The sequence below is a fragment of the Mesoplodon bidens genome (assembly GCF_964165515.1).
Source record: "Mesoplodon bidens genome assembly, chromosome: 15".
NCBI lineage: Eukaryota > Metazoa > Chordata > Mammalia > Artiodactyla > Ziphiidae > Mesoplodon > Mesoplodon bidens.
This window is the reverse complement of record NC_138171.1, coordinates 26732672-26995982: the sequence shown is the minus strand read 5'-3', so window position 1 is coordinate 26995982 and position 263311 is coordinate 26732672. Positions and strand designations below refer to the sequence as shown.

Below are 263311 nucleotides of genomic sequence, written 5' to 3'. Positions count from 1 at the left end.
ATCAAATCATTCTTCCCCTCCCTGCCTGAGGAACACCAAGGAGGCCCATGTAGCAGTGTGACTTATATTAACCTCTGACACCTTCAGGATCCAGTTTATAAAATGAGAGTGAATAAAACTCCCCCTCATTGTCTTTCCTCAGGGTTGGAAGGAGGCAGGAATCTTTTAAAATTCAGTTTGACCCCCCCGTTCATTGAGCCCCTGTGTTAGGCCCAATTAGGCCCAATTCCAGAATTCTAGCTGACCTAGACCCAAGGAAGGGGCTGGAAAACCATGGGCAGTGAGTGATGAAGTGCCAGCTCAGAAGAAAGTTGTGTAAGTGCTGGAAAGTGAATTGGTGTGGGCTGTAGGATCTGGGAAGACCTCCAAGACGAGGCAGGCAGGTGGAAAGTGGCGGCCCTTCAGAACCAGAGGGTTCCCTAGAGATCTTCAAGCCCAATACCTCATTGTACAGCTGCAAAAACCAAGGTTGAGAGAGGGGCGAGGACTTTAAAAAGTCAAGAGCAGACCCAGTAGAGCTCTGACCTCTTGTTTCCCTGAGTCCAGCTTTTTATTTCTCTCCTTTTGGCCACTGCAACCTTTCACACCCCTTGCCTTACTTGAATTTCACAGCAACCTTTGTGTGGATGGGTTATTACACACTTCACAGTTGCAGACTGAGGCAGGGAAAAGGGCAATGCCCTGTCACACAGCAAGCCAGACTGCAGCTGTCTCTGGACCCTGAAAAAAGGCCCTCCCCTAAATCGTGGCCCCAGAAGTCGCCGTAGCACCCCGTCTTTGCCTGGCCGTTGGCTTCCTTCAACTGCCAGAGGCAGAGCTAGTTTTCCCTGCAGCCACCTGGCATGGGGAGAGAAGGAGATTCATTAAGGATTCCTCATCGAGGGTGAATTTGTCGCCAAACCCAGGATGTTTTGTGTAAACACCTTCTGGTTCAGAAACGCAGACGCAGGCCCTGTGAAGGAAGGGGGAACATTTGCCAAAGGAGAAACAGGCCTCACCAGGCATCTGTGGGGCCTGGACCCCAGGACTGGGTCTCCTCCATCTTGGGGCTCAAAGGGGGCTGGACCAGGCTGACCCCTGACCCCTGACAGATGGGCCCGGGTGGGGAAGGGTTGAGGAAGTCTCCCAAATTGGCAGCTTCTTGGCTGTGACTGGCCCTCAGAGGGCACCCCTGGCCACTGGCAATGTTGGGGAGGGAGGTCCTATCTAAGACTTTGGGACAGTCAGACCTGGAAGGGCTCCTGTTTCAGAATCACTTATGTTTCAGAACCATCTATTTCACAAATATTTATTGACTGCCCTGGCCCTGTTATAGGGATTCCACCGTGAGCAAAACCAGACATGGTCCTTGCCCTCAGAAAGCTTTCAGTCTGCTCGGAGAGACAGACAATAAACACGTGAACAAGCAACTATATCATATGTCAGGTGGTGGGTGATAAGTGCTATGGAGCACACTGCAGGGCAAGGTGGAGAGGGAATGAACCAGGGGCGACTTGAGATAAGGTGGTCAGGGAGGGCTTCTCTGAAGAGGTGGCATTCGTGCAGAGATGTGGAGGAGGTGAGCGGGTGAGCCACGTGGGCATCTGGGGGATGAGCATTCCAGGCAGAGGGAACAGCAAATACAAAGGCCCTGAGATGAGCCTTCATTTGGCAAGTTGGAAGGACAGCAAAGCCAGTGTAGGTGGAACAGAATGTGGGGGGAAGTGGGGGGCAGAGTAGGAAGTGATGTCAGAAAGGGGAAGGAGGCATGGAGCCTGTGGGCCTATAGATGGGGCTATAAGTGCCCCGCCCACATGGCCAGGCCCTCCTTGGGGGTGGCCTGCAAGTACTGCAGCACAGGCCTGTGGCTTCCTGTTTCTCCCTGCTCACAGATGCAGGTTGAGTGGAGAATGCAGGTGAGTTAACATCCACAGGAGCGGCCCTCAACAAAGAAGAGGAAGGAGCTAGTGGCTGCCTACCCCAGCTTCTTTGCCTCTCTGTGGGAGACCCACGAGGAGGCTGTTACAATCATCCAGGCAGGAGAGGATAGTTGCTGGACAGAGGGTAGCAATGGAGATAGTGAACACTGATGGGATTCTCCGGGCCTTTGCACACACTCTTCCATCAGCCTGGATTTGTTTTCTCCCAAACTTTGTACCTGTATAACTACTACATGTCCCCCACTTATCAGCTTGGTGTCACCTCCTCCCAAAGGTCAAGAGTCCTCTCGGGGCCCCCACAGCTTCCTGGGCTACTCACACCTCTGCACTTACCACACCATCTTTTTCTCTAATCATCTCCCTCTCCAGTTGAGAGTTCCTCAGGGCAGGGACCTTGTCTGTCATGTTTGCTGCTGTGTCTCCAGGACCTAGGATGGTGCCTGGCATACAGTCGGTGCTCAGCCATGGGCTCAACATGAAGCAGAACTTTCTAAAGCCCAAAGTATCCAAAAGTGAACAGATCTAACCCAAGGGTAGCTAGCTCCCCATCCCATGAGGTGTATAAGGCTGGACTGCCACGTTATCGGGACATTGCAGAGCATGGAACCCTCTGCAACTCAGGTGGAAGTGGACCCCCGGTCTCTCCTAACCAGAAAATTCTACCTAGTCACACTAGGGTATGCCCCATCTTTAGCCACCCACCGCCCCAGGCCAAAAGGGCTGTAACTACTGGGGCTTTGGTGTTTGGGGACTGGAGGTGATAAGACTGATGCTGCACTCCTTCCCCTTGGACCTCCTTTGACTGTTTCTGTGCGCCCCACCCTTGGGTAAGTGTTCAGTGACCAGCACCCACTTCTCTCCTTTGGGAGGACTGCTCTCAGGCTGCTGGAGCCTTCTGGGGGGACCCACCCTTCCTCCAAGCTGTAGCTCATCATTTCAGGGTTAGGAAAGCCCACCTTCTTTGCGTAGGATGCTGGCAGGGGTGTGGGTGGATAACTCTGAGGTGTAACTTATGCTCCAGAGTTCCCCCATGGAGTCAGGCTGAAGCAGCCACCCACACGACATCCGCAAGTGCTACTTGGCTTCCTCTCCTTCCCTGTCCTGCCTCCCCCACTCCCTTATGGTCAGAATCCTCCAACGCTCCCATCTCACTCAGTAAAAGCCAAACTCCTCACCGAGGCCTGCAAGGCCCTACATGACCTGCGCTACCTCTCTGAGCATCTCCCACCTCTCTCCCCAGCACCTTGCTGCTCCTCAAACCAGCCAGGCGCAGTTCCACCTCAGGGCCTTTGCACTGGCTACTCCCTCCGCCTGTACTTTCCCTTAGTGTCCTCTTGTCTCCCTCCCTCAGCTCCTAAAAGTCTTTGCTTAAATTTCACCTTCTCAGTGAGGCCTACCCTGACCATTCTATTTAAAAATAAAACACCCACCGCCCCCAGTACTCCTGATCAACTTCCTCTGCTCTACATTTTTTTTTACAGCTTTTGTTACTTTCCAGCATGCTATTTAATCTACTTATATTTATTGTTAATCTCCCTCTGTTAGAAAGGAAGTCATGAGGGCAGGAATCTTTGTCTCATTTGTTTCTGATGTATCATCAATACCTAGAACACTACCTGGCCCACAGTAGGTGCTCAATAAACATTTTTGAATGAATGAATGAGGAAAGGAGCCAGAATTCTAACCAAGGCAGACCTCTCTGAGGCCAGGCTCTTAACTCCTATGCTGGAGGTAGAGGTGGGAGTGGCAGGTCATGCCAGGCCTTGTTGTTAAGGTAAGGAGATTGGATTTTGTTCCCAGATCAATACGAAGCTACTGGAGGGTCTTGAGCAAGTATGGGACGTGAGTGGATTTTACCTTGTGAAACATCTCTGGCTGTTGGGATAGGATGGGCTAAAAAGGGCAAGTACAGTGCTGTCCTCTGTGTGTGTGTGTGTGTGTGTGTGTGTTGGGGGTGGAAGGGTGATGATGGGGGCTTGGAGAGGTGACAGGCCTGTGACTGCACTGGAGTTGGGAGTAGCAGGAAGCTGGCTCCATATCCCAATTTTCCAGGCAGCCTGGGTGGCTGCCCCACGGGCTCTGGCCTGCGAGTGGTCCAGGCCAGGCCTCCCAGCTGCTGACAACGTGCCCTTGTCCCACAGATGGGCTGTTTGCTCTCCTGGGTGGTCCCCAGCTCCTCCCTCTGCTTCCTTTGTGCCTTGTGGGCTTGGCAGGTGGAGGGGAGGCTTCCACTCCCTCTCCTCCCCTGACCCAGAGAATAATCCTTTATATTCATGTGATTCTCCTCATGCCCGCACTTCATCCTCCCACATCCCCAGGGAACGAAGAAATCTGATTCCCATTGGGCAGATGAGGACACTGAGGCCCAAAAAGGGCATGGGATCCTCCCAAGGTCATGAAGCCAGATGGGGATGCCAGGTGGGGACCTGTGTCCTAACACCCTGCACCTCGATTTCATCAGGCAACAGATGGTCCCAAGGCTTGACTTGAAAAATCTTAAAAGTGACCTCAAAGATAATACAAGCCCAGAACATTCCCGGCCTCCCTGAGCTGGTCTTTACTACTACCTTTAATACTAAATCCATTCATGTAAAATTCCATGAATAGATTCTTCTTATTGAAAATGAAAACATTACAGAGAAGACTAAGGCTCCGTTTTGACACCCCTCCCCCACCTCAGTTCTCTCCACAGTCCCAGTTTGGGTGTGTGATGATGTTCATTTAAAGATGTAGTTAGGAACCCAGAGAACATATGTAAGACTATTATGTGCGTGGCAGGGTAGGAAGGTGGGATGGAAGGCATTGCACACAAATGATCACTCTGCAGCCTGTTTGCTCTTAGACATCTTTGATGGGTATATTTAGATCTCTCTTCTATTCCCTGACTGCTGCAGAATATTCTATAGTCTATAAGCACCAGAGTTCATTTGTTTATCTAGTTTCCTAAATTAAGTTTTACATTTATTTTTCATGCAGTAAAGTACAGGTGGTTGAATTAATCACCTTTCAGCTCTTAGCACATGATCATGAGTTAGTCTTCAAAGACCCTCTCTTGTTTATATTATTTTCTCCTTTTCCCCCCACCCCCACACAATTCTGAGCTCACCAAAACCCTCTCTACTGTGTTTGATATATGTCCTTAAATATTTGTGATTTCTTGAAAAATGCACAGTAGTTGTGTTATGTGTTTATGTATTTTAAAAATTCTTATTGGGCTTCCCTGGTGGCACAGTGGTTGAGAGTCTGCTGCTGATGCAGGGGACACGGGTTTGTGCCCCGGGCCAGGAAGATCCCACATGCTGCGGAGTGGCTGGGCCCGTGAACCACGGCCGCTGAGCCTGCATGTCCGGAGCCTGTGCTCCGCATCGGGAGAGGCCACAACAGTGAGAGGCCCGCGTACCGCAAAAAAAAAAAAAAAAAAAATTAAGGTATAACACACACAGGAGTGTACAAGTCTTAAGTATACTATAGTTTATGAACGTTCAAAAACTGAACACACCCAAGTACCCAGCACACAGATCAAGCACAGAACATCAGCAGCCCCCTCCCCAGAAGACCCCTCCAAGCCCTCCCGTCCACCACCTCAATGTAACCACCGCTCTGACTTCCAACACCATACATCGGTTTTGCTTGGTTTTGAACTTTATACAAATGGAATCACACAGAGTGTGCTCTTTTATGTCTGACTTCTTTCGCTCCACATTTTGTTCATGGATCTATCTCTATCGTTGGGTGTGGCTGTAGATCACTTACTCCCCATGCTGAAGCATACTCCATCAGAGGACTACACAGCAGTTAAGCCATTCTGCTGCTGGTGGAGCTGTGGTGGTTTCCAGCCTGGGGCTGTTACAAAGAGCGCGGATATGAACACTCGTGTGTATGTCTTTGGGTACACACACATATGTATCATTTCTGTGGCGTGAATACCGAGGAGTGGGATTGCTGGGTATGATTAGTTTTAGTAGATAGTAGATACGGATAATCCACATAATATTATTGTGCTGTAAGTTGTGTTAATGTCCCACTTTTTTTGTTTTTTCTCATCTCGATGTTCCTCGGATCTATCCACATCCTCTGTGTACCTCTAGTTCCTTGCTCCTGGAAGCTCCAGAGAACCCGTAACTGCTTCCACCACATTTCATACATCCTCCTCCTTGCTTGTGGGTGCTTGAGTTCCCTTTTTCTCTGCATTGACACACACAGTGCCACAACGAACACCCTAGTGTGCTGTTGCCTTGATGAAGGGCATGCACACACTTTTTTTCCCTGAACAATGCCATATTGCCCTCCAGAATGGCTGTACTCATTTATGCCCTACCAGCAATGCACATCCTCCCAAACATTAGGTATTATCCACCTTTCTGCAGCTTGCCAGTGTGGTGGTTGTGAGTATCATGTTTACTGACCCATTCTTTTGTGGATGGACACTTAAGTTGTTTTCCATCTTTGGGGATTATAAGAAATGCTGCAGTGATCCTTCAGGGACACATCTCCTGATACTTGTCTGTGAGTTCTTCTCCACCTCATCTTCCTCTACTCGCCTTGAACCCTAGTTCCCAAACACTCCCTGACTTGCCCACCTCTCTGCCTTTGCTTGGGCTGTGCCCTCTGCCTGGAGTACCCTTTGCTTTCCTTCTCCACTTGTTGAGGCTTACTCTTCTCTTAAGGCCCCTCCTCCTAGAAGACCCCATCCCGTCCCCGACCTGATCCCCCAGGAGGGTGGCTCTCCCTCAGGTCTTCCAGAAGGACTGTCGTCCTCCTTTTCTTCTGGCATCGATCACTTTCTTGTTTTGGACTAAACCCATGTTTGCCATGGTTTTGGCTTTCTCACTGACATGGGAGCCCACTGAGGCTAGGGGCTCTGTGGGCTTCCTCTTGAGTACCCAGGACCCTCAGATGATGTCCCCGGAGAGGTCTGCTGAATGAATGAGTGAGGCCGTGACATAATCATGCCTTGGAGGGAATTAAGAGTCCGATCTCTCTCTCTCTTCTTCTTTACCAACCAAAACATTACAGAAGTTGCTCTTTCCAGTGGAAAGAGAGTAGAACCTGGAGTCCAGACTTCCACAGTCTTAGGTGGGGATGCATGGCTCAACCTCTCTGTAAAATGGGTGTTGGCACTCACTTATTCGCTCAAGGCCGTGGTTATTGAGTGCCTACACTGTGCCAGGCTCTGCAGATTCAATGGTAAACAGGACAGGCCTAGTCCTGAGCCTCACGGGCTTTTGGTCACAGGGATAAGATTGACATTCATGCAGGCACAATTCCTATTGTGATAAGGCTCAAATGAAAAGCCCAGAGTCCAATGAGATTGTATAGAGGGGTGTCCCAACATAAATCAGGGACTAGAGGTAGAGGAAGCTTTCTTAAGAAAGTGACATTTGATCTGAGACCTACGGATGAGTAGAAATAAACTAAGCAAATGGAGAGGTTATGGGTGGGTATGGGGTAAAGAAATTGTTTCAGGCAGGGGAAACAGCAAGTGCAAAGGCACTGTGGCAGGAGGGAACCTGGAGGAGGCAGTGTAGCTGGATCCCAAAGAGAAGGGGAGAAAGAGGTAGGGGATGAGCTGAATGGACAGGCAGGAGCTAGGTCATAATGCAGGGCCTAGTGGGCAAAGTGAAGTTGGAAAGTGGACTCATTCACTTACTGAATAATTATTGGACACCTTCCATTAGCCAGGGCTGTGATATAGCACTGAACAAGACAGACAAGGTCCTTGTTGCCACAGAGCTCGCAGTCTGGGGGCAGATGATAACATCAAGCAGAGGAGGAATGCGAACCTTCGCAGAGGCCCTACTATGCGCCAAGAACTAGGCTGAGGACTTCCCATGCACTATCTCATTTGATCCTTACCACCACTCTATGAAGTAGGATACTCATTATATTGACGAGGAAGCAGGCTTAGCAAGGTTGAACAATTTATTCATCTATTATACAAGGAGTCTTGAGGACTTATTGCGGTCCATTTAAAAAGGCCTATTATGGGCTTCCCTGGTGGCGCAGTGGTTGGGGGTCCGCCTGCCGATGCGGGGTGGCGCGGGTTTGTGCCCCGGGCTGGGAGGGTCCCACGTGCCGCGGAGCGGCTGGGCCCGTGAGCCATGGCCACTGGGCTTGCGCGGCTGGAGCCTGTGCTCCACGACGGGAGAGGTTTCTGCAGTGAGAGGTCCGCGTACCGCAAAAAAAAAATAAATAAAATAAATAAAAATAAAAAGGCCTATTATGAACACTTTTACTCAATGCTGATATGTGTGGGATAAATTGGTATAGTCCCTATAGGGGGTATCTATCAAAATTATAAACACACCTACCATTGAATCACCAAGTCCATTTATTATACAGGTATCCAAAATGGTGTGTCCACAAAGTCATTCACTGAAGTATTGCTACAGGCTGGTGACAACCTAATTGCCCACCACCTAGGGGATTGGTGAAGTAGATTATGGTACATCGATGCAATGGAACACTGGGATGCCACAAAAAAGAACAGGAGTGCTCTCTATGCACTGATATAAATCAACCTCCAAAAATGCTGTTATGCGAAAAAAAGCAAAACACAGAACTGTGTATAATTAAGCTATGATTTGTTTCAGAATGGTGGAGGACAGTATAAAGATAAGCAGTGGGGGGCAGGGGAGAAATAAAGAAGGAAAGGAAGGAAGGGAGGAAGGGAGGGAGGGAGGAAGGGAGGAAGAAAGGGGAAACTTGTGTACCTAAGGGAAGGAGAACCTTGGAGAACAAGATAGGAAAGACATATGTGTTGCCTTTGTACCTTTGAATTTTGAATACTGTGAATGTATTAACTCTTCAATAAATAAACACAATTACGTTTGCTTAAAGGACTTTCAGATTCCATGGAGGAGAAAGTGACGTTGGAATAGAGAAGACATCCCAGGATTGTTGAATTGAAGGTGTCTCTGTGATTCACTTGTTTTACAAATGAGGAAACTGAGGCCCAGAGAGGCGACGTGACTTGCTTAAGGTCACCTAAGCAGGTAATGGCAGAATCAGGACTGGCTGTCACCTGAATTGTAGACTGTGCCCTTTCACGTCACAGCTGGTTCAGGGTCACTAAGCATCTGTGTGCCAAAATCTGCTAAGTGCTGAGGACACAGTGGTGAACAATGTAGGCCAGCCTGCTGCCTCCACAGATCTTGTACTCTAGACAAGAAACAAATACATACGTATTATAATAACATCATGTAGTGATAAATGCTGTGGATGAAAAATAAGGCAGGTGAGGTGACAAAGTGTAGGGGGGAAATGATGAGAAAAACCCCTCTGAAGAGGCAACATGTTAGAGAAGAGAGAGATGGAGCCTTGTGAACACCTGGGGGAGCAGAAGGAACAAAAGCTGGGTGAGAGGGAGAAGGCTGGCGTGTTAAAGGAATAGCAGAGTGTGGCTGGAACAGAATGCGCGAGGGAAAGACGGGAGGATGAGAGGTTGGAGAGGAGAGCAGGAGAGAGATTGTAGGCAGGGCTGAGGAGTCAGGCTCAAAGTGAGTAGGAAGTAATCAGAAGGTTCTGAGAAGAATGGGATCTGATCAGATTTCTCTTTTTTTTTTTTTTTGAGGTGCGCGGGCCTCTCACTGTTGTGGCCTCTCCCGCTGCGGAGCTGTGGCCTCTCCCGCTGCGGAGCACAGGCTCCGGACGCACAGGCTCAGCGGCCATGGCTCATGGGCCCAGCCGCTCCGCGGCATGTGGGATCTTCCCAGACCGGGGCACGAACCCGTGTCCCCTGCATCAGCAGGCGGACTCTCAACCACTGCGCCACCAGGGAAGCCCAAGATTTCTCTTTTTAAAAAGTCCCTCTGGCTAATGGTGGAGACTGAACAATAGGAGGGGAAGAAAGGCTGCAGGGCGCCCAGTGAAGAGGCTGGTGCAGTCCAGTTGTCCAGAAGAGTAGTGACAAAGCTATGGTCTGGGGCGGGGTGTTGGGGAGCAGAGGTCAGTCTTCCCAGGTGCACAACGAGGGGTTTGATGAGATGGTCCCTTAGGGCCTTTCCAGCTCTGGCATTTTGTAATTTGCTTGAATTACCTCAGCACACACCAACTAGGTGCAGCCAAGCCCCTGTTTTTCTTTTCTCACAATCTCTTGGATGCTGAGTCTGGACAGAGCCCAGTGATCTGAGGTTCAGAGTGGAGACTCCTGCCCACCCCCACTTCTGTCCCCACTTCCCAGGGACAGATGGGTGGGCAGCAGGAGACAGCTGTGCCTTGACGCCTGCAGGGCCCCGGGGGAAGGGTTTATCTGAGCGTTCATAACCTCTCTCTGCCTTGCAGGTCTTGAGTTAAAAGCCCCAAATATCACAGCCCCAAGGGGCAAGGGTTGGAGGGTGCCAGGAAAGGGGCAGGACAAGACACTTTTCTGCTTCTGTCTGCGGCTGCCCACAGTGGGGCAGAGACCTGGGGTGCTGAGAACTCCAGCCTGGAAGCAGAAGGCCGTTAGAGCCGAGGCTGAAAACTGGTGGCCCTCAGGCCACATCTGACCCACTGACCTATTTATTTGGCCTGAAAAGTATTTGAGAGAAAATGGAGCCAAGGTTTAAAAATCAAGAGATTTTACAATAAAATCTGGATTTCTGGCTTCTCTTGAGTAACTGGAAAATCTGACCATACTGACTGCCTATTCCCTATATGACAACACTCAGCAGTAGCTGAGTAGCAGCTGTCCCCATTATTATTTCAATTTATTAACAGGTAAATACATTCACATGATTCAAAAAATTATAAATAGGCATATAATAGTCTCCCTCCCAACCTGTTTCCCTTCTGCCCAGTGCTCCCCAGTAATCCCATTTCCTTATGTAGACTTCCAAAGTTTCTTTATGCATATGCAAACAAATACAAATATAGATTAGTAGTCCCACTTTTCACCTGTTCTGTCCCTTGCTTTTCCATACGGCTGCCTCTGTATTAGGAGACAGGGTGCTCCATCACCTCCTTTACTGCCACATGCCATTCCGTTGTCAGGAAGTCCATGATTTATTTAGCCCGTCCCCTACTGATGGGCATGTGGGTCGTTCCCAATTTTTCTTGTTATAAACAATGCTGTGTCAATAATTATCTTGTGCACAGTTTGCACAGGACTAAAGAAATAGTATTAGAGACTGGTCCAAGCAGAGGGTGTGGTAGGCACGGATTAAGCTCTTGGCTAATTGAGGAAATGTGATGAAGGCTGTTCCCAAGAGTGATTGCCAACAAAGCCCAGAGGCCATGTCCTTGGGCACTAAGGAAAAGCTCCCAGATTTGCTCCTGCCACTTGCTAGATATACTTCTCTCTGGACCTCAGTGTCCCTGTTTGTAAAATGAAAGAAGAGCTCAGGGAACTAGATGAGATCTCAAAGGACCTACCCACTTCTGACCAGCTGTGGTCCACCTTCTGCCTCCACATCAGCCAGACCCAGCCTCATCCTAGCCCTTGAATGAGCCTGGCTCAGTCCCACTGCAGGGCCTTTGCCCAGGTTATTCTGACCCCGGCCCCAGGGGAACACCACCCCTGTACTTCCTCATTGGTCTTAGTCTGAATCCCTGATCTCGGATCTCAGGCCACTCAGAACACACTTGTCCAAAGTTGCTCAGAGCAGAGTCCCCTCTACAGCACCAGTGACAAGTGGGTCCCTCCCACCTGACCCACTCAGGCACCCCGTCAGTTCCTTCCTCAGTGTCTCTCCTCCAGTTGACTGAACTAGAGTTCTCGAATGCCAACTCTGCTACTTCCTAACTAATGGTCTCAGGTAAATGACAGCACCTCCCTGAGTCCCAGTTTCCTCACCCCCCCAAAAAAGGCTAGTTTGAGGATAACATGTGGTAATATCAGTAAATTTCTTAGCACAGCTCCTGACACACAGAAGGGCTTCATAGTTACACAAGTCACTGCCCTTTTCCAAATAAGTTACTTTGTTTATAAAATGAGGAGAATAGCAGAACCTATTTCATAGGGCTGATCACTTATTCATTCATTCATTCAGTGATTTTTATAGAATATCTATTGAGTGCCAGGCACAGCACTGGGCACTCGGCGATTTGTCAGTGAAGAAAATGGATGAATTGTCCCAACTCTCATGGAGTTCCCAGACAATTCCAAACAGGCAAACATAAAAAGATAAACTGCCAGTGTATTGATGTTAAGAAGGAAAAGACTACAGTGTCATGGAAGCTCATAATAGGGGAGGGTCAGGGAGATTTCTCTGAGGGATAGGGACCAGGGCACAGCTGGGTAGGAGATCCAAGAGGTCTTCCTGAGGGAGGCATCACCCCAGCTAATGATTAGCATTAATTTTCAGCACAGCCCTAGGAGGAAGACACTGGTTATCCCCCAAGCCCGCCATTTTACTTTCTTTCCTGAAGTTAAGAGAAATTGAGTGACTTGCCCAAGGTCATAGAGCCAGGAAGGAGTGAATAGATTTTGAACCCAGGTTTCCTGGCTCTAGAGTCTCATACATAAAAGTGTGGCTTCTATTGCCTGTTTGAACAGGCTGATCCTGGGATGTGGAGAGGCATGGGAGGTAGAGGGGCTGCCTCCATTGGGCGGGGCCCGGAGGTGAGAACATAACCCTGTCAGACCCTATCCATACACATGCAGAACTGGCCCAGGGCCATAAGGGGATCTGGGGTCAGATCTTCCCTCTGCTCAGGGCTCCATGCACTACATGAGTCTCCCTGCCTAGGGTTGTAGAGGAGAAAGAAAGGAAGAGATACTTTCTCCTGCTTAATCACATTGGGATTCGGACTCCCCGACTCCCCGACTCCCCTCCAGCTCAACCCACAAAAACTCCCACCAGTCTACACATGTCTGCGGATAAAGACTGTCAGTTTGTATCCAGCTTGGAAAACTCCCTTAATCCCTAACTCTTCTTCCTCCATTTTCAGCCTTGGACAACAGCTGGCACTCCAACTCCTGAGCATTGCTGGGACCAAAACAGTCCCTGGACACGAAAGGGATGTTGGGCTGAAGGACTGCAAATGGCTGCTCCTTCCTGACCCAGGGCAGCTGTCTCCCTTCATCTTCCCTTCCTTGCCACTCTGAAGCAGGGTGGTCCTCAAACCTCCCTTCCTCCCCTCTTCTCTCCTCCGTTTCTCACCTAATTCCCATCCTCCCTTTGGAAGGTAGAAAAGCTTATTCTGGAACCAGATGATGGGTTTGAATTTGACTCTAGCACTTACTGTGTGATTCCAAACAAATAAATAAACTTCTCTGTGACTCAGTTTCTTCATCTGTAAAATGGGGGGGAAACAAACTACCTCACAAATTGTAAGGATAAAGAGTTAGTAAATGTACAGTGCTTAGAATGATTCTGAGCAAAGAGAAACTGCTACATGAGTGCTTGTATCATACATGCCCTGGTACATCCAATCTGAGCAAAGCAGGGTGAAGTGGGGTGGTGAACTAGGGATATCCAGGACAGATGAGGGACCCTACCCCTCTCATGGATTACTGTTATCACTCTCTCTCTCTCTCTGGTCTCTCCATCCCCACACTGCTTCCCTGTAAGCACTTCTCTCCTCTGGCTGCAGGGTCTTTTATCCAAATCCTGATTTGATCACATTACTTCCCTACTCAAATTCTGCAGTGTTTCCCCATTGCTTCTGGCCCTTTAGGATTGCATCCCTTGGAACTCTCCAGCCCCAACTTTCCTAGCTTTCCACCTCCTTGGATCTGTGATCCAGACTTCCTTGAAAACATGCCCTCAGTCTCAGGCCTCCGGGCCTTTGCACTTGCTCTTTCCTCCGCTTGGTGTTTCCTCTCATCCCTTTCCCTCTGATGTTGCCCCCTTCCCAGCCTCCCTTCGACTAGGGCTGTGGCCAGATGAAGGCAGTCCCTGAGGGAGGGGAAGGGGAGAGTGGGAAGAGACAGCAACTCTCAGAGCTGCAGTTTACTCAGCTTAAATAGGAAAAAGACAATAAGAAAAGAGACCTCTCAAGATCAAAGAAAGGGATGGAGCAATATGTGAACACTCTGGAAACTAGGAAGTGGGGTGTTAGCTTGGAGTGATGGTCTACTGCGGTGCCTGCCTAAGAAGCCCCTTACTTTCAAGTCCCTGGTCCCCTACTCTCCTCAGACCCAGACCACTGAAGGTAAACAGAGGAGATAAATGTAAGAGGAGAGGATGGAGAGAGGGATGGTGAAGAAAAGAGGAAAGAAGGAAGTGGAGTGAGGTGGGGGGCTTGGAGGCAGAAAGCATGTGGCTGGAGCCCCACGCCTCTGAGGAAGGAAGGGGAGGGTGACCTGGGATGCTCTCCCCTCCCCTCCCCTCCCCCTCTCCATTCCCTGGAGGGCTGCCCGCATCCGGCCACAGCCCAGGCGGGGTGGGGGAAGGGCGGGGGCGGGGGCGGCGCCGAGGGGAATGAATAATTGAAGTGTAGGGGAGGAGATAGAAGAAGAGGAGGAAGAGGAGGAGGCGGGAGCCGCCCGCACAGGGTCCTTCCCACTCCGCACCCCACCCCCCTCCGCCGCCCGGAAGTCGCTCCCCGCCTCCTGCTCCGCCAACATGGCCGCGAAGTCGGATGGAGCGGTGGCCGCGGCCGGCCCGGGGCCGGAGGGGGCGGCCGGAGGAGCTCGGGGCAGTGCGGGTGGGCGCGGGGAGGCGGCGGCGGCAGCCGGGGACCCCGGAGTAACCGGGGCGGGAGGCCCGGGGCCGCGCTACGAGCTGCGGGACTGCTGCTGGGTGCTGTGCGCGCTGCTCGTGTTCTTCTCCGACGGCGCCACGGACCTGTGGCTGGCGGCCTCCTACTACCTGCAGGGTCAGCGCACCTACTTCGGCCTCACGTTGCTGTTTGTGATCCTGCCCTCGCTTGTCGTACAACTGCTCAGCTTCCGCTGGTTCGTCTACGACTACACGGAGACCGCTGGGGCCCCGGGACCCGCAGTCAGCACCAAGGACAGCGGCACCGGCGGGCCGGTCATCAGCACCAAGGACAGCGCCGTCACCTTCCGTACCAAAGAAGGCAGCCCCGATCTGGGCCCCCGACCTGAGCCCTCCTCGGCCAGCGCCTACCGCCGCCGCTGCCGCCGCCTCTGCGTCTGGCTACTGCAGACCCTCGTCCACCTCCTGCAGCTCGGCCAGGTCTGGAGGTAGGAGAAGCTCAGGTGGAGAGAACTGAGTTGGAGGAGTGGGAGGTGGTAAGGGGCTGCCTGCCGCCTCAGCTTTTCTCTGACCCTCCACGCCCGCTCCTGTCCTGACCTCCGCCCCGCCCCACCCTATTGCAGCTCTTACTCCTCCTCTGCCAGCTCCTCCCTGACCTCTGCCCTCTAACTCTGATCAACCTCAGTACCATCCTCTATGATCTGGCTATTGAGGGAAGAGGGAATGGGGCAAGAAGAAAGAGAAAGAGATCCTCAGGGGTGTGTGAATGAGGAGGGCCCAGGGCCGATGGAGATGAATGTGAAGGTTGGAACAGGGCCCCAGGGCTCCATCCAGCCCTGTCCCACTCCTCTCTGCCTGAGTGAGTGCTGAGCCTGAGCCTGGGCTTAGGAAAGATCTCAGAAGTCCCTCTCTGCTCTCAAAGATTCTCAGTTCGGAATTGCAGCCCATTCCCAACCTCCCAGGAGAAACAGAATTCGAGGCAGCTAAATGAATATCCCGCCCAACTTTTTGGACTTTTAGGAAAGGTTGTGGTGGACCCAGCTGAGAAGGTGTCTAGCTCCTTCTGCCTCCTAGGACTTCCCCAGTGTCTCTGCAGCGCCCCCACCCCCCCACCCCTGAAACAGAGCCATGGGGATATGGGATCTTGAATCTGAGATTAGATAGCCACTATCTGTCCTTTCATCTCAGGACAGTAAGACAAAACCGAAGCTTTGTACAAGCCGCCCAATTCCAGGCTTCTTCCTCTGCCAGGACTGAGGGTGGCTGCTGAGCTGAGTTAACTGGAGACGGGGAATTCTGAACTTAGGGTTCCCCTTGAGTCTGTATTGCTCTAGTAGCTTAGGCTCTACTGTGCACTGACAGAATGAACTTTGCTATTTGATCTTACACAAACCCCTCCTCCCTCCAAGCCTCAGTTTCCTCACCTGTGAAGAAGGGGCGATTCCCTACTCTTCTCATCTCATTGATCTACGTTGCATTTTCTTACCTCTTGGGATGGTCAGGTGAGAGAAGGTCTTTGTAAAGGCCCTGCAGACTGTAACATATTTTAGGAATGAAATAGATTATCATGATGATCACACCTGTGGGGAAAACATGGAAAAAGTCAAAGTCACTGTGGAGTAAAGGGTGATTACTGCTGTTGTTATATTTATTCTGCTACGTGTTAACACATTCTGCTTAACTCAGAAGATGCAGTTCTGAGCTGAGGGTTGGAAAGAGGACTCCCAGGGTTTGTCCCAGCTGCTCACTTGCTGTGTCACCCTTGTTGTGTTGCCAAATCTCTCTCTGACTTGGTTTCCCCATCTGTGCCTTGCCTAATGATGTATATATTCCATTTAGCTTGCCCTGGGGGAAAAGGTGGGAGGAGCTCTATCCACACAAGGTGGTGTTATTATTATTAGCTTGACACAAAAAATATTCATGTCTACATCCAGGAACTAATCTGCATTTATCATTCTGTGCCCGAGTGGACAGATGGTGAAAGATATTTTTAGATTCTGAAATGGTAACTTCCTATTCTTGGTAACCAAAGCTTCATTCCCCTTTCCCTTCAGCCTAAAATGGGCCAGCTGCCCCTTGACTCACTGGCTACCTCAAAACCCCCTTCTCCCATTTTCAGAATCTACTTAGAAGAAATGCATACTTCTTTCTTGAACATAAACTGAATTTCCCTCAAACAGAGCAAAAAATGACCATGGGGTGGAGGTGGGGGTCTCAGGGGAGTGGCTGCAGATGGCTGAGGGTCCATTGAACTCCATGGTTTCTTAGATAAAAGGACTAGCGATTTCTACTCTACCCTATTCGTAAAATGAGGGGCTTGGGATGAGATGATTTTGCAGGGATGACAAATTAATGGCTCTTAGGTTGAACCTGGCCTACAGAATTGTTTTGTCTGGCTTGCATAGTATTTCAAAAATCCAAAATCCTAGCTTCTCTTGAAAAAAAAATGCATCTAGCAATATCAGGCCTGGAACAATTTAGACAGGGTATATATGCTTCAGTTTTTCCATTCTCTTTGATCACATCTGGACTCTTTCACTTAGGCATTAGGGGCATGAGAGCCCTAATTTACAGTTCTGTAACAATTGTTTCATTAAGCATTCACTTTGTGCCAGACTACTGATTGCCTTTTTACCTGCTTCATCTCCTGTATCGCTCCTAATAATCCTGCAATGTGGATGTATTATCATTCCTGCTTAACAGATGAGGGAATGGAGGCTCAGAAAAGGGACATCTTTGCCCAAGGTCAAATGGCTAGGGAGTAAAAGCACTGGGACTCAAGACTCTCTGCCTTCAAAGCCCAAGTTCAATTTATCTCCCCTGCAATTCTGCCACTAAAGTGTCCTCCAAGCTCAAAGAATTATGAGTCTGAGATACCAAGATTCCAGGATGATAGAAAGTCAGGGCTTCTGCTGGACTGAGATAAGAATGGGAAAGGAGGGGGAGGGAGTTGAACTATGTGGATAAGGATGGGGAGACTGTGTATATTGTCAGGAAAGTGCTGGGTTGGGGGTAGGGTGGGATCAGGAGACTTCATCCAGGTTTGTAACTAGCTGGCTAGGTGGCTTTGGGCAAGGCTCTTCCCACCTCTGGGCCTCAGTTTCCCTGTATGTAAAATGAGAATAATAGATTTGATGACCTTAAGAGCCTTCCCTTTTCTGGAAGTCTGACTCTGGGTCTACATCAGAGCTAAATCTCTGGGCCCCTGTCCCAAAAGCTTTGGATTCAAAAATGGCTGAGAGTCTGGCTAAATGGAGAGAAATCCAGACAAGAAGCCACCAGAGTTGGTATTCCTAGAAACTAAGCAATGTGGTAAGCAAACATGAGGTTCCCACAAAGAACAGGTTCGCTGTCCAGCGGGACTTGGTGCAGATGTTCTGAGGGGTGGAACCCAGGGTAATGAGGAAGGAGATGTTTGTGTGAGACCTGCATGATCAACGCTGAGGGACTGGCCATTCATTCACCTGCTGATCCCGTGCCCCCAAATCTGAATAAATTAATTTGAATCATAAAGATATCTTTCAACTCCTTATGCTTGCACAATGCTGAGTCAAAAGCTTGAATACTTTGAGGAGCTAGTAACACAGACTGTCGGTACATGGGTGTCAGACAAGGGGACAGTATGGGGCAAGCAGTGTCCTAGAGAAGCTGAAGCTACCACCCAGCTCCAGCTGATGGTGCCACAAGAAATCATGGACCAGGTGTTGTCAAGTCTTGATTTCTCAAGAGAAATGGGAAATTGGGATTTTTTTTTGTGAATTCTGCCAGTATTCAATTACTAATTAAGGTTTGTTTTTTTTTTTTTTTTTTTTTTTTTTTCGGTACGCGGGCCTCTCACTGTTGTGGCCTCTCCCGTTGCGGAGCACAGGCTCCGGACGCGCAGGCTCAGCGGCCATGGCTCACGGGCCCAGCCGCTCCGCGGCATGTGGGATCTTCGCGGACCGGGGCACGAACCCGTGTCCCCTGCATCGGCAGGCGGACTCTCAACCACTGCGCCACCAGGGAAGCCCCACTAATTAAGGTTTTTAAAAATAGTGTCAACCACAGGAAACATATGTGGGCCCATCCTCTTTGTAACCTCTGACCAGCTCCTTACAATTGATTCAGGTCCTTTCTTCTTCTGTTCCCAAACAACCCTGCAAGATGCATGTTATTATTTTAATCACAGAATGGGGCTCTGAGGAGGGAGAGCAAGAGAAGGAATTCACAGACACTATGCACCCTCCATGTCCCAGCAGACCCCATGTGAGGTGCTCTAGGCATGTGATCTTGTTTTGCCCCAAAACCTTCCCTCTGGTGACAGTTGATATACCCATTTATCAGACAAGAAAGTGAGGCTTGGAAAAGTCAAGTAACTTGCCGAAGGTCACCCACTGAGCAAGTGGGGGAGAGGTGAGGTGTCAACCCACCTTTGTCTAATTCCCAAGCCCAGGCTCTATCCCTGACACCACCACACTGACTGCATTAGAGGATCCCAGAGCAATGGCCCGGTACAGAGACAGACTGATCCCTGAGAGAACACACAGATCCTCTGGTCAGACATGAAGCTGGCTGGGGGCTGGACACCAACCTGTGTTTTCATGCCCTTCTGCCCAGCTCCCACCCCCAACCCTCTGAGCTGTTAAGCCACTCAGCACTGTTAAGCCAATTAAAGTCCTAACCCTGTCCCCTCTGACCCTGTGGGCAGGAGAGCAGTAAGCCATGCATCCTGCTTTCCCTAATCTTAAACTCACCGGGCCCCAGCTTTGCCCAGATAAGCGTGGTTTGTTAAGCCAATTAGTGGAATTAATCTGGCATGGGATTCCTCCCAGGCTGTCAGGATCTGGGGACCCCAAAATGGGAGGGAGGGGAAGGAAAGAGGCAAACTGGACTTTGAAGGCCCTCCCTCTACCACACTGTCTCTGTCTAGGCCCCAGCACTGCTCCCTCTTTCTCCTCACAAGCCCTGCACTCCAGAGAAGTTCAGAAATGAATTAGTGACCTACCTGGTATGAAAGTCAGTCTCTGGGGCTCCTCTCTGGGAAGCTCTTTTCTTTGCGTGATGGTTAAGAACATGAACTCTGGATTCAAATGTCCTCAGTTCAAATCCTGACCATACCACGTTATATGTGTGATCCTGACAGGTCACATAATCTCTCTGTGCCTGAGTCTCATCCTTTATAAACTAGAGACCATATGGTATCACCTCTTGGGTTGTTTCGAGGTTTCAAGAGATAATATACCAAGGGTTTAGCAAAGGGCTGGCCATCGTTAAGTACTCAGAACCCCCTGGCAATGGTTAGGACCATCAGCCTGGGCTTTGTTCCCTGTAGAAAGAGGTTTGTTCACTGAGCGGGTGGCCTGTGAGTGGGCAGGAGGGCAAGAGGGCCTTGAAGGACCCTGAAGCCGTAGGGACCCGGCAGCTGTGCATTTAATCTGTAGTCATTCAGTCCACAAATATATGGAGCACCTGCTGTCTACCAGGCACTGCACTAAGTGCTGGAAATACAGTGGTGAACAAGACAAAGTCCCGGCCCTCTTGGAGCTCAAGTGTCTAGTGGGGGGCTTCCCTGGTGGCGCAGTGGTTGAGAGTCCGCCTGCCGATGCAGGGGACACGGGTTCGTGCCCCGGTCCAGGAAGATCCCACATGCCGCGGAGCGGCTGGGCCCGTGAGCCGTGGCCGCTGAGCCTGTGCGTCCGGAGCCTGTGCTCCGCAACGGGAGAGGCCACAACAGTGAGAGGCCCATGTACCGCAAAAAAAAAAAAAAACAAAAAACCAAAAGAGACTAGTGGGGGAACCAATAAACAAACAAAATAAAATATATATTACCTAATATAAAATATAAATGTAATATATAATATAAATATAATACATAATATAAAATATAATGGGTCAGATAGTGGTAAGAACTATGGAAAAAGTGAAAAGGAGGAGGGTGTGGCCCTTCAAGATAAGGTGGTCAGGGCAGCCTCTGTGAGGGGTGGGCACGTGGGCAGAGGGCTGAACAGGGTGAGGGCAAGCTGTGTGGATGTCTTGGGAAGGGCGTTCCAGGCACAGGGAGGGAGCACAGCAGGGAGAAGGCCCTGTGGCAGAGCAGAGAGCTGGTGGGGGGATTGTAGGAGACGACGGTGGACAGGGTGGCTGGGGGTGGATGACGCAGGGCCCCACAGGCCAGGGGGAGGATTGGGGCTTTCACTCTGCATGAACTGGGGAGCCCAAGAGGATTTGAGCAGAGTAGGAACAGGGTCTAGACTTATGCTTTACAATGCGCACTCTGGCTGCTGGATGGAAAATGGACTGGAGGGAAGCCAGGGTAAGCCTGGTGACCCACGAAGAGATCCACCCTCGATGATCCAGGTGAGAGAAGATGGGGGCTGGACCAGGGCAGTAGCAGAGGGGGCGGGGGTCTGTTTTAGGCATAGCAGACAGGATATCTTTCCTTCTTTGGTCAATTTCCCCATTGGGGCCAGACAGTTAATGGTTAAGAACTCATACTCTGGAATCAGCCTTATCCTGTGTCTGCCACTTTCTGTGATTTGGGGCAAATGGCATAACTTGTCTGTGCCTTAATTTTCTCATCTGCAAATTGGACATTCTTACTGATAGTATGTATCACATGTGGCTTGGAGGAGGAGTAAATTAAAGAATGTATGTGTAGTGTTTAGCACAGTGCCTGGAACACAGGAAGTGCTCAATTCTCAGTAGCCATTACTAGTTGTACAGTAATAATACAAGTGTATAAGTAATACATAAAACAGGTCAGGAGTTGGATTCCATAGTGGTTTTCAAACTGTGTTTCACCTCTTACCATCATTTCAACCTGAGTATCTCAAGTTTCTCTTTCTTGATATGATGGTCACGTGTCTAAGATTTTGTTTTGACAGTCCTACAGCTGAAACATGTTTACAACCCCCTGAACTCAGTGACTATCCACAAGGTCCCTCCCTGCTCTGACCTTGCAGGGTTGTTCCAGTCTAGCCTCACCACCCACCTCCTGGGAGACCCTTCTCTAGGACGCTCTCCACCCGGCCACCCTCCTCTCCCTGCCCAGCTGGCAGCAACAGGCCATTAGAGCAGCTCCTAACAGACACAGCGGCGGCAGTTGGGCCCAGCGTCCCCTGTTTGATCTATAAAGACCACACAGGAGAAGTCCTGGGGGAGGAGGGATGGCTGCCAGGAAATGGCTTTGAACCCCTGGCAGCTGGGGCAAAGGTCCCCAGGGAGAGGAAGGAAGATGGGTTGGGATCTTCTCTGGCCTCTCCATTCACCACTCTGCCTTTGTTAGGGCCTCGGAATTCCTCCTCTGGGAAATCCTATCAGCCTCCGGTCTCCCCCCAGCCCACTCCTCCCCATCCTGTCTCCACCTGCGGCCAGAATGGTAGTTCTGAAGCTCAGAGCTGACCCTGCCACTCTGTAGCCAGAGGGCCAGCCCTGGCTCCCCTCTGCCCCTTGGGCGAGTCTTAATGCTACAGCCTGGTGTCAAGCCCCGCACCTCCCACCCTTTCATCCCCTCACTGCTCTACCCTCCCCCCCAGATAAGTCACATGCTCTTTCTTCATGCCTCTAAGCAGCTGCCTGCAGTCCTTCCTTCAGCAACACCCCGCCCCATCCTCCTCCCCGCGAAACTCTGTACATCCCTCAAGACCAAGCTCAAATGCCACCCCTTCTGAGACGCTTGCCCTGAACAAACTCAACATGTGCCACCCGCTGCGCCTCAGACCCCACCTCCCATTTCCTCAATCAGGCTAATTGTTGTCATTTTTCATCTAAAATGAAAACTGCTTGGTTGTTTTGTCTGTTTAAAAAGGAGCTGTATGCTCTTGTTGAAACCTCAGGCAGCGCAGGAAAGGTGCAAAGAAGACTCCCCTCCACTTATTATCTCTGGGGGCGCAGAGGTGGGGTTAGGGGAGATTTTCCCTTACTAATTAGGTATTTCTTGTATCACTTGATGATTTTACTCCGATTTTTAATTAACCAAGAAATACATTTTACCTGCATACATTTTAAAAACATGTACACCTGCTTTCAAAGAGTCAGATACTACTAAAAATTATAGTCACTGTTTATAGAGACATAGATTAGGTCATTCCTCTTCAATCCTGTCAGGTAGGGAGTGTAATAATGAATAATAAGGACTGTGGAGCCCAAACTCTGACTCTGCCGCTTAGGAGCTATGTGACCTTGGGCAAGTCACTTAACCTCTCTGGGCCTCAGTTTTCTCATCTGTGAAATGGGATAACACCCCTATACAAATGGCCATTATGAAGGCTTATTGAATTAATATATGGAACATGCTTTGCACAGTATTCAACACATCATAAGTCCTCAAGTAGTGTTAGATAGCATTATTGGCCCATGTTTCAGACATGGAAATTGACACACAGAGAGGTAACAGCCTCCTAAGACATAAGTAGCAAAGCCAGTGTCTGAAGCCATGCAATCAGGCTCCCCAGCCCACATGTGTAACTACCAAGAGATACTACCTTTTGCCAGTTAAGTGTATTCTTACAAAACAAACAATCATGTATTGCTTTGGGAAGAGGGAAAAAGTCAGAAAAGTATTTTTTAAATTTTATTTTTATATAAAGTACCCACTGTTGACATTCTGGGTTCTTCCTCTCCGACTTGCCCCCCATGCACAATTACTCATTCCTCCTCAGCCCCACAGTCCTGATCAGATTCTGTTGTGATCCTTGCCCACCTGGCTGGTTTTCCTACCAGATTAAAAGCGCCTGGGGAGTTGAGGCCTTGTTCGTTCTTCTTTCTGTCCCCCACCATGACTGGCTCCGAGCTGGCACTCTGTTGCTATTGGTGGCCTTGTACCCAGCGAGCTTTGGTGAGGTCCATAGTAGGGTCTTAGGAACACAAATTCTGTTGAAGCAGGGTTTGCATCTGTGGCTGATGTGGGGGGCGCTAAGGCAGTGTGGGAGCCCCTTGCTGTGTGGACACAGCGCTGAGGTCTGCTTAGGCCTTCATCCACAACCTTCCAAACTGTCAATGAACAAATGCAGGCTAAGGGCAATACATATGTATTTGTACAAGATGTAGTAGAAGCAACCCCGGGGCTGAGTTCCCAGGAGGATGCACGTGTGTCTGACAGGGGATGAAGTTCTCTTGTGCAGTAAGTGCTCAATAAAGGTTCACATGAACTGAATAGAATCTTTAAAATCAGAATCTTTTTTCCCCCACTGTTAGTAACGTAACTTTATGTAAATTTTTTATTTTATATTGGAGTATAGTTGATTAACAATGTTGCGTTAGTTTCAGGTGTACAACAAAGTGATTCAGTTATACATATACATGTACCTATTCTTTTTCAAATTCTTTTCCCATTTAGGTTATTACAGAATATTGAGCAGAGTTCCTGGTGCTATACAGTAGGTCCTTGTTGGTTATCTATTTTAAATATAGCAGTGTGTACCTGTCAAACCCAAACTCCCAATCTATCCCTGCTCCCACCCTTCCCCCCTGGTAACCGTAAGTCTGTTCTCTAAGTCTGTGAGTCTGTTTCTGAAATCAGAATCTTGAGCAAGACATTTCTCTGCCTGGAATTCAGTTATCCCATCTGTAAAGTCCAGTTGGGGGCTTGGGAATCCTGGATGAGTTTTCCCAGGACTTGGACAAGACAGCAGAGTAGCTGAGAGCTTGGGGCACTGGTACAGCCCATGGTGCCATGGCTTCCTCACTGTGTGACCTTGGGCAAGTTGCTCCACCAGCTGGAGCTCTAGTCGCATTGTGAAATGGGGTGATAGTATTCACCCCTTAAGGTTCTTGTAAAGATGTCTTGAGATAATGTAAATGAATAGAGTCTTCTCATATTATATGCTCAGAAAATATTTACTACCAATTATTATTGGCCCATCCTACTTGCTTCATAATAAGATAGGGGGTGGGAGAAGGGCATCAAGGGTCCTAACGCTCACTACCCCTCACCCACAGATCCCCCCTTCAAGGAAGGAGACTTATTCTGTGACTCCAGAGACAGTGTGAGGATAGGTGACAACCCAAGGTGAAAGGGAGGCAGAAGCTGTTTGATAAGAAGAAAGATCTCCCTGGGTTGCCCCGAGGGTGTGAACTCCACATCACCAGACATGCATGCAGACAAAAGTGACTGCCTTTGGCAGGGAAGCTGTAGCAGGGCCTCCTGCCTTCAGTTTGGAGGATAAACCATTCATCTCTAAAGCCCCTCACAGTTTTAAGAGTCTGTGGATCTAACTTGGGTGCTTTGTGATGCTTATCTGCTGGACCACAGGTTGCAAATCAGTGGCCCAAGGGCAAATCCAGCCTGAGGATGTGTTCCTTTGTCCCACACAGTATTTTTTTCCCCTACTATTGAATGAAACTTTTTATTATGGAAAAAATTTAAATATATAAAAGCAGAGGGAACAGGATAATGATTCCTCCGTGTACCACCATCCTGCTCCAAGAATGATCATCTCCTGGCCAACCTTGTCTTATTTAGAGCAGCACCATCCGAAAGAACTTTCTGCAGTGATGGAAATGCTATATATGTATATAGGAAGTGCACTGTCCAATACAGTAGTTACTAGCCACACATGACTGTTGAGCATTTGAAATGTATAACTGAGGAACTGAATTTTAAATTTTACTTAATTTTAACTAATTTAAATTTAAAGAACCATATGTGGCTAGTGTAGGACACGTAGGTGTTGGAGAGTATAGGTCTGGACCCCACCCCATTTCTTCCCCTTCCATGTTATTTTGAAGCAAGTCTGCGATGTCATATCATTGCATCCATAAATATTTCAGTACATCTCTAAAAAGATAGACTTTAAAAAAATATAACTGAAGTATGTGATACTGTTATCAAACCTAAAAAAGGAATAATAATTTCTTTTAAATTCGCCTCTCACTGTTGGGGCCTCTCCCGTTGCGGAGCACAGGCTCCGGCCGCGCAGGCTCAGCGGCCATGGCTCATGGGCCCAGCCGCTCCGCGGCATGTGGGATCTTCCCGGACCGGGGCACGAACCCGCGTCCCCTGCATCGGCAGGCAGACTCTCAACCACTGCGCCACCAGGGAAGCCCACATATGGTATTTTTAAAATTAGTTGCCAACATTTCCAAATTGAAGTTTGTGGGTTTTATTGTTTTTTGCATAAATATCCTAAGTTCCAGCTCTTCTTGAAAAATTGAAATTCCAGCCATACTGGGCTCACATTCTCCCATGGCATCAATCAGCTGGAGCTGAGGGACAGCTACCTTTCTAGACACCCCTCTTTCATTCCCCAGAGTCCCTCATAATATCAGCTTGGCTCCTCTACCATCTAGGATCTCATAGATCAGAGACAAATAGAAGTGGTGCTTTCTCCCTGCCTTGATCTTCAAGTACCTTCAGATGCCACCAGGAGACCAGGATCTAACTCCTTCTCCCTCACAGGCTCATGCCATCCCAGTGTCACACAGGGATATCAGGAAAAGAGGAAAGGGGGGATCAAAGAGCTTTGGGCTAGAGTATGGAGTCCTGGCTTTGAGTCTCTGCTCTGCACCCATTTCACAGATGCAGAAAGTGAAGCCCAGAGAGGGAAGGAGATCTGGCTGCACTCATACAGTGAAGAACATAAGAGGCAGGAACCTGGTCCCAAATGCTTTGCTGGAGAGGAGCAGCCTGCTTCCCTGTTGGGCAAAGAGAGGAGCACGGTCTGGGAGCTGACTGCAGTGGGCGGGTTGGGAGAGGGTCTCAGCTTTACAGCCAGAGCCTAAAATTAGTGGCAGGGAGATGTTTGGCCTTAGCCCAGCAAAAAAAAAAAGTGCTGTGACTCTGTAGGGGGCTGCTGAGGAGGAAGGAGACAGCCCAGCTCCCAGCACCATATGAAATGGGAGCCAAACGTGTAAAATCGCATCCTTTACTGACATTTATGACTCATTAGGCTGCCAGTTCCAGGAAGGTCCCATTTTGCATCCTTGCAGGAGTGCTCAGCACTGAGGAGTGGACAGATGGGGAGGGGGCCTCAAGGCCATTCCCCCCAGGAGCTTCCTTGGCCACATTTCAGGTGAGGAAGCTGTATAATTGGAGGCCCAATGTTTTGCAGGGAGCTCACAGACTGCATCTAGGTCCTCAGCTTGATCCATGCCTGTGGTGAAATGAAGGAGTCCACCATTCCTAATCTGAGATGCAATTCCAATGCTTCTGGCTACCGACCTTGGGCAAGTCACTTCTCCAAATGCCTGCTAAATGTCTCTGGGGTCCATCCCTTCTGTCTGGGCCATCCTCATCTCTCACCTGGTAACTGGTCTCCCAACCTCTACCCTTGCCTCCGTCCAATCTGTTCCTTACAGCCAGGGTACTCCCTCTAAAATGCAGAAGTGCTTGCTATCCAACACAATCTTCACTCTTCAGATAAAGACCAAGTGCTTCACCATGGTCCCCCTCATCCCTTGCTTTTCTCACCTCCTTTTCTGGAGCTATAGCCATTCTGACCACTTACTGTTCCCGCCTAACTCAGGACCTGTGCCATGTTGTTCCTCTGCCAGAAACTCCCTTCACCTGGTTAACTCCTGTGCCTGCTTCAGATCATGCCTCAGTAGCCACCTCCTTCAGAAAGCCTTCCCTGACTGCCACGCCCTTCCCAAGCTGGGCGCTTCTCCCATAGCATTGCCTTCCTCAGTGATAGAGCACAGAAGCCAGTTGGAACATGTCCGCAACCCACAGAATGTCGGTCGTTTCAAGTCTACAGGACGATTTCATTAATGTCCAGGTTCCCCGCTAGACAGTGCCAGATGGACTGGGTCTGTCTTGCTTACCATCGTGTCCACCAGCATTTTAGCACAGCTCCTGGCACACAGTGGGTACTCAAAAGTGCTGGGTGAATAAACGTCAAGTGAACCTCCTCTTTTCTGAGACTCAGTTTCCTCATCTGGAAAATGGGGGTCATGCCCACGAAACCTCACAGGGCTGCAGTGAGGATTTTAGCAAAGTACCCACAGAAGGTCTTTGATGAGTGGCAGTTATTTTCTGGAGGAGGACGAAGACCCCAAATAAGGCCCTGCCCTGTGAACTTGTCCTGAAGGGACTTCTCTGACCCTCTGTCTCCTGAGGATGGATTCAGTGAGCACCAGGGAAAGTCAGGCGAGGAGTAGGTCTCAGCCCCGCCAGAAACTAAACTGGAAACTACAAGACCTCCTCTCCCTGCTGGAGCCTCTGAGTCTGTCAGCTTCTTAAAACCTCGTATTGGTTGAATACCCTGCACTGGGCTGGGCATTTTATACAAATCACCACTTTCTGATTTTATAGCTACCCCATAAGGTGGGCTTTGAGCTGAAGGGCTCAGAGAGGGAAGCAACTTGCCTAAAACTATACAGACAGTAAATGATGGTGTCAGGATCAGAACCCGGGTCTCCCTGACCCTCAAGGCTGATTCTTTCCCTCTGCACTTGACAGCCTTCTCTTGGGGGCTTATAGAATACATTCACACTCCATTCATTCACTCATTCAAGAAACAAATATATATTGAACATTAACTATGTGCCAGGCACTAGGGGCATAGCAGAGAAGAGGACAAACATGGTCCCCACACTCATGGAGAGACAGACAAGAAACATGTAAGCAAGTAAATTAGATCATCTCTGGTTGTGATATGTGTTATTCAGAAAATAGGGTAACTTGACAGAAAGTGGCAAGAGGGGTGGGTAGAATTGCTTTGGAAGGCAGGGGCCGGATCTGAGAGGGCCTCTCTGAGGAGGTGACACTGAGCTGAGATGGAGAGAATAAGCATTTGCCACGTGCTGGTAAAGCCCTTTCCAGGCAGAGGCCCTGAGGCTGGAAAGAGCTTGGGGTGTTCAGGAAGAAACAAGACCGGTATAGCCGGAGATGTGGGAGAGGGGGAAGGCGGAGGGAGATGAAGTCCTAGAGGTAGACAGAGGCTGGATTGCACTGGGCCCCACGGGTCATGGTGAGGATTTTATTCTAAGGACAGTAGAGAGTGACATGACCTGACCTAGGATTTTACAGGACCCTTCAGGCTGCTGTGTGAAGAATACGGTCTATGAGGGCAAGGATGGAGGGAAGGAGATCAAGGTAGATGGAGGCTGCCGCTGCTTGGGGTTGGGTGGCTTGGACCAGAGTGATGACACCGGGGTGGGGAGAAGTACTTGGGTTTAGGAGACAGCTGTTGGGCCTTAATGTTATCAGAATTGGATGCGTGGGAGATGCGCCTGATGAAAACTCCTTGGGGTAGTCAAGCATCAAGTTCCTTGGACCTATTTTGTAGGAGAACTAAAGCCCACAGAGGGATTGGACTTTCCCAGAAAGTCCAGTGAAGGCCTTGAGCTTGGGTTTCCTGACACTGCAACTACTATTGTCACCCCTTCCCCAGTTTTCTCTAAACCCACATAATTCCAAGCAAAGCTTTTAGGTCCAGCCCTCTCCGACATGGGTCCTCCCGGGCAGCCCTCTGAATACCTTCCAGGCAACTGAAGCTCCTTCTCTGATGCAGGGGCCCATGGAGAGCCAAGTCTGAGTCCTAGGTCTGGCACTAACTTGCTGTGTGACTCTATACAAGTCCCAGTCCCCTTCTGGGTCTCCGTTTCTTCATCTGTAAAATAAGGATAATAATAGTACCCACCTCAAAGATTTGCTGTGAGGAATGGACAATATGTATTAAAAGGCTTAGCATGGCCTATCATACAGTTGGTGCTCAATAAGCGTGAGCTATTCTCATTATTTTTACCTGCACACTATCCCCCTACAGACTTATGGAGCAGTTGTGGCCCAGTTGGTACAGTGTTCCTGCTGCTTTCCATCAGCCCAGCCTGGTCACCCTCCAGAGCCTGCAAGCCTGGCCCACAATGGAGACAAGAGAGCTGGCCATGGTGCCGTTTCTGGATAGGGTGGGAGCGGGGGAGCCGCTGGAAGCTGCTGTGTTTTTGGCCCAGAGCTGTGAGGGGGAGTGGAGAGGGACGAGAACACACACTCGGAAACGCTGAGATCGACAGATGGAGGAGCCGAGGATGTGAGAGACGCAGACAGACAGAGAGAGCCCCAGAGTCGGGAGCCGGGGAGCAGGCAGGGGAGGGCGGCCGGAAAACTGGCAGTCACGCGAGCCACGAGCTGAGCATCAGACCAGCAGATGGACCAAGCCGCCAAGAGACTGAAGGATGGACAGACCAACAGGCAGTATCCAAGAGACAGCCAGAAAGACAGACAGAAAAGCAGGCCTGGTATCTGAGGGGACAGACAGGCTATCCTGACATCCAAGGGACAGACAGACTGACGTTCCTGGCCTCTAAGAGCAGATAGACAGGCTGACTTGGGACCCCAGGGTCAAGCTAACAGATGGACATAGTATCTTAGAGACGATGTGACCTATAGTCCAAGGACAGAGAGGAGGACTGACCCAGGGCCCCAGAGTGACCCTGACTGACAAATAGATTGACTGACTAACGGAGGAACAGATAAATAAATGGGCTGACCCTGCATTCAAGGGACAGACGCAACAACAAGCTGATCTGAGCCAGAGCCAGAGACAGACAATGACCGAGGATCTGAGGACACACAGAAGACGGGTCTGGGCTGACCTTCTGCACGGAGACTGAGGCCAAGGTCAGCAACCCTGACTGGTACCAGAGACTCAGGGCAACCCAGGAACAGAGAACAGGAGAGAGACAGGGTGACCAGAAACTTTCTGGCTTCTTAGGGATGTGGGATCCCCTCATCCTTCTCTCTTCTGCCTGTTAGAAAGGAGCCCTCAACGCTGGGAAGTCCCTGGGCCTGGGGAGAAGGGAATGAGCTCTGTTCATCTCCTGCCCAGCTGCCTGCTCGCAGGGAACAGCCTTTCGGATCCTTGAGTGGAGGGATTTCACACCCTTACTGCTGGCTTCTCTCTTCTCTAGGCTTCGTCATTTTGCTCCCCACCCCATCCTCAACGATACACACTTACCACTTCAATTTCCAATTTCCTCCCAGACAGGCTTCTTCTCCGAGCCAAAGATTGGGAGTCAGCAGGTTAGATCCAAAACAGACTTCTGAGCACCTCTGTTTCCTCACCGGTAAAATGGGGGTGGTAGAGCTGTCTGTTAGGTTCTGGCTCACGCTGGCCTCAGACAATTTAAGGCTGGGGGGTGTCAGAGCTGGGGAGGCCCAACCAGGCTGTGGAGCATCACGGAAGGCTTCCTGGAGGAGGAAGGACAGATGTTCTGGCTCTATGCAAACTCAGGCAGAGAAGCCCCAGGGCCTCCAAGGTCAGGAGGGAGACACCTGCAAACACTCATGCACTTGGATTCATTCAACAAATATTTATTGAGTGCCTACTACACGTACTGATGCTGGGGACACAGTGGTGACCAAGATAGATGAGGTCCCGGCCCTCAGCAAACCACAGTGATAAAACAGAAAATAGATGTGTAAATTAATAAATAAGATTGTTTCATAGTGTATGTTAAGAAGAAAATAAGACAGTGATATGAGAGATGAGAGTGATTTAGCGAGAGTGGAGAGGGGCTGACGTGGGATGAGTGGCCTGGGGGGCCTCTCTGAGAAGGTGACATGGGAGCTGAGGAATCAGCCACGGGAGGATCTGGGGAAGGGGGTGTTTCAGGCAGAGCAAGTAGCAAGTGCAAAGGTCCAGAGTCAGGAACAAGTTTGGCTGTCTTCCAGGAACCTCCAGGGCACGAATGAAGCAGTGGTTTGAGACGAGTTGAGAGAAACAGAAAGGGCCAGATGGTTTAGGGCCTGCAAGCCAAGGGGAGACGCTTGGATTTTATTCCAAGTGGGATGGGAGGCCCTTGGAAGATTTTGAGACGGGGAATAACATGATCTGACATGATTAGTTTTTAAAATATCCCACTGGTTGCCATGTGGAGAGTGGACTATGGTGGTGGGGCACAGGAGTGGATGCAGGACTGAGAAAGCAGAAGATGATGATGGCCTGGACCAGGGTGGTGTCAGTGAATGGACAGACTGGGGATGTGTTTTGGAGGAGAGTAGAGACACTGCCCCTGAAGTTGGATTCCATTCCCTGAGATGAGGTGTTCTCTGTAGGTGGCATCGGTCCCATTTGTGGTGAAAATCAACTTCTTCCAACTTCCTTTCAAGTAGAGTGGAATCAGGTGGGCTTCCTGGAGGAGGTTTTAAGGGCACCTGCTAGTACGTCAACTTTCAGTTAAAAGAGAGAGGCTGCTTGATGATCAGAAGGAGCCAGAGGCCTCCACCTAGCATATGCTCACCCTCACTATGTGCACATCCCTCTACAGTTTACAAATGCCCACAACAAGGGGGAAAATGAGGCTCAGAGAGGCAGAGAGATTACCCAAGGCCACACAGCATCCAGGGCACGGGCAGACCCACAAGCCCAGCATGTTGCCATCTTGTCTCCTGATCCTCATCCCCGTGGCTGTGATGTAGGCAGGAGGGCAAGTGCTGGGCCCCTTTCTAGAGAAGGTAAAACTGAGGCCCAGGGAAATTAGGTTGTATGTCCCGGGCAGAGCTGTTTTAAGACTTTTGTGGGCCCCACATCTATCAAGTATATTAAAATGCAGCCATATCAAACATCGAATGTAAATTATATATACCCAGGTAAAAGCCAAATTGCAGTCGCCTGGCTGATATCATGCTCTGTTTTGCAGACGTTTAATTAAACATTTATTAATTTTGATTCTGCAGTTTTTCCCTGTGTTTTAGAGCCAATTTTTTTTCCAGACTTCAAACGTTTTGCTAGGCCCAAGAAAACCTCGCAGGCCCTTGGCAACGAGCATTTACCACCTGCTGGAAAGGACAGCCACGATTTTTGGTCCTGTTGCCAAAAGGGGCAAGGGGCAAAATGAGGCTGAACTGAGGCCCTTTCACCCTCAGACTGCAGCATGGTCTTTCCACGCTCCCTGCTGACCCCATGTTCTTGGGTCTCAGAAGCCTTCTTTGTCCCCTCCCCTTCCTTGCTCTGGCCCAACAGCGCCCTCGGCTGGGTAAGCCCTTTGTCTGCTGTTAGCTGGGGTGTGGGGTGTTGGGAGCTGGCACAGGAGGAGACAGAAGTAGGTGGGGAGTTGGGCAAGCGGCCTGTCAGGTGGTGATGGATGCTGGCCGGGCTGGGGCCTTTCTCATGCTGACCCAGGCCGGGAAACAGATGGTCTTCCAGCCTGAGGGAAACTTCCAGGGTGTTGCCCTCCCCCAGCTCCCCAGGCCCCTTCACACTGGACCAGCTGGTCTCTCCTTCCTGTTCAAAGCCAGAGCCACAGGACTGGGAAAGGGAATGGGAAGGGGGAGATGGAGGCTGGGACAGGTGGTCTGCGTTTTGGGCCCTGAGAAGCTCTGAGGGCCGTTCTGGTCTCTCCCCGAGTCGCCCCCACTTCTGGCATCTCCAGCTCTGCGCTCGGCTCCTCCTCTGTGCCCTGCCTTAACTCAGCCCTGTCATTTCAGGCCTGAACTAAACTGGGGACTCACCTGGCCTTCCTCCAAGCAAGCCAACAGAGTGAGCTTTCTAAGCCACCGAGCTGATCATATCACCCCTGATTCTGGGATAGAATTCAGATTTAGAATAAAATATGAACTGTTCAGTCCAAAATTTGATGCCCCTCACAATTCTAGTCTTCTAATTCTCCTCCCTAGGACAACCCTCCCCACCAGGCCTGGCAAAACACTGGCCGTTCCCCGAAAAAGCCATGTTCTCTCATGCCTCTACACCTTTGCCTTAGCTGGGCTTCCACCTAAAATGCTTTCTGCTTCCTGTGTGCCTTCAAATGCCTACCCATGCTTTAAAATGGAGATCAAATGTTTCTTCCTCCAGGAAGTCTTCCCCAGCTAAAGTTACCCATCTCTTCTCTGGGTTCCACAGCATCTTAGAGCATCTATTTCAGCCCTTAGCTTGTCTGTTCTCCCATGGGACTGTGAGGTACTTAAGGTCACAGGGCCAGGAACATAGCAAGTGGTCAAGATATGCTTGCTACGTGAATGAATGATTCTAGCTGCAGACATCCTTATTTGGGGGGTAGGCAGCGGCCTAAGAATAGAAGTCACAGGGAGACAAATTTCTGCTCATCAAGAGAAACACAGTTCGGCCCTGGAGCTGCTCGGAAGCCAAAGGCTCTGCCTGAAGAGGTAGCGTCTCCCTGTTCTGAGAAGTGTGTGAACAGAGGGGTAAATGCACGGGGCTGGGAACTGCTGAAGGGATTCCAGCACTGGACAGGAGAGCTAGACTGAAGGGCCTTTGCATCTTGAGTCAGCTTCTGAGGGAACAGCCCTCTTCGCTGTCCCGGGTGCCAATCCCATACTGTTTCACACTGAGGGTGTGTCTACACCACCGATTGGTCCTCAGAAGACCCAGAGATGGGAAGGAGAGGCCTAAATGGGATGTTTCTGGCCATGTTTTGGGGGAAAAGTTTGGGTCCCAGAACATGAGCTCTGAAAGAATCTCCAAAGTCTCCAAGCCCATCCCTCTTGTTGGCAGATAGAGAAGCTGAGGCCCGGAGACGGCCACACCATTGCTAAGACGAGGATACTCATTTGGGAAAACTCTGGGAATTAGCGCAAATTCCAGGGAGCACTGTGGTTCCTCCCGTGGGCTGGTCACACACAGCTGAATACAGAACATCCTGGAAACGCCAGCACTTCACATCTGGGAATAGACCCCCAGATCTCTGGTTCCCTGATTTTGGATTCAGGCAATAGGGTCATTGAATCTGGTGGGATTTTCTCCCCCAGTTTTGGGGGATATGACTCCTAGAGGAGCCCTCTCTGGTTTTATGAAAAGGGCTTGCCTGTCCTGTGTATCAGAGAATTTGGGGGTTGGGGAGCAGGGTCTGTACCTGCAACAGCCAGGAGTGGAGCTGCTGGGCAAGGAACCAGGGCAGAGATCTGTGTGGACAGGTCCTTTGTCACCCTAATGGGCACTGCACTTTATAGTTGCAAAGTACCTCATCCATTTAATCCTTACAGCCACTTTAGATGGGATCCACTAGGGCTCAGAGAGGGTCTTGTTCAAAATCACACAGCAAATTAGAAGCAAAGTCAGGAATTGAACTCAGGACTTCCAGATCCCTTCCATACCTCCTATGGGGCTACCAGAGTTCCATTCAGTTAAACAAACTTGGAATCATGCACTCAGTCATGCAGCCAATAGGATTGGCACCTACCGTGTGCTAAGAACTAAGGGTATAGCAGTCAGTTATGACCTAGTCATACTCATGGAGTTCACAGCCTGGGGGAGATGGATGCATAACCAGACAGTTACAACCCACTTTGACGAGTGCTGGGTTGGAGGGAAGCCGGGGAGAGGCCCCTACCTCAGGTGGAGGGTGATCAGTAGAGGCTACCTGGAAGAAGTCATATCTGAAAGCTGAGCCTTGGATGAAAAGCAAGAGTTATCCAGGTTTGGGGTTGGGGTGGGGTTGGCGGACAGGGCAAGGTGTTCCAGGCAGAGGGAACAGAAAGTGCAAAAGCTTAGCAGTGAGGGCGAGCACATCTGTGACGTGTGCAAAGCAGCTGGAGCTGTGAGGTTTGTTGGGAGAAGTGGCACCAGGGGAAGCAGCCAAGTCTCAAATGCCAGGGGATCTCTGAGCAGCTTCCCTAAGGGGAGAACTGGGCACTCAGACGTGGGGCTGGGGAAAAGGCCAGGAAGCTGGCAACAGAACTGGGGGCTGGCACCAGGACTGTCCCTGAAGGAACCTGTGTATGGGCAAGTCTTTATGGCTTACAGTGAGAGGCAGTGCTGCCTATTGGTTAGAGTGTGGGTCTGAGACCAGCCCACCTGGGTTTGAATCCTGGTTCCACTGCTTCCTAGCTGTGTGACCTTGGACAAATGACATACCTCTCTGAGCCTCAGTTTTCTCATCTATAAAATGGGGATAATAACAGGGTTATTGCAAGCTCCAGGTAAGGTGTCCAGAATCCTGCAAAGAAACCAGGCCCTAACTTGCCGTAGCAATAATGATCCTTATAATGCTGTATTAAAGGCTTACTTTGTGCCAGTGCTTTAAGCTAGTGAGCCCAGTGGGAGCAGCCCAACAACAGCCCCGTGAGGTGATCCTTTCAATGAGGCCGTTTCACAGCTGTGGAAACAAGCGCAGTAAGTGACTTGCCCAGGGCAACACCGCGCCCTGGCTCTCTGCACTTGCTGGGTGGCGAGGGTCTGGTTGGGAGGGGGCGAGGGGGATGAGAGCGCGCAACAGCCTGAGCACCACGTCCTCCCGCAGGTACCTGCGCGCCATGTACCTAGGGCTGCAGAGCCGCTGGCGCGGGGAGCGGCTGCGGCGCCACTTCTACTGGAGGATGCTGTTCGAGAGCGCCGACGTGAGCATGCTGCGCCTGCTGGAGACCTTCCTGCGCAGTGCGCCGCAGCTTGTGCTGCAGCTCAGCCTCCTGGTGCACCGCGGCGGCGCGCCCGACCTGCTGCCCGGTGAGCCCCGCCCCTCCGCCTGCCCGCCCCGGGCGCCCCCGCCCCCAGGGCTCACTCGTCTGCAGTATTCTGACGGCCCCACCTGTCCCCCACCCCCACCCCCCAGCCCCATGCTTAAGGCCCCCTGGGGAGGCCCTGTCCACTCCCCCCACCTCGGCGCACTCACTGTCAGGGTTTTGGAGGCCCCGCCCCTTCTACTCTCACCATTCTCCAGGCCTCTGCAGACCCCCAGGTCCCCTCCAATGGCCCCCTTACCCTCAGTGTTAGGAGACACCCCACCCCCTTGCTCTTTTCAGGCTCCCTGCGCACTACCCTCTCCCGCCCTCCTCCCTTCGCCATTGCCAGGGCAGACCAGACCTCACTTCTGCCAGGTCCAAAGAGGCCCTTGACCCCATCACCACACCTCAGACCCTCAGGGAAGTCCCCTGCCCCTGCTTTCCCCAGACTGTCCCAATCCCAGCCTGCATCTCCTGGGGACCCCTCTGCCTCACAGACTCTCTGAGTCACCACCAGTTTCCAGAGAGCCCTTCCATCCACCCCTCACTGCTCTTCAGCCCCTTGGGGACTCCTCCCAGGCTTTGTCCTGGTCCCCATGAGCTCACCCTGCCCACCCACCTTGCCGCTTCTCTAACCCTAACAGACCAGGCCAACCCCTTCAGTGTCAGAGAAAAGCCACATGCCCAGTCTCGCTGGGGCTCCCCGTGCCCCTCCCGCCGGACACTGCCCGACACACCCTCAGTGTTTCAGACGACTCTATCACCATCTCTCAGGTTCCCTGGGCATCCCTCGCCCAGGGTCCTGGGCCCCAGTCGAAACTTCCCACCGGGATTTTCCTCCCATGCCCTCAGCTGTGCTCAGCTTGGATATTCCTTTCCATGCCCCAGCCTCATCCTGGTGGCCTGTAGCTTCTAACAGTCCCTTCTGGCTCCTCCATTCCCTAATCATGACCCCCCTCTTCACCTCCTTTTTCAGTCCCAGAGTCCTGGACCCTATTTTCCCATCCTCCCACCAAGACCCCTGAACCCTAACAGCCCCATACTAGAGACCTCAACCTGACCCTTATGGAGACCAAAATCACCCACTTCCCCTCTCCCTTTATGCTCCCATCCCTGTAGAAGTACCCAGCCCTGTCCACTCTCACCCCTGCCTCAGTGTTCTTCAAGCCCACCCACCCAGACCCTCTCCACACCCCTCTTGATTTATAGACCCTTCCCTCACACCTCCTCAGAACCCAGCTCCTGACCCAGACCCCTCCCCCTTTCCTCAGACCCCAACCCAGACCCACCCCTAACCCAGCCCACCCTGCCCCCACCCTGTCTCTGCAGCCCTCTCCACCTCCGCCTCACTCGTGTCCCTGGCCTGGACCCTGGCCTCCTACCAGAAGGTGCTGCGGGACTCACGGGACGACAAGCGGCCGCTGTCCTACAAGGGCGCCGTGGCCCAGGTGCTGTGGCACCTGTTTGCCATCGCAGCCCGCAGTCTGGCCTTCGCGCTCTTCGCCAGCGTTTACAAGCTCTACTTTGGCATTTTCATCGTGGCCCACTGGTGCGTCATGACCTTCTGGGTCATCCAGGGCGAGACGGACTTCTGCATGTCCAAGTGGGAAGAAATCATCTACAACATGGTGGTGGGCATCATCTACATCTTCTGCTGGTTCAACGTCAAGGAGGGCCGCAGCCGCCGCCGCATGACCCTCTACTACTGCATCGTCCTGCTCGAGAACGCCGTGCTCACCGGCTTCTGGTACTCCAGCCGCAACTTCTCCACTGACTTCCACTCACTTATTCTGGTCTGCGTCGTGGCCTCCAGCTCCGCGCTGGGCGTATTCTTCATGTGTGTCTACTACTGCCTCCTGCACCCTAACGGGCCCCTGCTGGGTCCCCACATGCCTGGCTGCATCTGCCCTGAGGCCCCAGGGCCCTGTGGCCCACCAGCCGATGCTGTCACAAGTCCCCCGAGGTCCCTGCCCAGGACTACAGGCGCTGAGCGGGATGGGGCCTCCGTGGGAGGCGAGCGTGCAGGGACCCCCACACCACCTGTCTTCCAGGTGCGACCTGGCTTGCCTCCCACGCCCGTGGCCCGCACCTTGCGGACAGAGGGGCCTGTCATTCGGATTGACCTGCCTCGTAAGAAGTACCCTGCCTGGGACGCTCATTTTATCGACCGCCGGCTCCGGAAGACCATTCTGGCGCTGGAATACTCCTCGCCTACGACACCCCGCTTGCAGTACCGGAGCATCGGGATCTCCCAGGAGCTGCTGGAGTATGAGACCTCGCTGTAGGTGACAGTCTCCCTGCAAAAAGGGATGAACTTTGGCTGATCCCACATCGAGCACAGTGTTGAGCCCAGAATTTCAGGGCCACCAGGCTGAGGGGGAGTGGATCTGTTGGTCCAAGGGTAGAGTGGCGCCCACCATTGGGTTATTTCACAGGAGGGGACAGCCTTGTGGAGGCCCCAGGCCTTGGCCCTGTTTTCAGCCCTGGGGCCCATTTCCTAAACTCCCCTGAACCGGGGCCCAGGGAACCAACTGGTGCTACGCTCCTTGTGAGCTGCCCCGCTTTCATGGAGGCCTCCATGTCACGGCTGGTGCTGAGGACCCCACACCCTCTCCCCTGCCTGGAGTTGCCCACCTGTCAACTCCGGTGGGCCCGCCAGAGAAGGGGGTCCATGACCTAGGCCCTGTGCTCCTCAGGGGGTGTGGGGGTGGGCTGCCTCTGGGAAGGATGGAGGAGGCCACGGAAGATGTGGGGTGAGGTGGGAGCATCTGGTGAACGAGGTTGGTACAGCTCCTGTGGGTCGAGGTCTGGAGCCTGGGCAAGAGGGGACTTAAAGGAGGGAGTTGGGGTGGGGTGGGAAGTTGGGTTGGGGGGCTGACAGTGCTGGAGGTGGACAGGAGGGAGGACCCTGAGACATCGGAGGGGTACAGGCTGGCAGAAGCATGAAGGGGTGGCAGATTTGGGGGAGGGCAACCTCGATCCGGAGCATAGAGAATGTTTCTCAGGAGACACCCTTTTTTGTGGGCTCTTTTATGGATGAGGCTCCAGACACCTCAGGTGAAATGTTTCAAGGAGCTATTCTTTGTTCTAGGTGAGCATCTAGAACATTTCTTCTAGATGAAGGTCTTGACCACAATAGATGAACTGCCTAGGAAGATACTCTGTCTGGGTTTGATTGTGGATGAGGTTCTGGCACCTTTAGCAGGGAGACTGTTCTAGAGAGACATTCTTTGTTCTGGATTGAGTTCCAGGACACATAGCTGATAAAACGTCCTCGGGAGTCACTCTGACCTGGATTCTGTTAAAACGAGGTGCAGACACTGGCACCCTGCTGCTCTGCTGTGGGGGATTCTAGCTCCTGCCATGGAGGTGGGGAAGAGGGCACCAGAACCCTGTGTGAGTGGAATATTCTAGGAAAGAGTACTCCAGTTCTAGACTTCTAGGGTTTATAAGAGTTCTGTGCCCCTGTCCACCTTAGTCCACAGCCACCTTCCCGAGGAGAAACTGTCCTCAGAACCCCTGAGACATTTCAACTGCCAACTGGTTTCCAGCTGGAGAAAATTAGCTGTGGGGACATGAGATGAATCTTGGCTCTTAGCCACCTTGCAGATGCAGCTCCCTGGGGCTGCAGCTGTAAAACTGACTTGCTTTGCCTCAGATCTGACAACCTCCAGGACCCGTGGTTCATTCCCATGGTCCAAACATCCCAGGGCATCCTTGGGACCACTCACCCAGTGCCCTTTCTCTCCACCTGGGACAATGAGTCCTGGATAGCATGGGGGGATATGGAAGCTGAGAAGTAGGCAGTTCTTTGGGGTGAGGGAACAACAGAGCCTCTAGGCGAAGCTTGGAACCCCTCCCCACAAATTCCTCCCTCCCACATGCCTACTAAGGTGCGTTCACTGCAAGGGCTCAGCAGGTGATATTAAGGACAGTTGCAGACCTGGGCTGGGGTGAAGTGGACATGAGAATTAGAGGGGCAAACTATGCAAATTAGAGGGGCACTTAGCCCTTTCTGGTTCAGCCTCCCTTGGGTTACAGATAGGAACTGAGGCCCAGAGTGGCAGCAAGTCTCACAAGGTCCTAGATACCTGGCTGTTCCATCAGAATGTGAAAGGTGATAGTGGCTTTGCTAAGGATGCTGGGAGAGTGCCATACTCAGGGTGCAGGGTGGCTCCAAAGGCAGAGAAGGCAGGACTGCACATACACACACAAAAGCACACATCACCCCCATGACACAAGTCACCTCACCCCCCCAGCACCACAGGTGACTGCACAGACACCCACCCAGTCCGAGATGGTGTGTGCATCCCTCCTGTCAACACATAGAGAGTGTTTTTCCTTCTTTCTTTCTTCTACATCCCTGATCCCTAAGATGCCTCAGGAACCAGGCCTCAAGGTGGTGGGGGGTAGGAGAAGCCCAAGGCTGAACCAGACTCCCTCTGGTGCGTTCCCCCATCCTCTTTATTCTCTGTCCATCTGTTTTCAGAGACCAAATTCCATGGCCCTTTGTGAGATGGGAGCATTGAGGATGTGGACCCAGATCCAACCGACCGTTTCTCCTGGGTTGACTGCCAGCAGTTTTCACTCTGGACTGTTTCACTTAAACTCTCCCCTGCCTACAACAGAGGTGTTATCAATCCGTCTTACAGAGGAGGAAACAGGCTCAGAGAGGGGACATGAGGGTCAGCCTTGGCAAGTTATTTTACTCCCCAGTGCCCTAGAATGGTCCATCTGGCTGCCCCACTCCCCAGCATCCTTGAAAGAAAAGTTAAAAATATCCTCCCTGGGAGTTGGGAGTCCTGACAGCTCCAGGAGCTTCCCAGAGGACCAGAGAGTAGGGACGAGCAGGCAGTGCTGAGGCGTGGCTTGAGGCTCATTTTTGGACTTTACTCCACCTCCACCCCACATCTTCTCAATCCCGCAAAACCTTCCCTAAAGGCCTCTGCCTGCAAGGACACCTGAACACCAGAAACGGTCATAGTCAAAGGGCCCGAGGAGAGGGCTACAGGCACCTTCTGTGTCTCACCCTCTGGAAGGAGCTCAGCCCGTTAAGGACTATCCCCCTCCCTCCACACCTAGGAGCTCAGGACCCCATCCCTCCCAGGCCTGAGGTCCCGCTCTCTGCTGGCCTGTCCCTTACTTCATCTTGTCCCTGCTGGTCCCCTTGTTTCACTGGAATGGAGGAGTCAGAGTAGGGAAGGGGCACCATCCCATTCAAGCGGTTTTGTTTTCCTTTCTGTGACACAATCTACCTCAGCCAGTCTCTCTTCCTTGCCAGAACTGGACACCCTGGGCCCCTGCCTCTTGCTGCCCATTCCCTGTCTTCTCCCCTAGCCTGGCTGCTCAGCCCTTCCCAGAATCCCTACAGCATCCTTGCAGTGAGAGAAGGTTCACAGCCCAGAGGGGCCCTTATTGTCTCTTAAGCCACCTACCCTCCACATCCACTATAAAGAAGAAATGGAGGCACAGAGAGGGCCAGGGACTTGCCCAAGATCACACAGGAAGTCGTGGCAGAGTTAGGCTTTTCCTGGGGATGAGAGGTAGTTGGGTCCATCTTCATTTTGCCAGGGAGAGAAGAGAACAGGATGCTTTAGGTACCAAATATGTCAGGCCCTGCCATGCTGTCAGTATCTCAACCCCTAGGAGACCATGTCCCCATTCCCAGGGCAGACTTCTGTCTCCCAGTTTTTTGGAACTGATGCCCCAGGCTGCTGACTGTGCTCCCCAAACCTCTCCAGGCAGCACACACCCCTCATCACACCCCCACACACTGATGTTCCACGTGCCTTGTAACTATCACCTGGTTGGACAGCACAGACCTCCACCCCTCCCCAGCAGGGGGCTCCCCAACAAGGAAGCCTTTCTTGGTCCTCTCCTTCCATCTGCCTTATCCTCGTATCTCCAAATCTGCCTTACCCCAAGCCAGTTCCCTGCTACACCTGTGTCCTGCAGAGGTGTGTCACCCATGAGAGTTGAAGAAAGCAGAGGGCAGGGAGGGCAAGGCCTGGTCCAGGTCTCAGGGTCAGGGCCAACAGGGCTAGGAGTATCCAGGGAGGGAAGGTCTTGCCTGGCAGCCCCAGTGCCCTCCTAAGGGCTAAAGTCCCACACGTCCCTTGGAGATCACCTGGGCTGGGAATTCATTGAAACCTCAGGCAGTGGGGAGAAGGTTTCTGAGTGCATGGGTTGCAAATTCAAATGCCTCCAGTTAATGAAAATAAGAGCGGTAGAGGTGCTAGACAATAAAGAGTGGTGGGGACTCTGACAAACCGGAGAGTACGTGCCCTGCCTATAGCCACTAAAGTTCAAATTTTTGAAAAATCCAGTGCGGGCCAAACTAAACACTCATACTTGACCGTGGGCCACCAGGTTGGAACCTCTGGTTCAAAATGTTAATAAGGTTCTGGGAAGCCTTGAAGAGTCTGGAAACTCCTTTGAGACTTTTCTAGTCCAACCCTAAACCCCCATGGCCTGGCCACCTGAGAACTGGCCCCACGCCCTCTCGACTGAAAAGGCCAGGGAGGTCTGGGCATCCACGAGGTCCCTGGCTTGGGAACCATCATCCGATAAGGGCTGCAGGCCCCTCCAGTGACTGACAGGGGACAGCGTAAGGACTGGGGTCTTCTCCAGTTTGGGGGCCCCCAGGTAGGAGGAACCTGCACTGGGTGGGAGGAGAGTTCAGGTACAGGCAGAGGACTGAAAGCCAGGACCCAACTGCCCCATCCTGTGCTGGGCCATGCCACCCTTTGGCACCCTGAGGATGGCTCCCTCCCAGATATGGCCCACAGGGGGAGAAGCTATCAATTTCTGTACTTCAGTTCTTTGTAATGTCTCAGTGAAAGAGATGGAGTGAGTGCCAAGCCACGTGGGCAGCAGTGGGGATGGGGTCTGCGGTCCCCCTTCCCAACCAGAGGGGCTTCTGAGACCCTGGGGCTGGGGAAAAAGACTCTAAAGTGCCCTTCTGGTTGGGGAGGGGCTAGGACATTCCCGGGTTCCTGGTTGCTGCAGGTAGAGGCGAGGGGAGGAACAGCAGGAAATTGTGGAAGTGGGAGAGGAAGGCCTGATGTAGGGATGGCCTGGTTCCTGGAAGCAGAAAACTCCCCGGTATGTGTCTGTGTGGGGTGTGGACCTGCTGTGCCAGGCCTCCTCTACCATTCCCTTCTCCCAGCAAGGAGGAGGCTGCCTTCTCCCTAGCAATCCTGGCCTTTATTCTATGCACAATCATCGTTAAGGGCACCCCCAGGCCAGGCTGAAGTGGGGGTGGGCCCTGGGGCACCTGCAGTAATCCCAGAGTGGAGGGTAGCTTGAGGCAAAGGGGGTGAGAAAGGCACTAGGTAGGAAAAGGATGTTCTTCCATCTCCCTCTCACCCAAATCCCAGACTCCAAACCAGGCCTGTCTCCATTTGGTTGGCTAAACAGCCACACTTGGAGGGGCCCCATCTGAACAGCCCCCCAAACCCACTGTCTTTGTGAACCAGTCATAAACTAGCTGGAAGGGACCTGAAAAATTCCCAGATTCCCCCTTATTATTTTCACCCCTGAGGATCCTATAGTTTGGGAGATTTTTCTCCCAAACTAGCCTCACTTCTTGAAGGATAATTAATTTTCCCACATTAAATTAACTCAAACTGAGCTTCTGATTGCAGATAAATGCTTCCAAGGCCTTGAGTTAGCTTCTAGGGCTTAAAGGTTGGGGGGGGGGGTGTGGAATATCTGTATTCTGTTGGCATTTAATACATAATTCTCAAGAGCACTTGTGGGCCCCATTCTTGCCTCTGGGACCCCAAGTTAGGAATCAGTGGTTTAATCATCCAGCGTCTGTTGAATCATCCTTCCGCTTCTGAAGGGGAAGGCCCAGAAGGGGTGGCCAGCAGAAGGTCACACAGTGAGTTGGGAGGGTGGGATCAGAGCCCAGGTTCTTCGGGGTCCCACCAGAACACCCCCAGCCCTGATGCCCCCTCTTCCACTTTTTCTCCAACTCCAGGAACCACTAGCCATGCCCGAGGGGCTAATTTCCCTCCCTCAGCACAATTCCCGGTGATTCTCCCATCCAGATCCTTCCTTCCCTCCCTAGTCGGCCCCCACCCCTGCCCAATTGTGTTTCCAATCCCGATCCCACCTCCTGGTATTTACTGCATCTGTGCCATCCTCAGTCCCGAGACCCCACTCACCCCTCTGCCCTTCCCCCAGGAGGGGGAGGGGACCCCAAGCTGGGACTTCTGTACTGAGACTCTTTTGTACACCACAAACTTTTTGTATATTTTTAATTTTGCTGCAACATGAGATATTAAAAGTCATTTCAGTACGTGCTGTTTGCGTCTTATTGTTTTGGCTATTCTGCGCCAGAGAAAGAAGATGAGGAAGGAGGGTGCGGGGAGAAAGGATACCCTCTGCCACAACCCCTGCGGCTCCTGTGGCTCCCTTAAGAGACAAAGGCATTTGGCTGGAAGAGGACAGCGGCACACAAAGCTCCCTGTTGATTGGACAGAACCTCAATCACTCAACCAGAATGGTGGGTGGGGCCAAAAATTTAGGGATTTTCTCCAAACTCCTCGTTTTACAGGTAAGGGAAAAAAGGGACTGGGGACAGACTTGCTAGAGGTCACAGAATGAGTCCGTGGCAAAGTCAGGACCTAGACCGAAGTTTCAGGACCTAGACTGAAGTTCCTAATGCCGCTAAAACAAATGTTTATTGAATACATACTATGTGCCAGGCACTCTTCTAAGACACAGTGAATAAGAAAGATATAAAACAGTCATGATCGCTGCCCTCCTGGAGCTTACATTCTAGAGGGCATTGCCCCTAAGAGAGCTCCCTACCTCCAGGGTTTCCACCTTCTAAGCCAGTGGTTCTCAAACTTCAAAATGCATCAGAATTACCTGGGGTAGAGGGGGGTTATTTAAAATGCAGATTTCCGTCTCCATAACTGGAGTGGGGGGGAAATAGAGCATGCCTGGGAATATGAATTTTAAAGGCTCTCCATAGGATCTAGTACAAGGGGGTCTAAGAACCTCACTTTAAGGACCATTGCTTTAATGCCTCCTCCCCCAAATGTGACCATGACATTTCCTGGCTTTACAATCTCCCATGGCTCCCCAGGGCCTTCAGAATAAAGACTGTCAACTTTGAAAAAACGCACAAGGTAAAAGCTGTGAGTCAAGAGTCTTACTGAGGGGCTTCCCTGGTGGCCCAGTGGTTGGGAATCCACCTGCCCTTGCAGGGGACACGGGTTCAAGCCCTGGTCCGGGAGGAACCCACATGCCGCGGAGCAATTAGGCCCGTGCACCACAACTGCTGAGCCTGCACTCTGGAGCCCGTGAGCTGCGACTGCTGGGGCCCGCGTGCCTGGAGCCTGTGCTCCGCAACAAGAGAGGCCACCGCAGTGAGAGGCCTGCGCACGGCAGAGAAGAGTAGCCCCTGCTCGCCGCAGCTGGAGGGAGCCCGCGCACAGCAACGAAGACCCAACGCAGCCTAAAATAAATAAATAAACTTAAAAAAAAAAAGAAAGAAAAAGAGTCTTATTGAGGACTATAGCCTGGGAGACTGCCTCTTAGCTAGCTCTGAGAAACTGTCCCGAAGAGGTAAGTGGGGGGAAGATCAGTATATATGTGATTTGGGTGAAGGGAGGTACGTGCAACCAAGCACACATCTCGGTAGAAGGTTGCTGCTAGTCTCAAGGAACAGACATCTTAGTTAATGGTTTTAGTGCTTTTCGAAGTATGGGAAGATGCAAGAATCCAGGTGCATAAAAAATTTCTCCTGAAAATATATAACTATCTGAAGGTCTGTTCTGCCAGTTTTCCCAGAGCACAGAGTGCCTCATTTCTGATCTCCTTTCAGGGTGTGTTAAAGGTCAGTGACTGCAGTGGCTAATGACTCAATTCTTGTAGAGCCAGATGGCTGGTGACATTCTTTAGTAGGCAAGATGCTGACTTTTCACAACCTGGACCCAAAATACCTCTTAATCCTCACCTCCAACATCACCCCACCTAGACCTCATAGCTTCTCCAAACCACCATCTTCCTGTTTCTGTGAGGTTCTCCTGGTTGCCACCCAATACCCTTTCTCTCCATTCCCTCATGCAGGTAGAGCCCCATTTCCTAGGAGCCCCCAGCCCAAGTGCTCAGGGAATGTAGCCCCTACCTGGCCTTAGGAGGCAAGACAGTAGTTCTCAAAATGTGGTCCCCAGAGCAGCATCACCAGGAAATTTGTTAGAAATGCTGATTCTCAGAGCCCACCCCAGACCTACTGAATCAGCCATTGTGTGGGTGGGGAGCACCATGTTGTTATAAGCCTTCCCGCGGATTCTGAGGCACACCCAAGTTTGACAACCATTGGTCCAAGATAATTCCCCTGACTGAGGATTGGTGGGGGCAGGGCCATGTGACCCAATTCTGTGAGGCAGAGACTGCTATATGTCCCCCAGTATCCATGCCCCCCCCCCTTTTTCTATAAAGGAATTATTAGCTGGGCACATGGCCACTCAGAATAGAAGACTATTTCCCAGCCTCCTTTGCAATTAGGCGTTCCCATGGAAACAAGTTCCAGCCAATGGGATATGAGCAGTAGAACTTTGTGCTGCTTCCAGGTCATCCCTTTAGAGGGAGGAGCTGTGCTCTCCTCTGGCTCAGTTTACCCTTCCTACTGGCTTGACTGCAGCTGTGTCGAGAGCCAACTTGAAGTTGAAAGCAAAACCCTAGCCTGGTGGAGCAGCGAGACAGGAAGCCCCTAGGTCCTGGACACATGGAGCTGCTATACCTGCCCTGGACTGCTTATGTGATGGAAGAGATCAACTTCTATCACGTTTAAGTCACTGTTATTTGGATCTTTGTTAGAGCTGAAATATATCCTGGCTAATACATCTGACCCCTAGATCCCTAGATTAAGTCACTGTTATTTGGATCTTTGTTAGAGCTGAAATATATCCTGGCTAATACATCTGACCCCTAGATCCCTAAGGGAAGTCTTTTGAAGAATCTCTGGGAAAGGTTTTCCTTCTCGATAAAAAGACACACAAAAAGGGGAAACCCTTGGCCTCATCAAGTGTTGATAGCATCAAAACCAGAATAATGATGAGTAGTATCATGTCTGTATTGGTCCTACAACTGGTACAGCCCTCTTGCCAGCTGTGTTAGTTTGCTAGGGCTCCCATAACAAAATACCACAGACTGGGTGACTTAACAGAAATTTATTTTTTCACAGTTCCAGAGGCTAGAAGTCCAAGATCAAGGTGTCAGCAGGGCTGGTTTCTTCTGAGGCTCTCTCCTTGGCTTGCCGATGGCAGCATTCTCACTGTGTCCTTATATGGTCTTTCCTCTGTGTGTGTGTGCCCCTGGTGTCTGTGTGTTCAAATTCCTCTTCTTATAAGGACACCGACCAAGTTAGATTAGAACCCACACTATGGCCTCATTTTAACTTAATCACCTCTTTAAAGGTCTTCTCTCCCCAACAGCCACATTCTGAGGTACCGAGTGTGTGGGTTTCAACATATAAATTTTGGGGGTCGGGGGTGACACAATTCAGCCTATAACACCAGCAAAGCAGAAGATGTGAGGAACTTGATGCCACTTTTGAGCTGCTCAATTAACCAGCCTTAAAATCACTTACCATTGGCTTTCTCTTGAGAGAGAATAAATTTCCCTTATGTCTAAGCCACTTTTGATCGGATAGTCTATTCTTGGTAGCCAGAAGTGTCGCATCTCATGCACTGAGTGTTCACACTGTTCCCTCTGCCTGGAGTGACCTTCCTGTCCATACGCCCTTCAAAGCCTGGCTTGAATGCCACAGGCTTGGTGAATGGCTCCTGATTCTACCTTCCCCAAACAAGTCGCTTGCCTTGTATCAGAGTTCTTTGCCTGTGTGTCTTTCTCTCTCACCAGTTTAGGGGTCAGCATATGCACCGTACACCAGCTGCCACATTCCCCACCCAACCACCATCCCATGGCAATCCCTTTTTCATTGGGAGTAGATCTGGTTTTTCTAATCAGCACTCCAGGGCAGCCCCTGCCAATCAATTAGAGGTGGCTCAAAAGAGGTGAATCCTATTTGCCACAACTGTTAAGTCTTGAGGGCATGGACTTTGTTTTACTCACCTCTTTTTTGATTCACAAGCAACTTTATTAATAAGTGTTACCACTGTACGCTTCTGATCCCATTTAATCCCTGCAGCAGCCTTCTGAGGCAAGCACCATCATTATCCTGCTTTTGACACACGAGATTCTGGGACTCCAAGAGAAACTACTGGTTCAAGGTCATACACATTTGAACCTAGGTCCACCTGTCTCCGCCCACTTCCACTGACATGTACTAACCACTTGATCTGTTCATGGCTCTGGGGTGTGCACTGCAGGGAACACAGAGATAGTTTGCTCTTTCTAGTGGCATTCAGAACACTTTTTGTCCTGTTTGAGATTCCCAGCAGTTCAGTGATGTTTGGAGTTATTCCAGGAATAATAGACATCCCCATCTTACAGATAGGGAAACTGAGGCTCAGAGAGAAGAAAAGGCTTACAAAAGTCAGTCATGGGGGACTTCCCTTGGAGGTCCAGCAGTTAAGACTTCACCTTCCAATGCAGTGGGTGCAGGTTCAATCCTTGGTCACGGAGCTTAAATCCCACATGCCTCGTGGCCAAAAAATCAAAAAAACATAAAACAGAAGTGATATTGTAACAAATTCAAAAAGACTTTAAAAATGGTCCACATCAGGAAAATCTTTTTTTTAAAAAAGTCAGTCTTGCAGGTGCCAAAGCGAGAGACCACCTTTCATTCCCTGCTGCCACTCTGAGGGTGGGAATTCAGGACCTGCTCAGGGGTTAACTGGGAGTTTGATGTCTGGGGCAGTCAGGGATTGGGTAGCACATCCTGGCCTCTTCCTGTTGGCCCGTGGGGCTGAGGGAGATCTCACTTCCTGCTGTTGGGAGGTGACTGGCAGGATGTAGGGGAGCGGGTGGGGGTGGCTGTATGAGCCAGCACTAAGCAGCCTGGGCCATTTCCCCACCCCAGAAAGAGGGAGGGAGGGGAAGAGGGAAGGCTGGTGTCTGGGAGTCTCTGTCCGCTCTCACACCCAGAGCAGAGGGGAGCTCTGACCCTCGCTCCCACCAGCACTAACCTGGCACACCCAGGCTTTTAGAAAAAAATCAAAACAATCCTATGCATTGGCCCCTGCACTTCATCATTTCCAACTGCCTTCTTATCCACGGCCTGATGTCTTTCCTGCCATGTCTCTGACTGCAGGACAGGGTTTGGGGGATTATTGTTCCCGTTGGAAAGATGAGGAAACTGAGGCCCAGGGAGCTTACAATAAGCAACCTCCCTGGATCATACAGCAAATCAGTTCCAGGACTTAGGTCTCCAGAACCCAGGGGTCGTGGCAAAGTAAGGAGAGGTCAGTCAGAACCTTTTCAACTGTCCTGGGTGGGCCACACAGAGGGCATAGGCCCTAGAGGAAAGGAACCAGGCTTCAGATCAGAGCCAGACCCAGCAGATATCCCAGGTCCTCCTCTCATTCACTGTGTCCCCTCCTTGCGTCAGCCTCTCCAATTGAGCGTGTTTTAAAAATCTGTATAACAGGGCCTCCCTGGTGGCGCAGTGGTTGAGAGTCCGCCTGCCGATGCAGGGGATACGGGTTCGTGCCTCGGTCTGGGAGGATCCCATATGCCGCGGAGCGGCTGGGCCCGTGAGCCATGGCCGCTGGGCCTGCGCATCCGGAGCCTGTGCTCCGCAACGGGAGAGGCCACAAGAGTGAGAGGCCCGCATACCGCAAAAAGAAAAAAAAAAAAAAAAAAAAAAAAAATCTGTATAACAGTGGTACCCCAATATTGTGAAGAATAAGTGAGATGAAATATGTAAAGTGCTCAGTCCAGAACCACAAAGGGAACCTTGCCTCTCTAATATTATTCTCTCAAGAGACAGTAAAACAGCCCAGGACACACAGGTAAATAGTTATTATTTATTGAGTACCTCACATGTGCCAAGAGCCTTTCTAAGTGCATTTAATTCTTACAAGGTCACAAGGTATTATGCCCATTCTACAGATGGGGAAATGGAGGCACAAGAGGTTACAGACCCAAGGTCATAACCCTAGTAAGTGACAAAGCCAGGATTCAAACTCAAACAGCCTGTCTCTGAAGCCCATGCATACCACCTCCCTTAATAGTAATGATTAATTTTTAAAATCATTACTTGCTCAGACACAATATTCCATAGTTTATGAAGCATTTTCCCACCCACTTCCATTTATTTCTCACCGCACCAGCCCAGAGAGGAAGACAATGTTTACTCCTAATTTATAAAGGGGAGGGGGAAACTGAGGCTGTGAAAGGGGGAACTAACCTGTCTTGCCAAGGTCACACAGCAAGGTCGGTGGCAGAAGAGGGGGTGGAACCTGGGACTTCCCGACTCCAAATTCAGGGGACCATTCCCAGCCTTACTCAACTCCCAAGCCCCCTAAATAGCAAGGCTGCTGGCTGGAGGCCTTGGGGGCTTTCTCCCCAGGCCAGTTGCTCTGGCTGGGCTTCCACTGTTCAGCTGGAGGGTCCCAAGGCTGCGTCCTCCACCCACCCCACACCCCACCGCTCACTATCAGATGGGAGGGGCAGGAACTCCGGGACTGGTGGAGTTTCCGACGAGGCAGGAAAAAGAACAAAGGAACTGCATGAGGGGAGAAGGTGGAGGGGGGTGGCCAGGAGGGTGGCAGGAGTGGAGGGGACACTTCACCATGGAATATGAAGTCAAGAAAGGGAAAAAGGTAGGTGGGAGGTTGGAAGGGGTGCGGGGTAGAGAAATGTACCCGGAGTTGGAGAAGTGGGAAGCCTGGGGGGAGGAGGGGAGTGATGGGCAGTGAGTGGCATCAGGAGGGCCTTTCTTCTTATTAGGAAAGACTTTCCTCTCCACCCTTGGGCAGCCAGACATTTGGGCTGAAAATTCCCTAACCCGTCCCCCTGGGTGGCCTGTGCCATCCCAGGAATGGACAGATGGAGAGGCACCTTCCAGGAAAATCCAGCCAGTCAAATTAGTTTGGGAGATATTCTCAACCTGCTTCCCTGGTGTTCCTGGGGGTTCCCTCCTGCAGCTTCTCAGACCGAGGAACAGATAGACAGCCACCCAACAAACCCAGTCCCCTGCTCCCTGCCTCCCCAGACAGAAGGACATCAGCCAGGGCAATTCTGTGCTATGAGGCTGCCTATCCAGGCTCGAGACACCTGCCTGCTCCCCGCCGCTGGTTCCAACTGAGCCTGCCCCCTCCCTATCTTTATACAGGGCCCAGTTCTGCTCCAAAGACCTCAGCCTGGGGGTCATTCCCCCCACCGCTAGACCTTTACCCCTTCCTGACTCTCAGATATTTTCTAGTCTGGTTCTCTGGGCATCACACCTGTTTGTCTTTGTGGTCCAGGGAGCCTCTGGGATTCTGACTCCTACCCCCACCCCCACTGAGCCCTCTTCCCCCAGGAAACCTAGATCCAGCTGTTTGAAAAGACTCCCACATGAACTGTGAGGGCTCCGAAGGGAGACAAGACATAGGTGCTTACTCTCTCTTGGTTCATTCCTTCTATAGATATTTATTTATTCAGCACCTATTATGTGCCAGGCACTGTGCCTGGTGCTGGTGATAATGCACTTGGTGAGCAAAGTCAGACAAGGTCCCTGCTCCCTCCCTGAAGCTCACATTCTAGTGAGGGAGACAACTATTAATTTTTTTTAAAAACCAATTAATGTAAAACTGCACAAAAGTCTCCGTACACAGTGCTGGGGGACAGAATGTTAAGGGACCCAGCCCTAGGCTGGTCAGTTTGAGCTGAGATCTGATGGGTGGAAGGAAAGAGGACAGGGCAAAGTGTTTCCGGCAGAGGAACAGCATGTGCAAAGCCCCATGGTAGGAAGGAATGTAGCAAGTAGGAAGAACTGAAAGATGGCCCTATAGCTGGAGGGCAGGGGTTAGGGGCAGTGTGGGGTGAGATGAGGCTGGAGAAGTGGGCAGGGGTGGACCACTGCGGGCCACAGACAAAGCATTCACCTCCCCACTCCACTCACACATACACACATACTCCCACATACAGGATAAAGGCCTGGCTCCATAGCTGGCATTCGAGCCCTCTATGACTTGTTCATCTCGTCATTCAGCCACAGCTACAACACACCTTCTCCAGGCTCGTGCTCGCCCTTGCAGCCCCCAGAGTTTTGCACATGCTGTGCCCTCTGCTTGGGATGCCCGTTCCCACATCGCTTGTTCTCATTTCTCAGAGCTTCCACGTACTTCATCCAGGCTCCATGATACTGATTTTAAAACTTGAGCTGGGCCTGCAGCAGAATCACCTGGAGTGCTTGTTAATACACGGATCATTGGGTCTCATCCCAGGTTCTGACCCAATAGGTTTGGGATGGAGCACAAGAATGTAGATTTCTCTTAAGTTCACAGGCGATGCTGCTGCTGCTGCTGCTGGAGACCCAGGAACCACACACTGAGAACTGCTGCTCTAGAGCAGGGCTCACACTTTCCTGGGAGTTTAAATTCTGTTGGGATGGGCTGGGGCCCTGAAATTTGCTCCTTTAACCTTGATCCAGGCCATTTTTATGCAGGTGCCCACTGGATTAACCTTCAAGGTACCTGTTAACCATTTCTAATATTTAGGAAAGCACAGAAAATAGCTTAAATACCTGTGCACCCACCACTCAGCCACACTGAATGTTAATATTTTTCTGTACTTGTCCCAGCCTGGGTGGGGCTTCCTTAAACCTCAGCCTGGGCCTGCACAGGGCTTCTACCCTCACCTGCGTGTTTAGAATGGAAGGTTTGGAGCCAGACTGCCCAAGGTGAACTATTGGTTCTACCGCTACTAGCTGGTGACCCTCTCTGAGGCTGTTTCTCCACCTATAAAATGGGAATCATAGAGCTACCCCCTCTGCAGAGTTTTTGTAAGAATTAAATTAGGTAATGTCAGTAAAAGGCTGCACACGTAAGTGCTGAATAAGATCAAGTCAGTTGCTGTTATTACTGTTCTTCCCCCCACGCCCCCGCCTCCCCCAGGGCTTCGTGTCCCCCATCCGGAGGCTGGTGTTCCCGAAGGCTGGGCGCCGGGCAGCCTTTCGAAGCAGTGTGAGCCGCCGGCCCCTGCATTCGATGCCCCTTTATCCCCCCGACTACCTCATCGACCCCCAGATTCTGCTGTGTGACTATCTGGAGAAAGAGGTCAAGGTACTTTTGGGATGAGCGGGAGGGGTGGGAAGAATCTTGAGATAAGGGGTTGGGGGGAAAGTTTTCCTCAGCCCTCTTAGGTTACCTGGCTGGATCTGAAAATTAAACTGAACAAAGATTAACAGGAGAAAAGCACACACATTTTATTAAATTTTTACATGTACATGAGAGCCTTCAGAAGAGAATGGAAGACCCTGAGAAGTGACCAGAGCAGGAAGCTTTTATACTTTTTGATAAAGAAACAATAAATCTGTGAAGAATGGACAAGGCAGAGGGGTTTGGAGGGGGCTGGTAAATGATGAAAGAGGAACAAGGTTTGTTTATACAGACTTCTCGGCCCTCAATTCCCTGTCCCTGGTGATAAGGATGTCTCCCTTCCTACTGGTACCCTGAAAGGAGGGTACCCTTCACCAGGGAGATTTATCGCCTGCTTTGAGGGAAGATGCTTGAAGTGGGGGAAGTTAGAGTGACCTTCCTGCTTCTGCTGTTTTCTCATACTCCTTCAGTTTAAGATATTCAGTGTGCCAAGGTGCCATATTTTAGGGAGGCATGTTCTGGATTCCATCAGGAAAGACCTTACCTCTCCCCCACACCAACCCCTGACCAGCCTGTCTCACACAGGGGAGGCTCAGGGGAAAGAGGCCTGGGTTCAAGGCAGCCTTGCCCCTGAATTATGCTGGGAACCCTCAATAAGTGACCTCCACCTGTTCAGCCTCAGTGTTGCCATCTCAACATGGGGCTCAAAGCCTACCCCGAGGGGAGAGCAGCTGGGAAGGTGCCCTGTGCACCAAAAAGCCAGACCGTGCCACGCGGGGGGAACGTCGCACACGCGGGCCCCCCGGCGGCGGGGCCGGGTCGTGGGAGGCCCCGGGGTGGCTGGGGCCGGCCGGCGTCTCAGGCGTCGTGGGACCGCCCTCGTGTGTGTGGCGGTGGGACCCCGCGCTTGTTTTCCTGGTGGCCCGGTCGTGTCCTCGGCCCTTCCTCTCCCTGGGCAGCGCCCCCCGCGCCCCTGCCCCGCGGCCCTCGCTGTGTGCGTGCGTGCGTGCGTGCCGCCGCCCCCCTCCCCGTCGCCGCCGGACCTAACCCGCCCCCACCCCTCCGTGCCCCCCTTCCCCCCCCCCCCCCCGTCCTCTGGGACCGAGCTGGCCTCGCCCACGTGAGGGTGTCGCCCCCCCCGGGGGGCACGGACCGTCCTGTGAGATTTTACTGCAGTGACGTTGCTGCTACTTGGACAGTGTCCAGCTTAAAGGAAGCCAGTTCTGCAGGCCACATGGACTTAGGCCAACTCAAGGGCTTTACTTCTATTTCATGAACACCATGAAGGAGCAGTGGAGAATCCTCACTGCCCAATAAAGACTGATATGGGGGTAGGAGTGTCAGATTTAGCAAAAACAGGCACCCAGTTAAGTTTGAATTTTGGTGGGGGAGGGATAAATTAGAGTTTGTGATTAACAGATACACACTACTATATATAAAATAGATAAACAACAAGGACCTATTGTATAACACAGGGAACTATATTCAATATCTTATAATAACCTATAATGGAAAAGAATATGTATTTGAATCACTTTGCTAAATACCTGAAACTAACACTGTAAATCAATTATATTTCAACAAAAAAAATTTTTTTAATTTGAATTTCAGATCGGCGACGAGTACTTTTTTAGTATTGATATTAGTTGTTTATGTGAAAACCAAGTTTAACTGGCATCTTGTATTTTATCTGGCAGCCCTACATGAAGAGAAAAGCTAACTTAAAAAATTGGGAACTGAAATTTCATAGAGAATAAAAAGAAAAGAAATGGTATGATTGGTAGAATCACCTAGAAGAATAAAACTAAAAATATCTTAAAAAGTTAATTCTTATATTAAATAACATTTAAGTGTGATAACATTAAGCTATAACTAAGAATGAATGAAGAATTAATTAACTATTACTATTAATTTAATTTGGGGCATCACTTTTCTGACAAAATTATATACTAATTGGATACAACATTCTTCCCTTCCCATTTGACTTCTGCAACAACATCATAAAGAGGGCCAGTGACCTGCACAGTCAGTTGACACTGGTGCTTGGGGTGCACAGAGCCACTCAGGTCAAGCAGGAAATTCAAGCTATTCTAATGACTTTTGTTTCTGCCATAGCTAAATAACTATGTGCTCATAAAATAAGCTTATTTTAGCAAAAATAAGCTAGCAGTGAGAGGACTCTGGTGTGTGGAGTCCAGTTTTGCCCTTTTTAGCTCTATAATATTGGGCAGGTTATTTGGCTTTGCTGTGCCTTAGTTTTCTCATCCTTAAAGCGATGATGAATGAGTGCATAAAACTCTCAGGACTCCTACGATGGCTTTAATAACAGTTATTATCAGGCTATTATTATTAATTCAGATATTTTTATCTCAGTCTACCCGCACTGTGTCAGTGAGGAGGTCAGGGTCCTCCAAGGCTTCAGCGAGACCTCTCTCTGCCCTTTTCCCACCACCCCCGCCCCCGCCCCATTTCCATCCAGTTCCTGGGCCACCTCACCTGGGTCACCTCCTCACTGAACCCCTCCAGCCGGGACGAGCTCCTGCAGCTGCTGGACACGGCCAGGGTGAGGCTCCGGGAGAGGGGAGGGCAGGGTCTGGTCCCCTACCTCTCCCACCCGAGGCCCCCGGGACTCAGGAGATCCGACCCACCCCGCAGCAGCTGAAGGAGCTGCCGCTGAAGACCACGGCGGAGCAGGACAGCATCCTGAGCCTGTCGGCCCGCTGCCTGCTGCTCACCTGGCGCGACAACGAGGAGCTCATCTTGCGTATCCCCACGCACGAGATCGCCGCTGCCTCCTACCTGCAGGACGACGCGCTGCACCTGCTGGTGCTTAAGACCGGTACGGCAGGCGGGGCCTGGCAGGGACGGGGCGGGGGAGGTGAAGGAGTAGAGAAAGGGCCCAACACCTAGTCTTGGGCATGGGCGTGACCTGGGGCAGGGGCGGGGCCTGAGGCTGGATAATTGGGTGATGGAAAGACCTGACCAAACTACCCTGAGACTAGGGATAGGACATGGCTGTTTGCAAGAAGAGGAAGCCCAAGGTTGAGGCTTGAAGGGGGGGCGGGCTGACCCACCACCTTCGAAACGGTGGAGAAGCCAGAATCCTGAGGCCGGAAGTTAAAGGGCGTGATGAAGGGTGGTAGCAAGGCTCTGAGGCTAGGAGGGAACCTGCGGCAGAGGCGGAGTCTCATCTAGGGGTGGGGCCATACACTGGGGAGGCGGAGCTCGCGGCAGGGGTATCTTGGTGGGAGATGTCAGACCCTGCCATACTAGGGGCGGGGCCTGAGGCCAGGGGAGGGGTTGAAGGGAAAGCCGGAAGCCAAGGAGGTGTTCCTGAAACCCGGGACAGGGTCTGAGTTAAGGGTAAAGAAGGAGGGGACAGCCTGACCACTACTCTCAGACCAGACGGCAGCGTCTGGGAGGCAAGGGGCGTCGGAATGGGGTGGGGCGGGTGGGAACTGCCAAACCCAGGGGTGGAGCCTGAGGGTGGGGGCGGGACCCAAAAGTAAGGACCCGTAGTGGGGCGGGGTCCGGCCTCCTGACTTTGAAGCCAGGGGTGGAGCCTGAGGGTGGGGGCGGGGCCACACAAGGCTGGACCCCTTCTCCGCCCAACCACCCCCGCAGCGGTGGGGTCAGGACGCTCAGCTGGCCTCGGGAGAGGGCTCTCAGCCCGGATCTCCTGCTTCTGACGGCCACCCGGCCTTTCCTAGGTCTGGGCGTGGACCCGGTGCCAGCCGGAGTAGACGCCAGCCCCGGCGGCGCGGGGCGCGACCCGGGCCCGCCCGGGGCGGCGCCCGAGAAGCGGCGGGTGGGCGCCACGGAGCGGCGCCACACCATCTGCAGCCTTGACTGGCGGATGGCGTGGGGCGGGAGCGCGGGCGCCGAGGCCCGGGCGGGGGGCGGCGGCGGCGGCAGCCTGGAGCGCCAGCGCGCCGGGGCGCGGGCGTCGGGCAGCTGGGAGCGGCGGCAGACGTTCAGCGGCAGCTGGGAGCGGCGGAACGGCGGCGGCGGCGGCGGCGGCGCCGCGGGCAAGCCGGGCGGCAGCTGGGAGCGGAGGCAGGCGGGAGGCGGCGGCAGCTGGGAGCGGCGCCACCCGGGCCCCAACCCGCTCGACCCGCAGGACCCCAGCCCCGACGCCTACTGCAACCTGGTCATCCTGGCTGTGGCCAACAGGGTGAGCCCGAGGGCATCCCGCGCCCCTGCGCCCTGCCTCCCCGGCGCGTCTTCACCGCCCCGCCACCCCCGCCCCACCAAGTTTCTGGAGTCTACCCCAGCCCCTTTTCTTTTCCCTCCTTCGGCCCTACTGCCCAGAACTTCAGATAATACCTGTGTGCCCATGACGCCAGAAGGCTTTTACTCCAGCCCCAGGACACCTCCCCCTTGCTGTCCCAATGGGATGAAAGCTCAAAATGGCCCAGACATGATCTAACCCCTCATCCAGCCCTGCTCCTTTTCCAAAGTCGTCAATGTCCACACTACCACAGTAACAATCATGAGGACAGTAATCACCAGCACGAATTCAGTGCCGACCTGTGCCAGACAGGAATCCAGCATTAAGTCATTTCATTCTCACAGTAACCCCTAGAGGCAAATATTACCATCATTCCCATTCTATAGAGAAGGAAACAGACCCAGAGGCTAAGCAACTTGTGCAAGGTCACACAGGAAGCAGGTGGTGATTTCAGCATTGGGATCCAGAAGTTCAGAGCCTGTATTCTTGATAACAATGGCCATCACCCAAGGCAGAAGACTTCCGGCCATTCTTGCCCCACCCCCCATCCTCCACATTCACCCTTGCTTTTATTCATTTGACCATGTTCATTGAGCGCCAGCTTGTGCTAGGCATTGGGCTAGGTGCCATGGATACAGAGATGAACAAAGACATATTTAGTGCCCTCCCTTAGGGAGCTCACCATCTAGCAGACACCTCCAAACCCTGAGCCTTGTAAGCTGTTTCTCTGGCCCAGGGCCCTGAACTCCCTCTATATATAAACCCCACATGGTGAACAAAACAGACACCGTGCCTGTCTAGAGAGAGAGGTGGATAGTAACCAGTAAACTCAGGCTCTGGTGCTGACTTGAAACATTTTCTCACTTGGTGTCCAGATCTGCACATTCTCCTGGTTTTCCTACCTCCCTGGCTGCTCCTTCTCAAGAGCTGGTGCCTCCTCTTCTCACCAGTCTCTTGAGGTTGGACTGTCCCAGGCTTAGTCCTTGATCCTCTTTCTCCTTTATCTACACTCATTTCTAGGTGGCCTTCTCTAGTGAGAACTCCCCCAAATGTTACCTCCCACCAAATCTCCACATCTGTGTCTCCACTCAGCCTCTCCGTTCAAAGGTCTAACGACCAGAGCTGAGCGCCCAGTCTTCTCCCCAGACCTGCTCCTCCCTTGTTCTCCCTGTCTTGATGAATGGCAGCTCTGTCCTTCCATTGCTCAGACCAAAACCCTGCAGCACTCCTTGGCTCCTGTCTCTCACACAACCCATATCCACTCTGTCAGCAAATCCTGTTGGCCCTATTTCTAAAATATAACCAAAGTGCATCTACTTCTCCCCACGCTCCATTGTCCCCCCACTCCCAGGTCCATGCTCCATCTTCCCCCATCTGGGTCATTCACTCACCCCTCACTGGTTTGGCCATTGCTCAGAATCTGTTCCCCCACACGGTCAGAGAAGTCCTGTTAACACAAAAGTCACATCGTGTCACTGCTCAAAACCTTTCAGTGGCTCCCCAGTTCACTCAGAGTAAAATCTAATGTCCTTACAACTGTTTATAAGGCCACCTACCTTATAATGGTGGCCTAGCCACCATCCTCATTTCCTCTCTAGCCTCATCTCAAGACACCTGTGCATTCTGGATGGTTCACTGTGGTATCCCCGGCCCCCAGGACAGTGCCTGGCACATGATAGGTGCTCAATAAATATACTGAATAGATGGATTAGTGGGTACTGTGTTACTATACCTTGTGATGGGGACCAAGTAGAAAAGCAGGTTGCAATGATAATGAGGGACGAGATCCATTTTCCAGAGGGAAAGTGAGTTTGTGCCTTTTAAACTGAAATGTGTAAGAGAGAAGGAAGCAGCAGGGCAAAGAGTCAAGAAAGCAAATTCCAGGCAGAGGGAACAGTGTACCCTGTTTACCCACTGGGCTGTGAGGGCTTTAGGCCTCATCTAATTCACCTCTGAGACTCCACAGCCTGGCCCAGTGCTTGCCACACAGTGGGACTAAATAATAATTTGTGGAATGAGTAAATAAATAAGGGTTGTTTTCTAGGAGTAACTGAGCCTCTGGCCTCCAATCTGAGGCATCATGGTCCCAAGGAGGGTACAGGAGTTAGAGTCAAAAAACCTGGGTGCCAATATTAACCAAAGCCATGAGCCTGCTGGGTGAGCCTGGGCAAATCACTTAACCACTCTAAGCCTCCATGTCTTTCATTATAAAATAAGGATGCCCTCTTCCCTGTCCATTTGGTAGAGCTATTATAAGGGTCAATCCTGGTTTAATGATAATTTCACTCCCTCATCCTAAAATGCCTGTCCTGGGTTACATTTTTTTTTTTTTTTTTTTTTTTTTTTTTATAAATTTATTTATTTATTTTTGGCTGTGTTGGGTCTTCGTTTCTGCGCGAGGGCCTTCTCCAGTTGTGGCAAGTGGGGGCCACTCTTCATTGCGGTGCGCGGGCCTCTCACTGTCTCGGCCTCTCTTGTTGCGGAGCACAGGCTCCAGACGCGCAGGCTCAGTTGTTGTGGCTCACGGGCCCAGCTGCTCCGCGGCATGTGGGATCTTCCCAGACCAGGGCTCGAACCCGTGTCCCCTGCATTGGCAGGCAGACTCCCAGCCACTGCACCACCAGGGAAGCCCTGGGTTACATTTTAATTTACTCCCTGGACTGGCTTTTTTAGAAGCACAATATAAGAAGTGGCTTCATGAAGTTGGTCTCTTCATTAGTTGTTGTCTTTCCATGTCTCTTGCTTAAAGACTTAAAGAGGTAAATCAAAGAGGCAAATTCCTCTTCAAATTTGCGATCTCAAAAAAGTTGCACCCAAGAACTTAAATGCCTGCCTTCTATCAGGGACTGAACTTTATGTGTTCATCCTGCTTCCATTTTTGCCTTGGGTGCCAGGAAGCTTATATCTAAATATGGCATAGTAACTCTGTTGAGCCTAACATTTTCATACAGTTAATTCTTCCTTCCCTCTTAACTAGGCATTAGGAGACCTGGGTTCTAGTTCTGGCTAAGCACTTTACCTCTCTGGGCTTCAGCTTCCTACGTGTAAATTAAACTAAATTAGGGCTTATTTTAGATAAGCTTCAGGAGGCCCCATAATTCTCCCAGAAATTTGGGGTGCATGTGTGCATTTTTCAGGGCAGAAGAGTTACCTTTGTCACTGGATTCTGTAAAGGCTAGTGAGTGGCTATTTCTATAAAGGCCACCCAGAGCGTGGCCATATAATTTTGATGAAAAGTGTCCTCAAAGTCAGTTTAAAGGCTCCCATAATTGTGTGCATGCCCTTGTGTGCCTCCTCACACTGCGTCTTTAGGAAGCAGGGGCATTGTGGTCCCTGGAGAAGGCCTGAGCTCTGTCCTCCTCTCTGGGCCAGGATGCTGCAGAGGAGTCCTGCGCCCTCATCTGTCAGGTCTTCCAGATCATCTACGGGGACCAAAGCATCGAATGCGTGGACCGGGCCGGCTACCACTACACGTCCACACCCGAACGGCCGTGGCTCTGCAGCCGCAGTGAGTACTCCAACTCCTGGCGGCCCCTCCTGTGAAACATCCTGAAAGGCCAGAGGAGGGGCGGGGTGTCCCAGGACTGGGGCCAATGAAAGCCCTTAGGGGTCCTGACCTCTACAGCAATTACAGCATACCCCCCATATGTCGCTAAAATAAAATGTCAAATTTCATAATGACCCCAAACGTAGTTTCAGAATGAGACCCTCAGAGCTGAACTCTCTCTCCCTTTTGTTTTTTGGTGTCCCCGCTTTGCCAAAACCTAAGCACATGCATTGTCAGTTTACTGAGCCATCTAGTCCCACTAGGACTCTAGGTCAAAACCAAGATTTCCAGACTGGTCCTTGAATGCCTTCAAGGGCTGGAATGAGAATGAGACCAATAGAGGTATTCGTTGATCACCAACTATGTGCCAAGCACAGGGCCGATGCACCAAATCTTATTTAATCCACGTAACAACCTTGTCTGTCCTGTTTGCCACTGTATCCCCTGTGCCTAACACAGGACCAGGGACGGATGCTCAAGGCATATTTTCTGAATGGATGAGAGAACGCTCTGAGGCCTTATGAATACAATTTTTACAGATGAGGACATTAAGGCTCAGAGTAGTCAATAAATATCTCAGGGTCACACAGCTGGTAAATGGCAGAGTCAGCATTCAAACGCAGGTGCATCTGATTCTAAAGCTTCCATCTGCAACAGCCTCACTCCCCATGCTGCCTTCAGGGCCATTAAGTGAACGTCCTCAGCCACAGCCCCCTGAGCGCGGTCCTGTTTGCATAGCTCAGGCAACGGGGAGCCGGCTCCTTCCTTCTGGAGGCACTCACATCTGTGGGAACTGTGGTTATTGAGAATTTGGGAAAGTTCATTGACTCTCCCAGGGATGATGGACAAATAAAGGAGATAACTCAACAGATATTTCCACAAATTCATTCATTCAACAAGTATTTCTTGAACACCTGTCTGTCGGATCCTGCTAATCCCGAGGATGTACTGGCGAGTAAAGCCAGATGTGGCCCTCCCTCTGAGGCGTGCAGTGCTGAAGTAGGCCGACAGTAATTAAATAGTTACACAAATAAAATGTAACCACACACCGTGTCATGAGAATGTATAATGAGGAACCAGCGGGGCCTGGAAAGTCAGGGGAGTGTCCTGAGGAAGTGACACTAAGTGAGCCACGATGGGCAGGGGGAGGCCAGTAGCTGGATTCACTGAGATGACAGGGACAGGGACAGAGAAAGCTCTCTGTACCCGGTGCTCCTTCCTCCTCTTGATTTTGAGCTCCTTGCCCTCAAAGTTCTTTTTTCTCTCTCTCAAACATACACAGTTTACAAAGCGCTACCTCGCCTGTTCCCTGGCTTGCTCTCCCCAAGGCCCCCCTGAGGTAGGCAGGAAGGTGGTATTGTCCCAACCTTGGGGAAGTTGAGTGCCAGGAGAGGAGAGGTGCGTTGCCCAAGGTTGGCTGTGTGTTGCCGGTGGGGGCAGGAATCATGGTCAGAAACTTCCAGTGGCTGCCCATTTCACCCAGAGTGAAAGCTAACACCCGTGTGGTCACTAACAAGGCCATTCACGCTCCAGCCGCCATCCTTACTCCAGGGTGGGGCCGAGCTTGGGGCCTCAGGGAGCCAGAGATGTTGGCCCCCGCTTTGCCGCCTCTGACCGCCCTCTGTCTGCTGCCCCCAGGTGAGAGCTGCCGCACGGATGGGACTTACGCCTATGACGCCGACTTCAGCTGCTGCAGCTCCTTGTGGGTACCGTCCTTCTCAGGGACCCCACTCTGGTCCCCTCTGTCCCTGCACAAACAGGGTTGCTCTTCTAGGCATTCTTGAGCCCCTACAGGCAAGAAAGGGTGGGAGAAAGTGACTCCATCTTGATTTGTGCTGAGATGCTAGGCCCTGAGGGTGCGGGGAACCTGAACTTCCCAGGCTCTGGTGAGCTTATAGGATCTGAACCCCTGAGAGACAGACAGGGCAGCCACAACTCACAACTAGGTTCACATGGGCCTGCGGCTCTTTCCCAGTCATCCAGACACAGTGGCCTGCAGAGGCCAAAATCACAGCTAATGCCAAAAAGTCATTTTGGCTCTATGGAATAGAGAATCCTAAAAAAGAGTAGCTTTAAAAAGGATAAAGCTTTTTTCCCCTGTCTCTTACATAAAATACACAAGGAGTTTATGGCCTTATGGTCATTAAGGGCTCGGGCTTATCTTTTCCTCCCTCTCTAACACTTGCTTCCATCCTCAAGGTCACCTCATGGGCCCAGATAGTGGCTATAGCTCCAGCCATCACAGTAGCATACCAGGAATCTCTTTAAAGAAAGAGCTTTGCTAGAATTCCTACCTGACGGCTTCTGCTTACATCTCATTGGCCAGAACTTGGTCTCATGGCCATAACTAGCTATAAGCAAGTCTGGAAAATGTAGGTTTAAAAAAAAAAATCTCATTTGGGAACATTGTCCAGGGTTCTATTTAGGGTGACCGACCACCCCAGTTTGCCCAGGATTTAGGGATTCCCCAAAACATGGAAGTTTCAGTGCTGTAACCAGGAAAGTCCCAGGAAAACTGGGACAAGTTGGTCACCTTAGTTCTGTTACTAAGGCCTTTGGCTTGACAAGGGACAGTCTCTGCCAATGATATAGGCTTACTTTCCCCCGCCCCCCTTTTCAGAGGCAATATACTTGCTTAATACTGTGCACTCTTAGGCCAGTTCTTAAACAACCTGCTATCTGCTAGAGAGATGACAGTCATGACAATGACTAACTTTAGAACTTGCTGCCTGCCAAGTGCTATTCTATAATGCACCTCATTTTTTTTTGTTTTGTTTTGTTTTGCGTTACGAGGGCCTCTCACTGTTGTGGCCTCTCCCGTCGCGGAGCACAGGCTCCAGACGCGCAGGCTCAGCGGCCATGGCTCACGGGCCTAGCCGCTCCGCGGCATGTGGGATCTTCCCGGACCGGGGCACGAACCCGTGTCCCCTGCATCGGCAGGCGGACTCTCAACCACTGCGCCACCAGGGAAGCCCAATGACACCAATTTTTATCATCCCATTTTACAGATAGAGAAACTGAAGAATAGAGAAGTAACTTGACCCAAGGTCAAGCAGCTAGTAAGTTGTAGGCCTGCGATTTGAACCCAGACAGGCTGGCTCCAGAATCCACACTAAGCGTATACTGCTTCTCTGGAGGTAATAATTGAAGATGGTTCTGGAACAATGTAGAGACCAGGAGGCAGGAGCCCAAGGTTGACTTTTATTTAAGCAATATTTATTGAGTACCTACCATGTGCCAGGCACTGTGCTCTGTGCTAGGGATACAGTGGGGAGCAAGACAAGGACGAGGCCTGTGCTTGGCACACAGTAGGTACTCAACAAACAGAGAAAACCAGGTCCCTGCTCTTGCATGGTTTACAAGGTAGCACAGGAGACAATGAAATCATTATTTAGTAATAATAAGCATCAACAGTAATAAACACTCAAGAGAAGTTCAGAGTGCTGTGAGAGAGGCTGTGGAAACCCTACCTCATCTGGGGAGTCAGGAGGGCCTCTCCGAGGAGATGACACTTGAACTGAGACCTGACAGATAAAAGGGGGAAGAGCGCTCCAGGTACAGGGAACAGCAAGTGCAAGGATGCTGAAGCGGGATCCACTTGGCATGTTTGAGGAGCAGCCAGGAGGCCACTGTGGCTGCAGCAGAGGGTGTGAAGGACAGAGTGGTTAGAGAGGAGATCTGGTGGGGGCATCGGAAAGGCCTTCATGTCATGGGTAGACTTACAGACTTTGTGACCACATTTGACAGAGGGTCTAACCCATTCTAGAGGGATCAGGGAAAACTTTCCTGAGGAGGTGACATTTAAGATCCAGTGGTGAGGAAGAGTTAGCTGAGCAAAAGACAGGGAAAGAGAGGCATTCCAGGCAGAGGGAACAGCATGTGCAAAGGCCCAGAGGTGAGGAGGTACTTGGAGTATTAGAAGAAAAGACAGAAGGCAGGGTGACCTGAGCACAAACAGCAAGGGGGAGACGAGGCTTGAGAGGTGGTGCATGGCCAGATCATATGGGGCCTCGAAGGCCAAAATGGGATATAGGATGAGGCCCCAGGCCCAGAGCACTGGTGGCTGCGCCCTCCCACCTTCAGCCTACCACGTGGAGAGGAGCTGGAGGGAGGCGAGTGAGGGCCCCTTCCCCCCCTGTCTCTGCAGCAATGGCTCCCAGGACACATTTGAAGCCTGTTACAGCGGCACGTCCACACCCTCTTTCCATGGCTCCCACTGCAGCGGCAGCGACCACAGCAGCCTGGGCCTCGAGCAGTTGCAGGATTACATGGTCACGGTGAGCTGGGGCAGGCAGTGCGAACAGCATAAGCAAGGGCCTGGAGAACACATGGGGTATTTCAGGCATCATGAATAATTCTGGACATAACTGAAGCATACGACCTCAGAGGTCAGGGCAGGGCATGAGGTTAGGAGAGCAAACAGAGTCAGCTGTGAAAGGCCTTAAGTAATGTCAACTAGCATTGAGTGTTGACTTTATACCAAGCACTGTTCTGAGCACCTTTAATGCATCATTTCTTTTCATCCTTTCAACAACCCAAGAAGGAAATGCCTTCATTATCCTCACTCCTCACGTTGCAGCTGAAGAAAGCGAGGGTTAAGGAGGTTGTCACCTACCCACGATCACAGAGCTGGTCAGTGAAGGGGCCAGGATTTGAAATCGGGCAGCTTGAGTCCACATCCCATTCTTAGATGCAGCCCAAGGGGTCTGGATGTCCCCCAGTAGGCCGGGTTTTCACAGGAGGGCTGGGCTGGATACACCCTTAGCGAGGGCTCTGGGTCTTTTAGGCAGGGGTTGGGTGGGGGTTGCTCTTGGGATTAATCTCGAATGGTGTCCCTGACAGTTGCGGAGTAAGCTGGGGCCCCCTGAGATCCAGCAGTTTGCGCTGCTGCTGCGGGACTACCGGCTGGGGCTGCCCATCCAGGACTATTGTGCAGGCCTGCTGAAGCTCTACGGAGACCGGCGCAAGTTCCTCCTGCTTGGTGAGCCCCCTGCCCAGGCTGGGAGTGTTTACTCTTTATCCCTCGGCCTCCCATAAAGCCGACATCATGAGATCCATGAGGCAGACAGGGAAATCAAAGTGCAGAGAGGGGAAGAGACTTGCCTGCAGTCAGAGCCGGGAGAGAGAGCACAGGTGTAACCATTTCACCTTCACAGCAAAGCTGGGAGAGGATATGATTCTTCCCATTCTACTCCATGAGGAATCTGAGGCTCAGAGAGGCTAAGGAACTCTTCCCACTGATTCTTCCGTGGGAGGGGAAGGCTTGACCCCGAGGAATCACCCTGACCCTCGGCCTGCAGGGATGCGGCCCTTCATTCCGGACCAGGACATCGGCTACTTCGAGGGCTTCCTGGAGGGCGTGGGCATCCGCGAGGGCGGCATCCTCACCGACAGCTTCGGCCGCATCAAACGCAGCATGAGCTCCACGTCAGCGTCAGCCGTGCGCAGCTACGACGGCGCGGCCCAGCGGCCCGAGGCGCAGGCCTTCCACCGGCTGCTGGCTGACATCACGCACGACATCGAGGCGCTGGCCCCAGACGACGACGACGAAAGCACTGACGAGGAGGCCCGGGGCTCCCCGAGCGGGGGCGACGCGGCCGAGGACAACTACCTGTAGCCTGTGCCACCGCCCATGCGGAGGGCGGGGAAGGGTGTGGCCCCAAGACCCCGCCCCTGAGTCTCACTCACCGTTGCCTGTGGGACCCCATCCCCAGACCTCCTCCTCAAACCCCAACCGGGTCTCCACCCTCCCAGGGTCTCTGTCCCTACTCCCGGGGCTCCGGTCGCTGCAGTACCGAGAATGTCCTGCAGGGGGCGAGATCCTAACCGGGACTTGGCAGCCCCTAGGCCGGCTGGGGTGAACTGCGAACTTCTTTGTCCCACTAGCCCCGAGGGTTCGGCCTCTGGACTCTCCCTCCTCCTCGAGACTCCGCAGCTTTCTGGAGACCAAGGGAGGGATGAAGAGTGGGCTCCACCTGCTGGCCGGTTGAGAAAATAATTCTCAGAGCCCAAAGACCTCTGTTCCTCTTATTTTACGGTTTGAGAAACAGGTTCAAGAGAAGGGACTTGAGGGAGTCTCCTGATTCCCCTTGGATATTACCTCAAACTGACCATACTAAATGGTGTAGAGGGTCTTTTTAAAGCTCTAAAAGGCAGGGTCTCCCCTTCGCAGGTGGAATTAGATCGTTAGTGTGGAATAGAGGTTTCTTTCTACTGAGAGTCAACCCAGAGGTGGACGATTTGGGTCTCAGTCCTGGCGCTAAGGCTCTGAACAGGTTGCTTGTCCAGATCTTGCATTTGGAGCCAGACAGGCTAGGCCTCCTGTCTGGTAGCAGTTCTAGCCTCTCTGCGTCTCCATTTCCTCTTCTGACCATGAAGTCGGCCCCACCCACCTCACAGGGGGGTCATAGGGATGACTGAAGGTCAAGACCTTAGTGCTGGGTCTAGCACATGATAAGCACTCAATAAATGCTGTTCCCTTCCACATCGAACACTTTCTGACTCAGTTTACCTGTCTTTACCTGTGTGCAATGGGACAGGAGCTGAGGTGGAGGTGAGAAGACCCTCAGGGAGTTCACAGTTTGGGAGGAGGAAATAGGAATTGCCCCTCACAGCTCTATTACAGCCTGGCTCTGTGCTCGAGGCCCAAATGAAAAGTACCCAAGATTCCGCAGACAAGCCGTCGCATCTGGGGTAGTCAAAGAAGTCTGAAGACAGGGCTGGAGGGGAAGAGAAGTCAGCATAAGGACAGGACTCAGCACAGCCTCAGTAAAGGCTCAGAGGCTGAAAGAAAGAAGCCCTGAGAAGAGGCAAGAGAATTGCATAGAAGAGCTAAAATTTATTTGTAGAACTTTACATGGCCTTCCATGGCCAGACACAGGGCACTTACCGTGAGGTAGGTACTATTATCACGATTGTTAAAATAATATCATTATTATTATTAGGGCTTCAGATACAGAGAGTTCCTTGAGTTATACTCAGTTCGTGGCAAATGACCATCCCATCATAACTGATCCATGAAAGGCCCTTCTGATGTCTTACTTTGTTTTTTATTCCCCGAACTCCATCCACAGATCCCCACAATCCTTCCCCTCCCTACAATAGGCACCCACTCCTATGTGTTGATATATATCCCTGGACATAAAATGTACAATGTCTTCTGTGTGTGTGTTTATATTACATAAATGGTATTGCATAAGGATCTCATTCTGTTGTTTCCTTTTTCACTCCATAATATGTTTTTAAGATCTACTCATGTTGGGACTTCCCTGGTGGTGCAGCCGTTAAGAATCTGCCTGCCAATGCAGGGGACATGGGTTTGAGCCTTGGTCCGGGAAGATCCCACACGCCATGGAGCAACTAAGCCCGGGCGCCACAACTACTGAGCCTGTGCTCTAGAGCCTGCGCGCCACAACTACTGAAGCCCACACACCTAAAGCCCGTGCTCTGCAACAAGAGAAGCCACCACAATGAGAGGTCCGAGCACCACAACGAAGAGTAGACCCAGCTCGCCACAACTAGAGAAAGCCCTCGCGCAGCAGCGAAGACCCAATGCAGCCAAAAATAAATAAATTTATTTTTAAAAAAAAGATCTACTCAAGTTGCTGTGTAAAAACCTAAATTATTACATCCAACCACTGCAAAATATTCCAAGCTGAGCACCCACTCTTTTATTTATCCATTCCCCCAGTGATGGACACTCAGGTTGCTTCCAGTTCCCTCTTACCATAAACCACACCGTGATGAACATCTTTGTGCATGACCCTTATGGGGCTGTGTGAAAATTTCTTTGAGCTCTATACCCAAGAATAGAATTACTAGATCATAGAGCATCTCTGTTTTAATTTTCACTAAAATCTGCTAGGATGGCTCCACTAGTAGCATGTGAGGGATGTTGTCTCCCCACATTTTCAGCAACTTTTACATTATCTGACTTTGTAACTTTTGCCTAGTTTGGGTGTAAGATGGCATCTCGTTGTTTTAACTTGCGTTTCTCTGTCAATCCTGAGATTCAGAACCTCCTATACTTGTCAGGGATTTAGGCTTCCCCTTCAGTGAATTGTCTGTCCATATCTTTTCTCCATTATCTCCTGGATTTCCTGTTTTTTCTTGTTGATTTGTAGGAGTAGCTTATAAATTTTAGATATCAATCTCTTTTTGGATATTGTTACAAGTATCTTCTCCTAGTGCATTTCCCATCTGTTATTTATGGCAGTGGTTCTCCAACTTCAGCATTTATCAGAATCTCCTGATCCCCACCCCAGAGTTTCTGACTCAACAGAACAGAGATGGGCCCTAAGAGCTTGCGTTTTTGGTTTTGTTTGTTTTTATCACTTGTGTTGTTTTTTTTTAAATAAATTTGTGTATTTATTTATTTATTTTTGGCTGCAATGGGTCCTCGTTGCTGAACACAGGCTTTCTCTAGTTGGGTTGAGGAGGGGCTACTCTTCATTGTGGTGCGCGGGCTTCTCATTGGGGTGGCTTGTCTTTGTTGCAGAGCACGGGCTCTAGGCGCGCGGGCTTCAGTAGTTGTGGCTCGCAGGCTCTAGAGCGCAGGCTCAGTAGTTGTGGTGCACACGCTTAGTTGCTCCATGGCATGTGGGATCTTCCCAGACGGCTCGAACCTGTGTCCCCTGCATTGGCAGGTGGATTCTTAACCACTGCACCACCAGGGAAGTCCCAGCACTTGTGTTTTTAACAAGTACTCTGGTGATGCTGATAGTTAAGGGACCACACTTGGAGAACCATTGGTCTGTGGTGCCTTCCTTTGAACAAATTTTCCATTGGACAAATCCTTAATTTTGATGTTTTCAAATTTATTTATCCTCATTTTATGGATGAAGGAACTGGACCTCAAGGAGGTGAAGTGAATGACCCAAGGCCACACAGTGAGCTGGGAATTGGACCCATATCTGGCTAACACCAGCACCCAGGCTCCTACCTGCTCTGCTATCCTCTCTACCAGTCTTTGGGATATAATGACTGCAGACTGAGGCATTTGGACCCGAGGCTGTGGGGTGCCCTAGTAAGTTCCTGAGTGAAGCAGCCATGAGGGAGAAGTCTGTTGATGAGGGGCAGAGGCCAAAGAGATGGGGTCCCTCTCAAAGGGCTGAGGGCTTTGCAAGAGGGTCAAGCTTGGAAATTGCCCACAGTCCTAGCCTGGGCACAGTGACAGGGCTGCTGAGAGGCACTGGGACAGCTCTTACCCCACAGCCCCAAGGATGGAGCAATTTCCCACACACCCCGAGGAAGTCCCCACACACCCCGGAACTACCTTCTTACCAAAGCCATGCAACCCCTTGGTTTCTGAGGTCCAAAGGGCCCTGGCTGGGGTGACCTGGGCTCTGAGCATGGGGACTCTGGCCACACTTCCTCCTATAGCACTCAGAAACCCTGCCAGGATCACTTCCCATCATGGTTCAGTTCCTGGCACTGCAAGATGGGAAATGCCCCTGGGGGTGGATAGTTGACTCCCAAAGACCTGTAGGGGTGGCATAATGATGGAACTCCCCCACCAGCTGGATTGCCTGGGGACAGTCTCGACCCATGGACAAGTGGTGGGTAGTGAAACTGTCTCCAGCTGCCCCTTACACTGAAGCCCCTCCCATTTGGGGGCCCTGGAGACTCCTAGCAATCCTTCACAGCCGCGTGTTGGGGAGGAGTCCTGGGGCCACTGCCATTCAGTCACTGTCATTTAGAGATCACCCACTGTGTGCCAGGGGTTGTACTAGACACTAGAAGGAGATACAGAATAATCCCTGCCCACTGGGGGGATTCCTAGCCTGATGGTCCCCAAATTATCACAGCACAAAATTCTCAACTATAAAATCAAAGAGTGTGAAACCGGCTCTTCGTGGGGAAGCTGGAAAAACTTCTCGGAGGAGGTGACGTATGAGCGAGACCTTGAAGGACAAGCAAGATTTTTGGCAGGTTGACAATAGCAGGGAGAGCCCTTTGGGGGGCCCAGCATGAGCACAGGCAGGGGAGCCGGAAGGAGCATGGCACTGTCCGAGACGCTTAAGCACTCTGGCTCCAGGGTCAGACTGAGTGATTTTCAGTCCCAACTCTGTCATCTGCTAGTTGCGTGACCTTGGGGTAAGCCCCTAAATATCTCTCTGGGTCTTCATTTCCTCATCTATCACATGAGGTAATAATAACATTGCCCTCGTAGGTCTCATAGATTGTTGTGAGGCTTAAACAAGATAATCCATGTAAAAGTACATCTAGGAAGTGCTCAGTCAATGTGACCATGATTTTTTCTGGAGGAACATGGGGTGTGTGAGGTGAGGGGCAGGACTCGTAGGAGAGGAAACCAGAGAAGTGGGCAGACTGAGAAGGCCCTGAACGGGCAGGCTGGGAAGTATAGGCAGTGGGGAGCGAGCTAATGGGCTTGCATTTTCCTGAAGTGAATTTAGCTGCTTGGAGGGGAGTCAAGAGAAGCCTGGGCACTGGGGGACTTGGGGGGGTGCGGGGACAAGGACCAGAGGAGAGATGCTAAGACCTGACTCAGATGTGGTAAGAGAAAGGAAGAGGACAGTGCAGTTTCAAAGAGGGAGAGGCGGGGAAGAGGGCTCCCTCCAGGCTCAGAAACAGCAACCTCTCGCATCCTTTGATTAGATTCATTCATTCATTCTTCATCTCACAACTATTTATTTAGCACTTGAACGTGGCCTCATGGAGCTTACATTCTAAGGAGTTTATATTACTATTAAATAATGTTACATGGGAATTCCCTGGTGGTCCATTGGTTAGGACTCTGTACTTTCACTGCCAAGAGCCTGGGTTCAATCCCTGATCAGGGAACTAAGATCCCACAAGCTGCAAGGCCCCCCAAATTTTTTTAATTTAAAAAATAAATAAACAAATAATGTTCCAGATGCAGTAACCACCCACTCAAGGCCCAAATGATCAGAAATTGACAGCCCTATTTGTGTGTCTTCCCCTTTCTGACTTGTCTATCCGCAGACATTCCAGATGAAGGGCAAAAGGTCTTAGAGCCAGGCCAGCCTGTCTTGCCCACCTCCTGCACTGGGGAGCTTGCTGTCTTCTGAGGCAGCCCTTTCCATCTAGTGTGAGAGCTAACAGCTGCCTCCTTGCCCACCCCTCCTCCCCCAACCCCAGCACCAGATCCTAGCATCACCTTCTAGAACTCTACATGGCATGGCTGCCCCCTTAGCCCTTAGGCAGCTCTGCCGTGATGCACAGAAAATGATGTGACCTGTAGAAACTTCTCATCTCTGTCTAAAAGCAACTCTTTTCAAAAAATTATTTTTGAAGCTTATCACGCAGACAGTGCCTTTGATGTGTAAAGAGAACGTTCAAATAAATAATAAGGACCCATAGCCCAACAGAAAAATAGGCAAATTATTTATTCAGTTCACAGAAAAGAAAATACAATGGGTTCTGAAACATGTGACAAGATGCTCAACCTCACTCTAATAAGAAAAATGCAAATTAAAACTACATTGAGAAACCATTTTTCAATTAATAGATTGGCAAAGTTCGGAAACTTTGATTACTTACCGTGTGTGTTATGTGAAGAAACAGGCACTCACGTGTTTTAAGCGGGAGGGCAAGTTGGCATAAGGCCTACCTAGAGGGGGACTTCCCTGGTGGCGCAGTGGTTAAGACTCCACGCTCCCAATGCAGGGGGTCCGGCTTCGACCCCTGGTCAGGGAACTAGGTCCTACATGCATGCTGCAACTAAGAGTTCACATGCCGCAACTAAGGAGCTGGTGAGCCGCAACTAAGACCTGGGGCAACCAAATTTTTTTAAAAAACCTGTTTAGTGGGGCTTCCCTGGTGGTGCAGTGGTTGAGAGTCCGCCTGCCGATGCAGGGGACACGGGTTCGTGCCCCGGTCCAGGAAGATCCCACATGCCGTGGAGCGGCTGGGCCTGTGAGCCATGGCCGCTGAGCCTGCGCGTCCAGAGCCTGTGTTCCACAACGGGAGAGGACACAACAGTGAGAGGCGCACGTACCGCAAGAAAAAATAAATAAATTAATTAATAAATTAATTTAAAAAAATAAAAACCTGTTTAGCAATATCTACCAATATTTTAGATGCACACACCCTTTGATGCAACAATTTCACTGCCAGGAATTTCTCCTGCATTCATAGGCGCAAAATGGAAACGATGGCTATGCAAGGAAAATCGTTGCAGCTTTGCTTCTAAGAACAAGAGGTTAGAAATAAACCAAATGTTGGGATTTCCCCAGTGGTTCAATGGTTAAGACTCTGTGCTCCCAATGCAGGGGACACAGTTTCCATCCCTTGTCGGGGAACTGAGATCCCTGCATCCCTGCATGCATGCTGCGTGTCATGACCAAAAAGAAAAAGAAAGAAAGAAAGAAAGGAAGAAACCAGACGTTTGGTGATAAAGAGGACTGGTTAAATAAACCAGGACTCAGGCAGACAATAGAATACCATGCAGCCATAAGTAAGAATGAAGTAGCTCTCTGTGTACTGATACGGAATTGTTTCCAAGATAGAGTAAGTGGAAAAAAGAAAAGGTGCAGAATAATGAACTATGGATGGTGCTGTCTTTTTGTTTAAAGAGGGCAGGAAATGTCTTTGTGTCTATGCATGGAACACATAGTTCTGGAAGCATATACAAAACAGGTTATAGTTGTTGCCTCTGAGCTAGAGGAATGTACAGATGTGAAATATGGAGGAAAGGAAACTCTCTTTTCATGATGTTATCTCAAATGTTGTGTCATGAACATGAATTACAGAAAAGCAATTTAAAAAACCACTATTGTGAGATTTATCATACTCTACAACACTGTCATGTGTTTCCATGTCTGTCTGACCTCCCCATCTCCACCCCCAACACACACACACACACAAAGAGATCTTGATCTTGTGAGGGGAAGGGGGAGAACTGGTTGTGACTCATCCTTACATTCCCTCCAGGAGCCCAACACAGCATCCAGCACAAAGCAAATGCTCAGAAAATCTGAATCCATATTCATAATGGCTTTCTTCCCCAAGAAGTCCTCAAGTAGTCTCACCTCCTGGCATTCTTTTTTTCTTTTTTTTTTCTTTTGCGGTATGCGGGCCTCTCACTGTTGTGGCCTCTCCCGTTGCGGAGCACAGGCTCCGGACGCGCAGGCCCAGTGGCCATGGCCCACGGGCCCAGCCACTCCGCGGCACGTGGGATCCTCCCGAACCAGGGCACAAACCCGTGTCCCCTGCATTGGCAAGCGGACTCCCAACCACTGCGCCACCAGGGAAGCCCTCACCTCCTGGCATTCTTGCTCTTGTGTGGACCACTCCCACACTGACTAGAGATGACCTGTGTACCCAGTGTGATGTGTCACCTTGCTCTCCCAGATCACTTGCTCTGGGGGAAGCCAGCCACATAAGCACACTCAGGCAGGCTTATGGAGAGGTTCATGTAATGAGGACCTGGGCCTCCTGCCAACAGTCATATGAGTGAGTCATCCTGGAAATGGATCCTCAGCTCCAGTCTATCCTTCAGAAGACTGCAGATCAGGCTGACCTTGCCCGCTTCATGAGAGACCCCAAGCCAGAACCACTAAGCTAAGCTGCTCCCAGATTCCTGACCCACAGAAACTGGGTGAGATAATAACTGCTTATAATACTTTAAACTGCTAAATTTAGGGATAATTTGTTACACAGCAATGAATAACTAGTACAATCAATAAGTCTTTATTAAGCATTTACTGTGTATCAATTCTGTGGGAAATGCAAGAGAAAAAGACATCGTCCTGCCCTCAGGGGAGCAGGGCATGTACACATTCATCCTTCAACAAACATTTATTGAGCACTTACTATATACCTGGCCCTGTGTGGAATGCTGACTCAAAGAATGTTGGCAATTAAAAGATACTGTAGGACAAAGGGAAACTTTCAGGATTGATGGTAATCTATTTTAACAGAGTTGAAGTTACATGGATGTATATCCATTTGCAAAAATTCAGCAAATCAACACTTAACCTTATTCACTTTGTTGTATGTAAATTTTACATTAAATTTTGTAAGTAAACATTGAACTAATATGTATGCCAAAGTTATTTACTTTGAAATACACTTCAAAGATGGATTGACGTACAGCTAGATGGACAGACATGTGATGAAGCAAGTGGAATGTTAATGGTAGAATGAAGGTGGTGAGTATAGGGGTTTTGTTGTAAAAGTCTTTCAGTTTTGCTGTATGTTTGGGAAGTTTCATAATAAAACGTTTGGGGAAAAAGACCCTCCATAACCATATATTCCAATCTTCTCATTTGTTATTATCATTTTAATTACACAAATAAAAACAAATACACTCTAGTTTAAAAAAAAATAGAAGAAAGTTCATCTCTTTCTCCCTGATCCCAATGTTCCTTTCTTCGTTCAGTGACAATCTCTGTTCTTGTCGGCTGTGTAGTTTCCAGACCTTTCTCTACACATTTACATACGTATATAGGTAAATACAAAACCATGGTTGGTTTGTTGGGTTTTTGTTTGTTTGTTTGTTTTTTAATGAATGTACTCTATACTATTCTGAAAGTGTGTCTTGGGGCTCTCTCCATATTCATTCATACACATCGCCTCAGTTTTAAATTGCTGTATAGGACGTGCCCTCTCATTCAAGATGTGAGTCTCAGAGAGGAGGTCCTGTACAGGAAGAGACAGTGTGTTAGGACTGCTGGGATGCGAACTCGCTCTCCCAGCTCCAGGCCTGGGCCCACCCTCCAGGACCTCGGCCACCGAGGAAAGGGGGCGGGGCTAGGCCAGGCCTTTTTATTTTGCTGAAAGCGTGTGGGCGGAGAGGTCCTCCTGTGCCCCGCCCCTCCCCCCGCCCTTCCGAAAGACCCGCCTGGGCTCGCAAGCACCCGGACCCAGGAGGAAGTCCGCTTAGCGCTTCCTCTTTTCTTGGCCTCCGGAGACACTGGGGGAAGGGAGGGGGGTTGTGAAACCGAACAGTCCCGTACCCCCCCGCCCCAGGGGGACCCATCAGCTGGAGGTGGCCACGCAGCTGGGGGCAGAAAAACAACTTCATTGACACCCCCCCACCATCCCCATCCCGGTTCAGTCCTGCCACACCCCTGAGCAAGAGGTCGGCTGCCTCTAGGATGGTACCTGGGGTAGGTAAGCTTCCAAGACACGCGTAGCCCAGTCTCCCTGGTCACCCTCATGAGAAAGCCCCGGCTCCTTATCTGCTGCTGCTGCTGTCATCCAGCCTCATGCTGCCTTCTCTTGCCTTGGGCTTCAGGCACCAACAAAACAGAAGGTTTGTGGTTCCTCAAACAGGCCAGGCTTTCCTCCCTCAAGTCTTTGTCAGGCTGTACCTTCTGTCTGGAAAATCCTTTGCCATGACCTTCCACTATCATCCTTTAAGCCTCAATGGATCACCTCCTTCAAGAAGTCCTCCTTTTTTTTTTTTTTTTTTTTTTTTTTTTTGCGGTACGCGGGCCTCTCACTGTTGTGGCCTCTCCCGTTGCGGAGCACAGGCTCCGGACGTGCAGGCTCAGCGGCCATGGCTCATGGGCCTGGCCGCTCCACGGCATGTGGGATCTTCCCAGACCGGGGCACGAACCCGTGTCCCCTGCATTGGCAGGCGGACTCTCAACCACTGCGCCACCAGGGAAGCCCAAGAAGTCCTCCTTGATGCACCCCCAGCTGGGCCAATGTCCCTCCTACTTGGTTCTACAAAACCATGTGCCTCTCTACCACAGAATTTTCCACTTCTGTATTTAAGTTATAGGTCTGAGTTTTTGTCTACCTAATTGAATTGGACGTTGCTTGAGGGCCAAGACTATCTTGTCCATTTTTGTCCTCCCAGCTCCTGGCAGCATTCTGAGAGATTAAGGTCCCTGGGCCCCAGCCTCACTCACATTCAGTGGTGAATTAACATGGAGAGAGCCCCAAGACATGCTTGTACAATAGTACAGAGAGTAGATTCATTTTTTTAAAATAACATGGTTTTGTATTTACCTATATATGTATGTAAACGTGTAGAGAAAAGTCTGGAAACTACACATAGTAAACCCTTAATAAATATTAATAGAATTAATCAAATGAAGGGTTTGGATCCCAGCACTGTAATTCACTAAAACTTCATTCATTTGGTTCCTTCCTTCCTTCAGTTTCTTTCATTCATTCAGTTTCCTTTATTCATTCAGTTTCTCCATCTGTAAAAACATGCACATGAATAGTATCTGCATGGAACCTGCAAAAAAAAAAAGTAGAAGAGATAGACAACAAACAGGTTAATATATAAATATGTATTAAAGTGCCTGGTGGTGACAAGTTCTCCTGAGAAAAATAAGCCAGGGCAGGGGTGGAGGTGGGCATGGGGGGCTAGAGATGATGGAGGATGGAGGAGTTTTTTAAGAAGAGTGGCCAGGGACCTGCTAGGGGCTGTTGTGAGGTTCTCAAAGGCTCGTCTTCTCAGGTTTTCATTTGCCTCTCTTGGAAAATGAGGGCAGCAATGACCTCCTGCCTGAGAGGGTGTACACTGGCTACTTTGCAAATAAAAGGGGAAATATCTGGGCTTTGAAATAATCATTTGTGGCTCTCTCCCCCATCCCCCATCCTGTTTTGAATGTAGAACAATCAGCAGTTCCCAAAGAATTTGAAATAAAATGCAAATGTTCCTGGAAATAGGAAAATATACTTTTGAAGGAGCTAACCTCTGACCCCCTGTAAAGTGAAGCCTGCATTGTTCCCTAGCTCCTGCCCTCCCTCCAGGACTGAGCCCTGCGTCATGTCCTCCCATCAGCATCTCTCTCTCTCTACTCCTTAATCTCCCGGGCACACTTACTAGGTTTGTGTAGTCGTTACAAGCACAGCCTTTGGAGGCACACTGGAGGCTTACAGACCTGGGTTTGAATTTGTTGCTGGCTGTGTGACCTTGGGCAAGTATCTTTACCTCTCTGAGCCATCCACTTATAATCATCCCCATTTCAAAGAGATTAAATGAGATGATATAAGTGAGGGCACAGTAATGAGCTTGATATGCAGTGATTCAATGACATGGTGAGGTAAGCACTCTTATCATTCCACTTTGCAGATGAGGAAGCAGGGGCAGAGAGGAGTTGAGTAACTTGCCCAAACTCACAGCTAGTGAGAGGTAGTCAGTCCAGTCTCAATGCCTTTGCTTCCATCATTCCTACACCCCTGGCCCCAGTGTCAAGTGCACACCCAGAACCTTTCTGGACTCTTCATCCTCTAAAAATCCTACCCAGCCCCAATTCTATCTTGTCCATGAAGTCTCTGATTTTTTAAATGAGTTTATTTTTGAATAGTTAATATATTCAGGTCATTCAAAATTCAAGAGTACAAAGGGTATACTAGGACCAATAAGTCTCCCTCCCTCCTCTGTCACCCAGCTACACAATTCCCTTCCCTGGAAGAAACCACTGGGGCTGTTTCCTCTGTGTGCCCTTCCTGACTCCGCCCAGGCATGTGCTGGTAAATTCCCATATCCTTGTTCTCCTGTTCTACACAAATAGTAAAATACGATAGAAACTGTTGTGCACCTTGCTCCCCCCTCCCCTTACCCACATGTTCCTTATTAGTACATAACGACTTTCTTCATTTAAAAAAAATTTTATTGAATTATAATTCACTTACTCATCCATTTAAATGTACACGCTAGTAATTTTTAGTATGTTCACAGAGTTGTGCAGCCATTACTACAATCAATTTTAGGACATTTTCATTACCCACCCCTCACAAAAACCCCGAACCCACTAGCAGTCACCCCTTATTTCTCCCCAACCCCCAGCCCTAGACAACCACTAATCTACTTTCTGTTTCTGTAGATTTGCTTATTCTGAACATTTCATGTAAATGGAATTATACAATATGTGAACTTTTGTGACCTGCTTCTTTCATTTAACAAATTTTCAAAGTTCACCCATGTTGTAGCATGTATCAGTACTTCATACTGTTTTATTGCCAAATAATATTCCATTGAATGGATATAGCACATTTTATTTATCCATTGATGGACATCAGGGTTGTTCCACTTGTTGGCTATTATGAATAATGTTGCTATGAAATTTTCACATACAAATGTTTGTGTAGACATATTTTCAATTCTCTTGGGTAGACACCTAGGAGTGGGATTGCTGGGTCATACGGTAACTCCATGTTTAACGTTTTGAGGAACTGCCACACCGTTTTCCAAAGGGGCTGCACCATTTTACATTCCCACCACAATATATGAGGGTTCTAATTTCTTCATAGTCTCATCAACAGTTGCTATTATCTGTCTTTTTTGTTATTAGCCATTCTAATGGATGTGAAGTGGCATCTCATTGGGCTTAATTTGTGTTTCCCTAATGACTAATGATAGTAAGCATCTTTTTATGTGCTTATTAGCTATTTGTATAGCTTCTTTGGAGAAATATCTATCCAGATCTTTTGCCCACTTTTCAATTATGTTATCTTTTTATTATTGAGTTGTAAGTGTTATTTAAATATTTAGGATACCAGTACCTTATCAGATGTATGATTTGCAAATATGTTCTTCCACTCTGTGGGTTGTCTTTTCTTTTTCTTTTTCTTTTCTTTTTTTTTTTTTTTTAGGCCACGCCATGCGGCCTGCGGATTCCCTGACCAGGGACCTAACGCAGGCCCCCTGCATTGGGAGTGCGGAGTCTTAACCACTGGACCGCCAGGAAGTCCCTCATTTTCTTGATTGTATCATTTGTAGCACAGGTTTTTAGTTTTGATGTCCAGTTTCTCTGTTTTTTCTTTTGTCACTTATGTCACATCTAAGATGGCTTTGCCTAACCCAAGGTCATATAAATTTACTTCTAAGAGTTTTATGTTTTGGGCTCATATATTTAGGTCTATGATCCATTTTGAGCTAATTTTTGTGGATGGTGTGAGGTAGGGTTCAACTTCATTATTTTGCATGGGGACATCCAGTTCCAACACCATCTGTTGAAAAGACTATTCTTTCCCCCCATTGAATTGTCTTGGCACCCTTGTTGAAAATCAATTGGCCGTGAATGTGAGGGTTTACTTCTGGACTCTCAATTCTGTTCCACTGATTACTATCTTGATTACTGGAGTAAGTTTTCAAACTGGAAAGAGTGAGTCCTCCAATGTTTACTTTTTCAAGTTTGTTTTGGCTGTTCTGAGTTCCTTGCATTACCATACGAATTTCAGGATGAACTTGTCTATTTTTTTGTTTTGTTTTGTTTTTGCGGTACGCGGGCCTCTCACTGTTGTGGCCTCTCCCGTTGTGGGGCACAGGCTCCAGACTCGCAGGCTCAGCGGCCACGGCTCACGGGCCCAGCCGCTCCACGGCATGTGGGATCTTCCCAGACCGGGGCACGAACCCGTGTCCCCTGCATCGGCAGGCGGACTCTCAACCACTGTGCCACCAGGGAAGCCCTATTTTTATTTTTTATTAAAAAAAAAAAGACATCTGGGGTTTTGATAGGGATTTGGTTGGTCACTTTGGGGAGTATCATCATATTAACAATATTAAGTCTTCCAGTCCACAGAGGGATGTCTTTTCCATGAGATGTCTTTTCCATCCCCTGAGATGACTTTACTTAGGTCTTCTTAAGCTTCTTTCAAGAATGTTTCTTAGGGGGCTTCCCTGGTGGTCCAGTGAATAAGACTCCATGCTCCCAATGCAGGGGACCTAGGTTCAATCCCTGGTCAGGGAACTAAATCCCACGTGCCACAACTGAAAAAAGATCCTGCATGCGCAATGAAGATCCCACGTGCTGTAGCTAAGACCGGGCATAGCCAAATAAATAAAAAAATATTTTTAAAAATGTTTCTTAGTTTTCCAAGTATCTTGCATTTCTTTTGTTAAATTGATTCCCATACTTTATTCTTTTCATTGACATTGTAAGTGAAATTGTTTTCTTAGCTTTATTTTCAGATTGTTCTTTGCTAGTGCATAGAATTATGATTAGTTTTTAAGCATTATTATTCTTTTGACAACTGCTTGGTACTCCATTACTGTATTATCATTTTTTCCCAGTCCCCACATGATGGGCATCTAGGTTATTTCCAGTTCTTCCCTAGTAAAAGTGGTGCTGCAATGACTCTCCTTGTGCATACCCGTAAAGTTTCAAGCATTCTGATCCTTTCTCTGAGCTCCTACAATTGTCATTTGCCACCACCCCGGCGCATGCCACCATTATCTTGCCTTTGGAGGACTGCCTCAGCCTGCTCACTGGGTTCCCTGCTTCCCCTGGCCCATCTAATCCATTCTCCACCCAGCAGCCAGAGAGATCCCATTAAAACACAAGCCAGATGTGGCTTACTCCTCTGCTCAGAACCCTCCAATGGCTCCCATCTTGTGTCAATTAAAGTTTAAAATCAGTACCAGGAGGTTCATGGCCTCACAGTCTGACCCCACAACTTCTCCAACATCATCTCCATCATTCTCTTCTGTGCCCACTCTGTTCCAGGTACACTGGACTCCTTGTGTTCCTTAAACACATCAAGTGCAGTTGCACCTCAGGACCTTAGCCATTACTATTCCTTCTGCTTGGAACACACTTCCCCCAGACCGTCCCATGACTCACTCCCCCAATTCAGCAGGTCTCTGCTCACATGCTCCCTCTTCAGAGAGGCCTTCCCTGCCTCTCTGTCTCAAGTCACACCACCACCCCTCCCCCACCACTACTACATCTCCCCTTGCTTTGCTTTATTTTCCTTTTAATCGTTATTCACCCTCAGACATAAGATGTTAGTTGACTCTCACAATGACTCACCGAGGTAAGCACTATTATTATTCCCACTTGACAGATAAGGAAACTGAGGCTCAGAGAGGTGACTTGATATGTGCAAGATCACTCAGTTGCTAAATGGCAGTGCCAGGGTTTGAACTCTAGTCTGACTCCAAAGATGCAGTATTTAGCACCACTGCTGTGGCCAGCTATACCCCCCATGACAATGAATGAATGAATGCATGAGTAGACAAAATGTTCGCCACCCCAAATACTAGTAAGCCAGTGCTTTAGGATAAAATTTGTAATTGTATCAATGTTCTTTGATGCTAATATGAGTTAGATGGAAAATATTTTTTTAATTACAAAGAATGACAGTACAAAATTGACAAGGATGTGACAAAACTGGAAACCATACATCACTGGTAGGAATGCCAAATGGTATAATTACTTTGAAAACCAATCTAGCATTGTATTATAAAGTTAAACATACACTTACTATATGACCCAGCAATTCCAGTCCAAAGTATTTAACCAATAGAAATGAAAACATGTCCACACAAAGACTTGTACATGAATGTTCATAACAGCTTTATTCTTGTAACAAAAGGAACCCAAATATCCACCAACAAGTAAATGGATAAACAAATAGTGATACATCCATCGGTACTATGGAATACTTCTCAGCAGTGAAAAGGAACAAAATACTAGAATATGAAACAACATGGAAACTCTTAAAAGCAATATGTGAGTAAAAAGACAGATGAAAAAGAAACATACTGTATGATTGCATTTATGTAAAATCCCAGAAAAGACAAAGCTAATCTATAATGACAAAAATCCAATCAGTTGTTACCTTAGGAAATGAGTGGGAGAAGTTGAGTGCAACAGGGTATAAGGGAACTTTTTGGAGGGATAGAAATGTTCTATATCTTGATTAGTGTGGTGGTTACACAGATGTATACAGTTGCCCAAACTCATCAGGCTGAGTATTTTAAATGGTGCATTTTATTTATAAGATTATGCTGCAATAAAGTTGATAAGGGCTTTGGGAACACATACAAGAATTTTTATTGCAGCATTACTTTAATAGCAAAAAAAATGGGGAAATTCTCTGTTAGCAGGAGAATGTTTCAGCTATCAGTGGTCCTTTGCCATCAGAATGGCAAACTTGTGGAAGAAGATGTAGCAGATGCTGACAATGACCCTCTAATGTCCCTGGAACCTGCATCTCTCTTCCTAGAGGCTCTCTCTGGTGACTGGAGCATGCATGGGGTAGACCAGAAATGCTGGAGGATTAATATCCCCCTGGGAGCAGCCCTCATCCAATGTCTGGCAGGCGTTTGTGTATAAATACCCCAGCTCCCTCAAGCCTCAGGTGGGATAACTCTGAAGTGGGTTCGCTTCCCAGCAGGATTGAGCCCCAGGAGCCCACAATTGGAGCTTGCTTGATAATGCTCTCTCTCTTTTTTTTTTTTTTTTTTTTGTGTGTGGTACGCGGGCCTCTCACTGTTGTGGCCTCTCCCGTTGCGGAGCACAGGCTCCGGACGCACAGGCTCAGCGGCCATGGCTCACGGGCCCAGCAGCTCTGGGGCATGTGGGATCCTCCCGGACCGGGGCACGAACCCGTGTCCCCTGCATCGGCAGGCGGACTCTCAACCACTGCGCCACCAGGGAAGCCCGATAATGCTCTCTTAATTGGCTTTCTTCCCTTGCCTGTCTCATTCACCCACTCCCTTACCAGTGTTTTCTGCATCTTCCAAATAACTGACTTTCACTTGAATCCATGTCTAGGATCTGCTTCTGGGGAACTCAAACTAAGACCAGCAGATGATACCAAAGGACAAGATACGGGGAAATGGCAGGAGAGGAATCCAGGCAGCAGCCATTCTGCAAGAATCTGTCATTCTTGGCAAAGCAAGTCTTTATAAAATTCTCACATGGGTTCATAAGGGGACACATACCAGGATGTCCACAGTGGCATTATTTATGGTAGTGTGAAGTTGTGTGCAATCTGGGTGTCCATGACTAGGGGAATGGATCAATAGACTATGGAGGATGTAGACAATGACCTTCAGCAACATGGCTAGATATTAATAGTACCTAGTGATGGAGTGAAAAACAAAGGACAAAACTGAATAAGCACCATCCAAGTAACTTAAACACACAATTAAAACATTACCTAGGGGCTTCTCTGGTGGCACAGTGGTTAAGAATCCGCCTGTCAATGCAGGGGACAATGGTTCGATCCCTGGTCTGGGAAGACCCCACATGCCATGGAGCAACTAAGCCCGGGCGCCACAACTACTGAGCCTGCGCTCTCCAGCCGGTGAGCCACAACTACTGAAGCCTGCACGCCTAGAGCCCGAGCACCGCAACAAGAGAAGCCACTGAAATGAGAAGCCCGCGCACCCAGTGAAAAGTAGCCCCCACTCGCTGCAACTAGAGAAAGCCCATATGCAGCAAAGAAGACCCAACGCAGCCAAAAATAAAATAAATAAATTTAGGGCTTCCCTGGTGGCGCAGTGGTTGAGAGTCTGCCTGCCAGTGCAGGGGACATGGGTTCGTGCCCCGGTCCAGGAAGACCCCACATGCCGCAGAGCGGCTAGGCCCGTGAGCCATGGCCGCTGAGCCTGCGTGTCCGGAGCCTGTGCTCTGCAACGGGAGAGGCCACAACAGTGATAGGCCCGCGTACCGCTAAATAAATAAATAAATAAATAAATAATATATATTTTAAAAAAACCATTATCCACTTTTTTTCTTTTTTTTGGCTGCATTGGGTCTTCGTTGCTGCGCACCGGCTTTCTCTAGTTGTGGTGAGCAGGGGCTACTCTTGTTTGCGGTGCGCAGGCTTCTCACTGTGGCGCACGGGCTTCAGTAGTTGTGGTGCCGGGGCTTATCCACGGCATGTTGGACCTTCCTGGACCAGGGATTGAACCTGTGTCCCCTGCATTGGCAGGTGGATTCTTAATCACTGCACCACCAGGGAAGTCCCCCGTTTTCTACTTTTTAAAAGTGCATACATGTATTTAAGTACATAAACAAAACACATAAGAGCAGAGTCATTATCTTTCTCATCCATGGTCTGTCCCCCTCTTCTGCCCCCCTCCCCCATGGACGTTTGGTCATGTCTGGAAACATTTTGGCTGTCACAACTGGGGAAGGGGGTTGCTACTGGCATTCCTGGATGAAATCCAGGAATGCTGTTCAACATTCTACTATGCACAAAACAGACCCCACAACAAAGAATTTCAGGACCTAAATGTCAGTAGTGCTGAGGCCAAGAAGCCAGCCCTGTGTAGTCCAGCGCCCAGCACAATCTTGCTGAATAAATGAATGGAGAGATGATGGTGGCCTGAACTGGCTGGTAGCAGTGGGACTACAGAGACACAGTAGGATTCCCGTACATTTTGGAGGTGTGTTCAGCAGAATTTAAGGTGACAGTCTCTCTCTTTCCAGGAGGAGATGTGCCCTGGGCACATCTCACTCATCTGCGGCCTCCAGCCCCACTTGCCGCCCCCTCAATTTTCGAACTCCTCTGAGCTGCCAAGAAACCTGCAAGGAGTAAGCCAGTCTGGTTCCTGCAGGCAAGGAACTTTGCTTGGCGTTTGAATCTCCAGAGGCCTGCGGAGTGGAAACCACAGACCACAGAAGGTCCGGGAAGGCTTGGGACGCGGTGTGGGGAGGGGCCCGGGCTAGGAGGTGGCGATTGGAAGGGTGGGGAATGCTTGGGGGAGGAGGAGTGGATTTAGAATCCTGTGAGAATGACGAGGGTAGGGTTAGGATCCTCCCGAAAAGGTTTAGAATCCTTTGATAGGTGTCATCAGAAACCCTGGAAGGCAGGGATGGAATATTTGGATGGGCCGGGTTAGAATCCTGGGGGGTGGATTAAAATCCTATGGGAACAGGTTGGGATCGCTCAGGAGAGAGATTAGAATCCCTAGGATTAGGGTAATAAATCCTGAGGGCTGGGTTAGAATCTTTTCAAGAAAAGGGTTAGGATCCTTCGGTTGGCGAGATTAAAATCCTGGGGGCAGAATTAGAAATCTCGGGTAGGCGAGGTTAAAACTCCTTCAGATGTGAGATTCAAAATCCCTTGGGGCAGAATTAAGATCTCAGGAGGAGGAGATGAGGTGTTGGGCTTCTCGGAAGGGTGGGGTTTAGAATCCTTTAGGGCGATGGGAGGCAGCGTTAGAATACATTGGGGGAGGTGTTAGGTTATTTGGGGGTTAGGACCTTTGAAGGACCGGTTAAAATTCTTGGGGGCGGGGTTATTATCCCTCAGGGACAAGGTTAGGATTCTTGGGGGCAGGGTTAGAAACCTTGGATGGGCGGTGTTTAAAAAACTCCTTAGGAGTCGGGATTAGGATTTTAGGAGGTGGGGACAGAGATTAGAGTCCCTGGGGTGGGGTTAGAATCTTCGGGGGCGGGTTTAAGACACTTGGGGGCGGGGTTAGCATCACTCCGGGCGCGGCTAAGGAGCCCAGATGGCCTGTGGGCGACACCACGTCCCTGGTTCCAGCCCGGGCGCACCGCCGGGGACTAGAAGCAAGTGGGAGGGGACGCGGACAGTCCAGCAAGAGAGGGGCCCCGTAAGACGCGCGGCCCCGAAGCCCCTCGGAGCGCAGCCCCAGCCTCTTCTCGAAAGTCAGTCCATTTTCCCTAGGGCACGAGCGCCCGGGACGCCGGGGCTGCCGAGCTGGGGGGGCGCTCGAGTTGCGAGGATCCGGGCTGCCCACGGGACGAGGAGCGGGCGCCCAGGTGAGCGCAGCGCACACGGGATCGGGGACAGCGGCCCGTGACCCTCGGCCTGAGGGTCTTCGGGCTGCGGAGGGAACCCGGGGTGGTGAGCTTCGTAGGTTGGGCTGCCCGGGAAAGGGACCGTCGTGGGAGCGGCGGACAGGAGGTGGGATGCGGGGGCCGACCCGCGGGGGAGGGTGCCCAGATGAACAGCGGAATTGCCTGGCGGCGAGCCTGGGAAAGCTGTAGGGTGACTTTGGGCCTGAGCCGCCACTTCTCTGGGCAGTCCAGGTTCCCCTTTTGCAAAAGGGGGAAAAAAAAAAAAGGCTTCACGGAGCCCGGGAGGGGAAGGCCCTTACGGTTCCTGGTGGGGGGGGGGTGACCGTCACGGTCACGGCGGGTTGGCAGCCATAGTGGGGAAGGGGACAGCTGGCCGTAGGCGTGACGGTGCGAGCCCAGGCAGGGCTGCAGCTGGGTCCGCTCGCTGAGCTCCCTCCTCCTCCCAGCTAGGCCCTGATCCCCAGGGGGTCTAGGTCAAACCCCAAAACCTCCTGGACAGACAACAGGATGTGTGGCCCCTCACTTTCCTCCTTGTGAGACCTTGGACAAGTCACTCTCCCTCCCTAAATTCCGATTTCCTCATCTGTCAAAGAGGGCTACTAAGTCTTTCTTCCAAGGCTGCGGTGAGCTAGAGTATGTTAGAGGTCATGTAAGTGACAGTTTAGTGTTGTGGTTAGGTAAAGGGTTTCAGGGAGCAACCTGCCTGTTGGACCTTGGGCAGCGGATTTAGCCTTTCTGTGCCTCCATTTCCACAACTGTAAGATGCGGATAATTAAAATATGGCTCCTTCATGGGGTTGTTTTGAAGATTAGACTGAGTTACTGAAGAAACGCTCTTAGAGCACTGACAGGTCTAATTGCTTAATACGGGTTAAGTATTGTCATAGCTATTACAGTCTAGCCCGGTGGTTCTCATATTTTAGCGGAACACCAGAATCACGTGGAAGGCTTGTTAAAACACAGACTTCTGGGTCTTGACCCCAGAGTTCATGACTCAGTAAGTCTGGCACAGGACCCCAAGAATTTGCATCCCCAGGTGATGCTGATGCTGCTTGTCCAGAGGACACACTTTGAGGACCACTTTGGCCGTCACAGAGAAAGCCCTCAATAGATATTGTTTCTCTTCACTGCTTTATTTTCATTATCCTTTTTTTTTTTTGCGGGGGGTGAGGTTAAAATACAGAAAAATGAAGAGAATAATATACTAAATATCCCAGGAACCCACCACCCAGAACTAACAAATGTTCACATTTTGTCATGTTTGCTTCAGTTTTTTTAAAAATAAAATTACTAAAAGTAACAGTTAAAATTGAAGCCTCCCCGCCTTGTATCCCTCTCAGTTCTGTTTCTCTTCCTCCCCAGCGGCAATCTCTGTCATGAATTACAGTGCTTCTTGTCTGTGCCTTTAAAAAATTTATTACATATATATGGGTATATAAACAATACATAAAATTGTTTTTCGTGTTTTAAGGATCTACATAAATGCTATCTAACTGTGCGATTCTTCTGCAATTTCATTTTCCCCTGCCTTCTTATCATTAAGTTGTCAGGGTCTAGCCAGGATAAGAAACAGAGCTCTAGTTTATTCCTTCTAAGTAGAAGACCCCAGCAGGGGACCATCCTGCCTTACTTCTCATTCCCCTCGTGATGAACATACAGGTTATTCCATGGGTTCACGACAACAAACAATACTGCTGGGGCCAGCCTGGATGTGTGGTCTTAGGTGCACGTACAGGTGTTTCTAGGGGAAAACACCAAGAGGCTGGATGGCTCTCCCGAGGGGCAGCTTTTGCGTATGAGGAGGACTGATGCGTGAAAGGGTCACCCAGGGAGTCTGGGGCAGAGAAGAGAGAAGAAAGAATCTGGCTCTGCTGACCTGCCAGCTCTTTCTAGACCCAGGGCCACTGTCGCCTGTTCTCTGCTGCAGGAGGGCAAAGATCTTCATTTGTCTCGTTCACTATGACTGATACTTAGTAGTTGCTGAAGCAGTGGAAGCATGAATCTTTTGTTGTTGTTTGTTTTTTGTTTTTTTGACCACACTTTGCAGCTTGTGGGATCTCAGTTCTCCGACCAGGGATTGAACCCTGGCCACAGCAGTGAAAGCGCTGAGTCAGGGAATTCGGGGAGTCAGGGGCTGTCCACTGGACAGTCAGGGAATTCCTGGAAGCATGAATCTTTTAAAAAAATTTTGGATAACAAACATTTTAGCTTATTTTTATAGTCTTCTTTTTTGTGCACTTTTTTTTTTTTTTTTTTTTTTTGCGGCACGCGGGCCTCTCACTGGTGTGGCCTCTCCCGCCACGGAGCACAGGCTCTGGACGCGCAGGCTCAGCGGCCATGGCTCACGGACCCAGCCGCTCCGCGGCACGTGGGATCCTCCCGGACCGGGGCACGAACCCGCGTCCCCTGCATTGGCAGGCGGACTCTCAAACCACTGCGCCACCAGGGAAGCCCTGTAGTTTGTAATTTTTTAAACTAGTTTTAGATGAACTTCACATCACTTTATAAAATTAACCATTTTAAAGTGAACGATGCAGTGGCATTTAGCACATTCACAGTGTTGTGCAATCAGCAGCTCTGTGTAGTTCCAAAACATTTCATCATCCCAGAAGGAAACGCCGTACACATTAAGCAGTTACTCTGTTCCTCCCTCCTCTCAGCCCTTGGCAACCACCAACCTGCTTTTCTGTATCGCTGGATTAATTTATTCTGGATATTTCATGTAAATGGAATCACACAAAGCCACACCTTTTGTGACTGGCTTCTTTCACTTAACGTGATGTTTTCAAGGTTCATCCAGTTAAATACTAACACATTTAATTCCTTTTATGGCTGAATAGTGTTTCATTGTATGTATACGTTACAATTTGTTTATCCATTCATCTGTAGATGGAAATTCAGGTTGTTTCCACATTTTGACTATTGTGAATGGTGCTGCTATGAGCATGCATGTACATATATTTGAGCACCTGTTTTCAATTCCCTTGGGTATATACTTAGGAGTTGAATATCTAGGTCATATGGTAATTCCATGTTTAACTTTTGAGGAATCGCCAGACTGTATTCCACTACTTTACATTCCCATCAGCAATGTACAAGAGTTCCAATTTCTCCACATTGTGGCCAACACTTGCTATTTTCCTTTTAAAAAAAATATTAGGGCTTCCCTGGTGGCGCAGTGGTTGAGAGTCCGCCTGCCGATGCAGGGAACACGGGTTCATGCCCCGGTCCGGGAAGATCCCACATGCCGCAGAGCGGCTGGGCCCGTGAGCCATGGCCACTGAGCCTGCGTGTCCGGAGCCTGTGCTCCGCAACGGGAGAGGCCACAACAGTGAGAGGCCCGCGTACCGCAAAAAAAAAAAAAAAATTATTATTAGAGCCATCCTAATGGGTGTGGGAAGCATGAATCTTAATCTCATCCCAACCAGGATGTTCTGTGGGGCCCCTTACCCCGGAGGGTGAGGAGAAAGTTGTCTGCATTGAGAGGACTGGTCAGGGCTTGGACTTTAAACTATTTTAGAAGTTAAGTCCCATGAGGGCACAGACATGTTTGTCTCCTAAACTACTGTGTCTCTGACACCTGGCACCTGGCACATAGTAGGGCCTCTCAAAAATACGGAATTGAGGGATGTTGAACAGTCCCTCCCTCCCTTGCCTAGGAGGTATTTCAGCAAGTAGGTGTATTTCAATTGACCCCACAAAGTGATTCTTTTTAAATTAGTTGCTAACGTTTAAAGTCAAGAGAGCTCACATAAATCTGGATTTCTGTCTTGTCTTGAAACACTGGAAGAGCTGACAGTCCTGGGACTAGAACCTTGGTCTCCTCTACTCCCCTGCTATTGACTCATGGCAGCGTTGGAGATGCTGAATGGGGCTGCCCTGTAGACAGCCCCTGAGCTGTCCGGTTTGCAGCACCCTTGCCTGGACCACCTTCCTCATGTGGATGGCCCTGTGGGCCCCTATAGCCACTTGAGTTTTCAAGCCCAGCCCTCCAATCATGACAAGGCCTCCCTTTAAATAGAAAAGAAATGTCAGGCACAGAGAGGGTAAGTAACTTTCCCAACGTTACACAGAAAGTTAGTAGTACAATCTCTCTTAGCCTCTGTCTTTCTAAGCAAACCCTCACAGCACTTTTTTTTTTTTTTTTTTTTTTTTTGCGGTACGCGGGCTTCTCACTGTTGTGGCCTCTCCCGTTGCGGAGCACAGGCTCCGGACGCGCAGGCTCAGCGGCCATGGCTCACACGCCCAGCCGCTCCGCGGCATGTGGGATCTTCCCAGACCGGGGCATGAACCCGTGTCCCCTGCATCGGCAGGTGGACTCTCAACCACTGCGCCACCAGGGAAGCCCAGCACTTTTTTTTTTAAGTCTTTATTGAATTTGTTACAATCTTTGCTTCTGTTTTATGTTTCCGATTTTTGGCCGCGAGGCATGTGGGGGCTTAGCTCCCCGCAGGGATAGAACCCGCACCCCCTGCATTGGAAGGCGAAGTCTTAACCACTGGACCGTCAGGGAAGTCCCCCCTCACAGCACTTTGATCCCCATCCCATCTCTCCAGTTTCCTCCACCCCAGGACTGGGAGTTTTAGTGTACTTTCAGAGGCATGGGTAATGATACAGAAGAAACGCTTGCTTGAATGTAAAATGTGCCCTGTTCTTGGCAGTGGCTGTGGCCACACATGCTGCACCCTCTGGATGGCACTGCACTAATCCTAATCCTGCCCTATGACACCTGCCCCAGCTCCCACCATCACCATGAAATCCTTTGGTCCAGGAGACTTAGGTGCAACCAAGAGAATAGGAGACCCTCCCTCAACTCTGTCAGAGAAATGAAGCACAGTAGACAGAGCACAGGAGACCTGAGTTTGAGTGCTGACATTGCCTCATACAAGTTGTGACGCATCAGGCAAATTCCTTCACTCTCTGAGTCTCAATTTCCTCATCTAAAAAAATGGGAATAAGAATACTGCCTCATGATGCACGCAGAACAGTATTCCTTTGATGTTAACACGCCAAAAAAAATGATACTCCATATTTTCTATGGGTATATATGTCTCAGATTGAGTTGCCCCAGAAGCAGACCATAGAAAAGATTTCAAATGCATTTACTATTTAGTTTATTTGGGAGCAGATCCTAGAAAACCCTGGTAGGAGAGTGGGGAAGCAAAACAGAGGAGAGAAGGCAGCCAATCAAGGTGTGTTATCAAGCCAGTCCCACTGTGGGCACCTGGAGCTCATTTCCACTGGGAGCTGATGACTGCGCTTGAGAGGCAAAGGAACTGGGGTATTTATCCACCTGCTCCTGTCAGCCACTGGTCGAGGGCTGCTCCTGAGGGATGGTGATTCTCTAGCACTTCCACTTGCCAAGCTCAAGGGCAGAGCAGGCACCAAGGGCCACAGAGAAATCTCTTAGGCAAAGAGATGCAGGTGCTAGCAGTTGGACGTCCAGCGAGTGTTCGGAAATGGTGAAGTGCTGAGCTATGAGGCAGAACGCCGACAGCATCTTCTTTGATATAGTACATGTATGCAAACGCACGTGCAGAGGCTACCTGGAGCGGGGAGAGGTGGCCGTGGAGAGCCTGTAAAGGGTACCTTACAAGCCTTACTCCTAGGGTGCCTTAGATTTAGCTGTATTGTTTTCAATTTTTCTTCTTAAAAAATTTTTGGCCACCCCGCGAAGGCATGCAGGATCTCAGTTCCCTACTAGGGATCAAACCTGGGTCCCCTGCAGTGGAAGTGTGAAGTCTTAACCATTGGACCACCAGGGAAGTCCTTGTTTTCATTTTTAACAAGGACGGTGTATTGTTTTACTAGGTGATGAAAGGTAATTTTAAAAACAAAAACACATACCCACCAAAACAGAAAAGAATAGGCTCTGTCAACTATAAAAAAATAAGTGTAAAAGGGTCAGAGGATGTGTTTTTTGGCTTTGAAGTTTCCATTTGCTGAGGACAGATTTGGGGGCAGCTGACCTTGGAGCATGTTGGGAGGTTGAAGTGAAAAGTTGTCCCTGGGGTGAACTAGCCACCATGTCCTTTCTGAAGGGGGCCACCTCCACTCAGCTTCAGTCGAGGAAAGACTTTGTTCCTCTCCAAGCAGAGATAAACAAACATGGAGAGTCCTTCTCAGTTTAAACACACATTTGTAACTATTGTTTAAATGGGGAAATCTAGGGCACCCTGGCAGCTAAAGGACGCTTCATTCAATTAGTCAAGAATTTATTGAGCACATACTGTGTCCTAGTTTTGCACACTAGTATATAGCCATGTACCAAACAGTCATTACCCTCATGTATCTTACTTTCTATGGGAAGACAGATGATACATCCACAGGTAACAATAGGTGTGTTAGTTCAGGTCCTTTGAGAAGCAGACTCTCAGAGAGATTAAATGTGCAAGAAATTGATTAGAGGGAATGCCTGTGGGAGAAGCTAGGAGAGGCTAGGAGAGCCATCGGATAGCAGGCACGTCTGACTCCAAATGAAGGAAGGAGGGAGGAAGGAAGAGAAGAAGCAAGGAAGGGGAGGTGGAAGTGTCTTAGACTGCAGGGCAGTTCTAAGGAAGGTTGGCAAGGCTGTCAAAGAGCCCTTAGCCAAAGTCTCCCGTCAGAGGTCCCCCCTGGCACGGGCCTGCCTCAGTCTCCCCGCCACACTCAGTCCCTGGCTGGGAGCAGCCCATGACAACAGTGATGGTCTTCAAAGCACAGCAGCTGGGGCCATTTGTCAATTCTGCTCTCAGTAGTTGGAGATCTGAGAGGCCCCTCCTCTTGGCTGCCACATTAGGTGGTGGTTAAAGCCATGAAGAATAGAGCTGGGAAGGGGCCAGAAAGTGATGGGAGTTGGGGGTGGAGTTCCTATCTTAGTCAGGGTGATGAGGGAAGACCCCTCTGAGAAAGTGAGATCTGCAAAGAGATCTGCATGAAGAGAAAGAGGCTTTCTGGGTGACGAACATTCCAGAAAGCAGCATGTGCAATGGTCCTGAGGCGGACACATGGTTGGTGAGTTGAAGAGTAGCAAGAGGCTAGTGTGGCTGAAATGGAAAATTCAAGGGAGGGCTGGAGGAGACAGGACTGTGAGGCTGAGGGGACTCCAGGTCATGGAGCGTTGCCAGCCATAGAGGGGAGTTGGGCTTTTACTCCAAGGGAGATGGCAGCCCCAGGAGGTTCTGAGCAGAGGAGTGACATGACTTGACTTATATTTTTATTTATTTTTATTTATTTATTATTATTATTATTATTATTATTGCGGTACGAAGGCCTCTCACTGCCGTGGCCTCTCCCGTTGCGGAGCACAGGTTCTGGACGCGCAGGCTCGGCGGCCATGGCTCACGGGCCCAGCCGCTCCGCGGCATGTGGGATCTTCCCAGACTGGGGCACGAACCCGTGTCCCCTGCATCAGCAGGCAGACTCCCAACCACTGCACCACCAGGGAAGCCCCTTGACTTATATTTTTAAAAGGCTCACGTCTGTAAGAGGCAGAATGGGGATTCAAACCCAGCTCTTTCTGGCTTCAAATACCATCCTATGTTCTCCAAACTTCCCTGCCTCTTGCCTACCTTAAACATAGTATTATTCTAAGGAGGCTCACAAGTGCCCTTGAGTTCTGGAGTTGACCAGGTGACCCAGAGGTAACATTGAACATGCTAAAAACTTACTACATAGTGTTATTAAACATAGTATTATTCTAAGTATTAAACATAGTATTAAACATAAACATAGTATTATTAAACATAATATTAAACATAGTATTATTCTAAGGAGGCTCGCAAGTGCCCTTGAGTTCTGGAGTTGACCAGGTGACCCAGAGGTAACATTGAACATGCTAAAAACTTACTACATGTTTGGAACAAGTGGTTGGAACACATACATCTCAGAGCCAACCCTCTGGCCAAGTGAGGCAAATGACCAAAGGCCCGAGTTCCTCTTCAGTGTGTTGCTCTGTCACTTGCTTTTGTGTAAACCAGGGCATGACACCCGCCCTCTCTGGGGCTGCTGCTCCCATCTGTAAAACAAAGGTCTCTCCAGTCCCTTATTGTTTGCAAAGTCAAAGTTTTGAGCTCTTGATCAGAAAGAAGCTGAGGGTCAGAAAAGGGAAGAGATGGGGAGACAGGGGTGACCCCTAAATGTCCATTATGGATAACAGTCACTTGGAGGTTTGGCTGGTTCATTCAGAAGACAGTCAGGGTACTCGAGAAGAGGGAGCTGTAGGGCTCTGCACTCCTGAAAACTCTTCAGGGACTTGGTCCCTCATAGTGGAAGGCTTTCTCCCCCACCCCCATGGCTGAGCTATTCCGAGAAGGGAAGTTTCCTCTAACTGGACAGTCTTGAGCCCTGGGCCTCTGGCAGTCTGCCTTCCTAAGCTTCCTGTTTGTGTTACTCATCCCCCCTCCCCTTTCCCCACTGCAGCTTCTGAGGCTGACCCAGTGGAGGATGAGAGGCAGGAGAGCTGAGTTCTTGTTCTACTTGCCACTGATCACCTGGGGATGCTCTCTGCCATGGGCCTCCATTTCCCCATCTGACAGATGGGTTCATAATTCTGGTCCTGCTGACTTCAGCCAAGTATCGTCAGGCCTAGAGAGGGTTGAACACAATATATTCATTCCACAAATATATATGGAGGGCCTAATACACGCCAGGCCCTTTCTAGGCATGGCTTCAGTGCCATCATCTTCATGGGGTCCATGCTTCACACACCCTCACCTACTCTAATGGGTCTAGTACTCTCTTTACTTTCTTCTATCAAAACTTCCTATCAAAGCAGTCTTTCCCGTAAGCCATTAACACTTGAGTATGAATTGCAATCCCTTGAGGTTTGAGGTTTAAGGGAGCAGAAATTCAACTCAAACTGGCTCAAAGAGAAGAAGGGGGTTATTGGAAAGTCCACGAGCGCATCAACTTCAGGCAGGGCTGAAGAATCTGTATTTCTTCATTTCTTGGCTCTGCTTTGCAACTGCAAGCCTCTTTTCCAGCCAGACGGATGATTCTCACGGGCCAGGATTGAGTCACATGCCCATCTCTGCTTCTATTACTGCAAGTCTGATTGGCCAGACTTGGTCACAGACCCACCCCTACAGCCAGAGGTTGAAGTCAGCTTTACCGCAATCCATGGTTTGAGAATGGGGGAGGGGTGGTTCCCAAAGAAAACTGGGGAGCTGTTGTCAAAAGAAGGAGGAGTAGATACTACACAGGAAAGAACTATAGCTGTTCCCTTCAGAGAACTTATCATCCAACATCTCAATTCATATTTGGGGAAACTGAGGCCCAGAGAGAGGCTGGGACTCGCCTGAGGTCACACAGTGAGTCTGTGGCAGAGGTGGGACCAAACTCCATGGCTCCTCACCCCCAGCCCTCACAAGCCTCTGCTTGAGCCTAAAAGCTTCTAGAAAACCATCTCCTGCCCGCTCCACAGGATGCACAGGCAGGACCTGGGCTTGGCTCTGAGAGTTCAGGAGGCGTCTCTGAGGCCTCCATAGCCAGCACGGTGACCATGGGAAGCAGCCAGGCCAAGCAAGCTGAACTTTCTCTTTTCCCTTCCATGCAGCACCTGCATGGATGATGATCCACATAATAAATTCTCTTTTGAGAATGAGAATTCTCTTTTGAAAATTCTCTTTTGAATTTAGTGCTCAAAAAATATTTGTTTCTCTCAGTAAATTGCCATGCTTCCTGGGATTTTATGTTAACAGTGTACAAATTCCCATTTTTATCTTGGCTGCTAGGAAACTCAGAGATAAATCTAGTCCTCAATGGCAGTAGCAGTAGCACCCTAGGCTTCTGGTTCCATAATCTTTCCTTTCTAAATGGTGTAGCATAACCCTTTTTGAGTCTTGAAGTGCTCTGTATATGGTTTAATATTATAAGCTCCCTCAAATCCTTTTTGAAAGTCAGTGCTTCTTTGGAACATTCTTGAGTTTCCCCAAATCTTTATTGAAATCCTTCCCATTCTTCAAAACCCAACTCATTATCCTGCTGCTCAATTATTATAAACAGGTTGTTTTTCCTATGAACAAACTAACATACACATGTTAGTGGCAGAACCCGGATATATATGGGGGAAGAGATGGGGAGTGGCTTGATATTATATATGTTTTGGCTTGATATTATATATGTTTTGCAGTTTGCTTTTCTCACTCAGTAAGGAGTTTAGCAGTCTTTGCATGGCTCTGACTGTCCTTGCCAATCCCTAACAGCTTCTTGGGAATGTAGTTCTGTAGTCCAGTCTTCCCATCCCAACTGGAGCAGGAACCAGGTCCTGATGTTTTTACTTTGGCCTGACCACATAAAGCGTGGGCTCTGGGCATGTATTTACTCACTAACGGTGCATTATGCTCCTACTGTGTGCCAGGGAGGCACTGAGCTAAGCGCTGAGGGACACAGACATGAACAAGACCAGCCTCTGCTGTGCTGCAGAGATGGAAACGTTCTGTATCTGCACTGCTGAGTACAGTAGCTTGAGCCACAGACAGCTCTTGAGCACGTGAAACACGGCAAGTCCTATCTGAGATGTACTCTACGTGTAAAACACACCCTGGGATGTGAAGACTCAGCATGAAAAAATATATATATATATATATATAAAGTATCTCAATGATAATTTTATATTGATTACATGTTAATAATTTTGACATATTGGGAAAAATAAATACATCTTAAAGTTAATTCCCTTGTTTCTTTTTACCTTCAAAAAATATGGCTGTAGAAAATTTTTAATTATATACGTGGCTCAGGTTACATTGCTAGGTCTAGTGGTCATGAAAATAAGCATTTCTGAGGCCACTCCAGACCAGGCAGTAGAATGGTTCTCTTGGCTTAGGGAGAAATCACATTTTATGCAAATTTGACTCCTGCCAGTACATCACTTTAAAAAAAAAAAAAAGACTTTATTGTGCAAAAATTGAACTAATGGGAATTCCCTATTTTAAAAAGTTAACTTCTAGAGTACTGTGGTATCTCTACACTTGTAGGCCAAAGGACTTGCAAACAGTGCTTGCTTTATGCTTCAGGGCAGTGCCACATCTGCTAGGGAACGGAAATGGTTATGGTTAACATTTCTGTCGCACTTATTGTGTGGCAGACACCTTTACACTTCTCAACTCATCTGTGATTGCAGCCACCCCAGGAGGGAGAACCCCACCATCCATGGCTCATGCATATTCATGCCTTGGGAGACCCGTCCCTCAAGACCCTGTGGCCATGCTGAATATGTAAATTGATGATGTAAGGCATACCAAATAGGTGCTCAGAGAGGTGGAGGGAGCTGCTGTACCTCACACAGCCATGCTCTTCCCAGAACATCCTTAAGTTAATCAAAATATATGAAATGTAATATAATTTTATGTCATACAAAGCCACACAATATGCTGTTTTATTTCCCACAACCGTAAACCATATTTATCACAAGTCAGAGAGGTATTGGTTTTTGTTTTCAATGCATACAAGTACATTATAAAGCACTGATTAATTGCAATAATTTTTCAAAGTAATGATCTAGCACTCCAGGAGTCTGGATTAGTTCCTTACTTTATTCGCAAAAGGCGAATGAAGCAAAAACCACTTAAGTCTTGATGTGGTAAACTGTTCCCAGTTCCCACCAGGACAGACAGAAAACATCCTTGTAAATAAAAAGAATCCTTAAAAAAAAAAAAAAAACCTCTCGTAAACCTAGGAATTTGGGGTTATTTCTTAAGCCATAAACACATGTTTATTTTAACAAGATTAAGTGTAACTGAGTTCTAACTGCTTTAGAAGAAAATTGTGATTGTGTAGAGATGAGGAAGACAATTACTTCCTTATGCGGCTGCTCACAGCCTATCTTCTCAGCAAATACATGTGCACATTTTGAGAAAAGAAAGAAAAAGTTTCTGCCACTTTAACAATTAAGTTTTGACCCTGATCAGGTAAAAGTGTTTTCTTTAAGTGTCTTTACATTTGATTAACCCACCAGCAAAGTCTGTCAGCTCTACCTCCAAAATGTCCCCCGAATCTGTCCACTTCTTACCCCCTCACTATCCACCACCCCAGGCCAGGCGACCATCATCTCAAGCCTGGACTCCTGCAGTGGACAGGGCTCCCTGCCCTGCTCACTAAAGTCCACACTCCACCGAGCAGCCAGTGGGATTATTTAAAGTACACACTGAACCCCGTCCTTCTGCTTGAAACTTTCCATGGTTTCCCATTATCCTTAGAATCAAATCCAAACTCCTCACAAGATGGGGCATCCTTGTCACATGCTATCCTCTCTCTCCTGCCTGTGATCTCCTGTCACACTGGCCTCCTTTCAGTGTCTTCAAGCACATTCCTTTGCACTTGCTGTTCCCTCTGCCTAGAACACTGTTCCCTCAGAGTGTTACATAACTGTTTCCTTTGTGTCAGTCAGGCCCCAGGTCCAATATCACCTTCTGAGAGAAGCCTTCCCCAACCGCCCTGTGTAAAGAGGCCCCGCATAGTTGTTCCTGATCACATCCTCTTTTATCATCCTCACACTTTTCACTAATTGAATTTATCTTGTTATGTATTCGTTACCTGTTTATCGTCTGTGTCCCCCATCTATCTCCAGAGTGAACTTGCTTGTCTTTTTTTTTTTTTTTTTTTTTTTTTTTTGCGGTACACGGGCCTCTCACTGCTGTGGCCTCTCCCGTTGTGGAGCACAGGCTCCGGACGCGCAGGCTCAGCGGCCATGGCTCACGGGCCCAGCCGCTCCGCGGCATGTGGGATCTTCCCGGACCGGGGCACAAACCCGTGTCCCCTGCATCGGCAGGCGGACTCTCAACCACTGCGCCACCAGGGAAGCCCGAACTTGCTTGTCTTAATCATGGTTTAGAAGAGTGCTCAGTAAATGTTTGCTGAGTAAATGAATGGTTGAATGACCAAATAAATCCATGAAAGAAAGAAGGGAAGGAAGAAAAAAAGAAAAAGGGGTGGGGGGGGAAGGAGGGAAGAAGGAAGGAAGTTGTTAGAAGTCAATTATAAAATGATATGAGGAGGGCTTCCCTTCCCTGGTGGCGCAGTGGTTGAGAGTCCGCCTGCCGATGCAGGGGACACGGGTTCGTGCCCCGGTCCGGGAGGATCCCACATGCCGCGGAGCGGCCGGGCCCGTGAGCCATGGCCGCTGAGCCTGCGCGTTCGGAGCCTGTGCTCCGCAACGGGAGAGGCCACAACAGTGAGAGGCCCGCGTACCGAAAAAAAAAAAAAGATATGAGGAATATGGTGACCTTGATTGTTTGAGCCACATTATGTGACCTGATCTTTATCATTTTATATAAAATCTTCACGTTATATAATGAGAGTATAGTTTTACTTCACCATTTGCTCTGAGCCTGACTCTCTGTTGAGTATTTCCCCACCCACGTGCTTTCTCGACCTCCCAACGCCCAGCGAGTAGGTCGTATTATTATCCCCACTTCGCTGATGAGGAACTGAGACTGGGGAGCAGGGGGCGTGGTAAGTGAGCTGCTAGTCGGGGAGGGAGGGGTCAAGCATCAGCTCAGGCTTTCTGACCCCAGAGCTGGCAGCTCCCACGCCCCCCCTCTCTGCTCCGAGCCTCCACCTGTTGAATTTCAATGATCATCACGATTTATTCTCTGAATAAACTCCCCATCGCAGGGGTCCTTGGTAGCATGACTACGACAGCTTGTCTGCTCTGTGTGGGTGCGGGCCAGACGTGGTATGGGGAAGCCCAGAGATGACAAGGGCAGAGTGAGCTCCACGTGGCCAGGGTGGGGTGAGGGGGGCAGAGAGGGGGAGGGGAGACAGGGAAGATGACGGGGTGCCAGCCTGGGAACACGGGGTCTAGAGCCCAGCATCAAAGACTCCCCGGTGTGGGGCTCAGAGCAAGCGGGGCTCATCTCCCTTCTCTCTACCACAGGATGGGGTGCGTGAAGTCCAGGTTCCTCCGGGATGGAGGCAAGGTCTCAAAAACGGAGCCCAACACCAGCCCACACAACCCTTTGTATGTGCCGGATCCCACGTCCTCGGGCAAGCGGGTGAGTGGGGGAAGAAAGGGGAGACCGGCGGCAGCCCGGGGGCTGCCCCAAAGTGCCCTTACCTCTTCCTGTTTTCCCAAGGGCGAGCAGGGTGAGTCTGGGGTGAAATGGAGCTTACCGGTCGCCAGCAGCTCCCTGACTCCCCAGGATACACCTGCACCAAGCACCCAGGGCAGGGATGTCACTGCTCCTTGTCCCACTGCCCAGGCCTTGGCCCATCAGCCTGGGTGACCAGGTCCCAGGGGGCATGGCCAGCCTCACACCTAGGAAGTACCATAAGCGGTACTGAGAGTAATGAGTGAGCAGGTTAGTGACAACAGCAGCTGAAGTAATGACAGGAATGATGACAGTATCAGCGTCACGGCAGTAACTGTAATAACAATGGTAGCAATAACAGTAACAACAATACTAGCGGGAATATAACAGCAATAGCAGTAGGAACAAAAGCAGGAAGCGTAGATGAGAGAAGTGGTAATACTAGCAGAGGTTATTTGCTTACTTCTCTTACACTTCTACAGAGCTTACGATGAACCAAGCCCTACATTAAGTGCATTACTGTTACTAACACCCTTGGGCTTCCCTGGTGGCGCAGTGGTTAAGAATCCGCCTGCCAATGCAGGGGACACGGGTTCGAACCCTCGTCCAGGAAGATCCCACATGCCGCGGAGCAACTAAGCCCGTGCGCCACAACTACTGAGCCTGCGCTCTAGAGCCCGTGAGCCACAACTACTGAGCCCACGTGCTGCAACTACTGAAGCCCGTGCGCCTAGAACCCATGCTCTGCAACAAGAGAAGCCACCACAACGAGAAGCTCGTGTGCCACAATGAAGAGTAGCCCCCGCTCACCACAACCAGAGAAAGCCCGTGCGCAGCAAAAAAGACCCAACGCAGCCAAAATAAATAAATTAATTAATTTAAAACAAAAACAAAAAACACCTTTAATCCTCACAATAGTGCTCTTGTAGGTCACAATTTGTATTATACCCATTTTACAGATGAGACACAGAGAGATTAAATAACTTGCTGAAGACCACCTGGTTGGGCAGTGCAGGTTCCAATGTCCCAGGGGTAGGAGCAAGAGTAACAGAGCCAAATGCTAGTGACAGGAACAGTAGTCATGGTGGCAATAGTGGGGGTCCTGGGAACAGTAGTTGCCATAGAAGTAGCCCCACTAGTAATGGTAGTTGTGATAGTCAGAAGAGCCATAGCAGTAGTAATAGTAGTGATTACAATAATCGTACTAGTAAAGGGACAACAGTACTAAGAGCAGCAATAACAGTTGTAATAATCATTACGTTCTTTGAAAACCTACTCTGTTCCGGGCACTGGAGTGAGCTTTTTTCTGTTCATTAATCCTCACCAAAAACTGAGGCTGGAGTTACGCTACTTTACAGCCAGGCTGACTGAGGCTCAGAGAGGTTAAATAGCTCCCTGAGCTCATACCACTGGGAAGCAGCAGAGCTGGGTCTTCCTAAACTCAAGGCTGGGTTCTCTCTCCTATAGGATCCTTTCGTCCATCCCCTTACCTGAGGCTGTCCAGGAAGGACAGCCTCTGCTCGCTGCCTGCAGAGGCAGGGGTGCACTCCTTCCTGGTTCCCCTTAGAAGGTTCTTCCTTGTATTGAAGGGAGGCATATTACCCCATAACCCTTACTCCCGGATCACATACCTGCCCCTTAGTCCTGCCCCAAACACTTGGAACTGGGAGAAGAGTGGAATATTCACCTCCCTCCTTCTGACACTTGACATCTATTAATAAAGCCTGAGGTTACACCAGATCCTGAGCTGACATCTTAAACCCTAAGTCAAGGTCTGCTTCTCACCTGGCCTGCATGGCCCGGGGCCCTTTCTGTGGCCAGGGCTCCAGGTCCTCAGGTTCTCTGAGGCCTTCTGGCTTGTCAGCAGTGGGAAGCGGAGGATTTTCTCCCACCAGTTTTTGGCTGTCCTCTCTGAGCCTCAGATTTAAAGGACACTATTATCAGCCATTCGTTGTTCCCCTCAGGCAGAGTACTGGTTCAGCAGTAAGTTAGTAACTGAGAAAAGGTTCCCAGGTCAAATCAGTTTGCAAAACACTGGGCCAAACACTCCTTCCCTGTAGGACTCAGAGCCTTTATAAATCTTTGTAATGGGCTTTGTGAATCTCCCCCAAAAGGATATACTTCTTAGTGTTTCCCAAACCTATTTCTTTAAATTAATGTTTACTTATGTGTGTAACACACAAATTCATTCTCCTTGAAAATAAAAATCACAGATTTCAGTGAAAGCTACAGTCTCTGCTGACCAATGCCCCCCTCCCTAGAAATACCACACCCTACCTCAGAGGTATCAGCTGTTGTCAGTTTGGTGTGGAACCTTGCAAACCTTTTTCCATGAATTTACACTCACATGTGTACAGTATGTGTCCACAGAAAGTGTTTAGGATGTTTGAGTATGTGTTTTATACCAATGTATCATATTTACCATTCTGAAGAACTAGCTTTGTTTACTCAACAATATATCTTTGAGGTCTCGTTGTTTCAGGAATGAAGCGGCCTCCCTCTTATAAGGGCTGCTTAGAGCACCACAGTGTAGGCACCAATTCCCCTTTGGACAGACACTTAGGTTGTTTCACATACATAGTGGAGCCTTTATTCATGGGCCACGTTGGTAGACCTAGGGTTTCTTCAAACATAGCTTGGAAAACACTGATCTGGACCAAGCCCCTCACTGTATGTCGAGGGGAAGGCACAAGTACGTCCCCCAGTACGTCCAAGGCTGAAGGCAGAGCCTACAACCCAAGAGATTTGCATCCTTGTGCTGGCTGTGCCCCTAATGTGCTGTGTTACCTTGGGCACTTGCCAGACCTCTCTGGGCCTCCTCCCATGACTCACAGGGCTGGGATATCCTTTCTGACACAGACCTTCCATGGCTACACACACCCTATTGGATTCATCCCCTTCTCCCATTTCTTCCCCACAGTGGCCTGACAGTAGCAACGGCAACCCACCAGGGTCCACAGAGGGTAAGTAGCTGGCAAGCACATGTAGTGGAGTCGTGTTATGTAGCGGATTAGGTTAGGTTCTCAGTCAGAGCTTGAGGCAAAAATCCCAAACAGTCAAAACCACTCTTGAACATCCCATAAATTGCCCCCAAAGTACTTAGTACAAGCTATTGTTTTTCTATAATGTTGTTTCATAACATGAACAAAACTCCGTTAGCTTTAAACTCAAGAATCGCAGCCGGCATGGCAAGATGCTTACTTATATCACGAGACAGACACATCAAGGGGTCCAGGGCTGGGTGCCAGGTGCTGGGGTGGGAAACACCCAGGACTGTGGGTATGCTCAGATAAAGCCTCACCATCCCACGTCTCTCTTCCCAGCAGGTTCTGAGGAGATCACTGTGGTTGCCTTGTATGATTATGAGGCCATTCACCATGAAGACCTCAGTTTCCAGAAGGGGGACCAGATGGTGGTCCTGGAAGAGTGAGTCCCCATTCCACGCCCCTCTAAGACACACCTATCTTCAATACTCAGTTATGCTCTCTTGTGCTTCAGTAAAGGACCTGATAAACTATATTACACTAGGGTGTAAATGACTGATGAGAACCTGCTCGTAATAAAGGAAGAAGAGTTTGCTGTTAACCTGGCTTACAGCCACAGTAAAGGGGCTTGCATACTTGCTAATGGCACATCCAGGCAAGGATGGACAGTAGAAAGTGCTTTCTCAGGGAAGCCTTCCTTGGGCTCCTATGATTAAGCTGCAGGCTTACCTATGGACCAGACCCTGCTGAGGTGACTTTGCATTCAGAAATCCATGGATCTCTGAGCTTGCTACCTCCAATTTCCTACCATCTTCACCATCCGTGGATGTAGTGTCTAGTATGTCCTGGGGCCCAAGGAGGGGAGTGGTTATGCTTGGTCAGATTCCTGAGCCCACTCCTTCTGTCTCTCAGCCCCGACGAGCCACTGTGAGTCTGCCATGGGCATAGGCCCCCACCTTACATATGGCTAATAAGGCCAAGGCCACAAGTCCAGGGAATAAGAGTGAGGCCAAAGACCTAGGACTCTGAATGCAGGGACAGGGCTTGATTCCAGCCCTGGGCGGACCCTCAGAGGCACAGTGGGGATTGTTGTAAAGGTATTTACCTTAACGGGGTGAAGACTGGGAGCTGAGACAGTAGTGGCCCTGCCCTTCACCCTACAAGCTTCCTGGTGTTGGGGGTATTCCAGGCCAAGGCTGGGGGGCCCAAGAGGACCAGGAGTGGTCCTCCTGCCCTCCAACCCCTTTGCTTCCTCCTGTCCCTCAGATCTGGGGAGTGGTGGAGAGCACGATCCCTGGCTACCCGGAAAGAGGGCTACATCCCAAGCAACTACGTTGCCCGAGTCAACTCTCTGGAGACAGAGGAGTGAGTATTCTATTTCCCTGCCCTCCAGAAGGAAGCATGAACAGAGCCAGCCTTGCTCCTGCCTCAGGGCCTTTGCACTCACTGTCTCCCCTGCCTGGCACACTCTTCCTAGGGCTCTTTGCCTGGCTGGCTCCTTCTCATCTTTCCAGTCTCAGAGAGGCCTTCCCGGTCTCAAGCAGGTCCCCTCTGAGACTCTCTCTCTCTCATGGAAACCCGTTTTACTCCTTTCTAGACACTTCTCACTAGCAAAAATGATCTTGTTTCCTTGGTTGTTCACGGGTTCACTATCTGCCTCCCGCACTAGAATGAGAGTACGTGAGGGCAGGGACCTTTTCTGTCTGCTGCTGCATCCTCGGCACAGGCTGGCATGCAGTAGGTGCTCAATGAATATTTGTTGGATGAAGTATACCGCTGTGCCGAGGAGCATCCTCTGAGAGGCAAGCCAGCCCACACCCGGCCGGTCACCCCTCACGTGACTCATCAGCACACATGTGCCTGTGCCTCACCAAGCCCTGTGCCAGGAGGGGGCTGCAGAGTCCATGCGACATCCCCCACTCTCAGGGAGATCCCCGACACCCATCATTCTTGACTGCAGGCTCTTTGTGTCCTACTTGACTCTGAAAACATAGACAGTTAGACTTCATCCGTCCATCCGTCCACCCAATCATCCCACAGACACTTGTTGAGCACCTACTGTACCCCCAGCCCTATTCCAGGGATACTGGGTGACTCAGGCAGGCTTCCTCCCTGGAGATGTTCACAGTGTGGGCGGTGAGATCGACAAGTAAAAAGATGGCTACACTACAGGCTGGCGATAGATCCAATTCAGAGTCAGCCAGTCAAAAAGTTGAAACCTGACAGTCCCCATGGTTTTATCTCCTTTGCCTCCTCCCTCTGGCTAGATGGTATTGAGGGTTTGGGATACTTGTCTGTTAAACATTAAAATGTTTGGGCTTTCCCCATCTTAAAGTCACCCCTTTCTTAGTGCCCATGAAACCTCTTTGCCCTTTGAAATCTCCCCTGTGGCCGTAAGGGAGCCCCCACTCCCACTGCTGACCTTCTGTCCTGGAACTCCCCCAGCACACCCACCACGTGCTGCAGGGGGTCTTGGCTGCTTCTCTCTCCTTCTCGGCTTTCTGCTGGGACGTCCGTGCGCCCTCCCCACTCGGGGCTCTGAAAACTTACAGAGCCCCTGCACCACCCCTCACCTCGCAGCAGCCTTGGAAGAGGCATGGCTGGTATTACTCCTTGAAGGCAACATAATTGCTAAGCGGAAAAGGCTGGGTGCAGAGGACATCTATGGGGTTATCGTTTAGGTGATAACCTAAATGGCTGGTTCTCGAACTTGAATGCATCAGCAGCACCTAGAGGGCTGGTGAAAACCCTGGTTTCTGGGCCCCACTCCCCAGTTATCTGATTCATAACTTGCATTTCTAACAAGTTCTCAGGTGAGACGGATACTGTTGGTCCAGGGTCCCACCTTGAGAACCACTGACCTAAATACCTATGTGAGTCTTACACTCCTGGGTTCTTGTGTCTGCATCAAGAAACTGCTCACAGAGGCTGCCTCTCGGGGAGGGGGGGGCAGCTGGGGCACTGGGATCAGCGTGGGATGAGATCTTATTTATTTCCTCATCCGCCTTGAAATAGGCAACATTTTCAAATGTTTCAAAATGCAAATGGTGCAGAAGGACCTAGGATAAAGAGTGAAAAGTGTTCCTCCCACCCTATCCCCACCCAGCTACTTCCCTTCCAGAAGCAACCAGTTTCTTGTACGTCCTCCCAAATGCTTTATACTTGATTAAGAAAATAGATATATCTCCCTCCATTTTACACAAGTGGTAGATTGAACACACACTGTTCTGCTCCTTTTGTTCAGCTCTTCTGTGCAGCACCTACAGTATACTCCTTTTCACAGCTGCAGTGTCTGTCACGTAGATGCCCCACTATCCCCTGCCAGTGGTCACTTAAGCTGCTTCCAGTCTTGTGCTGCAGAGAATCTCCTTGCGTATATGTCACTTCTTCCTGTGCAAGGTCGGTGGGATAACTTCCTAGGGATGGAATTGCCAGGGAGATAGCTCTTACTCTGTACCCTTTAACATTGCTTGAACATTTTACCATGGCATGAATTACTTTACCAAAGGAGAGCAAAGAAAGCAAGTGGGAGGTGTAGAATGGTGACTAAGATCTTGGGCTCTGGAGTTAGACTGCCTGGCTTTGAATCCTGCCCCCACCCCTTCCTAGCTATATGACGCCAGGCAAGTTACTTGCTTTCTCTGTTCCTCAGTTTCCTCATCTATAAAGTGGGGATAATAAAGGCAATGATTCCACAGAGTTGTTGGGTGGGTAACAAGAACTTGATGAATGTCAGCTGTCTGTCTCCCCAGTTGATAGCAGAGGAAACAGAAGTCCAGAGAGGGAAAGCGACGTGCTCAAAGTCACGCATCAGATTTGTGGCAGGTTCGAGGCCAGCTGACCTCTGGTCTGGGGTTTTTCCATCACAGCACATGAGCTACTCCTCAGGGAATGGATTTGGTTGCTGCTGCTTGAATTGTTCCACCCAAGATCCCAAACATCCAGGGAGTATGAAGAAAAGGTCCGAGGATACGGTCCCAAGTATAAAATCATTTGAAATCTCACATTTTAGCTTAGAAATGCAGGCCGACTTTATATTCACTCTGTATCCACAGAGGGGGATGAACTGTGGCAGTAACAAGGCTCAGCCCTCACTCACATGGGCCTCCAAGACCCTGACAAGATGGTCAAATGTTCTTGTGAAATTTGCAAAAGTAAGATTTTTGACCATAGCTGGTTAAGACTGCTGTATTTTTCCACCCAATCTTTCTGTTCATCACCTTATCCCTCACATTGGGTGGTGCTGGAATGACCACGAGCATTTTGTATTTGTAACGCTGTGTTACTTTTCTTGAAGAAAGCTCCCCGAATTGCATAAGTTTCAGCCTCAGCAAACTGGATTCACCAGTTTGGTAAAATGTCTGTTTTAATGTTAAAATATTAAAAGAATGGTTGTTTTCCCCGAGAGAATCTGAGTAAAATTGATCCCGCAGGAAGCCAGGCCCTCAGAATCCTGGTGCCGGGCAAGAGCGCTGAGAGCCGGCCAGGATTGTCCACCATGGGTTCACACACTGCACCCCCCTCCCCTCCAGGTGGTTCTTCAAGGGCATCAGCCGGAAGGATGCAGAGCGCCAACTCCTGGCCCCTGGCAATGTGCTGGGCTCCTTCATGATGCGGGACAGCGAGACCACCAAAGGTGATGCAGACCCTCCCAGCCCTGTGACCCTGCCCACCCTCCCCTACCCCACGGGGAATGCCCTGGGGGACGGGGGCCTGAACAACTCACCAGCCCACTGTGGCTTCCAAGCTTCCCCCTGCCCTTTGCCCAAGCCTAGTTTGGGCTTTCTCAGCCCCCAGAGCTGCCGGCTTAGGCCAATAGCAGTAGGAGGCAGTGACCACCCCTAAAAACAACATCCTGCTTGTATTCTTTTAAATATCCATCAAAATATATCTTGTCCCTAGACCTGACTCTTCCCTCTCTCCATACGAAAAGGGGTGGCCTCCTCCCAAAGGAGGGCCTTCGCTGGGACCCTGCTTAAAATAGCTCCTTTGAGGTATTTGGAAGTTTTGATGTTGGTGGCCTGCTTCTTGAAATTTCTGTGCTGTGAGGGTGGGTGGCTTTGTGCCGGGTTATTGCACAGGAGGCAAGAGCAGTGCCCCAAAACAGTGCGTAACTCAAACTGACATCAACTGAGGCCAGTTTTCCCAAAGGAATGAATGTAAGTAGGAATGTAAGTAGGAGTGATTTCGGATTTCACACACAGAGTGGACCTTTACTACGGTGTTTAGACTCAAGACTGCTTGGTTCCAAGAAATCAGTAAATTGCGTAAAGTGTGACCTCACAGTACCCTGGGCAAACAGTTTTGGGGCCATCAATCGAAGGCATCTGTGTGACCTTCTGCTCACTCCCTAGGTATCTGAACTGGGGAAGCCTGAATGTGGCTAGAACACCACTCAAAATCAGTGTTTTGGGTCAGTGAATATTTAGGCTTTATTTCCTCCCATCCAACAAGCCCCTTTTCAGCCCCCAGAGGGAAAGAAATGGACAAAAAGGTAAAGCCGTACACAGCCCTCAGCTTCTCTTCTCCCGCTGGGCCATCCTGCACACAGGGGCAGACCTACGGGGCAGGAAGGTGAGCTTGGGCCGTTGTCACAGCACCCAGAGGTGGGGGCATAGGCGGAGTCGCCGAGTTAATAAAACTTGCAGCACAAGTGCCCCAAATCCTATCCTGCTGCTTCTTGGATTCTGCTTCTCCCCACCCAGCATCAGCCAAACCAGCCTCACCTTGACTGGGCAGAGTGGCTAAGAGTGGGGTCCCAGAGCCTGCTGCCTGGGTTTGACTCCCAGCTCTGCTACTTACAAGCTGTGTGACTGTGGGTGAGTTACTTCACCTCCCTGGACCTCAGTCTCCTCATCTATAAAATTGTGGTGATATAAAACCTCTACCTTGTGGGGTTATTCATTCACTATAATAAATAATATAATTTATCATAATACATATAACTATAATTCATTATAATGAATATTATTCCTATTCATTCACTTTTTTCTTTCATTCACTTTTTATTCGGACAAGGTTCTTAGTGGCTAGCATGTATGATCAACTGTTATTCATGCCACACTTTAAACCTCCCCCAAATCCTATGACATGGTGCTACTGTGGTAAAGAAAACTGAGAGACAGAGAGGCTAATAACTTGCCCAAGGACACTCAGCTCACAAATGGCAGAACCGTGGCTGTGGACTGAAAGACATATGTGTTTCTGGTCTATGTGATGCCATGTGTATTAGGTTCCTATTGCTGTTGTAACAAATTACCACAAGCTTAGTGGCTTAAAGCAAGATAAATCTATGATGTTACAGTTCTGGGGGTCAAAAGTCTGAAATCAGTCTCACTGGGCTTAAGTTAAAGTGTCCGCACGACTGGTCCCCTCTGGAGGCTTCCCAAAAGAATCTGTTTCTTTGCCTTTTTCAGCTTCTAGAGGTCACCAGCATTCCTCGGGTCATAGCCCCTTGCTCACATCTTTCCAACCTCAACTTTCCATCTTCATATATCCTACTTTGACCTTCTTACTTCCTCTTATAAGGACCCTTGTGATTACACTGGGCCTACCTGGATAATCCAGGATGATTTCCCTATCTCCAGACCCTTAACTGAATCACATCTGCAAAACCCCTTTTACCATGTAAGGTAATATATGCACAGGTGTCAGGGATTAGAACACGGACATCTTGGGGGCTGTTACTCAGGCTGCCACAGCATTTAATGTTTCCACTTACATTTCAATGTTTATACTGTAATAATTGAACTGTGTACAATGGATATTTTTGTGTTTGTTTGATCTTTTTGCTTGTTTGTTTCTAAATAGCGTTTCTACCAAACTGGTGTGATATCTTGGCTTTTTTGATTGATAGACAGATAGATGATAGGAAGAAAAAGAGATAATAATGAAGATGATGACAGCCAACATTTAATGAGTGTTTACATCCTGAGTACAAGCATTACTTCTTTTAACCATCAGGCAATGTGATGGGGTGAGGAGGTATGACCAATCCCATTTTACAGATGAGGAAACTGAGGCACAGAGAAGTGACGTGGTCACTTGTCCAAGGTCTCACAGCTGGACATGGAGCAGCCTGACAAGCACCCAGGAAGCCTGACTCCACAGCCCACTCCTACCCTGTACTCCACTGAGCAGGTGCCAGGACGGTGCCAGTAGTGGCCTTACCGAGTGTCAGGTTCCTGACACAAGGTGGCAGGCCTCTGAGAGTCCACTCCTGAGGGATTTCTCTCTGGCCCGTGCAGGGAGCTACTCTTTGTCCGTGCGAGACTACGACCCCCAGCATGGGGACACAGTGAAACATTATAAGATCCGGACCCTGGACAACGGGGGCTTCTACATCTCCCCCCGGAGCACCTTCAGCAGCCTGCAGGAGCTGGTGGCCCACTACAAGAGTGAGTACTGGGAGTTCCCTGGCGATCCAGTGGTTAAGACTCTGCGCTTTTAATGCAGGGGGTGCAGGTTCGATCCCTGATCAGGAAACTAAGATCCCACATGCAGTGGGACACCGTCAAACAAACAAACAAAAAAGAGTAAGTCCTACTGGGGCTGCCTTTCAACTGGGGTCCCAAGTGGGTGGGCCTGTCTCCCAGGAATCCTAGTCAAGTGTGCACTGCAGCCTCTGAGGCCTGCTGATGTTTCCTCCCCAGACAAATAATTGCTTTGGATTCTCCTGAAGGCCTTTTGAGCAGGAGGGCAGAGGTGACATCTCATCATGCTCTGTTCTCTTGCGGATGTCCCTGATAGGGGAGACCCTTTGGAACATGGGCCAGATACAGTGGACCAGGTGGGGCAGCCCCCGAGGGGAAGCCTGTGGCTGGCCTGGAGCTGGCTGCCCTCAGCTGATCAGGGGCTCTGTTCCAGAGGGGAGCGACGGACTCTGCCAGAAGCTGACAGTGCCCTGCATGTCCTCCAAACCCCAGAAGCCTTGGGAGAAAGATGCCTGGGAGATCCCCCGGGAGTCCCTCAGGCTGGAGAAGAAACTTGGAGCTGGGCAGTTTGGGGAAGTCTGGATGGGTAAGGACCCAGGGCCAGAGTGGGGAGGGGAAGGAGGGGAGAGGGAGGTCCTTGCTTTCAGGAACAGCCTGAGGCAAAGTGGGAATGCCACCCAGGGCAGAGGGGAGATTTGGATAATAACCATAAAGGAGCAATTCTTCAGTTCCTCTCTGATAGCAAACCAAATTGTCCTGCCATGCAAACACTGATTTGCCTTTGAGGCCAGGCCTGTTGGGGTCAAACAATTTCTCCTGGGAAGCAGGAGTCCTAGATGAGGAATCTGCTCCCTCATATGTAGCTGGGACAGTCTACCAGTTGGGTGTTGAGATAACCAGAGCATCTCTTAGGATGATGAAAATTAAGAATGGGAAAGAAGGGCTTCCCTGGTGGCGCAGTGGTTGAGAGTCCGCCTGCCGATGCAGGGGACACGAGTTCGTGCCCTGGTCCGGGAAGATCCCACATGTCGCGGAGCGGCTGGGCCCGTGAGCCATGGCCGCTGAGCCTGCACGTCCGGAGCCTGTGCTCCACAATGGGAGAGGTCACAACAGTGAGGGGCCCGCGTACCGCAAAAAAAAAAAAAAAAAAAAAAAAAAGAATGGGAAAGAATATAGGACTTCCCTGGTGGTCCAGTGGTTAAGACTCTGTGCTTCCAATGCAGGGGGTATGGGTTTTGATCCCCGGTTGGGGAACTAAGATCCCACATGCCATGAAGCGTGGCAAAAAAAAAAAAAAAAAAAAAAAAGAAAGAATGGGAAGGTATAACTGGAGATTTCCAGGTGAGTTCAGTGTTGGCAGCTGATGAACAAGCTGTTCTGAGCACCTGCCGTGTGCCCAGCGCCATGCTAGGGCATTGTGGGGCACCAAAAAGTCATATTCCACCCCTGCTGTCCTGCCTCTAATAACCTAAGAATAGCAAAGCCTGCTTTGCAGAACTGTGGGTTAGACACGATGCCTGGCCCAGTGCCTGGCGCCCCCCCATTGTGTTTATACTCCACCACGTTCCAAATGGGAGTGAAGACAACTTACAGATATGCAAACAATTCAGCCAGAAAAAAATAAGTTTAAAATCCACGTATTTTAACTATATTTATTGAGAGCCTACTATGTGCCAGGCACTGAATAAGAGAATGTGGCAGAGAAAGTATGGAGAGGATGGTAAGGCAGATTGGGCTGATGAGGTTGGAAAACAAAATATATTATATGAGGCCTTAGACTCTTACTACAGGAAGACCTCAACTCTGGATTAGAGCTTCCTGGCAGCCAAGGCAAATATGGAAACACAAGCAACAACGAGATTTACAAGATCAACAAGATGAAGCAGGGAAGGAGTAGGGTGAGGTGAGGGAACGGCATGTGCAAAGTCCCTGTGGTGGGAAGGCGAGTTGGCTGCTTGGGGGGACTGAATGATACGCAGGCTGACTGGTGCACAAAAGGTAAGGAGGGTGTTGGTGGATGACGAGGCAAGGTGGGCAAGGCCAGATCATGCAGGGCCTTATGGACCATGATGAAACGGGCATTTATTTGGAGAGCAGTGTTAAGACTAAATAAACCATTTTAAGCAAAGATAGTATGTGTATGAACGTCTGACAAAACAAAGGTAGGTGTGTGAGTGAGTGACATAATCTGAGTGAGGTTTTAAGGTTATTCTTTAATCCCTGAAAGAGCCTTTGCAGGTGAGGAAACCACAGTTCAGAGAGGTTAAGTGACTTGCCCAAGGGCACACAGCTAGGAAGTGGTAAACCGGCCCTCCAACCCACATCTGTCTGAGGCCAAAGCCCAGGTCTCCCCTTCTCTCTCTAAGGGGCTGAGATGGGCAGGGAAGGCGTCCTGGAGGAGGCAGGTCTGCACCCAGGTGTTCCAGAACTGTGGGGAAAGAGCAGTGGGTCCTGACCACCTTTCCTGCTCCCTGTTCCACTCCAGCCACCTACAACAAGCACACCAAGGTGGCCGTGAAGACGATGAAGCCCGGGAGCACGTCTGTGGAGGCATTCCTGGCAGAAGCCAACCTGATGAAAACTCTGCAACACGACAAGCTGGTGAAGCTGTATGCCGTGGTCACGGAGGAGCCCATCTACATCATCACAGAGTACATGGCCAAAGGTGCCACATGCTGGGAGCTGGGGGTGCAGGCTGTGGCTCTTCCTGGTCAATTGCAGAGTCAAAGGTGACTCTGTCAAGGTTCTTGCCTTCAAGATTTCCCCAGTCTGGCCAGGAGCTCTTCTGACACGAGCTCACTGATCATCTTCATATCCACCCACCCCACCCTCCTGTTTGAGGGGGTGAAATCATGTTAGGGGGATGCCAGGAGAAGGAGAGTACATGGGCCCCTGGGAGAGCGGGTGGGGCCAGAATCCCTCTGGGTGATAGGAGAAGAGGCTTCTAGGGGTTCACTGTGAGCCCTAGAGCCTGGGGTGACTCCCTAAACCACCCCCCACCCCCCACCATCAGCCACCTTCCCTAGCTGGACCAATGCTCCAGAAAAGAGAGTCAAAGCATTAAGACCTTTGTCGACCTTAAGAGTTAACAAAGGCTCCGTTCCAGGCTGCCCCCACCCTGCCCACACACAATCCAGGACGTCTCAGGGATTTTTTTTTTAGACCACCATTTCCCAATCATTTTCAATCCCTGCCCATTTCTCTATATACAGAAACATCTCACATGACCTCCATGTAGAGTGATTCAAAATCTCAAAGCTTTTATCATTTTTCTAAACACACAATTATGCCAGCCTTATAAAACCATGCCCCCAATCATCCAGGCTCAGAAAGCTGTCTCAGTCAAGGAACCAGTCTGGCAGTCACAAAGGCGTTTTCCAAACGCCCAAATTCTGTTTCTCAAACACTAGGAGCGGTAAATACTTTTATTTAAATTCATTACTATGAACGATCTTAACCACACACTAAGGTCCTGAGAGTAGTAAATGTTGCTTCACCCTCCCCGACACAGGCAGCCTGCTGGACTTCCTGAAAAGTGAAGAAGGCAGCAAGCAGCCATTGCCAAAACTCATCGACTTCTCAGCCCAGGTGAGAGTCTAATGGGGAAGTCGGGGGAGGGGGACAGGAAGTCAATTATCTCTTCAACAAATGTTTATTGATCACATACTATAGTAATAACAATAATAATAGCTAACATTTATTGAGTGCTTGGGATTAAAGTATGCTTTTTATATGTGCCTTCTATGTACTAACTCATGTAGTCCTCACATCAACCTTCTAGGGTGAGATTTTTGTTATCTATTCCTTTGTAATCAACCACTCCAAAGCTTAGTAGCTTGAAACAACAACGTATTATTTCGCATGATTCTGTGTGGTTGACGGGGGTTGGCTGGGTGGTTTTTCTGCTCCACGTGGTGAAACTGAGGTTCCTCTTGTGGATGCATTCTGCTGAGAGCTTGCCTGGGGCTAGAATGTCCGAGATGGTGGCTCATCCTCCAAGTCTCTCTCCAGCGGCCCCACGTCACTCAATAGGCCAACCAGAGCTCCTTTACATCCTGGCAGTGAGGTTCCAAGAGGGAATCTTCTAAGGGACCAAGCCATAAGTGAGCAAGCTCTGCTTGCATCATGCTTACTAATGTCCCCTTGGCCAAAGCAAGTCACATGCCCAGCCCTCGGTCAGTGTGGGAGGGACTGCACCATGAGTCCCAGGAGGCATGGTTCACTGGAAGCCACTGATGTAATAGTCCAGCCACAGATAGGTAATTGTCACTCCATTTTACAGAACAGGAAATTGAGGCACAGAGATGAAGTGAAGTACAGATGAGGAAACTAAGGCCCAGTGAGGTGGAGTAGCTTGACTAAACTACTATGTTACTTTTAGGGGATACAGCAGTGAACAAAATGGAAAGTATTGCTGCCCTCCCAGGGTTTACACTTACTAAACAACTGAATCTCTTAGAGAGCCAGGACCCAAGTGGTCCTGGCTCAGTGCCAAAAGAACGCAGTATCCAGCAAAATTAATAATGTCCATAAATCACAGAAACACTTCTTAAAACCCCATTTTCTTTCTCATCTTCCCTTCACTTTCTACAGCTCTTCTCACCCCCAGCCTGAGCGCTTTTTACTTCTAGCCTCTCATTCTCTCCTATCTGTGGGAAAACAGGGAAGGAAAAGTCTGCTATGGGAGTACACGGCTGGAGCACTTAGCCCAGTCCAGGAGCAATCTGAGAAGGCTTCTCAGAGGAAGCAGTCTCTAGGCTGAGCCCTGAAGGATGAGTAGAAGTTAGGCAGATGAAGAGGAGAGGGAAGGGTATTCTAGGCAGAAGAAGCAGCCTGTGCCAAAGCCCAAAGGGCAAAACAAGAGCTCAGCCTGGTCAGTTGGAGCCTGGGCCTGGCAAAAATGAAGGGGGTGTGGCTTGCAGCCTGGAAGGTGTTAAGGGAAACGGGCACCTGGGCCTAGGGCTGGGCCTTCTGGAGATGCCTGAGGCAGAGTTCATTTGAGTATGCAAATCCTGGGGGCGTGGGCAGAGGTATAATAAAAGACTTTACCTTTCAGAACCTGGAATGCCAGAGGCCTATGGAAATCAAGACCTGGCATTTTCCCTTCAGTGGGCGCTGCCCTGGGGAAACAGTAGTCTGGCCTGTTGCTAAATTATAACCATCAAACTGGCAGAAACCTTGCTGGGTGGAGGTTCACGGACTGGGGCAAGAACCACTCTCCTCATGGCACAGACAGGAAAACAGAAACCACAGGAGGGAAAGAGGTTCCAGGCCCTTGTGCATCAAGGAGCAGAGGTACGCTCAGAGCCCAGGGACAGGAAGGAGTCAACCTGGTGGCCTGATCTTCACTTCCAGTCTAGAGAGGCAGGTGGGCGCAGTCAGTGGAGGCTGCCAGCCCTGTCACCAACTGGCTGTGGAGCCTCGGATCCACTCTGGGTCTTGGTCTCTCTATTTGTCAAATGAGGGAATTGGACCATCTCTGTGGTTTTCAAGTTTGAAAGCTTTTTCTTTTTTTTTTTTTTTAAGCCATAACTCGGTTGGTCTAATGAATCTTATAGAGCAGCTGAATACTTTAAAATAGATCAAAACAGAGCTGCTCTGATTGAAGCAGGTGGCCTTTATTTTGTCCCTCCAACCCCAAGATGACCTTGAGGTATCAACTGAATTCAGTTTGAAGAGCCCTGAGCTGGGATATCCCTACAGGCCCTTCCAGCTGGTTCTGTGATTTCCTGATACTCTGAGAAGCAAACCCAGTAATAATGCCTGACATCATGGCAGCCCACTTGGTGGGCATGAAATCTCACCACCTCATTAACCCCCAATTCATAGACCAACCCTGAACCCAGTCAACCTATCCACTATTTGTTCAGTTGACAAACCCTTGAGAAGAACCACTATATACACATGGGCTTAGGAATCACGTAGAGTTTTGCTATTGACCCCAGCTCTGCCTGTGTAGCTTTGAGCAAATTGCTTAACCTTTCTGAGGGCCACTTTCCTCAACAGGGACCATTATAGCCACTGTTGAAGTGAATAATTATATGCCAGACTCTGTTCTAAGCCCTGATGTAGACTTAGAGTATTAATCCTCACATGACCCCTTGGAAGAAGGTTCTATTGTCCCCATTTTACAGAGAAGAAAAGTGAGGCACAGAGGGTTAAAGTAGTTTGCTTGGAGATCACAGAGATGTGGGGCTCAAATTGAGCTGGTCCAACCCCGGAGTCACCTAAGCATTCTCATCTGCTGTCTCCTGAGTGGGGTTAGTCCCACCTGCCCCACTGAGCTCATGTGCTCATGTGCAAATCCATAACATGACAGTCTGTCCCTGGGTACTGAAAAATGGTAACAACCAGCATTAGTGCCTGCTCTGTGCCAAACATTCAGGTAGAGTAATGGACACAGACCCTGAGCAGGGCTGTCAGATTTCCAGTCCTGGTCTCCACTTGGGCCAGTTAATTATTTCTCTGGGATTCAGTTTCCTCACCTGTGAAATAGTGCTGATATCAATAGTACCTCCCCCAAAGCAGAGAGTAAATGCTATTTGAGTTTGTTAAATATTATCTTATGATTAATGAATAAGCTACAACGTCCGCCGTTAATGTTACAGCTCTTATTAACTGTTTGGTTGAGGAACTCCTTATAAATTTTCCACACCCCCAGGTCAGGACTCTGCCTTACCACAAACAAAATCAGAAAGTCTCACGTCTTTGTTGGAAAGCCTGGAGCCTCAGACCTCAGTTCCAATGGCCACAGGTGCTCCCTGCTGGCCACTTTCCACAAGTGCACCATCCACTTGCCTCAGACTTTGAACAGGCTTGTGTCTCGGTTGGGTCTGGTCAGAAGTCCCACCTCCCCAAATAATCTCACCAGATTGCACCCAGCTGCAGTTCTCCAGAGCACTGGAGTTCTGGGTAACTAGAGGCAGCTTGGGGTATGGGGAGTGGAAATCCACAGAAAGGTTTGAGTCAGAATCTCCCTGGTGGTGTGATCTAGAAAATGTGTCCCTCCCCTGTACAACAGAAATGGTGATAACGCCTGCCTCAAGGACATTGAAGGCCAGTTTATGGACTATAAATGCTATGTTCTGAGTTTCTGAGGGTTAGTCATAAGCCTGTTTCTGAGGGTTAATGCACAAACCCTTGTAAGTGGAAAACGTCTCTAAGGAAAAATCCCACATCTTTCTGTCAGGCTTCCAAGGTCCCACTGTGAATAAGAATCCTCCACACGAGGTTGGGATTGACATATATACCTTAATATGTATAAAATGGATAACTAATAAGAACCTGCTGTATAAAAAAATAAATAAAATTCAATAATTCAATAAGAGACAAAAAAAGAATCCTCCACACAGTCCATTATGCACTCAGCAGCCATGATGACATTAAAATATATATGAGACCATGTCACTCTCCTGCTCTAAGACTTCTCTCTTCCCTTTATGCTTAGAATACAACCCAACTGCCTCTCCTAACCTACAAGGTTCTTCCCAATCAGCAGCCTCCCTAAGAACCTCAACTCCCCCAACTTTCCCTCTGGCAACTTCTGCTCAGCCACCTGTTCTATGAATACCCAAGCTCACTCCTACTTCCGGACCTTTGTGCATGATGATGCTCTTATTTGACACGCTTTTATCATCACTCAGATCTTTCCTAAAAGTTCACCTCATCAAAGCAGCCTTCCCTGACCATCCAACCCAAAACAGCCCTCTACACTTCGTGTCCTATTACCTGCTTTATCATTTCTTTATGGTACTTATTACCACCTGCAGGGACTTTGCCTGGCTCCCCACCTGTTCAAGCAATATGTCTGGCACCCATGAGACACTCAGTAGATATTTGTTGAATGAATAAAGGAATTTTCCCTACCCAGGCTTAGGGGTGAAGGAGGCATAAGAGATACAGCAGAATGTTATGTGAGCCTAGGTTGTTCCCAGAAGTGGGGTTGCGGATGAAAGCCCGTCGAAGTATACTGGTTTGTGTGTGTGTATGTCCTTGGAGAAATAACACTTTTTCCTCAAAGTGTTCTTGGGAGGTCTTGGAGCCCTAGAGAAGCCCCAAACTGGCCCAGGCCCTGAGGATCCCCCCAGTCTGGCTGGGGAGACAGAGAAATGCCAACCTGAGCCCAGCACCCTCCCACAAAAAAAGAGGGAGCTGGCGCACATATTTTCCAGCGTTCTCACACTTGGACATTTCTCTTCTGCTTTTGGATGAGACCCACCTTGGGCTGGGCCAGATCTCAGGGTAAGGGTGTCTCTGTTTTGGGTGGAGATTGCAGAAGGCATGGCCTTCATCGAGCACAGGAACTACATCCACCGAGACCTCCGAGCCGCCAACATCTTGGTGTCTGCATCCCTGGCGTGCAAGATTGCTGACTTCGGCCTGGCGCGGATCATAGAGGACAACGAGTACACAGCTCGGGAAGGTAGGGGATGCTGCCGAGGGCCCCGTGGAGCCCACTTGGGTGGGTCGTGACTGCTGAGGGTTAAGTCCCGTGAAAGTGATTGGTAAAAATGCAAAGGTCTGTCCCAGTATCAGCTGTGAGTTATTAAGCTGGACAGACTCTGTCTGGACATAGTGTCTTGGTCTGCAGAGTCTCCCCCAGTGACTGTGATCAGTTGTAGATTGGGTTAGTCAAATCATGTTGAAATTAAGGCTAAGAGCAATGTTATGTGTAGTCGACAAAAACTGGGAAGAATCTAAATGTCCACAAATAGTAGAATGATATTTAAATTGGGGTATATCCACAGAATATAATATTATGTAACGATGAGAACTTATGAACCAGTGACATATGCAAAAAAATAGATGACTCTCATGGCATAATATCGAAATAAAAGAAATCAGACAAAAAAGTAGATGCTGGATAGTTCCATTTATATAAAATTCAGAAACAGGCAAACACATATGGGAAGGTTGACAGCGGCATTATTCTTAAAAGCCCAAAGTGGAAGCAACCCAACTGTCCGTCAACTGATACACAAAATGGGATACAGACATACAATGGAATATCATTTGGCCATAAAAAAAGGAATGAAGTACTAATATACCCTAAACATGGATAAACTTTGAAAACATCGTGTTAAGTGAAAGAAGCCAGACACAAAGACCATATATTATATGATTCCATTTATATGAAATGCCCAGAACAAGCAAATCTACAGACAGAAAGTAGATTAACTCCAGCCTAGGGCTGGAGTGGGGACCTGGCAAGAAATGGGTAGTGACTGCTATGGTTTTGGGGAGTATGATGAAAATATTTTAAAACACAACTTTGTGAATATACTAAGAACCATTGTACTGTATACTTTAGGTGGGTGAATTATATGGTCTGTGAATGTATCTCAAACAAAAAAAACAGGCAAAACTCATTTATGATGCTAGAGATCAGAATAATAGCTACCTGGATTGGGGGTGGTATTGACAGAGAGGGGGCCGGAGGGAACACTTCTGAGAAAGTGTTCTATATCTTGATCTGAGTGGTGATTACAAAGGGATATACATATATAAAATGCATCGAGTTGTGTATGAAAGATTTGTACATTTTATTTCATGTTTATTATGACACAATAAAAAAAATCTAAACTTAGGGCAACCACTATAAGAATAGAGTGTAGGGCTTCCCTGGTGGCGCAGTGGTTGAGAGTCCGCCTGCCTATGCAGGGGACACGGGTTCGTGCCCCAGTCTGGGAAGATCCCACATGCCGCAGAGCGGCTGGGCCCATGAGCCATGGCCGCTGAGCCTGCGCGTCTGGAGCCTGTGCTCCGCAACGGGAGAGGCCACAACAGTGACAGGTCTGCGTACCGCAAAAAAAAAAAAAAAAAAGGAATAGAGTGTATAATTTCTAAACCAAGAGAGGATAAGCAGGAATAAAAAAAAAACTCTCTCAATCCCAAGGAAGGAAGGGATGGGGGAAGAAAAGAAAAAACATAGAGCATTTTCAAACTTGACTATGTACTAAATCATAAAGCAGTTCTCAACAAACTCCGAAGAACATGTATCCTTTACACCACATTCCCCAACCACAGTGGAATTATGATAGAAATCACTCACCAAAGGTTAACTAAACCCATCCGAGACCAGAGGCAAGGAGGGGAGGACTAGAAGGGGAGACACCCAGTGACGGGGGAAACCTCCAAGGCCAAGAGCCGAAATCTTCCCTTTCCCCATTGCAGGGGGTTAGGGGGCGGAGGCATCAGATGTGACCTGGTCTCAAAGTCCCTTGAAGTTCTTCTGTCCCCAAAGATCCTGTGACCTCTAGGACTCCACTCTTCAGGAGTTGTAGTTCACCAGGACATCAACTGAATCAATGAGGTGGCCCCAGAGAGTGAGTTCCCAGACACACCCCAGGCGCCTCGGCCCACTCCTCCCCACTTTAGCCATCTGTCCTCAGGATGGATGTTCCTTGCTTCCATGGAGGCCAGATTGAGGGAAGTCACAGTTCTGCAGGGGGCAGACATTGGCAGCTGTACCGCTGTCCTGTTCCCTTGCACTAGCAGAGACCCAGCCCTGACTGCTCCCCAGACTCAGCCTGACTGCTGTGTCCAAACCACAGGGGCCAAGTTCCCCATCAAGTGGACAGCTCCTGAAGCCATCAACTTTGGCTCCTTCACCATCAAGTCAGACGTCTGGTCCTTTGGTATCCTGCTGATGGAGATCGTCACCTACGGCCGGATCCCTTACCCAGGTAGGAGAGGGAACATCAGCTTAGGGCTGCTTCCGGGGCCCAGCCTGGCTCTCTTCTCTTATCAATGCGGCCATTCGGACCGAGTTTTTGTTTGTTATTTTGTTTATTTATTGTTATCAATTTTTTTTTTTTTTTGGCTGTGTCGGGTCTTCTTTGAGGCACACGGGATCATTCGTTGCAGAGTGCAAGCCCTTCGTTGTGGTGCGCGGGCTTCTCTCTAATTGTAGCTTGTGGGTTTTCCCTCTCTAGTTGTGGCATGCGGCCTCCAGAGCACGTGGGCTCTGTAGTTTGTGGCACGGGGGCTCTCTAGTTGAGGCACACGAGCTCAGTAGTTGTGGCACACAGGCTTAGTTGCCCCACTGCATGTGAGATCTTAGTTCCCTGACCAGGTATCAAACCCACGTCCCCTGCATTGTAAGGTGGATTCTTTACCACTGGACCACCAGGGAAGTCCTGATTTTTATCAATATTTTTATTGAAGTATAGTTGATTTACAGTGTGTTAATTTCTGCTGTACAGCAAAGTGATTCAGTTACACACATTCTTTTTTTTAATATTCTTTTCCATTATGTTTTATCATAGGATACTGAATATAGTTCTCTGTGCTGTACAGTAGGACCTTGTTGTTTATCCATTCTATATATAAAAGCGTCCATCTGCTAATCCCAACCTCCCACTCCATCCCTCCCCCAACCCCTTCCCCCTTGGCAACCACCAGTCTGTTCTCTATGTCAGACTGAGTTCTTGGCCCTCACCCCCAACTTCCCCTCGCCTGCCCCATCTCAGTTAAAGCCTCCATTATCCATCCAGTTTCTTAAGCCTGATATCTGGGAGCCTGCTTGGCCCTTCCTCTTCTCTCATCCATTACCACATCCAAGAAGTCACAGGGTTCCGGCCATCTGACTCCAAAACATCCCAAGTCGGCCCACTTCTAACTCCACAGCCTCCACCAACACCAGGCCAACATCCTCCCTCACCTCGCTGGTGCAGTGGCCTCCGAATCAGTCTCCCGCCTCTCTAACAGGGCTTTCTCCACCTGAGACCAGAGGGATTTTTTTTTCTAAAACTGTGAACCAGATCTTTTCCCTTCTCCACCTCTAACTTTTTAATGGCCTCCCAGCATAATTAGGACAAAATCCCAACTCCTAATTGTGGCCTGCAGGTCCTTCGTGATCCAGCCCCTGCCTACTTCTCCTGCTTCATTTCATGCTGTACCCCACAGCCCAGTCGTCTAAAGCAGCAACCTTTCTGGCACCAGGGACTGGTTTCCCGGAAGACAGTTCTCCCACGGATGGAGGTGGGAGGGTGTTTCAGGTGGTAATGCGAGGAATGGGGAGCGATGGGGGGCCCCAGATGAAGCTTCGCTCGCTCCCCCGCCGCTCACCTCCTGCTGTGTGGCCCAGTTCCTGTACTGGTCCATGCCAGTCCCTGTGATTCTCATTCACAATACCCTATACTGTTTCATTCACAGCATTCATCACCACTGATAACTATATACTCATTTGATATCTTCTCCATCAGACTCTGAGCTCTGTGAGGCCAGAAATCGTTTCCATATTCCTCACTGGTACATCTGCACTGCCTACATTTGTGCTTGGATCATAGTGGGTGTCTAGTAACTATTCGTCAAATGGATGAATTTATCCCCATGCCTATGGGCAGCACCCTACACTGAGTAGACCATAGGGTATACAAAGATATACCCGACCTGTAGATTGCCTGAGACTCAGTAAATAAAGTTGTTCTCTGTTCCTTTTCAGTTGGGATGTATCCTAGGGTATCTGTAGCCAGAACACTGGGGAGAGGAGGCAAGGTGGATATAAAGAGTCCCTGACTTTTTAAGTAAATAGTCCTGAGTTTTAATCCTGTCCCCATCAACTATTACACTTTGGGAAATCCACTCGACTTCCACCTTCGTTCTTCATCTGTAAAACTTATAGGTAGTGATGTCAACTACCTTGCAGAAGTGGTTTTGAAGATTAGAAATAAAAGGTGTAGACACTTGGTTCACTCATCAGTATTTATCAGATTCCTACTGTGTGTTAGGCATGAAGGGTACAGTAAGAGACAAGGTCCCTGCTCAGCAGGAGCTCACGTTCTAGCCTCGAGGAACACACACTAAACAGACACGCACTCTCAGTGGAGATCACTGCAGAGAAGAAAATGAAGCAGGGGCTTGGGAGAGGGAGTGACATGGGCCTCCTGTGGACAGGGAGCACTGACAGAGCAGGTCATATTTGAGCGGAAAGCCAGCTGAGTGAAGACCTGGGGAAAGGATTCCAGGTAGAAGGTACTGCCAGCTCTTAGGGCCTGCTGTGTGCCTGAAGAATAGCAAGGAAGCCAGGTAGCTGGAGACAGGAATGAGAGCAGATGGTACATGAGTGGGTTGGCAGGGGCCCAGTCAGGCAGGATCCATTGTCATGGTGAAGCCTATAGGTGTTAGTCTAAGTGTACAGAAGCTATTGGAGGATTCTAGGCAGGGAAGTGGCATCATCTGTTTTCCACATTTAAGTGATGCTTTGGTTTAGTGTGGAGAGTGCATCGGGGCTGGGGAGATGGTGGGAGCTGCAACAATGGCCCAGGCAGTGGTGACAGTCGTAACAGATATAAGTTGATGAGTTGGTGCTGTGTTTTATAAGAAGAAAGGATGTGACTTACTGATGTGGAAGGTGAGGGAGAGAGAAGAATCAAGGATGAGTCTCCTTGTTTTGATTGAGCAACTGGGTGCATGATGGTCTGGGAATAGAAATTCAAGAATTCTATTTCAGCCCTGTTAAATTTGAGGTGACTTGTAGACATCCAAGTAAAGATGTTCAAGGAAGCACTTGGATCTATGAATATGTTTGGTGTTCAAGACTGGTAATATAAAATTGGGGATCATAGATGTTTAAAGGGTTGTTCTTGAGGATAACTAACATAAACTTTAATTGCACAAAGAAATGTTCCCGGGGCTTCCCTGGTGGCGCAGTGGTTGAGAATCTGCCTGCTAACGCAGGGGACACGGGTTTGAGCCCTGGTCTGGGAGGATCCCACGTGTCGCGGAGCAACTAGGCCCGTGAGCCACAACTACTGAGCCTGCGCGTCTGGAGCCCATGCTCCACAACAAGAGAGGCCGCGATAGTGAGAGGCCTGCGCACTGCAATGAAGAGTGGCCCCCGCTTGCCACGACTAGAGAAAGCCCTCTCACAGAAACGAAGACCCAACATGGCAAAAATAAATAAATAAAGTAATAAACTCCTACCCCCAACATCTTCTAAAAAAAAAAAAGAAAAAAAGAAACGTTCCCACACATAGGGTGACAGAGTCTAGCTACCTGACTGTTTTATCTTGAGGGTACACCAATAAAAACCAGGCAATGGGTGATGGAATGCTGTATCCATTAGGATGCATTAGGCTGCAAGTAACAAATTATCAGACTAAGAGTGGCAGAAACAATAGGTAAGTTATTATTCCCCAGAGCAAGGAGTCTGGCACTGGTGACTGGTCAGTTCAGCTGCTCAAAGGCTCTCAGGACTCTGGGTTGGTTCCTCTGTGACTGTCTTCCCCATGTGGTCAGATGGCTGCTGCAGCTCCAAAGATCATATTGTGTCAGTGTCCAAAGGAAGGAGGAAGGGTGTGTCCTCCAAAGCCTCTTTTCTCATAAGGGAGAAAAACCTTGCCTGAAAGTTTCCTGGGAGTCTCCCCATCAGCTCCATTGGCCAAAACCGGGCACCAGGCCCCTGCCCTCGCTGCAGGGGTGGCTGGGGGAGGGATACCTGGCTTTCACAGTGGGAGGAGCTCAGCTCCCATGGGGAGGTGGGGAGTGATGGTTGTTAGGGAGGCAATGGTGTCTGCCACCCCAACCCCAATCCCTCCCTTTTCAATTCCATGGCTCCTTCTCAGGGATGTCAAACCCCGAGGTGATCCGGGCACTGGAGCGGGGGTACCGGATGCCTCGACCAGAGCACTGCCCCGAGGAGCTCTACAACGTCATGACTCGTTGCTGGAAGAACCACCCCGAGGAACGGCCCACCTTCGAATACATCCAGAGTGTGCTGGATGACTTCTACACGGCCACCGAGAGCCAGTACCAACAGCAGCCATGACGAGGGGTGGCCAGGCAGGGCCAGGCACTGAGGCCATGCCTGCGCAGTGGCTCCAGTGCCATCTGCCCAGCACCCGCTCACCTTTCCCACTCCCAGACACCCACCCTCTCTCTAGTCACAATTCCTCATCTGTCAAGTGGGTGGGTTGGACCGGACAATCTCTTTTTGACTCTAGCAACCCACAATCTGCCAATCTCAGGACACCCCTGGTTGATATTTCTATTGCCTGGGACAGCTGGATTCCAGTTACAGCTGTGGTTTGGATGGAGAACTTTAAAAATAATGAAATAAATATTTAAATAAAAGATCTGAATGCTAAAGGTTTTACTAACAGGTTGACTTGTCTCGTCCTGCCAATTTCTGAATATTTGCCTTTTGCTGGATGTCAAGTCAAAGGGGGAAGGACTGGCAAAGAGAAGTGGGGTTCAGTGCTCACAGTTTTCTAACTGCCCCCAAAGACTTGCTGGCTGTATTAGTTTCCTATGGCTTCGGTAAAAAATTAGCACAAACCTGATGGCTTAAAACAAAACAAATTCATTGTCTTACAGTTCCATAGGTCAGAGTCTGAGATGGGTTGGCAGGGCTCTGGGGGACAATTGTGTACTTGCCTTTTCCAGCTTCTAGAAGCTGTCCACATTCCTGGTTCCCTTCTGTTCATCACTCCAAATTCTGCTTCCGTCATCACATCTCCTTCTCTGACTCTGAGGTTCCCGCCTCCCTCTGTTACTTGTAAGAACCCCTGTAATTACATTGGACCCACCTGGATAATCCAGACTAATTTTTCCATCTTCAGTTCCTTAATCACATTTGTCACATAAGGTAACATCTTCACAAGCTCCAGGAATTAGGACGTGGACATCTTTTTTTGTTTTTTGTTTTTTGTTTTTGAGGGGGAGCATTATTCGCCTATCACAGTGGATGGGTTTTTGTCTCCCAGAAGCTGGGTCGGCCAGGATGACAGGAATGATTTTTCACGATCTGGGACACTGACTCTCCTGTCAAGCCACTTTGCTATGCACGTTGGTTGGTCTGGATCTCCCACAGGGTTGGGGGTTGCCTGTAGCCCCTGCCTTTCCCATGGCCAAGCAGCCATCATGGTTGTTAAGATGGTATCCACCATTGCAGGAGCCCTAGCATCTGGAGCTATGGCTGCTGAGAGGTATCTGGTACCCTGCGTTGGAAGCGCTCAGTGGAGGGTGGGGGCTGGGGGCAGATGTGGGAAGGAGGCAGAGAAGATGAGGCAGTGGGGCCTTCCTGCATGTTGTCTCAGTTGAAAGTCACTGGTGGTTAGCTTTGTTGTCGAAGGAGAGATGAAAAGAGGTGGACAGTGGGGTGGGGAGCAAATAACACCTTTCTGTATTATTGTATCTCCTGAAGGATCTATATCCTTCTGTGAAGCACCCACCAGAGTCCCATGGAACGCTATACTGACTTGATTCTGTAGCCCTGAGTAGCACAGAGTCTAACCTTAGGCACTGGGTATAAGAACAGTGGAAAATAAAGCTAGCAGTGTTTCAACTTACTTAGTTTATAACTGAATTTCTCTCTTGCTTTCTTGTTTGGGAATGTGTCTTTGGATATCTGAAAGCAGAGCCCAGGGTCCTGTGATAGGAATTTGCATATATAATTTGTGGCATATTAGATTGCTGTTCAGTAATCCATAGGAGGAGTATACTTCCCTGCCCCATTGATGTTGAGCTTGGCCATGGACTTGCTTTCACCAGTGGGATGTTAGCAGATATGATGTAAGCAAAGACTAGAAATGTGCTTGTGTGGCTGGGCTTGCCCTCCAGTCTTTTGACCTGAAAAGAACAAGGTCCAAGGAAGATAAGTGACATGTGGAACGGATCTGGACCCAACACGCAGCTTGGATTTAAACCCAGCTGAGCACAGCCTTGATCAACTGAAATCCAGCCAACCCATGGACATGTGAGAGAGAAGTAAATGCTTATTATTATAAGCCCTTGAGTTCTGGGGTTGTTTTGTTATGTAGCATTATTATAGAAATAGATGACTGAGAAATGATCTCAAAAGGTGGAGCCTATATGGACAAGAGCAAAGCGTCAATTCCTGCCCTCCTGCTCTTTCAGTTTACACTGCCCTCTAAACCCCATTAGCCTACACCCTGATTTATCCCTTTGGTCACAGGAAAGACTGATGAATACTGGGGACAGGTACAACATCAAAAGCATGATCTGTGAAAGAAAAAATTGATAAATTGGAGCTTATTAAAATTAAAACTCTGCTCTAAGACATTTAAGAAAATGAAAAAACAAGCTCCAATCTGGGAGAAAATATTTGCAAAACATGTATCTGACAAAGGACTGATATCCCAAATACACAAAGAAGTCTTAAAACTCAACAATAAGAAAACAATTCACTTTAAAAAATGGGCAAAACACATGGACACCTCAAGAAGAAAATATGCAGATGGAAAATAAGTATATGGAAAGATGCTCAACATCATATGTCATTAGAAAAATGCAAATTAAAATAACAATGCAATACCACCACACTCCTATCAGAATGGTTAAAATTCAGAACACTGATACAACCAAAAGCTGACAAGGATGTGGAGCAACAGGGACTCTCACTCATTGCTGGTGGGAATGCAAAATAGTGCAGGCACTTTAGATGACATTTGGCTGTTTCTTACGAAACAAGCATACTCTTATCATACAGTCCAGCAATTGCACTCCTTGGTATTTACCTGAATGAGCTGAAAACTTATGTCCGTACAAAAATCTGCACAGATGTTTGTAGCAGCTTTATTTATAATTGTCAAAACTTGGAAGAAACCAAATTATCCTTCAATAGGTGAACGATGAACAAACTGTGATACACCCATATAATGGAATATTGTTCAGTGATAAAAAGAAATGAGCTATCAAGACATGAAAGAACCTTAAATGCACTAAATGAAAGAAGCCAATCTAAAAAGGCTACATACTGTATGATTCCAACTATATGACACTGTAGAAAAGGTAAAACTATAGAGACAGTGAAAAGCTCAGTGGTTGCCAGGGGTTTGTTGGGGAGGGAGGGAGGGATGAAGAGGTGGAGCATAGGGGATTTTTAGGGCAGTGAACCTATTCCATATGATTCTCTTAATGGTGGATACATATCACTATAAATATGTCAAAACTCATAGAATGTACAACACAAAGAGTGAACCCTAATGTAAAATATGGACTTTGGTTAATAATAGTGTATCACTATTGGCTCATCAATGGTAACATATGTACCACACTGAGGCAAGATACTAATAATAGGGGAAACTGGGGGCTGGATGAGGGAGTATACGGGAACTCTGTACTTCACACTCATTTTTCTGTAAACATGAAACTGCTTTAAAAAATAAAGTCTATAAAATAAATATGGGGATAGATTTGTGCCATCCATTTTATGGGAAAATGGCATGCACTCCTCCCTGGAAGATGGCAAAGAAGGTATGGGTAAAGTGCCCATTCTAAGATGTTAATGACTTGCTCCAATCTTTTCTCTAGTTATAGCTTTGAGTTTAAATATAGGGAAAGCACTTGTTTCATTCTCTTCCCTGTGACTTGTAAAACTGCCTCCTTTTTAACCCCCTGGGCCCTCAATTTTGTCACGTGTCTGTCCTTGTCACAATATGTTCTGACATAAGGCTATAACAGTTTGCATTCTGTTTGCATCCTTCCCTTTGGGGGGTTGGCAGTGACTGCTGGTTGTCCCCATATCTATGTTCCCCCTTCTTCTAGAAGTAGAATTCTGAGAAATGGAATTTTTATTAGGGACACATAACTCCCTGGAATGAAGACTACATTTCCCACTCTTGCAGCAAAGTGTGGCCGTGTGATTAAGTTCTGATCAATGGGTTGTAAGTGGAAGTGTGGTGTAGCATCTTCCAAATTCCTTTCGTAAAAGACAACTGATGTGGTCTCTTCGCCTCTTATTTTTCATCTCTTCCTCTATCTTTCTGCCTAGAATGTGCATGTGAAGGCTAGAGCTTTAGCTGGCAGCTTGGACCCTGAGGAAAATAAATTAATTCTAGGGATGACAAAGCTGGATGAAGCTTGATTCCCTGAAGATATTTGAGGCACAGCTGCCATATCAGCTAGGACAGTCCTCCCCAGACTTTTTACTTTACAGGGTGTGACATGCACTGTTGGTATCCCTTAAAGTGGACTGGATTTTTAGCTGTCATCTGCATCACTGTGCCTGAGAGCTCTTTTTCTAAAACTGCAAAAAGCTTCAGCTACCAGTGTTCCCAGAAGGCCAAAAGTTCTAAGGAATTAACACCCTGTGGGATCAGTCCTCAACTAATGACTTTTGGGAGGTGGTGTATAAATACCCCAGCTCCCTTGCCCCTTGGGTAGGATAACTCTGAGGTGTGTGTTTTGCATTGTTTCCCAGAGTTTCCCCACAGAATTAAGCTTCAGTTAACCACGATGGTAACTTGCTTGACAACATATGCTTCCCAAGTATAGTTCCAACATGAATGTGGGTTGATAGTTTCATGTATATTCACGAATCAGATGAAAATGAAATAAAGAAGGCGTACATCAGAACTTCACTTGTTATTCAATGATATGAGCAACTTCTTTGCTGAATAAAGTAAGAGTTTCAAATACTATCACATTTTTGTGCTAATCACAATGAAACAGCTACAGACATGATATTCTTTTTTTTTTTTTTTTTTTTTTTTTCTTTTTGCGGTATGCGGGCCTCTCACCGTTGTGGCCTCTCCCGTTGCGGAGCACAGGCTCCGGACGCGCAGGCCCAGCGGCCATGGCTCACGGGCCCAGCCGCTCCGCGGCATATGGGATCCTCCCAGACCGGGGCACGAACCCGTATCCCCTGCATCGGCAGGCGGACTCTCAACCACTGCGCCACCAGGGAGGCCCAGACATGATATTCTTAAAGTTTAGTCTGCATAACTGACACTTTCTCCATCACTTTAAGTCTAGGCTAGGGTTTGGCAAACTACATTTTATTGGAACCCAGCCATGCTCATTATTTACTGTTTGTAGCAGCTTTTGTACTACAAGGCGGAGTTGAGTAGTTGTGACACAATCATATGGTCTGCAAAGCCTAAAATATCTACCATCTGTCTCTTTACAGAAAATTTTTGCTAACAAAGCAAAAATTCAAGTCCTGATTTGTAGCATTTGCTGATTTTTGTGGTGTAAATATCCCCACCATGGCCAATTTTAAGCTACCATCCAGAAATGCACTGTGGCTTTCATGGGGCTTAGGCAGTTTTGCCTTTGTAGGACCCTTCCTTCATAAAATATACATTTTATAAATATCAATATAAATATTTTTATTTATAAATATAAATTGTATTAAACATAAATTGCAGCCAACAGCTGCATTGATATAAAAATGAATACACTGGGAATTCCCTGGCAGTCCAGTGATTAGGACTCGGCGCTCTCACTGCTGGGGCCTGGGTTCAATCCCTGGTCAGGGAACTAAGATCCCATAAACTGCGCAGAGTGGCCAATAAATAAATAAATACATACATAAATAAGTAAGTAAGCTCTTTTTTTTAAAAAAATGAATATGCTAATATTACATATGAAAACTTTTACTTCAACACCAAAGTTCATTTTTGCCTTCTGATTTTAAAAGGCATTAATTTGTTTTAAACATTTCGTGGACCCTAAAAGTATGTTGGGCCTTGGGCACTGTACCTACTGTGTTAATGGATAAACTGGCTGTGCTACCAACCCAAAGTCACTGAATACAGAGCTGGGAAGAGATGTGTAGCAGCACATGAAATAACAGTATCTCTGTCCTACACATAACATAGATGTAAATAAAATCAAGAGCTTAGCAAATAATAAAATCTAGTAAAATTATTAGGAAATGAGTTTTGAATATTTCACACTTTTGTTTTTAATACCATTTATTTAATTTTAAATTTATATAATTTAATTTTCAATAATGCCCATATTCAACGACTGGCTCACAAAATTTCTGAGAATTTAAGTATCAGCTCTTGCAAACAGTAGAAGCTGGCTTCTGCAAACCATTGCCTTCTGGCATCCCTTTACCTCCCAGATAAAGTACTTTTGCTTGAATCCTTGTCTCAGAGTCAGCTTCTAGAGAAAACCAAACTAAGACAGAGAAAAGTAAGTGTTCATCTTGTTAAGCCACTGTTATTTTGCAGGGCGGGGGGGTCTTCCTTGCAGCCGGATCTATTCCCAGCTGACAGAGTGAGGCCTAAGATTAATTCATGATGCAAGCATTCAACAAATATTTGAGCACGTACTTAATAGGGGCACAGTTGGGAACACCATAGACCCAGTGTAGGCTTTCATGGAAGAAGGACAATAAGAAATAACCAAAGTATCTCTCTCTCTCTGTGTGTGTGTGTGTGTGTCCCCAACTGTGTTGGGGGCAGGGAACATCTCTCTGAGGTGACAGTTGAGCTGAGACCTAATCACGAGGAGCTAATCACACAAAATGTTGAGAGAAGAATATTCCAGAGAGAACGAATTGCAAGTACAAAGGCCCTGAGGTAGAGATGAGCTTGGCAAGTTCCAAGTAGGTCTGTGTGGCTGGAGCCTGGTGAGTAAAGGGGACAGTGTAGGAGTCAAGGCCAGATCATGAAGGCCCTTGCAGGCCATGGTGAGGACTTGGGATTTTATGTTACCGCAGTAGGAATCATACGAGAGGTGGTTGTTTTTTTTTTTAATTTTTTTGCGGTACACGGGCCTCTCACTGTTGTGGCCTCTCCCCTTGCAGAGCACAGGCTCCGGACGCGCAGGCTCAGCGGCCATGGCTCACGGGCCCAGCCGCTCCGCGGCATGTGGGATCTTCCCAGACCAGGGCACGAACCCGTGTCCCCTGCATCGGCAGGCAGACTCTCAACCACTGCACCACCAGGGAAGCCCCATTTGAGAGTTTTAAACAGGGAAGAACCATTTGATTCTTGTTTTTTAAAAGATGACTTTGACGGTTAAATAGATATTAGAGGTGACAAGAGTGGGTGTAGAAAAACCAGGTAGAAGGCCACCCTAGATGCCCAGAGGAGAGAGGGGAGGGTGGCCTAGGCAAGGACTGCACCATGGATTGTGACAAAATGACCCCCAATGAATCATGCCTCCTTGAACTCGTGCCTGTGTGTGATCCCCTCCCACTTTGACTCTGCACTGATCTTGTAACTTGTTTTGACCAACAGATTGTGACAGAGCTGATGCTATGGGATTTCGGAAGCTTAGGCCTTAGGAAGAGGCTAGCAGCTTTTGCTCTCACCCTCAGGGACCCCTGAGACCACACTGTGAAGAAGCCTAGGCTGCCCTTGTTGAGGATGAAAGACCATGTGGAGAGAGAGGCCCTTCTGAGAGCACCAACCTCCCAAACATATGAGGCCACCTTGGACCCTCCAGCCCCAGTTGAGCTGTCACATGAGAGCATATGAAAGATCCCAGTTGAAACCATCAGAATTTCCCAGATGGCCAACTTACACAATCAAGAGAAATAATAAATCATTGTTGTTTTGAGCCACTAAGTTTTAGGGTAGTGCGTTATGTAGCAATAGATAACTGACACCAGTGTGAGAAGGACATAGATTAATACATCCTACCCTTCTCCTTGGAGATATCTAAGGATCGGATTTGCTTCCTCTAAGCCCAGCCCCACCCTCCGATTTTCCTTGGAGAAGCACTTTTGCAGGTGTCTGGAACTACATGCCTCCATGCTCCTATAAGACCCCTCTAGTTTGGGTTTGGTTTTGTCTGTCTGTCTGGATGTACAACGGAGGCATGGACTCGACTCAATGGATTTGAGTCAAGCCTTATCCCCCTTCTGATTTGTTGGGTTATGTTGTCCAAGTTTCTCAACATATCTTTATCTTAATGTTTCCACCATTCCAGAGATAAAAAGGCCAGCCCTACTGACCTCAAAGTAATAATAGCAAACACGTATATAGTACTTACCATGTGACAGGCACTATTCTAATCTTTTGACATATATTAACGTATTCAGCCCACATAACCATCCTATGAGGTAAGGTCTTTTATGATCCATGCTCTACAGATGAGGAAGTTGAGGTTTAGAGAGGTTAAAAAACTTGCCCATCTTCACACCCATTAGCATGGTTATTATTAAATATAACAATAACAACAGAAAATAACAAGTGTTGATGAGGATGTGGAGAAATTAGAACCCTTGTGCATAACTGATGGAAATGTAAAATGATACAGCCACTGTGGAAAACAGTATACCAGTTCCTCAAAAAGTTAAACATAGAATTACCATATGATTCAGCAATTCCACTTCTGTGTGTACACCTAAAAGAAGTGAAAGCAGGGATTTGAACAGATATTTCATAGCAGCATTATTTACAATAGCCAAAAGGTAGAAACCACCCAAATATCTTAAGGAATAAAATTCTGATACATGCTACAACATGAATGAAACTTGAAAACATTATGCTAAATGAAATAAGCCAGACACAAAAGGACAAATATTGCATAATTCCATTTATATGAGGTATCTAGAATAGGCAAATTCATAGACACAGAAAGTAGAATAGTGGTTACCAGGGGCTGAGGGGAAGGTATAATGCAGAGTTAGAGTTTAATGGGTGCAGAGTTTCAGTTTGGGATGATGAAAAGTTTCCAGAGATGGAGGGTAGTAATGACTGCACAAGATTGTGAATGTACTTGATACCACTGAATTGTACACTTAAAAGTGATTAAAATGGTAAATTTTATGTGATGTATTTTTTACAATAAAAAAAATTAAGGGAAAAACGAAATGTTCCCATACCACAGAGCTGGGGGGTGACAGAGATGGGATCTAAACCCAAGCAGTTTTACTCCAAGATTCTGATGTATGTATGTTACTAAAGGAGACTGGGTCATGAAAGCCCTATGGGAGAAACAGAAAGTATGAGGGGAAAAATGGAAATACTGAGGAATATGCCATTCATGGAACTTTGTTCCTTATCAGTCATCCTTCTTCAGGCATCCAGAAATGGTGGGAAACACCCAGGATTCAAGCTCCAGGAGAACTGATTGCAAGTTTGGAACCTATGGCTTACTAGTTATGAAACTCCAGGCAAACTTCCCCCCCCCAGTCTCTCAAACTGTTTCCCCCTTGGGGATTTATCCTTTGTGTTCTTCTTCAGGATAGCTGTGTGGGTCACAAGAGTTAATAAGTGTACGTTTCAATTATCTATTGCTGCATGAGAAACCACTCCAAAATCTAAAACAACTGGGCTCAGCTGGGCAGTTTGTTTGTTCCATATAGTGTCAGATAAGGTAATGCATGTGGCTGCATTCAGCTGGCAGTTCAGCTAGGGTTAGAATGTCCATGATGACTCCATTTGTGTGCCTAGTGCTCAACTAGAATTTCCAGAGTAACTTGAGGAGATGGCTGGGCCTCTCTCCCTCTCCATGTGGCTCTCCAGCTGGGTAGCCAGACATCTTTAGACCCAAGATGATGGAAGCAGAAGCTGCCAAGTCTCTTAAGGCTTAGACCCAGAACTGGCAGCGTCATCTGTACCACATTCTATTGGCTAAAGCAAATGATGTGGCCAGCCAGATTCAAAAGAAGGAGAACAAGAGTCTACCTCTCGGAGGGAGAAACAGTATGCTCATGAAAAGATGGGAAGACTTGTTGGCAGCCTTCTTTGTCTGGCAATCCACCATAGTGATGCTTGTAGGTGGGCAACAGAGTTCAACTGCCCCCTGCCAAGAGGTAGGATTAGGTAAGAGTCTTATGAATAGTTTTAGCATAACGCTAAATGCTGCAGCACACAACAAATGTTCAGTAAGTGATGATTATTATTAACCATTATTATTCTTTTGTCTTTTTAAAATTAATTAATTTACTTTTGGCTGTGTTGGGTCTTTGCTGCTGAGCATGGGCTTTCTCTGGTTGCGGCGAGTGGGGGCTGCTCTTCGTTGTGGTGCGCAGGCTTCTCACGTTGCAGAGCACAGGCTCTAGGTGCGCGGGCTTCAGTAGTTGCCACATGCGGGCTCAGTAGTTGTGACACACGGGTTAAGCTGCTCCGTGGCATGTGGGATCTTCCCGGACCAGGGCTCGAACCCGTGTTCCCTGCATTGGCAGGTGGATTCTTAACCACTGAGCCACCAGGGAAGTCCCACCATTATTATTCTTTTACAACTTTTCCTAACAGTTGCAGACAGCACTGGTACTGTATCCACCTTATAGTGATACATGGACCAAAAGAACTTTCAGGTCTCTCCCAATGTTAACACCACAACTCTTTGAGTCTCCTTTTCCAGCTACTGGAAACTGAGGCTTAGGAAGGTTGAGTGACTTGCCTCGAGTCACACACTTAGGTAACTAGCACATGGTTAAGTCCACATTCAAAGATGTTTCCCTTGGGGCTTCCCTGGTGGTGCAGTTGTTGAGAGTCTGCCTGCCGATGCAGGGGACACGGGTTCGTGCCCCGGTCCAGGAGGATCCCACATGCCGCGGAGCGGCTGGGCCCGTGAGCCATGGCCGCTGAGCCTGTGCATCTGGAGCCTGTGCTCCACAACAGGAGAGGCCAAAAAGTGAGAGGCCCACAAAAAAAAAAAAAAAAAAAAAAAAAAAAAAAAAAAGATGTTTCCCTCCACTAAAGATGCTGCTTTTCCTTCATTCATTTAATAAGTAGTGTACAGTGTTGGGCACCTAACATATGCCAGAAGGAGTATACATAAGAGTATAATGACAATCATTTATTGAATAATAGTATGTAACATTATGTCATTGGATCCCCATCATACACCTATGATGAAGGTATTATAATCATCCCCTCCTCATTTCACAGATGAGAATGAGGCAGAGCCAGGTTAAATAAAAGACAGGATCCTACCCACACAGGAATTATATTTTATTGGAGAGGATATAGGATAGTCAAGCAAGTAATTAAATATATAATTACAAATTATTCTGCTAATAGAGCCCTGGTACCCATCCCACTCACCCATATCAGGGGCCTCAGGTAACCCTGGCAACGGGTCTTCCTGCCAATAGTAAAAATGGAGTCCACAGAACAAGTGCGTTTACTCACACCTCTGTTACCCACAATGCAATGTCAAGAGTGGGAGGAGCAGGCTCTGCCAGGAGTTAACATGGCCCCCGTAGTTACACCATTCTCTCTTTTCACCTAATCAGCGACCTGACTCCCCAGACCAAGCTACCGATCAGCAGCTAAGTCTTCTTTACCCCTCCACTCACCGCCACGAAAGGAGCGACTGAAGGCAGGCAGCACCTCGCGGAGTTAAACTCCATAACCAGGGAAACACTACTTCCGCTGACGTCATTACGGCGACACGTGGATCCAAGATGGCGGCTGTGATGGTGAGTGAAGGAGGCTCCGGGAGCCGGAGATGGAGCGGGGCCCTCCGGCGGATCCCAGGACTTTCCGGCGTCCCATGCCTGGCCAGAGCCACCTCAGGGACCCCTAGTGCAGGCCTGAGGGACATCCCTGACAGGGCTCGACTCCCCCAAACTCCCCCTCTCCGGCCTTTGCCCCGCACTCAGTCTTGTCAGGGCCCGAAGTTTTGGGGGAGGCACTGGGTCGGAGGACAGGTCTCAGCCACCGCCTCCGTCGGTTCCTATTCTGGCTTTGGTCTCCGCGTCCTGTGACTCCCACTCTCCAGTTTTCACTTTCCAGCCCTGATCTCTCTGAAGAGCCCCCAGTTATTCCCACCTTCGCTCCTCCCTCTCACGTCCAGACCCTGCTCTCTCCGCCTCCCCACTGTCTTGACCAGTCCGCGGATGCGTCCTCACCTCTCACCAACCTCCCAGCCCAAATCCTGTGTCAGATCTTTTCCAGAGCCCTGTCTTCACCTGTATGTACCCTCAGCTGTTCCCACCGCGCACTTGTCTTGACTGCCGATACCCGGAAGCATGCCTTTGGCCCCCCCATCCTCCATCCCCAGATTCTTCCCTAATCATTTCTCCTGTCTTCTCTCAACTCCCTGCCTCCCTCATAGGGAGCTTTTATCCCACTGGTTTTCAAACTTAACTGTGCATAAGACTCGGGGTGTGGGCTTGGAGGCTTGTTAAAAATGCAGTTTCCAAAGATTCTAATTCCTTAGGGCTAGATGATGCCCAGGAATCTGCGCTTTTTTTTAGCACTGTAGTGATTATGATCGAGGTGGTCTGTAACTACGTTTTGAAAAACACTGTACCAGCCCCGCCTGGCCCCTTCCCCTTCCCATGCCCCTACAGGGCCACACAGCTCTTTAGGATGAAGCCTGTGTGTGAATAAGGGTATGTGGATAAGCTGTGCCTGGAAAGTGGGTCAGAACTTGCTGGCTTCTGGTACAGAAGCTGGAAGTAGATCTGTGAAGGACTGGCCCTTTCTTCTTCCAGAAGCTCGGCTCACATTCTACTTGTCAGGAGACCAGAACCAAAATTGAAGTCACTTAGTCCAGAGTGATTTGTCTAGGTGTTCCTGTATGTTGCTTCCTCAGCAGATAATTGCATCCTGGGAGTGCACACAAAGGATGTCTAACTTTAGTAAAGGAAGATTGTTGCTTAAATTCTTTGGTGTTGATTTTCTCCAAACAAGGGTAGGTTATTGGCTGATAACAAATTTCCCTCCTTCTGTTAACCAACTGATAAATTATCCTTTTTGTTTAATAAAGGGATTCCTTGTTTAGAACCTCAGAGGTCAGGTAAAAGTCTTCACAGTCCTGCCTGATTTCTGTGGTCTGAGTCCACAGAAAAAAATCCCAAAGGTGGTATGTTGAAACCCATTTTTTTCCTGGACCACATTCAGAACAAGAATGGTGTAAGAACTTAACAGGAAAAGTCACACCCTCTTTTACCATAGGGAAAAGTTCAATAAAGTGGCATTTATTGCATTGCACTGGGAAATTCCTGCCCTGTTCTGAGGTTTTTAAGAGGTAATAAGTTAACATATTTCTGGTACACATTTATTTAATCAACAAATATTTGAGGGCCTGCTCTGTGCCAAGACCTAGGGATGTTCTGGTGTATTAGAGGGTCAAGGTCCCTACCTTCGTGGAGCCTTTCTAGTCTGAGGAGACAGGCAGTGAGTAAGTAAACAAATACATGAACAAGGTAATGTCAGATAGTAGTAAGTGCTGTGAAGACGGCAAGGTGAAACGGTAGTGATTGGGAGTGACAGGGTGATGCACCTGCTTTGCATTAAGTGGTCAAGAGAAGTCTTCTCAGGGAAAGTGACATGAGTTGAGACCTGACTGACAAGAAGGAACTAGCAGTGCAAACAGTGTTCCAGGTAGAGGAGATGGCAAGTGTAAAGGGCCAAGGTGGGAAAGAGTATGTTGGAGGAACACAGAAGGCTGGAGGGACTGAAACATGGTGAGTCAGGGTGTGGTGCAGAGAATGATACAAGATGAAATGGGAGAGAGGCAGGAAGAGCTGTGTTTCTAGAAGCATGCCTATAATTGTGGTGGGCTGTAGTCTACAGTTTGTAGTCTGTGGACTGCATTTTGAAAGACTTCTGTTAGGTGCTTCGCCTTCCCATCCTCTCCAGAACGTTACATTAAGGGAGCCGGCTTGTTCTCAGCCTGCAGAGAAACAATGGAAAGGACTTTGGATTTTATTCTAAGCACAGTGGAAAGCACAGTGATTTCGTGTTTGTTGCATCACCTGGGAGTGTCGTCCTGTGCTTTCATGGTGAATACTGTAACTGATTTCAAGAAACTGAGGATGTAATGTATACAGTGACCCACAGAGGCCATTTTAAAGAGTGCACATGAGAAACTTCACGTTTGATGCAATGGTGAAAAGGCATGGAAGCAAGTTTATTACAGGGGGATATGTGTGACAGGCAGAGTGGGCAGGTGGACTTGAGCTTGGTCTGTGTTAAGCACTTTATTACACGGAAGTCAGAACAGTCCCCGCACCCTCGTACACATAGGTTGTTGCACCGCTGTCGGGAATGGAAGTGTGTGGATCTGCTTTGGGGTATCTGGGTTTTGAGGCAAGTCATACAACGAAAGAGGAAGTGAGCTAATAGATTCAGTGACCGTGGGAACATGCTGGGTTTTGGTTTATTCTTTTGTTTTGAAAGTTAGGGTTGTGGACGCAAGTTTCAAGTGGTAGTTATGTGTTTTTCCCCCTTCCCCTCCTTAGTGATTGGTTCTTTTTCCCCAGGGGTTGGCTGCCACCTCCCAGGTCTGTGTTAGCACAATGGGGTTTCCTGAACTTCCTGCAGCATAGGAGTAGATGGCTGGTGTAGACTGAAGTTCTCTCTAGTTTTCCTGCCCTGGATTTAGATGACTCTGTAAAGTTACAGGATACTGAGTTGATCTAGCTGGGTCTGAGGTGAGAAGCAGGCTCATATCTCACTCCTTATGGAACTCTTGATCATATGGAATATGCTTTGGGGAATATTATTTTCGTGGAACTTGGGAAACGTCCATTGAGTGCAATTGTAGGCATCTCAGGAGTCTAGAAACCTCCATTTGGAGAATAAAACTCTGTGTATTTCTCCCACATAATCATTGTTTATACTGTTTTGGGTTTTATCTTTTTCCCTTTTTATTGGATTATAATTCATATACCATAAAATTCACCCTTTTAAAGTTTACAGTTCAGTGGTTTTTAGTATAGTCACAAAGTTGTGCAACCTTCACTGCTATCTACTTCCAGAACATCTTCATCACCCCATAAAGAAACCCATTAGCAGCCACTTCCCACTTCCCCCTTCCCCCCAGTCCCTGGCAACCACTAATATACTTTCTGTCTGTATAGATTTTTCTTTTCTGGACATTTCATATAAATGGAATCAAACAATATGTGGTGTTTTGTATCTGAGTTGTTTTTTTTTTTTTTACATGGCATAATGTTTTCAAACGTCATCCACGTTGTAGCATGTATCAATATTTCATTCCTTTTTATGGTCAAATAATATTCCATTGTATGGATAGACCTCGTTTTGTTTATCCTTTCATCCGTTGATGGACTTTGGGATCGTTTCCACTTTTTGGCTGTTACGAATAACGCTGGTATGAACATTTTGTGTACAAGTTTTTGCGTGAACATAGGTTCTCAGCTTTCTTGGGTATATACCTAGGAGTGGAACTGCTGGGTCAGTTCTCACTGTTTTGAGGTTACTTGGGTTTGATCCAGTCCAGAGGCAGGGGAATGGCCTGAATGACCTCAGGGTTCCTTTGAGCAGATGGAAGCAGTGCTAGCCAGTTCCCCCCCACCCCCCGTCCCGTCCCGCACCCCCCACCCCCCACCCCCAGTCAGAAGCACAGGAGCCGTTTTTAGTGATGGAATCTGGATGATAGAGGCCTGGAACAGGAGGCAGGAGGCCTGGACTCTTCTACCAGTCCTGTGTGTGGCAAGTTGCTATCTCCCCTGGGCCTCACATGTGGATGGGCATCGGCCCATTGAGGAAGGAGCACTGGAGCAGGAGCCAGCAGCCGGAGCTTAGTCCCAGCACTGCCACTGATCCACCGTGTAGCCTGGGGCAGATTATTTTGGCTTTATTGGTTTGTTTCAGCACATGTCATATGTGACATTAAGATTTAGACTCGAGGATTTCTAAAGTGTTGGTTGAAAATTCTGTGGTTTACAGTACTTGTATTTAAGGTGATTTTTGCTAATATGCCTATAAAATCAGATTGATTTTTTTTTTCATGACCATAATCCCTGTGGTCTTCCCAAGCCGCTGTCTGTTGGTTGTGTTGTCTGATCTCTCGAGTTGCTCCACCTGGCCCATGTTCTGCAGGAGTCTTTGGAGCTGAGGCGCGGACACCAGGCCTTGGTACAGATGTGTTTCTCTGAGGAATCCCTTTAAAGGAGTGCCCTTAATCCCCTCAGGAAGTCCAGAGAAGGCAGAGATGGCATTAAGTTGCCTCTTGGTTTCTCTTTTACAACTTGGACAAAAGTTCCCCTTTGATCTCAGCATTAAAGAAGCAGGTCACAGAATGTTGGAGAAGGTTGAGTTTTGATCTCTGGGCACTGGCAGGAAGGTGGGAAGGACCCAGGATGAACAGGGCCATCTGGCCGTAGACGAATGGTAGGAGCCACCTACCACCCCAAACCTGCTTTGATCCCTGAACCATTTGCTGACACTGGTATTTCCCAAGTGGGGCACGGCTGGGGACCCCCGCGACTTCTTGGTTCCGTCTCATTCCTCTTCATTGCTCCCTTCTCTGCCCCCTGCCATGATTTCTCACCTGTGCCCGAGCATTAAACTGACAGACCTGCCAGGCTTTGAAGTCTGAGGGTTTTACTAGCAGTTCTTAAACAACAGACTCAAGCCACACACCGGAGCTGAACTTGTAAGCCAGTTTGGAAGGGAGTTTGGGTGCCCTGGCAAGTCACTGAACGTCTTTGGGCCTCAGTTTCTGATGAAGTAGATCAGATGCTATAAATAGACAGTTTATGGAGCACATCTTCATACGGATTTGATTGGGGTGGTGGGGATGGAGGCCGGAGATTGGCAGGCACAGGACTTTAACTGTTTTCTAATGAGTTGCCAATATTTAATAATCGGGAGATTGCACATTACCAAAGCTCTAAATTTTCATGTTTTCTTGAAAATTTGGGCCCAAGTCCCCCGTCAGGAGCATTGCCCATGCAGGACCCAGTTCGTCATTTTCTCTTCCACTCCCTCAGGTCCTGTCCCTCCGCAGCTTCACCATTTAGGTAACTTGCCTGGCCCCTCTAAGTGGTTGAACTTGCAACCCCTGAATGAGGTGGTCTCTATAACATTTTTCCCATTTTGACATTCTGATTCAAAAGCGATATGAAAAGGTGTGGTAATCCCCTATGTTACCTAACTCTGAAGGGGAAATTTCTGCTCACAAGATACATTTCAGTTGGTAAACCTTCAGTTGGTAGGCTTATCTATTATTCCGTCTAATCCTTACAGAAGCCCATTTTACAAATGAAGAAACTAAGGCTTGGTCTAAGGACCTGGGCTAGAATCTGACACTCTGATGGGTTTTATGACTTTGGGCAAAGTATTTGCTTCTTTAAACCTGTTACTTTAAAAACATGTTTTTTATTGTGGTAAAACAGACATAACATAAAATGTATCATCTTAGCTATTTTAAGTGTACAGTGGCATTAAGTACATTCACATTATTGTGCAACTGTCACCACCATCCATCTCTAAAACTTTTTCATCCGAATCGGTTTCCTTATTTTTAAAATGAGGATGATACTCTCCTCAAAGGATTGTTGTGATGATTAAATGAAATATGAGATGAACATGCCTAGTGCAAAGAGAGCGCTCTGTAACTTTCCTCCTCCAAGGTTTGAAGTCTTTAGGAGACGAACCATCTAAGCCTATTGCTTGGGCTAACTGAGAGTCCTTTTACAAATACCCAGGGGGAGAGGGGAGGTCAGTGCATTTTTTACGTTTTATTTCTGCACTTGCTAGCCTCAAGGTTTGGGTCTGGTTGTCTTTTGCTTGGTGAGGGTAGTTACTAGTTTCACCTGGACTTCCACAGCCTGCTGTGGGTTGTTCCCTACCCCCAAAGAAAAGTTTTCAGTCTTTTTGTGTGTCTCTGCTCAACAACTATTCTGTGTCTTTGGGCTCTGAAATAAAGGCTACATTTTCAGTCTCCTGTGGCTAATTTGGTTCTGGTTTGGTTTTTTTGCCTGTGTGATTGTTTTGGTTCATTTGTTTGTTTGTTTTTCTTCCTGAAGTCTTTAGCTCCATGGCGGCTGCTTGGTAAGTGGTCTTTGGCTGTCATTAGCTGTCCTTCATGTGTGGTTGAATTCTTAGGGAGCTTTAACTGATTAGGTAACTGATTTCAGTTAACTGTTGGCAAACTGTGCCCCACAGCCTTTTTCTTTTTCTTTTTCTTTGTTCTTCGCAGCCCCGGGGAACAGTTACTGAATGATCTTAAAATGGTGACTGTATCTTTGAAAAGGAAAAAGAAGAATCTAGCTGACTCTTAAGGGAAGGTGCTGCTTTTGCAGCAGGAAAGGCATGGAATAGAAACCAGGAAGGCTGTTCAGATTGGCCAGACTCTATCGCTAGGTGATGCTGTTTATGGGAAAGACGACTGTAAGGCAGAGGGCTCCAGAAAACAAAAGGTTAACTTCTGCCCACAGAGAAATACGAGTGAATGAAATAATTTTCAGTTCTCAGGGGAAACTTCCCATTTTCTTTGGAAGAAGTTAATTGTTCATACCTTTCAAACTGGGTGGTGCAAATTTGGGCGGGGGGTGAGGGGTCATTTTCGGTCTTAGTAGTCCTTCATTGGGCTGTTGTTTAGCAGAAAATTTTCTGCGTGCCCAGCCCCCAAGAATAAAGTAGATAGGGAGGGCAAGACCTTGATTCTTAGGCCTCTCGAGCTTTATAACTTTTCAGGTCACCCATATCTTTGCCAGTGATAGGGTGTTGGATTACAGCACAGGGGCTTCTAGATTGCCATCACCTTGTTCCTTGACATGCTGCCTTTGCAGTCTTGTGACTTGGAAACCAAGTAAAGCAAAATAACGTTGAATGGACTGGTTCACCTCTCCTAGGACTCTGCTCCTTTCATGGCTCTGAACGTGCAGCAGATGTTTCCTAAATACTTAATTGGCTTTTCAAACTGAACCTCATGTGAGAGTTCCTGTGGTGATCAATTAAAAATTAAAGGAAGATATAAAGGAATTTCCCAAGAAGCAGGTACTTTGCTTCTCCCTAATTTCCTTACAGAAATGAAATATGGGTCAAACATCCTCTATGAGGCTGTCAGGGCTACAGAGGTAATTGAGGCAGATAATCACAAAAGTTGGAATGGGATCCAGTACAGGGGTCTTTATCAAGGGCCCGTGAACTTCTAGATCCTTTGATCCTCTTGGAATCATACGTCAGATTCTGCATTTCGGAGTGTTTTTTTCTGGGAGCAGCGTCTATAGCTTTTTTAAGATTCTTAGTGGGATTTGCAACACTTCCCCAAGATTAAGAATTACTGATCTGGTCTGGTTACCCACACACCTGGCTTCAGAACCTCCTCTGCATCATTCTTACCTTGTAGCTCCCATTTTCTGCACATCTTCAGGGGAACTTGCCCAAGTATTTTCAGAGGCAGCCTTCCCCTTCTTAAAGTGTCAATGTATTTATTTTGAATATAGGTAGTCCATATACGTGGGAAAAAGTATGAAAGCTATAAATGAAAAGAAAGTCACTCAGCTACCCCACCGTCCATTCATCAGGTGTGGTCTTTGATTTTTAAAAAAATGTTTCTCCAGAACATCTTCATGCACATAAAACGTCTGTTTTTAAAAACCTTTTGTTATAAAAATTTTCCAACATACACAAAAGTAGAAGAAATAGTATAAAGAACCTCTATAACCCGTTACCCAACAATTACTATTATATTGCCATATACCTCCCCCAGCTGATTTTTTTTCTTCAGGTTTATGAAGGTATCATTTAACACCATAAAATTACCCATTTTAAGTGTACAGTTCAATAATTTTTCATATAGACTTATACAACCATCTTCATAATGACACAAAGTTTTAGACATTTCTGTCACCCCAACAAGTTCCCTTACAGTCAAGGGATTGACACTTGCAGCCAGTAATCACTGTTCCCACAGCCAGCCAACCACTGATCTGCTTTCTGTCTCTATAGATTTGCCTTTTCTGTCTCTATAGATTTGCCTTTTCTCTCTCTATAGATTTGCCTTTTCTGGGCATTTCATGTAAGTGAAATCATGTAGTACATAGACTTTCACATCTGGCTTCTACCTAGCATAATGTTTTTGAGGTTCATCCTAACATGAATTGGTAGTTTTTATTGCTGAATAGTATTCCATTGTACAGCTATACAACATTTTGTTTATCCATTCACCAATTGATGGGTGTTTGGGTTGTTTCCAATTTTGGACTGTTGTGATCAAAGCTGTTAGGAACGTTCATGTGCAAGTCTGTGTATGGACATATATATTTCCTTTTCTTTTGGATTGGAATTACTGGATGGTATGGTAAGTTTATGTTTAACTATTTAAAGATACTGCCAAACTTTATATATTCTGGATGCAAGTCCCCTATCAGATATGTGATTTACAAAGGTTTTTCTCCTAGTCTGTGGCCTGTTTTTCATTTTCTTTTTTTAAATTTTTTTTTTTTTTGAGGTACGCGGGCCTCTCACTGTTGTGGCCTCTCCCGTTGCGGAGCACAGGCTCCGGACACGCAGGCTCAGTGGCCATGGCTCACGGGCCCAGCGGCTCCGCGGCATGTGGGATCCTCCCAGACCGGGGCACGAACCCATGTCCCCTGCATCGGCAGGCGGACTCTCAACCACTGCGCCACCAGGGAAGCCCCCTCATTTTCTTAATGATATCTTTTGAAGTATAAGAGTTCTAAATTTTGATGAAATTCCATTTATCAATTTTTTAAAATATAGATTGTGCTTTTGGTGTTGTATCTAAGACACCTTTGCCTAACCCAGGGGCACAGAGATTTTCTCCTAGAAGTTTTATCATTTTACCTTTTCTATTTAGGTCTATGATCTATTTTTAGTTAATTTTTGTATATGATGTGAGGTTCCTTTTGCACGTGGTTACCCAATGGTCCAAGTACCATTTGTTGAAAAGACTATCCTTTCCCTGTTGAATTGCTTTGGCAGCTTTGTTGAGAGTCAATTTACTGTAAATGCAAAGATTTATCTCTAGACTTTTAATTTTGTTCCATTGGGGGTTTTTTTTGTTTTGTTTTTTAAAATTATTTATTTAATTAATTTATTTTATTTTTGGCTGTGTTGGGTATTCGTCGCTGCACACAGGCTTTCTCTAGTTGTGGGGAGCAGGGGCTACTCTTTGTTGCGGTGCATGGGCTTTTCATTGCAGTAGCTTCTCTTGTTGTGGAGCACAGGCTCTAGGCACATGGGCTTCAGTAGTTGTGGCACTCAGGCTCAGTAGTTGTGGCTCACGGGCTCTAGAGCACAGACTCAGTCGTTGTGGCGCACGGGCTTAGTTATTCCGCGCCATGTGGGATCTTCCCGGACCAGGGCTCAAACCTGTGTCCCCTGCATTGGCAGGCGGATTCTTAACCACTGCACCACCAGGGAAGTCCATGTTCCATTGGGTTTTATGCTTATCCTTACCACACTGTCTTGATTACTGTAGCTTTATAATTGCTTAGAAATTGGTAGTATAAATCCTCTAGTTTTGTTCTTCTTTGAAGTTGTTTTGGATATTCTGGGCCCTTTGTGCTTCCAGGCAAAGTTTAGGGTCAACTTGTCAGTTTCAACAAAAAAGCTTAGTGGGATTTTGATAGGGATTGCGCTGAATCTATAGATTAGTCTGGGGAGAATTGCCATCCTAACAATATTGTCTTCCAATCCAGTATGGAATGTCTCTCCAATTGTTTAGATCTTCTTTTGTTTTTCTTAGCAATGCTTTGTAATTTTCAGTGTACAAGTCCTTTTTGAAAACTTATTTCTGAATATTTTATTCTTTTTGAAGTACTGTGGATGGAGCTATTTTCTTTTCTTTCTTTTTTCTTTTTTTGGTCACACCGTGCAGCATGCAGGATCTTAGATCCCTGACCAGGGATCAAACCTGATCCAGTAGTTAAGACTGCCAGGGAAGTCCCTGGAATATTTCTTAATTTTATTTTTGGATTGTTTGTTGTTAGTGTGTAAAAATACAATTAATTTTTATATATTGATCTTGTAGTCTGTGACCTGGCTCAACTTGTTTATTAGTTCTAGTTGTTGTTTTGTGGATTTCTTAGGATTTTCTAGATACAAGATACGTGATCTGCAGATAAAAGCACTTTTACTTTTTCCTTTTAATCTGGATGACTTTAATTATTAGCTTTAGTGCACATTATTTGCATTTATAGAACAATGTTGAATAGAAATGGCAAAAGTGGACATCCTTGCCTTGTTCCTCTTCTTAGGGGGAAGCATTCAGTCTTTCATCATCAAGTGTGATGTTGGCCGTGGGTTTTTCAAAGCTACCATTTATCTGATTGAGGAAGTTCTTTTTTATTCCTAGTTTGTTGAGAGTTTTTATCATGAATGTGTGTTGGATTTTGTCAAGTGCATTTTCTGCATCAGTTGTGATGATTGTATAGTTTTTGTCCTTTATTCTATTTATATGGTGTATTACATTATTTGATTTTCAGATATTAAGCCAACCTTGCATTCCTGGGCTAAACCCCACTTGGCCATGATGTGTAAACCTTTTTATATGTTGCTGGATTCAGTTTGCTAATATTCTGTGAAGGATTTTTCTGTCTGTGTTCCTGAGGAGTATTTGTAGTTTCCTTTTCTTGTGATGTCTTTGGCTTTGGTACATTCTTTTAAAAAATTTATTTAGACAAATGAGATTATGCTATACATACACTGCTGTGCATCTTACTTTTTTTTCCTACTTAATATCTTATGTTGGCAGTCTTTCAATAATAATTCTACCTTCCATTTAAGTATATATTGTGCTAAATTGCCCTCCCCGAATTTACCTATATCTAGTGTATTCAGATTTTTTTAAACTTTGTGGCTCTGAAAGGTAAAAAAAGATGTCATTATTTTCATTTACAGTTTTTAGATTATGAATGATGTTGAGCATCTTTTTGTGTCTGACCATTTGAACATTTTTCTTTTAAACTGCCCATTCTTTTTTTTTTTAAATACTTCTTATTTATTTATTTATTTATTTATTTATTTATGGCTGTGTTGGGTCTTCATTGCTGCACGTGGGCTTTCTCTAGTTGTGGCGAGCGGGAGCTACTCTTCTCTGCGGTGTGTGGGCCTCTCACTGTGGTGGCCTCTCTTGTTTCGGAGCATGGGCTCTAGGTGCGCGGGCTTCAGTAGTTGTAGCTCACGAGCTCTAGAGCACAGGCTCAGTAGTTGTGGCGCACGGGCCTAGTTGCTCCACGGCACGTGGGATCTTCCCAGACCAGGGCTCGAACCCGTGTCCCCTGCACTGGCAGGCGGATTCCTAACCACTGCACCACCAGGGAAGCCCTTAACTGCCCATTCTTATCCTTAGGGGTTATTTGTCCTTTACTGGTTTGGAAGAGCTCTTGGTATATTGAAGAAATTAGTCCTTTGTCAGGTGTGTGGGAAATACTTTTATTCAAATTGTCTTTTTCTTTTTCTATGGTGATTTTTTTTTCATTTTCTTCCTTCTTCCTTTATATTCTTTTTCTTAATAGCTTCTGGATTTTGTTTTCTTCTTAGAAAACTTTCCATGTCAAGATTGTTTAAAGGTATAGCTATATTTTCTTCTAATACTGCTCTTATTTCAGTTTCTACGTTGAAGTCTTTTCTGTCTTCTCCAATACCAGTTTGGATAGCTCTGTATTTTATTATTTAGTAAAACTAGTATGCCTTCATTATTTTTCCTTTCAAAATAATCCTGAAGTAAAGGATAAGTGTGAAACTGACTAGAGTGATTTGTTTATTGGTAGAAAAGCACTGAATTGGGGGAGGGACAAGGAAGACAAAGTATTGGAGAGGAGAAGAATTAGGGAGGGTAAAGGGAGGCAAAAAGCAATTAATCTGTGCCATCAAGTTCTTCTTTGGATACCTCTAATCATGACCTAAAATTATCTCTGAGCATGGCTCCCACCGTGGGGACAAACTTCTGATCACTCAGCTCTGTCAGGTTTGGTATAGCTGGACTTCATTTACTCTGCAGATAATTTGCTGTGTAAACACGTCACTTCCCCTCTCTGGCCTCCTGGATTACTTGACTCTGAGGTTCTTCAAAAGGTGTCTTTTTTAAAAAATAAATAAATTTATTTATTTATTTATTTATTTATTTATTTATTTATTTATTTATAGCTGCGTTGGGTCTTCGTTGCTGCATGGGCTTTCTCTAGTTGTGGTGAGCGGGGGCTACTCTTCGTGGCGGTGCATGGACTTCTCACTGTGGTGGTTTCTCTTGTTGCGGAGCACACACTCTAGGCGCGCAGGCTTCAGTAATTGTGGCACGTGGGCTCAGTCGTTGTGGCTCACGGGCTCTAGAGCACAGGCTCAGTAGTTGTGGCGCACGGGCTTAGTTGCTCTGCAGCATGTGGGGCCCTCCCGGACTAGGGCTTGAGCCCATATCCCCTCCATTGGCAGGCAGATTCTTAACCACTGCGCCACCAGGGAAGTCCCAAAAGATGTCTTTATGGAACCCAACTCTGGGTGGAACTTTGCCTTGTTTTGTTCAACCTTTAGGTTGCTTGGGTTGATGGAATGTCCCATATTTTCAAGGGACTCATGAATTTCTTGAATTTCATGGGAGGTAATAAGGCTTCTGGTTCACTCTCCTCACTAAGGTAGGGATATCCCCTTTCACCTCCTTCCTTGGTCACCTCCTTCTCTCTGATTTGCTCATGGTTATGGCCTTTTCCTTAGCTAGATAACTCTCTTGTTGGAAGTTTCCTTGAATTGAGCATACATCTCCCTCTTTGCAGCGTACTCATTGGTCCTGCCTTCCAGTGCAACCCAGAGCAAAGCCACTCTGCCTTATCAAGCACACACTCTGTGTACTTTACTTAATCCTTACCACCATCATCACTCAACTGCCCTGCCATAAGTTTAGTATTACTATTTTCTTATTACAAATAAGAAACCCGAGACTCAAAGAGTTTAAAAAACTTGCCCAAAGTCACACAGCTAGGAATTGGTGGGTCAGGGCTTTGAATTCATATCTGTATGGCCCCCAAAGCCTGTGCTTTTTCCACTACACCACTGGTTCTCAAAGTGTGATCCCAAGACAAGACCAGCAGTACCAGCATCTCCTGCAGACTTGTTAGAAGTGCAGATTCTCAGTCCCTGCTCCAGAGCTACTGAAAGAGACATTCTGGGGGGTTAGACCCAGGAATCTGTTTTAATAATCCCTCCTGGTGATTTCCTTGCCTGTTCAAGTTTCAGAACCACTGCCTACCATTCTGCTTCCCCACCTGGCTGCTGCTTCTGTTCACATCTGACCAAGAATTTATAGGTAACTTCTCTAGGGCTGGATATTACTGTGTCTCTGGAGCAGAAATGTGCTGCACACACACACCTTTCCCCCGAACACATACCCACGCGTACTCGGTAACCAGAGTCATTTTTAAAACTGCAGATATGATGTATCCCTTTACTACTTAAAGTTCTTCAGTGTCTCCCCAATGCACTAAGGAGAAAGCCCACACTCCTCAGTGTGGCTTTTGTGTGATGTATCCCTTACCCGTTTTCCAGTCTCCTGTCTACACAGACCTATTCATGCTTGCTACTCACAGGAACTAGAAATGTTGTCATCACCTGGGAGCTTGTTAGAAATACAGAATCTCAGGCCCCACCCCAGACCTGCAGAATCAGACTCTGCATTTTAATAAGCTCTCCAGGTGATCTATATGCACATTGAAGTTTGAGAAGCACCAGCCTACACCTCACCTGCAATAAACTCCTTATGGTTGCCCCCAGGCCTTTGTGCCTGTGTTTTGCTCTTTCTGGAACACTTCTCTCTTCCCTCTCCTTTCCCTTCAGGCCCTGGAGTAGGCTTGAGTTCTTAGATCTGCACCCCATCCCTCTAAGGCTGGGCTTGTTGCTGCTCCTGTGTACTCCTTAGCCTCTTAACTGATAGGATAAGAGACTAGGCCCTCCATAGCATCTGGGACCTAGTATTGCCATTGGCTGATGACTTGTCTCTGTCCACCATCTGGCTGAAAGCTCCTCGTGGGTGTGCATTCTGTGAGGCTGGCACAGTGCCTGACATATAGTAGGTGTTCAATGTAGTGAGCTGGTTTCTGTACTGGTTAGAGCATGGGCCTTGGAGTCAGACTGCTTGGGTATAAATCCTGACCCAATTAGTGTTATACCGCCTCTCTGAGCCTCAGTTTCCTCATCTCTGAAATGAGAATAGTAAGAGTCTCTATCTCATAGGATTGTTGTCAAGATTAATTGATTAATTGGGTTATTGCATGAAAAGAACCTAGAAGTGTGCCTGGCACATAATCAGTATCCAGTAAATGTTAGCTGCCGTTGTTATTGATATCACCATTACATGTTTATCATGTTTTAATGCAACTCACCTGCCTGAAAAGAGCATACCTGTTCCTGTACATTCTGATCTTGGGCAAGTTATATAATCTCAGGGTCTCAGGTTAATTGGCAGTCATCTGGGAAATGGTGATAGAAATCCCCAGGTAGTTGTAGTTGCCAGAATCGTTCAAGTCAGTGTTTGTAAAGTGCTTAGCACAAAGCAGGGACTTGGTAAATGGAAGCAAGGGACTGTTTGTGCCACAGTGCCTTGTACTTACTTTTAGGTGCTCAGTGACTCTGTGGCTTCTTGTTACTTTTTAATGTTGTTTTCCGCTAAGGTGAGTATTTTCTTTGTTGTTATGTCTTTTTGTTTGTTTGTTTTTTGTGTCTACTTGCTCCATTGGTTTGAGACTTTGGAACAAAAGGGTATTAAAGTCTTTCAGGATTTGCTTTTCATTCCTCTGCAACCTGAGCTCTCATGGAGCCCTTGAGTTCCCCAGGGCAGTGTCTCTCTGCTAAGATTGGAGGATTCTGTTTCAAAAGAACTGGAGTAACTTCTTAGATTTAATTGGCTTGATAACCATAAGAGATTGTAATCCTCTGCCCTGGCCTCACATCACATATCAGATAAGGCAAAAAAGTCTGGACTCTGGCTTCCTAGGAAGGGAAATTTAGAACACATATATATTTTTAAAAATTTTATTGAAGTATAGTTGATTTACAATGTTGTGTTAATTTCTGCTGTACAGCAAGGTGATTCAGTTATACATATATATATTCTTTTTCATATTCTTTTCCATTATGGTTTAACACAGGATATTGAATATAGTTTCCTGTGCTATACAATAGGACCTTGTTGTTTATTCATCGTATGTATAATACTTTGCACCTACTAATCCCAACCTCCCAATCCTTCCCTCCCCCACCCTGCCTCCCCCCTTGGCAACCACAAGTCTGTTCTCTGTATCTGTGAGGAGTCTGTTTCTGTTTTGTAGATATGTTCATTTGTGTTGTATTTTAGATTCCACATATAAGTGATATCATACAGTATATGTCTTTCTCTTTTTGACTTACTTCGCTTAGTATGATAATCTCTAGATCCATCCATGTTGCTGCAAATGGCATTATTTCATTCTTTTTTATAGCTGGGTAATGTTCCATTGTGTATATATGTGTGTGTGTGTCTGTGTGTGTATACACAGACACACACACACATATGTATTTACCACATCTTCTTTATCCATTCATCAGTCGATGGACATTTAGGTTGTTTCCATGTCTTGGCTATTGTAAATAGTGCTGCTATGAACGTAGGGGTGCATGGATCTTTTCAAATTATAGTTTTGTCTGGATATATGCCCAGGAGTGGGATTGATGGATCATATGGCCACTCTATTTTTAGTTTCTTGAGGAACCTCCATACTGTTCTCCATAGTGGCTGCACCAGTTTTCATTCCCACCAGCAGTGTAGGAGGTAGAACACATATATTTTTGATTAGCAAGAAATAATGATGTTAACTGTGGGCTTTTCATTCGTGGCCTTTATTGCATTGAGATAAGTTCCTTTTATACTTTTTTTTGCGAATTTAAATCATGAATGGATTTTTTTTTTTTTTTTTTTTTTTGCCTGCGTTGGGTCTTCCTTGTGCACAGGCTTTCTCTAGTTGCGGAGAGCGGGGGATACTCTTCGTTGCAGTGTGCGGGCTTCTCATAGCAGCTGCTTCTCTTGTTGTGGAGCACGGGCTCTAGGAGTGCGGGCTTCAGTAGTTGTGGAGCGCGGGCTCAGTAGTTGTGGCTCGCAGGCTGTAGAACGCAGGCTCAGGAGTTGTGGCACATGGGCTTAGTTGCTCCGTGGCATGGGGATCTTCCTGGACCAGTGCTCAAACCCGTGTTCCCTGCATTGGCAGGTGGATTCTTAGTCACTGCTCCACCAGGGAAGTCCATGAATGGATGTTGAACTTTGTTAAATGTTTTTTCTGTATCTATTGAAAAGATTATGTGATTTTTTCTTTCGTTTTGTTAATGTAGTTTATCACATTGATTGATTTGCATTTGTTGGACCACCCTTGTATCCCAGGGATAAATCCCACTTGATCTTGGTGTATGCTTCTTTTAGCAAGATGTTAAATTCAATTTGCTGGTATTTTATTGGGGATTTTTGCATCTGTGTTCATCAAGGATGTTAGCCTATAGTTTTCTTTTCTTGTGGTATCTTTGTCTGATTTTGGTATCAGGGTGATGCTGGCCTCATAAAATGAGTTTGGAAGTGTTCCCTCTTGTATTTCTGGAAGAGTTTAAGGATTGGCATTAACTCTTCTTTGAATGTTTGTTAGAATTTACCTTTAAAGCCATCTAGTCCTGGACTTTTCTTTGTTGGGAGGTTTTTGATTACTGATTCAGTCTCCTTTTTATTCAATTTGTTGACCTATAATTGTTCACAATAGACCCTTATGATCCTTTTTGTTTCTTAGGCATCTGCTGTAATGTCTCCTCTTTTATTTCTGATTTTATTTGAGTCTTTTTCTCCTTAGTGTTGCTAAGGGCTTGTCAGTATTTTCAAAAAACCAACACAGTTCTGATTTTTTTTCCTATTTTTTAACATTCTCTTTTCAAGTTATTTCTGCTCTAATCTTATTATTTCCTTACTTCTGCTAACTTGGGCTTAGTTTGTTCTTTTTCTGGTCCCTTTAGATGTAAAGTTGGGTTGTTTGTTTGAGGCTTTTTTTTTTTTTAATGTAGGCATTTATCACTGTAAACTTCCTTCTTAGTACTGCTTTTGTTGCATTTCGTAAATTTTGGCATTTTTTTTCTTTTGTTTAAGGTACCTTTAAAATTCTTGTTGTTTAGTTTTCACCTATTTGCAGATTTTCCCATTTTCTGCTGTCATTGAGTTCTAGTTTCATTCCTTTGTGGTCAGAAAATATACATGGAATGATTTCACTCTTTTCAAATTTGTTAAGACTTGTTTTGTGACCTAACATGTGGTCTGTCCTGGGGAATGTTTCATGTGCACCTGAGTAGATGTGTATTCTTCTGCTGTTGGGTGGAAGGTTCTATATATGTCTATATATATAAGTCCATTTGGTCTGTAGTGTTGTTCAAGTCAGCTGTTTAACAGTTTTCTATCTGGATGTTCTATCTAGTGTTGTAATTGGGATATTAAAGTCCCCTACTATTATTGCATTGCTGTCAATTTCTCCCTTCAGATCTGTCAATATTTGCTTTATATATTTAGGTGCTCTGATGTTGGGTGCATATATATTTATAATTATTTTATCTTCCTATTGAATTGACCCTTTTGTCATCATATAATGACCTTCTTTGTCTCTAGTCACAGCTTTTTTTTTTTTTTTTTTTTTTTTGCGGTACGCGGGCCTCTCACTGTTGTAGCCTCTCCCGTTGCGGAGCACAGGCTCCGGACGCACAGGCTCAGCGGCCATGGCTCACAGGCCCAGCTGCTCTGCGGCATGTGGGATCTTCCCGGACCAGGGCACGAACCCATGTCCCCTGCATCGGCAGGCAGACTCTCAACCACTGCGCCACCAGGGAAGCCCTCTAGGCACAGCTCTTGACTGAAAGTCTATTTTGTCTGATATTAGTATAGCTACTCCTGCTTTCTTCTGGTTATTGTTTACATGGAACATATTTTTCTGTCCTTTCACTTTCATTGTGTGTGTCTTTAGATGTGTCTCTCGCAGGCGGCACATCACTGGATCTTGTTTTTTTAAATCAATTCAGCCACTCTATATGTCTTTTGATTGGGAATTTAATCCCTTTACTCCCCAGGTTATTCTAATGTACATCAGGGTTGAGAACCAGTATCCTAGATGTACAGATAGGGTATAGAGGTAATAGATGTCTCAGGGATTCTCACAGTAGATCCTTGGACAGCTGGAAAGGTGGGAGGTGTCAAGAACTCCTTAAATTTGAGGATTTGAAAAAAATCAGTTATCAAGTGGATATAGCAAAGATTAAGGACCATAGTATTCAACCTGTATGTGAATGGATGATTTTATATTTTTATAGATCAGAGGTTAGTTGATGCTTATTGTTAGCCTGTTTGATAAGGATTTGTTGAGTACTCACATCAACAAAGCCAGACAAGTGATTAGTGCAGGTGGAGAGATGGCAGATACTTAAACCACAATACAACATGAAAAGTGCTATAGTAGGGCCTTAAACAAGTACAGATTTAAATACTTGTCAAATAATTTAAGCAGCAGTCTTTGAACATGTATAGATGTGAAAGTTCACTGGGGTATTGGGTAGTTTCCAATTTCTTGCCTCTAGTGTCATCATAGAGATATTTGCCAAGTGCCTTGAAAAATAAAGAAGAAAGAGGATAATTCCTCCTGTTGGGGTCTGAGGGGTTCTTGAAGGAAGCAACATTTCAACTGGACCTCTCAAGTGTAGGTAGGACTTGAATTAGGTAAGGGCAAGTGTCAGAAACAGCCTGAGCAAAGGCCTTGAAGGCAGCCTCACCTGGGCAAGTCTGCTTGCCAAGGGCAGAGACAAACTTGGCGTCTTCCTGAAGGCTTAGAAAGAAAAGGTGGGAGGTGCTGATGGAAAGGCATCTTGGGGCCAGCAGGTAGAGTTCATTCCATACCAAGCTAGAATTGCTCTAACCTAGGCGTTCAGAACAGTGATGTTTTCTTTTGCCTAATTTATTTTATTATTTTTCTTAAGTGGTATAAATATGTATAATCCCCAAAGAAGAACTGGACAATACAGATATGCAAAAAAGGAAAACATCACCTCATTTTCTCAAACATAACTTTAAAAAAGAGGGGCATATCTTGCTGAGCAGGGTTCTATCCCCTGCTTTTTCTACATAAATCTAAAGCTTGAATATTCCTCCTCAAGAAGTATATCATCATGTTTAATGACTACATAAAAGGATAAATGGTTACACCATAATTTAACCCATTCCACTAATATTGGACATTTTACTATTGTAAGTTGTGAACTATCTCACTATTTTAAATAACCCTGTGGTGAACATCCTTTTATGTACATTTTGGCATATTTGTCATATTTTTCTTAACATGTCTAGAATAGAATTGCAGGGTCAAAGAGTAGGCACTTCTGGGGGACTTTTCTAGGGGGAGGATTTTGATAGCGTCAAATTGCCCCCCAGAAATGTTTCAGTTTATAATCCCTCCAGCCATATGAAAATATCAAAACAGTGACATTTTAATATCTAAAACTAACAGTATCGGGCTTCCCTGGTGGCGCAGTGGTTGAGAGTCTGCCTGCCGATGCAGGGGACACGGGTTTGAGCCCTGGTCTGGGAAGATCCCACATGCCGCGGAGCAAGTAGGCCCGTGAGCCACAACTACTGAGCCTGCGCGTCTGGAGCCTGTGCTCCGCAACAAGAGAGGCCGCGATGGTGAGAGGCCCGCGCACCGCGATGAAGAGTGGCCCCCGCTTGCCACAACTAGAGAAAGCCCTCACACAGAAACGAAGACCTAACACAGCCCTAAATAAATAAATAAATAAATAAATTTAAAACACATAGTGCCATGTCCCGCCCCAGAATTCCTAAGTCAGTGGAGCTGGGGTAGGATCTGAGAATTCGCTTTTAAAAATAAATAAATAAATAAATAAATAAATAAATAAAACTAACAGTATCATCTTGGTATAGTCATTAATTCTAAACTGAACTTCTGAATTGCTTTTGGTTGCCAACTTATATTCAAAGATTCTAGCATATTGTGGAAATAATTCTTTGCCATTTTTCATCTGTTGATCCTTCCTCTAAGATAAATTGATTTGTGATTTGTTGATAGTATCTATGTGTGAGGATTGTCTGTTTTCTGTATCATTTTTCAAAAATTTAGAGTTGGGTTTTTATTTTTAAATGACTTTTGGCTGACATTTGATGTCAGTAGTACAGGGTTTGTCTTCCTTGCATTTAGTTAACTGGAATTCAGGTTCAAAGAGGAATTTGAGGAAAACAAAGGACAGGATTTATTTCTCTCACACAAAGCACTCAATCTAAGGACTGCCCAGTGAGGCCTAGCAAAGAGGGAGGGCTAGAATCTTCTGATGACTGGTCAAGTGGAGGAAATCCTCCACTTGATGGAGAGGAAATCAGAAGCTGTAACCAGCCCACAGTGAGTAGGCTTTCTCTCACAGAAAGAAAGAATAAAAATCTGTTTGTTGTTGCTGTATCAAGGCAAACCCATGCTACTAAAGGCTTCTCTTTGTATGTGCATGGAGTATCTCCAGAGGGATTTTCAAGGAACTGGTGCTAACAGTTGTCTATGGGGAGCTGAAGAGGGAGGAAGATTTATTTTTCATGGTTATACCCGTTTGTACTGTTTGAATTACTGGATTGACCAAAAAGTTTGTTCGGGTTTTTCCATAATCTTCGCAAATATTTACTGTATATGTTTTTCTTTTTCAAAACTTTTTTAACCTAGTTATTTTTTAAAAAGCCTCTCTTACGCATGGTTATGTAATATGTTAACATTAGAGGAAAGTGGGTGAAGAGTATATGGGAACTCTCATAGTATATTCTGTAAATCTAAATTTATTTAAAAATAAAAAGTTAAAAAAAATGACAGAGGGGGGGAACATACTGACTTCCTATACAGAATCCTACCCCATGAGACATTTTTCCACCTTTTTGTCTTGTCATTTCTTTTAAAGATCTTGCTTTCACCCCTAATTCTGCTGACCTTGTGATTACCAGATTCAATACAACTGTCTTAGCCATTTTTCACTGTTTTTGTTGGGGTCAGACTATTATTTCATATTTCATAATGCACATCAGCTGACAGATACTTATAAACATCACAGCAGATCAGAGAAAAGCACTCTATGAATATATTGCTTTTAAGAGTTTGACCAGGCTTTGTATCTAAACTAGTGCACAAGCTCAGAACCTTTTTTTTTCTTTTTGCATTTTTATTGGAGTATAATTGCGTTACAATGGTGTGCTAGTTTCTGCTTTATAACAAAGTGAATCAGCTATACATATACATATATCCCCATATCTCTTCCCTCTTGGCGTCTCCCTCTCTCCCACCCTCCCTATCCCACCCCTCTAGGTGGTCACAAAGCACCGAGCTGATCTCCCTGTGCTATGCGGCTGCTTCCCACTAGCTATCTATTTTACATTTGATAGTGTATATATGTCCATGCCACTCTCTCGCTTTGTCACAGCTTACCCTTCCCCCTCCCCATATCCTCAAGTCCATTCTCTAGTAGGTCTGTCTTTATTCCTGTCTTACCCCTAGATTCTTCATGACATTTTTTTTTCTTAAATTCCATATATATGTGTTAGCATACGGTATTTGTCTTTCTCTTTCTGACTTACTTCACTCTGTATGACAGACTCTAGGTCCATCCACCTCATTACAAATAGCTCAATTTCATTTCTTTTTATGGCTGAGTAATATTCCATTGTATATATATGCCACATCTTCTTTATCCATTCATCCAATGATGGACACTTAGGTTGTTTCCATCTCCTGGCTATTGTAAATAGAGCTGCAATGAACATTTTGGTACATGACTCTTTTTGAATTATGGTTTTCTCAGGGTATATGCCCAGTAGTGGGATTGCTGTGTCATATGGTAGTTCTATTTGTAGTTTTTTAAGGAACCTCCATACTGTTCTCCATAGTGGCTGTACCAATTCACATTCCCACCAGCAGTGCAAGAGTGTTCCCTTTTCTCCACACCCTCTCCAGCATTTATTGTTTCTAGATTTTTTGATGATGGCCATTCTGACTGGTGTGAGAGGATATCTCATTGTAGTTTTGATTTGCATTTCTCTAATGATTAATGATGTTGAGCATTCTTTCATGTGTTTGTTGGCAGTCTGTATATCTTCTGTGGAGAAATGTCTATTTAGGTCTTCTGCCCATTTTTGGATTGGGTTGTTTGGTTTTTTGTTATTGACAAGCTCAGAACCTTCAACTTTGAAAGCCAGTTTTCCTCAACTTGTGCTCCTGGTAAAAATACAGATGAGTCTACATTTTTGGCAAGCCCCCTGAGTGATTCTGATTCCCTATAACACTGAGTTCCAGAAAGAATCGTCTGAGAGAGTGTGTGTGTGTGTGTGTGTGTGTTTGTGTGTGTGTGTGTGTGTGTGTGTGGTGGTGATGGTGACTTGAAGGATGCCGGGACAAGGTGATCAGGAGGCTGTGGCCAGTGTCCGATGGGAGGAAATGAGGGTCTGAAATGCCACAGTGGTAAAAGGGGTGGAGAGAGAAGGCAGATGCAGCCGCGCAATTGAGTTAGTGATCCAGGTTGTGTGGATGACAAAGTTCCTTATTCAAGCCAGGCAGAGGGAAAGAAGCTATTCTAGTACCTTGAGGGGGCAAAGCATATTAATGAAGGGAAAGAGATGCTTTGATGGGGTACTTCTTGAGGTGGGTAATTGATCTTTCTTGTCTTTGATTTCCAGGTGCCAGGCACTGGGGACACAGTCCCTGCTCCCACAGAGATTACATTCGAGTGAAGGGGGACAGATAATACACAAGTAAACAGATACATATGTCCATGCCAATTAGCTAAGTCCACGAAGAGAAGTGGAGGAAGGGGTTGGAGAATGGGTGGTAGGAGCCCTGAGGAGGCCATTTTAGACGGGCTAGTCGGTGGAGGCTTCTCTGAGGAAGTGACATTTGAGAGAGACCTGAATGAAATAAGGGATGAGACGTGAGCCAGGCAGGCACCTGTGGGAAGGGCATTCTGATGGAGGGAGCAGTGGAGGCAATGGCCCTGAGGGGGTGGAGAAGGACTTGCTGTCAGGAGACACGAAGGCCGGCGTGGACGGAGCTGAGGAGGCAGAGGATGGGAGGGGCGGGGTCAGGACAATTTTGGAGGCGGTTTGTTAGAAAACGTATTGGTACCATAGGAGCTTCCTGACAAAGCAAGCCCGTTGCTATGTGGAGAAATGGGAATTAATGGGACACTATGGAGCTTTGTTTCCTGCTGGCCCTACAGGCCAGTGATACATGTGACATGATGAAAGGAACATTGCTCGAGGAGTGGGGAGCCGTGGCTCCTGTATTAGTCTGCCCTTTTGCCCTGCTGTTAATTACTGCACTCAGTTTGTGGCTCATTTCTGGAAGTGCAGGATCAGTGCCTCACAACACCCTTGGGGGCATTTAGAGGGTAGCCCTTGGGGGGCCTCAGGCTTCTCAGAGTGGGGATGAGACTGTGTCAGTTAAGGCAGATGTGACGGTGCCCCGGAGGGTCGTTCCCCTCTTTCCCCCATTCTGACTGCCATCTCTCTTCTTCCAAGCAGGATTGGTTGCCGTGGTCCCTGCTGCTTCTCTCTCTCACGTGTGATACCGGGGCCTTCTATGTTCCTGGGGTCGCACCAATCAACTTCCACCAGAACGACCCTGTAGAAATCAAGGTAAGCGTGTTCCTGGTCTGTGGGAGCCAACTGTTGCCCAGTTGCTGGGCAACCTGGCCAGAAGACTGTGGCGACCTGGTCACGTCCCTGCTGTGGTTGCAGAGAACCCAGACCAGCGCCGCTCAGCCTGGGAGGAAGAGGATTCACTGCACACGGCTGGGGCGGAAGTGGTGTGTCCCCCGGGCCCTGCCGCCTCTCCTCTCTCTCTGCCTCTGGCTGTCTCTGCATCTCTGCCTGTATGAGTGCATTCTCTCTCTCTGTCCCTCTCTCTCTTTCTCTTTGGCTCTGTCTCTGTTTCTGGTTCTTCCTGTGTCTTTGTTTCTCTCTCACTTTCACTCGCTCCTGTGTCCACCTCTTTCCATATCTCTCAACCTACCTCCTTCTCTGTGACATCTCTGCCTCTCTCCATCCTCCTCTCTGTTACCAGCTTTCTCTGCGTAACTCATATCATCTATGTATACGCAGCCTATTATGGCCTTTTTTTTCTATTTTAGCTTCTGCCAGGATTCTCCAGTTCAGTATTTCCAAACGGTGCACTGCATATCTGAGTGGTGGTATATGAGATGATTTTAAGTGGCTGACACGTATGTTTTATCTTAATAGCTGTTTTCTTTCAATTATACTAGAAAATACAGCCGTTACTTCAACTCATGATTTCATGGCTGTCGTTGTTGGTTTTCCTTTTTTTTTTTTTTTTTTTTTTTTTTTTTTGCGGTACGCAGGCCTCTCACTGTTGTGGCCTCTCCCGTTGTGGAGCACAGGCTCCGGATGCACAGGCTCAGCGGCCATGGCTCACGGGCCCAGCCGCTCCGCGGCATGTGGGATCTTCCCAGACCGGGGCACGAACCCGCGTCCCCTGCATCGGCAGGCGGACTCTCAACCACTGCACCACCAGCGAAGCCTGGTTTTTCCATTTTTAATAGTGTTAAAATGTTTGCTTCTTAAATAAAGGTATTTACCTAAAAATGAATCATATCCAAGAAAATAGAAGAATAAATGGTAAGTAGATAGGGCAAGTTGGTACATGAGTAATTAGGATTTGAAAGCATTGCCCTAAATCAGAGTCCAGAAGAACAGCCAACTGGGCCACCTCACCTTGTCAACCTACCTGTGGGTCAGCCACCTGTGACAGGGTTATGGGAGAGTCCTTTAAAATATGGTTGATCGGGGCAGTGGGCAGGCTGGCACCTTGGTTAATGTCTTGGACCCTTGGTGGCATTCTCAGAGCCCTAAACGCGGCTGAGGGTTGGTGGTGGATCTTCTTGGATCTCATTTCCCAGGAAACAAACTCTAAGGTGGAGATTTGGTACAAGAGATTTATTGACTAGGCGCTCAGGGTCGGCACTCGGGAGGGAGTAAGGGAAGCAGGACTGGGCAGAGGGAGATATTAAGCTGTGATACAACAGAGTCCTATGGAAGGCTCTGGAACTGGAGTGGCCAGCTGCAGAGTTCTCCCAAATTGAGGCGAGAGGACTGGCCACCAGACAAGGGGTGTGACCTTGTTCCAGAGCTCCCAGCTATAGGGACTCCTCTCTACCATCACCGGAATATAACCACTCTTAATACCTTGGGTTATTTTTCTTAGTCTTTTTTTCTGTGCAGTGTTTACAGTGTAGGGTACTCGGCATTCTCACACTTCCATAAACCACCCCCAGCTTCTTGACTACCACATTGGTCCCCCATAGGCAAAATAATGTATAGTTGAAGTTTTTAAGTAGTCCTTCAAATCCTTAGTGATTCTGTACAAAGGTCTAGCAAAACTTATAAAGTAATGAAAATAAATTCTGCTCCTAATATGTACATTTCTTGCTGATGGGAACCACATCTTTACTGGTCTGTGCAAAAGCAAAGCAGTGAGATTGTGTGAAAATAAAGTTTTTATCCTGTCCTAAGCATCACAGTGTTCAAAAGGGGGAACAGAAGCCCAGAAAATCACAAAGGGCCATCCACCTGACATGCTGTCATGTACATGTGCCTTTGTTTGCCACCACATTTTGGGCATTTGCAAAATTATAAATTGCTACATGTCATGCTTATTTGGGGCATTAGATGCAAGCAACTTTTCATTATCCAGGGGGAGTTAACCAGTTTAGAGGTTAAAAATATAATACATTTGTGGAAAAACGAAAACTACCACGAATCAAGTTCTACAAGGGCTGGGATATTATCTTTCTCGGTTACTGCTGTGTCACCAGCTCCTAGTACATAGCCTGGTAGGGTGGATAAATACATATGATCAATGACTATTAGAAAGTGTCTGCATTTAGAACTATGTAGTAGTAACAAGCAAATGCACCATTCCATGTGTTGCATTACTGTGAGCATCCCTCTTCCTTGGAAGTCAGACTTGTAATTTTTGGGAGCAATAATTAAAGTCACCTTTATTGAGGATTATTTACATGCCAGGCATTATGCATGGCTTAGCTCAAGATGCCCCCCCAAGAGCCCTCTGAGGCAGATACTGTATGTTTTAGAGATTTACTGAACATTTTACAGTTATGGAAACTGAGGCCCGAGGAAGTGAACCAACTTGCCCAAGGTCACATTGTGAGGGAGACATGGGGTTAGTTCAGAGCCCGGCTCTTAACCGCCGCAGTACCCTTCCTCCCAGTGCCTCTGCCAGGAGCCCCCTCCAGAGCAAAGCTTGTGTCATGGGGAGGACAGGTGGATCTGGCTTCAGTCCTGCCAAGCTGGGCATGTGAGAGCTACACCTTGGGTGGGAAGGGAGAGGGCGGGAGGGGACATAAAGGTGAGACTCAGTTTCTTTGTAATGTGGATTCTTTTTTGATTGTCCAGAAGGAGAGAATGCTAAGAAACACAAAATAACAGGCTGTTATAACAGATAATAACTTTTTGGTCATTTTGCCTCAAGCAGTTCATGAAATGCTTAATAGAGGTCCCCCGTCCTTCAATCCAACATCTAAAAAGCTCTGAAACTTACAGTTTTTCTAAACTCATTGTAGGCGAGACCTGACCTGAATTGTTTATTAACTTTATTTTTCCCACTTAGTATGAATATTTTTGTGTTTCCTTGTCACTGAATGTGGGGTACTGCTCCAGACCCAGCTGGGGGGTGTTATAAAACCCATGGTTTTATAATATACCACCATTGCTCTTTTAAAATTAGAAAAATTCCTAATTCCAAAGCAAGAATTTTAAGTCAAGATTGTGGACCTGGACTCTAAAAACTATTTATACTTTCAGATGGTGTATGAGGAATGGTTAATAGTTTTTAAATAGCAAGGATAATTTTAGTTGCATTTAAATTAAAATTTGGGACTTCCCTGGCCATCCAGTGGTTAAGACTTCACCTTCCAATGCAGGGGGTTGTGGGTTCAATCCCTGGTCGGGGAGCTAAGATCCCATATGCCTCGCAGCCAAAAAACCAAAACAAAACAGAAGCAATATTGTAACAAATGCAATAAGGACTTTAAATATTGTCCACATCAAAAAAAACTTTAAAATAATTAATTGATTAATTAATGAAATTTTATGTTTTTGTAACATTTTGACTGGTTCTATTTTATCCATGTTTTGGGGAGTTGTCTGTGGCTGTCACTGTTTCCAGAGCTGCATTCTGTGCGCTTGCATCACTTCCTAAATGTTCTTCTTCATGGTCTTCTTAAACTTCATCTTTAATGGTTGCATAATATTTAATTGAACGAATATATTGTGGTTTATTGACCAATTTCCCATTATGGGGCTTTTAGCTGGTTTTTTTCTCTCTTTTTCTCTCTTTTTTCATTGTGCAAACATTTTTTTTCTCTTTTTCCATTTTTTCTCTCTCTTTTTTCCATTTTTTCCTTCTTTTCTCTTTTTTCATTGTGCAAACATTTATTGAGCACCTACTATGTACCTAGATCTCTACGCACGGTGGTTACATAGGTAAGCAAGACACATATGGTCCTTGCCCTCATGGAGCTTAATCTTAAATTCTAGTAGGGGAGGCTGATTTCTCTGGAAAAAAAAACCAGACACATAAAATAGGGCTTCCCTGGTGGCGCAGTGGTTGAGAGTCCGCCTGCCGATGCAGGGGACACGGGTTCGTGCCCCGGTCTGGGAAGATCCCACATGCCGCGGAGCGGCTGGGCCCGTGAGCCATGGCCGTTGAGCCTGCGCGTCCGGAGCCTGTGCTCCGTAACGGGAGAGGCCACAACAGTGAGAGGCCCACATACTGCAAAAAAAAAACAAAACATAAAATAATTACATTTTATCAGACGTGCTACAAAGATAATTAGAAGTGTTGAAATACAGAAGATGAGGGAATTCCTTTGATAAGATGATTAGGAAAGGACTCGAAGGTGAGGGGATTTAAGCTGAGACCAAATGTGAAAAGGAGTCAGAGAGTCGGGCAGAGAGGAGCAGGTTCAAAGCCTGAAACAGGAGAGAGCTGATCAGGCTCAAGGAATTAGAGGCAAAAGACCACCATGGTTAGGAATGAGGAGTGAGCTCTTTGTTCCTGAAGTTTTTTCCCTTATTTGGCGTTATTTCCTTAGGAGAGATACCCAGAAGTGAAATTATAGGGTCAAAGGATATCAGCATGTTAAGGACTCTGAGTATATATTGGATTTGGTTGGGATTTTAAACAAAATCTATAATGTAATCTAAAACTAGTGGACAGTGAAATAATTGTATAGTATACCAGAGTTGTGTCTGCTGCGGTTAGTTTGCTTATTAGGTAATAATGCCGAGTATACTAAAGATGAGTGGGTACCAGGGAGGATTACTGAAAGTCATCTTGATTTCTGGATTGAGGAATAATGGCCTCCCTTCTCCCACTAGGCTGTGAAGCTCACCAGCTCTCGCACCCAGCTGCCTTATGAATACTACTCACTGCCCTTCTGCCAGCCCAGCAGAATAACCTACAAGGCAGAGAATCTGGGTAAGTCCTTCTCCCACACTGCTGCCACGCTATCCCAAAGAGGAACCCAGACCTTTTCATAACGTTAATAGCAGTTAACCCTTGTATAGCACCTACCGTGTGCTGGACACCATTCTACATAGTTTATATACAGATTAGCTTATTTAATCCTCATAACATCCCACAGGAGGTAGTTGTGGTGTTTATTCCCATTTTACAGGGTAAGTGACTTGCCTCTGTTTATATTGTTAATTAATGGGTAAGTGACTTGCCTCTGCTTATTCTGTTAATTAATGGCTAAACTGGGCTTGGAATCCATGTAGTCAGGCCTCAGAGTTGGAGCCCTTGGCTACTGCTCCGACTGGCTCTCCTTGATTTCTAGATACTCCCTTCTGTTTCTTGTGGCTTCTGTAACCTGCTCTGCTTTTAGTTAAAAGAATGAGTGATTATCTCTGGCCCTAATGGAATCAGGGACATCACCATAGTTCTTGCTAAGCTGTGCAGGCCTTGCCTCAAATAATGTGTGAAGCACCCAGTGCAGTGTCTGGCATATGTGTTTATAAATAGCAGCCATTTTATTTTAATTCAAATAATTCTTCATTTGGTGGAATTTCAGGCTTAAAGGAAAAAACATTAGGTGGCCTCTATTGAGGACATGGTTATTAGTACTTACTCTGCCATCTCAGTGTTAAGTCCTGGAGATAAAAACTTGGAAGGATGCCCTCCCTGACTTCAAGGAACTTAAGAGACTTTCCTATTCTCTTATAGCTTAGGGAGAGGAAAGGAGAGAACTGGCTCTTGAGCAGTCCCCTGAAAGGGCTGCCTTCTCCATCAGGGCTACCCATGGCTCAGATGTTTCCAGAACCCCTAGCCAACAGGTGTACCTACTGCCAGGTATTGGATGTCCCAGACCAGCTGGGGCAGGCCTCGACCAAAAGCAGGCAGCACCGCCAGTCCCAAAGTCTCGCCTTGTACAGTTGGACAGAGGTCGGCCTCGGGGCCTGGGCTGCTCCTGCTGCCTGCCGCTTACCCTTCTTTTCTCTCCACACCATGCCGTGCTCCGGCCACCTTGCCGCTGCTGGGAAGCCTGACCTGCTGTGTCCTCCAGACTCCTCACAGCAGCTCCTCCCTCCCCCTGTGAGCTGGTGTGGATTCATCTACAGCCCAAGGCTGAGCATTTGGGCATACCTCAGTGTGATACTGCGTGACCTTAACCTCCGTGAAGCTGGGGAATGTTCCTGCCTCATAGAAATGGAAACTTCCGTGTACAAAAGTTATCCTGCCCCACTGTATCTCATTCCAGCTTTGTGTAGTGCCTCCCTCTGTGGCCTAGGGGCTCTTTGAGCAGCGGGATCATGTCTTACATGTCTCTCTCTCTGCCACTTCTGACCCAGTGTCTGACACATAGTTGTCATTCAGTGAAAGTTACTGTCCTCCCTGAGTGGAGCAGAAACAGCCTTGATTGAGTGCCTGTTGGGTCGCAAGCCTTGTACTCTACGTCCTCACCCTCATCACTGTTAATACTTCAGGGGCACTAACAGTGAGCCAGGCATTGTTCTAAGCACGTCTGTGCTTACCTTAGTTAATTCTCACAACCGCCCTCTGAGGTAGCTACTCTCACTATCCCCTTATCACAGATAACAGAAGTGAGGCACAGAAGGTGAAGTCACTTGCTACAGGTCACTCGCCGAGTTGGTGGCAGAGCCCAGGAACTCTGGCTTCAGGGTCCATAGCCTTAAGCAGTACACTCTGCACACTGTCTTACTTGGTTCCAACTGTAACTCAGCAAAGCCAGGTATGATGGCCCCCATGCCATAGTAGAGGGCACAGCAGCTTCAGAGGTTTGAAAAACTTGCTTGTGGTCACATGGCCAATGGGTAGAGAAATTGAGATCTTAACCCAGGTTTTTTAACTCTAAAAACAGAATTCTTTCTGTTGTCCAGACTGCCTTTTCCAGAAAGGTTCATCGTGGCGGGGGTGTGGGGGCATGTTTGCGGCAGAGCTACTGGAGTATAACATCAGACTCGCTTAGAGGGTCCACTCAGCTTGTTGCTTGTTTAGTGTGGCTGGCTGTCTGCTCCCAGCTTTAAAAATTAAAATGAATACTTCTGTATTAGAAATGAGCTGTTCCAGGCCAGTATGTCCTCTTTCTTGGAATAAATGTATCAATAATTTCTAAATATCAGGAAGTGATACCCACCTTACTTGGTCTTCAGCCCTGTTCCTCTCTCTGTATGTTCTTCCTTTCCTCAAGTGAGTTCCTTATTGACCTTACTGAAAAGAAGTGAGTGGTAAGGCATGGTGTAGAGGAAAGAGCCCAGGGGCTTAGCACTACCACAGTCACTGTCATAGGCTAGTCACTATCTGGCTCTGGTTCTCAGCATTGTCATCTGTAAAATGGCAGAGGATGACCCAGATCATTTCAGCAGTGGACCATGCAGATATCTTATCGGTGTTCTTGCCCTCCCACTGGCCAGTCCATCCCTGGGTTTTGCAGACTCACCTGCATAACTAGCCTTCTAGAGAAGGGGGAAAGCGGGGGAGAGGTGTAGAGACCTTCATCCAGGCCCTTTTTACCCTCCCCCCTCTCCTGAGTGGCCTCATCCACTCTTGTCAGAGTGCTACTTTGCACAGCTGAGTGGTTCTCCCCACTGTGGTAAAGCTTGTGGCCCTGCCACTTACCATCTGTATCCCAACAACTCACAGCTTCTATCTATAGCCCTGACCTTTCCTCTGACCCTCAGATTTCGATATCTGACTGCCTGCTTGACATAGCCACTTGACATATCCAAACTGAAAAAATGCCTTCAGTCTAACTTTGCTGTTTTTCCCATTTTCCCCCCACTGGACCTTGGTTGTAGAAGCCTCATAGTCTTCCTGATACGCACCGCTCCTCGCTCATCCTTTGTGTCAGCCAGCACCAGCCCCACTAGATTTCACCTCCTCAGTAGCTCCTGAATCTGTGTACTTGTTTCCGCCCTCACTATACCCTCTAATCCAGCCACCATCACCGCCCACTTGCATAGCTGACTGCCATCGCCCCCAGCCAGTCCCGTGCATCTTCGATATTTTCTTCACAAAACAGCCAGAGTGATCTGTAACCAGCATTGGATAATGTCTTCTGCCGCCCCTGTTAGAAACCCTTTATTGGTTTTTGTGGCTCTCTCGATAGAGATCAAACTTCCCGTTGGCCTGCAGGCCCCCTGAGGTCCAGCTCCAGCCCGTCTCTCCAGCGCGCCTCAAGTCACCCTTGCTGTGTGCACTGCAGCCGCACAGGCCTCTTACATTTACCGCGTCATCCCCCTGCCTTCCCCCCGCCCCAACCAGGCAGGGAGCCTTTGTGCGTACTGTTCCCTTCTGTCTAGAATAGTCTTCCCCTGTCTCTTTGCCTAGTTAAGGCTCTCTTCCTTTAGAGCTCACTTCAAGCATTACTTCCTCAGAGAAGCTGTCCTAGACCTACTCCCACACATCTAGAGCAAGTTCCTCATATTGTACTATATCTTCTCATTATCCTGATTAATCAATCTGTCTTTCCACTAGACCATAAGCTCCGTATGTCTGTTCAACGCTATTTCTTCAGAGCCCAGCACATAACCAATATCCAGTGGATGTTTGGGAAGGAATGAATGAATGAACGAATGAATGACTAGGCCAAGAGTCCCACATCAAGCGGGTCCACACTGGTAGGCAGCTGTTAGACCAGGCGTGTGTGGGCATTAGTGCTGCCTGTGGGCTTTGGTAGGTTTCCTTCAGCTTGCCCCAGTTCCGCCTCATCCCAGTAGAAGTGTTAGAATGGCTCAGAATGAAAGCACCATTGGGTTTAGGTGACAGGCCCTAACTGCTCGGTGCCTGCTCTTGGGACGTCTGGCAGCAGGTTTCTCTGAGGCAGTAGGCGTGCAAGGGGTGTGCCCGTTTGTTAAGTTAAAAAGATGTTTTGGCTGAAAATCTCAGGTGCTGGATTTTACCCTCCCTCCCTTCCTCCCTGAACCAGGATCTGAAGACAGAGAAATAAATAGGAAACATTATCTGCCCTTAAAGAGCTCATAATGAGGTATGAGGGCAGAAACTTAACCTATCAACACATTGTGCAAAGTCACATCACTGACATATGAAGAGGTGCAGAAGTGATGCTGGTGATAAAAATAGTATTTGTTGTCTTCCCACTCTGTGCCTGGTACTTTCTTTCTCAGTGTAACCCTGTGAGATGGGTGCTATTATCCCCATTTTACAGATGAGGAAATTGAGCCTCATTGAGGTTAAGGCACTTACCAAGACCGCTAAGCTAGTCGGTGGCAGAGCCAGGGTTCAGTAGCCCTCTCTTCACCACTGTACGATGCTGCCTCTGTGCAGAGGGCAATCCGAGGAGGGAGTCACGAACTCAGTCCTAAGGAGGTCAGGAAAGACTTCCCGGAGAGTGGCATAGAAGCTGAGCTTGAAGGGTGAGGAAGAGTTTCCCAGGAACGTGGGGCAGGGAATGGCACTCCAGGCAAAGGAAACGACATGAGGCCCAGAGGCACGGAATGACGTGGCACGTTTGATGTGCTCTGAAGAGTCTGGTGGTGCTAGAGCACAAAGGGAGAGGAGGGACAACAGGGGGGCATCAGGTGGGCAAGCCTGGCCTGAACAGGCAGGGTAACACATTGAGTGCCAGGCTGCAGGACTGCTGAAGGCCCTGCGGGTGGGCCCTGTGTCTCTGTGGCTCTGCTGACCTCAGCAACCTCAGGGCTGAAGCTCTGAGCTCCATCTGTCTCTCTTATGGCAGGAGAGGTGCTGAGAGGGGACCGGATTGTCAACACCCCTTTCCAGGTTCTCATGAACAGCGAAAAGAAGTGTGAGGTTCTGTGCAGCCAGTCCAACAAGCCGGTGACCCTGACCGTGGAACAGAGCCGGCTCGTGGCCGAGCGGATCTCAGAGGACTACTACGTCCACCTGTGAGTTGTCCTCTGCTTCCTGCCAGCCTCGGGTTCCCATAGGGGAGGGCACTGAGGGAGGGGCGGTCTGAGGGACTGAGCGGGGCCTTGGCTTTCCAGCATTGCAGACAACCTGCCTGTGGCCACCCGGCTGGAACTGTACTCCAGCCGCGACGGCGATGACAAGAAGAAGGAGAAAGACGTGCAGTTTGAACACGGCTACCGGCTCGGCTTCACGGATGTCAACAAGGTAGAGTGTCTTGATGTGCTCAGAGGGCTGGGGGAGCCACTCCCCAAAGTCACGAGCCCCTGGGGCCACAGAGGAAGGGGAAACATGTATCTCTAGGCTTAGCAAAGATGGAGATGGCCAAGACAAGTCCCTCCTGGTGCCCCCGGCCGTGGCCTGTCAGAAGTCTGAGTGCTGTGGGCCGGGCTCTGGCGGATGCTACACAGGAGGTGGAAGGCACAGTGCCTAAAAACTCAGATTCCACATAAATATATGATTATATGGATTATAAGATTAACCACCACCACCACCCCCCAAAAAAAGAAAAGGAAGTCTGGAATTTCATCAGTATGTAAGAGAGAGAGCTCAGGAGTGGTCAAGAGCATGCAGGTGCCCTGGGTTTTGAATCTGGCCTTCACCACTTACTAGTTGGTGAGTGACCTTAAGCCTACCTCTTTCACCTCTCTAAGCCTTGGGTTCCTTATCTATAAAATGTATGTTATAGCCATACCTGCCTTTTGGGGTTGTCATGCAGAGTAAATCAGATAATCTGTGTAAGCCCTTCATAGTGCAGCCACTGAGAAATATGCTAATGGCACTGACTGTAACAGTGATTCTCTTATATTCGTCATTTTTTAAACTGAACACATATTACTTAGGGAATAAAGAACAGAAGCATCTCCTTTGAGGCACAGTCCCTGTCCTCCAAGGGCTTCCTTCATAACTGGGGAGAAAACTGACAGTGTCAGACCCTGGATCTCACGTCCCAGTCCTGACCGTGCCAGGGCTCTGACGGCCAGTGCCAGAGGAGTTCAGAGGGAGCTAATGTGCGTTCAGGTTGTCACGGAGGAGGTGGGCCTTGAAAAATAGGTAGGCTTGTGCTGAATGAAGTTGGGACGGCATTCCAGGGAAGTGAATGCCGTGAACGGAGTTCAGGGTGGAGAGTGTTCACGGGGCAGGGAGGGACCCAGGGAGACCAGGCGAACTAACATGCCTGAGAGGGTGACGGCCGCTGGGTATGTTAGGGTGACAGAAGGCCTTGAGTACCAGCCTAAGGGGTCTGAACTTGTACCTAGTAAGCCCCACAGAGCCCTGGAGGGTTCATGAGTAGCGGGTTGCTATAAGAGCAGTGTTTCTGGAACACTGGTACAGTTGGGTCTGCTAGATGAGGGAAGGGACCTAATACCTGGCTGGTCACCCTGTGTGATTTTTCTGGTGGTTTCTTGGCTCCTAGCTATGTTGTTCTCTTTGTTGCTCTGTTTTAGATCTACCTGCACAATCACCTCTCGTTCATCCTTTACTACCACCGGGAGGACCTGGAAGAGGACCAGGAGCACACATACCGCGTCGTCCGCTTCGAGGTGATTCCCCAGAGCATCAGGCTGGAGGGTGAGTGGGGAGGTGTGACCAGAGGGGCAGGGCTGGACGGGCCTGGGCTTCACACCCAGGGTCTTTGCACCCTTGATTTCTGGAATGGCTGATAGGCCCCAGTGTGGCATATGGGCCCAGCCAAGGTAGGGTCACTCCATTCCCATTAGAGAAGGTGGGGGGCAATGGGAGAGCTGACATGTTGTCTCCTGGCCTGGCACAGCACCTTACCAGCTTACCACCTCCCAGCCACCCCGGGAGGTAATGTGCTGGTTATGACAGGAACCAGAGGCTCAGAGAGGTCAGTGACTTGGCCAAGACCAAACAGCAGTTTGGGGCTTTGCTGGGCCTATCACGAGAACCAGCCAGCTCAAGAGCAAAGGGTTGAAGAACAAGGGGCAGGGGTACTGACAGAGCTGTTGGGCAGCAGGTTTCAGTGTTTCTGCTCCTCTGTGTGAGTGACTGGCCTAGACTAAACTTGGCCCCGGGTCAACAGTTGTGCAGGAATTTGAGAGCCCAGGCCCAGCCCTGTGGGCCTGACAGGATCTGGTCTGCCTCACCTTGCCTGGCAGCCCTAGCTCACCACAGGGCGCACTTCCATTCAGCGTGCCTGGCCTTTTGTCCACAGTGGTGGTGAGTTTCTGGAGTTTTTTTAAGCTGTGGAACCTCGTAGTCAAACAAAGTCATACGCAGAAGTCTTATGTAAAACGTAGACCCTGCACTTTCGGGGCATCATACTGCCTCTCCTCCCGTCTGTGTCATGGTTACAGCTTGACATTTACTGTGTGAGTGTTTGACAGCAGCTGCTCCCCCACTGGCTCTTCGAAGTTAGAGACCCTGTCTCCTTTTCTCACCACTTTCTCTCCAGCACAGTACCTGGCACATAGTAAGTGCTCATTTATTGTATGTTTGTTGGTTGAATGAATGGACAGATAGCAGCATGAACAAATGTGTAAATGAGGGAAGGAAGCATCTGAGTGATTGAATTACTAAAGTGCCAGGACTCTGGGGACTAAATGAGTGAGCGAACGTATGAGAGAGTGAGTCAGTGTCGTTTTTGCCTGTTGAATGGGACTGATTGAATGAGCAAATGAATGTTTGAATTGAGTGAAGGAAGAATTCGTTTGACTAAACAGGGACTCAGTCCCCTCCCCACACACACCTCTCTGCAGCCCCTAAGGCCCTTTGGAAAGTCAGGGCTCTGGGAAGCACAGTTTTTTGTTTCTTTTTTGTTTTTGTTTTTTCATCTTTATTAGATTATAATTGCCTTACAATGCTGTGTTAGTTTCTGCTGTACAACGAAGTGAATCAGCTCTATGTATACCTATATCCCCTCCCTCTTGGGGCTCCCTCCCACCCTCCCCACCCCACCCAAGGGAGCACAGTTTTAAAGCTCTAGTTGCCAGCTGTTCTCCCAGCCACTGCTCCGCAGCACGCTGCCTCTGAGGGCACCCGCAGAACAGTCCCTGGGTAGTGGCACCAGCCCTTGCAGGAACAGACTGAGTCTCTGTCTCTCACAGACCTCAAAACAGACGAGAAGAGCTCATGCACCCTGCCTGAGGGTACCAACTCCTCGCCCCAAGAAATTGACCCCACCAAGGAGAATCAGCTGTACTTCACCTACTCTGTGCACTGGGAGGTGAGAAGGGGCCGGAGCCCACGGCAGGGGAGGAGGGCTCTGGTCCAAGCAGGAGTTGTCAAGGTGGAGGCCTGACTCTCAAGTGCTTCCTCCCCACCACCAGGAGAGTGACATCAAATGGGCCTCTCGCTGGGACACTTACCTGACCATGAGTGATGTACAGATCCACTGGTTTTCTATCATAAACTCCGTCGTGGTGGTCTTCTTCCTGTCAGGTGAGAGAGCTGTGGGTTGGAGGGTGGAGAGGACAAGGGGGTGAGGGATGAGGGGCTGAGGTGTCCCCTCACTCCCAGGAGACTTCTAGGGTGTTCTTGGAGCCAAGCATAGGTCAAAAACAGACATTAGGGCTCTGTGCAAGGCCTCAGTACACAGAGGTAAACAAGATTCACCCCCTACTCTGGAGAGCTCCCTAGGGGAAGACTGCGCCGCCTCTTCACACACACCTTCACTGACTCAACAGTGTGTCGTCGTTGCTCATCCTGTTCGGGCCCCATGCGCGTGCTGGATATGGTGTTGAGCAAGCCCAACCCAGTCTCTGCCCTCACGGTCTGTATTCTGGTGGCAGGAGAGAGACAGAAAAGCACAGAAGTAGTGGGGTTCCAGACAGTGCTAAGTGCTGTGAAGCATATGCATGGCTGTTGAGGAAAGGGTGAAGGCTGCTTTAGAGAAGACCTCTCTGAATGAGGAGCCACCATTCCGAGACCTAGGGAAAGACGGTTCCAGCAAGGGTCACGGCCCTGCAGTGAGACAGGCTTGGTGAGAAGCCAGATGGCAAGAGGGCAGTGAGCAGGGTGAGGGTGGTTGTCAGAGGTAGAATGAAACTGATCGTTTCAGTATCAGGAGAAGTAAAGATAATGCTGTCTTTATTAAACATTTACCCAGTGGCCAGCTGCTGTGCTAATAAACACTTTACATGCATCCCCATCCTCGCAGCCCCGTGAGCTAAGCCAAAAAGCGTTAAGTTAGCTCAAGATCCTACAACCCATTGTCTTAACCACTACACTGTGCTGCCTAGATAGGTAAACAGGGTGCTGTGCAAGTACCAACGGGGGTGCCTCTGAACTGTTTGGGGTGTTGAGAAGAGAAGATGTCTTGAAGTGTGAGTAGGAGTCAGGACAGAGTGGGGCATTCGGGTAAAGGGAACAGCCTGGGTTACAGGCACGCAGGTGAGAGAGAGATGGGGCTGTGGCCTGATAACTAAAAGCAACAAATAACCAGAGGCAAGTGAGAGGTGAGCCTGGGAGGAGGTGAGCCTGGAGGGGATGGAAGGACCAAGCCCTGGAGGAGCTGGGATGCTGTTCTCCCTGGAATACAAGCGGTGTCCTGTGACTGCCTCCGCCCATCCCAGCAGCTCATTCTTCCCCTCCTTGGAGGGTGACCCTCTGTTTCCCCTGCCCTGTAGCTGGGGTGGAGCTATGCCCAGGAGAGAACCTGAGGCGGCTGCATAGCCAGTTCCCACTAGAGGAAGCCACGCGTGCCCGGAGGGCAAGCGGCACAGAGGACTCAGATGGCCGTGCTGACGACTCCTCTTCTTCCCCGCCCCTGCTTGTTTCAGGCATCCTGAGTATGATTATCATTCGGACCCTCCGGAAGGACATCGCCAACTATAATAAGGAGGATGACATTGTACGAGGTCTTGGCTGGGGGGGGATGGACTTGCAGAGGGAGGGCAGTCTAGCAGTGGGGCTCTGGGCCCACCAGACCAGGACGCGCACATGCACGCGCGTGCCTCTGTGTGTGTGTGTGCGTGTGCGTGTGCGTGTGTGTTATCATTCGTAGCGTGAACCAAGTATTGAAAAGGAAAACAAAATGTTTAATGACCCAAAGTGATGGGGATAAGGCTTTCTAATTTCTAAGTGTAAAAACAATGGAAGAAATCACAGAAAGAAAACTGGATTAATTTTACCTTAATCCTGCATGTTAAGATATATAAACAACAGAAAAGTGAAATGGCAGAACAATATATGCAACACATTTTAAAAAGATGATAGTTAAAAGAACTGGTATAAAATCTCTAAAAACAAAAACCACTAAAATCCCTAATGTGATAATGAACAAAAAATTTACAGACAAGGAACCATACATGGCCAGTAAACATGTGAAGAACTGTTTTTACCTCAGGGATAAGCCCCCAACGTGCAGTGTCAAACAGTCATGAGAAGACAGTTTTGGACCTTGAAATTAGCACAGATTCATATATATAGTACTAATTGCCGGCAAGGTTAATGTGAGATAAGCACCTTTTCATGCCACCCATGCAAGTGTAAACTGGTAGATTTCTGAAAAGTTATTAATTGGCAGTACATATCATGAACTGCCAAATAGTTAACTTGTTTGTTTGTTTTGTTTTTAACATTTGGCTGCACTTTTAACTTTTGGTGCGGCCTGTGGGATCTTAGTTCCTCAACCAGGTATCGAACCCGCACCCCCTGCAGTGGAAGCACAGAGTCTTAACCACTGGACCACCGGGAAAGTCCTAGTTAACTTGTTTTGATACACTATCTTCTAGAATTTTCCTAAGGAAAGCATTAAAACCACAAAAATTTGGTCTAGAAATATTTATTGCAGCCTTTTTTATCATTTAAATAAACTGGAAATTGCCTGATATTCCATAATAATGGATTGGTTATATTATGGTACAGCCATATAATGAAAAATTGTACAGACATTAAGATAGTAATTGTAGAGAGTGTTTATTGACATAAAGAAATGCTCATGATCATACATCGGCTTAAAATAACAAAGTATTGTTACACAGTAAATACAGTATTTTATTGTTAAAAATTATATATACATATGCACATATACATATATAAAGGACTAAAGGAAATATGTCAAAACGGTATTATTAAGTATATAAATCATTTTCTCTATCTTTCTGGTTTATTTTTTAATCTATGAATGTTTATGGGTTTTATATTTTTTGTTCAGTCTTTCTGGATTTTTAAAAAATTGTCTACAGTACTCATTTACTACTTTTTGTTCATTTAAATATCATGCCATATATCAAAAATTTTTTTTTACTTATTACACAAGTAAGAGCACATACAGACATACCTCAGAGATATTGCGGGCTCAGTTCCAGACCATCACAATAAAGTGATTATCACAGTAAAGGGAGTCAAACAAATTTTTTGGTTTCCCAGTGCATATACAAGTTACGCTTATACTATACTGCAGTCTATTAAGTGTGCAGTTAGCAGTATGTCTAAAAAAATACCTTAATTTAAAAATACTTTAGTGCTAAAAATGCTAACCATCATCTGAGCCTTCAGCAAGTCCTAATCTTTTTGCTGGTGGAGCGTCTCACCTCACTGTTGATGCTGCTGACTGATCAGGGTGTCGGTTGCTGTAGGCTGGGGTGGCTGTGGTGATTTCTTAAAATAAGACAGCAGTGAAATTTGCCAAATCAATTAACTCTTCCTTTCATGGACAGTTTCTCTGTAAACCTGCAATGCTGTTTGATAGCATTTTACCCACAGCAGAATTTCTTTCAAAATTGGATTCAGTCCTCTCAAACCCTGCCTCTGCTTTATCAACCAAGTTTATGTAATATTCTAAATCCTGTGTTGTCATTTCAACTATCTTCACAGTATCTTCACCAGGAGTAGATTCCATCTCAAGAAACCACTTTCTTTGCTTATGCGTAAGAAATAACTCCGTATCTGTTGAAGTTTTATCATGAGATGGCGGCAATTCAGTCCCATCTTTAGGCTTCACTTCTAATTCTAGTTCTCTTGCTGTTTCCACTGCATCTGCAATTACTTCTTCTTCTGAGGCCTTGAACCCCACAATTCCATCCATGAGGGTTGGAATCAGCTTCTTCAAAACTCCTATTAATGTTGATATTTTGACCTCTTCCTATGAATCACGAATGTTCTTAATGGCATCTAGAATGGTGAATCCTTTCCAGAAGGTTTTCAGTTTACTTTGCCCAGATCCATCGGAGGAATCACACTCTATGGCAGCTATAGCTTTATGAAATGTATTTCTTAAATAATAAGACTGCAAAGTCAAAATGACTCCTTGATCCATGGGCTGCAGGATGGATGCTGTGTTAGCAAACATGAAAATAACAGTCATCTCATTGTACATCTCCAGCAGAACTCTTGGATGACCAGGTGCATTGTCAATAAGCAGTGATATTTTGAAAGGAATCTTTCTGAGCAGTAGGTCTCAACAGTGGATTTAAAGTATTCAGTAAATCATGTTGTAAACAGATGTGCTATCATCCAGGCTTGTTGTCCCATTTCTAGAGCACAGGCAGAGTAGATTTAGCATAATTCTTTAGGGCCCCAGGATTTTCGGAATGGTAAATGAGTATCAGCTTCAACTTAAAGTCACCAGCTGCCTTAGCCTCTAATGAGAGTCAGCCTGTCCTTTGAAGCTTTTAAGCCAGGCATTGACTTCTCCTTTCTAGCTATGGAAGTCCTAGATGGCATCTTCTTCCAATCGAAGGCTGTTTCGTCTACATGGAATATCTGATGTTTAGTGTAGCCACCTTCTACATCAGCACTTGCTGCTTTACCTTGCGCTTTTATGTTATGGAGATGGGATTCTCTCCTTAAACCTCATGAACCAACCTCTCCTAGCTTCAGACTTCTCTTCTGCCGCTTCCTCACCTCTCTCAACCTTCATAGAATTGAAGAGCGTTAGGCCTTGCTCTGGATGAGGCTTTGGCTTAAGGGAATGTTGTGGCTGGTTTGATCTTCTATCCAGACCACTCAGACTTTCTTCACATCAGCAATAAGGCTGTTTTGCTTTCTTATCATTCCTGTATTCACTGGAGTAGCACTTTTAATTTCTTTCAAGAACTTTTCTTTTGCATTCACAACTTGGCTAATTATTTGGTGCAAGAGTTCTAGTTTTCAGCAATCTCAGCCTTTGACACATGTTCCTTGCTAAGCTTAATCATTTCTAGCTTTTGATTTAACGTGAGAGACATGCAACTCTTCCTTTCACTTACACACTTAGAGGCCATTGTAGGGTTATTAATTGGCCTGATTTCAATATTGTTATGTCTCAGGGAATAGGGAGGCTGGAGGAGAGGGAGAGAGATGGGGCAACAACTGGTTGGTGGAGCAATCAGAACACGTTTACTGATGAAGTTTGCCATCTTATATGGGCACAGGTCACGGAACCCAAAACAATTGCAATAGTAACGTCAAAGATCACTGATAACAGATCACTATAACAGATACAATAATAATGAAAAATTTTGAAATGTGAGAATTACTAAAATGTGACTCAGAGACACAAAATGAGGAACTGCTATTGGAAAAATGGTGCCAATAGACTTGCTTGATGCAGGTTGCCACAGACCTTCAATTTGTAAAAAATACAATATCTGCGAAGTGCTGTAAAATGAAGCACAATAAAATAAGGTGTGCCTATATTACTTTTCTAATCAGTTAAAAAAATAATAAATTGCTTCTAAAGACACCACTCAAAAACTATCACAGTTAACATTTTAGTGTGCTGGTTTACATTATTTTTCCATGCATTTGGTTTGTGGAATGTGGGGAGGAGATTTTCCTTTTATATAGCTGTAAGCCCATGTTTGTGCCCTCCTTTTTCCGTGTGACAGTTCTCTGGGAAATACGTTCTCATGTCACTTATACTCCTGTGTCAGAGTGGAGCTGGTTGACACCTGAGGGACCCTCAGCCCTGGTCAGGGATGTGGGTCCTTGGGGGTGGTCCCTGCAGGAGCTGCCTTCTCTGGAGCCCAAGAAGAGCCTCGCTTTCTGGCCCTTTGCTGCAGGAAGACACGATGGAAGAGTCCGGGTGGAAGCTGGTGCACGGCGACGTCTTCAGGCCCCCCCAGTACCCCATGATCCTCAGCTCCCTGCTGGGCTCAGGCATTCAGCTCTTCTGTATGATCCTCATCGTCATCTGTGAGTAAGCCCGGCAGGGGTGGAGGTGGGGTGGGGGTTTGGGGAGGGGGAGCTGTGCTCACCAGAGCAGCACAGGCCTGAGTCTGAGAAAAGGGTGGGCTTCCCTTCCTGGGGCCGGGGGAGCATGTCAACATCTCTGGGCCAGACAGAGCCGTCCATCCCAGCAAGAGGGCTGGTCCTCTCAGCCACAGGCCCTGGTGATTTGCTCCTCCTCAGATCTTTCCAGCACCATCGATAGCCCCCGACATCCACACCACCAGTGAAGCCATACATCAGCACTCTGAGGTCGGCCTCCTTTTGCAGTCGGGCATTAAGTGACTTACCCATTTCAGCACCAGGATTAGGACTGGAATCAGGTCTTTTTTTCTCAGAAAACACCCCCCAAAATGAATATATAGTAGTTACAGGCAGTTCTGAAATCAATCTGCCTCAATTTTTTTTTTTTTTTTTGCTGACATACTACACTGTGTTAGTTTAAGGTATACAAAATAATGATTTGATATTATATGTATACATTGCAAAATGCTTACCATAGTGAGTTTAGTTAATATCCATCACCTCGCATAGTTACACATTTTTTTTTCTTGTGATGAGAACTTTCAAAATCTAATCTCTTAGCAACTAATCTGCCTAAATTTCTGTCTCAGCCTCATGCCTCCAAGCTTTGTGACCTTGGACAAGTCATTTAACTTCTGTGAGCCTCTCATTTAACCTCATGAGCCACAGTTTCCTCATCTGAGGAATGTGGGAACTAACCTCCACCTCAGAGGGCTGATGAGGTACATTCAGTGAGCTGGCATTCGTAATGCTCTCACCTCAGTGCCCGGCTGGTTGCAAGTGCTCTGTGGGCTGGCCATTACCATTAAGATGCATGGGGCTTCCCTGGTGGTACAGGGGTTAAGAATCCGCCTGCCAACGCAGGGGACACGGGTTCAAGCCCTGGTCCGGGAAATTCCCACATGCCGCGGAGCAGCTAAGTCCATACGCCACAACTACTGAGCCTGCGCTCTAGAGCCCTCGAGCCACAACTGCTGAAGCTCGCGCGCCTAGAGCCCATGCTGCGCAGCAAGAGAAGCCACCGCAATGAGAAGCCCGAGCACTGCGATGAAGATTAGCCCCTGCTCGCCGCAACTAGAGAAAGCCTGCACGCAGCAACAAAGACCCAACACGGCCAAAAATAAATAAAAATAAAATAAATTAAAAAAAAAAAAAAAGATGCAGCCAGCCGTGGCCCAGCAACTGCTGCACCCCTCTGAACCCCAAGTAAGACCCAGTCTTCTGCAGTAGAGTAGGGAGAGGGAGTAGGGAGCCTCATCGAGCCTCACCTGCCCTGGGGCCCTGGGAGCCAGCCCGCGGCTGGGCCTTGGGGCCTGGAGACCCTGACTTTCCCTCTCTTGCCCCTCCCTCCTCAGTTGTGGCCATGCTTGGGATGCTGTCGCCCTCCAGCCGGGGAGCGCTCATGACCACGGCCTGCTTCCTCTTCATGTTCATGGGGTACGTGTGCATGAGTGGGGTCCCAGGGCTGGCGCAGACCGCCTGCACTGCAGCTAACAGGTCCCCTTGGTGTGGATCCCTTCCGTTTCCCCACAGGGTGTTTGGTGGATTTTCTGCCGGCCGTCTGTACCGCACTCTAAAAGGCCATCGGTGGAAGAAAGGAGCCTTCTGTGTAAGTGTCCTAACCCTCCTCCCCATGTTCTTGGGAGGCCAAGAAGCTTCCTCCTGGGCTCCTCAAGAGCAGCATAGGCAGGCTGTGGTGGGGGTTTAGGGCCAGGTGCTGGGCAGCAGCCTGATGGGTGGGAGGAGCACACCCGAGGGCCAGGAGTGCTGGGCTCTCACCCCTGGGTGCTTACCTCTGAGGCCTTAGTAGCTGCATCCATGAAAAGAGGGAATTGAACTTAGATGATTTTTAGCCTACATTGTCCCATGGCTCAAGCACAAGAAGAAATAGGGGATTCAGAATAACAGGATTTAGACACCATCCCAGGTGTCAAAGTTTAAGGTCAAAACCTGATCAGTGGGGCATCTGTGAGAACACCCTACCCAGCAGAGTAAAGAGAGAATTACCTGCCAGGGGCGGGAGAAGCCAGGCCCCACGTCACTGTCAGCCTGTTTTCCAGACTTTGGGGCCTCTGTTCCTCTTCAATAAGGTCAGCTTCTGATGTTCACTGTCCTCCTGGTGGTGAGGAGAGTCCTTGGCAGCAGAAAAGACCACAGAAACCGGAGGACGCCTGGAAGTTGGCCCTGCCTCCTAGGGAGCCCTGAGCCCCTTCTCCCAGAGCAAGTGAGCCTTTAGAGGACCAGGGAAACCCCTGGTGCCAAATTCAGAGAAGCCTCTAGACCCAGGCCTTCTGAAACCATTCTCACAGCTATCAAAAGAGCAGGGGAACTCAGGCTATCCCAGCTCTGGCAAATACCCCTGGCAATTAATAAGCCCTCAGTATAGAAGACCTGTGACAGTGGTGGTTCTGGAAAGATCAAAAAGAGTTTCCTAAATTCTTGACGCATCAGGTGTTTTTCTCAGGCTACTGTGTGCTGAGACCCAGGGATCTTCAGAGCTGTAAAACCCAGCCCTCTCCTCACCTGGTGAGACTTCCCTGATGAGGTCTCCCACCAGATACCCTCCAAGTCTCCCTGTACTGGTCCCATGGCAAACCCCGTCTTTCTGCCCCAAACCTGCTCCCTGCATCCGGTGGCACCATCCACCCGGGCCCCCAAGACAGTCACCTGGGTGGCTCCCTTTCTTCCTCCTCATTAGCGCCCCCGCCTCCTCTCATACATCAAGTGTGTGGACTGTTCTCCTGCCAGATAGTCCACGAATTCCTTCCCATCTCCATCCCCAGGACTCCGGCCCAGGTTCAGGCATCTTTCCCTCCTGCCTGGGCCCTTGGCCGTCCTAGGCCGCCTCAGTTTCCGTGCAAGATTCTGACCCTTCCTTGGTGTGGAGCTCTGCCTTGCTCCACAGGCGGGCCTCTGCTGCAGCCGCAGCCGTGCAGGTGTACAACTGCTCTTTTCTCCTCTGGCCTCTGCATGGGCAGCTAAGTCTTAGCTCCGGGGTCACTCTTCCTCCCCGACCGATTCTAACTTCAGGGTCCTCCTTGGCACCCCAGAGGGGCCTGGGCAGAGCCTTGTGCCTATGAGTGCCACTTATGTTGTTCTCCATTTATGGGTCTGAACATTTTTCCTGTTCTTCCTGGTATCTAGCACAGTGCTCAGTCCATAAATTTCAGCCAGGAGGACAGGCGAGGAATCCTGTGCTACACAGCAGAGTAAAGCAGGAACACACAGGAAGGGGGGAGATGACATACGAGCTGGGCCTCGGAGAGGAGGGTTTCAACTGGATGGAAGCAGCCAGCAAGGAGGCCTCAGGTTCTGGAATCTCCTGGATCCCAGTCCTGGCTCCGTTATTTCCTTGGTTGGTAACCTTGACCAGCCCTCTGAGCCTTGGTTTCCCCATCTCTCCAGTGGGGGCTGGTTGCACCTAAGTCTCAGGTCGTCGTGTGGTTGTGAGGAGACTACAGAAGGCCACTGTTTCAGCACTGGCACTCAGACGGCAGATACCTGAGATGCTGGTGACTCTACCTTATGAAGGCCCGGGGGCAGGGACGTGGAGAGAGCAGTGGCCAGTTAGTGGGTGTGGGAGGCTACAGGCTAAAGGTAAATAAAACTGGCCGTGAAGCTGAGCCCCAGATTGCAGGGAGCCTCAGGCATCGCGGGCAGACCCTCTTGGATGCTCAGACAGCCGCAGTCGTAAAGGAGGCTCCACTGTAGGTCTAGGGCTTTGGCTCCCAGTACCTGATCCCCAGCCCCAGAGGTCCTGACTGGATGGAATACACCACAGGGCGCCAGGAGCAGGGCCTCTGCAGTCAGACTGCCTGGGTTTGAACCTCTGCTCCACCCTTAGCTGACTGTGTGAAGTTGGGGGGTGGGGTATTTAACGTTACTGGGCCTCAGTGTCCTCTTCTGGAAAAGGGATAGTGACAGTCCTTCCCATCTAGGCCTGTAGTGAGGATTGGGTGAGATGATTGATTCATGTGGTGGCAAGCACCCACTGCCCCTAAGACTCAGTTAAAGCTTACCCACCAGTCTGGACAGTTTGGGTTGAGGCCCAGACCTACGTGTTTAGTAAAACTTTTATTTGGTCATTCCTATTCAACAAATGCTTATTGAACACACTGTGCTCTGAGTGCTGGGAGCACATTAGTGAGCAGGACATGATGCTCCCAAGAGCTTCTGTCTGGGGGGGTAACAACAGCACGTGATTATGAACTTGGGTGAGGGTGAGGACGGTGCGTTTCAGGGATCTAAAAGGACAGAGAGCAGGAGGCTTGCCTAGTCTATGGGTCAGAGAATGCTGTCTGGAAGGGTTTATCCTTGAGCTGAGTCCTACAGAACAGGGGGGAGGGCTTGAGAACCTCTAGTCGGGGAGCCCTGATGGGCAGGTGGGAGCTCTCCCTAGATGCAGCTCCCCAGCCTGGTCTCTCTTGCTTCCAGACGGCGACATTGTACCCTGGCGTGGTTTTTGGCATCTGCTTCGTATTGAATTGCTTCATCTGGGGAAAGCACTCATCAGGGGCGGTAAGTGCCCTCCCCGGCAAGGGAGGGCCAGTTGTGCTCAGGCCCATTCCTGCAGGTCACTCCCTGCTGCTTCCTTCCCTTTTCTAAGTCCCCAGGGGGCTCTTCCCAGCCCTGGGGGCTGGGGGCTGGCCAGGGTTTCTCCAGCCCTATGCATCCATCTGTCCTGCCCTTCCTGTGGGCTCTTTCAGACAGCTGACCAAAGCTCACTTCTCTAAAGAGAGATTTCCACAGTCCAGGGGCCAACTGGGGAATTTCCCTCGTCTCAACCAAGGGAAGGCTGCTTGGTATGACTTGATGAGGTCAGTCTCCCAAAACAAGGCTCTCCTCCTAGTGTCCCCGCCCTGAGCTCAGCACCAGCCCCGCTACAAGGATTGTGGACTCAGTTGGGGGTGGGGAGATGGTCTTGATGGATTAGCTGCGGGAGAGGTGGGGCAGGTGTTTGCCATCCCAGCCTCAGCGGAGAGAGCCGCCTCCCCTCCACTGGCAGGTGCCCACAGAAGGTCCTTGGGTGAGGCTTGCAGTCTGGGCTGCCGGAGGACTGGGTCCTTCCCAGCGGTCCAGGGAGCTGCCCTCAGGAAAGACAGGGTCATGCTCTTCCTCTCACTTCCTCTTTTTTATACCTGTCTCCCTTCTCTCTCTCAACATTTTTCTCCCAGTTACCAGCTGCTCACTATAAACACTCGTTGCAGAAATTTTAGAAAGGAAAGTACAGAAAAGTTAATGTAGATCTGTAGTATGTTTTTGCAGTCTTTTTTTTTTTTTTTTTTTTTGGCTGGGCTGCACCACGCAGCTTGCAGGATCTTAGTTCCCCGACCAGGGATCAAACCCGTGCCCCCTGCAATGGAAGCGCAGAGTCCTAACCACTGGACTGCCAGGGAATTCCCTGTTTTTGCAGTCTTTTAACCTCTTTTTAGATATATTTAAAATGGAATAATGTAACCTTAAAATTATAAAATAATAGCAAACATTTTCATAGTGCTTACTTTGGAATAAGTATTGTTCTGAACACTTTACAAATATTAATTCATTTCTTCCATTTTGTGTGAGTTGTAAAAACCTCAGACTCTGCAGAGGGGAATTTTTTTTTAAAAATGAAAACAATTCCAAAGCCCCATACCCCATCTGAGGAAGTGCTGTTAACTTTTTGGTGTAGGCCTCTCCGGGCACGTATGCATATACGTATTGGGGTGTTTTTATTAAAATGGAGTTCTTGACATACAGTTTTATATCCTGCTTTTCTCACTTCATGGTATATTGTGGTGTTTTCACTGAGCGAGACTGGGAACACACTACTTGTGCACTCCTGTTTCTTCCCTTCGTTTTCACTTAACAGACCACACGTAATCTCCCTTCATTCCAGCCCTTCCCCTCCCCTTTGTGCTCTCAGTCCCTCCTTCCTTGTTCTTTCCCCACGTCCTCCCTGGTGACAAGCTCCTGTAGGATGCCGTGGTTCCTTCACTTCATGGCTCAACTGGCCCTCCATCTGCCCTCTGCTTTTCCCAGGGCTGGGGTCAGCCCCAGGACAGTCTGGCCAGGAGCCCTGTGGGGGGCCGTGTCTGCAGGAGCTTCCCCAGCATGGTGGTCCTGCTGTGCCCTACCTGCCCTGGGACCCAGAAGGTCCCCCTCCCCCTGCACGGCCCCAGCCTGGGCTTCAGGGCTTGTGGAGCCTCATGGTGCTGTGCCCACAGGTGCCCTTCCCCACCATGGTGGCCCTGCTATGCATGTGGTTCGGGATCTCCCTGCCCCTTGTCTACCTGGGTTACTACTTCGGCTTCCGCAAGCAGCCATATGACAACCCTGTGCGCACCAACCAGATTCCCCGGCAGATCCCTGAGCAGCGGTGGTACATGAACCGATTTGTGGGGTGAGTCTCCGGCAAGGGCCAGGCGGGGGCTTCTGGAGTAGGCAAGGCCAACGTTCCCCTGAGCCATCTCCTTGGAAAGACATGGACAGGGGTACCCTCCCCCTGTGGGGGCTATGACAGGTGCTCCTGCAGCCCCGGCTGGCTCTAGTAGACTTCCTGAAAGCTTAGCTTCACTCCAAGATAGAGAGGACCAAGTTGTAGCCAGACTCGGTGTTGGCCAGGGAAGGGGTGGAGTGGAAAGGTGCAGGGTGACAGGTAAAGACTACCTTGGACCTTGGGCAAGTCACACCACCTCTCTGTACTTCAGTTTTCCCATCTATAAAATGGGGAGAATGATGCCCACCTCTTGAGAGGCTATAATGGTACAAAAGCATGCCGAAAGATTTAGACCCACCAAACAGTGTAAGCATTCTCATTCTTGCTGGCTCAGGAGGGAGCCCGAAGCTTCCAGTGGTCCGGTCTCCCAGCAGTGTTAACCCTCCCATTCTCTGCAGCATTCTCATGGCTGGGATCCTGCCCTTTGGCGCCATGTTCATCGAGCTTTTCTTCATCTTCAGTGTGAGTACGGCTCCTGCTCCCCACCCTCCCCTTCGCCCACGCTAGCCTAGTCCCTGCCCCTCCACTTAGATGCTCTGCCTCTCACCGCCTGTGACGTTCCAGACAGACCTTTAGCCTCTCAGAGCCCCCATTCTTTGCCCTAAAATAGGGTAACAGTCCTGCCTCTCGGGACAGCTTGGAAGGTTATGTGAGATGTGCCATATGTATGGGGTCTGGTGTGGGAAGGGCTCAGTAAATAGAAGCTGCTTTGGCTGCTTTAGCAATATTGCGGTCAGTCACCACCATTATTAATATCATTGTTGCGTCTGCTTTGATTTCTGGGTCCCTACGTGTCTTTACCTAAGTTACTGAAAACTCCTAGGAAAGTGGGGGGATGATGCCTAATTCTCAGGATCTTCATGAGGCTGGAACGTGATAATGTCTATAAAAGGCACAGTGCCTGGCATTCAGGAAATGCTTGTTAACTTGTAGCTGCTGTCGTAATGATGATTACTCCTCTCCCAGGCATACCGAGATGAAAGTTGGCAGAACGGTTCTTCAGAGCCATCTAAGTCCAGCTGACCCAGCTCAGTGCCTAGCATGGAGAGAGGGTCTTGCACTAAGTCAGTGCTGGAGAAGCATCCACTCCTCTGGAGTGGCCTAGCCCGTCCCTGCTGAGACCCCCTCGCCCACCCAGCCCTGCCTAGGACGGGTTGGCTGCCTGGCCAGGGAGGCTGCATCTATTCTGTTTGTGTGACACTGGGCCGATCACCAGCCTCTCTGAACCTTGACTTCTTTGACTGTAAAATGCCATGCTTTCATAGGCTGACACGTGGTGTTGTACGTAAAGCACGTGGCACTATGCCTGGCACATGGTGAGCTGCCCCAGGCAGTGGTGGCAGCTGTGTAATTTTGATTGGGGTGGGATTCATTATTTTCCGCAAGCTGCTGAGTTCAGGCGGGGGCCACCCATCTCAGGATCAGCCATGCCCCAGCCCCTCCCTAAGAACCCTTTGCTCCAGAGAGGAGAGACCAGTCAGCCACGAGCCAGGCCCACAGGCCCCAGTGGTGTCATGATGGTGTCTCCATTCCTGCCAGTCCTGACTAAGGGATGGAGTTCCCGAGCACAAGCAGGGAATGCCAGGGGAGTGGGGGCAGGCTAGCTGAAGGCCGGCTCTGGTATATCCGCAGGCAATCTGGGAGAATCAGTTCTATTACCTTTTCGGCTTCCTGTTCCTCGTCTTCATCATCCTGGTGGTGTCCTGTTCACAAATCAGCATCGTCATGGTATACTTCCAGCTGTGTGCAGAGGTGAGGGGAATGGGGCCAGCAGTTTTGGGTGGGGGCAGCTGGGTCCAGTATTGAATTGGGTCAGTGAGGCTGTCTGGGTTTCTCATGTGGTCCTGCCTCTTCTGGCCGTGAGGTCTTGGGCAAGTACATCACTTCCCCTTGCCGAGCCTCCATTTGTTCATCTGTAGACTAGAGTTAATGATCCCTACCTCACTGCATAGTCTTGCGGGGAAGTCACCACGACCTAATGACAGTAGACTCGTCAGTACTGAGTCCACTCCAGTAGTGGTTTCTTCAACAGCTGATGCAGTTTGGGTGACCTGCCCTCTATCTGGGGACTAGCTCTTGGCGGGCCAAACAAGGGCTCTGGGACAGACAGCCTGAGCTGAAACCCTGGCTCCTCTGTTAGTAGCTCTGGATCTTGGGCAGTTGTTTAACCTCCGTGTGCCTTCTGGGCGTAACTCACAGGGCTGCTGCAAAGACTCAGTGAGCTGATTCACGTAGAGCACTTAGAACAGTATGTGGCACATGGTGAGCGTTTGCTCAAGAAATGCTAATGTTGTTAATAGTGTTCTTTTGTTGTTGCTGATTTTTTTAAATTGAGATATAATTTATAAACAGTAAAGTTCACCCTTTTTAATCTACAGTTCTGTAAGTTTTTAAAAATGCATACAGTTGTGTAACCACCATCACAGTCAAGGTATAAAAGCTTCGCCTCACCCCAAATATTACAGTTCTTACCCAGGGTCTTTAGATCCTCAGGCAGCTCTGAAACTTGGGGAAGAGGTTCTGCCTGGAGACAGCAATGACCCTTCTCTGTTTCCTCCTCAGGATTACCGCTGGTGGTGGAGGAATTTCCTAGTCTCCGGGGGATCTGCATTCTATGTCCTGGTCTATGCCATCTTTTATTTTGTTAACAAGGTACCACCCTGCATGAGGGAGCCCCCTAGCCCTTTCGGGGCAGGATTGTGGGGGGGAGGGTGCTGGGGAAAAACCCCAAGTGTCTTAAGTCTTACTTTTCTGCCAAGAATGAGGAGGACCAAAGTCATCCTAGAACTGTTCCTGCTCTTAGAACATAATCTTTTTAGGAAAGAGAGTGTGTTTGGGTGACAAAAGCCTTCAGGATAAATGACAATGAGAATGTTGTATGCAAAACCTGTGAGGTACAACCAAAGCAGAACTTAAAGGGAGTATATCACCTTACAGTGCTTTTAAGAGGAAGTAAGAGAGACTGATACAGTGTTCACCTCAAGAAGACAGGAAAAAAAAAAAAAAAGAACAGTAACTTGAAAGAATGAAAGTAAATGAGAAGAGTTAATAAAGGTAAAAGCAGAAACTGCTGAATTAGCCTTTAGCACTCAGATTTAGGAACTCGGCTATAGTCACAGAGCTCAGTGTCCCCAAAGAGTGGCGTAAGAGTACAAACAGATCCCCACAGCAGGTTTATTAGATTTGTGTGTAACACATAAACCAGATGGGCCATTGAGAGGAGTCTGGGGTCGCTCTGGTGGGCCCCATGTTACCTCTGGAGCTTACGCTGAAGACAGTTTTACCCGCTATACTTTGGGTATCCAGAACCCCAAACCGAGAAGTCCTCTGCTTATAACCAGGGTATATTCCCAAACTAGAGGCATAGGTCAGCTGGGTGAAGCTTGGAATTCCCTTTCCCAAAAATGTCAGGTTGGAAAGGACTGTCCAGATACTTGAGTGCGGTGCTCCACCCCTGCTTCCAGTTTGCTGACTGCCCTCTTCTCCAGCGATCTCAATAAGTGATCATCTAGCTCAGGGGTCAGCCAACTGTAGCCCATGGGCCAGTAGGCCTGCTTCTGTAAACAAAGTTTTATTTGGCACACAGCCATGCTTGTTCATTTACATATTGTCAAGGCTGTTTTTACACTACAATGGTAGAGTGGAGTAGTTTTGACAGAGGCCACGTGGCCTAAACTATTTATAATCTGGTCCTTTAAGAAAAAGCTTGTTGACCCCTGCTCTGGCACATCCAGCAACAGAAGACACTCCCTCCTGATGCTCCCATTCTCTTTGGATAGCTCCTGTCATTATCAAGGCCTTCCTTAAGTCACACTGAAATCTGCCTCCCTGTAAATTCCATCTTCAGACCATAGTCTTGTTCCTGGAATCCTGCAGAACAAATCTAATATCCCTTCTCTACAGCCCATATTAATCAGAACTATTTTGAATGGAAAGTGACCAAAACCAGTCCCAACTGGCTTAAGCAAAAAAGAGAATGTTTTGGCTGATATAAGTTGAATAAGAAGTTGGAGTTCTAGCTTCAGGCTTGGTTAGATCCAGCAGGTCAGATGGTATCAGGGCTCTGTGTTTATTCCTCAGCTCTGTGTGTGTTTTCTTGGCTTCAATCTGCAGGCAGGATCTTTCCACAAAGTAGAAGGATGACCAATAGCAGCCCTAGAGTCTCCTTTTCTCAGCTTTGCAGCTCTAGAACTAAAAGAACATCTTTCCTCTATCATTATGTTATAAATCCCAGGGAAGACACTTATTGGCCCAGGCTACATGCCATCCCTCACTGTTCCTCACGTCCAGTAGGATGGCATACTCTGATTGACTAGCTTAGGTTTTGTATTAGGACCGACAACCCCAGTAGGACCACAAAGTAGGGAGTGGGTACCCGAGACACCAGGAAGCAGGAAGACAGGAGCCAGCGTTGGGCAAACAAAACCTGCTACCGTAGCCGCCTACACGAGGGTCACGTCTCAGCCTCCTGCCCTTCCTGCCTCTGGCCCAGGCTTTCTTCTCTGCTCTAAAAACCTCCTCCAGTCCCAGAGCCCTGTATGTAAAATGGTGGCCTTAGCCTGTCTGAACTCTAAGGAACTTTCCAGCGCTGCCTTTTTGCCTCATCCCTTTCCTGGTTTTACCACTGGATTTACCACTGCCCTGTTTCCCCCCCTCACCTTCACCCCATCTTCAGCCGTAAGGAAGCTCATAAAAGGAGACATAGGCAGTTGAGCTGGAAAACATGGCCTTCACCCCTAGTTTGAGGACATTTGACTTCAGGGAGACGGTCTCAAACAGTGACCCTTATTGTTTTCTTCTGGGCTCCTGGCATTTTGTGGCCATGTGTCTGCCCATGAGCCCTAGAACAGGCCCCACTCAGGCCCTGGTGGGCTGGGCAGGTCTTGATACCAAGGTCCTAGATTAGTTCTACTTGGCCCAGCAAACCCCACCACACTCCAGATTCCCTAGCATCCCTGCCCAGGCCTCAGAACTCTGCAAAGGAGTTCAAATGCTCCAAGATAAAAAGCCCTGTGAGAGGGTAGCAAAAGTGACAGAGCGTGCTCAGGTGGAGAGGACTGTAGGCTGAGACAGGCTCGGGGTGGCTTTCTGTTCCTAAAGCCAGGAGCCCTGGACGCCTCTCTCCTGCCCCCACTTCCTGTGCTCCAGCACCCAGGAGTCTCACTGTACTGTTCTGGGGACTATGGAGAGTGAAGAAGTGACGGCTATGGCCATTGCTGCCTTTGTCATTCTGGTACTGGCCCCTGAGGTCAGCCCCATCTCCCAGTGAGCTCCCAGGCCCTTCCCCAGGAAGACTCCCTCTCCCTCCTACCCCCACAGGAAATGGCCTGAGTCAATGGATTTGGGCCTTGGGCTCTTAGCCCTCTAGCCCCAGGTTCAAATCCCAGCTCCTTCTGTTTCCCGGCTGTGTAACTGTGCACCATCTGTAAAGTGGGTTAATAACCTACCATAGTGGTTGTGAGCATCCAAGGCGGTGCACGGGCCCTGGTACTGATGAAGGTCCACCATGACTGTGAGACCCACCTGCCCCTCGCTGCCCACCTGGGGCAGGCCCCTTCCCCTTGCCAGTCTTCAGCTTCACCACAAGATCAGTGAGAAGGTAGGGGGACACCCAGTTGGCCACGGCAGGCTGGCACTAAGCGTGTCCCCTCTCTTCTCTCCCCGCTCGTGCCCCAGCTGGACATCGTCGAGTTCATTCCCTCTCTCCTCTACTTTGGCTACACGGCCCTCATGGTCCTGTCCTTCTGGCTTCTCACGGGCACCATCGGCTTCTATGCAGCCTACATGTTTGTCCGCAAGATCTACGCTGCTGTGAAGATAGACTGACGGGGGTGGACCGTGGCCTGGCCCACTCCATCCACGGACAGGAAGCCACCCCGCGTGGGGAACTGCAGGCACGTAAAATAAAATAACTCCTGCTCGTTTGGAATGTAACTCCTGGCACAGTGTTCCTGGATCCTGGGGCTGCATAGGGGGCGGGAGGGCCTATAGATAAATCTTGCATTTTTCTTCATCATCTTATTCCAGTTCTGTGGGGGATGAGTTTTTTGTGGGTTGTTTTTCTTCAGTGCTAAGAAAGATCCCTCCAGCAGGAACTCTCAGACCTGTTTGTTCAGGTTTATTTTTGGTTTGGAGTTTTTTCCTTAGTTTTTTTTAACAAATGGATCCAGGATGGATAAACCCATCAAGACACTGGGTTCTGGTCACTGTCTCCACCTCAGTTCCTCAGGGCTGTTGGCCACCCCACGACTAACTGGAAGAGGAAACGCCGGGCCTTCCAGGGCTTCAGCGAGATTTCTGAGCCTCTCGCTGCCCGTCCTCGCCATTGATGCCGCGACAAAGCACAGCTCAGCCTGGACACGCATCCTCGGTGCCAACCAGCCTCTTCCAGCCCCTTTTCCTCCCTCTTCTCTCCTCCCCAGCCTCCTCCCAGGGCTGCTCGAGGCGGGGCTTCCCGCCAGGCCTCCGGTCATCTTGTCACTGGGAGCAAGCCCAGGTCTTGGTTGCTACAAGGAAATCCCCTGGAAGTACTGGGCACCAAATGCCCCAGGACAGCAGGAGTTGCCCCTGCTCAGAGCAGTGAGAGTTTGCTGGACCGGAGGAGAGACTTGCAATGAACCGTCTTCGTGCCAAGAAACCCTGGATCCAGGGCCAAGTGTTTCCAGAGCCAAACCAAGCATCCATGTGTGTGTGTCTGGGCTGAGGGTCCTCACCCCACAGGATGCTCCTCAGCCCCTACCTTGTGGGGGTTGCTGCTCTTTGCAGAGTGTGCTAGGGTGGGCCTTCTCCTCCATTTCCAGGGCAGAACAAGGCCTGGAGACCGCAGATCCCCTCCTTTAGGTGGCTGGGAAGAGGCGCTCTCCCTGACCTCTCCCAGCCTTCGTGCCCATACACAGCTCTTTTAGCCAGACCCCTCCCCTCCGCCTCCTGTCTGAGTTCCTGCCTCCTTTGAGGAACACCCAGAACACTGGTTGCGAGAAGGAAGATGGAAATTAAGTTCTGTCATTCCTTCCCCGAGTCCCAGGAATAGGCAAGGAGCCTAAGTTAGAAAGAGGAGCTGACGTTCAGGCCTGGGTCCCCTGTCAGCGCCCACTCCTCCTAACCCATGCCCCGCCCCCGTGCGTGTCACACACGTCTGCTCTTAAGCTGCAAGAGACCAAACCCACCCTGGGGTTAGGGTTCAAGTAGCAGCCACTCACCCGTGCTACAGCCCCTTGAGGAAGCCCACCACAAGACAAAGCTCAGGATGCTGGCTGAGCTAGGAACACACCACCCTCCCCGCCGCCCCTCCCCCCACACTCTCCCAGCAGCCCTCACCAGCTCCACCAGTCAAACCGGTGATCCTCTCAACCTTGCCTCACAGCGACTCCGCGGTGCCAAGCGGCGTCCACCAAGAATCAGGTTGGAGGAAAGGGAACCCAAGCAGTAGAGTATGATAATGGAGTCTTGTTCATTCGAACGTTGGAGTTTTTCCCTAAAAGATTCTCTTTTGGGGGGAGTGGGGAAACGGACTCCTCGTAAAGGGTTCAAACAGCATCGATTTTTCTGACTTTTTAAATCATCATCACCATTATTTTTAATTAAAATATGCCTGTATGCCTTTTTTTGGTCCAGTTGTAAATAAATATGTCATTGTCCTGTTGTCATGTCTCTTGAATCTCTTCAAGGGTTACGGGTCTGAGGTGAGACAAATTCCCCAAATGTGTTGAGCTGAGTGGTTTCCCTCAAAGCTCAGTCTCATGTCAGGCTTTCTAGGGCCCAGGCCACTGCTCTTCCCCTGCCTGGTGCTTCTTCGTAGCCTCTGCCATCTGCTTAGCCCCTCGATACTGAATCGCTAAGCATGCCCCTCTGGTCGCACAAGTAGGAGATGGTAATCATGTGTGAGCTTTGGTAGCAGTGAGACCTGGTTTTTAAATGATTCCCAGCTCCAATGTTCTGCTGCTAACTCACTTCGCCTCTCTGTCATGTAAGACACCTACACCTACCATAATTTGTTTATCTACTTATCTATTGACAGACATTTGTGTCTCAAGTTTTTGGCTATTACAGATAAAATTGCTGTGGGCTTCCCTGGTGGCGCAGTGGTTGAGAGTCCGCCTGCTGATGCAGGGGACGTGGGTTCGTGCCCCGGTCCGGGAAGATCCCACATGCCGCGGAGCGGCTGGGCTCGTGAGCCATGGCCGTTGAGCCTGCGCGTCCGGAGCCTGTGCTCCGCAATGGGAGAGGCCACAACAGTGAGAGGCCCGCGTACCGCAAAAAAAAAAAAAAAAAAAAATTGCTGTGAATAAGTGAAGCATTGAAATGGCTGGATCATGTGATCGTGGTAATGTTTAAGCTAAACTGCCAAGCTCTTTTCCAAGGTGGTTGTATCTATAATTTCACATTCCCATCAGCAGTATATAAGAGTTCCAGTTGCTCCACGTTCTGACACTTCCTGTGCTTAATCTTTTTAATTTCAGCCATTCTAACAGGTGCAAAATAATGTCTCACTGTGATTTCAATTTACATATCCGTAGTGACAACTTTTATTGAGCATCTTTTCATGTGCTTATCTGTCATCCATATATCTTCTTTGATGAAGTGTCTGTTCAAATCCTTTGCCCATTTTTTAATGAGTTGCTTGTTTTGTTTTGTTTTGTTTTTGCGGTACGCGGGCCTCTCACTGTTGTGGCCTCTCCCGTTGCGGAGCACAGGCTCCGGCCGCGCAGGCTCAGCGGCCATGGCTCACGGGCCCAGCCGCTCCGCGGCATGTGGGATCTTCCCGGACCGGGGCACGAACCCGTGTCCCCTGCATCGGCAGGCGGACTCTCAACCACTGCGCCACCAGGGAAGCCCGAGTTGCTTGTTTTTTGAAATTAAGTTTTGAGAGTTCTTTATGGATTCTGCATACAAGTCCTTTATCAGATATATGCTTTGCAAAGATTTTCTCCCAGTTTGTGGCTTGTGGTTTCCTTCTCTTAATAGTGTCTTTTAAAGAGCAGAAATTTTTAATTTTGAAAGAGTCCAATTATCAATTCGTTCTTTCATGGATTGGGGTTAGGGTGTCATATCTAAGACATCTTTGCCTAACTCAGGGTTACAGTGATTTTTCTCCTATGTTTTCTTTAAGAACTTTCATAGTTTTAGGTTTTGTGTTTAGATCTGTGATCCATTTTGAGGCAATTTTAGTATAGGTGCAACATATGGATCTCAGTTCTTTCTTTCTTTTTTTTTTTTTTTTTACCATTTCTTGAAAAGCTTATCTTTTCTCTTTGTGTCTTTGACAAAAATCAGTTGCCCACCTGTGTGTGGATTTATTTCTGGAATTTCCATTCTGTTCCATTGTTCTGTCCATTTTTATGCCAGTGCCACACTTTATTTATTACTGTAGCTTTATAATAATCCTTAGAATCAGGTGTTGTTAGCCCTCCAATTTTGTTCTTTTTCAGCATTTCGAGGCCCTTTGATTTCCATATGAATTTTAAAATCATCTTGTCACTTTCCACAAAAACACCTGCTGTAATTTCTTTTTTTTTTTTAATTATTTATTTAGACTGCGCTGGGTCTTAGCTGCAGCTCACAGGATCTTTGTTTAGTTGTGGCATGTGGACTCCTAGCTGCAGCATGCATGCGGGATCTAGTTCCCTGACCAGGGATCGAACCCGGGCCCCCTGTATTGGGAGCTAGGAGTCTTACCCACTGGACCACCAGGGAAGTCCACATTTGCTGTAATTTCAATTGAGATTCTGTTAAATCTATAGATCAATTTGGGAAGAACTGACATCTTAATGTTGAGTCTTCTGACCTGTGAACAACTTATATCTCTCTGTTTAATTTCTCTCAACCATATTTTGCAGTCTTCAGTGTATAGGTCTTTCACAGCTTTTTGCCAGATTTATTCCTAAGTATTTCATACTTTTGATGCCATTAAAAATGGTGTTTTTAATTTCTAATTTTTTCATTGCTAGCAATAGAAATATAATTGAGTTTTGGTTTTGGCTGCACTGGGTCTTTGTTGCTGCGCACGGGCTTTCTCTATTTGTGGCAAGCAGGGACTACTCTTTGTTGTGGTGCGCAGGCTTCTCATTATGGTGGCTTCTCTTGTGGAGCATGGGCTCTAGGCGCGCGGGCTTCAGTAGTTGTGGCACATGGGCTCAGTAGTTGTGGCTCACGGCTCTAGAGCGCAGGCTCAGTAGTTGTGTTGCACGGGCTTAGTTGCTCCGCGGCATGTGGGATCTTCCCGGACCAGGGCTCGAACCCGTGTCCGCTGCATTGTCAGGCGGATTCTTAACCACTGTGCCACCAGGGAAGCCCCACAACTGAGTTTTATATATTGATCTTATATCCTAAAACCTTGCTAAATTCACGTATTAGTTCTAGTAGCTGTTTTTTTTGGGGGGGGGTTGTTTGTTTTCTTTGTTTTGTCTTTTGTATATTCCTTCAGAATTCTACATAGATGATCATGTTGTCTTGCACTGGCTACAGCCTCAAATACAGTGCTGAATGGTGCGAGTGGACATCTCTCTTTAATTTGCTCTCTTCTGGTTTCTTAAGGTGGAAGCTGAGGTCATTTATTTGAGGTCTTTTTTTTTTTTTCTAAAATAGGTGTTCATAAATTTCTTCCTAAATACTGCTTTAGCAAGATCCCAGAAATACTGATATGTTGTGTGTTCATTGTCATTCAGTCCAAGATACTTTCTAATTTCCATTTGATTACTTGTTTGATTCATGGTTATTTAGAAGTATGTTATTTAGTGTCCAAATATTGGGGGATTTTTTTCCAAGGATATTTCTGTTATTGATTTCTAATTTAATTCTATTGTGGACAGAGACAATAATGGGCAGAGACTTTATATGACTTGAATTCTTTTGAATTTATTGAGACTTGTTTTATGGCCCAAAATATGGTCTGTCTTGGTAAATATTCCACGTACACTTGAAAGGAATGAGTATTCAGCTGTTTTTGAGTGGAGTGTTATATAAATGTCAATTAGGTCAAGTTGGTTGATAGTGTTGTTCAAGTCTATGATGTGCTTGCTTATTTTCTGCCTGCTTGTTTTACCAGTGATTGAGAGAGGAGTATTGAAATCTCTAACTGTAATTGTAGATTTGTATATTTCTCCTTGCAGTTCTATTTTTGCTATATGTATTTTGAAACTCTGTTAGGTTCATATTGTTCTTTGGATGAATTTATCCCCAGAAATCTACTTTGGTATTAATACAGCCAATCCCACTTTCTTTTAACTAATGTTAGCAAAGTATGTCTTTTTTTTTTTTTTTTTTTTGCGGTACGCGGGCCTCTCACTGTTGTGGCCTCTCCCGTTGCGGAGCACAGGCTCCGGACGCGCAGGCTCAGCGGCCATGGCTCACAGGCCCAGCCGCTCCGCAGCATGTGGGATCCTCCCGGACCAGGGCACGAACCCGTGTCCCCTGCATCGGCAGGCGGACTCTCAACCACTGCGCCACCAGGGAAGCCCAGCACAGTATGTCTTTTTCCATTCTTTTACTTTTAGCCTATTTGTATTTTTATATTTAAAGTGTGTTTCTTATAGGCAGCATATAGTTTGGTTTTGCTTTTTATCCAGTCTTACAATCTCTGCTTTTTAATTGGAGTGTTTAAATCATTTACATTTAATATGATTCTTTCTTTCATCTTTTCTTTTTCTTTCTTTGTTGCTTGCTTGCTTGCTTGCTATGTTGGGTCTTTGTTGCTGCGCACAGGCTTTCTCTCTTTGTGGCAAACAGGGGCTACTCTTTGTTGAGGTGCATGGGCTTCTCATTGCGGTGGCTTCTCTTGTTGTGGAACACAGGCTGTAGGTGTGCGAGCTTCAGGAGTTGTGGCACACGGGCTTCGTTGCTCTGCGGCATGTGGGTTCTTCCCAGACTAGGGCTCGAACCTGTGTCCCCTCCACTGGCAGGCGGATTCTTAACCACTGCACCACGAGGGAAGTCCCTAATACGATTCTTGATTTGGCTAAGTTTAAGTCCTTCATCTTGCCATTTGTTTGCTATTTTCCCCATTTGTTGTTTCCTTTTTTCCTCTTTTTCTGCCTTCTTTTGGACAAATTAAGTATGCTTTGCATTTTAATTTCCTTCATGGGCTTATTGACTGTAACTTTTTTTTTGATATTTCAGTAATTACTTTAGGGTTTCTAGTGTATATCTTTAACTTGTCACAGTCTACCTTCAAGTGATATTATACCACTTCACATACAGTATAAGAACCATACAATAGTATACTTCCATTTCTCCATTACCAGCCTTTATATTTCAATTGTCACTCCTTTTTTACTTTTACATATGTTATAAACCCCACAATATACTGTTGCTATTTTTATTTAAACAGTTGTCTTTTTTTTAACAGTTGTCTTTTAAGAGCTTAAGTAATAAGAAAAAAATCTTACGTATGTACCCAGGTAGTTATTATTTCCAGTGGTCTTCATTCCTTTGTGTAGACCCAAATTTCCATCTGGTACGACTTTCCATCTGCCTAAAAGACATCCTTTAATATCCTTTAATATTTCTTGTAGTGAGGATCTGCTGCTGATGAATTCTTTCAGCTTTTTTTTTTTTTTTTCACCACATGGCATGCAGGACCTTAGTTTCCCAACCAAGGATCAAGCCTTGCCCCCTGCAGTGGAAGCATGGAGTCTTAACCACTAGACCACCAGGGAAGTCCCCTTTCAGTTTTTGTATGTCCAAAATGTTTCAATTTTAGCTTTGTGATTGAAAGATATTTTTGCTGGGTATAGAATTCTATGTTGACAAGTTTTTTTGTTTGCTAGTACTTTAAAGATGTTAGTCTACTGTCTTACTGCTTGTGTTGCTTCCAACAACAGAGCTGATATCCTTCTCTTTGTTCCCTCTGTATGTAACAGGTCTTTTCTCTATGACTGCCTTTACTATGTCAGTGGTTTCTGAGCTATTTGATTATGGATGCCTTGGTATAGTTTTCTTCATATTTCTTATGTTTAGGGTACATTGAGCTTCTTAGAACTGTGCATTTATTGTTTTCAGTAAGATTGGAAAGTTTTTAGGTCACTATTTCTTCAAATATTTTTTCTCCCCCCCCCACTTTCCTCTGTGATTCTGATTACCCATAGGTTAGACTACTTGAAGTTGTTTCACCACTGATGTCCCATCCACTGATGCTCATTTCATTGATTCTTTTTTCTGTGTTTCACTTTGGATAGTTTCTATTACTGTTCCTTTAAATTCACTAATCTTGTACCATGTCTACTCTGCCACTAATCCAGTGGTTTTCATCTCAGACATTGTCTTTTTCACCTCTAGCAATTTGACTTAGGTCTTTTTTTTTTATATATTCCATATTTCTACCTGACTTTTTATTGTGTAAAATATACATAAAATTTACCACTTTAACTGTTTTAAAGTGTACAATTCAGAAGCATTAAGTAGACTCACAAATTGTGCAACATAATTTGTGCAACAAATGTGTGGTCACCAGCCATCTCCAGAACTTTTTCATCATCCCAAACTGAAACTCTGTTTATGCCTTAAACACTAACTCCCCGTTCTTTTCTCCCCCCCAGCCCCTGGTAACCACTATTCTACTTTCTGCCTCTATGAACTTGACTACTCTAGTGGGATCAGGACATATTTGTCCTTTTGTGTCTGGCTTATTTTACTTACTATGTCTTCAAGGTTCATTCACATTGTAGCATCTGTCAGAATTTCACTCCTTTAAGGTTTAATATCCCATTGTATGTATATACTACATTTTGCTTATCCATTAACCCACCAGTGGACATTTGGGTTGTTTTTACCTTTTGGCTATTGTGGATAATGCTGCTGTAAACATTGGTGTACAAATATCTGTTCAAGTCCCTGCTTTCAGTTATTTGGGGTATATACCTAGGAGTGGAACTGCTGGATCTTATGGTAATTTTATGTTTAGTTTTTTTGAGAAGCCACCATCCTGTTATCCACAGTGGCTGTATCATTTACATTCCCACCAGCTATGCATGAAAATTTCAGTTTCTTTACATCCTCACCAATACTTGTTGTTTTCTGTTTTTTGAAAATACCCATCCTGGGACTTCCCTGGTGGTGCAGTGGTTAAGAATCTGCCTGCCAATGCAGGGGACATGGGTTCGAGCCCTGGTCCGGGAAGATCCCACATGCTGTGGAGTAACTAAGTCCGCATGCCACAACTACTGAGCCTGCACTCTAGAGCCCACGAGCCACAACTACTGAGCCCGTGTGCCACAACTACTGAAGCCCACGCACCTAGAGCCCATGCTCTGCAACAAGCCACCGTGATGAGAAGCCCACGCACTGCAACAAAGAGTGGCCCCCACTTGCTGCAACTAGAGAAAGCCCGCGCACAGCAATGAAGACCCAATGCAACCATAAATAAATAAATAAATAAATAAATTTTTTTAAAAAGAAAATACCCATCAATCCTAGTGAATGTGAAGTGGTATCTCATGTTTTTGATTTGCATTTACCTAATAATTAGTGATGTTGAGCATCTTTTCAGTGCTTATTGGCTATTTGTATATCTTCTTTGGAGAAATGTCTATTTAGGTCCTTTACCCATTTAAAAATTTTTTTTTTAATTTTTTTATTATTTTAAAATATTTATTTATTTTGGCTGCACCAGGTCTAGTTGTGGCTTGTGTTAGGTTAGGGTTACCTGAACCCGTGTCCCCTGGATTAGCAGGTGGATTCTTAACCACTGCGCCAGGAGAGAAGCCTCTATCTGCTCATTTTAACATCTATTTCAGTTGTGGGTTGGTTTTCATTGCTTATTTTCCTCATTGTGGATCATATCGCCTGCCACTTTATAGGCTTGATGGTCTTTGATTGAATGCCAGATGTTGTGAGTTTCACCTTGTTAAGGGCTGGATATTTTTGTAATCCTGTAAATCCTCTTGAGCTTCATTCTGGGACAGTTAAGTTACTTGGAAACAGTTTAATCCTTTTGGGTCTTACTCATAGATTTTTTAGGCAATTTCAGAGCAGTGCTTTCTCTAGGGCTAATTATTGGCCACTATCGAGGCAAGACCTTTCTGAGTATTCTCCCGTATATACCATGACATTCTCCCCAGTGCCATGGCTGGTGGGAATAGACACTATTCCCCACTCATGTGAGCACTAAGGACTATTCCCTTTCATTCTTCCTGTTGGTTCTTTACTTGGCCTCAGGTAGTTTCCTCGCACACTTGTGCTGATCAGTATGCTGATGAATACTTCAGGGGACCCTATGCAGATCTCCAGGGGTTTCTCCTTGTGCAGCTCTCTCTGGCTCTCTGGTATTCTGAGAACTCTCTCTCTCTCTCTCTCTCGTCCCCCCTCCCCTTCTCTCCCCCTTTTTCTTTTTACCTTTTAATCCCCTTTACCCACTTCTCCCACCCCCTGCACCTCTGGCAACAACCAATCTGTTCTCTGTATTTATGAGTTTGTTTTTCTTTTTTTAGATTCCACCTACAAGAGAGATCAAATGGTATTTGTCTTTCTCTGACTTATTTCACTTAGCATAATGTCCTCAGTGTCCAACCATATGGTTGCAAATGGTGAGATTTCATTTTTTATGGCTGGATAATATTCCATTGTGTATATATACCACAATTTCTTCATCTTTTCATCCATCGATGGACACTTAGGTTGTTTCCATATCTTGGCTATTGTAAATAATGCTGCAGGGAACATAGGGGTGCATCTTTTTGAGTTGGTGTTTTCATTTTCTTTAGATAAATACCCAGAAGTAGAACTGCTGGATCATATGGTAGTTCTATTTTTCATTTTTTGAGGAACCTCCGTATTGTTTTCCATAGTGGCTGCACCAATTTACATTCCTACCAGCAGTGCACAACGTTTCCCTTTTCTCCACATCCTCACCAATATTTCTTGGCTTTTTGATAATAGCCATTCTAACAGGTGTGAAGTGAGATCTCATTGTCGTTTTTGACTTGCATATTCCTGATGATTAAGGATATTGAGCATCTTTTCATGTACCTGTTGGCCGTCTGTTTGTCTTCTTTGGAAAAATGTCCGTTCGGATCTTTTGCCCATTTCTGAACTCTTGTTACATTGGTCTCCAGACTCTCGGCACCATCTCAGGGAGTGTACTCGGCTCTACTTCAGTCCCCCTCCTTATGCTGCAGCCTGAAAACTCTCTCAAGGCAGTGAGCTAGGCAGTCATAGGACTTACCTCACTTGTTTCCCATCTGCCTGGGATTACTGTCCTTTATTGATCAATGTCCAAAGCCTTGAAAACCACTGTTTCATATATTTTGTTTAGTTTTACTGGTAGTTTCAGGTGGGAGGATAAATCTTACCTGTTATTTCATCTTGGCTAAAAACAGAAGTCTCTGCTGCTCCCTTTTTTAACCTGTAAGATCACGGGGTCCCTGAAGGGCTGTGTGAGTCCTGTTACATGAAAGGATCACTCATGGTAGCTGCTCAAGCAGTTACTCCCTCCTCACCCATGAATGGTGAGTCTAAGGGGCCTAATTCCTAGCAATCTAAGTTTGGCAGTGACTTGGCTGCACCTAAGAACGCTCTAGGCCCAGAAACTGTGCAGTTGAACCTGTGCTAGCCCAGAAGTCAGCCCCCCCTAACCCTGAGGGCCACTGCAGGGTGAAAGTGCCATCTAGGGGGTCCCACAGGAGAGCTGAACTATAACTGTAGCTCCTAGAGATGACAGTCTTAACCATCCCACTGGGCATTGTGGACAGACATCCAGTTTACCCCTGATGTTTGGTCCAAGCAAGTCATGGTACCATGCTCCACCTCACCAATAACTGATTCAAGAGCAGACATGTTACCCAGTTCTAGCCGATTAGATGCAGAACCCAGAAAGTCTAAAGTGGCTTCTGGGAAAGTTTTCTTCCATTCTAAGCAAGTCATGGGAAGACAGAGTCTGCCTTCTCTGGAGTTGCCATATCCCAAAGTTACCCTTGGAACTACTGCTACCATCTTGGTACCAACCCGAGAATGGAACCAACAGGAAGGATGGCAGATCAGGGAAGAAGGCCCAAGTCTTTGAAGACATCATTGAGCTGCTGAATCAAACAGCCCCAAAGCCCATCTGACCTCTGGATGTTCACGTAAGGGGAAAAAATCTCTTGTTTAAGTCAATTACGAGTTTCTGTTAGATGCAACCAAAAGCATTGTCACTGAGCCTGCCACCTGGAGGGCTGGAGGCTTATGGGGAGGGGGAGACACCTGAAGGGACTTTTTCCTCCTGCTAAAGAATATCCAAGGTTTCCTTTAGGTGAGAAACTCGGGCTGAGAGCCATGAAAAGATGTGTCCAAGGCCACACAGTGGGGAATCAAGAGCATGCCGGCCTATCAGCCTTCCGGCTAGTGCCTGCTCCACCCCAGCCCCTGCCCTTGAGGTCCTGAGTCAGCTCTGATGGTGGGGCCTGTGAGGTGGGAGCCTCGAAGTTCACTGGCCCAAGTTAGCATTTAGTTCTCCCTCTAAGCAAAGGCAAGCAGATATCAGAGATACTTGAATCTTTGTGCTGAAATCATGTCCTTGGAAGAAAATATCAAAGTCCCCCAAGCTGTAATCAGGGCGGTTATAGGTAACAACTAATTGCTATAGTTTCTAGACAGGTTCATTCTGATTGAAAAGAACTTGTCCAAAGTTCCTTCCCAAGACAACAGAACAGGGCAGACCTCTGAGAGCATAGGCTCGTGTCTGTCACACCAGAGCAGGAAGACCCTCCTCGCCCTGAACTCCTTCCTCCACCCTTGGAGCATGTGTAAGCCAGGCGGCCATATCTCTGTAGGAGGGACCAGGAATGGGCCCAGAGACATCACCTCAACTCCAGAGAGTGCCTGGAAAATGGCTACCTCGGGCCATACAGAGTTTCTGTCCTTAGAGATCGTCTTCCCCTTGCCCACCTGTGAGAGCCTCCTGAACCTCGAGGGTGTGAAGCATTCATTCCTCAAAGAGTTCCTGAGCCCCCAACTGTGCCAGGTGCTATTCTAGGTGAGGGGTATTCAGCAGTGAATAAGACAAAGTCCCCATGAGTGCAGAGGAAACGGCAGATCAATAAATCAATATGCAGTCTAACGTAAGGGGTTGTCAGTGCTATAACAAAATTCAAATCAGAGAACCTGGAGGAAGCCTGTCAGGGTGTTTTTCGGAAAGGGTGGTCACAGACGGCCTCCCTCAGGAGGTGAAACTGTAACAGATGAGCTGAGAAACCTTAATGAATCGAGGAGTCGGCCGTGCAGATATCAAGAGAAGAAGGTTCCAGGTGAGGGTATAGTGCAAGCAAAGTTTTGAGCCAGGTTTGAAGACTAACAGGAGTTTGGTGTCACTGGAAGGCGATCTGGAGGGAGAGGCGGAGGAGATGAAGTTGGAGAGGTGATAAGGTCAGATCCTGAGGGTCTTGCAGGCCACAAGGAGCACGTTGGCTTTCCCTTTTGTGTGCAATTGGAGCCGTTGGAGGGTTTGGAGCAGAGGAAAGACATGACCCGACGTAGGTTTAAAGAACCACTCTGGCTGCTGTATCCATGTGAGCTCCCTGTACACAGTAGGTGTTCACTAAATGTCAGGGGTTATCATCACTGTTTTCAGGCTCTTGAGCTCATCGAGAGCAGAAACCTGAATAGAGTCATCTTGTGCCCCCAACACCCGGTACAGAGGACGCTAAGATGCGTGGATAAACAAATGACTCGGGACCCGAATAAATGAACAAGCAGGAGTGGGTTCTGAGGACGAGACTCAGGCCCCAGAAGAGCGCCAAGGCCCCCCGCCGAGGCCAGTCACGGCATGAAGGAAGTGTGCTGTTGGCCATGCAGCAGAAAGATCAAGTGAGCACCTGTCTGGGTAAGCACCACTGTCGAAGGCCTAAGGACGTGTAGGATGCAGCTGGGCCCCAATTTGGGCTGCAGGAGCCAAAGTGCACCTGCCAAACACCAGGCGCAGGGCAGGCAAACCACATGGGCACTGGCTTTCAGGATCGCCAGGCTGCCTCCACTTCACGCTCACCCTGATTCCCCTGGGAGCATCTGGGACAGCACAAAAGAGAACCCCAGAGGGTGCAGCCCAGCCAGGCACTGGCGTGCCAATTTTGGGTTCTCAGTCTACTTGGGAGGTGGCAGAGATTCTTGTGGGCTAGGGCAATCATGGAGGGCTTCCTGGAAGAGCTGCAGCCTGGACAGAAGGAAAAGATTCACACTGAAGGTAATGGAGAACGGGAGTTGCAGACACTGACCCCTGCCTTGCCTCCAGCTGCCCCATGAGCTCTCCCACCTCTGAACCACATCTGATACTCCTCCCCTCTATCTACAGGACAAGGCTTTGGCTTTGCATTCAGAGGTCCTATTTCCAGAAAATGGCCTGAACCTACCCATCTAGCCTTGCCTCTTCCAAGCAGCCACGCGCAGGGCACATGTTGTGCCCTAAACACATCATGCATTTTCTATCCCAGCGCCTGTGGTCAACACTGCTCTGTCAGGAATTTCCTTTTTCAGGCCCACTTTCTAAACTACCGCCCATTTTTCAAAGCCCAGCTCCAGCGTCCTGGCTTCAGAGAAGTCTCCACCCTCTGATCCCACATCATACACAGCTGGGAAGAGCTGTATGCCAAGCTGGACTTAGCTGGGTTCTGTCTCTTTGGGGTGACTGTTATGTACCAGTTAGGCCTCTTGTCCTGGTGTAATTATTAGTAGCGTCCCTTTCACTCCCAGACGTGTTCTAGCTAAAGACAAATTACATGGTCACCCTTCACTGTCCCACTTCTCTGCCCAACTGAAATCCTTTGGGCAGCAACCATGTTGGCAGGGCAGAGCACGATACTCTGACACAGTTGGCTAAAGTCATTCATTTCACACAACTAACTTTTGAGGTGCACGTGGGGCAAAGCAGCAGACTGAGAGGTCCCTGTCCTCCTGACACATGTTAGATGGGAGAGGAAAAGAAGAAAACGAAGATCACTTCAGAGTTACAAGTGCCATGGAGGCAATCAGGAAGAGAAGGGGAGAAGCAATGCCGAGGGGCAGAGAATGACTTTAGACAGGCTGGGCAGGAAGGGCCTCGGAAGAAGCGTTTGGGGCCAGAAAAGCAAGTGTGAAACCCCCGAGGTTGCAATGTGCTTAGTGTGTTTAAGGAGCAGCTTAGAGGCGAGCATGGGGGAAGTGAAGGGAGATCAAGGGGAGATGTTGGCAGGGACCAGAAAATGCTGGAATCTGTCAGCCACAATAAGGAATTAGGATTTTTTTTCTGCCAATGGAGGGTTTTGGATGGGGGAGTAACATGATCTGAGGAGGTTTTTTTTGCCCCAGACTGAAAAGTTTTTATGTTTTCAACAAGCAATAGAAGACAAAGTGCCATGAATCCTCTTCTCATTGGACAAAGCCACCTCATGACTGTTTCTCTGTCTAGAAGCAGTGATGTCAGTTACAGCGATGTCATTACAACACCGCCACTGGGACACAGGTCATCAAGACCATCAGGGTTACAGATTTCTTTTCGGAGGTTATCCTCACAGAATATGGTAACAATTTCTAGGCTTAAGTCCGACAAAACAACCTTATTCTAACTACTTCTAAGTTCAGAGTTATATTAACAGCCACAACAACTTAATAACAATCATGAATAGCCACATAAGTTTCCAAATGGTGTAGAAAAACTACACTGATATTCTTGGTAAATGTTCTCAGCTAAAAGCAACAAGCAGGCCTGGAGAGCTCAATTTCCCCAGTGGATGGAAATGGAGAAGGGGATGCATCGGGGCTGACATAAAAGCAGCGAAATGAGGGACTTCCCTGGTGGCCCAGTGGTTAGGACTCCATGCTTCCACTGCAGGGGGCATGGGTTCGACCCCTGGTTGGGGAACTAAGATCCTGCATACCGCACGACCAAAACAAAACAAAACAAAAACAAACAAAGCAGCGAAATGAAAAACAGAGCATTAACTTTCTACATACCCAAAGTCATACCTGGATTGAGGGAACCTCTAAAATGGTAGTGTTCTGTTATGAGTTCTTCTAATTTAAAGAGATGTCACCAGAAAACTACTAGAGCTAATCAATGAATTTGGTAAAGTTGCAGCATACAAAATTAATACACAGAAATCTCTTGCATTCCTGTACACTAACAATGAAAGGGCAGAAAGAGAAATTAAGGAAACAATCCCATTTACCACTGCAACAAAAAGAATAAAATACCTAGGAATAAACCTACCTAAGGAGGCAAAAGACCTGTATGCAGAAAACTATAAGACACTCTTGAAAGAAATCAAAGAAGACACAAACAGATGGAAAGATATACCATGTTCTTGGATTGGAAAAATCAATACTGTGAAAACGACTATACTACCCAAAGAAATCTACAGATTCAATACAATCCCTATCAAATTACCAATGTCATCTTTCACAGAATTAGAACAAAGCCCAGAGACAGGGGCTTCCCTGGTGGTGCAGCAGTTAAGAATCTGCCTGCCAATGCAGGGGACACAGGTTCGAGCCCTGGTCTGGGAAGATCCCACATGCCACGGAGCAACTAAGCCCGTGTGCCACAACTACTGAGCCTGCGCTCTAGAGCCCACATGCCACAACTACTGAGCCCACGTGCCACAACTACTGAAGCCCACGCGCCTAGAGCCTGTGTTCCGCAACAAGAGAAGCCACCAAAATGAGAAGCCCACGCACCGCAACGAAGAGTAGCCCCCACTCACCGCAACTAAAAGAAAGCCCGCACGCAGCAACGAGGACTCAATGCAGCCCAAATTAATAATAAATAAATTAATTAATTTTTTAAAAAAGCCCAGAGATAAATCCACACTAGAGAGCTACATGTAAAAAAATGAAATTAGAACACTCCCTAACACCATACTCAAAAATAAACTCAGGGCTTCCCTGGTGGTGCAGTGGTTGAGAGTCCGCCTACCGATGCAGGGGACATGGGTTCGTGCTCCGGTCCGGGAAGATCCCACATGCCGCGGAGCGGCTGGGCCCGTGAGCCATGGCCGCTGAGCCTGCGCGGCCGGAGCCTGTGCTCCGCAACGGGAGAGGCCACGGCAGTGAGAGGCCTGCGTACCGCAAAAAAAAAAAACACCTCAAAATGGGTTAAAGACCTAAATGTAAGGCCAGACACTATAAAACTCTTAGAGGAAAACACAGGCAGAACACTCTTCGACATAAATCACAGCAACATCTTTATTGACTCACCTCCTAGAGTAATTAAACAAAATTAAAAATTAAAACAAAATTAAACAAATGGGACCTAATGAAACTTAAAAGCTTTGCACAGCAAAGGAAACCATAAACAAGACGAAAAGACAACCCTCAGAATGGGAGAAAATATTTGCAAATGAAGCAACTGACAAAGGATTAAACTCCAAAATATACAAGCAGTTCATGCAGCTCAACATCAAAAAAGCAAACAACCCAATCAAAAAATGTGCAGAAGACCTAACAAACACATGAAAAGATGCTCAACATCACTAATTATTAGAGAAATGCAAATCAAAACTACAATGAGGTATCACCTCACACCGGTCAGAACAGCCATCATCCAAAAACCTACAAACAAGGCTTCCCAGGTGGTGCAGTGGTTAAGAATCCACCTGCCAATGCAGGGGACAGAGGTTCCAGTCCTGGTCCGGGAAGATCCCACATGCCACAGAGCAACTAAGCCCATGCTCCGCAACAAGAGAAGCCACCGCAATGAGAAGCCCACACACCACAACAAAGAGTAGCCCCCACTCACTGCAACTAGAGAAAGCCTGCGCATAGCAACGAAGACCCAACGCAGCCAAAAATTAATTAATTAATTAAAATTTATTTTTAAAAATCTACAAACAATAAATGCTGGAGAGGGTGTGGAGAAAAGGGAACCCTCATACACTGTTGGCAGGAATGTAAATTGATACAGCCACTATGGAAAACAGTATGGAGGTTCCTTAAAGAACTAAAAACAGAACTACCATATGACCCAGAGAAAACCATAATTCAAAAAAACACATGCATCCCAATGTTCACTGAAGCACTATTTACAATAGCCAGGACATGGAAACAACCTAAATGTCCATCAACAGAGGAATGGATAAAGATGTGGTACATATATACAATGGAATATTACTCAGCCATAAAAAGGAATAAAAACGGATCATTTGTAGAGTCATGGATGGACCTAGAAAGTGCCATACAGAGTAAAGTAAGTCAGAAAGGGAAAAGCAAATATTGTATAATAACACATATATGTGGAATCTAGAAAAATGGTATAGATGATCTTATCTGCAAAGCAAAAATAGAGACACAGACGTAGAGAACAAACGTATGGATACCAAGGGGGAAAGGGGTGGGGTGGGAGGAACTGGGAGACTGGGATTGACACATATACATTATTGATACTATGTATAAAATAGACAACTGATGGGAACATACAGTATAGCACAGGGAACTCTTACCTAATGCACTGTGGTAACCTAAATGGGAGGGAAGTCCAAAAGGGAGGGGGTATCTGTATGTGTATGGCTGATTCATTTTGTTGTGCAGTGGAGGCTAACACAACATCGTAAAGCAACCATACTCCAATAAAAATTAATTTAAAAAAAATCTACACGCAGACGTAGAGAATGGACTTGAGGACACGGGGAGCGGGAACGGTAAGCTGGGACGAAGTGAGAGAGTGGCATGGACATATATATCCCACTAGATAGCTAGTGGGAAGCAGCTGCATAGCACAGGGAGATCAGCTCGGTGCTTTGTGACCACCTAGAGGGGTGGGATAGGGAGGGTGGGAGGGAGGGAGACGCAAGAGGGAAGAGATATGGGGACATATGAATATGTATAACTGATTCACTTTGTTATAAAGCGGAAACTAACGCACCATTGTAAAGCAATTATACTGCAATAAAGATGTTAAAAAAAAATCAACAAATTTCCTCAATAGGGTTGACCATCAAAATTTTTAGAAACTGGAATAATCAAATACAAATAAATTTTAAAAAATAAAAGGAAAAAAATTTTTTTAAATTAAAATATCAGTTGGTGAATCAAAAAAGTTAGGAAGATTCGGGGGCTCCCCTCCCTGCACCTTGCAGGCCCTCCTCCATCCCTGTCTTCCCAGCTGGCTCCAACTTCTCTTACACGCCCCTGCCAAGAGCAGCCCCCCTCCTTTATTTTGTGTTAAGGCCTCCCCAGGTCCTCGGGAGCAGAAAAGAAGGCCTTCCATGGGAAGGGGCCTAGGTATGGTCACTCCCTCAAAATGAGATGGAGACAGCCCCAAAAAACTGTCTTAGGGGGTCTTAGGAGGGGGGCACAGCTAAGCTCCTGTACTAACAGGATCCCATGAGGGTTTGGATCCGGCGAAAGGAGAAGAAAGTAGAGTTGGAGCTAAAGTTAGTCTCCAAGAACAAAGCACGAAACAGAACAATGTGCTATCCCTGCGGGCCCGGAGCTCCTGGTGTCTCTGCTCAGGGGCCCTGTGCTGCCCCCCGTTGCTGAGGGGGTCAGGGCCCTGGAGCAGAGGGGGCAACGAGAGCTCCGCCAAGCTACAGGACAACCCTCCCTCTCTGGAGACAATCAGAGCGGCAAATTCAACAAGAAAGCCTGTCTCCTCAGCTGTTTGTAAAAAACCTTGCTTCTTCAGTTATTTTGTTTCTGAGCTATCACTTTAAAGAAAATAAAAAGAAACATGTGAGATCTCAGCAGGTGGAGAAAGGCCTCATGAGCAGAAACACCCCCTCTCCAGCACCCCCAAGCTGGCAGCCTAAAAACAAGTGGAGACAGGGGAGTTGGGTTCTGTGTGAGTCCAGTGACTGGAGCTCAGGAAGGTAGGCTTCTGGAAGGGACTCCATTACTGCCCCTGCCTTAAGTGCATGCCCAGATATAACAGCGTGGCAGAGTTCCTGGGGGTTTGGGAGCTCTTGTGCGTTGGCAGGTGGCCCACCTGCGTTCACAGGCAGTTCTTGAGGTCCTTATAGACCTGGGAGCAGGCAACAAGGTTGCTGGCAACATGGGTGAAACTCATGAGAAGGGCGATGACCAGACACAGGTAGGACACAGACCTTCACAAGTCAGTAGCAGGTCGGGAAGTAGGACCAACACAGGGGTAAGAAGAGCAGTGTGATCACAAAGAATGCATTGCCCACTGCTTCATGTCCTTGACCTCACCCCATGCCCATTCTGCTAGATGCCCAACAGTCCATTAGCCTGGCCTGTGGTCCTGAGGTCCTGGAATGTCCAAGTCTGGCTGACCAAATGCACCCACTTCCTCTTGGGTGACAAGACTCAGCTTGCCACGGACAGGTGTGGGGTCAGCATAAGTATGAAGCCCGACATGCTGTGGCCTTGAAGGAGTAGGCCTCAAAGAGGCACTGGTCCTCCTAGTGATGACCTGTGGGTGCCCATGTTAAAAATGGGTGGTGGGGCTTCCCTGGTGGCACAGTGGTTGAGAGTCCGCCTGCCGATGCAGGGGACACGGGTTCGTGCCCCGGTCCGGGAAGATCCCACATGCCACGGAGCAGCTGGGCCCGTGAGCCATGGCCGCTGAGCCTGCATGTCCGGAGCCTGTGCTCCACAACGGGAGAGGCCACAACAGTGAGAGGCCCGCGTACCACACACACACAAAAAATGGGTGGAAGGCCATGATCAAAGACAGGTCCAGGCCATGATGATGGTAGTACCTGTCCACAGCACTGAGTGCTTGGGTAGACACTGTGGCATGTGACAGTCATGTGATGCATGGAGCCTACATGGAAACAGAAGAGCGTGGCCATGAAGGCCACAATCTCGGAGCTGAGTCCACTTAAGTCCAAAGGGGTCAGAGTACACGGAACAGAAAGCAGACAGCAGAGTGCCATGGCTGGCCTAAGCACAGGTCTCCAGGAGGCAGAAAGGAGTCTTGTGTAGGGGCCAGGTCCCAGGGCAGGACTTAGCCAGACTGGAACCCATAGGGCCTAGGAGGGGCCTCTGTGGGCCACCTTGCTAGGCCTTGCCTGGCTCTGTGGGGCCTATCCCAGAGTAGGTAGTACTGCAGGGGGTTGGGCCACAGGTCCTCTTGAATAATCTGGGCAACCCTGTCGGCCTCCGGGAGGCTGTGCTTTGAGAACCAGCTGAAGAAGCTGCGGACGGTGTCCCGCTTCCTGTGTACCAGAGTCGGAGGTTCCTGGCCCCAGTGCCAGCAAATGCGACTTGCGATTGACACCACCCGGCCTGAGGATCTGCACTCATACTTCTTCACTGTCACCTTGTTCCGAAAGTAGGGGTTGCTCCAAAAACTGAACTTGAACTTGCAGCCCGTCCTGGCGTGCCTGTGCTCCCTCACCTCCAAATTCATCACGTAGCAGAGCATGTCTTCGCCTCGGGGGCTGATCATGGCTGACGGCTGCGGGTGGTTCAGGAAGGCAGTGACCCAGAAGCCAGGAATATTCTGGATGATGAAGCTCCTTCGGGCTAGGTGCAACCAGTGCATGCGCCCAAACCTGCGCTCCAGGCGCAGGTAGGCCCTGTCCGCCTGGGCACTCACGGCCTCCAGCTCCCACTGGATGGCTTCCAGCGGGTCCACAGCTGGGCCACCAAAGTTCAGGGGTCCCGGGCCTTGCTGCGCCTCCGCTCCCACCTCCAGCTTCTCCCCCCGCACCAGCTTCTCGGCCACCTCCATCTCCTCTCCCACTTGCTGCTTCCCCACCTCCCGCTCCGCCTCCTCCATGAAGATGGCGCCCTCCCCAGTCGTCACTTCCTCTGCCTTCCCGCCGGCTCCAGCCCGAGCCTCCCACCCTTCTGTGCCACAGGTTTCTGGGGCCCCGTCCCCGAAAAGACCGTTTTCTGGGCTCAGGTCAGTGGCCGCGGAGGCCTCTTCCCGGCCCTCCGGGGCAGGCAGGTCGGTCCCTGGGCGGGCTGCGGGGTCGGGATACCCGCGTCCCCCAGCCTCTTGGGCCCCAGACGCGGTGACCCGGCGCGCGGCGGTTTCCAGGCCCCCCGCACCCTCGTCCGCCATCACCTGCGGGAGCCTCTGGCCTGGAGGGGCTCGGGGCGCGCGGGCGATACTGCGGGTGCAGCGAGAGGGGCGGCTGGGTGGCTGGCAGCGACCCCAGCGGGACCGCGGGTAGTAGGCAGGGAGGCCCGATTTTCTCCTACGGGGCTCGCCCCGCCCGTTGCGCCCCCACGCTTTTCCGGATGTGATTCGCAAGGTTTCCCCGGCTGTCTTGGGACTAGGCGCCTGGCGGAGTGGCAGGGGGCTGCCCGGTGGGGATGCGACTGCGGGCGCCCAGACAGAACTGGGAGTCGGCGGTGGAAATGGTTGAAGTGCAGGGGTGTACCAAGCAGCGAACAGCTCTGAGCAGGCGCCCAGGATCAGGCCCAACCCCACAGCCACCACGCCAGGCAATTACTGTTCCCCGCATCTGTGGTGGACAGATGGGAGTCGGCTGGTGCCCACACTCGACTGTGGCTTTGGGGCAGCTTTCACAGGATAAATTACTCAGGCATATGCAGAGGACTCAAGAGGTATCCGTTGCAGAGGCTGACTAGACAGAAACTTGCATAGTAATTGTCAGGCACGTGGAGGTGCTCAAAATATTTGTGGGAAAAGGAAGAAACAAGGTCTGAGTAGAAGGATCTAAGGGCAAGGGAAGGTCCCAAATGCTGCCAACCAGGAAGCAAGTGGACCCCTGCCTGGTTTCCCTGAACGAGCTGGATCTTCCTGGGCTGACAGGCTGAAGGGTGGACATGGCTTCACCTCGTCTTAGGCCTAGGGGCTACCCTTTTCTCTGCTTCAGACATTTCACAAATGTGAACTCTAGTCTGAAGTGCAGGGTCTGTGCACAGATAGTAAGAGCCTGGATGGACCAGCCTCTGCAGCCCTGATCCTGCAAGTGCACCTGCACTCCTGTGATCTCAGCTCCCAAACTTGTGGCCCATGGAGGTCAATACACCCAATACCCCACCCGCTCACCTGGAAGTCCTTGCCACCTCCTCCAGAAGGCCTTCAGCTTCCTCCCATCCAATGGAAAAGATAGCTTTGAGCCCCCAGACCCACTCCTGGGTATGCATCCCCTAGAGGGCAAGGTGGATTCTCTTGGGGCCCTAGCAGGGATCCAACCCACTGGGGTGGACAGTTAGTCAAGTAAACAGAAGGCCAGAGATGAAGAGCCAGCCCACTCACTGCCTTTGTACATAAAGCACCTGTTACACACATTAACACTTAACGTCCCATAAATTCTTGGGCTGGTCTCTGGAGTGATTTGCACTGCTTGGCTATGAACACTGGCTCCAGACCACAGAAAAGCAAGCTTGGTCTGAGCCCTGGACAGGAGGATCTCAGTACAAGGGATGGGGCCCGGAATAGTGATGACTACCTTCACTGGAGACTGGCCAAGCAACATCAGGTGAAGCCATAATAGCCTTTCAAGAGTCTGTCTGAACCAAATGGGTAGGCGCAAGTGTGGTCAAGGTTAGGTCCTAGCTCTGTCACTTACCAGCTGTGCGCCTTGGGCAATGGATGACATTTTTTTCTTGGACAACCAGCATCCATTCCTCATCCTAACAGTACCCCAAATTTCCTTTGAGAAACTACTCCAACCCGTCTCAGCCTTGTCATCACTGGCCTATAGTGACTGGTTTTGGGATGGCACAGAATGCCATCACGGCCAATGAGACAGGAGACGCTTACTGAGGCTTCCGTGAATAAAGGACTCCTCTCTCCTTAGAGAGCCCAGAAAGGGTCCCTCTCCATTTGTGGTCAGCACTGTGTGAAAATGACTGGAATTATGGCAGCATTCTTCTCCTACACAAAGGGACAAACCATTTTGAAGGGCTGGAGGATGAAGTCACAACTGCACAAGATACGGCAAACACAGGAATGCTAAGGCCAACCATGTTTGAGTTGCTGGATCCGTATTAACCTCAAGACTGCACTCCATCTGGCATTTTCAGTGACATGAAATGTCACCTTTAAGCCAATTTGGTTTTTCTGACTCTTGCACCCAAGATTATTGTGGTGGCATGATGCCACTTACCTCAAAGATCTTTAATTTCAAAGTGCAAAGTTTGTAGGTGCTAATGTGAAGGGTTGTTACTGTCTGCCCTATACTCATCATCCCCTTGGATGCTAAAGATGTCTGGATTCCAGTTCTTCTTCAGGCTCTCTCCTACCCCTTCCCAATCAAACAGGTTCACAACTTCCAAACACATCATTCAGAAGTTTTTAATAAACAACTTCATTATAAAAACTTTTTTTTGAAAATGTAATTCTGCAAAACATTGAAAAATCTACTTTAACAAAGATAGGCCCTGTGCATTTTCTAATGGCACTTATATTTTACAATTAAAAACCTTGTTTTATATAAAGCCAAAAATACTCCAAGAGGTTATTCACTGTGTTTACAAAGTGCTAGAAGGTTTTGTCTTGTATTTTTCTCTCTTTAAATAATCTGGCGTTCCGAAAAGAGTGGCTCCAAAGCCTTGACCACTGGGAAGGAGGGAGGGAGGTGTATGAGAAGTGGTGTTTCAGGAGTTCTAGTGCCGAACAGTAGGAGGTGGAGAGGTGCACTATGGGGAGAAGCCGCTAAGGAAGGAAGCTCACACCCGAAGAAACTGAACTGGAATGCTTCTTCCAAACCCCTCCATAGAGGCACTAGATTATGATGGTGGATCCTTCTCCTGTCACAACCAGTACACCCCTTTCCCTCGCCACAGACCCTACTCTCCAGTGGTGAGGTTACAGCCAATTCCTTCCACAGCAGGTTCAGAGTTCCAGGAGAGGCCAGGGTGGGGTCCCAGAGGAATCTGGACTTTTCTGGCCAACACCTGCCTAAGGCAGTTTCTTATTACATAAATATCCTTGTTAAAAAGCAAAATATTGATCCTGTACAATATAAACTGTTAAAAAAAATCGTGCTTAAAAACAGCTCCTAGATAAGAGAGGAGGTGGAGAGAGGGTGGAGAAAACAGCTACCAAAAAGAAGGGGGGTGGGGACTTAAAGGGCTACTAGGGGATAGTTCAGGGCAGTGAGAGAATTTCAACTTAGAACAGTATCTATGAGCAAAAGAAGTAATCACACCTGCTTCCCAGATTTCCATTAACCAAATGCCATTGTAAAAGGGTGAGGGAAAAAACATCACTGTTATTCCTTTCCCTACCTCTCACATCTCTAAGATGTGCAGATCCTCTGAGCTGACACAACTGGGCATGCTATCCCCTGGCCCCCAGGACTGCACTCAACCCTGACCAGCTACTGTGCAGAGGGGGAGTTGCCTGCCACTGTTCACGGCAGCTCATGCTGACAGAGGTTGGAGGTGGTGGGGGAAGGGAACATCACCCCTTTTCCTGGTCCCCGTTTGGTCTCTGCCAACATGCCATGGCTCCTGTCCTGGGCAGAAACCCCTAGGCTCTCATGGCCTCAGTAAGGGTACTGAAGTGGGTCTGGTACTGAGTAGGATAAAGCTATTCTTATCCTTTGAACAACCAGGCCAATGTGGACTTTTTTTTAATTTTGGGGAGGTTTAAGAAATGGCTGGGTGTCTATGGTCCAAAAAAAAAAACAAAAAAGGTGAAGGCAAATGTTCCTCTGCACCAGCAACGTTCACAGTGATAGGAAAATTCCTCGTGGGTGGGAAGGGCATTGAAGGAAGAAGAAAAGAGGAACAGGACGGAAGGAAGAAGTGAGGGGAGGAGGAGCAAGGCCCCAGTTACAAGGTTTTAAATAGTTGCTTTGCCTGTCCTATGAGTTTCCCAGCATCACTAACGGGGGAGAGTATTCAAGGAAGGGACAGGAAAGAGCAGGCAAAGAGGAGGGGACTCTTCTAACCGCCCAAGACTTTGTATTCTGTGGCCAGAGGCCCATTTGCCTCTGTAAACGAAAGATGCAGGGAAGGCGGCAGGGAGGGGTGAGGGTTGCTGGGTCTAGTGATGAAGATCAGAGACGACAAGGAGAATAGCAGCAGAGTCCTGTTTGGATCCTCACATACCATTTCCTATATACGAGTCCCAGTAACATGCACAGCATGCAGGAGGTGGCTGCGTACCAAGGGGACGCGTTCAAAAGTAAACCTTAGTTAGTCCCTGGGACTCACTGAAGCGAATTTTTAGAAGCAAATCACCTACTCCGATTCTAATCTTGCCAGACACCTTGATATCTGGTTTTGTCTTTTTTTTTTTTTTAAAGGTATCCCAAACTAGCCTGCCTAAACTAAAACATGCTTATTCACTCCACATTACTTCCAATTAAGGGCCAGGGAGCTACATTTTAAGGCTTTCACCTCAAAGGAAGAGTACTGGCCTGGGCTGAAGCAGAAGCCTGGGTCTTGGACCTGCTCAGTTCCTGATGATAAACCAAAGTGGTTTCTAGACAGAAGGGGGAGGGGGGGAGGACTGGGAAGAGGCTGAGGCAGTTCCTCGGTAGTTTGTCCTGAAACCCTAGTGGAGAAGCCAGTATGAGGCACCTGCTGAGAGAAGCGCCCAGAAACTGCTGGCTGCATCTGTAGGAGTTAACAGTAAAGAGGTAGGAGTGTGTTTCTGAATCAGAGTGGAAGTGTCTCAAGAGGGCCCCACACTGGTGGTCCCTGAGCTGCCTCCCTTCCACGAGTGGGAAGAGCAAAGCCCATGCAGAACTGAGATGAAGCAGGGATGGGGTTCAGCTGGGCAAGAGCTGTGCTGTGGCAGGGAGCCCCACAAGTCAGAAGAGAAGAACTAATCATTTGTTGCAAGAAACTTGCTGAGTACTGGGGGCAAAAGTGAGAGGGGCCACAAAAGGAAGATGGAAGTTCTTTGATGGAGAGCAGAGAAGCCTAGGCACAGTGGGCCTGAGTCCACGGGACTGCAAAGTGGGAGAGAGGAGGAACACTGTAGAGAAGAAAACAGTTTGGTATGGGAGGCAATGATGTACACCCAGAGATTAGGACTCAACCATCTGCCCAGTCCTAACTTTCTGAAAACTCTTCTTCCAACAATTCCACAACTTCCTGGAAAAGAGACAGGAGAGAGACAAATGAGGTCTCACCCTCTCCTTTGCTATCCACACCAGCCTAGAGCCGGAGTCCCTCGTCCCAAGACTAATGATAAAAGCTCATGACATTCAGGGTGGGGATTAGAGAACTGGGGCGGGGGGTGATGGAAGTGGGCATGCCTTTCATTTCTTCCCCTCTCCAGTTCAAAAGGAGGATGAGGGGGTCGTGCTGTACTTGGAGAAAAACAGAATTGCAGACCTGTGAGAAAACTGCTCCAATCTTCTTGCCTGTCTCCTGTGGACTCTACCGAGGAAGGCAGGAACAGACACAGTCATGGAAGATGGCAGAGACTGAAGCAGTCCAAAGTCAGTTTATTTCCCCACAGGGGAAAAATATGACCTCAAGTGAAGAGAAGTCAGTGAGACCCGACTCCGCCTTGTAAACAGGGCTCCAGTTAACACCAGGTACCAAATGGTTCCGGCTGGTGCCAACTGGAATGGACTGGTGGGAATGGATTCACGGTGTGTAAACAATGTTCACTGCAATCATTCTAAGGCTATACAGCTCAGCAAGGGAGGTGAAATGGTGTGTCTGAGGCGACTGTGTAAACGGTACCGTTGCTGGAAAACACTGAAAATGGAGGTGCTAGGACAGGAGGGATGGAGGTGATGGGGAAGAACAGAGGCCCTCTCTCCTGCCTGTTGGTTGGAAGCAGGCGATGGACCCTCTGCAGCAGGGCCTCACCAACTGCTGTGGGGTCTGCAGGCTGGGACCAGAAGACGGGCTTCTTGGGCTATTTCTCTCGAGGTCATCCAAAGTAAAACCCTCTGTGTCTCCAAGAGACCTCTCCCTTCTCCAAAGAGAAGGAGGTTCTGATGCTTTGGAGAGGGAGAGGGCTAGGTGTGGCTCCCGATTCAGATTAAAAAAAAAAAAAGTAAAAATACCTGAAGTCCTATTGTATGACATCTTTTCATGGGGTTGGGGCTCAAGGCTCCTCCTGGAACTGATCCTGGAGCCCAAGCCCCCAAACCAAGTGCTCCATACAGATACTGGAATTTTTCATTTTGAACTCAGCTCTGAAAGCTCAGCTGCCTTCATGGGGGATGCATATGGGGTAGATACTGAGACTCCCTGACAGAGCCAAGACTGAGCTGAGGTCCTCCTTGGGGCTACTGGAATGCCTGGTGGAAACGAGGCAGGGTGGTGGTGCTCAGGCCAGAGGTGAAGACAGGAGGCAAGGAGTGCAGAGGCCCAAAGTTCAGCGGTCCCCCAGCTCCCGGGGAATCTTGAGGCTGAGCTTGCAAAGTGGTGAGCAGGGGCTGCGCCTCAGCCTGGGAGTAGCCCATGACCAGGCCTCCTGTGGCCCCGGGCGGGTTACATGGGGGCAGGTTGAGAGGAAGAAAGCCCAGTAAGTGGGAGAAGTCCACATTAGCAGCGCAGAGGGCCTCAGAGAGGTTGGCGGGGCTCTTGGTGAGCAGTGCTTCATCTAGGAGGGCCGCAGCTGCCGCCGGCTGAGGTGAGGCGGGCTGGGGTTCAGCGGATGAGAGAGACAGGCTTCCAGGAAGCTCCGCCAGCAAACTATCCACCTCCACTTTGGGCAATTTGTCGGGCAAGTATGAGGTAGATCCAAGCTGGTATTTTGGAGGAAGCTGAGCTGGGGAAGAGATAGGTGAGGACTCCAGAGGGTAGCTCATACCCATGGGCAGCGTGTTGTGCACCAGGGAGTGTGGCACACCCGCACTGGGCATGGTAGGGATGTGGGCACCATACATGCCCATGGGCAACATGCCAGGGAAGGCCTTGGCCCCCATCACGTCCCGAGAGGCCATGCACAGCACAGGGCTCAGCTCTTCCTTCACGTTGACTGTGGAGCTGCAGCTGAGCAGGCCTAACATGTCCACTGGCTCTGTCTTGATCTTGAGCAGCTCTTGCGAGTGACTCTTCTTGACATGACGTGTCAGGTGGTCTTTGCGGCCAAATCGCTGGGCACAGTACTGGCACAGGAAGTCTTTCCGGCCTGTGTGGACCACCAGGTGCCGCCGCACATCCTTCCGAGTATAGAACCGCCGGTCACAATGGTCACAGGGGTGCTTCTTCTCCTTGGCGCCACCTGCTACCCGGCGTGAGTGGGCCTTCAGGTGCTCTAGCAGGGCCTGGGTACTCTCGAAGGTCTGCAGGCACACCTTGCAGCTGAGGTCACCACTGCTGGCGGCATGCATGGCCAGGTGGCGCCGGTAGCCCAGCTTCGTATTGTAATTCTTACCGCACTCAGAACAGTGGAGGGCCTCTTTGTTGGGGTCATGGGTCTGCAGGTGGTTCCGCAGATGATCCTTGCGGTGAAACATCTTATCACAGTACATGCACTGGTGGGGTTTCTGGGCTGAGTGAGTGGCCATGTGCCTGGAGATAGGGATGGAGGACAGAGGAGAAAGAAATGAGATCACAAGGGCTGGCTATAGACAACTGAGTTGTCCACTAACAGGCAACTAGACACAAAAATTATGGTACAACCATGCAGTGGAATGGAATACCATGCCAACTGTATTCTATAGATATCCTCGACCACCTGCAAAATCACAGGTACTGCTATTCTTTGCAGCACTGATTTTAGTAGCAAAAAATCAGGAACAATCTAAATGTTCATCAATAGGGAACTGATTAAGTTATTCTAAGTCCATAAAATGACTCAACTTTTTTTTTTTTCTGGCCATGAGGCTTGTGGGATCTTAGTTCCCTGATCAGGGATCGAACCTGGGTCCTCAGCAGTGAAAGCACAGAGTCCTAACCACTGGACCACCAGAGAATTCCCAACTCAACTTTTTAAAATAATAGCAGCTTTATATGTACCACAGGTAGCAAGCTCCTAGATACACTGAAGTCAAAAAAACCCATGAGACAGAATAGTGCCTATGGAATAGTACTATACAAATGAAAAGAGGGAAGATATATGTATGTTTGCTTGTATGAGCTTAAAATATTTCTGGAAGGCTACACAAGAAACTGACAACATTGGCTACCTATGGGGAGAAGAAATGGGCAGCTTTTATGGGTGTGATAGAGAATTTTCATTATATACCTTTTGAATTTTGAATGCATTTCCTTTGCAAAAAAAAAGCGTATTTACAAAAATTTAAATGACACAATAAAGGGAAAATGAAATATATCTAAACTTCCTGATCTGGAACAATATCCGAAGATATAGGGAGCCAAGTCAAAAAAGGAAGTTCAGTATAGTGCGTGTAATACAATCCCCTGTGAAAATAAAGAAGGAAGGGAATACACGTTTGAACGTCTCAACAAGAATACACAAGAAACTGCCTTTGGGGAGGAGAATAGTGGCTTCGAGTGTGACAATTCGTTTTTCACTGCATGTCCATTGGTACCACTTAAATTGTTTGCCACACAAAGCAGCAACATTTAATTTTAGCATATGTGCTGCCGAAGCGAGCACAGCAGCAACATTTAAAAACTTTTTTTTAGTGATCTGGCACCTCAGTGTCCCTTGGTTTGCTCCTGCTCCTTTCTGTCTGGAAAGCAGCTCAGAATCCAGGAACTGCAATCCAGAGCTCCATAGTACACTCAGAATCAACTCAGCAAGACTCTGGAGTCCCACCGTTTGCAAGCCCTGTGTGAGATGTGTGATTAACCTTGTCCTCCCTAAGAGGCTGAAGCACAGGGCAGCCCCACCCACCAGTCAGTAAGTGGCAGAGGCTGAATTTAAACACTGACCTTCCTGAGACCCAGGTTCACTTAGGTATGCCACTGCTGTCTCTAGCACGGCACCCAGTGATTCTTATCAATTGTACCCATTACCCTCATGCTATGTGTGAGTGCTCACACCTATGAGGGTTACTATTAACCTCCTGTGACACAACTGGCATGAAAACGTATGAGAGGGAGATGCTGAGTGATCCACAGTCTATTTCCCTCATTTTCAAGGTGAGGAAACAAAGGCCCAGAGAGGTTTAGTAATTCACCTAAAATACAGTGACTAAGGGTGGAGTCAAGGCTCCTGTCTCCTGGCCCAGGACCTTTCCTGTAGCCTCCCACTGACACTCAGACTGTCACTAAGAAAGTCTAAGAGGACAGCCCCAACTGAAATCCACCTAAGACAGAGGAGCACACAGAATCAAAGCATTCCTGAGGACAACAGAACTGTCATGAGGGCAACCCTGGCCACACGCTACCCTGTTACCTGTTTTAGTTCCTTCCTATCAACTGTTTTCCAGACAAGGAACTGAGGCTTTCTGTGGTCATCTTGTTCTTGCGTTTACCCATTTACTGTCTGTCCCTGCTATTAGACAGTAAACTCAAGGAGGGCCAGCACCCCCATCTGTCTGGCTCACTATTCTGTCCGTATCACTGAACACTGTGCCTGGTATGTGGCAGGAGATCAATAAATAATAGTCAAGAGATGAATGACTGTGCATCAGGAAGTCTACATTATTGGTAAAGGGCATGTTCATAGTCCTCTGATGGAAAGGCAAAGATAAAATCAAAATTACGTCCGAGTGGGCCCCCCTCCCTTCAAAGCTGCTCTGTCATTATCTGCTTTACACCAGGGCTTTCACATTCCATTTCACTTTAAGTAGGGGTTCTTGGGCTTAGAAGTTTCAGGAAATCTTCCAACCCAGAGGACACCAGGTACTCTACAGAGACATAAGTAATCATCTGAGTGGCATGCTAGTTCAGTAGAAGAGGCACTGCAGGACCTAAGAAGCTATAGACCTTGGGTAAGTTACTTCTCCACTCTGAGCCTGCACTTTAAAATTTACAGATTGGACTTGAGGGTCTCCTTTTCCTTCTAAACTTCTAAAACGGATTCCTAATTTGGGGCTAATATTCTGACCATTACCTGACATAGGTGGGGAAAGTAGCACAGGCATACCTCGGAGATATTGCAGGTTTGGTTCCAGACCACTGCGATAAAGTGAACGTCACAATAATAGGAGTCACATGAATTTTTTGGTTTCCTAGTGCATATAAAAGTTATGTTTACACTATACTGTGGTCTATTAAGTGTGCAATAGCATTATGTCTAAAAAACCAATGTATATACTTAATTTAAAAATATTTTATTGCTAAAAAATGCTAGCTATCATCTGAGCCTTCAGCAAGCTATAATCTTTTTTTGTGAGAATTACCAAAACATGACACAGAGACATGAAGTGAGCAAATGCTGTTGGAAAACTGGGCCAACTTTCTTGACTGAGAGTTGCCACAAACCTTCAATTTGTAAAAAACGCAGTATCTGAGAAGTACAATAAAGTGAAGTGCAATACAATGAGGTATACCTGTATTGAAAAAAAAAATTCTATCTAGTTTGTTCGTGGCTATCTGATATTGTACCCATCAGATTCTAGTGTTTGAATAAAAAATACCACCATTATTTTTCAGTGAGTGACCTCAAACGGCTGACGTTCAGGGTACACTTATGGGACAAATTAACCTCTACTCTTCTGCCACAGATAAAGTCCCACACTCAGTGGAGTCTCTCTGGCTTTATCCTCTGGAAACCTCAGGGCAGGAAGAGGTATGGGAGTGTCACCTACCTATACAGCTTGTACTTGGAGGCAAACGCCTTGCCACAGTGCAGCTGAGGGCAGCTATACGGCCTCTGCTCTGGATGGGGGAGGCTCTGAGGCCTCAGCTTCTCCCCATTTGAGAAGGGTGTCCCCGAGATTTCACATTGGCACTTCACTTGACTCTCCGCCTCCCGGCCCCGAGGCCTGGGAACTAGTTTCCAGCCCACTTCCTCCTCCTGCTTTGCATCTTGAATCCAGGGGGGGACGCTGGTGAAAAATGTGGTCATGGCAAGGCTAATGGCGAAGGGCCATGTTATTGAGAAAGCCTCCCCATCAGCTCCACAGGGCTCTGTGCTCTGTCACAGCCTCCAACGCAGCCTTCAGAAAACAATCTCTTCACCTGAAACATCAGAACACCTGGTGTTAGGGAGCCCAATACCATGAAAACATGGGCTCTGGAGGCAGAGAGATCCCCGTTCCATCCCAGCCCTTCCACTCAGAAGCCATGTGACTTTCAGCCAATTACTTCCCTGAGCTGTTCCCTCATTTACAAAATGGGCTTAATAATCTCTACATCATAAGGATCTTTTGAGAATTAAATGAGATAATAAATATAAAGCATTCAGCAGAAGGCTGGGCACCTAGTAAGTCCTTAGTGGTAACTATTATTACAAGTACCACCTAGGCTAATAGGAAAACAGGATAATCAGAGGAAATAAAAGCCCTAAACTCCAGACTTTCCCTTCTAACTTCACTTTTACATCCTTTCCACTAAATTTAGAAATAGCAGCACCTCCTCCTCCTCTTCACCCTACCTCCTCCTCACTTTCTACAATTCTCCTCATAGAGGTGCTAAGGAGCAATAAAATGCCCAAAAGGCATCAGAGGAGAAAGAAGCCATTACTTAGGAAATTTACACCCTGGAGAGTCAGCCCCTGCGCCAGATGTGTTTCTTAGCAGATGTGTTTCTTAATAGCATATCAACATCAAGAGGTTCTGTCTGAGGAAGGCAACAGCAGACTCAGCATTTCCACTAAACCAGTACTGGTCCTGTCCCGCCCTCAACCACCACTCTGGGTCTCTTGGTCTCAGGGCCCAAACCACACTTCTTTAGCAAAGCCCGTCGAACATGCAAGGTGTTGAGTGGTGTTGAGGGTCCCAAAGACCCTCATAGAGCACGTGCATGTCTCCATTATGAGCAAGTAACACACGTGCATTAGAACTTAGACTCCATCACCAAACTCTGATTCTTTGCGAGTTCAGATCACATCTCTTTCATCTCCATACACCTAGCATCTAGAAAAGGACTTTCAACTTTCTTTTAGATGAGTAAATCAGTCATTGAATGCAAGTGGATTCTTATTGGCTAACATGCTCAGGAAGTTCTAGTTTAAACTGAGTTCCAAAGTGGGGAGCCAATATCTTGAAGTCTGATGCCTTCTACTGGGTTGTGGAGTGGGGCGGGGGAGCAAAGGTGACACAACTTCTTTCCTGACTCAACTCAGAGGAAGAGAGAAAGGGCATTACCGTACTGATTCTCAAAAGGGGGACAACAGAGCCACATTCACACTCACAAGCTCATCACACAAGATTACCAACCCCAATGCAACTTGCTATAACAGGGGACTTTGCTTTGAAGAGGTCATGCCAAAATTTGGTCATGAGGCTTTTCCATGTGAAGGGAGCAAAAGGGGTATCTGGGGATTGTCCATGAGAATCTGGGGAGGGCTCCAATTGCACAAACTAGCTGTGGGCCAAAGAATGCTTGCTCAGCTCATTAGCACCTGCTGCTTACAGTGACCATTCAACCAACAGGCTGGCCGTGAACGAGATGATGGGATCAGCGGGTTTATGCCCGAGAGAGCTTTGCTCATCATTAACATAAGCTACGTCCTGTTCAGGAACCATTCCTCTTGTTGAAGAAACACTGCAGTGTAATATGATAAACATCTCCCTATCACGAGTGGAGATTTGCCTAGAAAGATCTGCACAAAGGTGGCTGCATTTCGCATGAGTCACGTGTTAGCACTAAAAACTAGTCCCACTTGAGCCTTCGAGTCATCATGGCATATTTGCCTGCTTCACGATAAAGCTCAAAGGCCTCTGATGTCTGGCTTTCATTGTTTAAGTCCCCTCCTTCTTCCAAAGGGTGGAATTACCTGTTTATTATACCAGCGATTACTAGGCAGCTTGGAATTGCGTAGAGAGCGAGCACGAATTTGAACATCTAGTTTGGAGGGAATTTCCCCCACCTTCAAAGTCAAATTCTGCCCCACCCCCCCTCAATATGTGAAATCATGCACCTCAGCCTCTGGAAAGTTGGGAATGGCAGCCAGAGGGAAGCAAGTCACATCACTCTGGCTGATGTGAGAGAGGAGCCTAGCCTTGGAAATTCCACGCAAACTCAGAAAGAGAACAGTATGTCCCCCACCACCCACACGTCCACCTCATCTGTTCTTCTGAACAAGCACAAACAAGACACAGCAGTTTAGTATGCTGCTGCTGGAAGAGTGAGTAATGGGCTTCTAGGAAAGAGGCTGATGGTGGCTAAGAAGAGCTCTCAGGGTTGTACTGATAGAACCAAAGAAGGAAGGCAGCAGCCATGTGCTTGCCTTGATTTGCACGTAATGGGGCTATGGCTTTAGTGTTACCTTAGGAACCCTTCTGGAAATCTAGTTTTTCTCCCTCTGTCCCTTGTCTGCAAACTCCCTTCATCCAGGAAGATTCCTGGGCCTCTCCCACATTATCCGAAGGCCTATTCCTTCAGACATCTTCCTCTGCAAAACTGTGAAAAAATTCTGCTTCTCTTTCAAAGCTGCTCTTCTGGTCTCATACTCTAACCTTAACAACTACAGAAGCTGACAGAACCTGTTCCCATAAAACAAACACAATCAAGCCCTCCCAGTTACTGGTATAACTCGGTATATTTTCATCCTAAGATTCCTTCTGGCGTCTGATCTGAAGAGGGAGGTATTGTGGAAAGAACCTTGGACTTGCTATCAGAAGACTGCCACTTACTGGCTGTGAAACCATGGGCAGGTTACGTAGTTTCTCTGAACCTCAGTTTCCTCAATTTCTAAAATAGATATTTGTTCTCCTTACCTATAAAATTCTCATGGAAGATTCAGTGAAACACTCTTGAAATGTCTGACATAAAACGTGTAAATACAAACAGTGCTGTCTCTGAGGTCTAAATTGTGTCTCCCTCTTTTCCGCACGGGGCCTGAATAGTACTATTTTTTTTTTTTCTCCCTAGATGAGTCTTCTCAGGCCTCAGAGTGAGTTTCCTTCCCTTCCCAACATCTCCCCAGAATGCAGCCTTCCCCTTTTCCCTCACAATTAACCCTCAGCACACCCCCCGGAGCCAGTCCCCCTTACTTTATCTTCCTCCAGCACCATATCCTGGGCCAGAGTTCCCTCACTGTAGGAATCTCCTCTATGATTAAGGCCCCACGCCCCAAATACAAATGCTTGCTAAAAACTCTGTATGGCCCTCTTTGGGAGCCTTTAAAGGAGACAAATCGCTTCCTCGTCTGTCTGTCCTCTGGTGTGTGCCATGATGCCTGCTGCCCTCTGATGAAACTATAGTTTTTATGGTGTTACATCATCTCTATAGAGACTGCGTTCTTTCTCCATTATTAGCCTGTTTCCTCATCTGTAAAACTAAAAATACTTACCTCACAGGCTTGTTGTAAGGATTATTTTAGTCAGGTATGCAAAGGGCTCAGCACAGGGCTTGGCTTGCTCTAAGTACCCAACAAAAGGCAGCTATTATCTTTGTCTTTGTATTGAGTTGCATGTTCCCACCTTCTGCTGCCACAGTTGAATTCTCTCAAACCTCCCCCCAAAACTGTTGAGAAATAGCGCCCCTGCACCAAGGAAAGGGTTAATCTGTAAGTGTTCTTAACTAGAGAGACCCACAGAGGATTAACAGCTCCACTTCAGTGACTACCCTAAAATAGCTTTTATCCCTGCTGCCCAAGAGCTACTTGGGGATCTGAAGAACTCAATTCAACACCTGCCGAGGAGGAAACACACCCAGGAACTTTCCTTGCGGTGGACACAATCTTCCCTTAAGCAGAACCCAAAATAGCAACTGGGAAATTATAAATAGACTTAGAGATAAAAAACAGGTCCTGACCTGGGCATCAGAAACAAATCCAAAAGACACACTGACTGACTGGAGAACGGTGAGAAGGAAAGGGGGAAATGGGTACAGCTGCCCCCCAAAACACACACACAAACACACATACACTCCAGAGTGGGGGGAGAATTAAATTACAGGGAGGCTGGAGCGTCTCAATGACTTGCATCATTCCAGGAGACATCAAACAGGATTAACAGGGGCTGCTAGTTCTTCTATCGGTGTAGATGGACCCTTTTTAGAGTCCCTTTGATTCATGATTTCCTGATTCCCGCTGCCTCCCACTCCTAAGGAGGCCTTGAGCAAATGGCTGCAACTCACAACAGCCCCATTTTCACCAAGAGGAAACCTGATTAGACACCCCCCCCCAATCCCGTGGCCTCACCTCGTGCGGTAGGGTTAGCAACCCCAGGCCACACTCTTTCAGAGTCCCAGGCAGACAGGTGGGAAAACACACACACGCCAGGACACAGGAACACTTGCAGGTGAAAGTACCAACTCCCCACACCCGATGTCCCCTTATCTTGCACCTTACAAGTCCCTTTCCCCCACCGAGATGGGGCCAGGACAGGATTTGCAGGGGATAGCCTGTCTCCTGGTTCGTTTCTAGACCACCATACTGCATGGGGGGAAAGGTTAAACGCCCCTGGGCTGGGAGGGCTGGGGGTAGACGGCTGCCGGACCAGGGACAGAAATTCAGGAAGAAGTCTGGAGGTCTCAGGAATGGAAGACAGGGAGGAGCAAGTTATCTCGATCCCTAAGAGACCCCCACCCCACCCTCCGCAAAGAAAGAGAGACGGTGGGGGTTGGGGGATGGATTACACGGGCTGGAGGGTTAAAGGGGCTGAAGATAAAAGCGAATTCCCTGAATTTCAAGAGTCTCAAAATGGTACCGGGTGGAAGCTGTCTAGAGTTTGGGAGTACGATCGCCGAGGAAGGAACTATGGGTAGAAATTATTTGGGTTCCCCAGAACCAAATAATTGAGGGAAGCCTCAAAAGGGGTTATGTGGTTCTGGGAAATGAAACAGAGGAGAAAGAGCGAACTATTTGGAGCAGGAAAGGGGGTTATGTGGGTCCGGGTAGGCGTGTCTGAGAGGAGAGAGCAGGTGCAGCTTATCTGCGTCCCCCAGACCCGGGTCCCTGGTAAGGTCAGCAGCGCGTTATCTGGGTCTCCAGGGAGCCTGGGGGGGTCGGGAGTGGGGGACCCCCCCAGGGCTGAGGCTCCAGGTCTCGGAAGGGAGGGGGCCAGCGGGCTTTCTTCAGGTCCCCCAGACCCAGGTATCGGGTCCGGGGAAAGTTTTCGTCACCCTGGGGCCTATCTGGGCCGGGCTGGCGCAGAGGGGGCCTCGGGTCGGGGGTGTGGGCGACCGCGCTCAGGGGCCAGAGATGAGGGGCGCTGCAGCTCCGGGTGCCGGGCGCGCGGGCGCAGCGAGACTGCCTCCCGCCCCGCTCCCCGCCGTCCCCCAGGGCCCTCGCCCACACTCACCGCGTTCCGGGCCCCGCGCTGCGGGCCGGGCCGCGTTCGGGCTCCGCCAGGCCCGCTCAGGCCCCGGTAGTGGCGGCGGTCGGGCCATTGTGCGGTGCATTCTGGGAGCTGCACGAGCGGGCGCTCGGCCCGTGGAGGGGGCGGTGCCGCGGGCTCTCTATGGTCCCGCCTGCCCGCCGGCTAGAGCGGCCGGAGCGGCGCGCGGGCGGCGCGCGGGCGGCGCGCGGGGGCTGACGGGAGCGGGGCGGACGCTCGCGCCCTTCCTTCCCTCCCCGCCTCCGAGTCGCGGAGCGCTCTGGCTCTTGGGCCGATATGGGAGCCGCTTCGTGGGCGTCGTCGCCCCTGCCGCCGCGTGTGTCTCTCCTGCTGCTGCTTCTGCCGTTCCCGGGGCTGCCCGTGGGCTCCTGGGACCCGGCGGGTTACCTGCTCTACTGCCCATGCATGGGTAAGGCCTCCCGAGCCTTCTGTCCAAATGGGGAAACTGAGGCCCAGAGAGGAGAAGCCATTTCTGTGAGGCGCCCAGAGACGCCTTGACAGGTCCAGGAAAGGACCCCAGCGCGGGGCAGGGCCTGCTCCTCGCCTTTCTGCCCCAGTTGCAAGGGCACTGAGGGGACCTCTGTGTCCAACCTTCCGTTTGGCAGATGAGAAAACTGAGGCCGGGAGAGGTTACGATGTGTCTTGCGCAAGGCCTAAGCCAGCCCCGAGTCCAGTAAATGGAGTTAGTGGGGCAGGACTTGATGTCACTGACCCAACGCTGGCTCTGGGCGATTCTTTCATTCATTCAACACATATTTATAGGGCACCTACTGTGTGCCCAGCCCTGTTCTCTGCTCCAGGGATACGGTGGTGATAAGACAGAAAGCTCCATGCCCTTGTAGAGCCTTCATTTTAGTTGGGAAAGACAGACCATAAAAGATAAATATAAAAAATAAGTAACTGCATAGTATTTATGGATGAGTGCTATGGGAAAATAAAATAGAGCAGGGTAAGGGAGAATCTAAAAGCTCGCTGAGGGGTGCAATTTAAATGGGAGTGGTGGATCGTCACTGTTAAAGTTATTTCTTCTTAAAATCCTCCACACTCGTAACCATGATGATGTTGCCCTCTGCGCATCATCTCCACCACACCCTTCTCCCCAGACCCTCCAGCTGCAGGCACAGTTATCCTTTTCTGTTCCTTACACATACTCAGGTCCTGCAGCCTGTGCTATTCCCTCTGCCGGGGAACACCCTCCCCTTGCCTTGTGCCAGACCAGCTCCTTCCCATCCTCAGGCCACAGCTTAAATGTCACCGGAAAAGACTTCACTGACCTCAACCCAAATAATCTCCTCCTCATTGTTCTCCATCACCAAACTTTTTTCACTTCTTTTTTGAACTTATCAAAATTTATCACTGTATATTTGTTTATATGTTTACTGTCCCCCTACCTGGACTGTGAATGCCTTGAAGGCAGAGACCTTGTCCTTCTTGCTCACTCCTGTGTCCCGGCACCTAGCAGAGAACCTGACACATTGTGGCCTCTCAACAATCTTTGTGGAATGAATGAATGGATGCCATGCTGGGGATAACAGAAAGAGTCAGACAGGGACCTTGCACCTGAGGCATTCACAGGCTGAGGAAACAGCCAAAGGCCGGGAAATGGGAAAGGACATTCTAGGAAGAGTGAAGAACCACAAGTAACTCATATCCAAGGTGGGAGGCAGAGGAGGGGAACTGAATATGGCAGAGAGGTAGTGAAAGGATCCCAGTGAGGGAGGCATTGGAGTTACCCCTTCACATGCAGATGGGAGGAAATAGAAGTAGAAGGTCACTCCTGGCTAATGGAACAGCAAGAGCAAAGGCACGGGGTGGGGATGGGAAGTGTAGAGCATGTTTGGGAAACAGCAAAGAACCTGGAGTGGCTGAGGCAGAGGAGGCAGGGCCTGAAGGGCCTCGACCGTCAGACCCAGGAGTCCAGACTTGACCCCATGCTGCCAGCTCCCCTGGCTCTCCTTGGTGTCCTGGCCCTCCACACTCCTGGCTCTGCATCCTTTCTGAGCCTTGCATGCCCCAGGCCCTCGTCGCCCTAGTCCTCACTTCACCTTCAATATACCATCCAGGGCGCTTTGGGAACCAGGCTGATCATTTCTTGGGCTCCCTGGCATTTGCAAAGCTGTTGAACCGCACCCTGGCTGTACCTCCTTGGATTGAGTACCAGCATCACAAGCCTCCTTTCACCAATGTGAGTACCTCCTGCTGTTGACCCTTGTCCGCCTTTCCCTAATCCTGCTCACCTCTGCCTGACCCCAAGTCTTTCTGTAGGCTTTACCTCCCACCCCTCTGAGTTTGCCCTACACCCCCGCCCCCCAGAACTGTCTTCCCTGGCTAACTGACTAACATTTATCCAGCACCTGTTGTCTGCCAGGCACTGTTTCTGAGCACTGCATCAGGATTAGCTCTTTTCCTTCTCATCACGTCCCTATGAGGAAATGGGTTTAGAGAGGTTAGGTAACTTACCCACGCTCACACAGCTTGTGAGTAGTAGACTGGAATTCAAGCCCGTGTCCCTCTGACACCAGAGCCTGTGACCTGAACCTCCAGACTCCATTTCCAGCCTTGTTTGGACCCACCCATTGGTCAGAGGTGATGGTTGCTATTATCAGTTCTGAAGAAGAAACAGAGGCACAGGTTGGTTAATAACATGTCCAGGGCCACAAACTGGAGCAGTCTGGCTCCAGCACTGCCTCTCACCTCTCAAGGGGTCCCTTAGCATGGGAAGCCCAGCATCATCTAATTTCTTGCATGTTCTTTATGTCTTCCACCAGTCCTGTGTCTGTCATTGTTCACAATGTAACTCCAGGGGCCTGGCAGTAGGAACTGAATTAATATTCAGTGAATTGACTTTGAAAGTTTTTAATAAACTTCAAAAAATTATGTTTAGTATGTACAAAACACTGTGTTTTATTCTTACAGCCTAAAACGTAGGTTTTTATTTTTTCCTGCACATGCCTGTATTTAGAAAGGTTAAAAGCCAGAGTACCTGAGATCATAGCCTGGCTTCGCCACTTACTAGCCGTGTAGCCTGGGCAGGGTACTTGACCTCTTTGTGCCTCAGTTTCCTCATCTTTAAAATAGGCTGGTAATAATTGTTGCTACCTCCCTCAGTGAGTTAGCGATTGTGGAATGCCTCCCTCTTAGAATCAGCTGAAGCCATCAATTGAAAGTGCTTAGGATGCAGGGAGTCCTTAGTAACCGGGAGCTGTTGATGCTCTGACTTTTTGTACTCACTGTTATAGTTTAGACCTGGCCCGTTGGTCTCCCTCTGGTTTGCTTGCCTTCTCTCACCTTGCCTTCTCAACTAGGAGTCTTTCAGAGTCTCCACTTCTTGCTTTCTACAGGTTACTCAACCTACCCCAGTTGGGCTCCCCTTCCCCACTGAGACTGTTCTCACAGAGGCCACGAAGGACCTCAGAATTGCCAAATCCAGGAGTCATTTCTCAGTCTTTATCTCAACTGACCTCCCGGTGGCACCTGGCCCCATGTGCCTCTCTCCTTCTTGAACTTCCTACTCCCCTGGCTTCCAAGACACAGACTGTTGCTGCTTCAGCCCAACCTATCCACATTTTCCTCTTTGTGCTGCATCAGGGGCTCCTCTCTCCCCACCCACTGTTTAAATGTTGGTGCATCTCCTCTTTCTGTTTGCTTATTAGCTGTGTGACTTCAGATGAGTTACCTAGATTCTGTCCACCTGGGCTTCTTCATAAGTAAACTGGAGATGGTTGTATTCCTACCTCTTACAATTAGATGATCAAGTCCATGAAACATGAGTACAGCACCTGGCACTAACCCAGCACTCAGTAAATATTAGTTGCTTTTATTACCATTATTTGCTTTGCTATAAGTTTCTGTTGACCCTCGGGCTTTCACTTTTCTCCACGTACCTCCCAAATTTACCTGTGGCCCAGACTCTCCTCTGACCACAGGCCTCGTGTTTCTAACTCCTACGCCTTGGGGTCTACTTGGATGACCCACAGATAATCTGAAGTTCACAAAGCCAGAACTTTCCCCTCAAACCTGTGTAACCACCTATATTTCCAGCCTTAGTTTATGTCACCTCCATTCACCTGGGCCAGGAACCTAGAAGTCATCCTAAATGCTTCCCTTTACTCTGTACTTCACCTCCCTTTACATTTTTTAGCCAGTCCATGCTTCCCCATCTCTCGGACTTTTGGAGATGCTCAAAAATATATGTTGAAACAAAGCAAAGCATACAAAACAAAACAAAAACACATGTTGAATGAATACTTGAACAAGTAAAAGGACCATTGCAGTAGCCTAATTCATCTCCTTCCTCTTATCTTACCATCAGTACCTTCTCTCTTCTGCCGCCAGAGTGATCTTTCAAGAAAGCAGATCTCATATTACTTCTGCTTAAAATCCTTCAGCAAGACCTTGTTGCTAATAATTAAGGTTCTCGAAGTCTGTTCATTGGAACATCAATGGCTCGTGCAGGAATGGTGCAGTGGTTAAGTCCGTTTGGGAAATTGTGTTCTCAATTCCTCATTCCCCCCAAATGTGGAGATTCAAAATGCATGTTAGCATATTAAAGGCCCTGAGAAGTTCTGTCATAAAGAAACCTGCTTAACATAGCATTTCCCAGGCCTGTTTATTTCTGGAGCCTTTTTATTGCGGAACCCTTTACCCACCTGAACTTGTGGAACATGCTTGGGAACTCTGACCTATAGGATAAAGTCTAAATTTTATTTCATGGTGTTCTAAGAAATTTTCTTAAGTCTAGAAAAATACAGAGATTACTATAATCACCGTCCATGTATCTACCACTAAAAATGATAATCATTAACATTTTGTCATCTTTGCTTCATGTTTTCTTTTTGTTAATAAAAGAAATAAAAGTTTATAGATAAAGTTGTTAAAAGATTGTGTCTTGGCTCGAGGCTACTTCTAGTCCCTCCCCCACCCCCAGAGGCAACCACTATCATGGATTTAGTGTCTTTTGGTATGACTCCTTCCAAGTTTTTTCCTGTACTACTTCCATTGTGGCACTGAGCATCCTTTTATCCATCTCTTGGTACAAAGGGCAGGATTCTCTAAGGCAAATACCTAGAGGTAGAGGGCACCTTTAAAATTCTGTTAGATGCTTGTAAGGGGTTACACTCCAAAGTAGTTGTTCCAAAATGTATACTTCTACTATCAGCCGTATCTTTTCCAGTAATTAGTTAAGCTTTTAAATTTTTGCTGGTCTCATGGGTAAGAAGTGGTGTCTTGTTGTCACTGTAATTTGCTTTTTCCTAATTCTTGTGAGCTTGCACATCTTTGGAGTGTGTTGGCTATTTGGGTTCCCTTTGCTGTGAGTTGCTCTCTCCTATCCTTTGCCCATGTTTTCTCTTGCATCATTTGTCTTTTTTCTTATAAATCAGCAGGCATTTTTGAATATGAGGTATATTACTGTTTGTTCTTTAGTTTGCAGATGTCTTCTCCCAGCCTCCGTTCTAACTGTGGTATCTTTTATCAAAAGTTGTTCACTGGCATGTAGTCCAAGCTGTCTGGGTCTTAGAGTATATGGTTTTAATGAATGTCTTTGAAACAGCCACTAGGATACTGAGGAGGGGCCCTCGCCCCCTCCTTTTCCCCACTTTTCCTGTAGCTCCATGTGTCCTACCAGAAGTACTTCAAGCTGGAGCCCCTCCAGGCCTACCATCGGGTCATCAGCCTGGAGGACTTCATGGAGAAGCTGGCACCTACTCACTGGCCCCCTGAGAAGCGGGTGGCATACTGCTTTGAGGTGGCAGCCCAGCGAAGCCCTGATAAGAAGACATGCCCCATGAAGGTGGGTCCTCTGGGTCTGGGGGACCCTTTCTGCCTGTTCCAGGTCCTCTAGGCCCCTGAGACACTGTGCGATAGCAGTGTGTGGGAGAAGGCACTAGAAGGGCCTAGAATAGAAAGATGGAGATTTAAGTCCCATTTCTGGCATTTGTCAGCAGTTTCACTTTGGGCAGAGGACTTTGCTTCCTCTGAGCCTTTATTTCTACCTACAAAGTAAAGACACCAGTTCCTGCTGTGTCTTGCTCATAAAGTATCAATGAGGGCCAGGTGTAAGAGTGCTTGTAAACTGTAAAGTGCCACATCAGTAATAATCACTAATACTCTCACATAGCACTTACTACACGCCAGGTACCATGTTAAGAGCTTTCCACATATTATCCCACTTAATCCTTAAACTGTTCCATGAGGAAAGTACTATTAATACCCCATTTTATAGAGAGGACACTGAATACAACAAAGAGAGGTTTAATATTTTGCCCAAAATCATAACAGCAAATAAGTTGTGGTAATATGGCTCCATTGTCCACCCTCCTAACTTGTATACTTTCTTGCCTCTCAGCACGTAAATGAAAAGCTGTTATATTTATCAGTAGAAGTTTGTAAATTTCTGGCACTTTGGGAATAAGACAACCCTCAACATGTGTTTCAGTGTTTATGCTAAAGTCTGAGGAGGGTGGTTGGAGGAGCTGTGAAATTTGAGAAGGGAGACCTTGCTTACAGCCCCAACATTGCCCTCACTTGCTCTGTGAGCTTGAGCAAGTGTCTTACCTTGTCTGGGTCCTTGTTTCCATCTTGAAAATAAGGGCATTGGATTAGCTGGGTCTTGAAGGTCTCTTGGAGCTCGTAGTCCATGGTCCCAAATCCAAAGGTTGACTTCCTCCCCAGACGCCCACCAGTGCCGCAGGGTCAGCGGCATATGGCACACGAGCGGGAAAGACTCCTTCAGATACTGTGGTGAACGTTGCCTGCTGAAAACCAGACTGGAGGCCGAGCTGCCCTCCTCAGCACCCAGCCCAGAAATCACGAAGTGATATTCCTACTGGCCCATCCTATGAGGGTATTTCAGCCTGAGTCAAATCACCCAGGGTTCCCCCATCCATAGTTCCTTGGCCCCATCCCCAACTGGCCTTCCCTCCTGCTCAGTAAGCCTTTTCCCACTCTTCTTTCTCTAGGAAGGAAACCCCTTTGGCCCATTTTGGGATCAGTTTCATGTGAGTTTCAACAGGTCTGAGCTTTTTGCAGGCATTTCCTTCAGCGCCTCCTACAAAGACCAGTGGATCCAGAGGTATGTGGAGGGGGCAGCACTGCTGGGATTAGGGGAGAGGTGGGGGGCCCATGGGCATTCATCACCTTCCTAGCCCTCTTCCCCTCTACCACACCCTGATGTATGAGACCAAAGGTGCGGCTGTTCTGTCTGTTGAACTTGGGATCCTATGTGATCTGTTCCCGTCTCAACGCCTGACACGGTGGGACGTTGACCTGCCACAAGGTTGAGCAAGAGTTTATCAGCCAATAAAGGATGTCATAAAAAGAATATTGTGCAGTCACATGAGTCTCGATTTCCTCCTCTAGGCGTGAGAATCACTCCCCTGTTACCTTCCTCTTCACAAGGTGAAAATTGGAAGCTGCTTCTAGAGAAAAACAGCTTCAGTTGCAGACAGAGAAATGATGTCATCCTGATAATAATTGGATGTGCTTTATTAATTGTGCTCCAGTAAGCCCTATTAAAAAGCAAAAAATAGGTTAGCAGGGCATAGGCACAGGCTGTGAAATATTTATAGAGCATCTGTCACGTATGAGACATAGTGCTCAAAGGCCAGAGGTGATGCATAAAAATGAGGAAGACCCAGTCTCAGCCTTCAGCTGGCTACAGTCTAGATATAATGATGACACTAACATAGTACATTTGTCCCTGATGCTATAGGGTGGCAAGAAAGAGCGTGGGCTTAGGTGTCAGACCTGGGTTAGAAACAATGAGGGGCTTTTGAATTCTTTTGAGGTCCCAGCACTTGGCATTTAGTTAGCCAAAGACAGACTGATGCAGAGGAACGAGCACAGGCTCAGGATAAGACAGCCCTGAGCTCTGACCCAGCCCTACCTCTTTCTCAGATGACCCTGAGTGAGCCATTCCAGCTTTCTGGCCTGAGTTTCCTCCTTGGTTTAATGGAAGGAGCACTATGGTATCTGCCTCCAAGTGTATAAATCACATGGCACATAGTAGAGGGCCAGTCACTGTTACCTGTTACTATTATTCACATGCTTTATTTTATTTAAATCTTTGAGAAATTTCATGAAATGGGTATTATGATCAATTTCCATTTGACAGGTGAAGAAACTGAGCTCAGTAAGGCTAAATAACTTGCCCAAGGTAATGCAGCTATTGACTGGGCAGCAGGGGTCTGTGTGTAAGGTTTTCATAGGTAATAAGAACTAATATTTATTTAGTGCTTACTTGTGCCAGTTGCTGTTCTGAATCTTCACTACCTAAGTCTTCTAAGGTAACAGCTCATTTAATGCTTCCATGAGTCTGGGGGACAAGTGTTATTGTCATCTCTGCTTTACAGGTAAGAAAATTGAGACAGAAGTGAAGTCGCTTCCCTAAGGTCATGCAGCTTGAAGTGGCAGAGCTGGGATTTGAATCCAGGCAGCCTGACTCCAGAGCACCCATTCTTCATCAATGTGGAGAAAAGAGCTTTGCCTTTAATAGCTGCCAATTCCTATTTGGGACTTGCCTTCGGAGCTAGTTCATGAGCTACTGAGGATACTCAGTCCTGGCAGAGTCTAATCCCCCTCATTGTTGATAGGGAATTGTTGATTCCCATTTGATCACCTGCTTGGTTCTCCCCATTCAACTCTGAATGACCCAGAGCTATTGCCAGATGGCAGACCTGTACTCAAAGGATGGAGATTTGCCTCTAAAATGCCAGGACGGAAAAAAACATGACACCAGCTCTAAAAGCAGCTCTAAGAGCAAATTCCAAAAAGCACACAGTCCTGGTTGGAAGAGAAGGGACAGGGCTGCATGGATTCATCAGTTGGACAATGTTGCTGAAACGCTTGTTCATGGCCCCATGGTCTTGCTTCAGTTCATTGAGTTGTAGGAATTGTGTAAGGGCTTGGGGAAGCTTGTGCCTTACAACCAAATTTTTGGGAAAGGAAGACTAGTGGGGAAGATGAGGTCCCTGGAGGCAGTTGGAGAGACCTAGGACCACCTGGGCAGCTGCCTTCCTTCCACACACATGTAAGAAGCACCACCTGAGTGTCAAGCACTGGTGTGGATGCTGGGGAGACAGGCAAGAATATCCAGAAGACATAGTGCTGTGAGGGACATAAGCAGGTGATGTGTGATTGGCAGGCAAAGACTTTGTCTTTGTCAGCTTGGACTGCTATAACAAAATACCACAGACTAGGGAGCTTAAACAACAGACATTTATTTCTCATGCTTTTGGAGGCTGGGATGTCCGAGATCACGGTGCCAACGTGGTCAGGTTCTAGTAAAGACTCCTTGGCTTGCAGTTGCTGCCTCTTACTGTATCCTCACATGTTGGAGAGAGAGAACGCTCTCTGGTCTCTTATAAGGGCACTAATCTCATCACAAGGGCTCTACCCTCATGACCGTCTAAATGTAACTGCCCCCAAAAGGCCCACTTCCTAATACTATCACATTGGGAGTTGGGGCTTCAACATATGAATTGGTGGTGGGGTGGGGGGCGGGGGCACAAACATTTAGTCCATAACAGATCTGAAGGATGAGGAGCCAGCCATGCCAAGAGCTGGAGGAAAAGGTAGTTCTTCATGGTGGGGACATTGCAAGCTCTGAGACAGGACAAACTTGGTGTGGTCAAGGGGCAGAAAGGCCGGAGTGGCTGGTGTGGAGCATTTCAGGAGGAGAAGGGTAGGGTGTTCCCGTCGTCCGTCACAGTGTCATAAACCACTCTAACACTCAGTAGCTCAACAACAATTTAGAATGATTGCTCAGAGTTCTGTGGGTCGACTGGGCTCAGCAGGGCAGGTCTTTGGTTTGGTTTTTGTTTTTCCATTTTCTTTATGGAATCCCAACTGTACAAAGTTCCAATCCATGTTAAACATCTAATTTCTTAAGATGAATACTGTTTGGAATACCCACCACATTTGGTGGTGGTTTTTTTTTTTAATAAAGAAGAAAATTAAACTTACTCATACTCCCATCACCCCTCCAAAATACTATTAGAATTTTGATATGTATACTTCCACCCTCCAAAATGGATATATTTTTATGTACATATACGATGTATACTTATACATATTAACTTAAAATGAAATTATTACATATAGTTTGTAATTGAGTAATTAACTATCTTCTCTAAGGAGTAATTGATATTTATCAGGTTAGTAAATAAATATCATTGGCAGGATCAGTTCTAAACATGTGAAAACATGAGATTTCAAAAAATGGTTAACTGCTGTGTATATGTGTATTCCACTCCATGCCAATGGAGTGTGTTGGGTAGGGTATGTGTGTGGGATATCCATTCATCTGTTGATGGACACTTGGGTTAGCTGGGCACTTTTTGCTGTGGTCTCACATGGCTACAGTCAGCTGTCGGCTGGGACTGGAGTCATCTGAAGGCTCAACTGGGCTGCATGTCCAAGAGGGCTCACTCATGGCTGGCAGGTGGTGCTGGCTGTCATCTGGGAGCTCACCTGGGGCAGTCGGCTGGCATGTATACTCTTGACCTCTCCATGTGGCTTGGACTTCCGACAGCGTGGCAGCTGGGTTCTGAGAGGGTGCATCCAGGGAGTGCGTGCTCCAAGAGACAGAAGGTGGAAGCTGCTGGCCCCCTAAAGCCTGGGCCTGGCAACCGGGACACTGTTCCCTCTGCCAAATGCTATTGGGAGGGGACATAGAGCCCACCCAATGGGAGGAGACTTGAATTAACCTGCCATATAGAACAGGAGACTGGAGAAGTGGGCAGGGGTCAGACTGTGCAGGGCTTTGTAGGCCCTGGTGAAGCAGTCTGATAAGAATCCTGTGAGTGTTTGCAGGGGTGAGTTTTGAGAGTTTAAGTATTTTAAACATTTCCTTAAGTAGTAGACACTTTCTTGCTGGAGAAAATAGTCCTTTGGGGGCAGGGGCATGGGTGTAGGGAGAATGGCATTAGAAAGGGTCAGCCGCTTCCCTGGCTCACTGTGTAACTGCAGATTGCTTCCCTTCTCTGGCCACAGTGCTCTATCTATAAAATGAAGGGATTGAGCAAGATCGGTCACTTTCAAACTGTTCTTTGAGTTTTAGAGTTCTGGAGAAGCACTGTAGTGCTGTGGGGGCAGCAATGGGGGCCAAGTTGGAACTGCTCGGTTCCCCTCCCCCACTGCCTTTAACCAGTAACCCTCTTGTATATCAGCTAGAAGTGCTGGTGGCCACAGGTCCGGGTGTACCAGGTTTAACTTAGCTACGTGTAACAGAAAACCCCAAATAACAGCAGACTAGCAAGATAAAAGTTCATTGTTTTCTTAAGTAAAAGGACTGGGCTGTGCAACCCAGGGCTGCATGGCAGCTCCCTTGTGTCTAGGAATTAGGCTCCCATCTCTGCTCAGCCATCCCAGTACTGGCTTTTTTTTTTTTTTTTTTTTTTTTTTGGCCACACTGCACGGCATGCGGGATCTTAGTTCCCCAGCCAGGGATCGAACCCCTGCCCCCTGCAGTGGAAGCGCGGAATCCTAACCACTGGACCACCAAGGAATTCCCCCAGTACTGGCTTTTATCCTTAGTGTCACCTCATGGGCCAAGATGACTCAGGAAGCCCCAGGTAGCTGCAAGGACCAAAGGGGCAGAAGAAGGGCACGTCCTCACCTTTCTAAGGAGCCTTCCTTATAGCTTGCTTACACCAGCTCATTGGCCAGTACTTAGACATGTGGCCATACCTAGCTACAAGTACTGAGAAATGTCTCTTTTGGGACTTCTGTGTGTCCAGCTGAAAACTGGCTTCTAGGAAAAGAGGATAAGAGTTGTTTCTCCCCACTAAGTGATTTCCCGCTGAGGATCTTTCCAGCTCTGCTGGTCCTGAGTCTGTGAATACCCTGATGGAGATTTAATTGAACAGACATTTATTATTTATTGCACATTTACTGTTGGGAGGCTATGAACCATTCTCTTGGTATGAAGGCAACAGGTATTTGAGCACGTGGCTTATTGTTCTCCCAGGCTGCAGCCTCCTTGGGAGGACATAAACAGGTGACATGTAATTGGCAGGGCTGAGACCTGAAGGATGAGAAGAAGCCAGGCATGCAAAGAGCTGCAGGGAAAGGTAGTTCTTCATGTCAGGGACATTGAGAACTAGACTCTGCCTCTTTCATGTCCCTGCATCCTCTGCACTCAGCATAGTATCCATCCACTGGTGTATCCTGGGCTCACATGGGGGTGCTGTGCATGGAGAAACCCCAGCGTGGTAGGGGGATCTCAGTAGCGTCAGTGTGGTGGTGAACCCCAGAGGTTCACTGCACCCAGCAGCAGGAAAGTGTGCCTTCTTTAGCTAAACAGTGACCAGGCTAAAGGCCTGACTTAGGGTCAGCCATCAGGGATGTGAACAGATGGACCTGGTCAAGCTTTCTTCCCAAACAAGACCCTTACTCCCCACTTTCTTTCCAAACAACACTCTCCTCCCTCATTGGGAGCAAATGAGCATGTCAGTCTTGGCCTCTTGCTGCTTGTCATGTCAGAGCTGACGTTGCACTGGGACAGCTCTATGTGCTGATCCAGATCCATGTAGAGGGGATGGATATTCCAGATTTGGAATTCACCAAAGGTCAACAGCAGGTACTTTCTAAGAGGTCAAGGAGGGAACAGATCCTGATTTTATCCTAATGTTCCAGCCCCCTGGGAGATCACAGCTTTGCTTTCCATTTGAAACCCTTTAAGGTGGCTTATGAAAGTCACTTAGCTGAGGTCCTGGCCCACAGTAGATACTCAGTTACTATTCACTTCTTCCTCTAACCCCTGACAACCTGATCTGGTCTTTCTGGTGAGATCCCTGAATTCTCATTCATTCACTGTAAACATATTTATTGTACCTCCTATGTTTTGAGGCCTGTGCCTAGGCTGGGAATCAGAAGAATAAGCCACAGACTCGGCTTTTGAGGTGCTATTGACTGGGTGGGGGAGCTGGGAGTGAGGTATAGTAGTTAAGAGCAAAGGTTCTGGAGGAAATTGCCTGGATTCAAATCCCTGCTCCATCAGTTCCTAGCTGTGTGACCATGAGCATGCTACTTAACCTTTCTGTGTCTCAATTTCCTCATTTGTGAAGTGAGACTAACAGTAGTACTACCTCACGGGGCTCTTAAGAGGATCAAATGAGTTAATGTACACAAAGTAATTGGAACATTGCCTGTCCCATGTATGTACATGTAAAGTCTGACAAGACGAGGATTAGATAGAGCCAAGCTGTCCATGAACACTTGCTGTGGCTTAGTTGGCACAGGCCTTGCACCAGTGTGTGTGGGAATCATGGTGAACAAGAGTGCCTGGGGCCTACCCTCATGGCAGTGGACAGGGAAGGTGGTTATTGAGCACATCAGTGTGCAGAAGGCAGCAAAGGAGAAGTGGTACAGAGCCCTCTCCTAGGAGCTGAGGCGTGGGAGCGGGAACTGGCCTTGGAACTTTGGAAGGTGTTTGTGGAGCGAGGTGTTTGGTTGGGTGTGAAGAAAGAGTAGCATGTCCATTGCAGCACTGTCGTAAGGGGAAAGATCGGAAACAGCCTCACTGACCAGCAGGAGGGGACTAGATAGGTAAACTGCAGCTTATTCATGCAAATGGAAAACTTCAAGAGACACTAACACGATCACATGATCCACACCATCAACATGGCCAAATCTTTAAAACAGAGTTGACTTTTCTTTAATAAATTTATTTATTTTTTTATTTTCGGCTGCGTTGGATCTTCGTCGCTGCACGCAGGCTTTCTCTAGTTGTGGCAAGTGGGGGCTACTCTTCGTCGTGGTGCACAGGCTTCTCACTGCAGTGGCTTCTCTTTGTTGCGGAGCATGGGGTCTAGGCATGCAGTCTTCAGTAGTTGTGGCACGCGGGCTCTAGAGTGCAGGCTCAGTAGTTGTGGCGCACGGGCTTAGTTGCTCTGTGGCATGTGGGGTCTTCCCAGACCAGGGATCGAACCTGTGTTGGCGGATTCTTAACCACTGAGCTACCAGGGAAGTCCCAGAGTTGAATTTTTTTAAAGTTGAAATAGGTTACATGCAATATGATGATGATGGTGGTGATGGTGAGAGAATTTTCTGGGAGCTTTCTACGTGCCAAGCACTGTTCTAAATGCTATGCTTATATTAATCCATTTGATCTCAACAGCCCTATGAAGTGGGAACTATTATCAGCTCTATTATATAGATAAGGAAACTGAGGCACAGAATGGTTAAGTCACCTGCCCGAGTTAGTAAGTGGCATAGTCAACATTAGAGCAGGGTCATCTGGCTCGACCGTCCATGCTTTTACCATTGCACTGTGTAAAGAGCACACAGAATAATGCCTTTTAATATAAATAGTAAAGTGTAATCATGCATAAAACCACAGTATCTTCTGGAAAGAGGAGGAAGTGGGAAAGAGATCGTAGGATAGAGCTTTTATTCAGGTGTATATTTTTTAAAATCTGAAACAAAGTAAAATATTAATATTTGCTAATTTGGGTCACAGCTCTGTGGACTGTTAAATTATTTTCTGTATTATCCTGTATGCTCTGAAATTTTTAATAAATTTTCATTGATATTTTTATTGAGATAACTGTAGGTTCACATGCACTTGTAAGAATTAATACAGAGAGATCCCCTGTACCCTTTACCCAGTTTCCCCCAATGTTAACATTTTGCGAAACTATAGCACAGTATCACAACCAGGATATTGACATTGGTACAGTCCATCCATCTTATTCAAATTTCCCCAGTGTTACTTGTACTCACTTCTGTGTGTGTGTATACTTAGTTCTATTCAATTTTATCACGTGTGTATGTTCGTGTATCCATCACCACAGTTAAGATATCAAACAGTTCTAACATCACAAAGGTCCTTGTGTGGCCAATTTATAACCACACCCACCTCCCTAAACACACACACACACACACACACACACGCACGCACGCACACACACACACACACACACACACACACACACGGCAACCACTAATCCCATCTCCATTTCTTTTTGCTCTACTTTGTCATTTCACAAATGTTATATAAATGAAATCATACAGTATGTGACCTTTTGAGGCTGACTTTTTTCACTCAGCATAATTCCCTTGAGATCCATCCAAGTTGTTCCCTGTATCAGTAGCTGGTTCCTTCTTATTGCAATAGTGCTCTATGGTGTGGATGTACTGCAGTTTGTTTAACCAGTCACTTGTTAAACGACGTCTGAGTTGTTTCCAGTTTTTGACTATTATGAAAAAAGCTGCTGTGAACATTCGCATACTGGTTCACGTGTGAATATAGGTTTCCATTTCTCTGGGATAAATGCCCAAGAGTACAGTTGCTGGGTCATATCGTAATTGCATGTCTGGTTTTATAAGAAACTGCCAAACTGTTTTCCAGAGTGCCTGTACCTATTTCATAATTTTAGGAAAAGGATTTTGGCTGGCAGAGGGAAGGCATACCAGGTAGAGGGGAGAAGTCTGCAGAGATCTCTAGTTTAAAAGTGCATTGCAAGCTTATGGAAGAGCGGGGCATTTCATGTTGCTGGAATATAGTCTGGGCTTAGCTAATGAGGGAACACAGGTTTGCTCCTCACTCTATTCAGTCAGCAGATCTTTACTGAGCTCTTACATGTACTGTTCTAGGCACGCGGAGATACTGACTTCAGAAGCCTGAGTCCAGCAGACTTTTCTGGACTCAGGGGTAAAATAATTACAAGGTGCATTGTGAACAAGGGGGAGGGAGAGCCTTCGGCAGGGTATGTGGGGGGCATCTACAGACCTCTCGTGTTTTCCGTGAGAGCAGGGACCATGCCTGTCTCATTCTCCCCTGGCCCCCAGCACATAGTAGGCAATCCGTAGATAATGTGTTAAATGTTGAGTGAATGGTCTCATCCAGCGTACACATTCCCTGGGAGTGTGACCTGTCAGCAGCTGCACTTCCCGATCCCACTGTGTTGGTAAAATGGCAAAGACTCAGTCTAGGCACCCCAACCTGGAGTGAATTACCGCACCACATATTGGAAGCCAGCATGACATACAAAAGGTTGGAATGCTCTACTGTAAATTTTTAATTGTTAAACAATCAAAGAGGGTTGTAAATTCCGTGTGGCAGGACAGTATTGCATACTGTGCCTCTTGCCGCCGCCAAGGTCTCTTATCAGCCCGTTGGGGTTTCACAACCTCTCGTGCTTCTTGCATGTTGCAGGGGCCCCTCCGCAGGGTCTCTGGGGCATAGTGCAACGCCGTGTTTTCTCCCATGGGGGTGGCAGCCGGACTCGCTGTGCACTCTCTGTCTGACTTCTTCTGTCTCATGCCTAGATTTTCTCCAGAGGAACATCCAGTGCTTGCCCTGCCAGGGGCCCCGGCCCAGTTCCCTGTCTTGGAGGAGCATAGGCCACTCCAGAAGTACATGGTGTGGTCAGATGAGATGGTGAGGACAGGGGAGGCCCAGATCCGTGCCCACCTCATCCGACCCTATGTGGGCATCCACCTGCGCATTGGCTCCGACTGGGTAACTTCCTCCTTCTTCTCATGGCTGGGATGGACACATCTCTGAGCAGGGCCCATGCCTGTGGGGGTTGGACACTGAACCTACTGCACCACATCCTAGCCAGGGTAGAGAGGTCTCACTTGGCCAAGTTCACAGGACTGTGCCCCACGATCCCACCACAGACACGTCAGAAATGTAGCTCCAGAACGCTTGCTTGGCAGTTTTCATTTTAACAGTTGCCATTTTTATCCTCATTCACAGACGGATAAACTGAGGTATCAAGCTAGGCTCTGGGTCAGACAGCAAGCCAGAAAGAGCCCCATAGCCCACAGTCCTCTGTCCCAGCTCAGTGTTTAGCCAGTAGACTCCTTGTTGAAAAACAAGCTCTGGAGGTTGGGTGGGGCTCCCAAGAAATGAAGATGTCATCCTCCAACTTTGGCAGCTGCTTAAATGTGCAGAAAACTCATCAGGTTATCCTCCCCGTGAAAATCACTGGAGTAATGTAGACAATCTCCTTAGTTTACAGAAGAAGATATATATGTATGTATGTGAGAGATACTCATCGTTGAAAACTTGAAAAATACTGAAAAGTATAGAAAGTAGATCAAAATTCATTCAGTGTCAATTGAGGAAGCAATCACACATTTACCCACTAGATTCCCTTCCTGCCCCCTTCCACAAAGTAAAGGAGCCAGGCCCAGTGCATTTTGTGAGTGGTTTCAGATAATTCCCATTTATGCTTCCCTAGAACATAAGATATAAGATGCTTTTTTTTTTTTATAAAGCTAGCATAATGCTAATACCAAACTCAGATAAGGTCAACTCTGGAAAGTACAGTCCATTCTCATAAAGAACATAGATGCCCAGATCCTAAGTAAAATATTACCAAGTAAAATCCAGTAGCATATTAAAGAACATATAACACAAACAAGTGAAGTTTATCCCAGGAATGCAGTGAAATTCACTATATTAACACCCAAAGAATAAAAATCATATAATCATCTCAGTGGAGGCCAAGAAAGCACTTGATAAAAAGTTAACAGTCATTTATGATTTAAAAAAGAAGAAAAACAACTCTTAACCAACCAGGAATACAAGGGACCCACCTTACCTTGATAAAGGCTATCTCTCCGAAACCCACAGCAAACACGTACTTCTTGGGAGCTATCAGAAGTGTTCTCACTGAAGTCAGAAATCAGACAAGGCTGCCCATCGTCACCACCACAGTTCAGAATTCTGCTGGAAGTCCCAGATAGTGCAGTTATACCAAGAAAAAAAATTGTGAAAAGCCAATATCCCACTACCCAGAAATAACCACCGTTAACTGTTCTGATGCATTTCCCTCTTCCCTCAGTGCTTTAAAAAAAAAAAAAAAATAGTTGCGCTCCTCCTGTATTGCCTGCCTTTTCCCCCTTCCCGGCTCTGGCTTCTGGGGTTGCGGGCGGTGGCCGTCTTTAGCTCTGTCCCCACCCATCCCACAGAAGAACGCGTGCGCCATGCTGAAGGACGGGACCGCCGGTGCCCACTTCATGGCCTCCCCGCAGTGCGTGGGCTACAGCCGCCACACCGCCGCCCCGCTCACCATGACCATGTGCCTCCCCGACCTGAAGGAGATCAGGCGCACCCTGAAGCTCTGGGTGACGGCGCTGAACGCCCAGTCGGTCTACATTGCCACTGACTCTGAGAGCTATGTACCCGAGATCCAGCAGCTCTTCAAAGGGAAGGTACACATGGGGCGTGGGCCTGGTGGGAGGGCAGCAGGAAGGGAATCAGAGGAAGCGCCAGGGTAGTCTGCCCGCTCCCACCTCATGCGTCACGTCCTGCCACCAGCAGGCTTTTTACTTGAACATCAGGTTCCCTTCCAGTTCCTACCCTTGTTTAAACCCCAGCTCAGACACCTCCGCAGGTGCTGTGCAGATTGCCCTGCACTCCTGTCGCTAATGGATCCCTACTGGGAGCTGTCACAGCTCTCTATCACATCCCCTCCTGAGCCACCTTCCAGACTGTGAGACTAGTGTACAAACAGGTCTTCTTTCTTCCCAGTTGTGACTCCTTGAAGGCAGGATCCAAGGTGGACTCACTGTTCTACTCCTCAGGGTGTAGCCTGTTGCTTTGACCTCCTCAAGGGCTGAGACCCCGCCTTGCCAGTACACTGTCTAGGACAGTGCCTGACACGTGGTAGACACTTGGTAAATGTTTGGTGACTAAGGCCATAAAGAGTGGGCCCTTGGTAGGGGTCCAGTGCAGCAGAGGGATTAAGAACATGGACTCTGGAGCCAGAGGACTTGGGCTCTACTCACTGTGCAGCCTTACACAAGTTACTTTACCTCTCTGTGCTTCTGTTTCCTCGTCAATAAAATGGGACTGAGAGTCGTGCCTACATCTCATAGTGTAATTGTGAAGATCAAATGTAAAGAAATTAAAACAGGTCCAGTAAAAAATAAGTGCTGAATAAAGTTAGCTGTCATTGATAGTAGAAGTAGGTGGTTGATGAATACAAGGAAGGCTCTCCTGTGCTTAGTAAATGACTAAAGAGGTGGTGAATAGTAGGTGTTCAGTATATGAGTAAATAATAGAACAGGCTTGTTACTGTATGAGTGAAGAATAGGTAATAAGTAAGTAGGTATCGATAAAATGACGGAGTTAATAGTGAACATTCAATAAGACTTTTGAGTGAATGAAGGCCCTAAATGCTTGTGCAGACCTTAAAAGACAGATACCCGCTTTCTAGCAGTGGGTGCCCTTGGCTTTATGTCGAGGGGCTCCCTTTCTCTCTTTTACCGGCTTGTAGAGGAAGTGCCGATTCAGAGCATTCTGGTCCCCACCCACCCGCTTTATAGAAGAATATCAGAGCCGGGAGACCTTGGAGTGTCTCTAACCCAACCCCTGCATTTTATAACTGAGAAAACCAAAGTCCCATGAAGGAATAGAATTTACCCAGGAGGTCTCGGGGCTCATTTTAGTGGGCATGACACAGAGCGGGTAAGTTTCCGGGTGTGGGTGGAATTGTTCAGGGGATTTTGGCCATGGTTAAACTGCTATGATTTTTATGCTGCCATCCAAATAGCAAGATGATGATTTTTGTTACATCAGAAATCTCTGTGTGACAGCAAAGCACTTTCAGCCCCAACTCTGCCCACACCCCCATTTGGAGAGTCCCAGGGAGTTTTTTTGTGCGTTTCTAGAGTTGGTATGTTTGTTATACCTTGAGCTTCTTGCCATTTTCTATTTCCTGTTCCTGTGCCACTGTTCTTGCCCTTCTCCACCACTCAGCCCCCTGCTCCATGGGCTCAACCCACCCTTCATCTTGAACTAAGCCTTGCTCATCTGTTAAAGCTGGGCCAGTGCTGATCCGGTGATACTGATAAATAAGGTGTGGTGCTGCCTTCCAGGGCTCACAGTCTAAACTCAGGAAAAGAGATTTGCAAAGAATTATAAGATACGCCACAAGAGAGGGCCAGGCTTGGGTGTGGAGGCTCATTCACTCACTTGTCCAGTCAACAGATGCATACTGAGGCAGACCCCAGCCAGCAGCGACAAGCAAACTGACACAGCCCCAGCCCCAGTCAGGTGCAGGAAACAGACGTTAACCAGAGAATCACTAAGGAGTGAAAGCTACACACTGAAATGTGTACTATGAAGTAAAAGCACGTGGTTCTGTGAGAGTGTAGAGCACAGGAGCCTGGACTAGATGGGGGAGCCAGGGAGGGCCTCCCCAAGGAGGTGTGACTTGAGCTGCAGGGTGAGAGTTAAGTAGGGGTTAACCGAGCAAAGAGACAAGCACTCCAGACAGAAGAGCATGTGCAAAGGTCCTGAGGTGGAAGGGAGACTGGTGTAGTGGCTGGAGCTCAAGGTGGAGAGGCAGCTGAACAGGCGTTATAGGCCACATTCAAGATTTGTCATCTTTATCTGAAGAGCAGGAGGACACCAGTTAAGGGTGCTCAGCTTGGGGTAGAGGGAGGAGTAGGGGGGTAGGGGAATCTGAAAAAGTTTCCTTTGGCTACTTTCCTTTGGTGAATAGACCTGGAGGAGAAAAGATTATGGTGACTGGCCAGGGAGTAGTAATCCATCAAGAGAAGGGTTCACCTTTGGGGAATATCTCGGGGATAGATTGGACAGGACTTAAGTCTTGGAGGCATCCAGGCAGCAGAACCAAGGGGGTGGGGTGCGCTTTGGTCAGATCATGGTTTGGTGGGAGAAGCCAAGCCCCTCATGTGACCTTGAGCTGAACCTTGAGAGTATGGTCAGGACCGTGGTAGATGGGAAAAGGCGTTCCCGACAGAGGGAACCAACAAGCAAAGGCAGAGTGTGAGTAAGTGGTGTGTCTGGAGCTGAGGGGCTAAGGCAGCTGCTGGGCAGCACTTCTCTCAGGTGCCCCGACCCTACATTTTAACCCTCTGTACGCTTCCTTGTCTGTCTGTGGCTTCAGCACAGGGAAAGAAGGTGGCTGGTGGCTGCAGGCCTTGGCTGAGCTGGCCACTGAGGCCTGCACCCTGGCTAAAACACCCTGCCCTTCCTCCTGCAGGTGAAGGTGGTGAGTCTGAAACCTGAGGTGGCCCAGATCGACCTGTACATCCTCGGCCAAGCTGACCACTTTATTGGCAACTGTGTCTCCTCCTTCACTGCCTTCGTGAAGCGGGAACGGGACCTCCAGGGGAGGCAGTCCTCCTTCTTCGGGATGGACAGTCCCCCTCAGCTGCGGGATGAGTTCTGATCCTAACTGGAGGCTACCGCCTGTCTGAGTTGTTCCCTCCAGCCAGGCCTGGCAGCCAGAGGTGCTCCCAGGATTGATCCCCAAGGATCAGAGAACAGAAAAAAGTACCAGGGACTTCCTGGAGGAGGAGGAAGACAGTCCATCTCCCAGGGCACGGGACTTCCAAGCTTCTAGTAGCCAGACCATCTCCCTTTCTCATGTGCTCCCTGCTGCTTCTCCTGGGAATTTCTCACACCAGCAAAGTAGTCCAACATCTGTCTTTTTGTCTGCCCTGCTCTGAGCAGCCTGGGATGCTGAACTCTATTCGGAGAGATTTTTTTATATATAGAGAGAGATTTTTATAGTTTTGATACAGGGTCATTACTCCCCTAGAACTCTCCCTCATTTAAAAAAATCAGTGAAGTTCATTAACATAGGTACCTGAAGTGACCTTAACAGAATGTGGATAAGGCCAGGGGTGGGTGGGTGTATTGACCGCTTTTCCAGATGACCCCCAAAGTGGCCCTCAGACTCATCCCCACTGCCTGGCCAGAGCCATTGTCAGCCCCCCTTTCCTAGGCCATTGCCAGGGTTTGGGGCACAAACACTTTTCTCCATTGTACACACTATGCAAATAGAAGTTATCAATCACACTGCTGTCAGTACCCCGAAGACGGCTGGCTAAGTGCTGCTCCCACAGCACATTCCCGGCAAGGAGCACCTGCCATCAAGCCAGACCATCATATTGCTCTCAAAGTCTCTTGGTAGTTGGTGGCCTGCCACAAACCTGGCACTGTCAGGGTTTCATAACACCTCACCAGGGCCAGGACTTGCTGGTTTGGCAGGATCCTTCTGAAGTCTCCTCTTCTGATCTCATGTCCCAAGGGGCCTGGTTGTAGAATTTTGCCATTAAGCTGCTATCCAAGGCCTGTCCTCCCAGCCTTCCTCCTGCAGTTGGAGCCCTCAGACTATATTCTCACAAGGGAGTGTTCACTAAGCCTCTGACCAGATCAAAGATGCTCAGTCCCCAGGAGCCATTGGATTCCCAGGTTTTTTTGCCCATCTCATCCAGTATAATCTCAGCCAAGCCCACGAGGCTTAAGGTGTTAACAGTCATAAGTTTCTTTGTCTCTCAGATGCTGTAGTTGTAAAAATCCATGACTCCTGAGAGTCTGATTTTTTGGCCTTGTGGTTCTAAAATTCATGTCTTAACACCTGCCGATTACTTCCCCGCCATCTGGCCTCCCTCAGAAGGCCACAGTCAGTCCTGGTAAGGTAGAGGAGATTGATGAGAGCCAAGCCCAGAGCTCCATGCAGTGGTGTCCCTTGGGTAACCTTTGGGAAGAGATTCTTTGTTTTCATGGCAGACTGAATCAGAGGCTTCAGGGCAACAAGGATCTCAAACACCAAAGGTGGCATTCGCTGCTTAGAGCTGCCGCCCAACTCTTAGCAGGAGAAACTATACAGAAAGGGCATTTGAATTTTCCTTCTGGGGGAACTGTTTTAAATCCTGGGTGGACTCTGAGAGGTGGTTTATCTGTTCAGACTTGTTCACGAGCCTCACTGTGGGAAGTGGGAACCCCTGCCTCCATCCGGCGGTTGGGGGCGTTTGGCTTTCCGCCTGATGTCATTTGCTGCCCTACACTAGGCACATGCCTTAGAGTCTGCGGCTCTAATGGGCCAGCCAAATCCTCGTGTCTCTGAAGGTGAGGGTGCTGGAGTTGTAGTCAGATTCAGTGTGTTTTGTAGGCAAGTACTTTCTTCCTTTGACCCAGTTTCCTTACCTATAAAATGGTGATAAAACTGACGGGGTTGTTGAACAGCCCCAATCAGATAAGAGCCCATTGTAAATGTAAAAGAGACAAAGGCAAATACATGGCTGTTGATAATTTGACTGCCTCTCCTTGCATGCCTCCTTTGTGCCAGGCACTGTGCTTGCTAAGTGCTTTGTGGACATTCTCTGGTTTAGCCCCCACCTCAGCCCTGGGAAGTAGGAACTTCTGCGCAGGGCAGAATTTTTTTTTTTTTTAATTATTTTTGGCTGCGTTGGGTCTTCGTTGCTGCGTGTGGGCTTTCTCTAGTTGCGGCGAGCGGGGGCTACGCTTCGTTGCGGTGTGCAGGCTTCTAATTGCGGTGGCTTCTCTTGTTGAGGAGTACAGGCTCTAGGAGTGCGGGCTTCAGTAGATGCAGCACGGGCTCAGTAGTTGCAGCTAGTGGGCTCTAGGGTGCGCGGGCTTCAATAGTTGTGACGCATGGGCTTAGTTGCTTTGCGGCATGTGGGATCTCCCCGGACCAGGGATCGAATCCGTGTCCCCTGCATTGGCAGGCGGATTCTTAACCACTGAGCCACCAGGGAAGTCCCACAGGGCAGAATCAACGCTCAGAAAATTCTCAGTTTCCCCAGGACCACACAGCCAGTAGTGGTCAGCCCGGATGTGACCTCCAAACGTCAGTGCTGTCGGCCAGCACGCTCTGCCCCTCCAGTTCACAGGATACACTTTATGCTGTGTGCTGTGGAGGCTTCAGATGGAGAAGTGATCAGCCACCTTTATCCCCACTGGGCCACAGCCGTGGGTCTGCCACTGCCAGGACCTTTCAGGGAGGGGGAATCACCCAAGAAACAGAAAGCCCACATGAAGCTTACAGTTCTCTTGGGTGGTTGCTTAATTCAACATGCTTTCATTCAGCAGGTGTTTATTGACCCACTGTGTGCCAGGCTCTGTGCTAGGTCCTAGGGATTCAGCGGAGGATCAGACATAAAGTCTTTGTACTCAAGGAGTTTGCATTCTAATAAAGTAGAAGACATAATAAGCAAATGTACTGTGGGAGGTGTTAAGTGCTTTAAAGAAAAATAAAGGGCGTGGTGGGTGCAGATGGGGAGTAGTCCTGGTTTAGATGAGCTCAGGAAGGCCTCTCTGAAGAGCTACTGTGGAGGGCGGAGGGGCGCACTCATCCAGACATCTGGAGGCAGCGCTTTCCTGGCAGAGGAAACGTCATGTGCAGAGGTCCTGAAGCTGGAGTGAGTGTTTGAAAAATAGCAAGGAGGTCAGTGTGGCTGGAGTTGCAGAAGCGAGGCAGGGAACAGAGTAGATGAGAGCAGGTGACGTGACCCATCCTACAGCCTGGAGGGCAGTGTAAGGTCAAGACTTGGCTTTTATTTGGAGAGGTATGGGAAGCCTTGTTGGGTCTGAACAGAGGAGGGTCATGGTCTGATTTACTTTTTTTTTTTTTTGAAGTTTTGGTTAATATTTTTTTCTTCTGGCTGCATTGGGTCTTTGTTGCTGCACGCGGGCTTTCTCTAGTTGCGGCGAGCGGGAGCTGCTCTTCATTGCAGTGCGCGGGCTTCTCGTTGCAGAGCACGGGCTGTAGGCACGCGGGCTTCAGTAGTTGTGGCTCTAGGGCTCAGTAGTTGTGGCTTTCAGGCTCTAGAGCGCAGGCTCAGTAGTCGTGGCACATGGGCTTAGTTGCTACGTGGCATGTGGGATCTTCCCCAAGCAGGGCTCGAACCTGTGTTCCCTGCATTGTCAGGCGGATTGTTAACCACTGCGCCACCAGGGAAGCCCTGATTTACATTTTCGAAGGGCCTCTCTGGCTGCCACGTGGAGAAGAGATGGGAAGGAGGAAGGGTAGCAGCAGGGAGACCAATGTGGGGCTGTCACAGGGATGCAGGCGAGAGAGATGATGGGGCTTAGGCAAAGGTTATTGTCTTGAAGGTGGTGGGAAGTGGTCAGGTTCTGCATGTATAAAATCATTTAAAAATATCAGTCTTTTTTAAAGATATAAGTCTTTGCATAGTTTTAATCATGCAGTATTTACAATTTAATGTCCTGTTTTTCACTGAATAGTATATCATGTTTTCCATGTTGGTACATGGCCTGAATAAATGTTTTTAATGATATAAAATTCCATTGAGGGGTGTCCCAAAGCTTACTGTTGTCCTCTTATGAGAACTTAGTATGTTCCCAATTTTTCACTGCTATTATTTGAAAAATATTTTTATTTGTAAGTCTTTTTCTATATCTAAAATTTTCATTAAGATAAATTCCCAGAAGTGGATTTGTTAGATCAAGACTTAAAAACTTTTTTTTGGAAAAAATTCAAATCTACATAAAAATTGTGAGTAATAAAATGAACTCTCAGTTTCAACAATCCTCAACGTTTCACCAGCCTTGTTTCATTTACTCTCTCATTCCCAAGTCCATGTGCTGGAGACTTTTCAAGAAAATCTGAATGTTTCAAAGGAAGGGCCTAGAGGGTTTGCTGACACACTGAAGTGGGGTTAGGAGAGAAGAGGGAAGTCCAGAATGCTCTGAGGTTTAGGGCCCAAGCAACGGGGAGAAGGAGCTGCCCCTGATTTGCAGAGTGACCTTGATGCGGGTCACTCACCTCTCCACCTCACCTGTGAGTTCCAGGTGTTAATAATGGTGGTCTCTGGAGGCTCCTTGGAGTGCTGGTTGATATATCAGATTCTGGGCACCCACCCAGGCCTGAGGAATCAATGTCTGTGCAGTGCCCAAGAATCTGCATCTTAAGCACCTACAAGTGACTGTGATGCCCAGTAGCCCAAGACCTACTTAAATTGTGGTCCTTAGACCAGCAACATCGACATTATCTGAGGCAACTTGCTAGAAATGCAGGCTCCTAGGCCCCACCCCAGACCTGCTGAATCAGAATCTCTGCGGATACAGCCCAGGAATCTTTTAACAAGCTCTCCAGCAGCTAAAGTTTGAGCACCACTGATAACAAGGTTGTGGGGTTGGCACACTGTGGTCAGCCAGCAAGCACTTATGGAGGCCCTTCACTGAAGTGCCTCCCTGGCACTCCTCGAAGCTTCCACCAAGCGTGGTCAGCGGCGTGGCTGTGTGAGGTGCTGAGCAGTGCTCAGTTTGTGTTGTAACATTGACTTTTTTCTCATTTTGTGCACTGGGGGAAATATACAGCTAGATAGTCAAGCCCTTCAGTTAATGGATCTCATTGTTTTAGGATGGGGCCAAACTTACATAAGCAAAATGATGGGAATTACTTTTTTTTTTTTTTTTTTTGCAGTACACGGGCCTCTCACTGTTGGGGCCTCTCTGGTTGTGGAGCACAGGCTCCGGACGTGCAGACTCAGCGGCCATGGCTCACGAGCCCAGCCACTCCGTGACAGGTGGGATCTTCGCAGACCGGGGCACGAACCCGTGTCCCTTGCATCGGCATGCGGACTCTCAACTGCGCCACCAGGGAAGCCCGGGACTTACATTTTTTAAAAATTAAGTAACTACCAGTAGAGGTGGGTTGTAGATGAGGCAGAAATGGAGAAACTGGTGTTCAAAGGAACCAAAGCTGGGGAAATGCTGTCCTTATAGATCCTCCAAAAGTATGGAAGGGAGTGGACAGGAAGGGGGCAAGGAAGGTGAGTCAGGATAGAGGACGGAAGAAAGCTGAGCTCTCATGTCCACATTCTGTTCACTTCAGGGAAGCTTAATGGTAATAATAGCAATAATAATAATCTTTCCCTGGCCTGAAAATAAAGATCCCTTGCTTCAATTTTCTCTTTATCCTTAGTGAGGTTGACAGAAAAAACCCCATAGCCTGAAGGCAAATCCTGCTCTCTGGATTATGTTGTCAGGATTAATTCAAATTCTTACTTGAAACCTGGTTTACTTCAGGATTGGGAACTTTCCCTTGAAATAACATCTTTTTGTGTGTGTGTGTGTGGTACGTGGGGCTCTCACTGTTGTGTCCTCTCCCATTGCGGAGCACAGGCTCCAGACACACAGGCTCAGCGGCCATGGCTCACGGGCCCAGCCGCTCCGCAGCATGTGGGATCCTCCTGGACCGGGGCATGAACCCGTGTCCCCTGCATCAGCAGGTGGACTCTCAACCACTGCGCCACTAGGGAAGCCCCTGAAATAACATCTTTAAGGACGAGCAGGTTTGATTTGTTTTTACAGCTTATCCTTTATGAATCATCAGCCCAGAATGTCAAGCCCAACCAGGTACAGAGCGGGAAGGGAAGGAACAAAAGGCATTTCCCAGAAACTACCTCCTTCCCCACAAGCAGTGACTCAGCAGAAGTGGGGACTGATGCCCACCCAAAGGGCAGAGGGAAGCCTGGGAGGACACCCCATCCCTCTTTGAAGATCCACCTCTGAATAAAACTGGTTGGGACTTCCCTGGTGGTGCAGTGGTTAAGAATCCGCCTGCCAATGCAGGGAACATGGGTTCGAGCCCTGGTGCAGGAAGATCCCACATGCCACGGAGCAACTGAGCCCGTGCGCCACAACTACTGAGCCTGTGCTCTAGAGCCTGCGAGCCACAACTACTGAGCCCACATGCCACAACTACTGAAACCGGCACGCCTAGAACCCGTGCTGCTCAACAAGAGAAGCCACTGCAATAAGCCCACGCACCGCAACAAAGAGTAGCCCCCGCTCGCCGCAACTAGAGAAAGCCTGCACACACGAAGACCCAATGCAGCCAAAAGTAAATAAATTGATTAAAACAAAACTGGTGACACATCCATTCTCTGCAGCATGGGGGCTATTTCCCCTCTCTTAACAGTGTACAAGATGGTTTAGGAGGCCCAGGGCACTAGCAGCAGGAGAGAATTGTCTTTTCAGCGTTTTCTCAGTCCTGCTAGCAATGCTGAAGAGAAAGTCTCAGTTTGGTCCCAGCAGGTCATTAAGTCCTCTACCACCTGCTAATCCATCCTGGTAAGAGAGAGAGCAGACCTGGAGTCAGAGTTAGCTATCTAGGATTTAGTAACACTGTTTGGCTTTCACTATATTTATTTTTTGGATATTTTGTATGTTTTCTATTACAGACGTGATTTAAAGTTTCCTTTTAAGTAATTTATTTAGGTTACAAAAAGTGATTTGATTTAGAGAAAATATTAAGTAAATGATATGGTGTGGGGCTTCCCTGGTGGCGCAGTGGTTGAGAGTCCGCCTGCCGATGCAGGGAACACGGGTTCGTGCCCCGGTCCGGGAAGATCCCACATGCTGCGGAGCGGCTGGGCCCGTGAGCCATGGCCGCTGAGCCTGCGCGTCCGGAGCCTGTGCTCCGCAACGGGAGAGGCCACAACAGTGAGAGGCCCGCGTACCGCAAAAAAAAAAAAAAAAAAAAAAATGATATGGTGTGAATTATGAAGATGAAGTTTAGGAGACCCTCACTCAGCCTTATCTTTATGCCAGGCCCCGCAGACCCTCAGAATAAGACCCATGGGGCTGTCGGGGGAGGGGTATTTAACCTCTGTGAGACATTTAAGTTTGATGTTTTTGGCCATCAGGAACAAAGCCACAATGAAAAACATGGAACAGGTGCCATTTCCCATATGTGCAAGTATATCAGTAGGATAGGTTTCTGCCAGTGGCATTGGTGAGTCAAAAGGGTGTGTACATTTGTCACTTTGATTGGCATGGCCACACTGCCCTCCAAAGAACTTTTGCCAATTCACCCTCCCTGGCATAATGCCTGTTCCCTACACTGTCTGGCTTCATTGGTTTTTCATGTGGCTTAGGGAGAAGCCACTTATCTTGGGTCTAGACACTTTGATTCCTGTCCTGGTGCTGCACTGTGCTGGCTCTACACAGTCAAGGAGATTTGGGTTTGAATCCCAACTCAGCCACTAACTGATGTGTGACTCAATCAAGTTATTAGCCTATCTGAGCCTCAGTTTTTGCATCTGTCAAATGGAAATAATGTCTTCAGTTGAGTCTATCTTACTTTAAAGTCAGGTCCCAAAGTATAAAGACAAAATTTACTCTCTTTCTGCCCTAATTTGTTAAACCCATATGTGGTATAACCTCATCCTACTTTGTAGGGTCCTTGTGAGAATTTAAGGAACTACTATTGCCATAGTACCTGGCACATCATAGATGCTTGATGATAACAGTGTTATTATTTCATGAAATTGCAAAAGCATCTTTCTGAGGCTCAGTTTCTTCATCCATGAACAGCTGGCATGGAGCTGCCAGAGAGATTCAAAGTGCATGAAAATGTTTTGCAACTATTACGAGGGCCCCAGATGCAGGGGTTAAGCTTTACTGGGGCTACAGCAGCCCTGCCAGGCGCCACCTGCTGTAAACTTCCTTTACTTCTCTCCTTGGCATTTCAGTGCTGTGTTAGCTCACAGTGAGACCATCTTCTCCCAGCCCTTGCCAGTGAGCGAACAGGAGCTGAGCACTCAGCCCACTTGGGAGATGGCTGGCGGGAAAGAACCACTCCTGCCTCTGGGGGATTAAGCTTCTGAGGAGCAGGCCAGTTGTATACAAGGGGAGGGCACAGAGAACTGTCTCTTTGTGGCAGGAAAGTCCCCAGCCCTCTCTGAACTCTTGTTTCCACTTCAACTAGAAACTGAGGGATTTGGATTGGGTAATTCTATAGAAAAGACACTAGGTTTGGAGTCCCAAGACTTGGGTGCACAGCCTACCCTAATATTAATCTAGTGTGTAATCACTGGGACTCAGTGTCCTCATCTGTAAAATGGGAATACAAATTAAACCATTGAACCGTTAGGAATTGAGTCCCTCCTGTCATGGAGCTTGCTTTCTAGTGGGGAGAAACAGCTAAGGAAAAAATATATAAAGTGTGAGGAGATGATGAAGACCATGAAGGAGAATGAAATAGGGTAAAGGGAAGGAGAGTGGCTGAGGTGGTCAGAGAAGGCCTCTGTGTCCAGGTGGCATTTGAGCGGAAACCTTCAGGAGGTGAGTGAGTGTGTGGATACCTGGGAAGAGCATTCCAGGCAGAAGGAACAGCAAATGCAGAAGGCCTGGAGTGGGGGTTAGCCTGGCATGTTTGAGGGACAGGGAGGAGGGGAAGGGGGTGAGGTATGAGGGGGGCACGGGCCAGATCAGAGTGGACCTCACTTCTGGTTTTTATGTGAGTGAGGTGAGAAGCCACTGGGAGATCTTGAGCAGGGGAGCAACATGATCTGACCTATATCTCGGGACTGTAGTTACCTATTGCTATATAACAAGTAATCCAAAATGTAGTCTCTCTTTTTTTTAAATAAATTTATTTATTTATTTAATTTTTGGCTGCATTGGGTCTTCGCTGCTGCATGCACGTTTTCTCTAGTTGCTGAGAGCGGGGGCTACTCTTTGTTGTGGTGCGCCGGCTTCTCATTGTGGTGGCTTCTCTTGTTGCGGAGCATGGGCTCTAGGTGCACGGGCTTCAGTAGTTGTGGCTCGCGGACTCTACAGTGCAGGCTCAGTAGTTGTGGTGCACGGGCTTAGTTGCTCTGCGACATGTGGGATCTTCCTGGACCAGGGCTCGAACCCGTGTCCTATGCATTGGCAGGCGGATTCTTAACTGCTGCACCAACAGGGAAGCCCCCCAAATGTAGTCTCTTAAAGCAACAATAATCATATATTCTCTCTCACAGCTTCTGTGTGGGTCAGCAATTTGGGAGCAACTTGGCTGAGCCGTTCTGGTCTCTGATGAGGTTGCAGTGAGTGTTGGCCAGGGCTGCACTCATCTGAAGGCTTGACTGTGGCTGGAGGCTCCATCTCCAAGGTGGCCCACTTGTGTGGCTGGCGAGTTGGGGTTGGCTGTTGATGGGAGGCCTCAGCTCCTCTCCACAGGCTTGTTTGGGTGTCCTCACAGCATTGTTGCTAGCTTCCCTCAGAGTGAGTGACTCAAGAGACCAAGACAGAAGCTGCAGTGTCTTTTATGACCCAGCTTCAGAAGTCATACACTGTTGCTTCTGCCATTTTTATTTGTCCCACCGGCCAGCCCTATTCAATGTGAGAGGGGACTACACAAGGGCATAAATACAAGGTAGTGAGGATCTCTGTGAGCCAGCTTGAGACTGACTACCACAAGTTTTATTTTAATTAGCATATGGTAAAATGTACTTCTTTTTGGTGTATAGTTCTACGAATTTTAACACGTGTAGATTTGCATAACCACCACCACAAACAGGATGCAGAGCAGTTCCATCACCTTTCAAAAAACCCTCCTGTTTCCCTTTGTAGTGACACGCTTTTCCCACCCTTAACCTGTGGTAACCACTGATCTATCACTATAGTTTTGTCTTTGAGAATGTCATAAAAGGAACCGTACAGTAGTACATCAACCTCTGAAACTGGCTTTTTCACACAGAATAATGCCACTGAGACTCATCTAGGTTGCTGCAAGTATTAATAGCTCAATTCTTTGTATTGCTGAGCTGCATTGCTTTGTATGGATATACCACAGTTTGTTTATTGATTTATCCATTGAAGAGGTTATTTCCAATTGGGAAGTGTGGATTATGAATAGAGCTGCTATAAACATTCATGTACTGTACTCTTTCTCCCATCCTTCTGCTGCTCTGATGACCTTTTGATATTGTACCACAGGTCTCATGGACCCTGTTTATTTTTTTTCTGTTGTTCAGATTGGGTAATTTCAATTGCTGTGCCTTCAAGTCCACAGATTTTTTTTTTCCTGTGCCATCTCCATTCTGCTGTTTAGCCCATCCATTGAGTTTTTAATTTCAGTTGTTGTACGTTTCAGTTCTAAAATATCCATTTGAGGTTTTCTATTATGAAAAAGCTAGAGAAAGCCCAGAATCTTCAACCTTACTACATGGAGTATTTTTTTTTAATTGCAGTAAAGCATACATAAGATTTGCCACTTTAACCACGTTTAAGTATAGTTCAGGGGCATTAAGTATACTCACGTTGTTGTGCAACCATCACCACTTACCCATCTCCAGAACTTTTTCTTCCTTCCAAACTAAAACCATACCCATTAAATACTCCCCATTCTCTCCTTGGAGTATTTGTGTAACAGCTGCTTTAAGGTCTTTTTCAGATCATTCCAACATCTTGGTGTTGGCATCTTTTCATTGACTTTTCCCACGTGAGTTGAGACTTTCCTGCTTCTTTGTATTGCAGGTAAATTGTCCTGGACATTTTGAATATTATGTTACGAGCAATGGGTCTCACTTAAATCCCATGGAGATATCGATATTTTTGTCTTAGCGGGCAATTGGCACAGTGGGTTCAGCTCCACCTGCCTTCTGTGGGTTTGGTTCCAGTGTCAATCCTGTTTTCAAACCTTCAGCGGTGCTATGTGCATCTGCTCTGTTTGCGTGCCACTCATGGGCCAGTCTGGAGCTCAGGCAGTGGCCTCTCATGATTCAGTTCTCAAAGTCTGTGGTATGCTGTTTAGGTTAGATCCACTGATACGCAGCTAGCAGGTGAGCCCAGAAGCCCATAGATAACTTTACAGGGCCACTTTCCCAAACTCCTCCCTCAGTGCTGTCTCCCTGGGACTTTATGGCTCCCTGGGGCTTTATTTATCTGACCCTGATGTGCATTTCCCACAACTGAAAATCAGTAGGGGTTCATCCCAACATCTCAGGACACAGCTCCTCCAGTTAGACAGGGAGTTTCGCTTTCCTCATAGTTTCAGACTCCTGGAGGCACCTGCCACCATCTCCGCCGCCATGGATGGCCTGGGGACTAGGACACAAGAAAACGGAGAAAGAAAGGAAATAGGAATCCCCCCCCACCCCAGTCTTTCTGAGTGTTAGGAGACCTCTTTCCTGTTTCTGGAGCTAGAACTAGAGGGTTTCTCCTGACACTCTCTCTGTCATGCTGATGTCCACTTCTAGGTTTGGAACTGCATTGAGAGAGCCCAAGGAATACAGAGGGGAAAAAAAAGTGTAAACTCACTGCCAGTTTGGTGGTACTTTGATTGCTGGTCTTCCCCAATCTGCCTGCTACTGCTGACTTTTCTGAGCCCTCAAGAGCTGCTCAATATCGTCTGTCCAGGGTTTGGAGCTGCATTCAGCAGCAGAGGCAGGGTGGAGACTGTTTCTCCAACTCACTGGAAGTAAGCACTACCTCAGGTTTTGCACCCATCCTACTGGCTGTCAAGTGGACCGTGGACTGACGGGGGCGGGGGTGGGGCCAGGTTGGAAGCAAGGAGGCATGTGAGGATGTTTGGGGAAGCTTCACAGAGATGGCCCCTGGGTTGAGTCTCAAAGATACGTGGCTGTTTTCAGAAGGTTGGGGGCAGAGCATTCAGGGCAGAGGGGTCAGCATGAGTGATATCTTGGGAGCAGACTGGGCAGTCTGGGGTGAGGATGCCAGGCTGGGGCAAGGTGAAGGGTGGGTCCCCTCAACAAGAAGGCTAGAGACTAGGCTGAGAGTACATGTTGGGAGGTGAGTGGTTGATTTCTGATTTCTATGGGTTGAAGAAAAAGGCCAGGTACGGCTTCCCTGGTGGCACAGTGGTTGAGAGTCCACCTGCCAATGCAGGGGACGCGGGTTCATGCCCCGGTCCGGGAAGATCCCACATGCTGCGGAGCCGCTGGGCCCATGAGCCATGGCCACTGAGCCTGCGCGTCCGGAGCCTGTGCTTCGCAACGGCAGAGGCCACAACGGTGAGAGGCCTGCGTACCACACACACACACACAAAAGGCCAGGTAATGTTTTCCACTGGTGTGCAAGGAGGGGAATCCCCCACCCCCAGACCTGAGATAGGATGTGGGGACGCTCGTGGGAGACTGAGGCCTTGGCAGGGAAAGGTGGCATCAAGGCTGAAAAGGCCCAGCTCCTGTGGAGAAAGAAGGGCATGATTTTACAGCTGCTGAAAGGGAATGCCATATAGCTGCAGCCTTTCTTGGGTCAGATGATCTATAAGAGGAGCCAGGAAGATATCTGCTTCTGTATCCCAACTAATAAATTTAATGCTTCCCAAGGGCTTTCTATAAGCTAGCTGGGGGAGATAGGAGAGGATAGGGGACCAGGTGTTTACAGGTAGGAGTAACAAAGAGCTTTTGCTATATTCTTTTTCTTATTTTTAAAAATTTCAAACCTCTTGTACTAGTTATCTGTTGGTGTGAAAAAATGACCCTAAAACTCAGCAGCTGAAAACAACAAACATTTATTACTTCACCCAGTTTCTGAGCATCAGGAATCTGGAATCAGCTTAGCTGAGTGGTTCTGGCTCAGGGTCTCTCAT

General features: G+C 48.1%; 7 protein-coding genes across 11 annotated transcripts; 5 read left to right on the top strand and 2 right to left on the bottom strand.

The window, feature by feature from the left end:
• Positions 1-14410: 14410 nt before the first annotated feature.
• On the top strand, positions 14411-38107 carry XKR7 (XK related 7; the record flags this gene model as incomplete). The annotated part of the gene is made up of 3 exons (XM_081255136.1): positions 14411-14994; positions 35624-35826; positions 37152-38107. 3 exons carry the CDS (start codon positions 14411-14413, stop codon positions 38105-38107), a joined length of 1743 nt encoding a protein of 580 aa, XP_081111262.1.
• Positions 38108-50520: 12413 nt separating this feature from the next.
• On the top strand, positions 50521-68572 carry CCM2L (CCM2 like scaffold protein). Of its 2 annotated transcripts, XR_014017690.1 has the most exons (11): positions 50521-50569; positions 52847-53014; positions 55530-55613; positions 55706-55889; positions 56761-57224; positions 60654-60789; positions 62467-62530; positions 64976-65105; positions 65671-65809; positions 66129-67723; positions 68075-68572. XR_014017690.1 is itself a non-coding variant. In XM_081257513.1 (10 exons), the coding sequence occupies exons 1-10, from the start codon at positions 50540-50542 to the stop codon at positions 66443-66445; spliced, it is 1716 nt and encodes a 571-aa protein (XP_081113639.1). In that variant the 5' UTR covers positions 50521-50539; the 3' UTR covers positions 66446-67985. The 2 variants fall into 2 exon arrangements, 1 of the variants encoding a protein (XP_081113639.1); XM_081257513.1 differs by lacking the exon at positions 68075-68572 and having other exon boundaries at positions 66129-67985.
• A 17455-nt stretch (positions 68573-86027) lies between these two features.
• On the top strand, positions 86028-125779 carry HCK (HCK proto-oncogene, Src family tyrosine kinase). Of its 3 annotated transcripts, none has more exons than XM_081257512.1 (13): positions 86028-86249; positions 100146-100263; positions 103220-103262; positions 103626-103725; positions 104550-104648; positions 107816-107919; positions 110531-110680; positions 111150-111302; positions 113202-113381; positions 114228-114304; positions 118985-119138; positions 121270-121401; positions 125284-125779. In XM_081257512.1, the coding sequence occupies exons 2-13, from the start codon at positions 100147-100149 to the stop codon at positions 125484-125486; spliced, it is 1512 nt and encodes a 503-aa protein (XP_081113638.1). In that variant the 5' UTR covers positions 86028-86249; position 100146; the 3' UTR covers positions 125487-125779. The 3 variants fall into 3 exon arrangements, 2 of the variants coding, with proteins under 2 accessions (XP_081113638.1, XP_081113637.1); XM_081257511.1 differs by having other exon boundaries at positions 103623-103725; XR_014017689.1 differs by lacking the exons at positions 121270-121401; positions 125284-125779 and adding an exon at positions 117378-117628 and having other exon boundaries at positions 103623-103725; positions 118985-119064.
• Positions 125780-136575: 10796 nt separating this feature from the next.
• TM9SF4 (transmembrane 9 superfamily member 4) lies at positions 136576-193818 on the top strand. Its single transcript, XM_081257389.1, has 18 exons — positions 136576-136796; positions 160631-160744; positions 165527-165626; positions 170368-170536; positions 170636-170765; positions 172007-172130; positions 173630-173748; positions 173852-173963; positions 175304-175374; positions 179510-179642; positions 181055-181136; positions 181233-181308; positions 184134-184217; positions 185906-186081; positions 186576-186639; positions 187810-187929; positions 188740-188829; positions 191854-193818. Exons 1-18 carry the CDS (start codon positions 136782-136784, stop codon positions 192001-192003), a joined length of 1929 nt encoding a protein of 642 aa, XP_081113515.1. The 5' UTR covers positions 136576-136781; the 3' UTR covers positions 192004-193818.
• A 15311-nt stretch (positions 193819-209129) lies between these two features.
• On the bottom strand, positions 209130-214879 carry LOC308629544 (putative testis-specific Y-encoded-like protein 3). The gene has a single exon (XM_081257510.1). The coding sequence runs from the start codon at positions 213083-213085 to the stop codon at positions 212021-212023; it is 1065 nt and encodes a 354-aa protein (XP_081113636.1). The 5' UTR covers positions 213086-214879; the 3' UTR covers positions 209130-212020.
• Positions 214880-215096: 217 nt separating this feature from the next.
• Positions 215097-229366, bottom strand: PLAGL2 (PLAG1 like zinc finger 2). 2 transcript variants are annotated; one of them, XM_081257507.1, is made up of 3 exons: positions 229191-229366; positions 223587-223959; positions 215097-220434 (listed from the first exon to the last, which is right to left on the bottom strand). In XM_081257507.1, the coding sequence occupies exons 2-3, from the start codon at positions 223844-223846 to the stop codon at positions 219204-219206; spliced, it is 1491 nt and encodes a 496-aa protein (XP_081113633.1). In that variant the 5' UTR covers positions 223847-223959; positions 229191-229366; the 3' UTR covers positions 215097-219203. The 2 variants fall into 2 exon arrangements, with proteins under 2 accessions (XP_081113633.1, XP_081113634.1); XM_081257508.1 differs by lacking the exon at positions 223587-223959.
• Positions 229367-229430: 64 nt separating this feature from the next.
• On the top strand, positions 229431-254514 carry POFUT1 (protein O-fucosyltransferase 1). Its single transcript, XM_081256284.1, has 7 exons — positions 229431-229635; positions 231290-231411; positions 234835-235017; positions 236186-236298; positions 245499-245691; positions 247152-247394; positions 250196-254514. The coding sequence occupies exons 1-7, from the start codon at positions 229503-229505 to the stop codon at positions 250382-250384; spliced, it is 1176 nt and encodes a 391-aa protein (XP_081112410.1). The 5' UTR covers positions 229431-229502; the 3' UTR covers positions 250385-254514.
• Positions 254515-263311: the final 8797 nt, after the last annotated feature.

Excerpts from the sequence above, each read along its gene's own strand:
- CCM2L (XM_081257513.1), top strand. The coding sequence starts at position 50,540 with ATGGAATATGAAGTCAAGAAAGGGAAAAAG. Across the intron at positions 50,570-52,846 it reads AAGTCAAGAAAGGGAAAAAG|GGCTTCGTGTCCCCCATCCG; the intron begins GTAGGTGGGAGG and ends CGCCTCCCCCAG. Across the intron at positions 55,890-56,760 it reads CCTGCTGGTGCTTAAGACCG|GTCTGGGCGTGGACCCGGTG; the intron begins GTACGGCAGGCG and ends GGCCTTTCCTAG.
- HCK (XM_081257511.1), top strand. The coding sequence starts at position 100,147 with ATGGGGTGCGTGAAGTCCAGGTTCCTCCGGGATGGAGGCAAGGTCTCA. Across the intron at positions 103,263-103,622 it reads CCCACCAGGGTCCACAGAGG|CAGGTTCTGAGGAGATCACT; the intron begins GTAAGTAGCTGG and ends CTCTCTTCCCAG. Across the intron at positions 113,382-114,227 it reads CACAGAGTACATGGCCAAAG|GCAGCCTGCTGGACTTCCTG; the intron begins GTGCCACATGCT and ends TCCCCGACACAG.
- TM9SF4 (XM_081257389.1), top strand. Across the intron at positions 160,745-165,526 it reads ACGACCCTGTAGAAATCAAG|GCTGTGAAGCTCACCAGCTC; the intron begins GTAAGCGTGTTC and ends TTCTCCCACTAG. Across the intron at positions 173,964-175,303 it reads GGTGGTCTTCTTCCTGTCAG|GCATCCTGAGTATGATTATC; the intron begins GTGAGAGAGCTG and ends TGCTTGTTTCAG.
- LOC308629544 (XM_081257510.1), bottom strand. The coding sequence starts at position 213,085 with ATGGCGGACGAGGGTGCGGGGGGCCTGGAAACCGCCGCGCGCCGGGTC.
- PLAGL2 (XM_081257507.1), bottom strand. The coding sequence starts at position 223,846 with ATGACCACATTTTTCACCAGCGTCCCCCCCTGGATTCAAGATGCAAAG. Across the intron at positions 220,435-223,586 it reads TCCAAGTACAAGCTGTATAG|GCACATGGCCACTCACTCAG; the intron begins GTAGGTGACACT and ends CCCTATCTCCAG.
- POFUT1 (XM_081256284.1), top strand. The coding sequence starts at position 229,503 with ATGGGAGCCGCTTCGTGGGCGTCGTCGCCCCTGCCGCCGCGTGTGTCT. Across the intron at positions 231,412-234,834 it reads ACAAGCCTCCTTTCACCAAT|CTCCATGTGTCCTACCAGAA; the intron begins GTGAGTACCTCC and ends CTTTTCCTGTAG. Across the intron at positions 247,395-250,195 it reads AGCAGCTCTTCAAAGGGAAG|GTGAAGGTGGTGAGTCTGAA; the intron begins GTACACATGGGG and ends TTCCTCCTGCAG.